General features: G+C 33.4%; 9 protein-coding genes and 1 long non-coding RNA gene across 21 annotated transcripts in view; 5 read left to right on the top strand and 5 right to left on the bottom strand.

The window, feature by feature from the left end:
• Positions 1 to 9,610, bottom strand: part of LOC129794014 (protein N-terminal glutamine amidohydrolase) — a 69,747-nt gene extending 60,137 nt beyond the window's left edge. Inside the window, exons 1-5 of one of the 2 annotated variants that reach the window (XR_008750984.1) lie at positions 9,086 to 9,610; positions 8,465 to 8,618; positions 5,362 to 5,510; positions 1,720 to 1,844; positions 1,347 to 1,646 (exon numbers count right to left, since the gene is read on the bottom strand). Coding sequence is in view for 1 of the 2 variants with exons in the window: in XM_055834587.1 (XP_055690562.1) it covers positions 1,504 to 1,646; positions 1,720 to 1,844; positions 5,362 to 5,510; positions 8,465 to 8,618; positions 9,086 to 9,147 (633 nt within the window). In the remaining variant the exon portion in view is untranslated. Of the gene's footprint in view, positions 1,647 to 1,719; positions 1,845 to 5,361; positions 5,511 to 8,464; positions 8,619 to 9,085 lie in introns of both variants that reach the window. The other variant, XM_055834587.1, reaches the window with a different exon arrangement.
• Positions 9,611 to 10,260: 650 nt separating this feature from the next.
• On the bottom strand, positions 10,261 to 29,570 carry LOC129794020 (uncharacterized). 3 transcript variants are annotated; one of them, XM_055834594.1, is made up of 6 exons: positions 14,988 to 15,609; positions 12,695 to 12,866; positions 11,029 to 11,247; positions 10,737 to 10,871; positions 10,608 to 10,668; positions 10,261 to 10,516 (listed from the first exon to the last, which is right to left on the bottom strand). In XM_055834594.1, the coding sequence occupies exons 2-6, from the start codon at positions 12,735 to 12,737 to the stop codon at positions 10,423 to 10,425; spliced, it is 552 nt and encodes a 183-aa protein (XP_055690569.1). In that variant the 5' UTR covers positions 12,738 to 12,866; positions 14,988 to 15,609; the 3' UTR covers positions 10,261 to 10,422. The 3 variants fall into 3 exon arrangements, with proteins under 3 accessions (XP_055690569.1, XP_055690571.1, XP_055690570.1); XM_055834596.1 differs by lacking the exons at positions 12,695 to 12,866; positions 14,988 to 15,609 and adding an exon at positions 29,475 to 29,570 and having other exon boundaries at positions 10,261 to 10,534; XM_055834595.1 differs by lacking the exon at positions 12,695 to 12,866 and having other exon boundaries at positions 10,261 to 10,534; positions 14,988 to 15,610.
• LOC129793993 (basic helix-loop-helix ARNT-like protein 1) lies at positions 14,328 to 81,080 on the top strand. 4 transcript variants are annotated; one of them, XM_055834546.1, is made up of 8 exons: positions 14,328 to 14,552; positions 26,058 to 26,345; positions 67,180 to 67,507; positions 70,728 to 70,933; positions 71,000 to 71,424; positions 74,500 to 75,438; positions 77,129 to 77,265; positions 80,015 to 81,080. In XM_055834546.1, the coding sequence occupies exons 2-8, from the start codon at positions 26,092 to 26,094 to the stop codon at positions 80,186 to 80,188; spliced, it is 2,463 nt and encodes an 820-aa protein (XP_055690521.1). In that variant the 5' UTR covers positions 14,328 to 14,552; positions 26,058 to 26,091; the 3' UTR covers positions 80,189 to 81,080. The 4 variants fall into 4 exon arrangements, with proteins under 4 accessions (XP_055690521.1, XP_055690522.1, XP_055690520.1 ...); XM_055834547.1 differs by having other exon boundaries at positions 14,331 to 14,552; positions 67,183 to 67,507; XM_055834545.1 differs by lacking the exons at positions 14,328 to 14,552; positions 26,058 to 26,345 and adding an exon at positions 30,148 to 33,730 and having other exon boundaries at positions 67,183 to 67,507.
• Positions 81,081 to 81,984: 904 nt separating this feature from the next.
• Positions 81,985 to 87,915, bottom strand: LOC129794006 (JNK-interacting protein 1). Its single transcript, XM_055834576.1, has 5 exons — positions 87,794 to 87,915; positions 87,307 to 87,614; positions 85,956 to 86,679; positions 83,695 to 83,802; positions 81,985 to 83,616 (listed from the first exon to the last, which is right to left on the bottom strand). Exons 1-5 carry the CDS (start codon positions 87,874 to 87,876, stop codon positions 83,544 to 83,546), a joined length of 1,296 nt encoding a protein of 431 aa, XP_055690551.1. The 5' UTR covers positions 87,877 to 87,915; the 3' UTR covers positions 81,985 to 83,543.
• Positions 87,916 to 90,908: 2,993 nt separating this feature from the next.
• LOC129794002 (tryptophan 5-hydroxylase 1) lies at positions 90,909 to 94,426 on the top strand. The gene is made up of 5 exons (XM_055834570.1): positions 90,909 to 91,686; positions 92,819 to 92,984; positions 93,050 to 93,576; positions 93,641 to 94,023; positions 94,222 to 94,426. Exons 1-5 carry the CDS (start codon positions 91,260 to 91,262, stop codon positions 94,345 to 94,347), a joined length of 1,629 nt encoding a protein of 542 aa, XP_055690545.1. The 5' UTR covers positions 90,909 to 91,259; the 3' UTR covers positions 94,348 to 94,426.
• A 605-nt stretch (positions 94,427 to 95,031) lies between these two features.
• On the top strand, positions 95,032 to 248,361 carry LOC129793995 (protein bric-a-brac 1-like). Of its 4 annotated transcripts, none has more exons than XM_055834555.1 (7): positions 95,032 to 95,316; positions 116,473 to 116,519; positions 135,624 to 135,902; positions 138,940 to 140,151; positions 229,587 to 229,644; positions 241,035 to 241,450; positions 242,364 to 248,361. In XM_055834555.1, the coding sequence occupies exons 4-7, from the start codon at positions 139,018 to 139,020 to the stop codon at positions 243,201 to 243,203; spliced, it is 2,448 nt and encodes an 815-aa protein (XP_055690530.1). In that variant the 5' UTR covers positions 95,032 to 95,316; positions 116,473 to 116,519; positions 135,624 to 135,902; positions 138,940 to 139,017; the 3' UTR covers positions 243,204 to 248,361. The 4 variants fall into 4 exon arrangements, with proteins under 4 accessions (XP_055690530.1, XP_055690527.1, XP_055690528.1 ...); XM_055834552.1 differs by having other exon boundaries at positions 242,346 to 248,361; XM_055834553.1 differs by lacking the exon at positions 116,473 to 116,519 and having other exon boundaries at positions 242,346 to 248,361.
• On the bottom strand, positions 233,576 to 238,178 carry LOC129794031 (uncharacterized). The gene is made up of 2 exons (XR_008750986.1): positions 234,089 to 238,178; positions 233,576 to 234,020 (listed from the first exon to the last, which is right to left on the bottom strand). It is a non-coding gene; the product is annotated as an uncharacterized LOC129794031 (long non-coding RNA).
• A 2,699-nt stretch (positions 248,362 to 251,060) lies between the features above and the next one.
• LOC129793994 (serine/threonine-protein phosphatase 6 regulatory subunit 3-B) lies at positions 251,061 to 276,077 on the top strand. Of its 3 annotated transcripts, XM_055834550.1 has the most exons (10): positions 251,081 to 251,506; positions 251,722 to 251,947; positions 253,272 to 254,012; positions 254,544 to 254,807; positions 256,437 to 256,614; positions 263,710 to 264,080; positions 265,206 to 265,817; positions 265,881 to 266,072; positions 267,615 to 267,755; positions 267,814 to 276,077. In XM_055834550.1, exons 2-9 carry the CDS (start codon positions 251,808 to 251,810, stop codon positions 267,739 to 267,741), a joined length of 2,625 nt encoding a protein of 874 aa, XP_055690525.1. In that variant the 5' UTR covers positions 251,081 to 251,506; positions 251,722 to 251,807; the 3' UTR covers positions 267,742 to 267,755; positions 267,814 to 276,077. The 3 variants fall into 3 exon arrangements, with proteins under 3 accessions (XP_055690526.1, XP_055690524.1, XP_055690525.1); XM_055834551.1 differs by having other exon boundaries at positions 251,061 to 251,506; positions 251,719 to 251,947; positions 267,615 to 276,077; XM_055834549.1 differs by having other exon boundaries at positions 251,071 to 251,506; positions 267,615 to 276,077.
• Positions 276,078 to 277,075: 998 nt separating this feature from the next.
• On the top strand, positions 277,076 to 280,480 carry LOC129794007 (all trans-polyprenyl-diphosphate synthase PDSS2). The gene is made up of 4 exons (XM_055834577.1): positions 277,076 to 277,610; positions 277,674 to 278,006; positions 279,383 to 279,777; positions 279,861 to 280,480. Exons 1-4 carry the CDS (start codon positions 277,324 to 277,326, stop codon positions 280,130 to 280,132), a joined length of 1,287 nt encoding a protein of 428 aa, XP_055690552.1. The 5' UTR covers positions 277,076 to 277,323; the 3' UTR covers positions 280,133 to 280,480.
• A 1,405-nt stretch (positions 280,481 to 281,885) lies between these two features.
• Positions 281,886 to 283,077, bottom strand: LOC129794282 (zinc finger protein 77). The gene is made up of 2 exons (XM_055835067.1): positions 282,618 to 283,077; positions 281,886 to 282,541 (listed from the first exon to the last, which is right to left on the bottom strand). The coding sequence occupies exons 1-2, from the start codon at positions 283,075 to 283,077 to the stop codon at positions 281,886 to 281,888; spliced, it is 1,116 nt and encodes a 371-aa protein (XP_055691042.1).
• Positions 283,078 to 288,358: the final 5,281 nt, after the last annotated feature.

The following is a 288,358-nucleotide window of genomic DNA, read 5'->3' as shown; positions in this document are numbered from 1 at the left end:
GTGCATGTCGTTTTATGCAACGATAGGCCAAAAATTAAGAATGAACACAAAGTTTGTTAAATTAAGTCGATTTAAGTAGAAAAATTTACTTCAGTACAAGGGGGGTGAGTATTTCCTTGAAATTCTGTTCTTTTCTTTATTTTAATCAACCTTGCATTAAGACTCCACCATTTTGACAATTCTGGTGAAGTTTAGTTCATCATCCAATCAAAAAAATCAGAAATCTTTCGTTGAACGTTTAATAAATAAGAAGAAGAAATTAAAGTTCTCTTTGATTGGTTGATAAATTCTAGAAGAACGTTTATTGGTTAAAAAATTCTTCTTTATGTTCTGAAAAGGATTCTAAATAATGAAATTGCAATAAATTGAAATTTATCACACTAGTTGATTCAATGTAAGGCTCAAATGCAAGAAATATGATGTATAGAGACGTTATAGAAAGGGTTATACAAAGTACATTATTTCAAGTGAAATGACAGCCCCTTGTGACCAAAATATTATTGGGGATTCATAAGAAATTAGCGTAGAGATTCCCATTCATTTTCATTAGACTCTAAATGGGATTCTATATGCTAAAATCTACGAAATGTATCGCACGTTTTGGAGTTCTGTGAGCTTTGAATTATATTATTGAATTAAAAAATTATGCTCTGACTAGAATAATTTGAAGCATCATTTGATTCCTTTCTGTGGATTTTATTTTCTTATAAATAGAAAACCTCGTAATAAACACTGTTAAACATGCTTTTGATTGAATCTTTTATCATACAAAAATTCCATAAAGAAGACAGAAAAAAACAATTTTTGCTCATTATAAATGGAAGAAATATTTAAAAGTCATTTAAGATTGCAATTCTTGGTAACATTGTTTTTTTAATCTTAAGATTTAGAAGATATTTTGTTGGATAATATATTCCTTGTGCTTTCTTTTTTTTATTTTTTTCATTTTTGTTATCCCCACACGTACACGCTCTCTCTCTCTCTCTCTTCAAGTACAAATGCTAATAGTTTGTAAAATACGATAAGTCTTGTTGGAGGAAAAAAAATGACTTTTCTTTCTGGAAAAGATGTGAAACCGATGCGATAAAATATTTATCCAAACAACAAATTAATGCATTTTGTTGAGAAGATTTCAAAGTACAAGAGATAAAATCTGGGGAGCAAGAGTTTGGAGATAAAGGTGGGACAGGAAAGAGATTTTTTTTGAGAGAAACCACAGTTAAAAATGTTTTTATACTTAAAATGTAAACATTTAAATTGCATACAAACATTTCTTTTTAAATATCCTAACTTCAATGGTTTATTCTTCATTTTATGCTTTGTCTAATTCACCTTTTCAATTTCACCTTTTTTTTGTTTTAATTATTTATTCTTTTTCTTTACAAATAAAAGCCACAATTTTTCCTTAATGTGTCTTCAACTTGGAAGTGCTGCGTTTATCATTTTTTTTCTCTTCATTTAGCTATCAAAAAAATCATATATATAGACCTAATTATGTATATCTTACGGATTTTGCTGAGTCGTCGAATTTTGTTGCAAATTTGGTGGTTTGTAGAACATATGAACAAATTGTGAAAGACTATGAACGGTGCCAGGACCTTTACCCGGTGTCATACAGATAAAATCATCCAAACTGTGGGATGTGCCTGAAAATTAGTTTTTCATTTTAGTTGAAAAGTAATTTAAAAACTTCTTTTTTTAAACAGAAAAAAATTTCACCATTCGTTGCTATAGGTGGATAAGGTGGAGGCGGTTTTATCCATGTATTATCAGGTCTACGCATATGACGTCGATCTGATGCAAATTCAGCCAAATATTCCTCAGCTGGGATCACCCGAAAAACTCTATTGGATGAGACAGACAATGTTTTTTTCTCTTCTAATTTTATATGTATAGAAATTTAAATGAGAAAGTTTCATTGTATCGCATAATGTGGTTATATGAGAGTTTTTTTCTCGGATCATTGACAAAATGCCAGCAAAGCCAGCATATAATGTACATAATACAATGATTTTTGCATGACATTTGTGCTTTCGCATAAAAAGAAATCTAATGACATTTGTTGGGAAAATTCGCAAATATACAAATGAAATATATGATAATGACGAAAAACAGCGCATAAAGAAGGAAAAAAAATAATGAAATTCATTTACAATTTCCATGGTGAAAGAGCTGAATTCTTCCCATAAAAGTTGTGCACAGTTGCTAATTGAGTTCAAGTCGATCGAAACAGGGAATTTAATTAATAAAATTAGAGGAAATGCCTAGGTAGACAACTTTTCCCTATAAAATTATATATTACATATACATAGATATATAAAATGGAAAATTGAGACACAAAATTTCACCGGAAATTCCTCACTGTTAGAGAATTTGTCAAGATATTCCGCAGAGGCAATGTCGTAACGCTTTTTTTAAAAAAATAATATTGATTTGGAACTTTTATTTCAACTTCTGTTTGAGCTTTTTATTAACAAAATTAGTACCTACTTCCTTTTTTCCATTTAATTTCCTGCCTTTTAGTAATATTAACAAATCCCTCTCAAACCATTATTATCTGAAAAATCAATTGACAATATTGAGGGGCTAAATTTTCTACATACCTACATATATACAGTGTCGAGAAAAATAATAGGACCACCAATATAGGTTTTAAATGTACCCTTGACTTCAATCGCCAATATCTCAGGCTGTGGGAGACAGATTTTGAAAAGTGGCATAGATTCGGAAAGCTACATTCATCCCCTTTCCAACGATGGTAGATTTTCGAAAATCGGCCCATCCGTTCAGTTTTGGTAGATGATTGAACAGAAAGTGGCATTTTTAGTATGGGTCTACTTGAGCGACTGTCAAAAATCAGCCCCTCAACGGATTTTGATCACCCCGGCAGTTTTGGACAGGGGAAGAATGTAGCTTTCAGAGTTTTTTGAAATTTTGAAAATCGGACACCCAGAAAAAAAGTTAGACGGGTTTTTGTGAGTGGTCCTATTTCAATAATTTAAGGGTGAAATTACACAAAATTTCATAACAAGTTTTTGTAAATTTTTATTTTTTTTAAGTGTTTATTTGAATTTAATTGAGTAAAGTTAAAAGGCTTATAGCTTGCGAAAATAAATTTTTCCTAAAAAAAAAATAAAAATTTGTTATGAAACTTTGTGTAAATTAGGAAGCATTTTAACCCTTAAATTATTGAAATAGGACCACTCACAAAAACCCGTCTAACTTTTTTTCTGGGTGTCCAATTTTCAAAATTTCAAAAAACTCTGAAAGCTACATTCTTCCCCTGTCCAAAACTGCCGGGGTGATCAAAATCCGTTGAGGGGCTGATTTTTGACAGTCGCTCAAGTAGACCCATACTAAAAATGCCACTTTTTGTTCAATCATCTACCAAAATTGAACGGATGGGCCGATTTTCGAAAATCTACCATCGTTGGAAAGGGGATGAATGTAGCTTTCCGAATCTATGCCACTTTTCAAAATCTGTCTCCCACAGCCTGAGATATTGGCGATTGAAGTCAAGGGTACATTTAAAACCTATATTGGTGGTCCTATTATTTTTCTCGGCACTGTATGTCGGTATATGTAGGTATAAAAAGCCCAACGGCAAATAAACCCCCAACGTGGAGGTACGGTGAAATTTAATTTTATTGATGTAATTAAATAAAATCATTATTATAAATTCCTTTGGGAGCACCCCGTTTGTATGGAAGGGCCTTTTATGAACTGTGTGGGAAAGTGTTAAATGTGTACATATAGCTATATTATTAAAATACACAAACAACCACTTTACGTACGAGCTCAATTAGAGAAAAGGGATACTTCCAGGAAAAAGCATTTTATTTTCACACAGAGCACTTTCAGGGGAGTACTGCAGAGTATTTTCCTCAATATTAGGATTTACCGTGAGAGGTTTGTTTACGTAATTTTTTTTATTGCTCAGAATTCAAAGAATACATTAGGAAAATTTTTGCTATATACATAGGCAAGGTCAGGATGGGATAAACAATTACAGAAACTCGAAAACTTTTATTAGAAATTTTTGAGACTGTTCTGAAGCAAAAAAATCCAACGTTCTTGTTAAATGAGTAAAATATTGATTAAAATTTGCTATTTTCGCTTTTTATTTGATAAATTTTTATCATAAAATAAATTATTTGCATTTTTAATATATTGAGCAATTTGTTTGCGTGGAGTTTCCATAATTATTGGATGATGAATTAAAATTTTAATTAAATTATTTATTGTGCTGTGATATTTATACGCATAAAAAGCTCTTTGTTATCCTTTGGTAACTTTAATTCAAATAATTATCCTTTAGAGGAGATATTCCCTAAATGGTAGAATGTAAAAATGTGTAAAAATAGTTCCTTTAATAGAATTTCAATACATTTCATTTTTAAAGCTCTGTGAATCATTGAATGAGCATAAAAATAAACACAATCTAAAGACTTTTTAAAACATTGTTTACGCCTAATTCTTCTTCAACAATCTTACATCGCATTTCAAAGCTATCCTTTTTGCTTGGAATTTAAATCAAAATGTCATCCTTTAATGACTTAACGAGCCAAAATTTAACCGAAAGCTTTGAAAGTTTTCACAATGTTGTACGAATATTATTCCGTACATTGTACAGTACCTACATAATTATTAATTAGATTAATTAACTTTTAACTCCCATAAAACTATTTTATTTTATTCCACAAATATGTTAAACTCTACCAAATTAAATATACACTAGCTCAGCCAAAGAATCTTTAATCCCAAATTAAATCATTCGTTTTTAATTCATAGAATGTATATCCTCCAGTGCGGAACCTTCGAAAGGGCCCCAAAAGGCAACCCCATCCCTTTAATGTGATGCTTTTAGGTTCATTGCTTTAACATTTTCCCCAACCCCTGAATGCAACATAATTTTTGGAGAAGGTAGCTATAGAGGGTGGTGCTTAAACTTTTCTTTTTGGTAATGGTGTGGTACTTTGTATTGTTGGCCCATTTTGTGTGTCTCTTTTGCTTTTTCGGCAAGCCATCAATTTTCCCCATATCCTGATTGAATTTCAAGCCATCGGGGAGGATCATCGTGGTGCCAAAAAATGACTTGGCGCAAAATCCACATAGATATGGGAAGGATACGTGTAATTTTTGGGCACTTGTTGCTGAGGAAGCTATTTTCTTATTCGAAAACCTTTCACCTCCAGCATCGTATATATAATCTACGTCGTATACTCAAACTCTCTCGTGGCATTCCACCCCAAACCCCGTAACAAATGCCATGCGGAGCAGAAATGAATGTTTAGTGTGAGAAGGAAAGGTAATCAAATGGGACATTATTTGGGCATTATGTGTGGCATTCAATAAAATTACCTGTGATGCTCTGGCCTTAGCGCCAAATCTGACCGGAATGTTTCAGTGACGTACTTGTGGAAGTACGTGGGGAATGGTAGAGTGGTATCCAAGTCGTATACAAGACATCTGTTGGGTCCCACGCAGTGCATAAAAAAGACATGGTAATCCTGGAATTGGGAGACAAGAAAAAAACAAGAGGGACTCTTCAATTATCGTCCATAATTCCACTGTACTGGGGGGACACCCTATACTGTATATTGCCCCATTCCGAGGGAAATAAACACATCAGAAAATCACACCGTTTTTATTTTTCTCCTTTTTTTTATTTCCCACTCGCCTTATCCACATTCTTTCGCATTTTTCCTCCCTTCATTTGTATTTTTCTCTACGCCCCTCATTATTCGTCTCACAGTCGCGCCATTTGGGGCGAGCAGGGGGCCGGGGGGGAGGGCGCTGTTAGGATTAAAATTTTGATTTACGTTTACACGCGAAATGATTAAAATATTCCGTGTGCCTGTCTCGTGATACAGCCACATTAACTGACCGGATTGGTGTGGTGGGTGGCATGTGCTGCAGCCACCCACAGTCTGGGGGTCAATTTCACTCGTGCGACCACTCCTGGGAAATCCTAGTTTTCAAAGTTTTTAGCCAAATAGAAAGTTTTTTTCCTAACCTAATACTTGTGCCCGTGTATGAAAGTAACTTTGGGAGTAAATTAAACTTTTTCAAAGTTTTCTCATGGAAAATATCCGCGAAAGTGACATGAATTGATCTTGAAAAAAAAAACGACCATTTAAAGTCTCTTTTTTTATTAATTTTCCAAATCAAATCTGCAGTAATATATATAAAAAATAATGTTTTGAATATGTTAATTTTGATTGTTATATAAAAATTCCTCCTAAATTGGATCCAATCCAAATATGTAAAGGGGCGGTATATAACTTCCAATTCAGGAAGCAATCTAATTTAATTCATGCAAGACTTGCAAGGAGACGCGCGATGGAGTGACTTGAAGAGAATACTAAAATACACAAGAAATATGTATATGCTGGAGAAAAGATGAAAGAAGTTCCATAATATACTCTGACAGAGTGATTCCGCTACTTCTGCAAGACGTTTTTCTTTTCTTTTGCCTTTCTCCATGAAAAATGATTGATGATGGTGTTGGGAAAATGCACATAAAATTCACCGCATTGGTTTTATATATTCACTCCTTTCGCAAAAGGATAATAGGATTCTCAGAGTGAGAGAGAGAGAGAGAAGTAAAGTGTGGGATGGAATCAAGACTCTTCATTCATCATATCAACAGTCTTTTCGCTCCGAGAGATTTTCTTCTTCTCTGCAATATTTTTCTTACACAATTTGTATAGAATTATATTGCATTCCCCCACCCCTTGCAGTGATTAATCAGTATAATATTGCTTTGGAAAATTCATCTTGAAAGTGAATGTAAAGATATCTCAAGGATATCAATTCATTCGTTGCTTATTCTCTTCATTTTTTTCTTTTTTTTTTTTTATCATAAATCATTGCAAAATATTTATCTTTTACAAAGATTATTGCTGTGAGTTTTGAGAAAAACCACAAGTAATAATTAAGTAATAAAGATTATGAATATTTAAAGAAACGTTAAGTTAATTTATATAAATTCATTTCTAAATTCATAACCAACTTGAAAATTAGATAAATATTACTTAACATCGAATTAAATTTAAGTAATTATTGTTCGTATTTTAGATGTAAGATTCCAAGATCTTGATTTATCTTTTTTTTTTGATTAAAATGAATAATTAGATTTGATTTGATTTGGAGACAGAATTTTATGTTACACGCTTAACATAAAAGCGAGTTTTAATGAATCGATGGATTTGATGAGCCCAAATTAATCACTAAGCTATTTAAAATTCACTTGAAGAGTTGGTACACATCTGACTATTAATTTGACATCAATTCAATAGATTCAATACCTAAGTTATAATTTCCTCTGCTTAAGGGTTTGAAGATATCTTTCAATTTAATTACCAACCTACTTTAATTATATACTTTGAAGAAAATTCCAAAGCTAAATTTTCTTTTTCTTTTATGTTATGTTTGGTTTTCCATAGAGAATCCAGACTCGTGTCATTAAGGAACATTTCCTCTCTTCGTAAGAGATTTTTCAAAACTTCCTAACTGTGGAATACCGGAACCTTCGTAGCCTGATCTTTAATACCTCCAACTAAAGTTGGGTTTTCTTAAAAGACAGATTTTCGGTCTCAAGCTAGGCCCTGAGGAAGAACTTAAATAGTCCGAAACTTTGGCCTTTGATAAAATTTAATTTGCCGAGCCTATGACCGAAAATCCGTCTTTTAAGAAAAACCAATTCATAGCCTACGGTCGTCCCTTTACTAGGTGAAGATCTAACTAAAGTTTCCCAACTTGGGTAACTCTTAGTTGGTAAAGCTTCTAGCTTTAAACAAGATATGCTGGCCTTAAGCAGAAAGTTCATTACTGGACTCAATTTGATTCAATCCTTATAATTATTTTTCATTTTTCATTTCATTTATTTCCTTTATCTCGGGTTGCGTCTGCCGCCGTCTTACCACTACCAGCCTCCCCAGGAAAACGGCAGAAAACCTGGTTCTTTGGCTGTATGTGTCAATCAATGTTTTACAAATAATTAATATTAACAATATGTTCACAGTACAGCCTATATGTTTTCGAGAGAAAATTCTCACTAGGTGGTGGGGAGGGAAAAGGAAAGTAGGTTATTTTTAGGTTCTAACTGTAACCGGGCTCGTTTTCAGAGTAGTGGTGCATTAGGTTATGGGTAACCGGTCCCTAACTTTTGTGACTAGCACACAACTGACTTAATTTGACATCAAATTTATTAATGGAAATATTTATTTCTTTATTTATTTATTTTTATTTTAAAAAGTAAATCAAGATCTAATCTCCCGTTTTCAGATTCCAAGTTTTTCAAATAAAATTCAAGGAATTCAGTGGCAGTCTTTTAAGGAAATCCAGGAGATGGTTGTAAAAGAGATCATAAAATTCAATGCAAAAAAAATCAATTCAGCGGTGTTAGACCTCCAGTTATGTTTAAAGTGTGGGCGGGGGTTGGAAAAAAAAGAAAACTCACCCATATAACAACTTTGTCATCACCACGTCCCGCCTTTTGTCTCCACAATGGCACAGTCCGTCCGGTGTTGGAGACAAAGACCGAGTAGCATTTGGGCAATTCGCTGGGATTATTCTTCTTCACTTGCTCGCACAACTTCCACACATTTTCCTCGCTGGAAAATCAACCAACAACCATTAAAGTCAAATCATCGGCACTTATGGAGATGGTTATGTGCTGAAAAATGTGGTCGCATAAAATTTTTATGGGACTATGCGAGGAAATGGACAAGTCGTGAGGGGGTGGCTGATGGTGTTTTGTGGATGAATGTGGTGGATGATGGGGAATCGATCTGTGCCACCAGAATTGAGAAATTTCTCTCATCTCTCAGCAAAGGGATTTTTTTCTCCTCACATAGGAGTGTTGCATATTGGATGCAATTCAACGAACATTCTGATGCTGTTGTGATCCTCCTCCTGGTAGCCGCTGGTGGAATTATGTAGCGTCATGGTGTGTGTCGGGGAATTAGGTCAGAACGATTTAGCATGCAGATGAAAATAATCAATATGGAAGTAGCAAAAGCAGGATGGGGCGCAGAGGGAGATTTCTTCGGTGGCTGTGGTTGAAATTTCTCAAACTCACCAATAGCATGATACGTAGGAGCATTCACCAATCTTGGGGAAAACAATAAAATCCTGCGTCATTGCTTTTTGGGCACCAACAACCTCACAATCCCGGAATTCTCTCCACCTCCTGCTAACAACTTCTTCTTTGGGATTGGGAACTTTTCTACCGGCTCACCAGCTACTTTCCCGGAATTGTTGCTCTGTATCTTTCGGGAAATTTATCTTTATTTCTAAAATTCCCGGATAGTCTTGTGGCAACAAAAAAAAAAGAAAGATGATTCCGGAAAAGGGGGGACGATGCGCTCCAAAACACACAACACAAAGGACAATCCAACTGAGCTTACTTAAAATACTATTTAGACACTATCTAATGCTATTTACTGATGTCTCTCAATCACCAAAATATACAACATGGCTAACTACACTAGAAAATTGCGTCTCCTGCGGGCTTTTTCCCAGAAAAACCCGTAAACAGGATTAATTTTTGGGGACGAACTTTTCTTGTCCTGCGTGTTTTTTTGAGATTTGATTTGGTTGTCCTACACTGTCCTGCACTGAGGATGATTTTGAGGCACCTTAATTCACGTATCGATAGTTGGAAAAACGATTAATCATATTGAAATATTTGAATTTTGAATAAACCGTTGGAGGTTTTCTCTTAATAACGGTCACTGAATTTATGCTAATTTTAAAATAGTTATTTTTCCGGGAAAAACTCATTTTTCATCCGGGAAACGAAATTATAGAGACCTTAATTAGTAGGAAAATGTTCTTATTTAAACTATTTAAATCACATAAAATTATTAGGGGTAGAGTAAGATGAATAGTCTCCTTTAAAAGATGGTCATTCATATAATAATAATAATAATAATTTTGAGCCTCTCACCTTTCGCATGGTAAATAAAAAGATTTTGTAGCAAAGGGTACCTATTTATCTTTGCCTGATTTCTTTAAATGAAATTGAGAGCCTTTTAATTGAAAATTGGAAATTGAGAGTCCTTTTAATACTTTAATTACCCCTAATTGATTTACCTGTGTAGCTGTTTTTTTCACATATAGCTCGAGAATAAAATAAGTCAAAATTCATTAAGAAAACTCATGGAAAACCCAGAAAATCCATAAATTAAGCATAAACCAAAATCATAAAGATTCCACTAAATGGTAAATATATAAAGAAAAGACTTGTTTGCATTTCTTGCAATGAACACACATAAATTTATTTGAATGACCATTAATTCCCATTGAAGATTGTGTAGAAGAACATAATAATTATTGCATTAGTCGGAAAAACAACACAAAGAGGAAGTTTTCTTGGCCCTTTCTCAACATTCATTGTATACGTTGCTTCCTGTCTTACTTCCTGCCTGCATAGTAGAGTGCTGGATTTCGGTAGGGCTCCGCATTCATTGGGACCAACGTACGGATGCGATTTGATGGGCGATGGTGTCTGCAACGAGGACAAAGTCTACATTTAAATTCGGAATTGATTATTCGAGATTTTTTTTGCAATGTTTCCTTGCATGATATTTTTAGAGTACCTGATGGCGTGGAGAAAAGCTGCTGTTCCTGTTGGTTTGATTTGGTTTTCCTCAACATATTCTGTAAAAAATTAAAAAAAAAATAAAGAAGAAAGAATAAGAGGAAACTGGGGCCAAGCTCTTACTGACCGTATTTAAAATTCTCAGGTGGTGTATTGGACGAGGTGAGGAATCTCACTTGATTCGGGGTTAGTGCTTTTGACTCCAAACTCTCCAGATTGTACTTGAGGTTGTCAAAGAAGCCACGTAAATTGGTGAGAGCACCTGTTGAATGCACATTGCCAACAATTTGCATTTTATTTTGCATCCCAAAAGGTCATTGTGGGTGCGATAAGTTTTAAAGTGAAAAAAAAATGTAAATTAAATCTTCAGCAGCAATTACTCATCACACCACAACCACATTGTCATCCATCATACCCACCGACACTTATTGAGGGTATAAATTGTTCCTCTTTGCTTTTCTGCGAACGACGCGCCATCGTGGCCCGCAGGGCGCTCCTCTTTTCACCCGTGTCGCGGATTTCGTGCTCCTGGAGGAAATTACCGGGCGGCCATGGGTCTTCGACACTTTCATCACCACCCCAGACATCCTCGAGGGCCACCTCACCACCAACCCCTGATGCTCTCACCATGCCGGAAGCTGTGCCAAAGATGAAAAGCCAAAAAAGAGGTGGAACCATAAATAAACCATTTGCACCCTCCACAAAATACAAATTGACTTTGATGTGGCTTCTCATCACCGTGAAGCTAATTAATTAGGGGGGCTTGGACGTTAATACATATTTTATTTCGTCACGTACAAGTGCTTTACAGTGAGCTTTATGGGGGTGGAATAAGACTATTATTTCATCAATATGTCGTCTAGGTGTATATTACTCTCTTTTTGAAATTTTAATAGGTAGGTACATACATATATGGGGTGCAAAGGGTCATGACACGTTTAATTGGTTTTGTGAAATAAATTGTACATAATTGTAACTTAAAATTAACTTTAATAAATGAGGCGAGCTTTAAGACAGATTTATCCAATTTACTAGTACATTTGGTAATTTTTTGTAGACTAGGGAAATCATCAAGGACCCAGCTACAATGCAACCCCTTTCATCAAATAAATAAAAATCAAATATATTTGTTTAAAAGGGTTAAAGGAAGAATTTTAGAATTTTTTTTACGAAATTCAATGAATTTTAGTTAGGAGGACAATTTTGAAATCAGATTTAGCGAAAATTTCAAAAAATTCTTAATAGTTAAGAAAATCAACTTATAAGACATTAAAAAAAAAGTTTTTTAAATGCAACAAAAATACCTGGCGTCCTCCAAGATATTCTCTCAATTTTTAATGATTTTTTTGCAAGTACTATATCAATTAACTTTGCAAAGCTCTAATTATTAAACTAAAAAGCTTTTTTCTTTCAATTTAACCTCGTATTCCCAGAAAAAGGTAGCAAATTAAACCATAAAATATTCGTCTTATTTGTTTTAAATTAATTAATTTAAACTTCTTTATTTGCTTTTATAAGTATACTTTTACTATATTTATTTATTTAATCCTAAAATGCAAGAAAATTTATGAAAGGCAAACGTTTAAATAGTTCTCAAAGAGTAATATCATGGAAATTATCACGCTTTAGTAACATTTTTATATTTGATTTTTTAAATTAAGCTTTTCGTTATATTTATATTGACTTTAATTCATCAAATAAATCGAGGATTCCCAATCAGGGTAACATTAATTGATTTTATGGAATTCGTTATACAAGGAGTTTAGCCACAAACTGACCACATAAAAGCGCCCTCCTCGAAACGGACCAACCCTAATTTCGGGACGAGGATTTTGGTAGAAGAGAGTAATTTTGAGGTAAAACCTGTGACTAATTGCTCGTCTATATTTGAATTCTGTTGAATGAAATTTGAAACCTCCTCAGCAAAGTAATTTCTTAATTGACAATGAATTGCCCTCTTTGTTGCGCTTTTCCACAAAAATGGGTGGAGAGTATTTTCTTGGTAATTCCCTCCTCAGGAAGAAGTGAGAACTTTTGGTAATAAAAAGAAGATTGTTTAAAAAAAGAACTTCTAAACACACTCACCCGAAAAAAGCGTAATTAGAAGGAAAATTCCATACACTGCCATTATATTTAGCACAATATTATTTTTCACGATGTTCACGAATAAAAGAGATTGAAGGGATTTAATTATTTGAAAAGGATTTTCTTTGGCAATTTTGCACACAACCACGCTCGCTCTTACTGTTGCGATAACCTGTTGAAAGTCAAGTGAAATGCACATAATCGCCCTAATCACATTTATATGGACCCGTAGGGCTCCACAACGGACATGCGTGTGACTTTAGGAAGAAATTTATGCTAAAATCAGCAGAATAGTTATGCTACCAAGTGGGCGGAAACTGTCTTAATCAGTTTTATCATCAATTCTCGACTCATTTTTATCATCCTGGATGACTTGCAGATCAATTTATTAGCCCTCAATCATGTCTATTTGAGCTGTATTGTGGGTGTGAGAGTCTAGTCACCACCTTCCTTAAGGATAATGAACTTTTTTGGAAACATTGATAAAAATGCGTTGGAGGAGATTATTTTTGTGTAATAAAGGAAAACTCTAAAGATTTAATATATCGTAATTAGTTAATGATAAAAATGCGTGAAATAACAATAATTTTGAGATTTTTTTTGGTAAGAATTTCAGTTACTTTTGCCATGAAAAATATTCTCAAAAACCGTTAATTAAGCCGATGTGATCGATTTAAATTCGATATAAATTCTCGCGCGCTTTTTTGGTTCCTGAAGTTCCCGCTACTTATCGACAGTTACGAATTTCCTTCAAATTCCGCGGAAATTGTTCAAATTTCTCAATTCTTTTCGTTATTTTAACCCTTTTAACCCATTTTGTGTTAATTTGCATTGAATTTCTATTAAAAAAAAATTTAAGAGGTATTAGATATTGCAATAAAAAGCATAAAAAATTCTCCAATAATCTCAATAATGCTCCATTTGCCCAAAGAACTTTCTACACAAGCTTTTACACTTGGAGGATCGAGGTTTCTAATCTCAAAAGTTTGACCTTCATTTTCTATCAAAAGAAAGTATTTTTCCAAGTTTTCTTTGGACGATCTTGAAGTAATGGAATTTCCCTACACACAGATGTAGAAATTATCCCGATATTTTAAAGAAATTTTATTCTTTGAAGATTTAAAAAATGTCGAATTGGCCACTTTGGCCAGCAAAATCCTCCAGAGTTAAGCAAGAAAATTGTTTTTTTTTAAATAAATTATGACTTTTCTATAATTCAATAAATACTGAATTATGAATTAAAATGAAAGGATTCCAGAACATTAAGCCGTTTCTATTCGAATTAGCAGTTTATGACATTTTCTTCAATTAATTCTTACGTTTGACATTTACTTTCTTTAGTTAGACATTTAATCTCTAGTGATTGATTTGATTCTAACGTTTGAAAATCTTTTTATTATATATTTATTCAGTGCTTTGGATTTTTAGTTAGAAAATAATTTCTTTTGACTCTAAAAGTCAAAAGAAAAATGCAAACTTCCTGAATTTTATTAAACTATTAATTGATAAATAAAAAAATTAAAAAAAAATCCAGGTTTGAGCTCAAAAATATTCTCAAGTTTAGCTTAATGTAGATTTTCCACAGACTCTTCCGCGGAGAAGAGCAGACAAATAACATTGAGCTTCTTTATGTGGCTGTGATGACACTACATCGATGTCAAAGTGTTTTTGTGTTTATATTTTGTGAAGGAAAATTTTTTGATACGGAAATTCTGCGTAGAAAATGCATAAATAATTGTAAAAAATATGCCAACAATTTATCCTTTTACTGCGTAGATTCATGTTCAAGTTGTTCCGTGTGGGAAATTCGTGAGAATCCGCGTAATTCAGTGTCGTCATCGTGATTGTAAAGTTTTCTGTGAGTACCCCATTGATTTTTTTTATCACCTCCTCCGACGAAATTTGTTTAGCTTTAATTTTTCTGGGGCGATACGCGAGAGAGAATTTGGGAGACGTTTTTTTTTCGCGGGGTTACTGATAATCTTTCAAGGATCTTTTTGCAAAAGCAGTATGAGCTCGTTATCAGTGTGGAAGCGGCGAAATAATGGTGGCGAGATTTGTTCTTGGTTGCTCATTTGGTGGTTAGTTTAGTTACTCGCTCTCTTTGGGGACAATCTGGGTCTTCTCCGGCATGTCTCGTGAATGTTTACGTAACACAATGAGTATTTACAAAAGCCCACGGATCTCTCGCACTCTCCCGCGGATTCCGCGGCTGTATTCTCACTGATATTTTAATTTTATTGTCAAGGCAAAATCATCGGAAAGATCCCCGCGAGATGTGAATTAATCTGACCTTGGATTTATTTCTGGTTGTTTCTCTGTACACTCGGTTGCCTCTCTGGGGGCTCGCCGGGTGTCTTAGAAATCATCCAAAATAGACCCCCTCTAATGGTATTTCGGTGCTGCATTGACACAGCCGGCAGAGGCCCATCTGTGTCGGGGTTCTGCTGCAGTTGTTGTTGCCCTAGGAGATGGGAGTTTTATGTACACTGTCGGCAGGTCAACAACCTCACAACCAGCACCAAACTATTCCCACTATATGCCCATTCACTCCTCACAAACTCATAGAACCCGCTGCTCGAGCTTTGATGGGTGCTCCGCGTATTATATACACCGACAAGAGACACTCACTCAAATCTCAAGAATCTAACGCCTTCGAGCGCAATCCCTGCCGCAACCGACCAGCTCCCGCATCATGAGAGAAAATCCCGCTAAATAACATTTTTCCAATAAAAATTTCCATATATAATGTACAATATACATATTCGCCTAAAACACTCCAACAACGAAGGCACAAGTTCAATTTTAGAGGCGAGGTCATGGGTAAAATACGCGCTTGCTGGTGGCTTTGTCAGCTGCGAAAAGGGAATGCGAATGGTGGTCACGAATTGCACTTCACCGAGAGATAGAGAGCCCTTGATATCAATCAATAAATTTGAGAGTTTCATGCGTGATTTTTGGTTGGTACGATATGTATGTATGTATGAATGAATAATAGACCAAATCCCCTTCAAAAATTTATCTATTATACAATATACATATCACATTACATTGTGTTTAGGATTATTTACTTCTTATGTGGCTTTTTAGTGAAGGAATTAATTTTCAAAAGAATGTATTGGAGGGTTGAATTTTTTTTTGAAGGCATTCTTTACAAATTCTTTTCTTTAAGTTCATTTTGAAGGAACAGAGTCTAATAGGTTATAGTTTTGGAAGCAATTATGTGTACGACGGGAGAGTAAAAGACAGGGTTTGAAATTCAGAAATTCTTCGCATTTAATACGTTTCGGAGACGTATGCCTCCTTCCTCAGGTAGAATTCTTTCGGGTCTTCCGGTCACTTTATTATTTTATTTGATAAAATTAAATAAAAGAGTTAAGGAGCCTTAAAAGTTGAATAGTTTAACCCTTTAACGTTTTTTGAGTCATACGCTGACCCAAACGTAAATTCACGCATAAGGGGTCAAAGAAGACGTTCTGAATGAGAAAAGTCCTCTAAAAAAATTCATAGAATAAAAATCGCGATAAAATAGAGCATGTTTCAATGTTTTTATGTTTCACGTTGGACGCTAAAGGGTTAAGAGCTTTAAAATGCTTAAAATTATCTTTGACTCTCAGGAAAAGCAATCCAATTGCATTCATAAAAATCTTTTAAGCATTAATTAGGTACAAAATAAACAAAATAGATTAGGGGAACGTGGCCTAATTCCGACCTCCAAAGGTCCGCGCAGCATGAGATAAATATGGTATAAAAAAAACAGCAATATTCTTATATTTGGTACCATTATAAAGACCACTAAATGCTCTTTTTATTCCTCTAACTTACAACACTTATTACCTAGAGTACAGAGATCTAGCCGATCTAGCTTATGATTCCCTTTAAATTCAATTTCAAAGCCTTAAAACAAGGCTATAATTATTAAATTTTCATAGTTTTGCTTTCGTTTTCTTTTGAGGGATTTTTTTCTCACGGCTTTAATAAGTTTTCATCTCATATCAAGAAAAAAATAAATAAAATTATACAGTCGTGCTCCGCAGTATGATATTTTTCAATTTTTGATTTGAAGACTTTGAGCCAATTAAAGGCGCTTTTAAGTAACTTATCAAATTAATTAAACATCCTTTTTTAAGATCTTTGAAAACTTTCTCCAAAAATACCTAAAAAATATTAATTAAAAATTACGAAATAGAAAATAAAAGAGAATGGATTTTATAATAATTTTCAAATTAAGTGAGTGGTAGCCAGTGAAAATACTTTTCTTGAATTTATCAACCTATCAAAAGTTTTATTTTATTTTTAGTTCTTACCGAATTAAAATGTTCTTTAAGAATTTTTTTTCTGATAATTTTGAACGTGATTATTTTATTAAATAAAAATATTATGAAGAAATAGTGAACTGAACATATTAAAAATCAACATCACACTGCAATAAAATTTACGAAAATAATTTTAAGTTTCTGAAGAGTTAAAGTTCAAAACGAAGCAATAAAGCTTTTTCCCATAGGTACAAAATTCTTTACTAATTAAATTGCAAAACAAATATCAAAAGAACCTTTGAGCTTAAAGTTAAAATTAGAGATAGTTCTACTAGAGAGCTAATAATTTTGGTGTAGGTATATGTATATAATTTCGTCAACTCTACAAAGTGGCAATTTGAGGAGTAGGGTGTGATAGAGGTTAAAAGCTTGTCATTTCTCCTTCAAGTATCACTCCTCATTTTATTTAGTAGGTATAAATGTGTTGGTAATTTGTATACAAACATTTATCTCTCACAGTAAAGTCTTGGAACCAATCCAGGATGATGTCAAAAGTTGCCTGAAGTATAAATTTCTGCATATAGAGAGATATATAAATGCGGTTGAAAAAATAGAAAAAAATTCAATGACGTGACTCAATGAATTAATTTAGAATTAGTCTACTGAAGGAGCTTTACGTTGGAAAAAAAAACTATCAAAATTATTTCCTTGAAAGCTCAATAACAAAGTCCTTGTTTACCCAATTTTTACTAAAGAAAAAAAGGGAAGAGAAAAAGAAGTCATATGAAGAAGTGTAAAGGAATATGCTTTTGGGATTATTTGTCATTGCCTATCATGGGCGGAAATCATAGATTTAGCGTCACTATGTGTACAAAAAGAAGACATTTGGGGTTTTTTTGCCTCTTGTCATTTTCTCATTTGTGAATCCTCTGTGTGTGATAAAGAAAACGGAAAAGCTTGTGAGGAAGATTTGGTATAGATGGAGCAAAAAAGGGATTCCGCAGTGTGTTTTCTCTCGGTAGGCAACACCATCAAAATCCAGCTTGATTGCAAAAATGTTGCGTAGTCCAAGCGTGATTTATACATTTACATAAGAATGGGTTGACTGAAATATGGTGGTGATATGGGAAAAGCCAAGCAGATGAGAGAATAGAGGAAGAAAAAAAAACGAGAAGAGGGCCCCATATCGGTGAGCTTTACAAGATCTCCATGTCGTGTCTGCCCAATTTGGCTATATTTGTCTATAACGTACTACACAATTTGCTTTTATTTACACTGATATAAGACCCTATATTTGTGCATTGGTTTTCTTTATTAGGTGAATATTTTTTCGTTCTTCTTCTCCAATTCTTCCTCGTTAATATCTCTCTGTAGAGTTGCTGCTCTATGTGCTTTTGCTTAGTAGACTGCGGGGAATGGGGGAGCTGATGGGGGTGAGCGGTGTGGGTGGATGGGAAGAAAAGGTAGAGAGGAGCATTATGTACTGCGAAAAGGGCCAGACAATATACAATAACTGATAACGTACATTAGTGTGTACACAATTAAATGAACTCAAAGAGAAAATTTTCCCTTTGTACCCATCAGGGGGTAATTTGCGAAAGAAGATATAATTTCGATTAGTGGGATAAATTTAATTCTCAACAAGGTTGGTTTTAATCAACCTGACCCACTTCATACAGAGACGTTTTCCCTTTTTCCTCTCAACTTTGGTGTTTGTATGAGTATCACACAGAAGCACAAGGAGAGGGCTACCGAACATTCCACCGAGACTACGTCAAAAATGTCAAAGAAAGTAATTAAATTTATGATTTATACCACGCCTTTGTATCTATTGACTTAAATAAATTTCAAAATATCTCAAAAATTTGGTATCTAAAACATCTAAAGGCCAATGTAAATGATGTCAAACATTAAAATCACATATTTCATTTTATGTGAGCTAATTACGTATACGTGAGTTCATCTTGATGTATTTTTTTTGCAATCGATTGTGTTCATATTAAAAGACCATCAGGTTGATTTGATGAAAAGCCTCTTGCAGGAAGATTTCTTCTTTTTTTCCCTTAAAAATGACAAAATAATTTGGCAGGACTGAGAGTTAATTATTTTGATAAATTGTTCTGTCTCCATTGTGACTGATTATCCTTAAGAATCATCCTGAAAATCTGATTTCTCCTGAGTGGACGATGAGAGTGAAAAAGGACAAAATGATGTATGAGATTTTGGGTAACGAAGAGGGAATTTTATTATTTTTTTCATCAATTTTATTTCTTTAATATGTATAGTTGCTAAGATACTTATTTTATTGATTTAGAAATTTCCTAAATTTCAGTCTAACTACTTGAAAAATTGTTATTAATTTTCTAAAAACAAATAAGAAAAAGAAATATTCATTTCCTTGTAATTCTACATTAATTCGAACAATTTCTTGGAAATCTTTTATTAAAGAAAACTCAAATATAGGCATCCTGATGAGATTTATCAGGAATTATTTTCCTCTTTCAGGCTTCAGCCTCACATACCTATGACTTGACTACCTATATATTTTTCTCTATAATTTATGAGGTAATGCGAAAATTATGTAGGTATCAGTCAAAAGAAACCTTAAAGTCCTCATCAGGACATTCCTATAAGGTTCTAAAAGAAAGTATAAGAAATATATTATACATTTACCCAAGGATAAAGAATTATGTTGCTGTTATTAGGCATAGGCAAAGCAAGCATTAATTACATAAAACGGTAAAGAAAATATCGTATCCTTGTGATGTGTGTTGTATGTATCCGCATCTGGGTCTCTATTCTTAAAGAGGAAGCAAAAAAATTCCCTAATTGAATTATCAGGTAATTTGTTCAGGTAATTATGGGGGATACTGCTGTAGCGGAAATTGTATCCTGTCTACGAATGGTCAAATTCTATTTGTGGGATGTTTCGCATATAGTAGGATGAAATTGAGATGTTGGAAAAGGAGGACACACACTGGGTTGCTTCTCATAGTAAGAGGGGGACTGGGAAGGTGTGAGGGTATGCCGAAGAAGAAAATATCAATAAATGTTTGGGGGGGTGGGGAATGGTAGAACGTAAACAAACATGTCGGAATCAAAATAACAAACTCCAACACTACATACACAAGAGAGACGTGAAGAAGGTGAAGTGGTGCGGGCATCAAGAAAGCGGGACATGGAAGATTCATAAGCTATGCGACAAAAATCTAAAAATGTAACACGAGAAAAATACGATATTTGTGTAAAGAATTTATGCACGATGAATGGTGCGGAGGTGTTGAGGTCTATATAATGTGAAAAAAAAAACAATAAAAGGTAGGTAAAAGCTATTGCAAAGTGCATCGTATTTTATAGGCATATATACAACACAGAATATAATATAAATGCAAAGAATGCTTGCTGATAAAAGCAGAAATACGAAGCGTGTGCAATTTGATTTTCATCAGACACTGCGCGCATTTCACGCAAATTAAGGAAATGATATTTTTATAATGAAAAAAGTGCAACTGAGACGTCTTCAAGTCTCCCTAAAGAACACACAAAAGTATTACTATATAGGCAAGGGAATACTCTTGAGAAACTCGTTTCTTCCAAGAATAAAAATATCTTCAGACGACTTTTTTTTCTCTCTCTAGCTATATATACCTTTGGGCTGCAATTAGTGATAATGTGGTATTATCTAGCTGTAGAGCTTAATTATTATTATTTTTTTCTTGCTCCTTCATAGGAGAATGGTCCCCAATTACCCTATGATTAGTCTCTGGGACTAATGGTGAGGTCTCCTTGATACGAAACATGGCATTTTTCACAAAATTGTAATTAGGACAAATGGGAATGTCATGCTTTTGTCAAGAATATGTAAATGGTCGTGAAATTTGTTTATCGCACAGTGTGACATTTTAAAAAATTTAGCTTATAAGACGGTGTATATATGCTTTTTTTATCTCATAAGAGTGTTGCCCTGATAAATTGACTGGAAGCATATGCATAATTTGCTCACAAGTTTGAATATAATTTTGAGAGGTTCACTGAATTGTTGGTGGGCTCTCAATAGGCTTGAAAATATGTTTTATGATTGGAAATTTTATAATTAGATTTGTTTATTTATTTTTCTTTCCTTTCAAGAGAATTTTCTTGAAAGATTCTTTTTTTAGAATTTATTTTTATGCCAATACTGGGTAAAGAATTTAAATTTTTTTTTGTGTAGAAAGCCTTGTTACTCACCAACATTATTAAACCTCCCTAAAATCACTCCCTTTTGAGGAACTTCTTAAATAATTTAGTTGTATTTTATGCTACTTGTTCTTTATGAAAGAATACTAAGAAAAGTGAGGCACGGGGAGGAATTTTTTAACTTTGTATAGGGATAAATAAAATCATAGCTAGAACCACGCGCTACCACCCATGAAGTAACGTCGTCAAGGGCGAATAAACATCCCTTAATCAAGCTTCTCATTATCTCAGTTTCATGCCATTGAATAGTTAGACTTGTACCCCCAACAAGTTGTCGTTATTTTTTTTTTCTTACCCACACTCGAAGGCCACTACAAGACTACATATATTGCAATCTATCACTTTGGAAAACTATATACAATACCGTCAATTGGGGTGGAATGAATTCAAAAATTTAGATATAAATGAAATAAAAATGTAATAAAAGCCACAAATTAAAAGATTTTTGATTTGTAGCTGAAAGCTTTTTAAAATGAGATTCTAACTCTTAAAGAGCTTTTAGAATTTTCTGTTAACCCTGGGCGGAATTCACTACTCCGTCGGGCTTACAATTTTAAGTCGGTCTTAAGGTTTTAAGTCAGTTTTTTCAAGTCTGACTTAAAATTTTTAAGTTGGGCTTGGATTTTCCTGAATTGTCAGGAATTTATAAAAAAAATAAAATAATAAATAAAATAATAAGTAATATTATAATGAAGTCCTAGACTTAACTTTCATAAGTTTCTTGTTCTCTATTCAATACAATTTAAGACTTATTTTTTAATCAAATTCAAGTTCTTTAATCAGAAAATCTTACATATTTTTCAGGACAACTCAGGAAAATCCAAACCCGACGAAAAATTTTAGGTCAGACTAAAAAAAATCTAACTTAAAATTTAAAGACCGATTTAAAAACTGACTTAAAATTTTAAGCCCTTTAAACTTAAACTTAAACTTTTAAAAGCTTTTCTTATAATTTTTTCAAAAGAAAGCTTTTTCGTCCTTTTTTACGATTCCTTTTTAGTTTATCTATTTAATGCAACTTCTAACATATAGCAAAGTACATCTGGCTTCTTCCTCGTGTAATTTGGATTGAATTCACTTGATGTTTTATGTGTGACGACGGTGTGATATGATAAAAATAGATTATACTGATTATTTCATGTACATGTATACAAACTTATATCTTTTCTTTTGCAAAATGAACTTCCGAGAATTTTTTTTTGGATACGAAATGCAGTGAAGGAGATTATTATCAAGGGTATTTTGTTGGATGAAAATAGCATTTTTGGATTTCACATATCATTGATTTGGCACTGAAAGCTTTTCCCCTCAGTTCTCCTAAGCTGAAGGAAAAAAAGAATAATATTAAATTTCCCTTGATTCTATCGTAGGATGTAATTGTCTTGTTTTGCCCAAGATTTAATTAGTTCGTGGAAAATTTCAAGTGATTTCTCGACTGGTTTCTTGATGCTTATTTGTGTGCTTATCTTACATCTATTATTTTTTGTCACGGTGTATTTATTTTTGGCGGTGTGTGTATTTTTTGCTCAAGAACCTACTCAGAGACGAACTTCAATGAAGCAGCATAATTGTGAGCTTTACTCTGAAGTAACAATTAAATATTTTATCGTGGTTATTTCTTGTTTTCTTTTCTATCGGGTCTGCGTTGTGTTTAGTCTGTCTTCTATGAGTATTTTTAACGTACATATTAGTAAATAAAATAAATCAGAAACAAATCCATGGGTAATCTTAGGATGAAGAAAAATGGTAAAACTTATTTCTTAAGCTTGTAGATTATTTTGTGATTGGAATTAAAGCTCATTGGGAAATGTTTATGAGAAAGTTCTCAATCGTTCTTTGCTATGAAAGTTTCTTTTTGTTAAAAGCTCATAAACTTAAGGAAGAAAATCTTTATGGATTCTTCAAGGAATTCTTATCATCTTTGTATTTTTGTCTGTCTAAATACTTAAGGCAGTATTGTAATTTCTCCATGTAGAAAATTCCTCAATATTTATTTATTCTCCGAAAAATAAATGTCTTGAGATGAAGAAGGTACGAGAAAAAAAGATAAAAAAGATTGGAAAGCTGAATTTTCCTTTCAATTCATATAAAGAGCTTTATACCATGTGGATTTATTCTTTAAACTTAGCTCTTAGGCTTTTACATATAGGCCATTTAAATATAGCCTTATACTCGTGTTTTTTTGTCACTTTATTTGATCTTATAAAATCAAGCTTAAAGACCTCAACCGCTCACTTTTACAACCACTCAAAACTTTATCGTATTTTCACCTTCAGATGTTTTACTTAGCCAGGGTATAGGCACAAAAAAACACTTAATTTTTTGCATGAAGAATAACTGCTGAGTTGTCTTTATGCAAAGTGTATTTTAGAATAAATTCATATTTTGGGGAGATCTCTGTGGAGAAATTACATTTTGTCCCATATTAAAATGTTTGTTGTGTGTTTGAAGAAAATAATATTGCTCAGTGGAATACATCTTGGTCTTTCACCCCCCCCCCCTGCGCGGCACCCACTGCCACCATCTCTCTAAATGTGTGGTTTGGTGTTAAAGGAAGAAAATGTGTGTGACACAATATTTTGATGCTAAATATGAATAAAAGCTCCATAAAATAGCCTTGAAAAGACTATTATGTAGATTTTTTTTTCTCTCACTGTATTTTATTACATGCGAGGATAAAGTTTATGCTTGAGACAATGATGAGATTGGCTCTAAGCAAATGCGACAGGGTGTCTTATGAGATTTCTGTTGAGAATTTCATTCTCAGAAACTAAGGGAGAGTTGATAACTTTTTTTTTCTCATGCCATTCCTCCAGAGGATCATAAGCAATGATCCAATGCATTTAGACTTTCTGTATTGTGGTGGTTTATACAGCTACTTAGAATGGAAATTTATCAATGAGGAGGATTTTTTTAAAAGCATTATTAAAATTAAGAAGGTTTAGTTATTTTGGTTATTTCATTATTAAATGAAATCATTCTTTTTTCTTCTTATCTATGAAGTTCTATTTTTTGATTTTATTAAAAAAAAATATTTAATTTTCTTCTTTTTTATAGAAAAAATAAACATTAAAATTCTGCTATAAATGTAAAACAACTTTAATTATTTAATTTACCATCTTTTAGTGTTTTCCAACTAGTGGCGCTGGTTACATTTAAGGGGTAGCTTAGCTTGTTTTTCATCCGCAAAAAGCTGGAAAAGCTTATTACTTATTGTTGAATGAATTTCCATATAATTTATGCATATATAAAGTATATATTTACGTATTTTCTTAGAATAATTCGCATAATACAAAGATAAGTTAATTTATTTCAAGAATTCTTTAAGAAAAAAAGAAGTTAACATCTTGTACATAAAGCCATTTAGTTCTGAATGTATTGAGACAAGTCTTATTGGAGTGTTTATTTAAACTGCAACTGCATTGAATTTTTGTAGACAAACTTGGTTGATTTTAATTAATAACCCGATTATTTGTGTTATAAATTGTGTAAATTGTTTGCACCATCACTATCAGTTTCCTTCTCTTGAACACAAATAAGGTCACGTAATATGTGAAAAATAAATATAAAGATCAACGACAATCAAATGAATTTCTCTTTCCCTTTCACACCACACACATTGTCTCTGTCTTAAATGATTAAATGAAATTTATCATGGTGTTTTGTGTTAAAAGTTTTAGATTAATTTATAGTGATAAAATGGATTTTTTCCACATAGAATGCAATATGTCTTTCTTCTCAACAATGTTGATGTTAGAAAGGCGTAATGGCGGAGATAAGACTGAGAGACTTTGTATATGGTGTGACTAAAGGAAGGGAGAAATGATAAGGAATGCACTTTTATTTTCTTCCATTAGACTGATTAGAACAGTTGCAGAAAATGTCACCACACAGGCATCTTTTTGCAATTCACTGGGGAAATGATTAGATGGATTTTTTTTGCCACAATAAGTCTTTCTCTATACGCTTATGTGAGTTTTAACGATAGATAAGAGCAATGAAATTACAGAGAAAAATACATCATTGCTACATACACAGCAATTTCAGTTCATTTTCCACCTATAGATGAAAATTTAATGTCTACAATGTTGTTTTTAGCAATTCAGTGAAGAAATTTGTGTAATTTTGTACATTAGCATTGGCATGGAAATCTATCTATCATCATGACTAGGAAATAATTGACAAGTACTAATTTAAATAACAATATGATGAAGGCAAAAATTTACAAGCTTTTACAAAAATAAAATTATTTTAAATAGATTTTCATAAAAATATGAAGGATTTGTGTTAAATACTTCATTGAGAAATAAATAAAAATCTCACATCTCATTCACAATTTATCTATTTGAAAATTTCGCTCATTTTGTGATCAAATAAAGACCCAAAAAAATTCCTCCTTGATTGAATATTTGATGAGGTGCCATAACAAAAGGAAGGCAAAGGGTCTACCTACATTTCACTCGTGAAATTGTGATATTATATAGAGGAAAAAATACATATACAGTAGCACATAACTAGGGGTATTCAGTCTTAAATTGAGTTAAATAAAAAATAATGCTCTGGGTGTCTGATGAGATGATTTTGGGTGTTTAATTAAAATGGAAATATTTAAAATTCAGTGGGAGATGCTCTATTGAGATGAAAAATCTCTGTTTTTTTTTGTGCTCCACCAGTCTCTCTCTCTCTGTTGTTCTCGTGTTATTGCTTGGGCATTTTTATTACAACTCACCTTGACCTTATCGTTGGGGAAAAATTTATAATTAACTTTTTTTCCATGCTGTTTAGTTTAGAAATTCGTGTAACGTATGGTATTAGCGAATTCTTAATTAATTTCAAATGTTTTCTCGTTTTCTTCTTTTTGTGTGTTTCAGAGGCATTTTCGTTTGCTCTAGGCATTATATAGATATGTACAGCCGAAGGGAAAAAACATGGGATCCTGCAGGTGTGGTGAAGGGCAAGAAAAAGGGAGGATCAGTACTGGAGGAGGATGAAGTTGAGCATGATGATATTGTGAAGTTGAAATCTTCGAGTATGAAGAGTGATTTTGAAAGTGGGGAATCACAGTCAAGTGAATCCTGTTCTGAGCAATATTCCTATCGAACTGTCATACAGAAGGATATTGATTATGGCAAGAAAAGTGGAGATGGTACAAAAATCAGGTAAGTTCTCTTTTTTTCTTTCGATATTACTAATTGGATTAATTAATGGGAATTTTGCAAGGAAAGCTATGTACAAATTAATATAAATATCAAAATATCTGACAGGAAAATCTATTAGTATAGATAAATGCAAAAAAAAAAATATAGAGCAGTCATGTTATTTAAAAAGATTTCTATCTCTATATTTTATTAAGCACAAATGAATTCACAAAGCAGTGAAGCTTAACATTAATTAGTGTTTTAATTAGATTCTTTTCTCAAAAATTTATTGCAAAAAAGTGTAAAGAAAACATCGAAATTACTACATGTTGATCACCGACGTTTCCTGTCTGGTTATTTCTTTCTCAGAACTAATGCAATCCTATTCAGCAGTGTGAGAAAGAAATACAATCTCTATATCATATTTGTGTTGATATACATTTACAGAGACTCACACGAAAAGTTATGGAACAAATTTGCAAAAAGGAAATTAGAAAAAAAATATGTAGTTGATAAGCTGCGTGACATTTACCCTTGCATCGCGCATAAATCAATTGATTTATGATTAAATTTTTCATAGAAGAAGAGCAAATTTTCTTTAATAGTTTTGAAAAATCTAATTCAGTTTGTTTTAAATTTTATTTTTGATGCTAGGATGCCTTAAAAAAAACCTTAAATTAGCTTGCATTATATAACCACCTGGCGCCTCCACTGCAACATATATTTTCTTATAAAATTGAGACATTTAGAAACAACTAGGCGCCTCCACTGTCATTTAGTCATTTAAAAAAAAAGGTTTATGATTGAATATTTCTCATAAAACAGCAAATTTTCTTCCACATATTTACATAAAAGATGAATTTATTTTATTAGAGAAATAAGAATCTTTCAGGGCTATTCTGTTCCCATAATTTTCTACATCAATTCTGGGTGCAACAGTGCGAAAATTTTTGCAAAGTGGGTGGGTTTGGGGGTGTGGGGGTGCTGTGAAGGAGCGAAGAAATGAAAATTTAATTTACTCAATATAAGATGTGTTAATACAAAGTTTCAAAGTGTTTGCACTTGAGCTCCTATGCAGCAGTGTGTTCATCGCATAGAAGCGACAATATGCACTTTTTTCTCTCTCCAAACTGATAAAGGTCTATCTTGCAAGATTATCACTTGATTCACTGCGTAGTTCTCTCTTTCTTGCCATTTATTATGGGTGCTATTACTAAATCTCTCTCACACTCAAGCATTATTTTATGTACATACATATTAAAGGTTTTTTTTATTTAATTTATGTACATTATGTACTTTTTTTGGCGCGAGAAGTGTGGTAAAAAATTGCAGGAAAAAAAACCACTAGGCTGTGAAAACAGCACTTCAGTATTATTTTACCATCATCCGATCAAGTATAAATTGGTGAAGTTTCTGACCACATTTTGATTACTTACCTTGTGGAGACTATACCGATTGAAAGACAATAATGCGTAAAGAAAATTGATGTAATGCAGGCAGCTACAAAGTAAAAAATCACAGCTAAATTGTACGTGATTATGGTAAATTTCTTGTGTGTGAGCAAAAGGCATAATTTTGATGCTCTTGGAATGTTTGCTAAATTGAATAAATTTTCAAATATAATCATTCTTCAAAAAGAAAAAAAAATTTAATAAACATTCCTCCATAAACGACATCCTTTTCATTTTTGCAGCTCAAGTTTATGTTGAGAAAATCTGTGACACATTTTCCTTTCTCTCTCTCTATAAAATAAAAATGTATTTCAATTGTTAAAGCTTTACATAGAATGTCTCTCTATATATGTGCGTATATAGTGGGAGCTTTCATATAAACTCTGTCGTATAGTCAAGAGAAATGCGTGAGAAAAAGACGGAAGAGTGCGTGGGATTGAAAAACATTGCGCAAGATCTGCGTTTCAGTCTCACAAGGATTCAACTTGTCCTCGATTTTGGCGGGAGAAGGACATAAAATTTTCTCTATATTCACACAATTGAGGGGAAATAGGCTAATCTTTCTCTTTACAGAGGATCTGTCTGCGTATTTCTTTGGAAAGTGAAAGAGAATCACTTGAGAATTTTTATTGAAAATTCTATTATTCTATTAAATTTATTTCTCAATTGAAATTATTTGAGATCTTGCGTGTTAATTAGGATAAACAAATTACAAAATTTTAAAACATTCACATTAGATTTCCGAAAACGATAAAATTTCTATGAAAATTTTATTTTTTTTTAGGCAATAAAATTATATTTGCTTAGACAGAAATTGAGGTTTTTCCTGCCAACTTAAAGAAAGAGGATTAAAAAAAAATATTTTTTAGCAGTGTTAAATTAAATGAAAGAAATGAATTACAATGTTAAATTAAAAATCCACATGAAATGCGAAATGTTTTATAACGCAGAATTTATTTGCAATTCAGACAACTTGTATTGCCCTCCTGGAAGGGATCGTGTTGTAAAATTGCGATTAATTTACTTAATGGACTCTTAAGAATGATGAACAAAGTGACAAAAACTCACAACAACATTATAATGTTTACTGTTTCGAGAGGCAGAAGTGAAAAAAAAAATATACATTAAAAATAAACTTGAATGGTATTTTCTCATAGGCTTTTTATTTTATTCATTTTCAATTAGAGAGCAAGTAAAAAAAAAGTCTTGTAATTGATGACCATTGGGAGTAAATTATCCGTAAGCAAAGTGTGGTAGGTATTTTACTTCTTTTAAGTTGAAGCGCAAAAATCTGCGCGATGGATTACTGTTTGGTAATGATTTTTTATCCTCAGGTGGGGAGGGGGAGGTGTCTGATGAATAAGCACTAAAAGAGACGTGAAAGACAAGAAGCAAATCGTCTTTCATTAAATTCTTATTAGTAGATTCTTTTCTCTGACTACCTGTTCTACCAGATTCTTCTGTTTTTATCATTTTCTCTCTCGCTCCCAAAAGTTATTTTAACATGTGAGAGTTTTCGGCTTCGGATTCTCATTCGTGTTTGTTGCTCTCTTTTTTTTTATTTCACTTTATTAATATAAATACACCTGAGCCAACAGTTGGCGCAATATTTTCATTGAAATTTATATGTGTGACTCTCTTTTTTTTGTCATCACACAGACTTTTCTCATGGGATAACACTCTTACGAAGGAGTCTCACCTCGTTTTTTCTTCCTGACGTAAACGACGAATATGCGTTGTATTAAGCACGTATTAAGCACAAAAAGACACAAAATTGTCTCTCGGTGTCGCTCAAGTTTTGTTCTCGTCAAGATAATAAAATGAGAGAATTAATGTATGTGGGGACTTCTTGAAAAACCTGTAAGAAAAAAGCACAAAGTTGAAAAATCTTAACAGTGTGTCTAACTCTTAGCGCAACTTGAGAGAAGATATTTCCGAAATTTCAAACGTCTACTGTTTTCTGAATTTATCAATAAATTTATTATTTTATTTAATAAAATTTTTTTGGGGAATTATCCAAAAGACTTTTATAGGGAATAGTTTAAAAAAATAATATTATGGAAAGCTGTTAGAGGAGAGAGGAATAGCCTAGAACTGCGAGGTTTCCTAATTTTTTGCCATTTGTTCTTGAATAAGACTATATTTCCACCACCTGGCGTCCCCACTGCAATATTATTTTTCTAAAAAAAAAATGAGAAGTTAAGAAATTACCAGGCGCCTCCACGGCGACACATTTTTTCTAACAAAATTAAGACGTTCAAAAACTACCAGGCGTCTCCACTGCTACATGATTTTTTCTCATAAAATAGAGGCGTTCAGTAACTAGCAGGCGTCTCCATTGTCACTTTTCTATATTTTGACGAAAAAAAATATAACAATTTACCTGTAAAAGTGTTAATTACAGCACATACTGATAACAATAAAGATTATGAAAATCTACAGAAAAAAAGCTTTTCACGTCGCTATTCTTTCTGAATTTCCCAATCAGTGTGATATATAATTTTCTTCTTAATTAAATAGTGGAAAACTTTGTTGCTTTTGCGCAGCGAATGGCACACACTGCCAAGAGGAGAAGTGAGAGAGAACAGAAAATTTTGTGATTCGCGCACGGAAATAAACACGAATGTATTGAGAGACCACGCCACAATAAAATTACATAGCGGAGAGTATCGTCAGTCGACGTTTGGCTATCCATACAAGTGGACCTTATAGCATTCAGGTTTCAAAACTCCACGGATATTTGGAGAAATTTTCACGCGCGCGTATCCGAAGGAAATGTTTGTGTTTTATCCCCTTCTTTAAAAGTGGAATAACAATGTGAAAATCATCTGTGAGGACACTTTTCCACGCCACGAAGGATAAACAATTAGTGTTTAGTAAAATTAAAATAAAAAAGGAGGTTAATTAACAACAAAAGGTGTTCAAATGGTGTGAATTGGGTGTTAGAGATAAAAGTTCTTTTGGGTGAAATATTAAAAAAAAACTTACTGCTGAATTTTTTTCCATTACAATATTTTTGTGTGAGGTGGAAGGTTGGTAAAAAAAAGTTTATCTACAAAAAAAGAAATTTATAGTGTGAAGACATATAAAAAGAATTCAATAATAAACCAACGAGGGAGAAAGAGATAAATTATTAAGAAAAAAATATAAAATTTTTAATGTGAACACCGTAGTTGGTATTTGAAAAGACCGAAAGAGGAGTGTTAAAAAAAGAGAAATAAATATTTATTATATATATGTACATATATACATAATATAATAATAATGTGTTGATGAATATATACAAACGATATAAGGTGAAAATTGTTCAAAAAGGTTATTTGTTGATTTAATACATTGTGTTGCGATTGTATTACCCAGAAAATTGTTCAGACTTTAGAACATTTTCTGTCATCTGACGATGAAATATTTGCTTAACTGAGGACATGGGGACATATTATATTTGATCCCCAACACTGGAAACCCCTGGAGGTGTATGTGGAAAATTTTGTGAAATTTTTCCAACAATTCCGGACATTTGTCAACCAACATCCTCAAATGGGAATATTTATCCGTTCTACAGAGAAAAGGAAATTAATATTACATACATAAATATATTTATGTGTGTTTAGAATAAAAAACAGAAGAAAAGTGATTTTGAATAATATTTAATTGGACAGTGTGTGGATTTGATGTGTGGCAAAAAGTGTAAATTGTATGACCCTAAAACACTTGTACATCATTCAAATGGCACTGACCATGCTAACAAATAATTTTTGTGACACACAGCCTGTGCAGAAAAAGTGTTTAACAACACAAACAGCCAAAAAGTTTGCTTCTGTAAACATCATTAGACTACATCTCTATGTGTATTGTGGTGAGAGATAAAAAGCTCCCAAGCTCATGGAGCTTTTGACGGTGTTGTGTGCCAGCTAAAGAAATCAAAGAAAAATCAATGTATTTTCACAAATTGTAATTTATACGCTATTCATCACCATTTGTATTCACATGTTTTCAAATGAAAAACGAAGAGAGAGAGAGAGACGAAATAGTAAGAAAGACGGCATATACTGAAATTTTTTTTGAGTGTGTTTTCCTATCGTTTGCAAAGAGCGGAAGAATTTAATTTGGAATTCAAATAAATACATAAAATATAATAAAAGTAGAGTGAAAAATACAACTTGCTGTATGGACTTTTTAAATATTCAGTTTGTGCTTGAATGCCATATTGCTCACCTAAAGCCCTCAAATGGTGGTGCTAATTTAGTGTGTTGAATAAATATCATTTCTTTTACATTTTTAATTTATCACCAAGTTTATATTCTTTGTACCTTCCTAACAACTAAAAAAAATAAACTCCTAATAAAAGAAAAAGCGTTACATCTTAATTTCCGTGGAAGTGCAATTAAAAAGAAAAACTTTTTTTTGGGTTGTTGTTATCATTAATAAGATGATCTCGAGACTTTTCTAGAATTCCAACAAAAAAAAAACATACAGAACTTATATTATTTAACATTATACTAAACTAAAATGCAGATGTAAGCAAAACAAGAACTTTATTCCATATATAGTTGTTTTATTGCATGACACAACTTGTTTTCAACTCGGGAGTGACTTTAAGATTTTTCTTGCAAAAATCCTCAAAAGCAAAAAAAGATGTTATAAAAATTATTGTGTACACGAAAAGAGAACCAGAATCCGTATGTGACCTACCAAAAAATATATCTTAGATGTTAAAAGAAAAATTCAACGAAATAAACAAGTTTTCATATATAGTGGACGTTTGTGAAAGAAACCCATCTTGTATAAAATTTTTTTTCTGTGTCACATCGCGATTATAAAATGTTGTTTTAAATGGTGTTTTTGTGTGTGCGTGATTTTTTTTTGGTGTTGTTGTTGAGAAATGCCGGGAATGAGGAATAAAAATCAATGAAAAAAAATATTCAATAATATACCTACAATAAATGATCAACGCTGAAAGTGACTTTTGAATGCGCTTTTGAGTAATATAAAATAACTTTCAAGTGAATCAATTTTCACTTTATATTTCACCGGCTATATGGGAAGAATTTTGTCTGATGCGCGCGAGTGATGTCATACGATAAGAAAGTCCAAAAGGTGCGACATCTCATTTGGTATTCATATCCAGACTGAACCAATTTTTCACTTGTACACCTGGCTCCTTGTGCGCCTTAGGGGGGGTCCACGGAGGACCAAAGAGAAAGTTGTCACAGTGACATAATTGAGATATTGTTTGAGAGTTGTTGACGACGCACAAAAAAGTCTTCTTCTGCTGCGTTTGCGTAAATTGATAAAATTTAGTGATTAAGGATTCTTCAAGGAATAAGAAGAAAAAGTAAAAGAATTTCTACGCGTGAGTGTTAACTGGAAATCATATGTCGAACTGGAGGGGTACGAAGAATGGGATTTAAAAATTGGTGCGGAAGGTTCCGAGGAAGATAAAATGAATGCATCACCGTGCTTCACGGAAGGACCTCTGAGTAAGCCATTTGGTTATGGGAATCAAATGGAAAGTCAACAGCAACAGCATCCAAATTATTCCACACAAAATATGGATTATGCACAGCCATCGTCGTCGTACTACCAACAACCACCGAATCCCTACTATCACCGATACCAGGGGCAATACAATCAGTATGGTGGATACGATGCACAATCCTCAGGTGGCTACACAACACCATCCTATCCCTCAACATCATACAGCTACAACGAGTACTACCGCAACTATCCATCTGCTGAGAATGAAGGTGGCACGAGCTATGCCGGCACTACGTCATCCCCGATGGCGAGTTGTGATGCAGGTGGCCCATCAAGGGCTCATCGTCTCCAATATCAGCAATCACCGCACAAAGTAGCAGCTCAAACATCGATGGGACATCAGCAGCACACGTGGTACCAGCCACCACTTATGCCACCAGAACATATGATGATGAATATGATTCAGATGACAAACAGGTACGCATCAGTCAAAGTGTCTCCACCACGAAGCAACTTTTCCCATGCTATGTCGTTTATTTTATTATATATCCCCCTGAGCCATCGACTTTATACATACCCACCTTACCTACCTACCTTACCTCACCTAACCCATGGGAAAGTGATACAATCACAAAGATTTATTATCATCCTTGCGTACGTTATTCTTACACTCAAGTGTACTTTCTTCATTTTCACCGTCAAACATTCTGCCAAAAACTTTTGACACGCCAGATGAGAACAAAAAAGAAGAACCTTCAATGTATCCACATAAATTCATGATAAGAAATTACGGTGTTCATTTTACCAGAAGGGCTTACATTTTGCAAAATATGTATTCAACTTATTTTATATAAGACCACCCCCAACATAAATGGCATCAACACACACACACATTTCTTTCTTATCAAAGGGATGTGAATAATGCTCAATTATCGTGTTTCACAGTAAAAGTCACACACCAAAAGATGAAATATGTTGACAACTTTTGTTGCCAATTAAAATCTTATGAGATTTCTAAATTTGTAAAGAGAACCCCCGTGTTGGTAAATTACATTTAAGGAGGAGAGTTGCGAAGGGTAGTGAGAGGATGTAATGCGTGTGCTCGTGAGGAGAAAAGCATTTAAATAACTTTTGCCAAAGTGGACTTGCTTGAGATTAATGTTTTGGATAATATGGGTTGTAAATCGCAAATTCCACACAATGTGTGTTCTATGAATTGTTTTACTTTAATTTTATATGATTATTTTAATTTCTTTGTTAAGTCTTTTGAATTAAGTATATAGGAATAAATTGGTGTTCAAACAATTACGTCAAATTACCAAATGAAACATCTCCAACACTAAAGTTTATTTTCTACTTTAGAATCAAATTAATACCAGTTAATTGTCGTGGTGTAACCAAGGGAGGGTGTTTGGGTGTCTAACTTTCTTCAATCTTCAGACATTTTATGAGTATTCCCATAGAGGTCAAAAGTATTTCTTTTTGGCTAAAAAATACGTTAATAAAATATTGAAGCAAGTTTCTAACTTGAAAATTAACGAAAAATATTTGTTAAAAAGTGTCAGACGTTAGAAAACAAACGCCAATCGTTGGAAAAAAATTAAATATTATCAATTAATGTTAAGACTTAAAGATTAATGCCAAACAAGCTGAAAGCTCAATTAAAATAAATTAAAAGGGAACTTTTAAATGAGGTTAGGTATGTTTTTTAGTTATTTGTAGTGACTGGTGATGGTTTTAAATAAACCGAAATCTCGCTATAAGCGCTAGGACGCTCGTTTTATTGACTGTTTTCGAACAAAGATCCTGTGTACGTAACACAGCCGTTAAATATCGTTAATTTCATTTAAAAAAGAAATGTCAAACATTTAAAGAGAAACGTCAAACGTTAGAAAAGAAATTGTTCAATTGTCAGTAATTTCATTCATTCAATTTCAATCGAAATTAATGTTTTCTAAGTATTTTATCATTCTTCTTCATGAACTTTTTTAAACCTTTTTTTTTTAATTAAGAAAAGTAGATTTGTTGACTCAACGTTTCTTTGAAATAGCTTTTTTTCTAAATTATTTATCTATTATCTAATGTATTATGCACATGAGAATTATGTCTTAGTTAATCTGTAGATAATTAAAAGTCATAATTAAATTGAAAAAAAAAAACAAGAAAGTTTTTTCTGTGACAAAAAAAAGTTTTCCTGTCGTAACATAATTTATTCAGAAGCAAAAAAGAAATTTCTTGAAAACATTTTCTTCTTTTTCAATAATAAAACATATTTCTTTCAAAGAAAACTTACTAACTGTCCCATATTTTTTAAGAATTTCTCACGGCGGAAAATTGAAAGGAAAACGTCGAACTGTAAAAGAATTTAGTTCATTAGAATTAAGTTTTGTGTCACCTAAGATTATTTTCCTAAAGATATTCGAATTTTCTTATACACCATAAATTAATACTTTGCTTGCACAACTATCATTGTCTATTTTAAGTGCAACTTCAACAATTTATTTCATCAGAAACTTCATAAATATATCTCTTAAATGATTCCGAGCGAATTCACAAAGTTTCCTTCCTCTAACATTGTAACATTTTAATAATGCATTCCTCCTCCCCTATATTTAACTGGAAAGCGACGGGAAAATGTGCAGCACATTCTCTGAATATGTATGCAAGTGACATATTTCACATTAAACCTGTTGATGGTTTTAGTTTAAGTGCTCAATTTAGGTGGAAAATTTCTCGAGAATTTTGAATGGAAAGAAAATTTTATATATGCACGAATGACGTTATGAATTGAAATATAAATTATTTGCCAAATATCTGCGTTAATGCACTTTGTTAATACAGCTAAAATATTTTGCAAATCTCCGCATTTTACATTGAATTGTTTATGAATGCATAAAGAATTGTATGTATAACGTCTGGAAAATTCCTTTTTTTTTGCATTTGATCCATTTTGAATGGTACAAAAAAGTGCAATTTTGCGCAAAAAATGTTTCTCTTTGCATGTTTTTTTTATATATTGCTAATTTTATACCTCAATATGTGCAGACTTTTCCTTCAAAAGAAGAAAGAATGAAAAAAAAACTCTGAGGTGTTTTTCTTCAGTGTTGGCGACTGTTGATGACTAAGTGGTATGGAAATTGATCTGCGGAAAGCTGAAAAATATGGTTATCGAGGTAGTTTTTTCGGTATCACATGGAGAAGAAACAGGAGGGGCAATGAGAATTTAATAAAAAAAAAAGTGGGAAGCTCTTCAATGATATCGTCTCGCGATCCCCATGACATCTTTAAACCGCGTGTGTTTGTTTTCGTGTGTATTGTAAGAAAATTCTAATATTTGAATTGTAGTTTCAAGTTCAGGTGACTTTCTTTATATTATAATGTTATTCGCTTCCACTCAACATGCGTACATTGTCAGTGTTCGGTTTCTAATTAATAGAGTACAAAAACACCACACGTGTATTACTTTTAATTCAACCAAATTCACTTTTAGGTACACACATATACAAATTTCAATGGCGACAAATAAAATTATGATGCTGTCAGAATTTTATTTTTATTTTGTGTCACAGAAGAAAGAGTTAAGGCAACAGGTGGTTGAATTGCAAAGTTTTCCCATTTCTATTTGACATGTGCTTTAAATAAGAAACAAAGTTTTGGAAACGAGGAAAAGGTCTTTTCCAAATAGAGAAATTATGATAAATTCAGGGGTTTTCCTAAAATAGTGTTAATTACAAGAGGGAAGTTTAGTTTGTGTTGAGTTGCCTAACAAAATTTCAAGAGGCACATCTTTACTTTCTTCAAATTAATAGATTCCTTTCATGACACAGCATATCAGATGTCATGTCTCAGATGCAAAGGGCAAAAAAAAGCTCTGTGTTACATCTCTTCGCATCAAGCACCCAAATAGAAAGGGATTTTACAAGTTGAAAGTTTTTATTGTGTTCATATCACTTTATTATGATGTAATTTTTTTTAAGGAAATATTTTATACACACTCTGTGAGAAAGTTAGGGAAGGAATTTTCCCTGACTGATGCAGACTTGTGAGGAAATTCTTTGTATATATTTTATTTATGAATGGAAAAGTTTGAAAAGTTGGAATTTCCTTTTGGGAAAATGAACGGAAATTGATAAAAAAGACTGTGCTTGAAAAGACGGAAATAAATTTTCAAAGATAAAAGTTCGGAAGCTGTATAAGAATATTTTTGTAGGTATGTTTGTGATGGTCTGAAGTTTTTTTTGTGTGTGTGAGTAAAGGTCAGAAAAATATTCCATTGCCATTTATTTACAAAGTATCACCTAGGAAATTAAACTGTGAAAAATTAATGAATTGTAGCATTTCAGACAATATGGCTCCAAAAGTTTCAAAATACGTTATATAGACGCGTAATTCTCCATCCAATGAAAGTTGTTTTTTTTTCATAGATTTTATTGGGAATATTTCAATATTATTAGAATTTTTAATGATATTAAAATCAGAAAATTTCTCTAATATGACTGATTTTAGCCAAAAGTTCTTTGAAGTTTTGTAGTAAGAGGTACTTGAGCTTTTACAGAGTATATATAGTGAGCTTAATGTAGGAATTTGATTATAAACTTTTGCAACATAATTTTCTTACTATTACACGCATAAATCCCTAAATAATTGTGTGAGTAAACATCATCAAAAGACTTAATAAAAGCCAATTAATTAATTAAAAAAGTTGTAAATTAATGAGATGATGATACTGTATTTTGTTCAAAAGTATATACAACTTAATGAATTTCCTCTGATGCTGAATTTCTTCTAAATATGTATAAACAAAAGTAGTGCAGGAAATGATGGATGCAAAGAAAAAGCAACACGGATCTACCATGTTTTTCATTATGTGAAGATTCGCACAAGATATCCTCATTCTTGTCCGCTTGATGAATTAGTTGATGTGATTGGACGTGGCTTAAAATTTTTACTTTATAAAAAAACATAATTCCCCTCTTTTATATATAAAATTTCGTAAAACATGAAATCTCCACTCTGGTTGGCTCACAGGAGATATATTCAATTGCAAATTTAATGATTCTATAATTTATTTCTCAAACCATACCACTGTGTTATTTTGAAAAGATACGCATACATTTTTAACACGGCTATGTCATTCAGTTTTATATTTTTTTCCGCCGCTTCTCTTGTAAATTAAATGCACATATTAAGTAATCTGAGAGCATTAATTCAGTTTTCTTGGTGGATATGTTTTGAACATCTTAGAGAACCAGTTATTTTTTAATGACTAATTTTTTCAATATTTTATCTTTGCTTAGAAATCTACTTTTTGTATATACATATATATGTTTTTGTTGCTCTCTACAACAAGATCATCTAAAGTAGGGAGAAAAAAAGAGAAATTTATTCCCAAAAAAAAACTTGTATACGGTTAAACATTCAATGAAAAATCGGTTTTGATGAAAGTAGCGACGTTTGTTTTCCTAATCTATGATCTTCAAATTCTTCCTTGAATTTGTTACAAAGAATAAATTATGTACATTTTTCAAGTTTTATTGCACTTTTTTTTTACTTCACTTCTAAAATTAGATTGTGAGAAAAATTGTAACTTTGTCCACAAAATATTCATGGGTGTTTTTTTGTGTTTACGGAAGCTGCAAATAGCAATCCTCAACTGTAGGATTTTTATCTATACGCATATCTCGCAACTCTGATTTACAGCCATGAGATTTTCTTTTATGGCCCCAAACGCATGATTGGGTAATTTTTGCAGAATGACAATTTTTGAATTTTTTTTTCCTACTGCCACCGATGACCCATAAAATATGTATAAATGTATAAGAAATTTTATTGAAACATTTTTTGATTGTAGCGTCAAAATAATGGCGTCCGCCATTTAGAATGCCGTCAAAATGTAAAAATAAATTCAGGCATTTTACTCGCACCAGGGCGAAAAATTAGATTTTTCGGATGAGTTTGTGTTCTTGTCTATTTTTATTTCATTCATTAAAAAGATGTGGGACACTCTCAGATCGCACATTTTTCCGTCCATTCTCTCACCAAAATCCATTTGTGTGAACAAAAGCGCCTCCATTTCAAAATTACGCAGTGTCTTCAAAATGACACTGCGTTGACAACATATGCATTTTTCTTGTCAAAAATTTATTTTTTGAAATTTCAAACAGTTACAATGACACGGGTTGCGTGCTAAAAGGTATTTTCATGCCAAAATGCAATATTAATCTCACGCAAATCTATTGTATAAGTTGCTAAATTGAGTGTTTTGCGCTTCATCCGCACGGTTATTGGGAAGAAATTGAATGTTTTTTTTTTTGTTTGAGGGGAAATTAATAAATTATGGAGAAGAAATTTGAATACGAGATAAGTTGTAAAGCTTAATGAAAATAATTTCAAGTTTTGGTGAATTTTTCTGTTATAAAATATACCAAATGAAACAATTAATTTGTTTGAATTTTTTTAAAATTGTTTTTACTGGAAAAAATGCTGAAAGTATTTTTTTGACAGTTTTACGTGAAAGCTACACTGAAAAAACAGTTTGTGCTTCGACTGTCGGTTTTACTACTTTTCTAAGTACCAATTAAGTTGAAAAAGCACCACTTTATTTCTCAAATATCTATATAGAGGCGCTGCTGGTTATATTTTCACACAATATCGCTTTTTTTTCAAAAACCGATTATTTAACTGAAACTTCTTCTTCTTTTTTTTCTTAGTTTTAGGTTATATTTGTTAAACAATAATACAAAATGTGTGGTGTTTTCCTGAAATTCGGCTCTTCCTGGGGATTATGAACTTCATTTTTTGCTTCTTCAGGGGTTGAGATGATTTTCCTCAATTTTCATGAGAAAAGAAAAAAAGAAGAAGATTCTATATCGATATTGAATATCGATATCGATAATATCTTAAAAATCAAAAAAAGGAAGAAGAAGAATTTTGGTGCTTATCCAAGTACAAAATAAGTAGTAAAATGTCGAATTTGGTACTTGAAAAGTTAAAATTCTTTCAGTGTAATGAGCTAATGAGCTATGAGAGTATCCGTTTGAAATTTTAATGTAATATGTAACCAAAGTTAAGTTTTCTTAAGATTCTTAAAGTTTTCTGAAAATTCTTTAAGCTTTCTTAAGAATGCCTTAAGTTTTCATAAGTTTACTTAAGTTTCTTTAAGAATAAGCTTAAAACTTAAGAAATATTTAAGATTCTTAAATTTTCTTAAGGGAAACTTAAGATTTCTTAAGAAAATCGAGTAAAATGGATTTTTTATGATTTTTAAGAATGCTAATGTCTGAAAGCGTTCAATTCAATTTTCGATTCAGCCTGACTTAAGTAATCTTAACTTTCCCTTAAGAATACTTAAAATTCTTAAAAGTTTCTTGTGAAATCTTAATTTTTTTCTTAAAGAATCTCAAGAAATCTAATGGAAACTTAAGAAATTCTTAAGAAAACTTAAGTCTTTCTTAAGGAATCTTAAGTCTGTCTGACTAGTGAATTTCACCCAATGTCAATGTGACAGGTAGTCAGTTTAACATAAAATTTAAACGTCAAGCAAATGCTTTTGTCAATTAAATTTTTAACACTGCAAGAGATGCAACAATGTAATAGCTATTAAATAAAATTGTTCTTGATTAAATAAATTATATATGCAAAAAAGCAGGGTATATAATCAACTAGTCAACCCGAGCCCCCAATCACGTGTGAGCAAACTCCATTTTAAGCTATAGAAGGGGGGAGTATATTAATAGGGGGGATGAATAATACGGTACCCCGAAAAATTTTTAAAATAAAAAAATCCCGTTATCTGACCCTTTAACAGGTAGAAAACGGGAAAAAATCAATTTTTCTGTGGGGGCGCTATAAAGGGGGGTCGGGGCGAAATCCCATATAGCGCTTGCAACTCGTATTGACCCCCTCTACCCCCATACCAAATTTCATCAAGATCGGCCCAGCGGTTTCGGAGGAGTTCATGTGCCACAGACAGACAAACAAACATTTTCAGCTTTATATATTAAGATACAATGCATCAATATCATACAATTATTGCACCATTTCACACATTTTGCTTTTGACTTTTCTGTTCTTCGTATTCCTGCTTCTTTTTTTCGAAGTGCGACTGCGATGTCGAAAAAGTAATTTCAACATATTACACCATTCCAGAATGTTTTTTCTCATCTTCAACCGAAGAAAAACAAGTTATATAGCAAATTTAACTAATGTGCTTAAAATGTATGCGTGCCGAGTCTTTTTTTTGTATCTAAAATCATTCACGAAATAACATTTATTAATTTTCTTGATATGATTTGAAGTGTTGTCTTGAGATCTTTGTGACGTGTGAGATTGACTCTAATATATATTAGGAATTTCTTCGCTATGAAAAATCTTTTCGTGCTGGACAAAACGGTTTTAATTACAATATATTGCTACCTAAAAGTTAGCATGATTCTAAAGCATTTTCGTGTGTGTCGGTGTGTAAATTCCATACCTTTTTGCCTTTTAGCTGTGATTATTTTCTTTTAGTTTGTAGGTATATAACATAAATCAGTTTTTTGAAACTTATTAGCGGTTTTAGCGCAATAAAAAGAGAGATTGTGACTACATGGTAAACGGGGGGAGATGTAAATTTTTCGTCTTTTGGTGGATGTGATAGATAAAAGAAAAAGTTTTTATCGTCTAGAAACAAGTTATGATTATGAATACTAAAATATGTATAGAATATATACAATACATATGTAGATTTGTCTGCAATAGTTGTGATAATTAAATTATCTTTTGGGTTTAATTTTAACAAAAAAATTTCTTTCAGACTCAATGGCAAGAGAATTGTTAGACAAAATAATGGCATTTGGGAGAAATAATTCAGAACAATTCTTGAGAGTTCTTTATTTTTTGCATTGTAATTGTGTTTACTCCCGTCACGCACATTTCACATACGTTTTTTTTTATACATAACGAAAATTATCGTAATGAATTTATTAGTCTTGAATTATTAAGAGTTCATATAAAAGCAATGGAAATCAGTCAGGGATACCGTGCTATATGGTAGTACCACAGAGCCCAAAGGCTTTTCCACAAGGAAAAGTGTTGATTTTATGGAATAGCTTTAATGTAATATTTAAAAAGGATATTTTTTGTTCATTCTACGTTCAAGGTTTCAAAATTTTGCACATTATACTTCACAGAGAGAGAGAGAAACATTGGAATTGGATATTTGGTAGGACATATTATTTACCTATCTTGGGAAAATACTGTGAGAGATGGAAGAGAAAAATTTCTGGGGGTGTTTTTTTTTTTGTTTGTCTTATATCATAATTTTTATCAATCAACCTTTACTTTTTCCCTTAACTTTTTTTGGCAAAGAAAACCCTTTAACATGAGAAAGAAATATCTTCGTGTGTCTCAGGAGAATCCGAACGCCTATTGGCTTTTCTGATTCTTTTTTCTTGACTTTTTCGCTGCGAGTGGTAAAATAAAAGCTCAATTCGAGTGTCACAGACTGAGAAATGGTGGGTGTGGGAAAATGCCCCCACTTGATTCCATATATTATTCATAAAATAGAAAATTATTGTATACCGCAATATTTTCACGATCAATAATTCTATGTTTTTCCCCCGTATCCCCTAAGAAGCTGTCTTGCGTCAAAGGTTGAAAGCTTTCATTGATAAAAAATGTGGTTTTTCATTAGAAAATAAATCAATTACATTGAAAATAATATTTTTTAATAAGTCTATTTGAAAAGAAAAATCAATTAAATACTAGAGAGGATTTTTTTGAGAGAGAGATGAAAAGATCTTTTTTGCAGCTGAAAACAAAAAAAACGACGCCACAGAAAATAATAAAAGACAGATTTCACAATAAACTTCTTCTCTCTAGACTTGATGGGTGTTTTTGTGATTCCTAATGAAATGCGGAAGAAACCTATATAGATGTGGGAATAAAATAGATACCCAAGTGGCATAGAAAGGGTGGACGAAATTTCAATAAAAGAACGGAAGTTTGGTATATTTAAAGTTAAAGCTCTCTGGCATCAATGCACGCAATCCAAAAGGATTTCATGTTGTTTTGTCATCAAAAGAAGTAAAGATGCTAAAAAGTTATTTATTCCAAAAGGACGTTAAAACATTTTATTTTTAGTTTCTTTTGAAGGTATACTATTAAAATCAGATAAATTTGTTTCGGAAATGTTTTATCCTTCTTCTATCCTTAACTAATATACTTTTGACATTTTCATCAATAAAGTTTGAGCGAAGAGTTTCACTGCTTATTGGGTACCTTCATTGAAATATATGTTATCATTGTATAATAATTTTATATAGTAATACAATCTCTGAAGGGATGAAAAAATCCAAGAGTTCCGTACCTTCCTCTTTTGAGGGGAACGTAGATGGCGCGCGGACTGGTGCAAATTCGGGGGTAAGTGAAATGCAAGGAGGACCTTCCTCCCATTCACAAGATCATTTGCTTTCGAGCGCTCATGGTGATCACTTGAAGGGTCGCATGAGCTGAGCGTTTTTTCTATATGAACTTTTTTCTATATGAACTTTTTTCTATATGGATTTTTTTCTGTATGAACTTTTTTTTTGTACCTACGGTGAGTGGGTTGCAGAAGAGGTGCACAAAAAAGGGCTGAAGGAAGAAAAATGTACACGGAGTTGAGTTCAGATCTTGCAACATTTTTGGTCGTACATGAGTGGGAATGAACAGAAATACATTTTCTTTCCCTTTTGCACAATGAGATCTTCCAAAGTCTCGAAGAGCACAAATTTTGTCTTTTCGAGCAAAATTCTGCCTCAAACACGCTGGCTCACTCAACACAAGCTAAGATTTCTTAAGTTTTCTTAACTTTTCTTAAGAAATCTTAACTTTTCTTAAGAAATCTTAACTTTTCTTAAGTTATCTTAAGATGTCTGAATGGTGAATTTTACCCATTTGGTTGAGAAGACAAAATTTGAAGGAAAAAAAAATTTTAAAAAATTTCTCATTTTTCCAAGGAATTTTGGGGTAATCCCAAAATTCACGTCTTTTCACTCTAAAACGTACAGAAGAGCCAGAAAACGCGAAAAACTGATTTTGGTATAGACTCGCGAAAAGTGTTGAATTTGGGGTTCCCTTTGGACTTTTGCACAACCGCACGACCGCACAACTGCACAATCGCACAAACGCACAACCGCACAACCGCACAACCGCACAACCGCACAATCGCACAACCGCACAACCGCACAACCGCACAATCGCACAATCGCACAAACGCACAATCGCACAAACGCACAACCGCACAACCGCACAACCGCACAACCGCACAATCGCACAAACGCACAACCGCACAAACGCACAACCACACAATCGCATAAACGCACAACCGCACAACCGCACAACCGCACAATCGCACAAACGCACAACCGCACAACCGCACAATCGCACAAACGCACAACCGCATCGTTTGCGCAATCGTTTGTGCGATTGTGCGTTTGTGCGGTTGTGCGATTGTGCGTTTGTGCGATTGTGCAATTGTGCGTTTGTGCGATTGTGCGTTTGTGCGATTGTGCGGTTGTGCGATTGTGCAGTTGTGCGATTGTGCGTTTGTGCGATTGTGCGGTTGTGCGGTTGTGCGGTTGTGCGGTTGTGCGGTTGTGCGGTTGTGCGATTGTGCGTTTGTGCGATTGTGCGTTTGGGCGATTGTGCGGTTGTGCGTTTGTGCGATTGTGCAGTTGTGCGGTTGTGCGGTTGTGCGTTTGTGCGGTTGTGCATTTGTGCGATTGTGCGGTTGTGCGTTTGTGCGATTGTGCGGTTGTGCGGTTGTGCAGTTGTGCGTTTGTGCGATTATTCACCAGATAATTCACCATTCAGACAGTCTGAATGGTGAATTTCACCAAATCTCTTCAACATAATGATGCAGTCGATGATCTACTTCAAATATCTCAATTAATGAATTCTAAATTCCGAGCAACAAAAAATCACAGCTAATATGCCGAAACATCGCTGAAAATTATAAAAAATTTGGTTCATAGAATAGAAAATAGAATTTCTTTTATTCTATTATTTTTAATAGAAAAAATTTCTGTTATTCTGGTGTAGCCAAATATTGATTAATTATCTTATTTTAATCAACTCAATTTCATTTTTTGAATAATTATTTTTTTTTTAAATTTTTTTTTTTCAAAACTTACATATATTTCCACAGAGTTTTCAAAATTATTAATTTACTCGCATGTAGAAGAAAATTTTTGATTTAAAGTTAAATCAAAAAATGATTGAAAAGGCCTTTAAATTTTTTTTTTATATAAATAAAAGTTTTCTATTGCAAATTTTAAATTCATTAGTAGCAATATCAGCTTGTAAGGGGAGCCTCGTCAGCGCCATAATTGGGGGCGATGTGCAATGGAAAAGCATTGCACTCGTCACCCCATTTATTGTGCTGACGAGGAACCCAAAAATTAATAAAACAGATGAAAGTATGAATAAAGAAGTTAGTTGCACTAAATGAGTCTTTTGAATCACATGGAACCTTGCATGGCGATCCTGCCAGTTCCACATAAAATGTGAAAATTGAAAGAAGAAAAAATCATTAAAAACTTTAAGTGTAGAAGTGAACAAATAGTAGTTCCACATAAATTGTGAAAATTGAAAGAAAAAAAAAATCATTAAAAAACTTTAAGTGCAGAAGTGAACAAATAGTGAATCCAGCATGGGGAACTATTGTACAGCGGAAAAAGAGGCCCTCAACAATCTACAACAGGGAGGAAACAATGCAATGAGTGCCACCGTCGAAAGGCCCAACGTGTTCGAGCAACGTGAAGTGATCTATATAATCATCTTGGCCATCGGTGTCACCCTCCTCGTCCAGGCTGGTTGGAAACTCTGTTGGAAGAAACTCGAGGCCCGAAGACAACAAGTAAACGTTGTCTAAACAACTATCCAACGCAGAAGTCAACCACTATCCAACGCAGATGCAACAGATACCCAACAGATAATCAACGAAGATGCAACGAAGCCCCATCGCATAAAGCAGACAAAGAAAAGGATTAAGCTAAGTTTTTACATTATACATGGCCTTAAGCCAAAGTAATACCGATTTCCAAAGCGAAGTTAAACAATATTTAATCGAATTAAAAAATATATGGACTAATTTGAAAAAAGATGGACCAAATAGACAACGAACAAAAAAGTTGATTTTAGAAAAACAAACTCGGATAAATGAAATTAGATTAAAAACAAGAGAGCTACTGAGCGGGAAATCAGTAGACTCTGAAATAATAAAAGAAAGAAAAAAGTACTTAGAAGAAATCGAAGAAATATTAAAAAATTCCAAATTAATAGCTGAAGAAGCAGAAATAAGTGAAGAAATATTGAATAATCAAAAAGAAAGAGCTGAAGAAGCAGAAGTAAATGAAATCCCAATCCCCAATTCAGAAAACCCTAATAAAATGTCGCTATTTGATATTAGAACCGCGGCCACTATTCTTCCATGTCTCGAAGACACAGAAGAAAGTGCTCACCGATTAATTGACGCGATTGAGATGTACAGCCTCGTCCTTGCTGCATCGGAACAAACATTGTTGATTAAATTTGTGTTAAAAACAAGACTTTCCCAAGGAGCCAAGCTCAAACTAAAGAATGAGTATGCGAACGTAGAGAATTTAGTGCGTGACATCAAGAAATTTTTATTACCAATCAGATCACAAACGGCGCTGATGCACAATCTCTGCACAGCCAAACAAGGAAGTGACAGTGTTGAAAATTTCGCTAAACAAATCGAAGAAACGTTCATCAAATTGACAATCTCCCAAGCACAAGGAGATGGTACTACACACTCTATTTTATCCCACACCAATGAAAAAATCGCGATAAATTCTTTTGCCAATGGATTAAAAAGCAGTCAGTTAGGAACTATAGTTAAAGCACGGAATTACGAAACCCTAAAAGAAGCAATCAGGGGTGCTCTAGACGAAGAGAGTACAAGAGGACAAAGTTCAGGACAGATTTTTCACGCAGAAAAGAGAAATTTCACGCCAAAACGCGGACGTGGAAACAATTACCGAGGAAGACCAAATCGCGAAAATTATAACAGAACAAATAATAGAGGACAATACAGAGGACAATACAGAGGACAATCTAGAGGACAATATAGAGGTCAAAATAGAGGTCAAAATAGAGGACAAAATAGAGGAAACGCTAGAGGAAATAGTAGGAATACAAATTCAAATCAGTCAATCCAAACCGCAGAAGAGGAAAATGAACCTTCTGTAAATACCCTTTGTGAAGACGAATACTTTAACGCATTTTTTGCTTAAACATGAATTATTTAAGAATTCTAGTACATAAGAAACAATTTCGCTTCCTCATCGATACAGGGGCGTCAATTAGCGCTATAAAGAGTGAATGTGTAACGAATGACATGCAAATAAATAAGACTAAGAAAATAAAAATAAACGGAATAAGTGGATCGACATTTTCACTGGGATCAGCAAAATTGAAATGTAGGTTGAAGAATGAATGTTTTGATCACGAATTTTTAATACTAAGCACTCCAATTAATAATGCAGACGGAATTTTGGGCACAGACTTTCTTACAAAATTTGCAGCACGCATTGATTACACAACAGGCAATATTTCGATCAAATTGGAGAAACAAAAGCTTATTTTACCAATGGAAGCATCTGATGAATCCCTAAGTATGACTGTGGCAACTGATGTAAGAATCCCAAGCAGATGCGAATGTGTGAGATATATAAGAACAAATGCAACAAAAGAATGTGTAATATTAGGGAATGAAGTAGAAAAAGGTGTGTTTGTAGCAGGAATGATTGCGAAACCTATGAATGGCAAAATACCTATAAGATTTTTGAATGTACGTGCGGAAGAGGTAATTATTAATAACTTTCAAACAGAAATACATGACGCAGACGATTTTACTGTAGGAAATTATGGTAAAGGGTACAACTCAGCAAAGAGAGTTGATAAGTTATTCAAATCATTAGAATTAGATTATCTCACAGGAGAAGAAAAGAAAACGATTAGCGATATCTGTAAAAAATATGCAGACATATTTTTCGTCGAAGGAGACAAACTTGACGTTACTAACGTATTACAACAAAAAATCCATCTAAAACCCAACACAAAACCAGTGTATGTAAAGCCCTATCGCCTGCCTCAGTCCCAAAAAGACGAAATACACCGTCAAATCCAAAAACTCCAAAAAGACGGCATAATAGAGGAGGCAAGGTCATCCTGGTCGTCACCACTTCTTTTAGTCCCTAAAAAAGTTGATAAAAATGGAAACAAAAAATGGCGACTCGTGATCGACTATAGACTACTTAATAAGACAATTGAAGACGACAAATTTCCGCTACCAAACATAGTAGAAATTTTAGATTCGCTGACTGGTGCGATCTACTTCAGCCACCTTGACCTATCCCAAGGTTATTATCAGCTTAAATTGCAGCCGGAAAGTAGGCCTGTAACGGCATTCACTACGGACCGGGGGCAATATCAGTTAACACGACTACCTATGGGGCTAAAAATTAGCCCAAGTTGCTTTTCCCGTTTAATGACAATCAGTATGGCAGGGCTAAATTATGAGGCCTGCCTAGTTTATCTCGACGATCTAATAGTCTTTGGAAGAAATCTAGAGGGTCATAATAAAAATCTTATCAAAGTCTTCCAAAGACTACGCGAGGTGAATTTGAAACTCAATCCGGAAAAATGTGAATTTTTAAAAAAAGAAATACTCTATTTAGGACACAATATAACCTCTGAAGGCATTTTTCCCGACCCTGCAAAAATAGAAGCAATGAAAAAATACCCCGTCCCACAAGATGCCGATGCAACAAAGAGATTTGTAGCATTTGCAAACTATTACAGAAAATTTATACAAAATTTTGCCCATATAGCAGCACCACTTACGAATCTAACGAAGAAGAACGTACAATTTATTTGGACAGATGAGTGTCAAAAGGCATTCGAAACATTAAAACAAAAACTAGTAAACCCACCGATACTACAATACCCCGACTTCTCAAAAGAAAACACCTTTGCAATTCATACGGACGCGTCTGGATTAGCGATAGGTGCAGTACTCAGCAACAAAGATGGTAAACCCGTTGCATATGCAAGTCGTACTTTAAATAAAGCCGAAGTAAACTACGCGGTCCCAGAAAAAGAACTATTAGCGATAGTGTGGGCAGTAAAATATTTTAGGCCATACATCTACGGGCGAAAATTTATAGTCTATACTGACCATCGGCCACTGGTCAGCCTATTTAGTATAAAAAACCCATCAAGTAGACTCATGAAATTCAGACTTATACTGGAGGAATACGATTTCTCAGTGATTTATATCCCAGGAAAGAATAATGTAGCAGCAGATGCTTTGTCAAGAATCGAAGTCACATCATCAGACTTAAAAGCCATAAAAGAATCGCAAATATTCGTCACCACGAGAGCACAAAAACGAAAGGAAGAAACGGAGAATAAAGACAATTTAAACGAAAAGAACACGTCATTTGACCCAACGGTAGTAGAAATTTTGAAAAAGCCAAATAAATCGATAGAATTACGCGTTGTAGAAAAAATTAACTTTAACGAGATTAAAGGGAAAGAATGCATCGCGGATAAGAAGAGAACTGTCGTATACGTTCCTTCTAAGAATATAATCTTCTTGACTCTAGATACTCCGGCAATGCTGACACGAGATGAAGTGTTGGGAGTACTAGATAAACTTTGTAAACAGGAAAGCATAAAGGAATTAATTCTAATCAAAAACCCCGGGAACGAATTAGTTTCAGACTTCCTTGAAAAATTAAAAAGAAAAGAAGCGCGCACACGCCTTAAAAACGTACGTATACTCATCTTAAAGGGAGTCAAAGTAATAAAACAGGAAGATAACAAATTGCTAATTTTGAATGAATTTCACTTACTACCGAGCAGCGGGCATGCCGGAATAAACCGAATGTATAACAATATCCGAAAAAGCTACTATTGGAATGGCATGCGGAAAGACGTCGAAAATTTCGTAAAATGCTGTGAAAAATGCCAAAAATTCAAGCACTCCCAACCCACAAAAGAAAAACTAATCATTACTACTACTGCTTCAACAGCGTTTGAAAAAATTTATATGGATTTAGTAGGACCATTTGAAAGAGATAACAATGATTATGCGTATGCATTGACATTACAATGTGAACTTACCAAATATATTGAAGTATACCCACTAAAAACTAAAGAGACAGCGGAAGTAGCAAAAAGCTTTGTTAATAATTTTGTATTACGTTATGGCATTCCAGATATTATTGCCACTGACAAAGGAAAAGAATTTACTTCCAATATTTTTGAAGAAATATGTAAATTATTAAAAATGAAGAAACTGTGTTCCACGGCATACCACCACGAGTCGATTGGATCTTTAGAGAATACCCATAAGTCTCTGGGAGCATTCCTAAGGATGCAAGTCGATGAGTATCCGGGTTCGTGGAGTACATGGTTACCTTTTTGGAGCTTCTCTTTTAACACGACAGTGCATACGGAAACGAAATATGCTCCGTATGAGCTTGTTTTTGGTAAGAGATGTAAGCTACCATCAGGGTTAGAAAGAGTAGATCCCGTCTACAATTTTGAAAATTACGCTCTTGAGTTGAAGTACAGACTTCAGAGAGCTCATGAGGACACAAAAACAAATCTATTAAAATCTAAGAAAAAAAGAAAAGAAAATTATGACAAAGTCACAAATCCAAAAGATTTCAATATTAATGACAACGTTCTAACAAAAAGAGAATGTAGTTCAAAATTAGAGGCACTTTTTGAAGGGCCATACAAAGTCCTAAGGGTGGAACACCCAAATTTAATTATATTAAAAAATAACAAAGAATATACAATACATAAAAATAGGTGTAAATTATTCCATCAAGTAAACTAAATATTTAAATAGCTATTGCAAAGGTCACTATAACAAAAAAAAAATTTAATAAATAAATAATTAAACAAAAAAAAAACTAATTAAATAAAATCTAAAATAAATAAATTTATGTAGAATTTAAATTTTATTGCAAAGATCACCTTCAAAATAAAAAATCAAAATAAAATAATATATCTATAGAAAAATTATGTATTAATAATAAATAATTTTTTTTTAAGTTAAGGGGGTGATGTAAGGGGAGCCTCGTCAGCGCCATAATTGGGGGCGATGTGCAATGGAAAAGCATTGCACTCGTCACCCCATTTATTGTGCTGACGAGGAACCCAAAAATTAATAAAACAGATGAAAGTATGAATAAAGAAGTTAGTTGCACTAAATGAGTCTTTTGAATCACATGGAACCTTGCAAGCTTGTGTTGAGTGAGCCAGCGTGTTTGAGGCAGAATTTTGCTCGAAAAGACAAAATTTGTGCTCTTCGAGACTTTGGAAGATCTCATTGTGCAAAAGGGAAAGAAAATGTATTTCTGTTCATTCCCACTAATGTTCAACCAAAAATGTTGCAAGATCTGAACTCAACTCCGTGTACATTTTTCTTCCTTCAGCCCTTTTTTGTGCACCTCTTCTGCAACCCACTCATCGTAGGTACAAAAAAAAAGTTCATACAGAAAAAAGTTCATACAGAAAAAAAGTCCATATAGAAAAAACGCTCAGTTCATGCGACCCTTCAAGTGATCACCATGAGCGCTCGAAAGCAAATGATCTTGTGAATGGGAGGAAGGTCCTCCTTGCATTTCGCTTACCCCCAAATTTCCTTAAAAAGACCTCATGCGCCATCTACCTTCCCCTCAAATGAGGAAGGGCCGAAACGATTTGGGCACTTTCGCCCTTCTTTGTAATACTATGTGTAGATAGCAAAGATGTTATACATACCTATAAGTTTTCTCTCTGTGTGACTTTGTGTGTAATTTCTATATTTTATCCTATGCTAAATTTATAAAAATAGCATCTGTCATTGCCATAAATTTTGGCTATATCTCTGTAATTTTTCTTGTAACTAAGACGATCTCACTGTTGAAAAAAAAAACATATTAACATATTTATTTTTTCTCAAAACTATCGTTTTTTGTCTGGTCTTTTATTGATGTTTCTCGGATTGCTCAATAGGATATAGCAAAAATTACTAAATTTCAGAGAAATCATGTGACATTATTTCCTTCAATCAATGTGTTGGTGTTAAGCTTAATAAATTCTTATACTGTCTTTTATGCAAAAACCACACTTTGGTTAAGCTCTGTGGGTATTATAGAGTTTTTTTTTGGTGAAAGAGAAAACAAATTGGCATAATATTCCCAAGAGTGTATGAGAGAATGCTAAACGGGTCACTGCCAAGAGGTCAATTTTTGTGCGTTGTGGTTCTTTCCTCTATTTTGGAATTAATATGCATTTAGCCACACCAACACCATCTATTTTTAATTTAATGAAAACAAATGCTCTGCTTTTTCCCCCTTGTAATTACCTACCAACCTACCAATAATAAAAAAGTTTCCCCGAATAAACGAATAGGCGCGAAATAGAAGGAAATGAAGAGAAAAATATGAGTTATTTCTGATTTCTTGATATCTGTTTACATTTTGTATACGCTTTCACTCTAAATGAGATGTGTTAATTAGGCAATTTTTTTTCTCTCTACAACTCTTGCTTATTAAAATGCCCCCACCCCCCCTCTATATTTATTGCAATCGTGGGCAAACATCGCTATATATGAAATTTGATGCTATGAAACCAATGAATTTGAAATTGTATATTTTAAAGTGTTAATTTCTTTGTTAATTTTCCTCTAATTAGAAGGATGTCTTTCACAAAATGCCATGTTAGTGGTGCAATTTACATTTGGAGGGAATGCCCATACTAGACCACAAACACGACACCTTCCTCCTATATGGCATGGAGACAATGTGCTAATTTTCACAATAAGGCCAAGAGAGTCGTCACTAAATTACCATTACACGGAGACTCTCAAGTCACAACTATGTACATTTGAAAAGCTTTTAGAATAATTTTCTGGTTTGATTCCAGAATTAAAACATTCTTTTGGTGACCTCTTAACAGTAGATGAAATAAATTTTGGTTCACTTTGTTGAAGGAGAAGATATATAGAAAAAAATATAAATTAGCCCTATGGTAAGATTCTGATTTGAAGCGTGACCTTTCTGTTCTATTTTTCTACACAAGTTTCACCTGAATAAAAAATCCTAAATGACAGAGCTAAATATAGGAAGAGTGTTTGGATGTTTAAACACTCCTTAAAAGTTAAAGATGATCAGGCTTTTCTTTAGAGGTTAAAACAAATTATTTTCATAATTAAAAAAAATTACATTAAAAAATAGAAAAAGAATTTTCAGAATAAATAAAAATCTTAAACATTAGAAAAAAACCGAAAAACATTTTAAACTAACATTATTATTATTAACATTATATAGAATACACAAATTCATAAATTATTTTTGAAAAAAAAGACGAGTAGAAAAATCAGAAAGAAAAATTATGTTTCACATTAGAATCCAACTCCCTGTAACAAGATTTAAAAACAAAGTAAATCCAGCATGTATACAGGTATATAAAAATGTAATTAATAGAATTTAATTAAATAACAGGGAAATCATAAAATCATTAAGATATGTAATCTCATTTCACCTACTTTGTAATCTGCCTAAATATTGCTTAAAAGAATCTGTTTATACCGTCTCGCGAAAATGGTTTGTCATAAAAATTTCCTTAGTATCTATAACAATTTTCCCCACAGTATCTATCCGTGTTCAACTCATCTTTTTATGACTATCACAAATCTTGTTAACTCACTATTAAATTAAATTTACTATGCGATATTTCCTTGGATACTAGCAAATGCAGAATAAATTATTCCGTGGCAAAATGAGTGTATATAAGTTGGTTAAAAAATATATTTTCTGTGGCGAGACAGAGAACGTTAATTTGTCGATTGGATGGTGTAGATAAAGTGAAATAAAAAAAAACTACTGAAATGGAGATGATTGTGGGATAGGTTGATGACTATAATAGCCACATAGATGGTGGTGATAGGCCAAAAAAAAAGTTATTTTTAAGTGTATAAAATTAATTGAATTTACATACATTTTGGTGTAACAACAATTTCCTGCGTGCGAATTGTGCATTCATCAACACTTCTTCCATGTTTTAATAAAACATAATTCTTTCTTTTCCACCTGTGGGAATAGCATTGTGGGCTCGACTGTTTTTGATAAACAAGGTGCTGCAAAGTAATACAGTCTCTTTGATAAGAGTTTAAGCTCTCAAAACAATTTTTTAGTTTTTCATTCAGTAGCTAATAATAAATAGGTGTACCTACCTCTTATTTGATTTGATATATTTTCTCTCAAGAATCCCCGGATGTTTGTTACATGACATAAACATATTTGTTTAAATACAGTGAATAGCATATGTTAGAAAATTCTTAGCATTCAATAAAAAAAAACTCTAAAAAATATAAAATCTTCAAAGAAAAAAATCTAGAACATTTGGATTGAAAAAAAAAACTTCAACACGCTATGCTTTTCGCAAATATGCTTTCTTCTATATTTACTATTGGGAGGGTAAGTTTATGTGCTTAAAGCTTGAATGTGTGCTACAATAGCAAATTTTCCTCACATAAAAGTCACTAAAGTACGTTTTTTTCTCCAACTTTTGCCAACCTTGTATGTTAATTTCTTCTGTCTCACTGCAATAAAATCCACATGAAACATTGTATGGTGCGGTGCACGTATATATTGGTGAATGATTATGTGGAGTTGGGTTGAATTATGGTGTAGAAAATGTGTCTGTTTATTTGCAATTACTTTACACTTTTAGGAGGGAAAATGCGCTATATGGGTGTGAAGGGAGGGTAAAAAAAAAGCTCCGTCTCTGTGTATCTTTGACGCTATATATTGCATAGAATAGAACATGTGATAAAGTGAGATAGCAGAAATGCATTAGTGAGGCGCAGAGAGTTTGAAAATCTAATTGCGCATGAAAATAGTTGAACATGATTACTTTGTTGCAAGCTCTCAAATGGTTTACATCCACTTGATTCATTTGCTCTTCCCCATTATATACAATACATGCACATAAGGTAAATACCACTAAGGTGAAAAATATGTAAAGGTGGGTTTGTGTGGAAGAAAAAAAAAATAGTAAATGTTGGAGGAAAAGGGGGATGTCTAAAGGTTAAATTACGATATATTGTAAAATGTTTAATTACAAGGAAAGCCAAAGCCAAACCGACCCTTGCCATTAATAAAAACAAAACCCAAGAAATAATTGAGTCTTTATTGTGTTCTGTGGTAGAATATGCGCTATGTTTCTCTTTAAGAACAATTTTTCATAGAAAATTTAAAGATTTTTTTGATAAATTCTCTCCGAGAAAATTTATTAGAATAAAGGCAAATTAAAAACTTGCCACAAACCACATTCTAGGAGAAAACTAGATACAAGATTATTTAAAAAAAGTGTGAGATGATTCAATTTGTATGCGAATGAAGATAGATTCCTCAAACGGTTGATTTATCAGATAAAAAGGAACAGTATAAAGCGAAAGAACGGTAAGTAAAACTTACGGGCTGTGATTCTTTCTTTGTCAGTGAAATGTGAAATTGACGGAAAATTGAGGATAGGCAAATTTTGAGGAAGGCTTTCTCGCGCACCGAATCACAGCCAACGCTCAGTCAGAAATTTTGTGAAAAGCCTTAATCGTGGGCGTTGGCTGTGATTCGGTACGCGAGAAAGCCTTCCTCAAAATTTGCCTATCCTCAATTTTCCGTCAATTTCACATTTCACTGACAAAGAAAGAATCACAGCCCGTAAGTTTTACTTACCGTTCTTTCGCTTTATACTGTTCCATCCATGCTATATTTAATTTTTATCTTTGCAGTTTATATATATTTATCTTTGCATTTTGTATGTATATACATATATAATGTATATATCTATGCATTTATATATATATTTTATTTTATTTTATTTTATATGTGTATATAAAACGCCCCGCTTCGCGGGGCGTTGGACTTATGCAACTCAAGATGACACGTAAACTTTAAAACGCGATATCTCCGGAACGGCTACATAGATTTTCTTCATTTTTGGCATGGTGATAGATACTATAGTCAACTATAACATATCAAAATATGAAGCAATTCTATAAAGCGGTGCTCGAGATATTCATCGAAAACTCATCGAAAATTTTGTTTTCGATTTTAGCGCCACTTGCGGTCATTTCTTGAACTTGCAATGTTCCGAGCAGTTGTAGGGCTCATTAATATCTTTCATTTGAGCCCGAGTTGATCAAAATCGGTCAAGCCGTTCTCGAGTTATGGTCGATTTTCGATGAAAAATTGTGGCGGCCATATTGGCTAAACGGCTTGACCGATTTTCGAAAATGAGGTATCGTTGGAAAGCTCTTGATGGCCCCTACAACATATCAAAATTTCAGCCCTCTAGCTATAATAGCGGCTGAGATATAGCGAAAACAAAATTTGACAGTTATTCAAAATGGCGGACGCGGGGGTGGGGGGTTGGATTTGACTTCATAATCGGATGTCTTCCACCCGATATATGAACTTTGCCGTTGACCGCAAGTCTCTATCTATTACCGTTCTCTTGTAATTTAGCGAAAGGTTCCGGACGGACGGCCGGACGGACGGACGGCCGGCCGGACCAATTTTTGGCGCATACGTTTTTTAGAATGTAGGGACCCTAATTCGTGCTCATCCCAAGTTTGAGCCCGATCTGACGACTTTGCATTTTAGAGTGTACACAGAAGCTGTGCTTCTTTTAAGAAAGAATCACAGCTAAAAAGACAATTCATTTATCGCGTCTACTTTTAATTAGCACCATTTTGGAGTTGGCACAAACAATTTAATTTTCCCTCTCTGTGTTTTTTTTTCTGCTCCCAACATCTGTCTTAAATTTTATGCTCAACCATCAATGTTGCATCACCTTTATTAAAGGTTTCAAACTCTTGGGAGCCTTAAAAAGAATTCTTCTTATACATGAACCAAGAACAAGAAACAGAAAACTCAATGAGATGAAAGCACCAAGGGAGAAATTTTTCATGAAATATATGAATTGTAATCAGTTGGTGGGATCGTAAGTTTACAAGAAAGAAAAACAGGGAAAAAAATTATTGTAATATTATGTTAAAATGGAGATTTTGCTCATTCGTTGAGATTTGAGATTGAATAAAAGAAGGAAAAAAAAGTTCTTTTTTTGGCAAATGATTTCCACCCGAGAAACCGCTACATTAATAATGTTTGTTGGAAGAGAAACGGAATTAATGCTCAGCGGACATCGAACTTTATCATGTATGAAGAAGTCCAAGAAAAAAAGGGGGGAAATGTAATTTTTGACAAGGCAGGCAAAAATATGAGAAGTTACGTTGTAAACGAATAATTGAATGGAAGTACCATCATATTAAACAACTTTCCAAATGTTTCTTCATCTCTCGCGGGACTTTTCCTCACGGTGTACAGCTACTTCTTTATTTTATTTTTTATTATTGTGCCTCAATTTTACAACCTCTATGGATTTTGCTGCGTATTTATGATAACCCTGAATACGATCATAACACTTTTTGACCTTGTCACCGAAGGGGATTCCAATGGTTGCATGAATTTATTGGCACACTGCCTCTATTTTTATTGGTTTTCTCTAAATCCAACTATGCGAGAGTGTGATAAAAGTCGTCATCTCCCAAGATGTCTATAATATCTGAAAATTGTCCAGTCACTTTTATGTTTATTTAAAGCAGAAAAGAATGTCCAATTTGTCCAATGCCAATTTTGAGCTTCACCCCACTTTTGCTTCTTTTATTTTTTACCCGAAAAAATCAAGAAAAAGAAACCTGACTTTTGACTTAATAACAGCACTACTAAGGTGTAGCCAAAAAGAGTGGCTTATGGGAAGAGTATCATCATCAAATTAGTGAGTGTCTCGACGGGGAAAATACAATGGAAATATATTTATGATTTCAGCTACGGCAGAATGTTGATGTGGGACTTGGGATTATCACAAAAGTGATTTGAATTTAAATTGACATGGATGATTTTTTTACGCTTATGCCATGGACAGAAAATTTTTTTGACTTTGATCAATGAATGTAAAATTAGTAGGATATAAAAATTTATGGTTTCTTTCGCAACATACAACTAAACGTATTCATAATTATTTTATTGGCGTATAGAGTTAATTATAATACAGAGGCGCTTCAATTGTCGTTGTTGTGGACAGATGGTTAATTCTGTGAATTAAAAATGAATTAAATCTATAAAGAGTTTTCACACATATTTAGTTAATGAAATAGTTGTAGAATTTTAAATTTATCAGTTAAAGCTCGTATGTATTGAATGAATTTAAATACATATTCTATAATATGAGCTTTGAAGTATTTTTAACATATTTTCTCTACATTGAAAGAAGTTTTTATCAAGATAGATTTTTATTAATCTGTTTTAGCTTTCAAAAAGCTCAAAAAAGTTAATGTGTAATAAATGTTTTTTATTCTAAATCCGGATAACTCTAGAATTTAGTTTAAATGTTTTTTAAAGAAAAACTCATGCGTAAGCAAATGAATTCTAAATATAAAAAAAAAACTCTTTCTTTTCTATGTTCATTCAGCTTTGTAACGAATAAAATTTTTTTTTTTTCATTTTTATGCTCTCTACGTAAACAATTAATTTTTGCCAAACGTTCTAACTATTTTCTATTGAAGACATCCGGTAATGAATTTTGCAGACGTTTTAAATGTTTTTCAAGTTTTATTCATGATGGTTGTAGGTATTATAGGTATGGTTCTGTGTTTTTTTTATTCAAATAAAAGTAAACATTAATATGAAATGAAAGAAATTGTCGAGTACTTGAGTCATTAAAAGAAGTCCTAAAAGAAGCGGTTTGAAAGCCCAATTATATGTACATTATATATAGAACAATTTTTGTTGGTTAATTCTTCTTGCTAATAGCAACCCTCATTAGATGAAAATATTATTGTTGCAAGATTATAGGTAACAAAATTGTTGGAAATATTCCGTTTATATACCATGTCCAATAAATATTCTAATAGAATCCTCATCAACTTGTTTAATCCGATGCGGCTATATTCTGATTTATAGCACAACTCTTCGATTTCATTACCATTTTAATTATTTTATCCTCCGTCTACCAACATTACCCAAAGGAATTGTCTTCTTCGCAATAAACTTTATTTTTATGTAGTAGCAACTATGGCGAAAAAAATCAATACTATTCCGGAGAGGAAACGTAAAATGTAGGTTTTTTTTTGTGACAAAAGTTATCATTCATTCGTTTCAGTTCATTGGTAAATAAAATTTTTCCGAATATGTATACAATTAGAAATAAGGAGGCATCGATCAATACGTCCAAAAGAATGTATAAGAATTTGGTAGGTACAATGCTGAAGGAGAAAAAAATGCTACATAGGCAAGAGAATCCTCAATCATTCAAATATCACAAACATCTCCAAAGTTTTTTTTCTTTCGACAGATTTCCACTCAATTGAGCTTTCGAAAACATTATCACTTTTATTGGATTGCAATTTCGTGTGACTTTTGATTTTTTTTCTGCTTCCTTTTTTATTTTATCTCACAACATAAAGTCCAACGAAAAGTATTCAAAAAAAAATTGCGCATTTTACACTTTTGCCCATATAAACATATCACAGGGAGTTTTGTGTGAAGCTAGGTACTTATTCTTTGGGTATACTTTATAGCACTCCATTGACTTTCCTTCATTCACCCGATAAACGAACACACATAATTTTGAACGATGTATTTTGTATGCAAAGTCAATTCAATGAAGTATGTATCCCAATATGTAATATTTAACTTGGACTGCTGCCCTGAATATAATTAAATCAAAATATATGGCTTACAGACACGACAAACTAATACGACGAAATTTGGACTAACATACAACTGTACTGTGCCTTTGAATTTATTAATTAGATGACTTTTTCACACCCAAAATAACACAAATAGTTTTAGAAACATTTTTTTCACTCTTTTCTTTTAAACCATTTTCTCTTTGAATTCAATATTGAATTTTGCCGTCTTTATTTAAAATTCACTGCAATTAACGTTTTTTTTTACAAATTAAATTTAATTAAAAATGCCGCCAAGAAATTTTATAGGTTATTAGAAAGTAATAAAATAAATTTATAAGCCGGTTAGAATATAAATAGAACTAAATAGCTCACCTATACATTATTATTATGTATGTCCCGAACTATATATAATGACTACACGGTGTATATCATCAATCAATATTGATAGACATTTCCCTGTGAAATTATCGGTCAATTAATACATTGTCGATCTTCACAATCATGTTGGGAGACATTTGTACGCGCACTGGGGGCCTTGGTGGGTTAAAAGAGAAATGGGCCAAACACACCCCATTGTAGCAAATCAAAACACAACAAAAATATAGAGTATTATATATAATTTTTTGTGTATGCCTCTTGGGATAGGAAAAAAAGTTATACCGCCCCTTTGTGCTAACATTCTTCTATTTCTTTCCACCAAATTCATTGCCTCGTGGAAAGAAAAGAACTTGAAGGAGAAAAAAATTGTAACAAACCACATAATTCTTCAACTTTGGTGGTACCTAACTCTCTTTGCTCTCTCTCTGGTGGTATTTCACGCTCTGTGTGTGCTTATTCTCAAGCCTTTTTTGTGTGTGCGGCGAAGAAAAAGCTCGCTCTCGCATGTGAGTGCCAGTATACCACCGAAATCAATACTCTTTTACCATGAACTGGGTACGGAGGGCTATAAAGCACAAAACCCCTATCATGGAGTGGCGTCTGTATGTGGGGAACATCATCAGCATGACAACATCCCCCTGTTGGTAGTATGATGGTGCGACCAGTCTCAACTTTTCTCTCATATGATGACGAGAGTTGAAAGCAAAATTTTCATCCAAACCATGTCGTGACGCATAAACAACATCACTTTTATACCCCTCAGCCCATACATTTTCACTCACTCAAACTTTTCTCGTCCTTGTTGTGTGAAAGAAAAATCATACCATAAGATGCTACATCCCTATGCTTGTACGTGGAAAAGATGTGGTTTACAGATTCCACATCATAGAGCCAAAAAACTTCTCTCCCTGTTAAACGTACAAAAACATCGAAGGTCACTCCCCAAAAAGCTTTTCTCATTTACTCGTTCGCAATATATAGCAAAAATGTATCAAGTGAAAAAAGCACTTTTGCTCTTTCGAATGAATTTTTAACCAATGCTCTGCCTTCATCCCCATTTTAAGGGTAATTTGCAATAAATGGTACTTTGGAAATTCACTGTAATAACAAACACTTGGTGTTTGCTTTAAGGACCTCATTACTAAATATGGGAGTTAGTTGAAAGAGCCCAATGGGTTGGTGCTGTTCCCGCGTGAAAACACATGCGACATGGGGGTAGTTCTGCGTGAGGAAGATTGATTTGGATTAGTTACGAAAAAAATATGGGATTTAATGAATGAGTGGACGAATAAATCGACCCTTGTAGAGCTTGTCGTGTATTTTAGCTTTTACCCTGCAAATCGTATCAGATGGTAGTCGAAAAAGTAGGGTGGGGGAGGGGTAGTATTACTGAAAATTTTATAAATAACGAAAGAGCTTTTTGAAATGAAGCTTTAAGTAGATCCCAAATCTAATGAAAAAATAAACGATTCAGTGGGTGAAATTCACTAGTCAGACAGTTTTTCTAAGTTTTCTTAAGTTTCTTTAAGAAAAAAACTTATTTCTCAGGAAAAATTTAAGATTCTTATGGTGGAATTTACTACTCAGTCGGGCTTAAAAATGCAAGTCGCGTTTTAAGTCGGTCTTAAGGTTTGAAGTCAGCTTTATAAGACCGACTTAAAAATTCTAAGTTAGAATTAAAAAAACTGACTTAAAACGTTAAGACCGACTTAAAAATTCTAAGTCAGATTTTAAAAGTCTTGAAGTTTTTAGTCTTAAAGTTTAAAGTCTTTTTTAAGTCTTAAAAAACTGACTTAGAATTTTTAAGTCGGTCTTATAAAAACTGACTTAAAACCGTAATACCGACTTTGGAACCGACTTAAAATTTTAAGCCCGACTGAGTAGTGAATTCTACCCTTAAGTTCTTTTTTTTTAAATGAAACTTAAGATTTCTTCAGTAAGTCGAGCACAATGCATATTTTTAATAATTTTTACAAATTCCAGTGTCAAAAAGCGATCAGAAAAAATCATCGAAAAATGTGCATTTAGCCCGATTCAGTCTGAATGAAGATAACTTAAGTTACGTTTAAGAAAATCTCAAGTTTTTTCTTAAAGAATCTTAAGAAATATTATGAAAACTTAAGGTATTCTTAAGAAAACATTAAGGATTCTAAGAAAAAATTAAGTCTTAAGGAATCTTAAGTCTTTCTGAATAGTGAATTTCATACAGTGCTACTTTAGGGGAAAATTTTAAAGATTATTTAGGGCACTTAATTGATTCTTTTCAATTCAGAGGAATGTTTTATTTTTATTTGATTTTGATAAACAAAAGGTGAAAATAAACAATGCGACAGAATCTGTAGAGAAATTTCCTCATCTTTCTCCGGCGGCTTTTCTAAATCTAAATGAAGATTTTCCCATGTAAACCAAATGCAAAATTCATTCATTGTTTTGTGCCAATCTAAGTGGAAAATTTCCCAAGCAAAATATCCTTTTTCAACAATACAATTGAGGTTTATCCCTTAGGGGGCTAAAGCACCCTCATTATATACTCACTTAGTATTCATAAGGAAAATGCTTCACCATTTCGAAAACATTTTAATAATTATATTTCATGGTATTTATTAAAATGTAAGGCCAAGGAAAAGCCTCAGAATGAAATTATGTTGATATAATATCGTATTCCTCATGATAAACATTTTTAATTAAATTAGCATTATTTAACAAAATGAATACATTGAAAAATGTTTTGGGAAAATATACGAAGGTAAAAGCGCAAAAGGACGATATTATTCATTTTCAACATTTTCTTTTTTGCTCCACAATGACACAATTCGATATTTCAACAATCTCATTTTTTTCTGAGAGGAAGAACTCTCACCAAAGCTTTTTTTCTTGTATAATAGACTGACATTAAGACGTATGATGTGGAATGAGTATTTAAAATATTTTCACCACTAAGAAGTAGGATGTATATAGCAGTGACATGGTGTGGAAGCCCTATGAGGGTGGATCCGATAGGTAATTTCCTAATAAATACAAATTATGAGTAAAAAGTGAAATGAATTGAGAACATTATTATTAATGATACCCCTCGGCGGAGCTTTTTGGTACACACAGAGGCAATAGCAACAACAAAAATTAGTGAGAAGGAAAATTTGTTGCTAGAAAATAATCAAGGGCGACAGAGATACAATAAAATCTGATTAATGTACGATAAATCATCCAATTTGCCGATTTTCTTTCACCTTTTCCTCCACATCTTTTACTCCTTTTCACATACTCTTCTTCTCATTCACCTGTCAATGTTCATTTACAATAGCATACCTTTGTATGTTTACGTGCTGTTGAAATTAATTACGGAGTGTCGCAAAAAACGTGTTGGATTACTAAATCCCACATGGGAAATTGAAAAAGATTCTTTTTTTTGCTCCATTCTCTGCATCTTCTCTGTGAATATTCTTAAAGAGAAGTCTCTCTTGGGGAGCTTATGTTTTTTTTTACATACTTTCATAAACATCTAACGGAGAGAGATTTTTTTTTAAGTGAAATTAAATTCAATGTAATACGACACAGCACTGTCATATCCATTTAGAGAAATAATTTTACGCAGGAAAAAAAAAACTTTTGCCTATTTACATTCCTAAAAGCCTACACCACGAGCCACGTGGGGTTTGTATCACAAAAAGAGTAATATCGCGCTATATATTTTCGAGCAAATCTACAAGGGGAATGATTATTTGAGGTATAAAATGTATATAATTTCTGTGAGAAAGCTTCATTTAATTTACCGTGATGACAGTAATTTGCGCGGATTTTTTTGACAATTGTGATTTGACAGGAATTGGTGATTGACATTACGTGTGACAGGTCTTTGAATTGATAGGTCAGCTGGGTTACAACGACCAATTCAATCATTTTAATTTAAATTATATTTTCTTTTTGCTCATAAATATGACATTTTGTATAAAAAAAAAATAAAACTTCTTTTCTAAATTCTAAGAAAACATTAAAATTTTATCACATGAGAGAAATAATCATGCACTGACATTAAGTAATTTTCCATTAAACTACATACTAGTGCTGATCATACCGTGTTGATCCACGTTTTAGGATTTTTAGTACACGGAAACGTGACAAATACTACTTTTCTCACTTCTTTGTCTTTCATTTTTAATCTTTCGAGACGCAATGTTATAGTGAAACTTTATGTGAAAACATCTATTATAATGCTCATACCTATTAGCTACAATTTGATAGCTCTCTATTCCTCTTTTGCAGTGTTTGCAACAATGTTGATGAAAATTTAATGATTATGGCTTTCATGGTTGTGGTTGTTCGGGATGTAGAAATTTACAAGTGCATCTGATGGTTTTTCTTCTTTTCTTCAATAAATCCTTCACTCTCAACGAACACAAGTCAAAATCATTTAAAAAAAAATAAGAAAGAATCCATTAGATAAATGACAGACATGGTATTGCATGGATTTTATGCAACTGCAAATAAAACTTTTGTTGTGGGTATGCATTAGCACATTGTTGCATGAGAACGCAATACAAACGTTCTAATTTATTTATTCAATATTTAAACAAATGCGCGTAACTTTTATGGCAATGTAAAGCATTTAAAGCTGGACTGTTTAATTGCACCACAGACAAGAAATCTTGTAAGAAAAAAAAATATAGATTAAGAGGAAAATTGCATCAAGTTTGATTGATATGAAAATCAGCATAATTGATTAAGACGTTAATATTGCGTGAGTTGATTGACATTGTGGAGAAACTATTGAGGAGTTTCCATAGCAAGTTTTCTCAACTACATAAAAGAGTTAATTCAATGCAGAGGCATATGCTTTTTGTGTTGAGTCATTACATTCAAATGTGGGGCAAGATGATACAAAATAAAAATTTTCTGTATATTGCAATGAGGAGAATTTTCTATTCTAAATTAAAATGAGTTAACCCCCAAATCAGGACGAAATTGTTTTTTATAGACAATTAAAAAATATATAATTCGTTAAAGAAACTTCTCGTTTTCACTGAGAACGTCAAGTGTTTAAAAAAAACGACATAATATTGAAAAAAATTTACAACGTTAGAATTTAAACCATAAAGGAACGTTAAGCTAAAGATTGAACGTCAAACGTTAGGAAAGAAATGACAAAAATTCAACTAGACGTCAAACGTTTGAAAGGAATGTCAAATATTCAAATTAATGTCAAACGTCAGAAAAAAACGTTCAATTTAAAATGAAATTTTGAATTGTAAAAGCAAAGTAGAATGAACATTAAACGTTTAAAAAGAAATGTCAGATAATAAAATGAACGTTAAAAATAAGAAAGAACAAACGTCAAATAATGAAAATTTACCATCGAGCATGAGAATTGGACAAAAAAAATCAAAATCTGCTGATTCGGTAGCAACTTCCCTTTAATTGTCAAAAATCTTGACTTTTAAGTCGTTTTAAGTCATCTTTTTGATGTTCCTTAAATTTTAAAAATAAATACAGTGAATAATAAAAAAAAATTCTAAAAATACCATCTTTAATAGATTTCAGGCGGATAAATTTAGATAAATCGGGTAACACCTTTTCTGTTTTATTTTTATTCCAGTTTTTTGTATGTACTCTACTACTTTGAAAAGCTCAATAAATTATTATTTCCTAAGTATTGGAAAATGTGGGGAAATGTGATAAATTACCAATTTTTTACGGAACAGAGCAAGGTGTTCAATAGAGCAAATAGTTTCAAAATAAAATAAAACTCCTCCGCTAAAAAAAATATTTATTTGAAAATTATTTATGAGCATTGTACATTGATAAATGCCATTTATGTATAAATTTTGCTGTGCTTTCACTTAAAAATAAGAGAATTTTCTTACATAAACAGCTATTGTATTTATTTACATTAAAAAAAAACTCTTCCTATTTTTTTTTCATCAATAAGAAATTTGACATCCGTAGGCGAATTATATATTGAAGTACGTAAATAAATTTCCATAATTGATTGGTGATTGAGAGGAAATCAAAAAAATTTCCCATGGTTTCATCGTTGTCCAAAAAAAAAAACTTGTTGCTCACTTTGTAACTCTTTAAGGAAGATTTTTCCTTGAACTCGATTTCTTAATGCAAATTTTGTTGTTTGGCAGAAAATACAAAAATTTCGTGAGTCAGTGTGCACAACAGCTTACGAATTTCTTACATACTCATAAGTAGGAATATGATTTTGTATGAGAGAGAGCTTCCTTCAAATTTTCCACAATTTTCGCCGAATGTTGTATATTATTTTGTAAATATTTTCTTGTATTTAGTTTTGAAATGTATGGTGTCAAAAATATACCCAATTCCCAAGTTGATATTGACAAAACGTGGTTTTAAAATCTACATACATATTTGCATTGGAAATTAATATCAAATGGTGGGATCTATATATTCATGTATCCATGAACTTTGTGGGAATTTTAGAGAATTCGGTATCAACCGTAGAAGGGGGTTCTTTGGGTAAAATTGCAAACATTTGTGTCAATCAACACCACAGGAGTTGTGGATGTGCTCAAAGTGGGAATTTATGGGTGTGTGTATAGATATTAGGGGGTGGTGGTATAGATTATATACATATATTGTACATAGCTGAAGATGAAGGCTTGAGACTTAAAACCTCATAAAGCAATCAAAGAATTTTGCAATTTTCCCAAAGAAAAAATGTAAAGTAATTTAACGATGGAATTGATTTATAAATTAATTTATGAACAATTTGCATTTTCAGCAGCAATGGTCGAGAGGCAAGAAATCGTGCTGAGAAAAATAGGCGGGATAAACTCAATAATTCAATACAAGAATTATCCGGAATGGTTCCACATGTGGCTGAGTCACCGAGACGTGTTGATAAGACAGCTGTTTTACGCTTCTCAGCACATGGGCTAAGGATTGATTATGTCTTTGGGAAATCAGCAGGACCCTGTCAATTTCGCATTAAACCCCAAACGACGGATGCATTCCTGCGTCTCTTGGACAGCTTCCTCCTCACACTCACATGCCGTGGGCAAATACTCCTTGTTTCACCCAGCATTGAACAACATCTAGGCCACTGTCAGGTGAGATAATTACCCAGAAAAATTTTTTTTCACACATTTGCTCAAATGGCAGAAATAGTTAATTTAAATATTTGATTGGAATTTATTAACTCGTCTCGGAAGTTGTAAGTTTCATTGGAACAACGCTATACAAATACGTATTTGGGAAAAACTCAATAATTTAATGTTTTTTATAAGGTAAAAAATATATAAATAAGATTGAGAATTTTAATTTTATATCTAGGACGGTGTTCGGAAAACTTATAAAATAAAATAATGGTCTCTATTCAGCGACTAAAAAACTCTTGAAATCTTGGAAATTTGCACTGAAATTTCATGATTTCAAGCTAATTTCAGGGGTTTCTTGGTCGCTGAATAAGGCCCAATATTTGAATTTGGCGCGCACTCGAAGTGGTGAATTCGTGTGGTGAAAATAGAGAATGTGGGGAAAATAAGAATTATTTGGCGGCAATAATATAATGACAGATCGGATTGAGAAGGCAAAGTCTACGGATGCAAACGTACCTGTTCCGTAATAAAGTGTAATTTTATCGCGTAAAATACGGAAATTTAGCGAACAGACGGTATTGCTGAATTTCCATTTCAGCAATGAAATTGATTTATAACAATTTTTGATCTCAATTTTTGGGTGAATGATCATTCTTTAAAAGACCCTGAAAAACAAATTGGAACTGTCTCAATGTTTGTCTGAATCTTTGCAATCTTTTTTGATTTTTTTTTTAGCTCTTGGATTATTCAATACTTGGCTGTAAAAGTTTCTTCGATTTAACTAAAATTGAATTAAAAAACACAACATTCTTAGCATTCTTAGAATTTTTTTCTAAATTTGTTTCAGGGTATGCTATGTATGTTATAAAGGTTTTGTGCCACACCTTTACAAAAAATATAAAAAATTAAATAAACTTTGGAAAATTTTATAGAAAAGTCTGAATTTTATATATAAGAATCTATCGACGAAATTTAATTAAAATTGAAAAAGAAACAATATCCTTTGTACTTGATCCATACAATTAGGAGTATTTTTATGTAGAAAAAGCAACATAGCCGTTAGCAGCATAATAATAAATGAGGGATTATTGTGCGATGTTGTAAATATTGAATGAAAAAAATCTGTTCGTGACATTTTCATATTTATAAATTCTATAAAGTTGTAATTTATTTTTAACGATTCAATGGTGCTCTGTTGAGATGAAAATGCATATTGGAAATGTGCACACACAAAAAAAAACTAGCCGTTCAATTTGCATTTCGTGAGTTCGTGTCAATTCACTCATTTCACTAAAACTCTTGTGCAAAATATAAATCCACCAGCAGCTGCGGTAGAAAATAGAATTACTACGCGGTGCTCGAGGGTGGTTCAATTGTTGAGGAAATAAATAAGCCTGAAAGCTCCCAAAGTATTGAATCATGGCTATTTTAAAGGGAAATTCAAAAGAATTTACATGGATGTTGTTTTACGCATAAATGGGGATAAATTCATGGAAAGGACTTTATTTATTTCTTTGTGTAAGACCCCTCATCATTTGAGAAAACAATAAGTTTATACGCGTATTCTCTTTGGCAATACGAAATGATTAAGAAATCGCCAAAAGACATTTCCAATTTTCACTGGGAAGGAAAAGGCGGTAATTATTAATTCAAAAATGTAAAAAAATGACGTCAAAATTGTGTCTTTGACAAACCGAAAAAACCAGAGATTTCTTTTCAAAAAATTTCTTCTAAATAAATATTCATGGAGCTTTTAAATAGAAGTTTCGAAACACCCTGTTTGGGGAGTTATAAAATACAAATTGTTAAATTTATTTTATCTGCTAACCATTTATATGTTTGAATGGCAATATTTTAACTGATAATATTTACGTTTTCTTCCAACTGTAAGAAAATTTCCACTACAAATTATACTTTACTCCATCCCCTCCCCATGTGTGATGGGAAGCGTGCAAGAAACGTAAAATGTGCAACGCGTGTTAACTCTTAAAATTTAATTTAATTTTTGATGATTTGTCTCTCAGTACGAGACTATGTAGGTTACATAAAATTTTATGCTTGATCTACATAAGTATATAGTGTGAAATTCACTAGTCAGACACATTCAAGATTTCTTAAGAAGCCTTAAGTTTTCATAAACTAAAGACTCTTTAAGGAAAAACTTAAGATTTTCTAAGAAAAATTTTAAATTCTGAAGATTTCTTCAGTCAGGCTGAAGCAAGCTGAAAAATCATTAAAAAAAAATGCATTTTGCTCGATTTACTTAAGAAATTTAAGGATTTGCTTAAGAAAACTTAAGAATCTTAAATTTTTCTTATATGTAAATTCTTAAGTTTCTCTTAAAGATTCTTTAAAAAAAATAATATAAAAAAAACTTAAGATATTGGGTGAAATTCACTATTCAGACAGATTTAAGATTTCTTAATAAAATACTCAAGTTTTCTTAAGCCACCTTAAGATTTTTTAGGTCAGATAAAATAAGACTAAATGTACATTTTTTCTATTCTCGAACACAATCTGGAAAAATCTTCGAAAAAGATTAATTTAGCCCGATTTAGCCTGACTTAAGAAACCTTAAGAATTGTTTAAAAAATATTTGGAAATAATTAGTTTTCTTTCTTTGAGACATTCTTTAGGAATCATGAGACAATCTTAAGGAAACTTAAAAATTCTTAAGCAAACTGAAATATTTCTTAAGATGTCTTAATTTTTCTTAAAAGAGACATAAAAATACTTTAATTTTCTTAAGTTGGAATTTCTTAAGTTTCCTAAGTGAAATTTAAGAGTTCTTGAGGTTTTTTAAAATAGTTTTTAAAGATTTCTTTAAATTTTCGTAAGATTTATTAGGTTTTCTTAAGAAAAACGTAATTTTTCTTCAATTTACAGACTTAAGAGAAACTTGAAATTCCTTAAGTCAGGCTAAATGCATATTTTTCGAAAGATTTTTAAAGATTTAGAAGCCCAAAGTTGATCAGAAAGAATCTTAGAAAATATTCATTTAGCCCGATTCAGCTTGACTTAAGAAATCTTAACTTTGGTTTAAGAAAACTTTAGAGATCCTTAAGAAAATTTTAAAAATCTTAAGAAATCTTTAATTTTGCTGAAGAAAAATTGAGAAGTTCTTAAGGAAATTAAAAGGACCTTAAGAAAACTTAAGGTATCTTAAGAAAACTTAAGACTGTCTGACTAGTGAATTTCACTCATATTTTTTATTGTTAATTGTTGCATCCAGACGGATCTCTATGGGCAGAGTATATTGAACATCACACATCCAAATGATCACAGTCTCCTAAAGCGTCAACTTGTTCCCTCGGACCTGGAGAATCTCTTTGATATTCAGCCGGGGGATGAGACGATAGAGCCAAAGCCACGGAGTAGGGAAGAAGAGGCGGAAATTGATGAGAAATTGCGAAAAGATCGCAGAGATTTTACAATAAGGTAATGTTTTTGTGAAATGATCATCGGGGGTGATCTTTATGCAGGTTTTTTGTTGTTGTTGGGTAGATTGGCACGGGCAGGACCACGATCGGAACCAACAGCTTATGAGGTGGTACGGATTGATGGGTGCTTTAGGCGGGCAGATTCAGCACCGCGTGGTATGAAAACAAGCACCTTCCCAGGTGGGCTACAGCTCATTCGGCGCACGCGAGGTCGTGACGAGAGTTTACCACTGCATGCGATCAGTGGCAATGACATCGTCCTGGTGGCCATGGCCCGTGTTATCAAGCCACCGTCCATCTGTGATCGTCTCATTGAGGCGTGCAAGCATGAGTACAAGACACGTCACTTGATCGACGGCCGCATTGTGCAATGTGATCAACGCATCTCGATCGTTGCCGGATATCTCACTGAAGAAGTATCGGGTCTCTCGCCATTTACATTTATGCATAAGGATGACGTACGCTGGGTTATGGTAGCTTTAAGACAAAGTAAGTACATTGTAAACTTTTATTTTATTGATCTTCTCATTTTGATCTCTACAAAAAAAATGTTCAACATTAAACGTGATCTTTACCAATTCTCTGCAATCTCTAAGGATCCCAAGAGATTGCAAATTTTATGTCCATTACTGCACTTTTTTTAATGACAGAAATTAAAAAAAATAATCTTTTTTTAACTAAAGATCAATTTAAAAATCTTTTGTAGTCCATTTGTGATTATTTCTTATTAACAATTCCCCACTGATCGTGATTTATGATCACATATTTTTCACTAATCGTCATAATTTTGGATTCAATCGAATTAAAAGCAAGTTTTTCTTCATTCGTTTCGTTTAAAAAAAATGCTATTAAAAAAGTTAAGAAAATTTATGATCCTATTTTGGAAGATCGCAAATTGAGAACAAGAGATTTATCAACTTTTTTTACGTTAAAATGAATATTTTATTGAAATGAATCCAAACAGGAAGTAATATCAATGAAATTAAAGTTCTAATCCTATGGGAAGATCTTTCTTTTTTTCTTCTTCTTCAAAAAAAATATCAAGTCGGTAAATTTTTGATAATTTGAGACATCTCGATGCGTTCTTCTCAATCTTAAATAATTCTTTGAGACTTGATCTATAAATAGAAATGCATGAAGTCGAGGAATTCTCATTTACATACGATTCTCACATGTTATTGTTTGAGAATAAAATTATATGGCGGAAGAGGTGAATAGAATCTCGAGGCAGGCAGGGGAATTTTAGGAGAGATGGGCATGTAAGTTTTCACGCAGCCTCTCATTATGTATTTAAATTGGATGTGATTCTTGCGATTTAATCTTGCAAAATGGGAATCTTGTTGAAAATTATGTGCCGTATTTTGCACATTTAATAGTTCTCACTGAGAGAGAGAAGCGCTGCTTTCACATTTGACTGTTTTTATTTATTAATTTGTATGTATTAGGGGTTTGTCGTCATCCTATTGAGGAAGAAAGACATTGCAATTTATTGACGAAAATTCCTAACGGAAAATAAAATGGGAGTTTTTTTTTTAAATTTCGCCTTGTGGAGTTGTTTGAAAAGTATTTGGTTTCATTTTAAATATAAAAACTGTAATAATTTTAGATGTTTTTCTTTACATTTCAAGCTTTTTTTTTAGATTTAGTGAAAATGTTATTTTAAACTATAAATTTACATAATATTTTCTTTACACAAAACCTCTAAAAGAAAGAAATTTTCTCGAAGTTTAAAGTTTTAAAATTTTCTTCCAAGAACTTTGGTAAGATCTAGCTTTTAAAATCTTTTATCTTATTTATTATAGCTGAGACACATACCAAAAAAGTGTAGCATTAACCTTTAAGAATGGATTGAATCAGATTTGATATCTGACTAGATTTTTAAAGGTTCTAAAAATTCCTGAGTCGTGTTTCAGTAGAGAGAAAAAAGTCACAAATTAATTCTTGAAATCTTCTGTAATCATTTTAGTATAAAAATCTGTACTAATTAGGCTTCTTTGAAGATAGAAGAAAAGTTTTTTTTTGTATTTTTAAATAAATTTAAATATATTTTCTTTTAATCAAGACGACAAATTAAAATTAATGTAAAGCTTAAGTTTTTTTTTCTCGTATAACACGAAATGTGTCTCAACAATGAGATCTAAAATGAGTGTACTAATTTTTTAGACCTTTTAAATCTTCAGAATCTTTTTTACAGAATACCACAAAATTTTACAAATTAGTGAAATGACAGATAAGAATAAATTTTCCACGAAATTGAGGCTAAAGGAAACGACTTTGATTCTCAGTATTTTAATACCTTTTAATTTAGTACAAATTGAAAGCAGTATCAATTTTCCAGATGATGAAACTCACTCATTTCCTTGAATCTCTTTCAATGAGGAAATGCATTAAGTTAATTTGCTGTGAAACATTAGATTTCTTCATGTCTCTCTTTGCGGAAGTGCATCAAAGAGAGAGAGAGAGGAAAAAGAAGAGATGGACACCTGTTGATTGAATGTTCTTTCTTAATTAATATTCTCTCGTCTAGGAAGCTTTAAAAAATTAGAGTTTTTAATTTATTTAATGTGTTACAACTACTCTGTTCTAATTAATCTTGCTACAGAACAAGGGGTATTTATCTGCCGAATATTTTGACTTTGGCGAATCATGCGAAGATTGGCAATTCCTAATATTTCCTTCATATAAAAACCGTTTTTAATTTTTTTTATGTCTGAATTTATTTAGCAGCTTCTTAAGTTTTTTTTTACATTTTGTAAATTTTTAGAACTGAAAATCTGGAAAACTTGTTTTCGAGTTGAATTTAGCACTTTCAGATTTTAATTTAGTATATTTTAGGTCTTAATTTGTTATTTTCTAGGATTGAATTTAGTACTTTTTAGGGTTGAATTTAGTACTGTTTAGTTTAAGCTTCGATGAAGAACTTTTTTAAGCTTTTTGTCCTCAATCTGAACCTTTTTAGTACTAGTAGAACCAATATAAAATTTTTAGCTTGAATTTAGTACTTTTCAATCTTGAATTAAGAAATTTTCAAGATATTTTTTTTCTTCAGTCTCAACCTCTTTATGACTGAAGATTTGAAAAACTTTTTTTCGGTTTGAATTTATTGCATTCTAGGCCTAAATTGAGAACCATTCCAGTACCTTTTCTCGTAAATTTCAGCTTCTTGGGGACTAAAATGCAAAAAAAAGTATTTTTTAAGCTTGAATTTAGTCCTTTGAAAGCTTTTACTTTTTGATTCTAATTTGCGAATCATTTGAATAATTCCGAAAATCCGAATATTTTTTCTCACAGATAATCACCCCTTGCTACAGAAGCTCGACAGAGCACTGCTGGACTGAATTTATCAGTCAATTCAATAAGAAAGCTTTTCGTCAAAACAAAAATTATTTTATTCGTCATTTTACAATTTATTCGTTAAAGTAAATCAAAAGAGCTTTCATCGTTAATTTAAAAACTTTCAAAGCAACTAATTTTGCTATCAAACCAAATGATAAAGACCATGTTTTGCATCAAGGGAGAAATGGAAAATGAATGATAAAATGTGGTTTTGGGGTTTTCTTCCAGTGTACGACTATAGTCGTCAATATGGTGAATCCTGTTACCGTCTCATTACGAGAACTGGGCAATTTATCTACCTCAAAACTCGGGGATTCCTTGAAATTGACAAGGAGACCAATAAAGTGCACTCTTTTATCTGTATAAATACGCTCGTGTCCGAGGAGGAGGGCAAAAGGTTGGTGAAGGAGATGAAGAAGAAATTCTCAATTATCATTGATTCGGAGGACGCGCAAAATGTACAGGAGGAGGCCATTGAGGCTGTTGAGGATCCCCACCAAATTGAACGTGCAATAATGAATTTGATTACAAATCTCGTGCCACTCGAGGGGGAAATGAGTGAAATTCCCGGACAACCTGACTCCCCGGCCAGTAGCAAAGATGGTCGTCACACGAAGAGCCCACCACTTGCAATTATCGCCCCAAAGCGTAGTACAATAAAGACTTCAATTGTGAAGAGTGTGAGTGTTGTGGAGGCAGCCACGAAGAATATTAAATCCCCCGAGTCTGTGTCGTCCGTTAGTAGCCCGTGTTCGGATATTCAGCGTCCGTCGGTACTCCAGAGGACACCTGGCAAGAGGTTGTCAAGTACTGAGAGTAAAATGGGATTCTTTGGTTCACCGACAAGTGTGGAGGTGAAGGAGGAAACGGAATCCCTTGCATCGCCATATAGTGATCAGAGAATCCCACCATTGCCCACGAGTACGGACTACTTTGAGCGGTACGACCTGCAGGATGCTGAGGGTATGCTCTATGGCAGTGAAACGGCACAAAATCAAAAGTTTTTCACCACTGAAGCTGGGCATAGGGCTAGTTCAGTATTGAAGAGGGCATTTGGTGGTGAACCACTTGAGAGTGTGCCAAAGAGGCGCAACTTAATGGATCCAATGGATGCGGGATGTTCATCCAGTGGTGGTTTCATTGAGGAGCTCAATAATCCGCGAAGTGGTGAGTTTCAATTTCTTTATTTTTAATTGTTTTTTTTTTTTAATTATTTTGTGTGATAAATGTACTTGAAATGAAAAGTTGTGCAAGGAAAAGAATTTTGATATGTTGTAGGGGCCATCAAGAGCTTTCCAACGATACCTCATTTTCAAAAATCAGTCAAGCGGTTAAGTCAATATGGCCGCCACAAATTTTTCATAGAAAATCGACCATAACTCGAAAACGGGTTGAACGATTTTGATAAACCCGAGATCAAATGAAAGCTCTCAACAAACCCTAAAACTCACAAGAATATCCGAAGTTTCAAAAGTGACCGCTAGGGGGCCAAAAATCAAAAACAAGATTTTCGATGAGTTTTCGATGAATATTTCGAAAACGCCATTATCGATTTGCTTCAAATTTTGATATTATATTATAGCCTACTATAACATATTTTTATTTTAAAAAAATTAAAAATTTATGCCGCCATTTTGAAAATATCGAGTTCCAATTTTGACATGTTATATCTCGGGTTCTACAAGTTCGATTTTGATCAAATCAAGCGCAAATGAAAGATTTCGTGAAACCCTACAAATCTTTAGAACATTGCAACAAAAACAAAATTTTCGAAAATTCAGAAATCGAAAATTTCGAAAATGGTAATATCGATTTGCTTCAAATTTTGATATGTTATAGCTAAAGTCAAGACCTTTCCAACGATACCCTAAAATCGAAAATCTATGGAGCCGTTCCCGAGATATGGCGTTTTAAAAATTTTTTGGGGGATGACTTTTCTACTTTTTCTTACTTTTCGCGTATTTAAGGGGGGTTTCTTTTGAGAGCTGGTGAAATTAAATATTTTTATTATTCTTGGGGTTTTTCTCAAACTTGGTTTTCAAATATTGGTTACATTTGTAGCCTAATTATTGAAGAGTAAGAAAATCACTTTCCACCATCTTCTAATTTTCCTCAAAACACAAAGGTAGGTTTTTCTCAGGATCTACTGGATGGATTTTGATGTAGTAAAAAGCAAATGGAAGAGGAAGCATTAGTGGAGAATGTACCGGAACAGATTTTTGAATTTCGACTTAGAAGCTGAGAAAAATAGAAAATTATTCTTATTGTCTTTTCTCAGCTTCTGAATTGCAATTCAAAAATCTGTTCCGGTACATTGTCTGGTAATGCTTCTTCTTTCATTTGCTTTTTACCCCATCAAAATCCGTGCAGTAGATCCTGAGAAAAACCAACCTTTGTGTTTTAGGGCAGTTCTATGGAAAAGTCGGAAAATCTCAAGATGGCGTCGCACCTAAGATGGCGAAAAGTGATTTTCTTACATTTCAATAATTAGGCTTCAAATGTAACCAACGTCGGAGAATCAAGTTTAAGAAAATCCACAAGAAAAATGAAAAATTAAAAATATGTCAATTCCAACAATTTGCCCAAGAGACCCCCACTGAAAGAAACACAGCTCTCGTAAGCTTGCTTGGCTCTTAATTCAAACACTATTAGAGGATCTCACAAATAAATGAAAAGCTTCAGAGAAGATGATGGCTTAGAGTGCTCAAAGAAAGGATAAAAGCTTTAAGGAATCTATGACGTAAAGAATGTTAAAAGAAGTTGTTGCTTAAATAGATTAATTTAAAGAGATTTTGATATTTTTTTTCATATGTCCTTTAGAGAGTTTTCCTCTATATGTTGGCTTATTTCCTTGCAGATTTAACACAAGTCCTGCCCAGCTCTTTTAGGGCCCTTGATCAATCATTAATGAAGATTGAGGATGCAGCTAATGCTCTGCGTGAACAATCTTATCCTGTCTCCGCATCAAATACTCATCAACTCGAGGAAATTATGGTAATGTTAAATTTATGAAATCTCACTCGTACAAAATCAGTTTGTGCTATATATGGATGGAGGATATTTCCCCCATGGCTTTTATCGTGTTAAATATTTTATCCGCATGACAAAGTGCGAGAGATGGTGGAAAATATCGATGCGTTGACGGTGATTTTTCTCAAGAGATTCCCTGTCAAAAGAGATGCGAGGAAGAAGAAGAAAAAAAAAACGGAACAATCTTTTTGAATACAAAATATCTCATCGTCTTGCAATGTTGTCTTCCTTGGGATTAATTCTCACGAGGATTACGCGGGAGTGATGTAACTTTAATTTCTCAAGAGTGTGTGACAGAATGGATGTATCTTCCGGGAGGGGGGAGGCTTGGCATAAGGTTCATCATGACAATATTTGGGTCACTTTTCTCATTGTAAATAAATCACTATATTGGATCACACTGTGGGGGTGATTTATTGTCCCACTGAAAATACCCCTCGCACGTAAATAATAAATAGACAATTTGAACAGATAATATAAATTTAATACAACCACCTCTAACAGACCCATTAACTCGCGTCTATTTTCACTGTGAGTGCCAATATGAATTTTAATGTCACTTCATATTACAAAAAAATGATATATTTTCACATCAAATCTGCATTTTTTTTCTCTCCTCGCGAACTTTTTTTTTTATTGCGAAAATAAATGATGTGGCTGTGAATTTGCTTTTACACTAGAGCATAGCGAATATTTTATCGGGCAGTGTTGAATTTTTCAGCGACTTTGGTCAATGTTAATTTCAAATTTTTCGTGCAAAAAGGTTCATAAATTATTTTGTAAATGGAGTAGGGTGAGATGGAGGTGATGATTAAGATTGAGGTAAAATATTAACTGCCCCCAAAAATGGGAGATAATTTTTATTAATTGATATTTATATTAAATTTTTTAACTTGAGTTCTTTATTATGCAAAAATAAAACGATAAAATACTTTGCGTGGGATATATAAAATTATTAATTAGTTGATTTAAAATATAAGACTTCAGTAGAGAAATGAAATACCACAGTGAACTATAAATTTATGGTAAAGGCGGAAAATAAATTTTTGCATTATCTTTAAACATAATTTGAGCTTTATCTACAAATGAAAACTTATATAGAAATTAATTTTTGGGTTGTTTTTAATCAAGAATTTAAAAGAAACATGCTGAATTTTTATTAAATAAACAGATATTTATTAATTTATTCAATCAATAATTGGGGAACTGTGTCAAATACGAAACACATTTTCTTGAAATTCGATTTTTTCATTAAATATTTGTCGGAATTTGTGGTTGAACCGATATTTACCTTCGGTTGTTAACTAAGAAAAATTCTGAAAAAGTATATAAAAAAAGATTAAAGTCTTTCTTATTTAAGAACCAAAGGAAAAAGTTTTTATAAAGAAAACTAACTAGAATATTAGTTTTCCGTTTAACTGGAGACTCTGTGAAGTCTTTGGTAAATAAAGGAAGAAGAAATTATCTTATTTTACCTCTGATTACTTTAAAAAAAAATCCTAATTTTTGCGATCATTCCTCTTCTTTTTTTCCGCCTTTTATAATTTTTTTAAAGATAATTTTTCATATTTTGTTTTCAAACACTTGAAAAAAGGAAATTTATATTCACAACGAAATTGTAAACCAAATTTATTATTTAAAAGGACGTTGGGGCAATAATAAATAATTTAGGGATGGTAAATAAATGAATAATAAATCAATATTTTTTAGTAACTTCCCCGAAGTTTTGGGCAAAGATTCTAAATCGATAATTCTTATGGGAAATTTCCTACTCTGAGAAAGTTTTCTTTTCAAACCACTTTTGGCAGAAAATGCTGAATAAATTCAAACGTTTTGGATATTGTGTGGAAAATTGCTCAAGGATAAGGAAGTCCAGGCAATTTTTAAAGCTGTTTTTTTCGGATTATTTAAACGTATTTTTCTTTAAGGTTTTTTTTCATTAATTTTTGAAAAATGCAAAACTGTTGTAAAACTCGATATTTATTCTAACGCTGCTCTCAGAATAGCTGCTTCTCAGAAAAATAAGTGAATTCATTTAAAATCGGTAAAATAAATTGTTTCACGTTTACTTCCGAGTATGACCTAATAGACACGAAAGGGTTTAACTCATCTCCATCGCGTAAAACTATAGAAACATTGAAAGATTTATTTCTTTTTATTAAGATATTTGTTCTAAAGAATCCTCTGATAGAACATTTCTTAATCAAAACGTTTTCTCTGGTCTCTTGTACGAAGATTTAAGAAACTTCTAATTAAAAAAAAATAATAATAAAAGTAATTTTAAATTTAAGAAAATAAACCAAATGTTTCGCATTTAAATCTATTTAATTTTTACTTTCTTTTAAAACTTTTTTAATTGATTTATTGTGAAAGATTTGCGCACAAGTTTGTTCAGGATTTAAACCTAAAATATTCTACTTTCTTTAACCTTTTTAACGTATACTGAGTTTTGACCCATACTTAAGTAGGTCATGGGTCAAAACTCAGTAGACGTTAAAAGGGTTAAAGAGAATAGAATATTTTAAGTTTAAATCCTGAACAAACTTGTGCGCAAATCCTAGGCAATTAATCAATTTAGAAAGTTTTAAAAGAAATGAAATAAATAAAATTAAATAATTAAATAAATAAATTAAATAAATAATAATAAATTAAATAAAATTAAATAAAATTAAATAAATAAATTAAATAATTTCTTCTCTCTATTTTTTTTCAGGAGGAGCATTTAGAACAAAAAGAAATGCTGCAGTCAATTCAGCAGGAATTTCACACGAGAATCAGTGAAAATCGCAACTTGTCAACCCCCACGGATACTCAGATGGCATCAAGTAGTAGTTCCGTAGTTTGTAGGAGAATTAGTGAAAGTGATAGCGGTGAGTCGGATCAATGATAGTAAATTCCATTTCTTTTGGGCCACAATGGAATTTGGGGTATAGGCAAACAAATTCAATATAATATCTACTATTTTACCTCTTATCTAGAAACGAACCTAAGCTGATTTAGCAAATTTTCGCGCTGTTATTTATTCTTTAAAAGAAACAACAAAAAAAAGATTTTCAACTCTTCCACATTTTTGTAGGAAATGAGTTGGATTTTTCTTTAATTCGTGTTGAGAGAGTTTTTTTTTTTAATTATTATTAAGTGTCTTGTGAGAGAAATTTTTATTTTATTGTTTCAAATCGAATTGATTTGGTGGTTTTTAATTTTATTTCATTTAATGTTTTTTTTTATTATTAATTATGGTGGATTTATTGCTTAGACGTTTGAGAATATTATTTTCTTGGTAAAATATCAAGTTTATTTAATTGAAAGGGAGACGAAAATGAAAGTAAAATTATATATCTAGGTTATATATAATAAATATGCGAGTCCTAAACTTTTCCGCAGAGTACAATAAAAAAAAAAGAAAATGAAAGGAGAAACAAATAAGAAAATTTAGAGATTTAAGACATGCATTGACAACAAATTGATAGTACACAGTTTTTTTCTTAGAATTAAGAAAATAAAATTCACATTTAAAAATGAATTAAGATGAAAAAAAATACAAAAAGGTAAGTTTAAAAAAAGATCATATTTTAGTAGCCAAGTTGATAAAAGGTGAGTTTTGAGAAAAAAAAATCGGTATTACTATTTTTATAAACAGAATTACGAGAGAAAAAATAATAAATTTACTAATATTTAGTAATGAGATGCAACACAAAATATTTCCATACAACACTTTACAAAGCAGAAGATAATTTTCGGGAAATAATAAAAATAAAGAAGTAAAAACCCCAAAAAAACGACGGCAATGCCTAAAGAAATGGCATAGAGAAAACAAATTTGGATGCTTTTGCATCATCATCAACATTCCATTTGTGGAAAATTATTTTTCGTGTTTTTTCGGATATGCTCAAAATTTATAAATTAAGTGCAAGGAAAATTAAAAAATAAATAAAATAAAGTAGTTCGCAGCGTAGGTGTAATGAGTAGTAGTAGACGTAGTTGTTGTTTGGAAAAAAAAATGAGATAAAGGTAATGTTTAAAAAAAAAAATTGAAAAGATACAAAAAATTTAAAAGAATTGTGTAATATTTGAAGGTTTCTAAGTGTGCATTTTAACCTGGCCAACGAAGTTTAAAAAAAAACATAATAGAATCACATTTTCACTCTCATCTTGCATTTTTCCTAAAAAAAAACGAGAGTTAAAAAAAAAAGAAAAAAATTTAAGAATAAAAAGATATTTTTCTGGAGATCATTGAAAAGTAATAACTATATTAGCGAAATTATTGATAGCGACAAAACATGTTGTGTGTTGTAGAACGATATTAAAAGGAAATAAAAGAAAAAAATATTTTAATAAAAGAAAAAAATATTCATATACACGTAGAGAGTGAAAAGATAAATTTTAGTGAAGTAAACAAAAAAAAACTATGTGAATATTTTCCTCCGTGAAATGTGTAATTTACGAAAAATGTAAAGACTGCAATCAGTTAATTAAAAAAAAAAACTTTACCTTTTAATGACAAAATAAAAAAAATGTTGGCAAAAAAAGAACACAAGAAATATAGCAAAAAAAAAAGAATATAGTGTTAAAGTGTATGTTGGAGAAAATATTGTGAAGAAAAAAATTATCATTGAGACAATGTAGAAAAAAGGGAAATGAATATATTTAAATGTCTAAATGATGCAGAAAAAAACACCAATGTTTCATTTTATGCTTCTGTTTTACATTTATTTTATTCTTCTCAATGTCTTTTACCTTCCTGCCAGAGAGTTTTTTTTTTAATTTGTATATTTATAATAAATTGAGATTGCAACGTTTCTTCTATTTCCTCGCCCAAAATGTCACAAGATAGACATTCGGAGTTTTTTTTTAATTTCTTCTTCAAACATCTCTGCGATATGAAAATATCCTGAAAAAATCTTCTATTTGCTTATTATTTTTTTTAGCAATTATTGTTTCTTCATTTATATTGATTTTTTTCTTGTTTAACACACCAGAAAAGGGGGTATTCATTCACTGAAAGATTCTTTCTAGTCTTACATATTGCGTCTTAAATAATTGATATCTTTTGGATATTTTAAAAATCATTTATAATTTTCCATAAATTAATTTCCGGAATATGCCACAAACTGAAAAACATCCGAATAGGAATTAATTCCAAGAAAATTCGATAGGAATGATGAAATTTTGCGGTTTAATAGAGAATATAAAGAAGCGTGATTAAAGACTCTGAAAAGCTCAAATTATTCATTGAAAACTTATTAAAAAAAAAAATTTATCCAGCAATTTAAGAAGCTTTGGTGATGCCCTAAAGTGGTCCTTTACGCGTATAATAACTAATTCAATATCTTAATTTGTTTGAATTTTAGGAACCTCGTATACTATTAAATACTATGCTTAAAGTTTTGTAGTAAAAACGAATAAGACGAGGAAAAAAATACGAAAATTAATAATTGAAAAGTTATTTCTGAGCGTAATAAATTGTTGTAAAATGTTCTAAGATGTAGCAATTTACAAAAGAACTGGAAGAGTTCTAGTTTAACAGAAGACACTTTTTCAATTTCTTTTTTTATGAAAGTTCTTTATTATTTAAAATTCTTTCAGAAAATTGGAAAATCTTCCTCTGAACTGTTTTTTCAAAAAACAATCTTTCTTTTCTATTAACGAAACCAATAAAGATAGAAAAAAAGGTTAAAGAAAATTTTAAAAAAATCATTTCAAAGCATAAAAATCCGATGCAAGAAAAAATCTTTCAACGAATGAACAACCCCATCAAACACCTTTACTACTTCTTGCCCCTTTAGCACCCAACAATAAATATTTTTAATTTATTTTGAAATTCTGTATTTATTGAGATTTTATTTCTTGACAAAGACTCAAAATTTACAATGTTTTTTCTTCTTCAAGTCAGTGTTTTAATGAAAATTCAAGCGTTTTATTTATTTTCTTCTGAGAAAAAAGAACTTATTTTCTTAGTGCTGTTTAATATGATTTTTTTATATTGTTTTCCTTAATTCACGTCTAATATATATACTTTTTTTTTGTCTTTTAGTCCCTTTCTCTAACATTTCTTCTATTCTGCTTTTCTACGGTTATTGATTTATATTTACAATTGAGACAGTTTTTTTTAAGTGTCTCGTTGATTTTTTTTAATGGGTTTTCTGCGAGGGAAATCTCGCGGAAAATTCACCACGAAGAAGCGATTTATCCAGCACCAGTTGGTTCCTGCCGAAAGGAAAAGAAATGATGGGGGGGACCTCTTACTCAATGTATATGTCCTCAATGGGGTATGCTGTCTCAATGAATTTCTGATAGAAACGCTGAAAAGCCCGCCTGAAATGGTCAAGAAAATTACAAATGTCCTCCCAAGAAGGGTCCCAAAGGGAGGTTGGAGATAAAATGAATAATTACCCAACAGCTTCGGCAACGGGGCGCGTTGATTCGTGACCCCTGAAGACGTGACATGCGAATCTCTGCACTGTGGGGTGTTTAGTGATGAAGCCAATGTAGCGGTTGTCTCTGTGGATGACGCGTCGAAGGCAATATAATAAATGATTAGAATGCCTGAGAGATTTACTTTGTTGCCAACAATTTTATGGGCACTTCTTGTCACAATATCTGCCACCGATGAATTTTAATTTGCCCCCATAAACCCCAAATAGAGCCTCACACACAGTATGGATGGAAGATCAATGGGGGTTTAATTTAATGGTTTGGTTTTCCTACCCCAAGAATCCCTAACCCACCATACAACCCCGCTACTTGCAACCTTTCAAGGAACATTAAGGGTGTTTATCTGCGTAAATCATGATTTCCAAGAAATGTGAATGGAATTCGTAAAGAGAATAAAAATCAAAAATAGATTTTTGCTATGCTATGAATAGCGTCGGAGGAAGGGGATGAAAATTCTTAAGAGGAAATGCAAGAAAATGCTTTTAAAAGTTTAAAAAAAAGTGTCAATTCCCCATTAAGCTGAAGGGGAGGAAAAGAAGAAGGATGTGGCGGAAGTTTCTTTTAAAATTGTTTCTTTTTCAATTTCTTATTTTAATGCAATGCTTAAGGGCATACAAGGAACGGAAAATAGTTCAACACCCCCACAAATTTCCTTTATTGAACTTTCTGTTGTATTTGAGGGCGGTTGAAGCAAACGGTTTTCATTATAAAATGTCGAGGGAGAGTAATTTTAATTGATAATAAAATTAAAATCTCACAGTATGGAATAGAAATTATGGGAAAATAGCTTAAGGAACTATAACTTTAATGAAAATGTGAGGATTTGATATCCTAAAGGGGGTCAAAAGGATTGAAAGGATGAATTGAATGACTATTCTCCAGCTTTCGGAGCTTTTTATAAATTTTTGTTGAATAGTCAGACAAATAGTCTTTAAAAAAGGAAAAAGAGGTTAAAACTTAAGCCTCTCAACTCTGGAATAAGCAAAATCCCAAGCAAAATATTTTGTAAAGGAAATTTCCTGCCCTAGAGCTTTTCCTAAAGCAACCTTTGACCCTTTTGGAGCTTTTACTAAACCCTTGCGTGACTTATTCCATCCCAATCTCATCTACGTGAAGGAGACTAAATTTATGATTTTTACTATATTACAGTTTACTCCCTATTTTCGCAACGAACTCTTGTGCTTTTCGTGACTTTTCCCATATTCCTTTTCTTACATTTTTTTGTTGATTAAATAATCTGAATCTTATCTATCTCATATCGAAGAGATTTTGATTTATTTAGATTTCCAAAGAAGAAAAATCTTTGTGGCAATGAACAAAATAAGAGGAGATTAAAACCTTAAAGCTTAAAAGGGAAGGAAGACACGAACAAAAACTAAAAGAAGTTTTAAAGGAAACTAATATACAAAATAATATAGAAAACATGAAAGATGTAAATTTAGTTTCGGGAAACACGAAAAAGTAATAAAATTCTCCGAAAGTTACAGAACACTTAAAAACTAGGAAAAGTTCCACAGTACCTAAATATTAGACCTAAGTGTATGGATAGGAAAAATGTGTAAAAAACCGGATATTGGGTCTTATTCAGCAACTAAAAAATCCTTGAAAGCCGCTTTAAATTTTAAAATCTCAAAGATTTCAAGGGTTCATTATATCCCTGAAACATATAAGAAACCTGACATGAAACTATGATCCCAGAATACAAAAAATTAAAAGAATTTAAAAACAAAGAAAAAAGAAAAAAATAAGGTAAATGTAAAAGAATTAAATTTATTAAAATTCGGGATTTAATGCTTCAAGTTTGAGTATATGTATGTATGTATTTATATAAGTACGTGTGACCTAAAAAAGTGCGAATGGTTTAAGTTTACGAAACACGAAATCTGAAACGTTTTACGGAAAACCAAATACCGGAACGTTTAAGAATTTCAGTGAAATATATGAGCCAGCCCTAGAACCTGCTGATTAACACGCTTTTTACCTTTCAAAAAACATTATGTTTCTTAAAAGAATTTCATATTATGGAATTATATCGATTCCTTAACGTGTTAAGAATCCGCATTTTCTTCTACAAAAATATATATTTTTTGAAATTTATTTTGGAGTTTTTTTTAGATTGTTCCTACTTGTTCAATATCTCAGAACAAATAAAAATTCCCCAAGTTTAAAAATGTTTCTTTTTATAAAATAAATTTTAAAAAAAAGTAGAAAAAACATACCTGGGATCGAAGGAGATGAAGGAGACATTCTTGAGCGAGTAGAAAAAGTCCATATGGGGTCCCTTGCGATCTGGTGGACGAGCCCTTTCCACCATGCGTAGCCCCTGATCGCTCACCTCTAGGATGCAGGGCTGTGCTTGCGGTGATTCCCCCGAACGCGCCAAGATCTTCCTTACAGCCTGACACACGACACCGGTGCCTTTGTGTGCCAGCGTCTCCACGGAACCCAAATAGCCGAGGAGGTAGCGCTCGCGCTTAACCTGCTGCGCACCCGGATCGAAGTCATTGTATTCCAAATCCACAGCATAGGCTGATGGGAAAATCCCTTGACGTCCTGTGCGGAGATTTACACCTTCGCACCACAAATCCTCAGCTTCCTTCTCCACGTACACAGCGTCGCCGATTTCCAATTCAATTTCATCATGATGACGCGGGAGGAACTTATGCAGAGCCCTGTGGGTGGCTTCGAGGAGTTCCAGGCGCGAGAAGAGGATACCTCCGGTGGCTGGTGGGGGTGACATACTCTTGAAATCCGTCGGAGAATGCGCCGTGGAGTGCCCACTGTCCACGTCCCCAAGGCTGTGTAGTCTATCGCTGTCGGGGCTTGAATCCTCATCCAGGAGGTAGCCACACTTCAGGGCCAGCACTGAACGTTGCCCCACGCTTGCCTTCACCCCCAGCTCCTCGGCCAAGGATGTTTGGCTGCACATTACCACAATGGAAGCTGCAAAAAAACAGATAAAAAAATTGTTTTTATGCAAAATCGGAAGCTGAGAAGCTTTCAATAAATTTTCACGTGAGTCATAATAGATCATAATTTATGACTCATAAATTACAAAGAAAAAATCAATTTCTCAAACTTCAAGGCATAAAGTCTATAAAGCTCTCAAGGATTGAATAAAATCTTCATTTAACTTTTGAAATTATGTATGTAGTTTAGAACAATCTTCAATCAATGCTCATTGGTGGAGAAGAAAAAATATTTCCACCCACATTGACGTCATTGAACAATATTCCACACAAGATTCTTTATCCAATATCGAATCTTTTTGTTTCTTATTTTCCATCTCTTCGTGGTATTTGCCCGCCATAAATCTTGATTTGTTCATCCAGGGGTGAATACCATCTCTTTAATATTTTATTGAAGACAAATTGTACGTGGAAATACCGTGGGAATGATTTAATTCTAATATACTGCTCCCTCAACTTCCTTCCCCTCTCAGAAGGTTCAGAGGCATCACCCCTAAATATCTTCAAAAGCTGCCGGGAAATCGGATTGTTGGAAGCTCTTTTGCGAATATCCTAAATTTAGAATTTATTTGGGAGCTTTTTGTGACGCAAAAAAACTCACATTTCTTATTTTTGGGTATCTCCGGAAGCTTTCGACGTCGACGCTCGGTTGTGCCCGACATAAAGGGAAGAGAATTGGTCCTGGCCAGTACAGCTGGCTGGGCACATGCAGTCTGACCCATCCTAAGGCCATCACCAATTTCATCATCTTCAGCACTGCTGCTGCTCAATGTGAAGCCACCACCACTACCTGAAGTCTTATGTTGTGTCACTTCCGCCAAATCAGCTGCAACTTCTTCGCAATCTGATGCACTTGATTCACTTTTGGGCGAGGGAGATGCCTCAGCATCATCTAGGTCAGGAACGAGCCTACACAGGAGTGATCACAAAAATTTATCATTTAATTTTTTCCACGCAGAAATCCTTGATAACGAGAGCAGCAACAAATATGGGAAACCCCTCCCAATTAAATTTCCATTTTCACCCAAAACTGAGCACACGTAACACCCCAATTAGGACACATAATGCACCCCAAGGATGCTACTTACGAATAGAATTGAGCTGGAGTTTTGAGATGTTGGGGGAAATGTTCAAAAATCTGGCGAAACTCCTCAAATTCCGTGTCTGCCATTTTTCACTTTACACGTTCCTTTTTAGAGCAAATAATATTGATTTTCCACCCCCATGTCGAATATTCACCCACTCCGCAACACGGGGGGGATGAAGTGCTAGAATTTCAGCGCAAGAACCCTCACGCAGTGACGACGTTGTCAACGGAATCGATAGAACAGCACAAAGTGAGGATAATTCCGTTGCTCAGGATTTTCAAATTCTTCGCTCATATCCTTTAAGAATGATTTTTTGCAATTTTTATTATCAATTTTAATGCAGAATTAATAAAAAAAAGTTTTGGAGAAAAGCAGATTTTAACTAAATAAGGAAAATACGTTTCTTCTTCGAAAATTCAGGTTGATTTTCTTGATTCCTTTAAGTGATAAAATTCTGATTCATTTACCCCTTATTTTAAGCCTTTATGGATCATTTGGACAATTTTATCTCATCCAATTTTTCGCTTTCTTTCGGAAAATTATTAATAACTTAGCTTAAATCTTTATATTTAATCGGAATCACTATGTAGAATAATGATTCGATAGTTTCTGAATATTTTTAGACCAAACAAGGATATCCCCAAAGACTCTCAGACAGGATCAAAAAAATAAATAAATTTTTCACAAAAGGGTTAAAACAGATTTTTAATATTTTTGGTTTTTTTTCTGTAAATAAATTGAGATCAAATATTAGTGTTGATTCCCTAGAAGATGAGTTCCCTATATGACTTATAGTAGAAACATCCTACAAGATATTTTTATGCTTCATGATAATTTTGATTAAAATATCCACTGGTGACGTCATTATTTGATTTTATAGGCAAAAGGATTTTTCCTGTTGATTTGAGTGGAAAAAAAGGAGTTTCTTTTTCGATTTCTTATTTCTTTTTTATCCTACAATATTACGCATTTCCCTTTGAATTGTTTCCCTTAATGGGGAATTTTCTCATTCAAAAACGGGTAAACTCCTTTAACCCTTTATAAACATTTTACTACAAAATTCCATTTTTTTCCTTATCAGACATTTTACATTTTTCCATCTTCCACGATTAAATCTTTCCACTTTTCTTGCATTTCGTCTCGCGTAAGTGAAATATTGTCTGCCTCTTGAAGAGGTGAGCCCTTGAGGATGCAAAAAAAATCCATGGTGTGGGTGGGAGTTTCTAAAGCAAAGAAATTTCCATTTCACGCATTCTTTCTTGCCACTGTAAACACTTTGATTGATTTTCCGCAGCCACTATTAAATGGGAGAAAAAAAAAGAGGTACAAAACAACCACGAGTCTCTGTGGCTCCTTGCTGAAGAGACTCGTGTGCTCACTTTCCTTGCGTCCATGAATCTCGTTTAACCTCTTAACCCACTTTTTAGGGGAGGTGCGTTGGTGGCCAAGAGCAAACAGCTTTACTTTAGCTTTCTGTGGTCCACACATCATCCGAAGAACTGTTGCCAACATCTCCCTGTAAAGCGATAAGAAGGCAATGATGAGGAGACATTCTATTCTGGGCGAGAGAAACACAAAATGCGGGTAGTCATCAAAGAGATTCTGTGGCGCCATTGTCTGTGACACAACTCTCTGGTCCAGTGGCCACAGAGAAAGGATCTTTAATGTGCATTTTGTGGTTTTGTCTTTAATTCCCATTTCCTTCTTCTTCTTCATTATTTTGGGGGTGGTATTTGCAGGGATTTATGTACATAAATTACTTTTATTAAGTAGCCTGTACCATTCAGGAAATTTAATTAATTTTTTTTTCTTGCAAAAGTGTTGATAAATTAACAAGAAACTTTGATTTTCTTGACTTGGATTTATGATTTAAAATAAATTTTTAAGACTGTGTCTTTTCGTATGATACCTACATAAATACTAAAGGATGATCAATTAAATTATGAAAATTCTAAAGGAATTATGATTGGAATAAATTGAACATTGAAATAATTTTATTGGAGATGAAAAAATGATTATTTAGCCATTTAATAATAAGTCGTATTCAGCGACTAATAAATTCTTAAAATCATTGAAATTTCAGGAGAAATTTATAAAATTTCAAGAATTTCTTGGTCGTAGATTAGAATCCAAAAATGGCAGAAAATTCAATTATGTTATTTAAAACTGACCAAATATCGCTCAAAAAGTCTTTAATTTTTAATTGGATCAGTTCTTTCTTTTTAAAGTAAGCATAAATTAATTGCTATTAAAGGGTTAAAATATTTCTTTTAAATTAAAACAATATTCAAGGCAACATAAACATAAACGTGCGCATAAAATGCACATTTTAAGAAACATTTTCCGAAGGAATTTCATTGAACTTCCCTCTGTATTGGTTACTCTACTAGGTATGTAACATCGAAAACATCTAACTGGGGTGGTTTTCTCTTTATTTGATGTGATAAATGTACTATTTATGTTCTATGTTACGGGTACTTTTGCATGTATATATGCGAGAAGAAGATGAAGGCGAAGAAAAAGGAGCTGCCCGTTAAGAAAATTAAATACAGCTCTTATCCATTTGATAGTTGAATTGATTCTCGTGTAAGTAAAACACTCGATGAATCTCTTTCGGTGCGGGGTTTGGCTTCTTCGCCACATAGCCAAGCACTCTTCCACCCACGCATATTTTACCTTCTCGCACTGAATAAATTTACACTGTTGGAAGTTTTTCTTTCCGCGCTCTGGATCCATCTCAAGTCCCTCTGGGTTTTTATGAGAAAAGCCTTTTGTTGGATTTTTTTCTATCACGATTTTTTTCCTTGAAATGAAACTCTCCCTGGATTAAAATTTGTAATATATAAATGGAATTTTATTGCAGTGCCTTGAGGGTAGGCAAAAGGCACTGAAGGAGAGTGATTTATTTGAAAATATATTAAAATTTTTAAATCAACTTTAATACCTTTAATATTAAAAAAAAATCATTTGGTAAGGAAAATGTTCAGATATTTTTTTTTATTTAAAAAGTTTATTAATTAAGTCCCTTTTATGCTCTAAAAAATGTCCTTAGAATTTTTTTTAAAATCACAGTTGAAAATTAAAATTTTCACTCCTAATGAAAAGAAAAATCAATGAAAAAAAATCGTTTTATAAGAATATTTTTCTCACAGTGTAGTGTAGATGAAAAAGAAAGGATGTCCTTATACCAATATAAACTTTCGTCCCGTTTGCAGAAGAATGATATTTAAGTAACATCCTGACTTTCTTCTGATTCAGCCAATCATTGAGCAATGCGTGACGTTAGAGATGGAATCATGAGATCTGCGCCACAGTGAGTGTATATAAAGAAGCTCCCGCGATGAAGTCTCCGTTAGTTCAGTGGCAAGTGTGGCAGCAACGGGTGCAAAAGTGAAATTTGTACGTGAATCCTTTTTGGAATATCCCTAAACAGGATAAAGAAAAATTTAGAGAAAATCTCTTTGTGATGAGTGGTTCAGGGAAGGGGCTTCTGGGCCTCTGGCTCTATCGCAGTGGTGAACAGGAGTGGGCAGTGAAGGAGGGAAGTCCTCTGCATCGTCGCAAGGAATTTTCTCGCAAGGAAACCATTGGAAACTCCGCATCCCCCGGAGATAGGACATCCATTATATTTACGCTCAAAAATCAAGTTGGAGGCCTCGCGAGGGCTCTTCAGGTTTTCCAGGAAATGGGAATCAATGTGCTGCACATTGAGCTACAGAATAAGGATGCTGCAAAGGAGCAAGCTGATGTTCTTGTGGATGTTGAGTGTGATTCCAAGAATCTCGATCAACTCCTCAGGATGCTCAAGAGGGAAGTTCAATCCGTTAATCAGGTCAATCAGGCCTCCGAGGAATTTCCACCACCAACACCTCTTTCAGCCTGCGCCAGTTTTGGTGAGTTTTCTTTATTTTCAATCCACTTAATTCCATTTTCATCCTCGAGTGTAAATTTTCCATCATTCCCATTTAAACTTCTCTATAATTTGTTTAACAATGTGGTTTTTGGTGGATGTTGCAAGGAAGAAATTTGTAATCAAGACAGACAACTTTGGAAAACCAATATTGTGGAAAATGAGTCAAGTGTAAGATTAAAGAAAAGTTAAATTATTTCCTTAGAAATTTTCAATTATAGAACTTAGGCTCTGTTTAAGTGAGAGGAGTGAATGGAAAAGAATCAAATTTTAAGAAAGGTGAATGAAAAATTTTTTACTAAAAAAAAGGTAATTGCGTGTGAAATTCTAATGAAGTTGGGTGAAAATAAATTTTCAAAAGGATATTATGCACAATATATATAAGAATTTAGTATTTGACTAAAAATCTTCAATTTTGTCAAGCATATGCAGGAAATCCTTTTCAGAACTTTTTATGATCTCCAATGAATAAGAAACTAAATTTATTTTATTTTTAAGTTTATTTATTTATTTTGCATAACGTCCTTTCCTAAAACCTTTCCCACAACTACAAAGAAAAACAATACCTACGTGAATAAATATTTAGAAATTTTCTGAAAAATCTAAAACAATAAAACCTTAATTTAAATCATTTAAACAGACGAAATTATTTAATTTGAAAAACATTTCATAAATTTTGAAAATCTTACATACATTTTTAAACAAAGAATAAGAGGATTTTTGAAAGGATCGACTCCAATCCAAAATTAATAATAAAATCAATAAAAAATCAGTAATTTTTTCTCCTAGAAAAAATTACAAGAATTTAATTAATCATTAAAGACAGCTTCTGAATTGTCGCAATAACCACACCAGAAGACTAAAAGACACTCAATTGAGTCTTCTCCAACTAATCCAGTGCAATAAACAGGCAACACGCTCCTCTTTATTAAATTAAACTGCGAGATTTATGGCTAAATTGACAAAATTTCCTTATTCGCCTTCAACACATCCTTTTCCTCTAGGAAGGAGGACTTTATGAATGGAGTGCGATTGACTACATTATTCAATTTTACCTCCTTCATTTGTCGCTTTTTGTTAATTCAAAGAACTTCCTTATTGGTGTTTTGTTTAAGATTTCGGCGAGATGCATTGGTTTCCGAGAAAGATATCGGATTTGGATAAGGCACAAAATGTTTTGATGTATGGCTCTGATTTGGATGCAGACCATCCTGGATTCAAAGATCCTGTTTATAGGAAAAGACGCGAACAATTTGCAGCCATTGCCCAAGCTTATAAGCAGTAAGTAGTAAACTCCTACTTTTATTAATTAAAAATTTATTTATGCGCCCTTTTTTTATGTTTAGTGGAAATCCAATTCCAAAAATTCAGTACACCGAAGAGGAGATCAGAACATGGGGAACGGTTTTTCGAGAACTACATAGGCTCTATGTTCTACATGCTGTTCCTGAATACATGGAGAACTGGCCAGCTCTTGTCAAGTACTGCGGCTATCGCGAAGACAACCTACCGCAGTTGCAGGACGTTAGCAGTTTTCTCAAGCGTAAAACTGGATTTCAGCTTCGTCCTGTAGCAGGCTACCTTAGTCCGCGTGACTTTCTGTCTGGTCTGGCTTTTCGCGTCTTTCACTGCACCCAATACATTCGTCATTCTTCAGATCCCTTCTACACACCAGAACCCGATTGCTGCCATGAACTTCTAGGGCACATGCCGTTGTTAGCCTGCTCTAGCTTTGCTCAGTTCTCACAGGAAATCGGCCTGGCTTCCTTGGGAGCTTCTGACGATGACATCGATAAATTGGCAACGCTGTATTTCTTTACCGTTGAGTTCGGACTCTGTCGTCAACCTGACAATAACTACAAGGTTTTCGGAGGTAGGAGCTAATGAGCAAAGCAGGTAGCAGTAAAAGATTACTGATTTAACAATTTTTTTTGCAGCTGGTTTGCTATCATCTGTCGCAGAACTACAGCATGCTATAACAACACCGGAGAAGATAAAGCGCTTTGATCCCGAAGTAACGTGTCGCGAGGAGTGCATAATAACATCCTATCAGAACGCCTACTACTACACGGACTCCTTTGAGGAAGCAAAAGAGAAGATGCGGGCATTTGCTGAAACAATTCAGCGTCCATTTGGGGTTCGCTACAACCCGTATACCCAGAGTGTGGATGTTTTGTCAAATGCTCAAAAGATAACAGCCCTAATAAGTGAACTACGGGGAGACATTAGCATCGTTTCTTCGGCTCTTCGAAAGATTTCTGCCCAAGACGCCAATCTTGATGTTCAATCTATAGCTGAGATGCTTCATACAAACATCAATGTAAGTCTTTTATGCTTGAGTAAAATTTATTTGTTTGAAGCTTCATTGCGGGCATTTCACAAAATGGCGGACGTAGAATTAAGTCTTTGTCTGATTTGTTTTAAAAAACAGGCATGACAATTCATCAAGCCAACTAAATGTGCTTCTCAAACTCACTAAATACTACAGAGTAAAGTTGTATCCAATCAATAATTTCAGGTATCAGAGAAAAGTCCGATGATAAGTCCAGATCGAAGCTCTGACAGTTCACAGGAGGAAAAGATGAGCAAGAATGGAGGCAAGCAAGGGCAGCAGGACAATAATGAGGAAGTTGCGGACAAATAAACCTAAAATAGTGGACCAGTAGATGTAATTGTTATAAATGTGGACTTCTATAGTTAATCAATAAAGACATTCATCAGCATACGTTTTAGGTTGAATGACTTTGTGTAAAATCAATTTCTTCTCAGGCGCCATTTTTTTTATTTGTAAGGAAGCGTTTTACACAATCTGAAGAATCTTGTGTATCAGTTATTTTTAAAGAATTTAGTTTGTTCTTTTGAATGAGAATGATTTGGGATTTAAGGGGGGTCTCTTGGGCAAATTATTGAAATTGTAGCCTAATTTTTGAAGAGTAAGAAAATCACTTTTCGCCATCTTAGGTGCGACGCCATCTTGAGATTTTCCGATTTCTTCACAGAACTAACCTAAAACACAAAAGTAGGTTTTTCTCAGGATCTACTGGATGGATTTTGATGGGGTAAAAAGCAAATGGAAGAGGAAATACCAATGCAGATTTTGATGTACCAGAATTTTGAATTTCCGTTCTGGGGCTGAGAAAAGTGGAAAAATGTCAAAAATATCTGAACAAAAGTCACATTTTTCATTTCTTATCGTTTAAAAAATTCAAACGGTTTTGTCGATATGTCGACATAGCGTAGTGTGAGCCAGCATTGTCGCAAAAAGCAACATTTACAGGAAATGCGAATACATTCGACGATTGAGGTTGAGCACCATCTAGTGGTGGATGTACACAACTTGGGCGCCACGATGCAGTCTCTTCATCTCTATCACACCCACCGTCTGACACACCCCATCTCTTTCGCGCCGTCCTCCATTACATTCCTGTTTCTGGTCATAGCATCGCGATGCGGGCGTAATCGGTGGAATTTTCCGGTGGAAAAGTTACTAAAAAAGGTGCCTTCCAAGTGCTTTAGTGCGTGAGTGACGTGATTGAAGTGTACGCGTGAATTGTGCCTCCCTCTTGCAGCGACGACGCCTACCTGTTTACCTTTTTTTGTGCGGTCAAAACAAGTGAGTGCAATCTCAATGTATATTTTTTTTACCCCCCTTAAATTGCCCCTTTTGACCACTTCAGCGGCATTTTGGGCACCCCATTGCCCTGTGTGAGAATCTCAATTGCATTTCCATGCATTTCACGGGGAATCGGGGTCAGAATTACCCCAAAAATGTTGCAAAATAGCGAAAGGTGCAGAGTTCATTGAAATGTCACGGCAACCTGTGGATTCATGTTTTCTGCACACATGACGACGCCCGAAAATATAATTTTTATTCTTTATTTAATTTTCTTTCATTTAATGTTTTTTTTTTAAGTTTTTTCAAATTCAAATAGGCCATTTAATTTTCTTTATAAATTATTTTTTATTCAAGCTCAGTAAAAGTATTTTTATTACAAAATCGCATTAACCTCAAAGCTTCACTTTCATCTGTTGCACAGCCATTAGCGCCCTCTTGAAATCGACATATTTTTATGGCGGGAAATTTAAATTTGAATTTCTCCTCAACGCTCATATTTTGCTTTGATTTTGATTTTAATTTTCTTTTCTAATTCAATTTATTTATCTTATCTAATCACCAAAATTTTCAATTCGTTACCTACCGAAAAAAAAATATTCATTTACCTTTGACCCCGTGTTGAATTTTATTCTTCATCACTATATACTGTATAAGATAGATCAAAAAGATCTCCGGAGCGCATTTCATTAGTCGCAATGAAAATCATTTAAATTGCTTTCCGGTGGACAAATTAATAAATGTATTTGTTTAAATTCACAGAGCCACAGCAATTGTGGAGTTTCTTTAATTAATGGAGTCCCAGTGACACAAAGAGCCACTCGTGGTGTATACTCCTATTAAACTTCTCTCGAGCTATCAATTAGCTGTTGGAAGTTGTTGGATTAGGGAAAAAGGTGCTGCAGAAGATTGCGATCGAGCACCTTCTTCTTTGTTGATTTAAGTGAACAAATTGGCGCTTCCTGGAACTCGCTGTATTTGCTCCCTTCTTCCCATTCCGGTTATCTTCTAATGGGCAAGAGATCACAGATTTGTGTCTCAAATTGCACTTTATTGCATTAAAAAATTGCCTTATCTACATAATAAGGTTTTCCTTAAATGACAAATTATTTCACCTTTTATGCTTGATTTCTTTTTGTTTAGTTAAGAAAAAGAACTTTATGATTTTTCTTTTTTTTTTCAAATTATTCTATGAAAGTTATAAAAATTTAATTAATTTTTTTAAAGAATATTTTGTTTTTAATATTATCAATCAATTATTTTTATCAAAGATAAAAATTAAATCTTCTGTAAACGAAAACGCTGATTTTTTCTGAATTTTTTATAATGTAATTCAAATTGATTTTCAACTTTTTCCAAAGTAAGTAAAGTTAATTAAAAAAAAACTAAGAACTAATAAATTTTAATTCTTGAAGCTAAGAGAATTATTGGGGTTTTTATTCAATTTTTTTCAGTTTTTTCTAGTTAGTTAATAAAGAATTTCACGAAGAATATTATTTTTTATTTAAATAGGTTTTTTCTCAATAAGCTCAATAAACTATTGAATTTAGTGGTTTCGGCACAACTTTTAAGATTTTCTTTATTTTTTTTAAATGTTTTTTTTTTTAATCTACTGAACAAAATTTCTTTTCTTTTTTTTTGTAAAAGCTTTTTTTAAGAACTCAAATGAATTCGGTTAAGACTTTAAGAACGTCTTAAGCGAAATTTCAAGAACTTTTTATTTAAGAAATGTTTTATATAGGAAAAATTATTCTGAGCATATTTGCCAATGAGTTAAAAAGGAAAGGAGAGTTGGATTAATTTTCTTTGAGCTGTAGAGCTATATTGAAAGGTTTTTCATAAAAAATATTTGAATAACTATAATTTGAAGAACGTTTTAATCTTTTTTTCTTGATCCTTTTTGTAGCCTTAAAGCCCTTAATACAAAACTTGTAATTGCCTTAAAAATTCAGCTCTGAAAATCTTAAACACATGGCAAGTCTGATAATTGGACAACTATTAAATTTTTTAAAGAATTAAACGAGACTTCAAAGAATATTTTTGAATCCATCATTAACAAAACACAATTTTTTTTCCAAAGTTTCCTCAATTATCCTTATATAAATATAATTCGGTTGAATTTCAAAGCAAAAGGATTTTTCCTTTCAATTTGTAATTTAACATAAAGCATCGCTTCCAAAAAGAAAATCATTATAAATGAAAATGAATGCTATTTGTGGGCGCGAATGGAAATAAATTGTGGGTGGGAGATGGCATTGCTTCCTTTTCAATCGTCCAATGTGGCAGAAGTTGCCCCCGGCGGGCTGGAAATTCTCATTGCGAGAATTTTCGGGTGAAAGTGTCGACGTCAGCAGGGGGTTCCGGGATGCGCGCCGTGAAGATGCCACTCGTCTTTTGCAGCACGACGACGCATTGGCACGTCGGCACCCTCCCTAGACGTCGATTCACTAATCGCCCTTTCTGAAGGAGTTGGATGGTTATAGCAGCGCTCAACTTCCGTGCGCTCGCCTTTCCCTTTCAACGGTGTGCTCCGGGCGCTCTCTGGTTTAACATGATGGGGGGCGGTTGTGGTTTTCGTACCAGGAGGTGGATGGCATTTCACTTTTGCATATCTACCAACTCAGGAGGTCTGCGCGCGGTTTTTGATTGGAAATTCCCTTTAAATTCAATTACCTTCCCCAATAAATATTTTCGCGCACGGGGACGATTTTCATCGCTCTTTGTTGAGTCTGCAGCAAAAAAAAATCTTTTTTTTGCACCATAGGCAAAACCCCCGGGAGCGGCAATCTGTTTTTCAGAGGAGGAATAAGAAAATGAGCATAAAAATCAATTTTTGTGGTAAATTTTTCATAAGAATAAAATTCATTCAATCATTGCGAAAAATGCGCCAATGCGAAAATTTATGTGAATTATTTTCGGCATTTTCCATCCATTCAAATCCTTTTTCGTGGTGCTGTTCACTCGTCCCACCCGCTGTGCTTGAAAAATATGTGGATGGTGGTTTTTTTCGAGGGTCATCGACGAGGTTCAATTCTCAATGGGCTTCTTCGTGGTTAATTCTCTATTTTGTTCTAAATACCACTTAAGGACCTGACTTTTTACGAGGGAATTTGTAAGAGGGGCTTAGAAACTTTTGAGTTTCTTTTTTTTTTTTGATTTATGCACCTATATGTTGAAAAATAACTTCATCCTTGAGATTGATTTTTTTTTAAATTTCTAATGTTAAATTCATTGCTAATATACTAATTGTAAGTTCGGCGTAAGTTTCTCGAGATAGGCCTGAGATTACAAGACTGAAGCCTTGCCTAAAAAATTTAGACCTAGTTTAAGAAATATATACCTAGCCTAAATATTTAGGTCTATTTTAAGAAATTTAAGCCTATTTTAAGAACCTTAGGCTTAGCTTAAGAAACTTAGGCCTAGCCTAGGGAAGGCTTAAATTAAACTTAAGAAACATTAGTCTAACTTTAGAAACTAAGACATAGCTTAAAAATCTTAGACTTACATTGAGAATTTAAAATAAGTCATATCTATGAGGTTTTTTTTAAGGACCTTTGCCATATTTAAAAATCAATTTTGCTCTATTTTTTTTATCAATGAGCCCTTTCAATTGAAACGCCGAAGGAAACCACATGGTAATCCCGGGTGCAACCCTCGTACGTATTTCATTGTTATTATTCCAATTGTATTGCCATCGACAAAGCCTTACCCGCCCATCTGTCATAAAAATATTGCTATTAGGACCTCATTGATTTCAATACTTGCATTTTGGTATATTATTATTTTTGATAATTAAATTTCTCCAATTTATATTTTATATGTGAGCACAGTGTGGGATTTTCCGTTCTATAATTCACTAAGTAAGAGGGCTACACACAGCCCCTATATAGAAGAATTTTTCATGAACATTTAGGTTCTACATTCTGCATGTTCATCCTGAGAGAGAGAGAGTTCTTTTATTTTACATGCTCCTGGGTTATTTTCCATACATATTTTCATATTGGTATTGAAGTTGTAATATTGTAATTTCAATAACGGCATGATCAGTGTTCAATTTAAATTGGCTAAAGCAAACATTTCTTCTGTGCCCTCTCACATAATGTGAGCTGAATGAATAAATTGTACATTTTGAACGATTGTTGGTTGCATATCGTGATTAATCACGAAATTGTTGTATAAACAACTAGTAAACTTCCACTGTATATGCATATAACTTCCACTCCGTGCCTCTTTGTCGATTTTAAAACACTGTTTTTTCGGCATGAAGTCTGACTTTTGCTGACTTTTCTATCATATCATTATTATTGGATGATGGTGTACCACGAGTTGAGGGTTTAAGAGGTATCTGTGCTTTTTTTTCTTTCTTTTTTTACTTGATTTGGTCCAACTAATAGATTAAAAGACTATGATGAGAGAGAGAGAGAGGGAAAAAAGGCGGGAGGAAGTGCATCAAAGTAAAATTTAAAAAAAAAATAGAGGGAGATCTTGTGAGAGTCAGCAAATAGCACAAAATCTTTGGAGCTACCATGGAGAAGCTGTGAGGAAGATGCCAAGAGAGAGAGAGAGAAATCTTCTAGTATATATGGGTAATATTATCCAACAGGGCAGATATTTGCTATGCAGAGCCAAACGATAATGATATGTTGATTAATTTCATATAATAATATTTCATATGGTGCTGTTGTATTCGTATATGAGTGAAAATTTGCCACACGATGGAGGCAAACACCGAGGCAAAAAGGTTAATAATAGTTAGTGCACCACTGAAATTGTCTGAGACTTTGATTTTTCATTCATTCAATAATTTATTCACGAATTATAAAATAATAGGTCAAAATGCAAAAATTGTGCATTTTCAACATGTGAATTTTTTGCCTCAATTATTTTTTTACGCTTTACCCCATTTGATGTTCTTTTAGCTGCGAATTGACCATTTGATGAAATAATTACGTTGGATAATTCGTACCATCAACATTTTAATGGTGGGATATTCTTATGAGAGAGAGATTCTATATACGGGAGAATGAAGCTCCCGCCACTATGTTTTTTTTTGTATAGATTATTTATTCTAATGGATAATTTAGTAGCACTATACGTAGCGTGATTAAACTGCTTTATAACGAGGAGTGATCGATCGAAATGCTTCCAGCCCACTTGGAATTAAAGAGTGATCACCATCTTTTCTTTACTGCAAAGATGCGTACATAGATATTACTTGAATTACCCACACAAAATTATATTGAAAATGATCGAAAATTAAAATATTTCCAAAGGAGCTTATTCATTTATCTATGGGAAAACTCATCATTAGGGCAAACAATTGGAATATACGTAGGTATATACATACGTAGTTCTGCAAATAACCTTGAGACACAATAAAATTGTTAAACAGATTTATATATAATTTTAGTTGGGAAAGAATTGATCAAAAATGTAAATAATGACGTCACTCTTGTGATTTCGTCAATTTTGTTGAAGAAGTTATTTCAATCCTTCATACCTTGAAAAATAAAAAAAAAAAACTAGAAAACATGATGATGACGTCATTGTTGACATTTTTGCAAAAATCCAAATTTTCGCATTAGATCCAGATATATACAAACTCGCGCAATTATTCTTTTTTTATATTCTACAAAATTACACAAATTATTTTCATTCTTCATTATTAAAAGAGATAAAAATTACAATAGTGACGTCACTGTATTAATTTTTGGATAACATTGCTGGCATTGCTGTGAAACTCACATTAGAAATTTCTTTACGTGTTTATCACGATTGTTTCTTCAAATAGGAGATTTTTCCATACAGAAACGAATAATTTTCTTTAAGAATTTATTTTTAATGATATGAATGTAATCATGAAGAAATAAAATTCCTGCATTGGTTTTATAAAATCAAGAACGAAAATTAAAAGCGTTCTCTCTGATAGGTATCAAAGGGTTAAAAGATGATGACGTACAAAAAACAATTAAGAGAAATTTTAAACATTCGGATCGATTCTGCCAAAATTCCATTCTATTGTTAACTTTAGAAGAAAATAAGAAAATCACAATAAAGAATACAAAAAAAAAGATGCAAATTAAAGAAATAAATCACAAAGCTCAATCAGACCCACTTTCGTCAAACAGAAGCTACAACATTAGACTTCAATGTAAATCAGGATTGACCGTCAATATCTGTGAGTGCATACAAGTGGTGGGTGTACAAGAAGAAGAGAAAACAGAGTGTACACAGTGAATTGTCTCTGGATGGAACTCCGGGGGCAATTGGTGGTATAACCGCGGTATTGGGTATGGATCGCACACGAAGAACACGAAATCGTGCCCTTTGGCATGTTCTCCTGGCAGCCACTGATCTCCGCATGTACCAACTTACCTTGTGCATCCACCTCCAATTGCTTCGGCTCCGCATTCTTATACCACTCTTCGCGCGCCAGCCATGTGGAAAATGTAATTTCAGGGATGGTCGGGATGAATTTTTATACATTGCACAAATAAATATTATATGTAATTGTGTACAAGAATAAATATCCAATGACGTCGGGTAGGAGGGGGGTGGGTGGGTGGCTGGCTGGCTGTACCAAAGAGCAATTTTCCTCTTGGTAAGGTAAAACTCCCGACATTGCCATATACGCTGAGAGTTACAGGTTTTATTATTAAGTTTTAAATATTAAAATGTACGTGGAGGATTTTGAATATTAAATGGCGCAACTCGCAAGAGTTGCAGTGTCGAACACAGCTACTGTATTTACTCTTCGCCATTCGCCACGGGCTTTATTGTATGAAATGCTATTATTATGTATGATTCTGCCTAGCATGACTCGCCATTCCACATTTTCCCTATATATCTATACTTAACATACCCAATATTTCCTCTTCTCGCCCGTGTTTGGTGTCTCTTTTCTTCCGCGCTCGGGCCTTTTGCTGACTGAGAGCCCCGCACAGCATTGAATAATTGCGCGCGATTTGTGCAATTTGTGAAGCCATTGCATTTGGGTAAAATCAGCGGGGGTCTCGTATTCTTCAACAATCAGACATATTACCATCGATATTGATTATTGGGTTGCAATTTTACCTTTCAATGCATCATTCAGTAGTCAAATTTCTTCCCTTTTATTTGCCTCCCTCCCTTTTCCGTACGAACATAAGTCTTTCATGTGGCACATTCCATCGGGTTTGGTGTGGAAATAATGTTTCATTTTTGCACCCAATTCAGTTGTGTGAAGAAGTTTTTAGTCTTTCCTAATATTATTAGGTTTAGTGGCGTAGCTAAAGTGGATGATTAGGTGTCTAAACATTTTAAAAGTTTAGAGAAAAATTTAGAATTTTGTTTCAAAAACCACGTCTGTCAAGAAATATTGTTTTGAGTCTTAAATTTACATTATTTGAATGATTTATATCTTTCAAAGTTTTTTGAAAAAGGAAAAGATCTAATTTATAAAATTTAGTCTTCTTCGTATTTTTCCTTTAAATTAATTTAATTTAATTTATTTGAAAAATTAAATCTTTATTTTAGGTCGTTTTAAAATTTAATAAATTGATTTTCTCCGTATGTATGTGGAAGAAATTAAAGCTTGTTCAGTCGAAATCAAAATATAAATAAAAAATGTTATTTATTAAATATTTTAAAGCTTCGCCCAACAAAGAATATTGTCTTGTACTCTCCTTCTTAAGCAAAGCATCTTCCTTATTCGTCAGTATGTATATAGATAGCTGTGTAGTGTAGTCAATACAATAGTAAAGCAGCTCCTTTGGGCAGAGCAACCTGTTAATCTATTGACTAACTTGTATCACACATCCACGTGCTGTGTGTTGGCAATTGGGTGTGAAAGTGGGCAATATTGGGCTATCATATCACCCCTCATCCCCTTAGTTTGGCTGCCAATAATGCATCCAATATTATGGCACATTGTTGGGCTGAAAAGAGTTGCATCGGCATAGGGGTCGCGCGGTGGCAGATACTCCAAATCGAGGGTGTGATGTATTGGAAAAATTGCGGTCACCCCGAGGGGAGGGTAGCAGTGCAATGCAATTGGGTGGAATGGGGTGTGAATTGGGTTGTTTTTTCGGTGCACCGAATCAACCCCACACATTGGGCGTGAGGGGGGTGTATTTGATTTCAAACTATGTGTGTTTTATGATGTTGATGATGGTGTAAAACGCACCAAAATCCATGCAACAGCCACACAAAAATCGCACACGGTGTGGGGTGGCCTTTTTCACGGGTAGTGTGGGATCCCTACTTTTTTTTTCTACGTTGTACCTCCCATGTATGAGCCTGGGCATGCATCGCGTGAATTGGGAACTGTGAATAGGGTTGGTTAGGCGGGGGAGTTGGATGTTTGTTGCACATTTTGTTGCACTTTTCACTAGTGGTTTCACTTGGAGTTCAACAGTGTGTGGAAGTGCCCGTAGGGTGGTGGTGGTGTGGGGGGTGGCTCTTTCCCGTGATTTTTGAATTTTTCGACAATTGCCGGGATTTTGGGGCGGTGGAAGTGCGACAAACCGCATCGCGGTGCAGCGACACGTGATTATTCCCGATTAAATTTGATTCGACCAATTACCAATCTGGATTCTATTAACAAGCGGTTATTTAGCGGTGTTTTATCATGGGGAAAATTTAAATTTTCACCTTTTTCTCTTCATTTGAACCACCCTCGAATGACTTAGAACCTTCAGAATGCCTAGATCTATGAATTCTAGCTACTATGCTGGGACTTTTTGTCTTTGCATGGATCATAGTCTAAATTTCATTCTCATCTCATTCATTCATACAATATTCATTACAATATTGGCAAAAAGAACTTAATGCAATTTCCACATTATATTGTTGTCAATTAAATTTAATTAACTTGATTCATTTTTCATTCAAATGTGATTTTATGCCATGATTACTCCCTCATCCAATTCCCATTCCACCGTGCAAAAAAAAAAGGAAAATGAATTGATTTTTGAAAACTGATAGCTGGTCCAAAAAAAATTTAGGGTGTTTTTTAAAAAAGTTATCATTTCCAGTAAAATAATTTCGGAAATTAACCAGAAAGAGGGTGGATTTTATCAAAAAAGTAAATATAGAATTTTTTTCAACTGTGAAAGCGCGAATGAGTTTGTTTTTTCCACATCACACCAAATTGATTGATTGTTTTAATTATTCTATTTATTTATGTTGTGCAGAAAAAAAGAGAGACAGAGCCACGAAATCTGTTGACCGCATGGTGTGATATTTTAATTTTCAATTTAACGCACAATGAATTATTTAAAAATGTATTTATTGTGGGTTGCGCATCAGCCTCTCCATTCAGCTCTATTGAAACACTTACTCAAGCACATGTTGATAACACCACCACTGAATATTAATAATAAAAAAAAATGCCACAAGGAGGATGGGATTGTTGGGACCAAATTGATTTTTTTTGCAATGTGTGCAGAGAAATTAACACCATTTTTGCATAATTAATAAATTGAAAAACATATTTGCATTTATCAATTTAAATACACCGCGCCAGTGTTTTTTTTTTTGTTGTTGCCTTTTTGCACTGGAGAAGGGTTTGTTGTTTTAAATTCAATTCACCGCAAATTATCACCTTCAAGCTCGCTCTTTAATGTTTAATCGGAAATTTTATTAAATTGATTAAATTGCTTAAAGACCCTAAAGATGCAATTTGCAAACGAAAGGAATTACATAAAAGATTTTTTTTAGTTTGTGAGTTTGGTTAGAGTTAAATTCCATGAATATTATGGATATAATTTAAGCAATTATAATATTTTCTTGAATATTTACAGAAGGAGTTTATTCATTATTGCGTGAGAAAATTTCTGAAATTTAAAGAGTGTTGTAAAATCTTGACATTTATAATTTAAAATCTTTTTATTTTTGTATTGTATGATTAAAGATACATAATTAAAAGATTTTTAATGATATCAAAATTCTTTCAGAAAAGTCTTGAAAGATTAGTCGAATTTTTTTTCTCTTTAAATACAATTAAAGAATAAAGAAATCTTTCAATATTTCTATTAGAATATAAAAAATCTTGTTAACTATTAAATTTTAAGAGAAAGAAAGATTTTTTTAAGAATCGACTCCTAATGTTTTTAATTTAATAAGCCAAAAAAAACAACGATTGTGTGATAAAAAGTTTATAATGTTTCAATCCACGAATACCCAAATAATTCTACGTCTTGTAACATAAATTGTAAAACTCTCCATACCAACAAACATACTTTGGTCATTCGAAAGAGCACACAAAGCCGTGCCCTCATTTCTAATTAAGAGCGTAAATTGAAATAATTTGTTATGCATAATATCGGTAATTATACCTTCCGCTCGTCCACTTAAGACAAATATTGTTATGTGATTCCTCGAATATTTTCTATTCTTGCGATATCGTTAGCAATGTTGACTATTTTAATACCATAACTATGTACATATTTTTTCTTCCGTTTTCGCATTCTACGGTGGTTGTAGAAAAATGCGTCGCATAAAGTTTATACATACCCCGAGAGAGAAACATTGCAAATAAAACATTCTCTTTTTCTTTCTATTTTTAACCTCTGAACTCACCTTTTTTTCCCTTTGTCCACCTTCTTCTGCAAAATTTATTTACCCTCCCAGGCAAAAGTAAATGAATATTTATAGCAAGAGGCATAGCGCAAAAAAATACGAGAGAAAAAAAGCAAAAAGTCCGGTCAGTATATGAATTGAAATGCAAAAGAGGTGTAGGAATATTATTTTGGAGAATCATTTGATATTCATTAATAAAATGTCATTGTGGAGGGGAGTTTCGTGCTGAAAAATCACAAAATGCATTAATGGGGGTTATATTTGGTTGAAAATGAAAATAGAATTTTAAAAATTGTGCAAAAGATGCAATGTGAATAAATTGGTTGTTTATAATACGTATATGAGGTTACAACAAAAAAAAATCAACAGGATATTGCTGCAAAAATGTCCTTGTTTAAAATTCAAATGAACCAAGAAATTCAAATAAATATGCATTTCCAACTGCAAACTGCCATGATATTCACTTTATTTCAATTTCCATAGAGCATAATTTTCTCTATGGGCTCTTTTATATATAACTACCTTCCCGTATTCGAGTCTTTATTGATTTGCTGGGAAATTATTCATCTCCTGCACCATGAGACGGAACAATAAAAATAAAAAGGATGTCTTATTTTTTAATAATTTTTCAAGGACTGATTTTTAATTAATTTCTGTGTAATAATAATATTTTTTTTAAAATCGGATTTTAAGAATTAAAAAATATTTTAGAATATTTCTCAATTTTCTCGCTGGTGGGAAAATTCTGTATTAGTTTCAACTATGTATGTAGGTAACTTTCAGACTTATGCAATTTTCTGTTTCTCACTAAATATTACATAGCACAGCCTTAGATATTATATTGATGCGAAAGTAGCACATTTTCCGATGAAAATCGATGCAATTTTCACAGAATATAATTTTTTTTCTAAAACTTGATAGTCAATGTTATAGAAAGTCCATAAATTATTGAATAAAGTGTGGATAATTTGAGGAGAAAAACTGGAGTTTTTCACGCTTTTTTGCATTATTAATATGCAAAAAGGGAATTTTCCATTTTATTTAATTGAGCACAAAGTTGTGAATTTAGAGTCTGTGAGTGTCTTTTAGTGTCATTAATTGATTTTGCATAAATTATCTCCTCTATTGTTTCAATTGAATACCAATTAAAATGTATTTATGCATTAATAATATGCAAAATGTTATATTAGAGTTCAGGTAAATAGAGGTCAGATATAAATGCATATTTTGTGCTCCATGCGAAAATAACATTTCTTTCGCATACAGTGCGAGTACGAGAAGGTTCGCACATGCAGTAGCTTTGCCCCAGAAGGGGAAACACTCTTGGCCGTTTGGTCGCCTCTTTTCCGCTTTCTGACGTCATATATGCATATGCAAGCGATTTTCCCAGAGTATGAAAGGGGGTGGCCCAGTGGAAGGTCTACACTACGGGCATTTCGTAGTTCTCATGGACGAATAACGCAGTATGAAGGAAAATGAAGGGGGTTTGGGAGGGCTAGTGGAGTTAGAAATTGGTATTTGGTTAGTTGGAATGGTGAATTCTGACTCTTGATATTCCAACGAATGTGAATTGTTTGTTGAATGCTATGTGCTGCATTGTCTATAAATTTAGTACAATTCCATTCTTCGGGTTCTGGGCCCTTCGACTAAAACAAATGAACCATATGCATCGAACATCGAGTCGGGACGGGACTTCCCAGATATATCAAGGAATATAACGATTTCATCCTATATTTGTGTTTTATATTGGTGACCACCTTTCACTCAAACCTTCACCATATATAGCTCACATGTGTGTGAGTGAAATTTTCACCAAAAATCTCTACACATATAGGTGGTCCATGGGAGCTACCTAACCTACTCCCAAGAGGAATAAGCAAGCCATAATGTGAAATTTTCCAATGTGACCATTTCACAACTTATGCACCTGATTTTATGCTTCACAGAGGAAGTGTAGTGTTGTTTTCTTTGCAAATATCCCGGGAGAAACCGTTATGTACGTAGGTAGGTACTTGTGAATTGATTTTCAAATTTAAAAATTACTTTTTTTTTCATTTTTATTAATTTTTGCAATATAAGAAAATTGCTTTGAAAATTTTTAAAAATCGCGATAGATTTTTTTATAGACAGATTAAACCTTGTAAAAATTATATATTTTTTAACTTGATTATCTAATTTTAAATATTTTAATATTCAATCACAAAAATTTAATTTAGGAAATATTTTCATAATATTTTCAAAAGAAAAATCCGAAAAATCCCCAAAAAATAATTTTACTAAAGTCGTTTACATTTTTGTCTTGAAAAGAATTATCCTTGTTTTGAATTCTACGAAAACGTTAAATTAAATAGTCGTCTGCGTGTTAAATTTCAAAGGAGTTTATTCGTTTTTGTATGAAAAAAACTTCTTTGAGGTTATAAATCTCGATCCTCCAAATGTTAAAGAAACAAAAATCAATGATGACGTCATTTTATAGATGATGACGTCCTGGGATAAATAGAAATTCTTTTTGGGGATTTATCTGCAAGATTACGCGTATCCTGATTATTTCCTCGAATAAGGGAGTTGTTCTTCATGCAAAAATGAATAAACTCCTTTCCTTTAATAATTTTTTTTGAGTGCAAAAAAAATAAAAATTTAAGAGTTAAAAAAAATTAATATTTTTTTCAAGATTTCTTTTAAATATTTCATTTGCTTATTTGAATAATAAAATAGAATAAAAATATTCAAAGATGCTCTTCTAGACAAGAGTGATATGCAATTAAATAAAATCTAACTATAGCTTAAGTCATATTGCATTCTGTGAGTTGAGCTAGATTACAAATTCTTGTTGCGGATAGTGTTCATTCATACGAAGGGGCTGTGGGGGTAGGTAGGTATCCGAATGGGAAAAGAGATTTAGGGGTGTTCCTTCTTCTGGATCACATTACATATAGTGACTTAGGGGGTGCCATGTTTTCCTGTAGCATCCATTCTGCGGACGGGGGGGTAGGTGTGTGCTGAATAATTTTGAAATATGCATCGAGAACACTATTTCAATATGCTGTGAGTGAATACCAGGCGATCTGGTACGGCATGGGATGGAGAATGGCTCATTGGGGTTTTGCCATATTCTATGGATTCCTTCCTGCTTTTGGACAAACCCCTCTCTGTATGCCACCCCCGTCCCACCCTGTGGACTCTTCTCCTCCCCGCCCCCGTATTGTTCCTACACCCATTCGTTGTATTTGTGTGAATTTCTATACTTGTATATCTCGGTCTATATTCGAATGCAATCATTTATTGTGCATGCCTATTAGTGAGTCGTCGTCGTTTCTCTCTCTCCAATGGTCCCCATGGCTTGCACTATGCTGGCAGGGGCTCATAGAATGGCCGGGAATGAGTTTGAGACCGGGCGACGGATACCTTTGCTTATATAAATATGATGAATATGAAGCTACAATGCTTTCCCACTGTTTGGCATATTGAGATTGTGCTCGATGGGAAATGCTGTGTGGATTCCAAATGGGGTGGTTGGTGGTGGGGCAGAAAGGATATGGGGGCAGAGATGGGCAAATTGATTTTACGTTACATTGTGTGTATGAGTATTTTGTTTGAATTATTAATCAAATATCCGATGAACGTCATATGCGTTCTCATTCTGCAGATATTCCTTATCGTCCGTCCTCTCAGTCTGTGCACTATCCAGGTTTATTCTTTTTTTTTTATTATTTAACCTACATTATATAGAGATTCCAGATTGATCCTGGAAATGCCAAAAATCCCCAATCACCTGGACATAACTCCCCCACCCTTCGTTCTGGTGAATTTACCTTATGGTGTTTAGATATTGATATTCCCAAAGTAGTTGTCATCTGAACGTCTCATAATGTCCGTATATCGGAGATGTTTGAGTGAGAAAGAGAAGTGTGTGAGCAAAATGGGCATAATTATATAATGTTTAGCCACAATTTACACTAATATCAATCAAATGACGTGCATGTCAAATCTCTTCATCATTAATAATTGTGATTAAATTACCACATTGTCCAGGCAGGTGAATGGCCATTGTCTGATCTGCTGGCACGTGAGAATTATTTAGGAAAAGCCATACAGGGAAGAATTCCTTGACAAATAACGTGGGATACAAACTGCAGGCTTTCCTAGAGTTTTCATCATTGCTTACCTAAGGAAAAATATTAAATATTCAAATGATTTTTTAAAAAATCGTTTTTTCGTGTTAAAAAAAATATTTTCCTTAAAAAAAAAGAAAAGAAATTAGACTTGTTTCACAATCTTTGATAAATTGATTGATAAATCATTTTGGGTGCATTATATATAAACTACCTACATACATAAAATACATAGCTTTTAATCCGTGCCAATTGATTGGAATGGATGTAATAGATAAAAGCGCACCAAATAAGGGTCATTTGGAGGCAATTCGTGGAGAATTAGGGAGCACGAATGGAGCAACACTGATGATTGTGGAGAATGAATTCTAGTCTCTGTGTCTCCTCTATTTTCACCCCTTTTGCATTGCAAAACACCCCCGGGGCATCCCCTCTATGTCCAAAATGCACCACCCACAGATATAGATCCACGTGGAAGAGGATGGTAAATGGATTTACCATTTTCCTACGCATCCCCCTCACTTCCCACAATATATATCTATGCGAGTGTGTGTGGGGGTGTTTTGATAGAATTGCATAACTTAGGAAGTGAATTATGTTCCGAGGTTTGTTTGTTGCACCCAGATTAATTCATTTGTGTACCGGGGTCCTATATGGTGGCGAAAAGGGCCTTTTGCTCTACCCAAGCCCCTTCTTCGCAAAATAGTTAGTATATGTACATATATTTGGAAGACTATACACACGGGGGTAGGTTGGTGGCTTTCAATGGGGGTGTAAGTTCTCTATGTTCTAATAATTATTGTGTGTCGTCGTGTTGTTGCCAGACTCTCATGCTCTATTCCATTTCCATATAAGAACGAAAATTCATTGAATTTATATTGTTGGGAGTGTGTGTGCCTTGTAAAATATATTTAGGCGACACAACATGCTCTAGGGGGTACTATTTTGCCCATTTTACCACATATACCCAACCTACACACATATTGTCCACATTGAGAGTCTCTTCTCTCTATCGTTTTAACAAAATAACACCCCCAAGTTGTGTTTATGGCATAAAACGACTGTACAAGGCAAAATGGAAGAGGAGGAAATTTTTAACATTTAATTCAAATTAATTCAATTCGTCTTGTAATTGTTATTTTGATTTGAATTTAAATTTTAACACATTGCCTCAAGAAAATGTTTTTTCGGCTATGTCCTTTTGGTTTCTTCTTCATTTTTTTGACATAGTTTTAGATTTATTTGAGTGTTCTTTTTTAGGATATAAAAACAATAAAGATGATTCACTAAAACTTATATTAGAGTCAGCATTTGCGCGCCATAATTCTTCTTCTTTGAATGAGCAGTACCTTGACGTTTGCAGATTTTTTTACTTGTTGAAAAATGTTTAAATCGATCAAAAATTAAAAGAAAATTAAATGAGCTTGTTTATGAATACACTACTTAATGTATGTATGTAAATAATTCTTCTAGCACATTTGGCCTACAAAATTCTTCATAAATTCCTAAACTGTTAGAATTCTCTTTTACTCTCTTTAACATCTTACAAATATGATGGATTTACAGCATTACTCTACAGGTGCGAGATTTCTTTAATTACAAAAAAATGCAATTATTGAGATGATTGGTAAACTTGTTGATATCTCTTTGTATCATATGGAATGATGGTGAAAAAAATGTACAGTAAAGTCCGTAACAACCTAGATTACTTCCAACATTAATATATTGAATTTATTTCTTTCGATCGGGCCTTTAATAATTGCGTTAAGTATCCAAAAAGGAGATTACAGAGAAGCATATATTTTGTGGTGAATTCACGTGCACCACCAAAAACTCCATAGTTTGTAAATCTTCTGCTGAAAAAAAAATATTTTCATATTTTTGTGTAACATACAATCCAATAAAATATTGATAATATATTAACTTTATATAAAGGTAATAATAAAAATAATTTATTTTTTCTTCCATGCTCGGCATGCGTATTTTCTTTCAGTGTGTGAATATGGGGATAACAACAAAAAAGAGAGAATATAATTTTGGGAATTTATTAATTATGCATATTCATTGGAAATTATTTTTGATATAACAAAAAATTTATCGGATATACTTTCGGCTTTATGTATTTTTGTGCCTTTAACTTTAATTCGTTAAATACCCTCACCTGAGCACTTTTAAATACCGAAGTTGGTCAAAGAGAATAGGGACGGCATGGAGAAAAACTTATTTGCTTAATTGGTTTGTGTGTTTCTTTTGAGCCAAAAGAAAGAATAAGAAAAAAAAATAACGACTATATTGAACTCATAAATCGAATTAGGATTTTTTGTGTGGTCATCCAATTTCTCGAGAGGTGTTCAATATATACAAGAAAGCATTGGATATTGCCAATGAAAGAGAGATGAGGGAAAAATTGTGTCTGCGATAATATTATTTTTATTATTATATTCAACGGTGAAACGTTCTCATCTGACTTTCAATGATTTTCAATGGGATGGCTGTTGTTGCCGAAAAAGTTGCAAAGAATATTATGTTTTAATATTTAAAATTTAATTCAACATTATTTTACATTACTCTCAAGGTAGTTGGATATTCTCACCTAGTGTTTAACACACAGCTTCTTCTTGAAAAATATTCGTGGGAGAGATACTTTTAGCGCATAGTGGCGTAGGTAGGAACGATGCTTGAATGTCCAAAAAAAAAAATGTTTCTTTCCAAAACTTATTAAAGTTTCCATATGAATCATAAACATCAATGCTTTTATGTATAAAAATTTTTTTAACCCTTCAATTCTAGAAAATATGCACAAACATATGTTTTATACATACATATGTGTATTGTTGTAAGAAAAATATATAAAATTGAGGAAGGACTGTGTAAAGCTTTCTTCTCCCAAAATCTCCTTTTAAAATACTCCATATACGCGAATGGTTGTGGTGGAGGGGAAACAGGGGCATTGAGTTGTGCGGTAGGGGTTGAAGGAGAGTGCAGGGGGAAATGAACTTACGGGAGGGTGCAATAAAAATTTCATTTGAGCATCGTTTCTGTATTTGTAAAAATAATTTATTTAGGAAGACTTACACATTTGAAATGGTGCATTTGGATGATTCTTTTATCTTCTCCAACTCTATATAGTTTTTTTTTCGCTCATATCTGGGTGGCGGCAGCAGTGTCGTGGTGTATTTTGGGGTCAGAGGCAAGTGGGGCATCGTCTCGAATGTTACTCACTTCCCTGGCGCCGTGGCACGAGGAAGCGCCAGGTCGCCATGGTGTGCAGAAGGCGACCGACGGGATGGGGGATATATGAGAGAGAGAATTCGGCAGTAGCGAGGAAATTATTAACAATGAAACACTCCCGCTTTCAATTTATAATTAAGCACCTTATATTCAACATGCTTCTGCCCATATAGAAGAGATTCGCGCCTGTAGACGAATTCCGGTGCATATTTCATGATGTGAGACGGTCTCGGCGCTCTCTCTCAGCCACCCAAACCACCCGTCCTTTTATCACAAGCCCACCCCGACCAGAGCACTTTTCGGTCGCCACCCACTCATCTCGGTACGCCTTCCATTGGGGGTCTCTCTGTGTTTCGTAATGTCAATAATGACGATGGGGTTTCCATGCATTTATGCAGATTGCATAAATGAAGTCATCATCAGTGTTAGACGACGATGGATGTCTCTCTTCTCTTGCATCCCGGTGTATGAATTCATTAATAAAATGAGTCGTCAATGGGAACCTTCCAAAAATGTCGTTTGCAAATAAAATCAGAAGAAAAAACATCCAAAGATTCTCCACGAGCTACCGCTTTTTTTTAAAAGTTAATATATGTAGCAAGTTTCCCATCGGAATCACATGTGGAGTGGAATTATGTCTAATCTGCATAAACGTGTCATCGATATTTCATAATAATGATTTTTTTCATGGGCATTTCTTTCATAATGAGTTCAGTAATTAAGTGTAGGATTAAAAAATCAACCACTGCATGTCAGGAGGACTGAAGAAGCAAGTGATGGAACATGTTATGGGGGTTTTGGGTATTTGACTGAATGTGAACAGAATGATCTTGGGTAAAGTTCTTTACTAAGTCAGGCATAAATTTCTTAGACTAGGTCTATTTTTTAAGCTACATCTGAGTTTTCTAAGATATATTTATGTTTATAAATCTAGGCTTGAGTTTTCCTAAATCAGGCCCTAGATTCCTAAGCTATGTCTAATTTTTCCTAAACCAGGTTCTAGTTTCAAAAGCTAGGTCTTAGTTTTTAATGAAGCGTTGAATTTTTTAGATCAATCCTAAGTGTTATTAAGGTTAGGCTTAAGTTCTTAGAACTTGGCCTAATGTTTTTTCGTTCTAGACTTAAGATTTTCTTTAAGCTTAAAACTTTTAGCCGGGTTTAAGTTTCGTTTAATAGGCTTTCTCAGTTTCAAAGATTAAGTCAACCAGAGTCTAAGCAGAAGGAAATTTTGAAAGATTTTTATGAATTTATGTGCGAAGACGATCAAACACATATTTTTCATTCATTAGACTTCAAAATTGGTAAAATCATTAAAAAATGCATTCAGTCCAGATTCTGCCTGATCTAACCTGAAAGTCATAAAGTCCTGAGTTTTAAGACTCAAGCCCGGCCTTAAAACTAAAACCTGGCTTGAGAAACTAACTAAAAGCCGAACTTAGTTGTGAATTTTCCCGACGTCTATCATTAGTTTTTGAGTAGTTTCCAGTAGAAACCTTTTTCAAAGTCTCTTCCATATTTTCCTCAATTTTCCTAGATATTTCAGAACGATATGATATTTTCTAATGCAGTTCTTATAACTCTTCCATGAATATTTTCCGTCAATCACCTTCGGCAAAAAGTCAGAAAATTGCATTGCAAAGCAAATGGGAATATTTTTTTTGGGAGGACTAAAGGGGCGAACGGAGACAAAACGCGATGGGATTCCCCAGAGTAGATCTCCAAGCTGTCATATGTGAAAATGTGTCGATGTTCTGTGAAATTCTCTTGATATAGGATTTTTTTGTGTGCCAAACCCGGTATGTTGTCTGATCCGATGCACCACAAAAGAGATATTTCGTCACATATAAATATTCCATCTTTCCCATTCGTGAGCCCACTTCTGCCTAGGCAATGGATGGACAGATGACGAGTGAATGAGAAATGCTGCGGATATCTATCTTTTTTCATGGAGATGGGGTGAGGTGTATGAGGTGTATGAGTTTCTGCAGGTTTCGAGGCTGTATGCTATTTGGGTGAGATGTAGGTGGGATGCCCGGGGAAGCACTCTTGTATCAAATATTAACCACCAACCGACGAATGAGCGCGTCCTGACATCCTGCTCGTGTGTATAATATTCTGGGAAAACGAGGTCTCCATATGCATCCTCTCTCTACCTATATTCCAAACCTGACAACGGACTTGGGGGCAACCCGCCGATGGCTGTGACGATGATGGTACCCTCAGTCATAGGGTAAGAGAGTACAAACTGCGGAGATGCTACATAGGGATGAATGGAGGAGCACTGGCGTACTACATTATTACATTGAGATGCATGCAAGAGCAATTAATTGAGTCCTGCATTATAAATCACCCACGTTTCATTCCATATCCATCCATGAATTATTTAATTTTATATATCCGCGCCATTCTTTCCTTCCTTGCAACTTCCCTTCATTGACACTGATGAGCTTTTGTACTCCCACCTGGCCTCACGTGCAAATATTTACAAAACACTGGTCACACGGTGAATTATTTCTTCTTTTTTTTCTGTTCTCTTCTGTATTTTTTTACAAAGTGGAAAAGTAGTAATTCACGAATTGAAAAATAAAAAAAATACTGCGGAAAATTCTATTTTATCCAAAAGCCGCATGTAGGTATTTATTGTAAATACAACGAACAGAAAGGTTAAGAAGCTGCTTTTAGTGAAAAATGCGATAAAATAATTCAGTTAAATGTGTGAAGGGGATGGAAAAGCCGTCAGAATCCTTGCGCGCAACCTCCGTCTAATTATTTTCTAATTAAATTAAATACACTGCCGAGGAGGATATTAAATCACGAGGAAATTAATTCACGCAGAGAGCGAATAGACAAGAAGAAAGATGTACAAAAATCCGCATCTTTCGTGGCGACGTAAATAGAATTACCATCTTTCTTTAATGCCAATTGGTGAATTTATCGTTAAAAAGCATGGAGAGAAAGACATACATATATACTCAAACCACTTTTATGCTATTGCTCGTAATACCATGGCCTCATTGGCAGGAAGCCCGCGCGATGCACCAAACAGGTGGTCACAAAACTGCTTCTGAGGTACATAATTCCTCAATTTAAGAATATTTTTGTGGTTTTACGTACCTACTAAACACCTCGTCTAAAGTGGATTATGTGGTTTGTTAGTTTAATAGTTTATGTATTAAAAAATGACCTTTTACCCTTTTTATTTGAGAATTTAATTTCAAAAGTCATTTATGATTTTTTTTAAATTTCTTTCCAGATGATGTCCTTAAGAAAATAGAAAGGAAATTATTTTCAAAGAATTTGGTAAGAAATATTTCTTTTTTTCTTTTAAAAAAAAATTCAAAGATTTTAATTTTAATTGGTAGCAAGTTGGCAAATGCATTCATTTATCCATTAATGTGTCTAAACTACGTAAATATAGAATACCGAATATGAGACAGAGAAATGATTCCCTTATCGTATGAGTATGTCGTCCGAGTCGTAAATGAGTTAGTTTACTATCTCGAATAAGTAATCATTTATACGGTACAGGAGTAATGGAATTGATATGAGGGGATTGTATTAGTTTGCCCCACTAGCTAGTGTATATATTATAATGTTTGTATGTAGCCAACGTGGAAGTTGCGACTAAAACCAAATGAAGGAGGTGGCAAATGGATGTGGTGGTACTTGCAACTTGCATGGTTTATGCCTTTCCTCTCCAACTTTGCCATCCCACCTAAACCCCCCTTGGTATGTGTTTGGTATCAGAAGTCATTTTTAGGGTGAGGAGGTCACCCCAGTCTCATGGTTTTTGTTGCAATTTTCTCAATAACATGTGATTTCGGTGTATAACTGGCTTCTATTGTCTCCCCATTAGTTTACAATAATCAAATTATATTTCCTCCGATTGCTCTGCTATAGCGGCAACTGCCACCATCCTACCCAAATAGGTATATAACTTCTTTCTCCTGCTGCACTGCCACAACATGAATTTTTATTATTCTGCCAATTATGGAATGGATTAACTTATTCGACGTTTTTGCTGGTTCTTTTTTTTTCCAATTAGATCTATTAGAATGATATCAGAAGTGTTTTAATTGTTATATATTTGTCCGGGAAAACGCTACAATTTGAATTTTAGTCCTTATAAAAATTAATGAAGAATATGAGTAAAAAGCATATGCGTATGAAGCATATTCACGTGATGAAAATATATTTTTAAATAGCATGTGTACATGAAGTATTTGTGTTTTATAAAATGAATACATATGAAGCATATGCATTTGAAGCATATGTGTTTAACGCATATTAGTTTGAATTGTATTGGCATGGAGCGTACACTTGAAGTACATATATTACATATGAGTATCAGAAATTTGTAACAGCACATGTGCGTGAAACATAAACGCGTGGCATATGCGCACAAAGCATATGGGCAGAAAGTAGTCCATATATGGGAATGAAGCATATGTCCAGAAAGCATGTATGTGACATAAGCATAAAGCATACACGAAACATATGTCATCATAAGGCATTTGAGGTGTGAACTATAAAGCATGAAGCATATGCATAGATCTACAGATTTATCGAATACGTATAGAACATATGCTAATGAAGCGTATGCACATGAAGCATATGTATAATCAAAACAGACCAGCATACTTAAGCAGGCTATACTCAAAGCATATGCACATAATCTGCATTGAAACTTAAGCAGACACCACATGTTTTATTTCAAATTTTAAAATTGATAACTTAAATTATGCTTTTGAATTCTATTAATACATAGGTACGCAGGTACATAACAATCAAAGTCGGTTGCAAAACAATCATATTCATGCATTTATGTGTTTAACCTTCATATGAACGTTGCAGTTAATTGTGATGGAAGATGAGCATCAAGACTGGTGGATGTAAAAATTATGGAGTTTCATGGAGAGTGAGAGAGGGGAAAAAATGGGGGGCAACTATTAAATGAAAAAAAAAATTGTGTATAGTTGTGGCTATTGCTGTGGTTTTGATCAATGGGCGGAGTTTATTTTCCAATCACTAACTGATTGATTGCTTTCTGTTTCATTTATTTCAGTTTCCATTCGCAACTCCCGGGCTCTCATGCAAATCTTGCTGATGCATTCTATGTTGCTACAAGCGAGAAACTTTCGGGGAAGGTTAGGTTGTGTAGAGATTTTTTTTCATGAGGAACGGAGATTTTTTTTGCGGGATGTGCACATAAATTGCTCTTTGAGGAAGACTCTCAAATTTCCCATTCCACTAATATATTAATTTGCTGAATTTATTGGAATATCTCTCTGGAATGTTTTCTCTCTCTCTCTCGAATATTTCCTCATGATTGATGTCACAAATTTTCAAAAATTGTCGAGAGAGACTTGTTATGTTTGTTACTATATAAATACCTACATATATTTTATAAGTACACATAGTGATAAAAAATATCGGGGAATTTTTTTGGGGAAAATCACCTTCATTTTATGTACTTATACGATTTTATTTCATCGTATTTACCGGTATTTACCTTCTTGAGAATTTATATAAAATATAAATTGATACATTATATTTTTCTCTATAAACATTAACGAAAATTGATTGGAACAGCAAATAAATCATTCGAACCAATGATAAGAGGGGGTTCAGTTGAATGTACGAAGAAATTGGTCGCATGTTCCAAGAATTATCACACAATTTTGAGGTAAACTGATAGGAAGACAAATAAAATGGTCTTTTTCCTTGCCGAGATATCAAAAAAAGTTGCTTATATATTTATTTCGGAATTCCTTCACCGCTTTACCTGGATTTTGCCTTTTTTTAATTAATTGTTTTGTAAGATATTTAATTTTTAGATATTTTTTTTATTTTTATTTTGTTTTATGAGATGCTTCCTTAGACGAAAGATAAAATTAAAATTTCAATAATTTAGTAAAACAAATAAATAAAAAAAATATAAATAAAATCATCACGATAGAAAATCCGTATAATACTTTCCACATTGATTAAGAAAATACTATTTAATTCTCTTGGTAATACTTTATTTTTACCATGTTTTTTCCTCACGTACGATGTAATCATTATATAGGAGATTATTTATATCAAAATATTTATTAGGAGCACCTTGGAAATTATTATCGCGTAATGTTCCGAAAAAATTCTTAAGTGGATAACTCGTAAAATAAATTAACTTTTTTTTGAACATTGGTTGATGATATAGAGTATTGCAAGTCACTCCTTCATGTTATTTTTATTGTATGGCCTCTGAAGAAAATAGCCACGTGGAATTGACGCATAATCTACTCAGATATATTTTATCTGTAGCGTCATCTCACTTGGTGAGGCTTTACATCTGCCATGGGAATGTTTGATGTTATTTTGGAATATTAATTTAGACAATGGAAAATTATATTTCGCTTTTCGATAAGATTATCTCAACAAAAAAAACAAATGTTCTCAAAAAAAAAGTACTTACAACTCCATGTGGACTCACGAGGCAGAAGAAGGTTGTAAAAATTAATTGGAAAAATATTTGTGATTCCTGGGAAATAAAGAAGGAAAAAAAAAAGTTATCTCCAAAGTATCATTTATATTCTATATGTCGGCATAAGAAATAAAATATACACAAGAGTACGATGAAAAGAATACAATAACACTCGTTTTTGCTCCATAAGCAGCGGATGATGAAGACGGAACCAGTGAAAGTGTATGAAAGAAGTTTTCTTCGCTGTAAAAACTGTGTGTATTGTATACAAGAATATCGGGGATGGTAAAAAAAAAGTAATACCAAAGACGTTGTTTATGAATTTAAAAGCATATTCGTTGATTTATTTATTCATCAAATTTATTTCAAAGGAGTAATTTAAATAATGTGGAGATTTTCTCTCACTCTTTGCCATTGATGATGCCCCAACACATTAAATGGGGCTGATGTGTTAAACAAATCGAACCGCAATAGAGGAATCAAATGGAGAGGAACCGAAAAAAAATAATACTAATGCATATATAATATTTGAGAAAAAATAGTACCGGCAAACAGTACAGGGACATACAATTTCTCTTCTTTTTATTTAAAATTTAAAATAAATAAATTTTCATACAAAGTAAGAGAAAATATAACATCAAGATGATTTATTTATTTATTTTTACTATAATAAACACCGTTCAAAGAAATTCTCGAGCATTCTCGACGCGTCTTTCTTCCCACATTCGTTGAAGCACGTTTGTCTCTCTTGCTATATTAGTTGCCATTCTTTTTTAGATACATTTTAGAGTCTTATTTATTTAAGGACGTTCTGATTCTTTTCTAATCATATTTCATTACATTATTTTTGCAAAATTTAATAAATTCCTAACTCTTGAGCAGATTAACATTTCCTAAGTTACGCTACGTTTGGTTGTCTCATAATAATCCGGACTTATTCACAAACATTTTTAATTATTTTTCTTAGGTTTTAAATCTGTGTAAAGATTCTGATATTTAATGCAATTTCGACGAGTTTATTGCTCTGAAATTTTATTTTACATTTTGTGAATTGTTATGTTTCGGAAATTTCTCAATAAAAGGAAAACTTTCGTAAAAAAAAAGAAAAACTCAAATAAAACGTGTAATAATGCTTTCGTGCAGCACGTGCATATTCTAATAAATATAGAAAAATAGAGCAGTGTTTGAAAATAATTATTTTTTAATTTTTAATTTTTTAATTTTTACAAAGTACAAAAATTAAACTAATTAAAGAGTGGAGAAACGTCTAATATTAATTTTTGTATTTTGTAACAAAGTTTTCCCTTCTATTTTACTTACCTGATGAAGTGGGAACTATGCCTTCGAAACGTCGTATGTCAAATTATTTCAGGGAACTGATAAAGATTGTAAGCCTAACCCTCCCACATCGCTGAAAAATCTAACTTCTGACTGACTTCTAAAACAAATAAATATCGCATAGAAAGATTGCGTTTCATATCAGAATCTATCGATTGGAAAAAAATATGGGACAACCTAATATTATCACACGAACAAAAAAAATATAAGTTAAAGTTTCTCTAACCCGGTACTGTTGGAAACTTCGATTACCGGGAAATTTCGAAGAGGCGCAGATGCTAAAGTTAAAAGTTATTGAATATTTATTGATGATGGATCAGTGTTAGAAGTTAGAACGTGGGAAGATGAAGAAGAAAATAATATTTTAATAGCAACTTAAGTTATTTTTAATTATACTAGTATATTTTTCCGAGAACACTAAGAATGCTGTGATTTTTCACAGTGAAACAGAACAAGGTTCTGGAAGAGAATAAAAATATATTGTAGGTAATTTAAAGTAAACAACAAGGAGAAGGTCCATTGATTTTATAGCAGTGCAAGGTGTTTTTCTTTGTCTGCCAATTCGTGTAAATGTACAATTAGAAGTACTAACTGCCCATCAAGTTATGAAATATCGGGCAAAGACATAAAATAAATGAATTGTAAGGTACTCTGTCTTCTAAATGTGCGAGTCTTATGCTGTTGGATTCGCAACATTGTAGCAAGTTTTGAAAACATTTTGAACAAGTTTGTGGAGCATAAAAGTTAAGTAATAAACACGCTCATTCAACTTCTGTGTATATGCTGTTCATTCTATAGAAAGTGAATATTGGACAGCTGATTGGGTTGAAATATAATATAAAAAAAAACTTCATACACTCTAAAGAAACCACACTGTGAGTGAAGAATAATTAAAACACCTTTTACAAAGTTGATTAATATGGGGTATTGTATAGTTTTTCGAATGATTGGAGCTGTCATATATGTATACAAAGAAAAAAGCCCAAAAGTCTATGTAATATTGCTATAAATATTCTGGGTTCCACTGAAAGTTTAACGCTTAATATAATACATTGCTGTCTGCACTCCAAGAATATTCCATTTTCACCCATGTTTCTCCCCTCTAAATGAACTTTTTTCTGGCGCCGGATAAAAAAAGGAGAACACTGAGCAAATAAAGAATAAATGCGAACAGTCCATGAAGGGGTGAAATAATTTGGGAGGGCGTGAAAAGCTCTATATAGTGACTCCCTGCACTTAGGAGCTTTGTGTTTTGGATTTACTTGGTGAAGCTTGCACAACACCCAACTCACACCCCCATTTGCCAACCCAATAATTTATTGTAGTTTTGTAATTAAAAATATTTCTGAAGTATATAAATAAAAAAGGGAGTTTACCCACACCCTCATTGCTTTTTTGTTTGGGGTGCATTTCGCCTTGGTGCGGCGATGCTTTACTTGTGCATTCAGACGGTGGTATTCCTCGTTTTACTTTCGTATGCTTGTGCCAGGAATGGATTTGGTGGATTAAGTATTTAATGGAGTAAATTAAATTAACCCCAATGGTTTTTCTTTCAAACGTAGACAATCCTTAATTTCATGAAAAATTCAAGGAATAAAATTGTATTTTTCATCTTTCATGAAAAGTGTGAAATTTCCTTCATTTACTCTGAAAATCCACCCCTGTGTAACTTCCGATGACTCTGTAATCATGTTGGCAATACAGTGGAAACTATGCTCGTCGAAGACGCAACACGGAGGTGTGAACGAGGGGGAAGGGCAATCGTAAAGCTACAGCTATTGCTATATTATATACGAAAGGGGGGATCATACATATTGGCTTTACTATGCAATTACAATTGGGTTTTAGCAAGTGCTGTGCATCGGTTTCTCGCGGGCAATTCTCCCATCGTTCTCACTGTAGCGCCACCCCTTGATTTTTCCAGCGTTTGGTGCGATATAATCAAATAGGGGCGGGGGTGGAAAAAAGTGCGGCATGAAGTTGAATGTAGCACGGCGGGTGTGGAATTGGAGGATGTAGCGGAAAATGAGTGTTCCCCGAGTAAAATGGCAAAACTCTGTATGATTTTTATGCTGTATGTGTTGCTATTTCCGTGAAGTGTTGACCGGCGCCTTATGCAAAATATCCAAGGAAAATTTATTTACACCCCCTCCCAATGACAAATGCTCTTCGCAACTTGCCCCATTTTTTTATGCTCTCATTCCGTTCTTCTTCATACCGAGACGGAAAAAGGGTGGTTATATGTGTTTGGGTGATTATGTAATGAATGTCGTACATTGTGTATACATATACATATATACAGTACACGTGAATTATCTATGTATGTATGTTATCTGTCTAATACTAAACAGATTGAAAGATTTAGATAAATTTGGTATCAAAATGATTGTCTCGACTTCGTCTGGGATACTTTGAAATTTTTAATTTTTATTAAATGAAGTCGAAATTTTCTATATAGAAAGGAGGTTATTCTTTTCCCTATAAGAAAAACGCTCATTTTCAGAACTTCCAGAACTAATCGAAATACGCGTATTCTTGTAAAGTTAGCAAAAGGGGATTGAAAATCGCCTAAAAGACTTTCCATTAGGTTCAGTTGGGAAAAAAAAATACTTCAAAGATTTGCCTTAAAATGTAAATAATTACGTCACAGTTTTGTTTTTCTCTTAAAAAGTATGATTTAGTACCCATTTAAAAATGAATTGATTAAAATCCTTTTTTTTGGAAATTTTGTAGCATCGTATCAGAGTTTTAGAAGATATTGGGTGAAAAAAATATTTCCTTCAGTGTTTTAATAAAATCAGTATAATATTGGAAGGTGTGTGAATGTGAGAAAATTAGCAGTGATATTTCAAATGGCAGCAGATGAAAATAAATAATTAAACAAGCGACAATATATTCCATTTTACACTTAACATTTGATGTAATATCGGAGTTTATATTTATTTTATCACATTTTCTCGTATAACGTACAATGTGTAATTTATTTATTTCCATTAGTTGTGTAAACTTTGGTCCAAAATGTTTATTCACTTCAACATGAATTCTGTAAAGCTCTGTTTAACCCCTTTTGCGTCCAACTTACTGAATAATTGAGTGAACTTCCTTCAATTAATACTTGCAAGGGAATCATTTAAAATTCTCTTCGGCATCCTACACAACTTGTCTTCCTTGTGCAAAATATTTATTTAATTAAATTTTCCAATAATTGTATACACGGGAACTTAATTGGGAATTTTCTTAAGAAAAGGTAGAGGAGGGAGTTACTTTGTAAACTATATATGTATACACAATATTGATCGATATTATTCCGTATATAGGTGGAGGTAAACTTGTCAGTTTTAGGGAATATTGCTATAATTTGACCTTTTATGCTTAAATATTTTTTGTTTCGTTTAAAGAATTATATTTATTTACAAATTAAGTTAAATAAAAGGCGTAAAATAAGAGAATGAAGGTGAATTTGGTCCCTACATGAATATGAATATTATTCATTAAAACACTGGAGCTTCAATGTGCGTATGCAATTGTAGAATAAAATCAATCATTACCTATTTAAGTAAATAAATAAATAAATCAGTATTTAAGTGAAAATTAGCAATAATACTTTATGTAGACGATTAAAAAATGCAAATTTCAATTCTAATAAAATTAACAAACGTGTGCTTTTCCCCCCTAACACCAAACCTAATGTTGATTTTCCCATCCGATGAAATCCCAAATGTGTGTAAATTCATTGGAATAATATGCGCGGTGTTTTTGGGTGAGAGGGAGAATATTTGTGAGTGAGAGGAGAAGAAGTAAAAAAAAAAATTAAGGCATTTTGTGCGTGCGTCTGGAATTAACATAATCAGACCTCGGAAAGTTTGTAAAACAACGTCCATTACCAGCAACTTAAAGGTGGCTGGTATTGCATGCTTACACACAATATCCTAGCATTCATTAAAGCGTTTAATTGTTACAAATTATGTTATTACGATAGGTACCTAATGTTATTTATTACATTTTAACGGAATAAACTTATAATATAAATCTCCCTTACGCTTTAAGAACTTTTTTTCTCACCTCTATTTCAACATTATTATTTTTATTCCCTAATATCTCTCTGTGGTGGATTCTTTTGAACTCCTTTGCAAGCCCACACCGCCTCTACTAGACACTGAGAAACTTTCTTTTGTGAATCTTTCTTTATAGATAATAATTTTTCCATACATTTATTCCCCGCGCATGTACCTCATCTACACGCGTTTACGTTTGATGTCCAGATTCATATTTAAAGAGTGCGGAGAAGAAATAAAAATAATCTTGAGAAAAAAGAAACTCTCAATCGGAGGTGAATGTGAGGTGGAGAAGAAAAAAACGGGAAAAAATAGAAGTTACAATTATCATAAATACAAGAAGATACAAAGTATCATCCGTATTTGCTTTAGATGTCCAACTCATCCTGCGGTGGATATTAATAAGTTAATTGAAATTAAAATTGTTTGAATAATATTAAGCATATTTTATTGTTATTGTCTCTTTGCATTGATAAATATTGGACTTTTTTATATTTATTTATCAGAAGATACGTGATGGTCGTACAACTTCAATACCTGGTCAAAAATTAGGATTTCTAATTTTTCTATTTTGCTGCTTGAAAAATTATAGATATTTTGCTAAAAAATAGGATTGTTGAAATTCTCTTGAGTATTCGGTTCTCATTTGACCTTCATCAGGACATTTTAGGTGTTGTGTACTACAACCTCTTTTGTAAACCCAAAGTTTAAGAATTGTTTTTCAATAATAATTCGAAACGTCGTTGATTGCAAAAATGTTGCTTTTCCGATGAATTTTCCAATTTAACTGTTTTTTTTTTAAATTTTCATTACTTAATTTGGATTTCTGCCCAGCAAACTATCCATGATGACACACGTACGATTAAGTGGTCAATAGTATGTGGCACAAATAGAATTGGCATCTTGGCGAATATTGAATTAATAGCCAAGACAAACCTGTTTGATGTATGCTGCGAAGATGATGATTTTCAATAACTATTTATATAATTTCCATCGAACAGAGGCTTTTACGGACAACAAAGTAGCAAAAAGTGCTGCAAAAGTCTCTCAGCCAGCATGTGGAGGAGAATAAGTCTGCGAGAAAAAGAATTAAATAAACTTTTTCGTTCACACAATGGAATTATCGATGAATGTTTCTTAATTTGTTTTCTTTTTGGGCACATTTTTCGATTAGTTTCTTCTTGTTGGGTTTATGTGTATTTTTTTCCCGCACAGAGCTTCGCTACACATTGAGCATCGACCGCATATGTAAATAATGTTTGCGATGAACTGATCAAAAATGATGATATTTGAGATGAGGCCTATTCAGAAGTGGTCAAAATTATTCCATCCGGAACAAGACAAACGCGCTATAATAATTTTATTGCCACTCACCACGGAGAATATGGAGATGGTTGAAAAATCTAATTTAAATATATTAATTAAAAAATCTACTATAGAGCTACCATTGTGCAAAGTAACGCAGCACCAATTTTATGTGCGCTAAAGAAGATGATGGAAGGTGTAGTAAAAAAAAAACTAAAAGCTAATACACATGTATCCACATTTTTTTTTGTCTAAATTAAATGTTTCAAAATAATGCCGCTTTCAGCTTATTTTAATGAGTTCTGTTTTTACTATTTTTTCCTTTGGCTTTTCCCTCCAATTCTCCACCGCGTTGGTCTTTATTTAGAGCCCTTATCAACGATCGAATCTTATTCTTTTCTTATAATACAATTCAATTCAAAATATACGATGTAACTCCAAACTACTTGTTTTCAGTTCCAAACAGTAGTTTGGGGCCTTTGTGTGCGCCCCCTCTTTTAATATTTTGTCTGTGTTTTTTTTTCCATCAATTTCAAAATATATACTGAAAGAGATATCTTACTTTATGTCTTGCACTAAAAGTACAATTGTGTTTTATTTTATTAGGAGGAAACCACTTAATTGCGAAAAGGTATTTTTTCATCAGCTTAAATGTGGTGTGTATATGTATAGTTGGTGTTTTGTAAAAGAAATATTAAAATGATGATACAACATATAATCTGAAATTGAGTTTTCTTCCCGGTGCTCTTAAATAGTTTTTGGGAGTTGAAAAAAAATTGAGGGGAAGGAATTTGAGATAAAATTCCAAAGAATGTTGTATAAGTAATACCTTTGACCACTCTATGATAATCACATTTTAAATCTTTATGCACAACAGTTTTTTTTATGTTGTTGGATGGTTTTTAATTAACATGAAGACATTACAGATATCTATGCACAAAATGCGTAATCTATATTTTTTAATGTTTATTATTATGCTTCTATTTTGTTAATTTTCTTCTAAAATTACTTTGAAGTAGGGTTACAACCTCTACGGAAGATTTCGGATTTCAGGGTTTGATCTCCGGACTACGGGTTTAGGATGAATTTCTCTTGGTCACACGATTTTTTTTGCTTTAATTTTCGGCAGTACCAAAAAACTAAAAAAAATCGGAAATTGTATACACTCTGTAATTTAGGAAGTTTCGATTTTTTAGCTAAAAGAGGAATCGTCTTAAGTCAGATCAGAGTTTTTTTTTAAATCAGAATAAACTTCTTTAAGTTATACTACAGTTTTCTTCAAAATAAGTTTAAATTTTTAAAGTCAGTCCTTTGTTGTAGACTAGACTTACGTTTTTTTTAAGGTCAGACTTTTAGGGTTTCAAGGTTAGATCAGACTAAACTGAGGTCGAATTTGTCTTAAAAGTCAGACCTAAAGAAACTAAGGTTCGACTTAAAAAAAATAAGCCTGGCTTAATAAACGGCCTAGCTTTCTTTCTTAAGTCAGGCTTAAGTTTTTAAGTTAAGCCCACATTTTTTGAGGTGATTTACAATTTACAATTGTTTAAGATAAAGCTTCTAAGGTTTTAATAGCTAAAACAGACTAGATCTATAATGCACTTAACTTTACCTCAGCATGACTTAGGAAATTTAATATCCGTTAATAAAACTGAAGTCCGGTTTAAGTAAAATTAGGCCTGGTTTAAAAAAACTCAAGTCAAGGGTCAAACTAATCATATCAGAACTCTGCAAAAAATAATATTAATTCTTACGTAAATTAATGCATGTATCTCCCTATGTAGTCTTCAAAATTAAACCAATTTAATAATTTCTTTAAATTAACATCTACATATAGTAGAATTTGTAAAGCCAAAAATAAAAGAGAAGTAAGTCAATGTTTTCGATGGTTTCAACAGCAAATTCAACCAGTCATGGCTAATTATTATAAAATACATATATAAAGAAGAAAAGACCTGAAAGCTGAAAATATTATAATAAATATCTTTTCAACTTGAGATGATGACGATGTAAGTTTTTTTTCTTACCCCTCCCGTTCAAATGCTTTGAGATTGAATTAAAAGGCACCACATGGTGGTGGGGTGCTGTTTAAAGGAAAAAAAAAGAAGAAATATTTTATAAAAAGCTGGTATATTATTAATTGAGGAATGATTAGTGGAATATAAGTTGTGTGGAATGGGTTGGATGGTATTGCTATTGTAGAATATTACGCGCTTCCATGTAATCCCATCCCAAAACGCTACATTGTTAAAGACGAGAATTGGAAACACCATTAGCTACTTCAGTAGAAGATAATTTAACATATTTTATCGTTATTACTACACTAGCCTCAATGGAAATTGTTGTATGGAAGAAGACGATGGGGGAAGGGAGAAAGAATGGACGAAGAAATAATATGTAAATGCAGTGTGGAGAGAAATGAAACTTTTTCTTGCAACATCTCTTTGCAGCTCTTCATCTCTTATATAGTTGGGATATCTTCGGTGATTTTTGCTACTTTATTCATTCATACATTGAGAAATGTTTTACTTGCGACTCAATTGTTTTTCCTCTGATTAATTATGCACATCTCCATCTGACTTCTGCCTTCCTCCCCGTTCTCTTTATGTTCCAAATTTCTACATATCTTTCAGGAAGATTTTCCATCAAATTGCATTTAAGGGGTTTTCTCCACAATGAAAATTTGGCTGTAACTTTTTTAAAAATTAAATTTACACAGACGTAAAAAAAATTAAATTATTATTTATAAGTGTAAAATTCTATGTTCTCAACATTTGGTATGTATATTTTTGTTCTCTTCTCTCTCTCTCCCTGGACCCTCCTACTCAACTATTCATTGAATTCTGAAAATGATTTCATAAGAGCGAATATTTTATGTTGGTTATACCATTGAAAATCGTGGCTCCAAGGATGAAAAATTTACATATTCTATTGTCTTATCTTATGGCTATAAAATATGCAAATGCCGAGTGTAGATATTGTAATATTTATAAATTTAATGTAGCATCACATATATAATATTCTACCCAAGAGTTATCGTATTATTACTCCTCGCTTTATTACAGTTTTAATGGTATATATGTATGTATGTATTGTACAATACCTGATATTATATATATACCCCAAAAAGTTTACAATATGATTGCTAATGTTTTAATGATTCATGCAATAATTGCTATCTTGATGCTAAAAACACAAAGTAAACAAGGTGATTGATTTTTGGATTATATTTCGAATTTTAACTTTACACCATTTAATGGATGTTTTATGGAATTTTTTGCAGGGACAAGGGGTGGGTTGAGTGTGTGTTTTTTCTAATTGATAATTAGTCTATCTAAATTTCTCAAATTCTAATCAATAGATAAAAGAAAAAAAATTCTATGCTTTTTGTAGATTTTGAAAGCTTTTTAACGATTTTTAAATATATAAAATCTTTAGCATTGCAAGTCTATTCACTAAACTTACTCTCAAGATAAAGCTTTGAACTATGTCCTGAATTATACAAAAGTTTATTTTGAAACAAAGATAAAATTTTGGGGGATGTAAAATCCTTATTTCCCTGAAGCTCTATGTCTATATCACTGGTTAATCTTGCAAGTTATACTTAAAGTTCCATGTTTTCCAGAATATTATACATTGTTCTTTCGGCCCATCCCTCACCCCCTCACTTGGTTTACCACCACCGGCAGGCTGGCATGTGGATGAGGTGTCAGTAGTTTGTGTGCCGGGGGTGGGGGGTGGCGAAATAGTACCGTAGATGGAGGTGGAATTTGTTCAAGAGAATCAATAGCTCTCTGAATCTGTAAATTATGTATGTGCGACATCTTGCACCCCCGCTTTTTGAGGGCTATATATACACATATATTTTGTTCTCCCATAAATAAATAATACAACTAAAAGTGGTATATCTCTCACAGTGAACTTCTCAAATGTCTGGTCTTTCTCTCTTCTTATACTCCATTCCATAGATGTAGTATACCACACCGCTGCTATTCCATACATACATATATATGTAGCATTAAGTGATATAGAGAAATACATCTTTCACTAGCTATCTGGGAAAGTTGTATTCACATCGAATATATACATTTGCACAGAGAGGGTAATTTTGGAGTATCTCAACTCTTCCTTGTTCATACAATATTAATATTATTAGGTAAGATGAGTTAAAATGGGCTTGTAATCGATCATAGGGTTCAAACAACGTGTTCTTGTCTCGTACCAACATCTAAACTTAAAATATATTTCACACGAGTACCCTTAAGAGGGAAGCTGAGAGAGAACCATAGAGTCAAGAGGGTCTACAAGAGATAGCCGTAGAAATATAGCATCGTCGTAAAGGGCAATGCATTATATGTTATTGTGTTAATTACAATGTTAGGCTAATAAATCTTTTACCTAAAAAAATATGTAAAATATATTATTAAATTTAATAGATGATATATATTTACGATATAAAACAAGCCTTAAAAAATATTACATAAAGTCTAAAAAAGACTAAAATCAAAGCTTAAAAAAATTAGTTAATTCAGGCCGAAGAGTTATAAATTCAAGCTAGAAAGTACTAAATTTGACCTAAAAAAAACAGACTAAATCCAAACCGATATATATTTAATTTCCAATCTCAAAACTTCAATGATCGAGGAACAAAACTTTAAAAAATCGTTAAAGCCTAAAAGAGGACTAAATTCAAACTGAAAAGTAGTAAATTAATACTAAAAAGTAGTAAATTCAACCCATAAAAGACTAAATTTAAATCAAAAATTCCCAAATACGTTTTTGGATTTTTTTTTTGTTTTTAGCAAGAGATGTTCATGTGAAGTCAAATATTCAAGTAATCGAAAATATTCGGATGATTCGCTTAAAAAACCAAAATATTCGACAAATAAACACCCCTTGTAAAAATATATTTTTTAGCATGAAATTGAAGTAAAGCGCTAAAACACAATTTGTTCAATTTTCAGCGACGTTTTGGTAAATTTTTGTTAATACTTTTAAGTTTTAATAATCTGAAAATGGTAATAAATATTACAAAACATCGCTGGAAAACAAAAATTACGTTTTTTTACGACTGAACTGAATTTCCAAATTAAAAAAAAATAACATAGAATGCCATAGTCATCAAATCAACCCTATTTTTCAATGATTTACAAGCTTAATGTTTGATTTTCTATAAGAAATATGTACGTCAATATGGCTACATTGATGTCAAACGTCTCAAAAGTATGTATTTAACACATACACGTACAACACATTACATAGAGTTCGATGACTTACTGATAAGGTCACTAGTGCGTGAATTATCATTGGCCCCATTTGAATTTTTATTTGATAAGAATTCAAGTTCACTACGCATACACATGAAGTATATTTTATGTTATATATGTATATTTAAGGCATCTGCTTCCTTCTTGGTCTTTTGGGTATTTTGTAAAAATAAAGTGAGCTGTTTTTTCCGTTAAAGTTATTCAAAAATTAGTTTTTTTTAATTTTCTAAACATTTTTATTGTAAAAGAAATAGAAGATTATTATTTCTCACACAATTTTGCTTTGTGAAGGGTATTTTGGTATACAAATCCTATTACACGTGAAATGTTGAAATGCATAACCCTTCCCGGATGGAGGTTAACGTATTGTACATGGACAGGAAATGGTCTCTGTACTTAGTGATCATTGATGACCATGTAAAGTAGTGGAGGATGGTGAGTTATTTTGGAACAATGAAGTAGGGTGTTATGCCCGTACGGAGACCTGAAGCTGTGAGCGAAAACATGGCTTGGAAATTTCAGAGAGAGTGTGAACTGGAAGTAGATTCTCCTCATAGCCCCATGATAATCTCTTATCATTCCTAACAATTCATCTCAAACACGAGGTGTGTATTTCATTAGTTTGAGACTCTCCTTCGGTATCAGATTTGTGATTTGCCTCCAACACATCGTCCCCATATGTGGTGATGGTGCTCCTGTAACCCCTCTTTTGTACCGATAGGGTGATCGAAGAGAAATTCAATTTTGCTATAATATTCCACAGAATAATCCGATTCTCAGCATAAAGTTATAAAGTATACATAGCATGGAATATGTAAATATTATATATGCGGCATAGAGGAAATGGTGAAGGTGAAAATGTGCAGAATTCATCGAATGATGTTGGGGGGTGTTGGAAGTTACCCAGCAATCTAGTATATGTATAGTGTGTTACCCTCTACCGTCATTCTTTTCTTTCTCACCCCTCGCATACGCTCGAAACTTTTTTTTTATTTTATAATCAATTTTCCTGTTCGTTATCGGTGGAAAAGTGGAATTATACATATGTGAGATGATACCAAAAAGAGAGTACACACACAACTCTTTTCCCCCCCTTAGCAATGCTTGTAGATACGGCACACAAAAAAATTGTGCTCGATCTGAAGCTTTTGTGTGAAGAGAAGGAAAAATATCGCTGAAAATTCGATACACCCCCGCATTGGAGAATAAACGAAAAAAAGCCACATTGAATTTGTTGAAATTTTTTATCGGCAAACTATTGTACGATGCAGCGCCAAATATTCCTTTTCCTTTTTTTTGCACTGCAGCCTCATTCGCTGAATCACCCTCTTGGTCAGCTTCAGATATATTCATTGATGTGCGCTCCACCCACTCTGCCAAAATGCAACGATATTTGATGGGGGGTGGATGTGGATTTTCGCCACACACAGAGAGAGCGAGAAACTACCCCCTCAAACTCCCATATAGTTAGTCATACCCCTCATGTGTATTGGACACATATTCTTGCCCACCCATATATCGGAGTTCACCTTACAAACATGCCAACGTACATTAATTAGCGTCTGCAGCAGTGTTTTGTGCAAATATGTTTATATCAATAAATAGGAAAGATACAAAATGGAAATATATGTATTTACCCATCGGCCTCCATATTTGATCGCGTAGGCACTACACACTCGGTCCCTTACATGTGGTATGTCTGTACTCAGGAGATATCACCAAATATGAGTGAATTCCAAGGGGTGAACTTCATCTTTACATTTTACGTAGCAAATATTAATATATTTTTCTTTTAATATTAATTATTTAAAAGATTTATTTAATTTTATATTAGGTTTTATAGGCGAAAAGAATTATAAAAGAACCGCAAATTGACGTAAAGTTGACTAGGTTAAATCTATCCTGTCTTGCATCAATATTCAGTCTGACCTAACCTTAAAACCTGAAATACCTGATCTAAAACATCAAAGATCTGGTCTTAAAAAACATAGAACTTATTCCCGGTCTAATAAATTTAACCATAGAGTAAAATATCTAGACCTATCTTAAAGAACTGAAGCCTAGCCGAAAAACTGGTGTCTTTTAAACTTAGGCCTAGTTTAAAAAACTTAAACACAGCGAGAAATATCTAGGCCTTGCTTAAAAAAAAAACTTCGGCGTAATTGTACTTGTACGTAACTTAATAAACTTAAGTCTAGGTTTAAAAATTAGACCTATCTTAAAAAACTGAATGTTGATTTAAACAGTAATTTCCGTTATCGTCCCTTCTGATTTTTGAAGTCCTTGCGTTATGGACTTAACAAAAATAGAACCTATGTAGGAATACGAAACATAGGGAATTTTCGAAAATGTAATGGTCATTAACTTGAAAATTTTAAGGCCGACTTACAAATTTTAAGTCAGACTTACAAAAACTGACCTAATACCTTAAGACCGACTTAAAAACCGACTTAAATTCTACCCTAAATGTTAAAGAATTTTTCATTATTTTTTTTGTTTAATAAATAATAGTAATTAAAAGTAGGCTAGAATCGTAAAAATTAAAATAAACGAAAAAAGCAGGTAAAATACCTACATAACTGAATACCTAAAATACCTACATACTTGAATTTGTAGATAATAAAATGTATAGAATAGTTTGTAAAAAAAATCAAATGTGGATTGAGAATAAAGAATTGATTGATTGATTGATTGATTGAACTACGAAACGCATAATCTTCTATCTCTTTAGATATCCCTGAGAAAAAAATATTTACGACTAAAAGAAGGATCAAAGCATAGATTTCTGTTAAACTTCAATATGCAGTAATGGCAGCAATGTATATGATTGAACCTTTGTATTCACAACTCCTCATTCCTGGTCCATAGAAATTGTCATTCGTGATTTTGTCAACTTGAGCACCCCTCGACAGTATCTGCGTGCGAGAGAACAGGGCTCTGGTGTGTCTGTACGGACATTGGTAGTCGCGACAGGGGTAGCATTTGAATTTGAGGCACAGGCAAAGAGTCAGTGGCATCTAGGGGTAGGGGACTGGGTGTGGGTGAAGCAAGAGATATCCGATATATTCGCGTATTACATTTCGCATTTATCCATCTCTCCATATATGGGGTAACATTGCATTTCTACTTCGTAGAAGAGTTGCCACACAGCATCGATGGGGGTTGTGAATCGTGTGTGTGGATGCGCCCTATTATGCTATGGATGGAGTGGGTTAGAACACGAGGAGGAAGCAACGCGAAGTAGCGCTCTGTAGACGGTGGCTCTTTGGCATGTGTGTGAATTTCCTATATATGTATATAGGCAAAATGTACATTTTCATGTAGGGAATCAACATCGAACTGTGAAATCAATACGAGAAGAGCTTCCCAGTGATCATGCTGAGTTGCTATAAGATAAATAGAAACATTTCGTGTGTTCCAACACGATACGAGTGCCATAGACCCAGAGGGGGTGTGGAATGGTAGGAATGACCAAGCAGAATCCCCCGAACGAGAGGGGCGTGGGGTGGAAAAGGATGCTCGGACGTGGAGTCGCGAATTTGCATTTCTGACGAATTCTAATCGGTACTATGGGGATGATGGCCGAAATTCCCCATAATGACCAACTCTACCGTATTCATGTTTTCGTGATTAGAAGGAGGCAGGATGATTCCCAAAATATATATGTGTGTCCTAGTCTTTGATTTTAATTATTTAGGCAGATTTGAGTGTTCCTGCATATTTGGCATACTGGCCTGAAATGATATGAATTGAGCTTTATTTTTTCATTCCGTTTTAGAATTTTTATTGCTTTATTTTTCAGTTTTTAAAGATCTATGTAGAGTTAAAAGAACGACATAGAATTGATTAAATTATAGGTTAATTGATTTTAATGTTGAGTTTTTTTATTGATGAAAAAGTTCTTAAAATTTTAACCATTTTCGAACTTTTTTTAATTAGTAAATAAATTATTCTTTTTTTTTAATTCCTTTTCCAGAAATGCAGGGTCCTCAAGTACAAACATCTTCCAACTAAGTTACATCTATACACTTTCTTCATTCTACCTCTTTGGATTTGCCTGTACTGCAACTCAACACACCTCATCCTGATTTATGAAGCAGACCAGCATCAATCAGATTTCCTGGCAACTGGTGATCTATTATTCATAATACCCACCCCCTACCCTTTCCCATACAATTTTCAGGTTTAGGTTTCTAGGGAGCAGAGCTCTTTTTTTCCGTTGTTACACCACCTCTGTGAGCAGACGAATCCTCAGGTGAGTTGACTTAGCTGCGTTGCGACAATTTAGACTTTTCATTGGGGGTGCGAGGATTATTTCCAAAAAAAATCACACATCAGCTTTTTTCCACCAAAAAAACAGTGGGGGGTGCTTGACATTACAAGGTCTAAAAATTATAAAATTCACGCTGCACGCAGACTAGAAGCTTTGACTCTCCGAAATGAAGAGCATTTATCAAAGTGGACGCAAAACCTCCAGTCTGTGTGTTCGGTCAACAGGGCTCGGAGCACAGACGTGTGTGGTATGGTGAGGAAGGGTTAGAAACAATCTGGGGAGAAGGGTGGTTGTACGAGGGGTAGAAAATATAAAATATTGTGTTTACGTACGACGCCCTGTTAAAAAAAAGAGTTTATTAACGACAAAAAGAAATGAAACGTGGAATAAAAATTAATGTTTGTATGCACAGAGAGGGAGTGTCGGGGTGGTTTTCTATGGCGCGCTTTTTTTTAACGCTGCTCCGGCATCTGAAGGTTCGGCGGGGACGCGCGTATTACATTGTGCTATGGGGGTTTGGGTGGTGGACAAATTGACGGGGGGTGGTACAGGGGTGGCCAGGCAGACAATTCAGAAGGGGTCGGCAATGTCGTAGTTACTGCGTGAGTGGAGATGGGGTGTTGCGAAAGTTAAACAGAGGATTGGAGCCATGGCAATCTCAAAAGAGGGGAAGGAACTCTGATGGAATTATTGCTATATTTTACAAAGTTTTATTGTGCACAAAATTACACACTAATTTGCAGGGTGTTCCTAATATACTTGAATTATTTTAAGTTAGTTAGAATACAGTGTGGTTCGTATTGGGTTTGAAACGTTTAGTTTTTAGCAGCATTCGTAATAAAGTTAGAAAATACAGCAAATTGTTTGTCTTCATGTTTTTCTAGCTTTTTTATTAGGTCGTCTTATAAAAAGCCTTAATTACCATAGGTGAAATTCATTGCTAAGTACGGCTTAGTTCGTTTTCAAAACCAGGATGAATGCATTTTTAGATGAACCAAAACAGTAAAAGACTGACATTAAAGTATTAAATCCTACTTTAAAAAACTAAGGCTTGATGTAAGACAATCTAGGTCTAGCTTAAAGAATTTAGGCCTAGCTTAAAAATAATAGGCTTAGCCAAAGAATCTTATTGTTAGACCTAACCTAAGAAACGTAAGCCTAGATTTAAAAAAAAACTTAGGCCTAGCTTCAAAAACTGAAGCTTGGTTTAAGAAAACTTAGGTCTAGCTTAAAAAACTAAATTCGGAATCTGAATCATCCGGTTATTTTACTCATTTCTCCAGAAACGTTTTGAAAAAAAAAGAACAATAGTATTTTAACCCCTAAGACACTTTTTTACTAATGAGATCCTGTAAGAAAAAAAAGCTTTTCTGTTTTACTTTCATTTTTATATTAAATATTTTTTTTCAAAGAGGTCACGCGCTTGTCCTTGCAGAAAGAAAACTATTTCTCAATTGTTGTTCAAAAAGAAAGCAACATCAAAAGCTGAGATTCACTTTTTATCATCTTAACCCAAGCAAGGAATGTCTTCACTCTCTCTCAACCACATTGTGGTAGCTTCAAGGGTGAGTGAGTCCATTGGGTGGTCTGGGTGGGAAGTATAGTTCTGGTGAATGGAGAATGGGGGGTCTTAAGGAGTTGATCTTAGATGTCGTTGATTTTTTTTTGTGTACGTCTCCCGAAAATTCGCTACATGATGCCGAGACAAGTTGCAGTAGCAGCTGATTGCTACTGTATGTGTTATGCTCTCCATCGTCCACGTGACTTTGTTGTGTAAAAGCACCGCCCCCCACCTGAGAGAGCCGACAGTACCTATTCCACCCGCCACGCCGTGGCCCCAATATGTATCCCCATTGTGGCGCTAATGGTGTGTGCGCGAGTGGTGTCCAACTGTACGATTGCGAGCACACCTCGTTTCGTTGTGTGGATGGAGGCCGGACAAATAATGCCTGTGGTGGGGGTATAGCTAGACTAAAAGCATGGTGAGGCTACCACTACAGTGGTAACCTTACCCTCTCTCTCGTGATCATGAAGAGAGAAACATAACTCCCCGTCTTTTCGGCATGACGCTATGTATGTGTGCAGCAAGCACGTCCAACGCCGCGCATTCGGAATACGGAGTGTCAGATGGAAAGCACGTTGATGAAATTGCGATGTTATGCCGATACCATACCGAATGGGGCACGAGCTAATCCCTCCACTGTAGTGCACGCTAAGTGAGACACGCCGTACGCCTCAAGATACGAAATAGCTTTCAGTGTGAACCGGGACGTTTAGCAGATATCGTGTATGTGACTCCCTCGTTGCATACTCGCATAGACTTTTTTTAGTTTTCTGCCCAGAAGAGACTATTTGAGAGAAAGAGAGTTTGTAAAATAAAAAGACACTCTATTATTGCCATTTGAATCTTCTGTGTTATTGACGCGTTGGAGAACAAATTGCACTTGTAACGCATTCCGAGGCTGATTTATGGTTTAGAGACATCGCGTGCGTTTGTGATGCTCCTCTGGCCCTAATATGTGCATTGTTTACCGATTTGAATGAAAGAAGAATATAAATCGACGTAGGGGTTACTGGTTCAGAATTAACCGTCTATTCTTGACTGAGGACATATTTTGTCGTTTAAATTGGAAAACTTTGACGAATTGTGCTTTGTTGATTGGGTATATATGTAAAATCAGTTCGGAGTTCTAGGTTTCCTCCAGAATGGATTTCTATGATTCTCAAAAAAATAAACTGGAACATCTGTTGTATGAGTCCTCAACTAGGAAATACAACTGGTGATGATTAATTAAGAAATTAAAAAAAAAAAGAATCATAGCTAATTGAAAGGAAACCAAAACAAGTCTAAGAAGTCAGCTACAGACTTTGGGACCTATACCATAAACGTATCAGAGTTGAAAGACCTTTAAAAAAAACTGATGTGTGATTATTTTGAGGGAAGAAAAAAACCCACCCTTAAGAAAAAACATTAAATGTTTGAAGATTTCTAAGTGACGCTAAGGGTATTTTTTATTAGGTGCTAAGGGAGAAGAAATTGTGTGTGTCCCTTAAAAGAGAGGTGTTTTCAAGAAAGTAAACTAAGAATTTTGTGAAGATGCCATCTGAAACACCACCTCCGAAAATCCCATCACCAAGTGCAAGTGTGTCGGTGTTGGAGCAGCAACAGCGCCCCAAAACCCCATCATCAGTGCCACCAGTGTCATCCACACCATCCTCATCTTCCCAATTGTCCCACCTCAATCCAAATTGTCAGCAGGGTCAGCAATCGGGTGGTACCACAGCCACCCTGGCAAACCAAGAGCAACAATCATTCTCGAGTCTACCTACCACATCACAGAATCACTCTGAGCCACAGCAGTTTTGTCTCAAGTGGAATAGCTATCAATCGAATTTGACGAGTGAATTTGACCAATTGCTACAAAATGAATCCTTTGTCGATGTCACACTCGCCTGCGATGGGCACTCAATTAAGGCCCACAAAATGGTACTGTCCGCATGCAGTCCCTACTTTCAGGCACTTTTCTTCGATAATCCATGCCAGCATCCCATAATAATTATGAAAGAGGTGAAATGGCCTGAGCTCAAGGCTGTTGTCGAGTACATGTACAAAGGGGAGATAAATGTGAGTCAGGATCAGATAGCACCCCTCCTACGGGTGGCTCAGATGCTAAAAATTCGTGGTTTGGCAGATGTGAATGGGGACCAGGATGTCCAGGCTAGTTCCAATACACCTGGCTCCGCAAATGGTGGCCACCAATCTGCATCCGGGGCAGGTGGTGGTGGTACTGCCACCAAATCCGACACAACAAACATCAAAAAGCCACGTCTTGCGAGAGATTTTGACGTACATGAGCGAAGTAGCAATGGTGCCGGCGGTGCATCACTCACATCAAGTGGTGGCCAGAATCGCGATGGTGGTGATAATCTTGCTGGCACCTCGAGGAGTGGGAGGAAGAGACGCTGGCTAACTGGTGAGAATCAGACAGGCGCCGGAAGTCCCGTAGACACCTCCACACCTGACAATTTGGAACCACCATCCCCCATACCCATACAAAATCACCCAAGTTCAAGCATCACACACCCACCAACATCCACCCCAACGCCATCCATGCCATTCCCCGTTCCACCCCACCTCGACACCATGGGGTTGTCGTCTTTGGCGCTCAACAATCCAGACGACATGGAAATCAAGCCGGGAATAGCCGAAATGATACGCGAGGAAGAAAGGGTGAGTCTGTTTTCACTTTCTCTCCCATAATCCCGAACATGCTTTACTCTACAACTCTGTGAATTTCATGAAAAGGGAAGGAGGTTTCATCTCCCACCCCCCCCATTGACGCATGATTTTGCATTCAGGTTGATCTCTCTAGAAAGTTTTTTCTTTTTTTTTTTTTGCTAAAGATATTTCTTAAGTGAAAAGTTTTATTTCAATACCGTTTGCATTTTTTTTTTTTTTTTTTTTAACACCCACCCCTCCCTAAGGTCTTCGGGATACCGTTTGCATAATACATATAGTTAAAATATATGTATATAAAGGAGGAATTGAAAAAAATGAGTATTGGTCTTATTTCTTAAGGGTTGAATTTCCGGGAACATATTATCAAACTTTTATGAATGTTGATATTCAAACCTTTATTTTATCTTTTACGGGTTTTAAGATTTATTTGTTTCTATTTTGTGAACAAAAAATATAAGATTTAGTAGTTTTTTTTTTTTAAGTTAGAACTTCTATATCTCTTAGGTAAAGCTGATTTCATTGTTTAGAAAGAAAGTTTTGACACTCTGAACCCCATTTCTTAGACCTTCCTAACCTCTCTGTAAGTCCGGGAGAGGTAATATGTAATGCTGTTCTCACTGATTTTTTCATTTGTAAAATCATAGCTTAGGTGTGGAAGTTATCTAACAAGATATTGGGCCTAATTCAGCGACCAAGAAACCCTTGAAATCTTTAAATTTTGTACTGAAATATAAAGATTTCAAGCGAATTTCAAGGGTTTTTTGGTCGCTGAATAAGGTCCATTATTATTCTAACTTTCTACGAGTTTAAAGATTTGAGGAAATTTTATTTTGAATTTGTAAAAAAAAATTAAAAATAAACTAAATGTAGTTTCAAAGTCAGAATTGTAGAACATACATGTAAAAAATTAGTTTTAAAATTATTTTTCTAGTTCCTAAAACTTTTTATTTAATAATAAATATTGAGCTCATAAACTGTCAAAGTACCAACCAAATATTCAACTTAAAAAAATAACGTCAAACTGATTTTTGAATTTAGTCTAAAAGCCTTCTTGGATTCTATTTTAAAAGCTTTTTTTATAGTTTTATTTTCTAATTAAATAAATGCTTTATAGCTCACATGTTTAAGCATATCTATCGGATACAGCCACGCTATTATGAAGACCCAAATTTTTGATATAATCCAAAAGAATTAAACAGCAAATCCCACACCACGCTATACTGCTCAGCCAAAAAAAAAAAATTTCAATCAAGAACTCTCAAAAAAAAAGCTCACATGTTTTTCTCCTTGGCTACCTCTTTTAATTTCCTAATATACATATAACAAACTTGGAGACAAAGTGCCGTGTGCAAGTTTCAAATAAAAAAAAAAACATCAATTTCATTTCAGGGCTTTTTCCACATTGAGCCAATAAATAATTGCGAAATATCTAGCATTTATACATACATATATATATTTAACAAAAGGTGATATTGGGTGGTATAAAAGAAAACGCCTAAAATATTTTTTATCGTTAACATTAATCTCGCTTATCGCTATATATTCAGGTGACAAGAAAGAGTGGGTTTATATAATATTGAAAAGTGCGGCAAAAGGAATTTATTTCGATAACGAACAAATTTTGTTATTAGTATAAAAATGTGTTAATTTAATCGATTGGAAAATTAGTTCGATTGTGGGCACAAAAAACAAAAAAAAAAACCAAAAGAAATATAAAATAAAAGGCATGAATTTGCCATGAGCGAGAAACAAACAACCACAATGCTTACATTAATTGATTAATGTGGCTCGTTGATAATAGTTGTATTATTTGTGTGCTTTAATTAATTAATTAAACATGTTGGGTGTAGGAAATAAAATAAATTGCCCATTAGAGATGGGTTTTGTTCTTTTTTTTCGGGTTTGTCTGTATGGGAGGCAAAGTAGGAGAGGTTGTTGTTTTTTGGTGTTCGTTGGTCGCCTTTTCTCTCTATTACAAAGATAATTCTAATGTTTATTCTATGCAATTGTAAACATTTTTGTATACAAATTTCTCACAAAATGCCCCATTGGATGAATATAAAAATTATGTGTTGTTTTTCTTTTTATTCTGCAAAGCATTCACTTTGAAAATGTACACCAAATTTATTTTCGTCATACCATCGCTATTGATTATTAATTTTTATGGTAAGCAAAAGATTTTTTTTTATCTTCCTTGAATATTTTTTCTTCATACACTGAAGGCTCTCCGTTTGACTCATTTAACAACCACCCGAAAAAGTATAGAGCAAATAGTAACGAAATTCATTGGGAGAGCTAGGGAAATTTATTTTTCTATGTCTTTTGGCAAAAAAATGACTTTAATATCTTTTGATTCATTCACTGAGGAGAATAAATTAGGGAAAAAGAGAAAAGAATGCTTGACTGTATACATATGGTTAGAAGAAGAATAGTTTATTATTAGGGGGATTCATTGGTATTAAGAAATGGTATAGTTTGGGGCATTTTACGCAAGCGTAAATAATGACTCTGACTTTTTGAGACGCAAGTGATAAATAATTATGACTCAAATGCCTAATTAAGACTCAAAAACATCTTATTCAAACGAAAGTTTTACCTAATGTACACTACAGTATAAGATTCTGTTCAGTTGAAGTAATTTATTCGATTTATTATATATTTTTATCCATTTTAGGTATAAGTTGCGACTTCTTTTGATATTTTATCGTGCAAATTAGATTTAAAAAAATTGTCCAAATAAGGTATTTTTGAGTCCTAATAAAGCATTTGAGTCTAGATTAGACATTTTTTGCGTCAACATTAGTTCCATCAGTAAAAATAATTTTTAAGTTATATTTTAACGTGAAAACGACTAAAAATGTTTTTAAATTAAATTAAAGTTCATGACCTTTTGTAGATATTTTTCTACCCCGAAGTCGTGTAAAATTACTACACTTACACAAAATTTATCATAAACTCCATCATCTACACAATACCGGAGTGAATACCCATGTTAGGAAAAAAAAAGATGATGAATAATGTTTTTCGTTACTTCCATCTTACACAGTTGTCTTCATCTTTATCACACCAGAGAATCCAGCGAGAGTGTGTAATTATATCTGGGTAAATGTATTATCTCTCTTGGTATTTGAGATTCCAACTAATTCTATATTCCAATCTTCCTTAATTTTTTTTATTATTATTATTCACACAGACTTATTACATTTATTACAATCTTTATTTTTTCTACTACATATACCTTCCTTCCATCTCACCATATCTCCCTCTCGGTATCTCTTTTGCCATAAATATTGCTCTTACCATTGAAATACATTTTTCTTACCAAGATTTGCTTTCGAGATTTTTATAAGAAAACCAAAACGATGACATGATAGATGAATACATGAATTCCCACATACCATACACATGAATATGATGAAATTATACATGTATACGTATCTTTTTTAAGTTCAGCTCCCGCCAAATAAATATAATAACTTAAGAAAAAAAATTATATAATTTACCACTACGGTACATAAATCATTTTGTAATTATTATCTTACGCTCTCAGTCAGTATATTGCCACAAGTTCTTTAAATTGGTTGGGAATGATTTTAATGTGTTGAATTCAGCTCTCTTCTTGGTTGTTCTCAATGAAAATATATTCTTCTTTTGTTTCTATTTCGCATTTTATGGAATGCATGCGAAGGAAATGCACCTTTCGACGAATGAACCACGATAAAGGATTAAAATGACAGCACTAATAATATTGAGATTTATATTATTTCTCCCTTCTTCTTTTCTCTCTCTACTAATAAATTTAATATTAGTGATGATGGTTCTATATAGGATGCATGTTTCTCGAGTTGATTTGGGGGTTTAAAAGGAATAGAAAAATTGATGGTTAGGGAATAGACAAAATGTGTTTGTGTGTTAGGTTATGGACAAAAAAAATAGGGAGAAACTGTTGCTTCTTGAAGACATTGAGTAGCGAATAAAATATTTCGATTTTATCTCTTATATTTTCTTACCTTATTTATGCTCCTCATTCTGTCGTTATGATTTATAATTTATGAAAAAATAGGTGGTAATATCCTAACGGGGTTTATCTATGATTACTTATTGTTAAAAAGCTTCAATTTGATGTGCATTATGCTGCAAATTAAGAAATTGTACAAAAAATTGTTCTGAAGTTTATGATGTGGGTTTTACTGGTTTTACCTGTGAAATAAAGTTAAACGTTAGAATTCTCGTAAGACGGTTAGAATAGAAATGTCAAACGTTTATAGAAAACAGCATCGAAAGGTTATAAAAAGAAAATGTTAAATTTTAAAGAAACACAAACGTTAGAAGAGTCAAAGAATGGTTCTTAAGAATTCTTTTTAATGTCACCACTCACCAAAAATTCTTGGATAACCATTTTTTAGTATCAGGATAATTGGCGACGACAGTTTTAAGCGATTTTTGCTCAATAAGAAATTGAACATAAGGCTAAAAATTCTCACAATTATATGGGCTTTATGGCTATGGTAGGAAAAATCCCATTAATTATAATCATGTCGAGTTGAAAATTTTTATCGTAAAATCCATTTTTGTGGCGTTTTACGGGTAGAAGGAGGGTGGGGATAAGGGGCAAGAAAGAGGAAGATATGGAGAGAGAAAAAAAGAGGCTCATATATGAAAATAAAACTAATTTATGAGTTGAATAATATAATTTTTCTCGTATTTTTTTTGTACACTGTTAAACTTCTATATACAATTTATTTAATAATACCCATTCCTTTTATTTTTCTCTCTTCATCCTCTCATATCGAATGGATGCTGATGGTCTCAACTTTGTACACATTTGTGGCTGAATTTTATTATTATATTTTTTTCCTACATATATTATTTTAAATTCCTATATACATAATACCGAGGCTGGAGGAGATGAAGAAAAAGATCATAAGAATTAAAGTTATTTAGTTTTCTTGTATTTTTTTGCCTTCTTTATCGTTCTCCTCGGCAATATGTGAAAAGAATATTACATTCAATTTCTACGGTTATATTGTTAAAAAAAAAGAACGATATATCCATATAAGATCTTACACACCACACTCTCTTGGTAAAAAAAGGGGAATGTAGCAGTACAGCCAAAAGGAGAGGAGTGATGGTTAAAAAGAAAAGATAAACTCTTCTATCTTTGTACATATATAACACTTTAATTTTCAAGAATAAAAATATATTATTCTTCATACATATTTCCATCTCTTCTCGTCTTTTCCAATTGACTCAGACATTTCTTTTTTCTAAAAAAAATACTTTTATTATTTTATATTCTCTCGGTATCATCTCAATGTGCTTCACTTCTTAGATATCTCCCTTTTTTATTGCCTCATCATGTGTATATGTATAAAATTTCTTGTCTGGGTGTGTGTCGATGCCTCCTCGAATTGAATTGAACACAGAATCAGAATAATGAGCAATCATATTTATTCCTTTTTTTGCCTCGCTCTCCCTTTCATGGTAAATTTCAACTTTAATTTTTTCATTGTTCCTGCAAAGAAGACCCTCTTGCATATCGTTTTTCACTCTTTTCTTCTGCCTTCCATCTCAATTCAATCTACTTGAATATACACACACTTGAAGGAAGAAAAAATTTACATGGTGAAGAAAAAAAAGGGCCTTCTTTATCTCTTCCTCCACCCCAATGGGATGAAAATGAAATAAAATATAAAATGTTATTTATTTATTCAATTCACATTTCTCATATAGAGAAATAAAATGTTTTAAGAGAGACAGAAAAAAATATTCAAAGAAATACAATATTTAATCAAGATACTCTAGACGTGTTTATTTACATTTGACAAGGAGGTTAAAGTGCTAAAGCATTGTCCTCTTCTTACCTTTCTACTATTATTTAAATTTTTAATTAATAAGTCGACAAGACAGAATTTAGTTGGTATTCTAGTAAGAATAAAGAAGACGATTCTATAAAAAAAATGTTCTTGCAATTCTAAAATTGTTTCTATTAACTTTGACAGTTTATGTTTAAATTTTCTATTTTAAATTTATCTGAAAAAAAATATTTAAAGATTTCTTAAATGGTATTTTTTTTCCTTTCTGTGATAAAAGCAGAAATATATAAACTGTCAAAATCTATTAAAGAAAATACATAATAAAAATCTTACAACTCTTGAATTGTAAGAAAATAATGAATTTTTGACAAAATCGACCATTAAAAATTAAGAAACATAAAGACTAATACCAACTTTGGAATGTTCTTAATTACCTAGTTAAAAAAATGTTATTTGGCAATAAGTTTTTAAAGAAATTCATAAAAAAGTAAATATTAGCATAATGTTTTATTTGACTATACCTTGAAATTTTTGAAAACAGGTATACAGGTATTATAGAATTTGTGCTGTTTTATTATAATTGAATTCCGTCATTTAAATTTTGATTCAGTGCGCACTGTTTTGTACGAGAGAGCATTTAACGTATTTATTTAATTTCACATATTTTCATCATAATAATGCTTTATTGCTATTATTGTTATTACTATTTATTGTTCATATAATTCTCCATTGTACTTTATAATATTAAGCGAAAAGTTTATACTAGGTGTATATGTACTATATAGAGTGTAATTTATTTATATAATACAATAATTTTCATTAAGTGGCTCCATTATGATGCGATAACCATTTTTTTGGAAACCAAAAATGAACGAATTCCAATATTTACAGACATTTTTCGAAGAACTGCGTGTGCTTTTCATCCGAAGGACTTAACACTGATAGATTAGTTGATTATTTTCTTATCAAAATTTTATACATATTGGTGAATGAATGAAAAAATTATATACAGTGGTGTCTTTCACTATGTATTACATTTTTTTTTAATTTGCATTTTTTCGGTATTAGGATCTTCCTGTCGTGATACCGGAAACGATGCTATTCGTTTTTTTTAATATAACGGAAATTTTTAACTATATTTTAACGATAGAAATATTTTGTTTTCTGAAAGTGAATAACGAAGGTCGTAATACTGCGAGACACTACTGTAAAAAAAACCTAAAGAATTTTAGCTCTTTCTTTTATATTTTCATCGTTTTTTCTTAAATAATTTTAATTTTTACTTCAAAAGATATAAAAAATGAGCTTTTTACTTAAATACTTTTTCAAACTATCGCTAAATTGCTTTCTCAAAAAATCATAGAAAATTAATATTTTCAATTTTGAAAGACTATTTAGAGGGGAGTGTTGAAAAAAAAACCTAAAAATGAAGCACACTCAGGAATAAAACGTATAAACGAGATTTACTTTAACACAATGTGTACACATTAGTTTATATTGACGATAAAATTTCCACGTGACGGTGTATAATTTTTCGTATTTATATTGTTAGAATGTAAAAAATAAATAATTGTATATGTGTTATATTTAACTTTCGATGTAGGTCATCATAATGTACTCACTTTATTCACATTCATCAAATACGAGGCGTATAAGATTTTTTCCTCCGCATAGCCCCGGCGTACACTGTAAACATAAGGATTTTTTATACTCTCTCGAGACTCATTACTTCAACGCACTGGAGTTTGGATGAAAGAGTATATTTATTGTGTTCCGTGTATTTTGTTTTTTTTTCTTTAACTTTTTTTTTTGGATAAAAATATGAGGAGTGTGTAGAGAAAATATCATGAAACAAACATCAGTCTATGTACATTGAGATGATTTTTCTTCACATTTTGAATAATTTATTGAATAAGAATAGTATGCAAATAGATTTTTGGAGGAATTTAGGAAAATATTTGTCATTACTGGAAGATGGCATGATATTGAAAAGAATTTGTCTTTTTTTCCTTATATTGCGACAATGTCTTTTATGCTCATTTTGTGGTTTTTGCTTTAGTCACATTTTGTGTGTTTCACAATGTCTAATAAGGACTGAAAAGAAAATATTTAATCCATAATAGATTGTTGAGAAGTTATTCAATTTGCTTTAAATAATTTCTGCCAAGATTTCAGCAGTTTCATTGCTTTCAGCAAAATTTCTAAATAGAAAAATATTTCATAAAAGAAAAGCTCTTGTTTCGAATTTTTTCTCACACGACTTTTCTTAATTTGAAATGAATTCTTCCGAAATTCTTGGCATAACTAACTCCACCCTAGTCTCCGCTATACGCAATGAATTTTGCAATGTATTACTTAATTTATTTATCATAAGAAGTATCAGCAAATTGTTCTTACCCTTGCAAAAGTTTGGCGTCTTTTTAAAATAAAATTTAATATTAACAGTGTGATTAATATTAAATGAGGAAACTCTCGAAATGGAAGCTCTCTTGCTTCGAGATTAACTTTTAAAGAAGCAAAGAGGGGTGCTGTGCATTAAATTGAAGAAATTTCTTCTACATTTTATTTTTTACATTTTTGAGAAAAGTTTTATAAAAGGAAAAGTTTTTGGAAATTATCAAATATTAAGGAAACAAATTCTAATTATAATTCATTTTCTTTTAAATCAGTTACAAAGGTGTCTTCCACTTTTACAAAATTGATTACAAAAAAAATAATAGAAATAAATAAAAGAAAAAGAAAAGTGGAACAAAGGAATAAAATATTTACATAGAAAATACAGAAAATAAGAAAAAAAACAAACTGAAATCTTTAGGAATAAATTACCTAAAATTAAAGTAAAAATAAAAGTTAATCCGATGATTAAAAATATGGTCAGTAGACCCTAAGACCTTAGGGTGAAGGGGTGGTGTGAAAAAAAAAAGAAAAATATTTTTAAAATCATTTTTTTTCTTAATAAATTTTGATCTATATTTTTCCATTCAGCAATATAGATTTTTAGCTGTGATTCTTTTTTTTTATTAATTTTTTGTCTCAAAATTAGTACAAAAAAATTACCTACAAAATCTGACTTTTTTTTAAGAATCAGATTATTCCTTAATTTCTAAATACTTACTTTTTACAATACTTTTGTAATCAAATATTTCAACTAATTTCAAGATACAGAAGATGTAAGGAAAATTAACATTTTTAAAGGAATTTATAGCCCTACTTCCTAACCCTAATTTAATGCTTATTCCTCTGTTATTTATTTATTATTGTTTTTTTTTCATTCACTTCGACATTCCTTCAAATTCCCCATCGCGGCGTCGCTTGTCCATATCCCCAATATCGAACAATGATTTTTCTCTCGTCTCACCAATGGCAATCACGGCAAAATTGCCGTGTTGGAAGTGCTGCGTTAGATCTCGTTATGTAATTTATTTTTATTATTTACCTTAATATATTTTAATCACATATAATTATTAACGTACCATCGTGGAAAATAACAATAATCATCATTAAAGTGTATATACGGAGAATTCTCTTTCTATGTTTCTTTTTTTTATATTTCGTTATTCAAGTTATATTTTAATTTTTCACTATCATCATCATCATAAATAATAAAATGGATGCGGAAATTTATTCTTTTCTCGCGGCCGCTATTTCAATTCATTATTTTAATATGAATATAACATGTGAACAAAAAGACGTTCTGAAGGAATATGAAATTTGTGTAAAATAATTTTTTGAGATGTCTAATTATCAATCAATCTTATCTGACATTCATTCAGTTGTATTTTTTTCTTCTTCATGTCTTTCCATGGCACATTGTTGAGTATATTATTACTATTTCAACATCATTTTATTCCTCGTCTCTCGCCGTCCCCCTCGTGGTCCCATTCTCTTGTGAAGGTATTGATGAATAAATAATTTGCGTAGAGAGAAGACAATAATAATAATAATAATCCTCAGAAAGTACATTTTGTATATGTACATATATAAATGTATATAGCGTTTTGGGCGAATGACGACGCGGCTGGGCGACGAGACGCATTGGGGTGTGTGGTATTGGGAAAAGAACAAACAAGAGAGTTGTTGGATGAAGGCGAAAAAAGAGAGAGAGAGAAGTTAGTATAACAGCTCTAAATTTATATTTCCATCCGCGCGCCAATTCTTTGTAGCATTCAAATATAAAATATAATTTGTGTGTGGTATGTTGGGGTATAAAACATAATATAAAATTTGTAATTTCCATTGAATTCAACAAAGTTGGTGGCACACAGGCAAACAAAAACAGCGCACCACACTCGAGACTCCGGTTGGAATGTAATTTTAATATAATAATATTGTAGAGGGTATTACGTCATTTTATATAAGTAATTTATATTTATTAGTTTGGAACACTTACATAGCGAAACACCACAAACGCATGCTAACAAAGTGAGAGCAAATGCGGAGCTCAAAATGTGTACTCATATATCATAAATAATTCTTCACATGTTCCCCTTTCGAACTAATAACAAATTTCCTTTTTGATTCATTCGTACAATAAATAATTTATTTCAATATTAAAAGCGTAAAATAATATTAAGCAGAGCCGCGAGTGTATACCATTCATTTTTTTTTATATGTATACAATATTCCCTCAGACCAAGTGCTGTTCCTCTCGGAGTTTGTTCAGAAATTCTCTGTGCAGCCACTTTTGATTAATTCATTTAAATTTAATTGTGGAGCTGTTGAAAAAAAAAAAAAAGATATTTGTAGCACACTTTCAGGGCTGAACTACACACAAGGTCAAGCTACTTATGTACATTTTTTTTTACACAGTGCAGAATTTCCTCAAGTTCCACCAAAAAGGAGGTTATCTCACTGAGAGAGAAATTTCTTGCAATTGAATGTACAGATATTGAGCATATTTCGTTGTTTTAGAGTTATTCTTTGATATTTTTACATTTATTTTCATTTAAAAATAGAAACTATGACGTCACTTTTGTGTATTTTATCTCTTTGTTTGTAATGTTTTTGTTTGACAAGGAGTCTTAATGCTTCGTTCAATAAATTAGCAAAAAACACAAAAGTGACGTCATTATTTGAATTTTTAGATAAATTTTGATCGGATTTTTCCAGTGGAAAATAGGAAAGCTGTCTGGCAAATTATTTTTTTTAATTCTCTTCAAGAATTATTTTATCTCAAATGTTTCCTCAAATAAAAGATTTTTCTGTACAAAATTGAATAAACTCCTTAAGTAGTAAAAATTTGGAGCCCTTGAATTTTAAAATTCATTGGCATTTAACATAATCTCTTAGGTATTTCGCTGCATTTTTCTTACAACGTAAATGCCTCAGTTTTTTTAAAAACGTCTTGTCGAATAAATTTTAAACTTGGGCACAAGGGAAACAACAACAAGAACAGAGTCATACATTAGTGTATTTTGCATGAATGTCACTTGGAGGAATGATGATTCGTATAGCATTGTAGCACAATTGTCATATATAAAAAAAAATTGTGTCTACTCACTCACAAACACTACGGAGACCACTTCAATATAAGACTTAATTGTTACTCATCCTATAATTATTTTTAATTGCGTATATTTTTTGTGCTGTGTAACCACATTTTTTCTCCGCACTGCCTACACACAATATTTAATTTTCTTTCAAATGAAATACATATAAAAAAAATAATTCTTTTTTTTCAATGCATATTTTTGTGTCTTGCGTATGCACATTTCGCGAGAGGGAGAAAGAAAGAGAAATGAAGAAAAAAAAAGTGGCATGTTTGTAGAATATGTACTCTGCAATTATTCCTCTCTATACCTGTATTTGAGGCTTATTCACAATGACAATTAATTTTTCTTATTTTATATTATTTAGATATTGTAAAGCGTAAGAAAAATATGTTCATTTGAATTGTAATTGAATGTTACGGGGGATAACACAATATGTTGTATTCTTGGAATTTTTTTTTTACGTAATTCTCGTGCGATCTGATGGAGTAACAGGCACTGAGAGAAAATATTTTGCATTTCTTATCATCGTATATTTTTTTTTATTTTATTTCTATTTCATTGATGCATGGGGAGATCTTTCATGACGGTGTAGTAATTAATTCTCGTTCTTTTTTGTGGCAGAATAATTTGGGTTAAATCTTTTAAAAAATGTCTTTCAAGTTATTTTAGTTCAGTGTTTTTTTTTAAATCAGAAAACAAATTAAATAAATTTATGTTAATCTAATTTAAAGCAAAATTCATTTTAAAATTCTTTAAATCAAACTTCCATACTCAAAAAGTTGTTTTTGGTAAGCTTCCAAAAGTTTGCTTTTAAAAAACTTTTAATTTTTCAAATGAGTTGGGGACTTTAATACATATTAATATTAATTTAACTCAGATTTGCCCAGGATATTTTTTTAAATTTTAAAGAAATTTGATTTCTAAATTGCTCTGAAAAGTCGATTTTCAACAAAATATATAAAATATAAAATTAATATAATTAATAAATATAGTATTGGTACACAATGGACAATTCTGAATTAAGAAGTTAACAAACATCTTCAATGTATTTTATAAAGAAAATACTGGAGTAGAAAAGAAAAGTTTTTAGCCTCATTTCCTTTTCCTTCTTCATAGCTAAAACTAATTACTACACCATATATAAAATTATATTATGTATTGCACATAATAACTTTTATGTTTCTCAAGCAACGTATCTCATCTCATTGAGAGAATTTTTGTATTTTAATATAAATTAAAATGTAAATAAATATTGACACTTTGATAAACTTCAATGGGGGAATTAAAATATTTTTGCTACAAAGTTGCGAGTTTCGCATTTTATTAATCGTTTTTTATTGCTTCTCGCAATATCAATATATGAAACGGGCATGCTAAGGAATAATATTCTCTGTGTCTTATTCACTTCAATCGTCGCTAATATATTTTCAACATGAAATATTCTTGTATGGCTTTTAATTGTTAGCAATACTTGGACTTCTTTTTGGTATTAACGTCCGTAATCCTCATGCCCAGTGTCTTCCACGCTATATATGTACATTATACTATGTATGTTCTCCTCAAACGGTAGCTACGGGTGAGAAATAGAGAAGTGTGGAAGTGGCATGTGAAATCTACCGTAAAATCTGACACTTGTTTGTCGGTCTCTTGAGCTTTACATACATCTTCTTTTTCCACCTTCTCCCATCTCTCTGCTATATACATATGTAGGTAACTTCTCTGCTGGTGTGCTTCGCTCTGCGTTCCACCCATTTGTTCCGTAGGTATTACCAGACACGGGTCGAGATTGTACGGACGGACAAAATGAGCAATGGAGGAATTTTACGATGCAAAGCCAAACAGCAAAAGACGATAAATAAGATGGGGATACACATTAATGGTATTGATAGTGTACCAATTCAATTGGCACCACATCTTGCACTCATTTTCCCTTTCACAACTCTCACAACAATACAAGATAATACATATAACTCCTGGCAATTAGCCACTGTGGTTGAGGGGTATATCGCGCGTTTAGGTCTCTCTCCGCCGTGTGCCCGTGGAATGTTCAAAAGGGAAAACATCCAACATGTGTCGACTCTGGGAGAAGTCACGGCATCTAGTGTGGGCCTCTTCAATTTTATCTTGATATGCTGTCAACACGACACGACTTGTGGCACGCGTCTCCATGCTGGAAGATTCACATTTTTTTCTACTTGTACCTTTTCCGCTCACACATGCCTCGTTTGTGATCGCATTCACCCAAGTTATTGAGCACAAGGGGAGGTATTCTCTTTCAAACCATCTTCCAGGTGTTGAGACAAATTTCTCTCTTGGTGAGGAATAACTTCCGCTAATTTGTCCCATGCTTGTTGATAGCTTCCGATCTATATTTCAGTTCACTTTACAAGAATTTTATTTACTTTTAATAGAGAAAATGATTTTTTTTTCTCAACTTGATTTTACTTATTAATTAAGAAATTAATTATGAAGGAAATGTTTTTGATAGAAATGATCATAAATCAATTAAAAAAAAAGATAAATTTAATAACGTTTTCTACGGGCACTAAGGGGTACTAAGGCACTCTTGGATAAATTGTTGGAATTTACACATTTTTAATGTTTTATTTTTTTTCTTGGGGTTTTCTTAAACCTGGTTTTCCGATGTTGGTTATATTTGTAATCTAGTTATTAAAGTGTAAGAAAATCACTTTTCGCCATCTTAGGTGCGATGCCATCTTGTGATTTTCCGACTTTTCCAAACAACTATCCTAAAACACAAAGGTAGGTTTTTCTCAGGGTCTACTGGATGGATTTTGATGGGGTAAAAAGCAAATGAAAGAGGAAGCATTAGTAGAGAATGTACCAGAACAGATTTCTGAATTTCATTTTAGAAGCTGAGAAAAGTAGAAAAATATTCTTGTAGACTTTTCTCAGCATCTGAGTCGAAAATCAAAAATCTATTCCGGTACATTGTCTGGTAATGCTTTCTCTTCCATTTGTTTTAACCACATCAAAATCCATCCAGTAGATCCTGAGAAAAACCTACTTTTGTGTTTTAAGAAAAATCACAAGATGGCGTTGCATCTAAGATGGCGAAAAGTGATTTTTTACTCTTCATTAATAAGTCTTAAAATGGAGTCAACACCGGAAAATCAAGTTTAAGAAAAACCCTAAGAAAAATAAAAACATTTAATTTCACCAGCTCTCAAAAGAGACCCCCCTTAAATAGCCGAGGCGTTCTAATCGCTCCTCGTGCGTTTCTACTATGCAATCGTGAGTTCGAATCTCATCATTATAAAATAAAATAAATTAGCTTTAAAAGCTTCATCATTTTTTTTTAAATATTTTATTCTCATAGAAAAGTTCAGTAAAAACCACATAAAAATAAATTTCATTCCCAAAACTTACTCTCTACATTCTCCACTAATTGCATTTAGGGAAATGGGGAAAATGCATTTCATACAACACACTAGCCCCAAAAGTACTTTTACATAAGCCAAAAAAACACACCAAATAACTCGAAAAAAAATATGTTGGGCAACATATTTTTTAGTTGATGCAGAAACAGGAAAAAGAAAAAGTCACATGAAAGACGACCCACCCATTTTGCACATGGAGAAAAATCCACCCTCTCGTATCGTCTACACACACATACACAAATACTGACTGGAGAATTTATTGGCATTGTATTCACGATTTATATGAAGTTTTATAAATTAAAATGTTTCAATTTATTGCAATGCAGATTTCAACTTGGCTTGCAAAAATTCCCTTCATTTCTCCCCATCCAGCACACCCTCGTCTATGGCAGCGAAACACGATGCCTTTCTGTATTTTTCTCTCGCGGTACCCACCCACACGATGGGGCTACGGGGGGGGTGGATATAATTCATAACAGTTGAAGGGTGAGAGTTTTAAAAATTGCTGGATGCAGTGATCTCCACACTGGCTTCATTTCTCTCGAACATTTCTTTTCGTGCACACTGTGTATGTGTGTTTTGGCGCGAAAAGGGTGGGGTGGGTGGGGGTGGTTGGCACGGTGGGTACCCGCCGATACTTTTGGCACATGCAAACACCCTCCACCCCCATCGGGGTGGGTGAAAAGTTTGGGAAAACAAAGAAATGAATATTCATACCACGAAGAGACTGCTGAAGCTGCATCGATAACCTCCCCCCCGCGCCGTGTACGTCAGAACGTCCAATCCCACCCAACCAAAACCCTCCCCTAACCCCCTTTAATGCCAATCTCCACACATGTGCCGATTCCACTGAAGCCAAATACGCAAAGTCCCTGGCTAGAGAGCATTTTCTCTCTTTGCCAGATGAATTAAACACTAGAAATAGTATATTTTTGTTTTGATCAATTCTATCGCGCTTCGTTGTTCTTCTGCATCCCCTATGCGATAGTTTTTCTCTCATATATTTTACTCCGCCCCCCAAATTTTTTTTCCGTCTCTACATGGAACTGTATGCAAATGCCTTTTACTAAATCGATTTAATTATATTTTTTTATGCGGAGGAGGATCGTTAACGAAAAAACATAATAAAATTAGAGCATAATGCTTATGAAGCATACGCACACGGAGCTAAAAAGCTGCTGGCTAGAACCATCTTTTACTTTTACACAATTTCGATCAATTTTCAATTAAGTTCTTTCGTACAGTGCGCTTGGGTCAAATCAATGTTTTACTATTTTATACCAGATTTGCTCATACTGCAACCCCCCGTTCTGTGTCAGTTGACCCGGGATTCTTGAAAATATCAAAACGCCATATCGAAGGAGAAATTAATTTGAGCTGAATGTGTTGCGAATGCAAGCACGACGAGAGACAATGGCCGGAGCTCTCCCCGGGGTCATCGTGCAGGAATTGATGAATCGTAACGGGAGGGTTGGTTGAGAGGCCAGAGAATCCGCGGATCAATATAGACGATTGTGCGGGGTGGCTGAGCAAAGGAGCGACAGGACTAATGTGCGTGGTCTCATGTGAGCACACACAGCCCCTGGTGCTCCCATTTGTTTGGCCATGTGTGCACCGGGTAAAATCCGCACACCACCCACACCCCATTCAAGGGGGGATGGGGCGACTGGGAAGAAGTGGCGTCGGCACATTCGGAATTGTCATGTTCTCGTCGACGTCGTCGTCGTTTGGTTTCATCGCACATGTGTGGGGACGCGCGCGATAGGTTGGGGCGTAAACTGATGAATGATGCGAATTTGGAGATGGGTGATTCATAGGGGCGAGGGTGCTTTTACACAGTATTTCGCATTAAGAGGATGATTTGTGACACGCCTGAGATTCTGAAACACACAAACTGCTCTCTTTTTTTTATCCACGTCTCCACTTTGCTAGGTCTGGCTTCAAAAACATCCCCCCAAAACTTAAACGGCGGGATTTTCCTATTTATCGCATTTTTTTTGTATAGTTGGTAATTTTCATGTCTGCTGCGAAAGTCTGATTAAATGGTAGAGTTTTCAGGAATCAATAAACACTTGAGAACTGAACAATGAAATTATTAGTTAAAAAGTTCATTGGAATACCTATTTTACAAAATTAATTTAAATCTATAAGCAATAAGGGTTGAAAATATGACGTCAGAAAACATATTTTGTATTATGTACAAAGAACAGTTTAAAAATATTTAAGAGGTTCTCAAAATATTAAAGGAAAATGAAAGAAAGGAGTTTATTTACTGTTGTATGGAAAACTTCCTCATTCAAGGAAACGTTTTGGACACAGCTATTACTCTCGAAAAAAATAGAATAAGAAAAGGCAACAAATATTTAACCAAAAATATAAAGAATGACGTCATTTTTGTCTTTTTTATCTTTTCTAGTGCATGAAATAGAAAGATTTCTTATCAGTAACTTTGTTTTTATTTTTAAATATTTGGAGAAGACTTTTTAACGATTTTTAATCTTTTTTGATCATTTCAAACATTAACCCTTTCGCGTTAAACATGAAACATAAAAACATTGAAACGTGCGCTCTTTTATTACGATATTTATTCTATGAATGCTCTCAGAGGACTTTTCTGAGTCAGAACATCTTCTATGGGCCCTTTATCGTGAATTTGATGCTCTTCTAACTTGAAAAACCAATTAAATTCATAAATAATTGAAAAAATAAAATGTTTCACGTTTGGATTAGCATATGACACAATAAACGCGAAAGGGTTAACTGTGTTCTTATTGTTCCCATGAATGACGAAGTTTTCCAGTGACTAAATTATTATTCTAAAAATCACGAATATTCCCATTAATAATAAAATTCCTACGATGAAAAATAAAACATAAGACACGCCCCTACTTTATATTTTCGTGTATGAAGCATATGTATTATTGCTTCATTGACAATTTATTTTAATTCCGATTGAAAAATCCTAATTCAAATATCAAGAATTTCATTTTGATATTGTAAGTAGTACTTTATATTGTCCTTAATGCTTCAAAAGTTACCTTTTTCCTCTTTCTCGTTTTTATGAAGAAGCATGTACCCTAAGGGGAGTATACTAAACTGTAGTCTCATGCATTATCTACCTGTAAATGCAAAATAGTTTATTTCTAAATTACAATCAACGAATAAACTAATAAATTGTTGTGAAAGCATAAGTTTTATTAACCGTTCGCAATGAAAAGATTATATTGACATAATTTTCATTTAATGATTAGCCCCATTGAAAAGGGTTGCAATAAAGAGAGAGAGGTTCGTTCAAGAAACCGCGTAGTTTAGCAAATGATTTCCGCTAAAGTGGTAAACCTCGGTGCGAAAATGAGGTGTCGGTGTTGCACCCTGGGGACCACTATCGTGGTCCATTGGGACCCACAGCTATATGGGTGGGGGGTGGTAGTGATGCAGTGTGGGAGGCAATTTAGTGTGAGAATTGGGGTGTGAGATTTGGTGCAAGCCTCGCAATATTGATGCTCAGTGTAGACCGTCACTTAATCTTGTTATAGCTGTATACGGCATCGGGAGTGTATTTGATTAGACCCATGGCTGAAGCGACGGCGGTGACGTCGGCGTCCAAAAGGGGGTGTCCGTGCACGTTCAAGTGGGTGGGTGGGGTTGAATTTGCTTTTTTGGCCAGGGGGTGGTGGTGGGAGAGACTGGTGGGATTTTGCATTGAAAATGTCGAAGTGCGGGGCCTTTATTAAGAGGGGTTGGCCGGCGATCAATCCTCTCTTCTCTTGATGCGGCACAGAACGACGCATATCGCATTTGGCTCCCAACGTTTGTTGAGTGTTTCGCATATAATTCTATTATAAAATACACACACATACATACAAACCCATACTGGGCAGTTGGTATGTATGTTGTGTGTGTACAACACCGACAGGGCCCGTAGGGGTTGGACGCAGAGAAAGGAGGGTGAAGTAAGTGAATGAAGTGAGGGAACAGCGGCAGTGATGATAAATTTATCAAATGAATTATTAAATATATTCGAACAAATTAAATTTCATCCAGTGAATCCAAATTCGAAAACGCGGGGAAAACGGGTTAGCCTATGTTTGTATATTGCATATATATATTGCCAACCCCTCGATGGAGCCAGTTGAAAGGGCAAAGAACTTTTTGAAAATGAAATGGGACTTTTTACCCTCGGTGATAGTTGTGTGGTTGTTTTCCTCACTTTTCCACTCCCAGTCAATCTTGTCCATTTTGGAGACTTTTAATCTCTCAATTTGTCCGTTTTTGTGACGCGTCAGAAACATTCTACTCTTTTTTTTCGCGCGCGCGTGACCAGGGCAACTACCCGCGATGGTGAGTGGAGAGGAGTCTTCCTAAAAATATATGAATGCCAGAATAATGTCAATGTCATCGTAAATCATTTTAAAATCATTGAAATATCACGAGGTGTGCGATATTCGCCACGTCGATTAAATGGTGTGTTGTCAAAAATGTGCAAATTAACTAAATTAATTGCACACGGGGGTGCTTTCTACCTGTATAGTGGGTGGTATACTACGTGCGGGTTTACCCACTATGGATATACTAATTGATTTTTCAAATTCACCAATTATCCGTTAAAAAATGGGCCTATATATTTAAAAAAAAAATCAACTCCATTAGCCCTTCTCTTTGACATAGGTACCTAACAAAATCTTGATGGATTTTTTTGACAGGTGAAAATTTATATATAAGTACCTACATAGTTAAGTTTGCAATTGGATAAGGGATTTTTGTAGTAGAAAATTGTACATCCTTTTGTATTACTATATGCATCAGTTTGGCAGGGTAGTGTATGTGTGTTTCCGGTGCGTGGTGCAAATTGGCAGAGAGGCTGGAAGGGATGGGTGACAAATGCGTGGGCGGTAAACGGTTTGGGAGCATCCCTGAAAAAGGATTAAATGAAAATAGCAAATAATTATGCAAATGTGTGAAATTCAACTGATATTCGATTAACTGCTTCCATTTCCTGAATCACGCACGGTGTTAAAGTACAAATGAAATTAACATATTGAGGCACTACACATTTCATGATTACGCTATGACCGCTATGACCATTTCTGTCAACTCACCATCCTCACTTTTTGCCACCCCCGTTTTTTTCTCTTTTCACTTTAATGCAAATTTTATATAAAACAATTCAAATGATTTTCAAAAGAAAACAAAAAAAAAGTCAAGAAAAGATATTTGTCAAAAATTAATTTTTAAATTAATATTGTTTTTTTTTTAATTTTTAACAAATGAGTTTTTGATAATTTTTTAAATTAAAATCCTTAACTTGATAAACTAATGTAAGAATTTTGATTTGAAAAATTAGTTCTAATGCCCTAGAATGGTATTTTAGTGGATTTACTTTGTGATCATCCTCTTAATCCGCTATAGAGTATCACCCTCAGGTTATTGCATCATCATCCATCTGTAAATTGTCCTAGTGATTATACTCCAATACTATCATTCGCTTTGATGCGTCCAAATTACGAAAGCTTTTCCATTTTGCCTATTTCCTCTCTGGGGCTCTCCATAGAGAAAATATGCAACCATTTAAACGATTCAACCTACTATTTTACGATTTACGCTTCGAACATTTTGGTTTAATTAATATTAGGAAGGTCCCATAAAAATAAACAAGAAATTAGGAAAACATTTAAGCTGTTAAGCATAAAACATGGTTTGGAAATTTTCTTTTAAAAGTTTCTCTATTTTAAGGCAATTTTTTAGCTACGATTTCGTTCTTTTGGTTAAAATTGTAAATTACCCTAGTTGGGTATGTAACCAACTTAGAAAAGTAGATTACTAAGTTGTGTAATTTCTAAGGATTTCTTAATAAAGATTGTAGTTAATTTAAAATTAATTTTAATATCATTTACATATTTGTTTTTTATGATTAAAAAACTAATAATAGTAGAAAGTAATATTTTTTAGCGGTTTTTTACCACACCGAACATATTAATGCACTAAATTCAACCCATACGGGAAACTCGCGCTCACTACCCAGGCAGTGGTCAATGGGTAACCGCAGAGCGATTAAAAAACCAAACAAAAAGCCACATTTTCGGTCAATTTACCGTAACCAGTGTTCAACACGCAAAAATGCACCCAAAATTGCTCGTTTATGTGTGTCAAATAAACTGAATAAAGCCTCATTCTCCATCAAATGGAAGCCACCAAAATTGGCGTGCGCTCCGCAACATCCCCAACTCTTGTGAGTGCTTTTTGGCCATAGAGAGAGGGGTTGGTTTATGCATAGAAAGTGCATGTTTTGTTTGCTTTTTCTACCCCATACCATTACCTATGCTGTATGCATTTTTCCCGCGCGCATTCTAGCCAATTTGACCCAATTGCTTCAACCACGCGTCCTCCCCCAAAATGCGGTGAAATCCGTCATGCTATTGACAACATTGCTGATTTTCAATCCACCCACTCATGATGCGATTACAGGAAGGTGGTAGGTTTGAAATGCGAAAAAAAAACATCCACATAGTGCGAGATAATTTTAGGGTATATGTACATATGTTCTGGTACATAGGTAGTCCCCTTTATCCAAAGAGATCATAGCTGGGCGAGCGCGGGAGGGAAGGGCCAAGATCGTGATTGCTAGGCGAATCGAAATGAGATAATTTTCTCCAGTTCATGCTTAATTATCTTAACAAATTACACGGTAGGTGCTGTGCATTTATAATACAGTGGGGCGGTGTAATTTAAAATGCTAAAATAATTCGAAGAACCGCAGAGTATTAAAAAGAACAAGTAAATAATTTGTTTTACAAGATTTTATAGTGCAGATAAACTTATTTGCTGCATTGCTTGTTGAGCCACAATTTAATCATATTTAATATTTAATTTATGTTAAGGTAAAAGCTAATTGAGGTTAATAGTTTGTTAAGTTTATTTAATTAATATTTCGAAATCATTGAATTTATTTGACGGGGGGAAAATAACAGAAATCGGGGAATCAGAGACCCTGAATGGTTTTCTTTGAAGGAAGATGGGCTTAAGCCCTTAATTAATTAAGGGGACAAATTTAATATTTTATCTAACTAAATTTATGCTACAGGTTATGTACCTACTTTATTTTTATATAAATCGATTGAAAGTCACTTAAAAGCTTTTTTATTCAATTAAATAATTTCTTACGAAATCAATTCATTAGATTTCTTGAAATTATTAAAAATATCATTTAAATTAATCTTAATAAATTAGCATTATTTTTAAAATCGTTGAATATAATCAAAAAAAGGAAAACTTTCATTATAAAAACAATTGAATTAAAAAATTTTAAGTGAATTAGGATCTTAAATCCTTTTATCATTCTTTCTATATACTTTTTTATCTTCAATTTTAATTTATCGAAATTCAAAGAACGCTCATGGGGTGCAAACTAACTTAACTGAAGCAAACTTCCTGTGCAAAAAGACAGTGAAAAATCAGCAGCACAAAGTTCAAAACGTGATACGTTGGGGGTGAATTTCCCTGGTGGTGTTGCTTGTGGCTCACCTTCTGGGTCATGGACTAATTCGGTCGAGTTGAGGTGGTGCAAAAGTGTTGAATTGGAAAATGATGAAGTGTGTGGTACACAAAAGATGTGATACCGGGTGAAGAGGAAAAGAGGATGTGCGATGAAGAGGTATTGCGGGATTAGGGATCCGAATAAGGGGAGTTTGAGGTGAACTCTTCAAAAGCACTGTGTGCTGTGAAAAGAAAGATGGTGTAGATGAATGTCGTAAACATGAGGGAGATTCTCATTCATGCAGAATCCCTAGCTTTTTTTTTATTTATTTGGTCGCTTATTTTCCATCTCATTCGCACCCACAACTCGTCAACTTTCACAACCTTTTTGCTGCCCTTTTCCCCATATGCATAAATTGCCGGAAAAACCTCGGGAGCTCTTCTTCCACCCACCCTCCTGCCGACTCTGCCGCACATCGTACTCTCATGTGTACCCCTAAACCTCTTTCCACAAATCCTTTTGAAATACATACAAATACACACCCACAGACACTTTACTATATATAGCGAGAGAGATAATACAAAACCACGTGGAAAAAAGAGCTTTTGATGCACAAACATACAAAACACCCAATGTTAAACATCACACATACCGAATCAGCCACTTGGAGATGAGATGAGAGATGGAAGAATAGTGAGGAAAACAAGTAGAAAGGTCCCTTAAATGGGGGTTGGGGTTGGGATGGTTAGAATGAACCGGAATTGCACTGCTGTTGGAGTTGGTAGCTCGGAAAATTGCTACTGGGTGAAAGTGGTTGCTATACTCTTCTGCTGTCTCACTTCTTTTATCAAACCACCACCCCATCCGCTAAATCAACAACATTTTGAAAGTCAAGTGAGAATTTTGTTGGAGACTTGAGAATTTTCTGCATTTTCCCTAAAAGCACGTGGTTTGCACTACGTCATAATCTAAAAACTAAAACGTTAAAATCTTGAGAAAAAAATTGAAAATAGGTCAAAATTCATTTTCTTTTAAAATTATTTCCCTGATTAAAATAAATCAAGAATAAATAGAAAGTTTTGTGAGAGCTAGAAACCAAAGGTATGTGATTTTCCAAGGCTAGCACCCCATGTGCCCACTAATGGTCAGTTGAGGTCTTACAGAATTGCTATAATGTGGCTGACCGAACTCAATTGAAGTCTCTCACACCAACAGCCACCGACAACATTGTCGTTTTCTACCGTAAAACGTACCCTCCCCCCACCATCAAACATTTTCCAATATAGGTACCTTAATTAGATCCTAAGGGATGTATTTGGGTATATATACACAACACATAGCGTGTGTGAGTTAAAAAGTCCTCGCAAATGGGGGTTTATTGCCAAAGTGTGAATACTGTACGAAATACGGTGTGAAATGGAAATATATTTCACATCACATAATGTAACATAATATTAAATAATTCCATAATATTCGAACGTCAAACAACCACATTAAGGCAATTTGACAATAAATTAATCAAATTACCAACATTAGATACAACCAACGAAGATACACCGAAAGAGCATCATACAAAATGACAATGCACACATTAAACCACCCACTTTTCCACCCATTCAACCACAACCAATATATACTTTTGGAAGCTATGTTAAGGGTAAGAAAATACAGATGCGGATTTGGGGGTGAGGAATGATTAAAAAATATATTTTTTTTTACATTTTAAGGATAAAAGAAATAAATTCAAATTAATTTTAAGGGAATTCACGTAAAAATGTAAGGAAAATCACTAGAAATGTAAAAAGAAAACGTAGGGAAGACCAATGCAGATAAGGGCTATATTAATTTGAAAAAATTCAAAACTATTGTTATTAAATTATTTCTGAAAATTACTCTACTTAGGCTTATTCAATTTATGTTCCACTATATTTTAAGATAAAAATCCATTTTATTCTTTATTTTAGCACGTTAACCCTCCGTATACTGTGACCAAAACACTCACGCGCATTACTAGTTGGGTATCTGACCGACCCCAAAGAATTTTTCGCAAAATAAGCAAATTCTTTCGCTCAAATGAGCTTTAATAGACTCCTTGTTACTCCCTAAGAAGTGTTTTGTCTATTTTAGAACACGAGTTTTTGGGGTTAGAAACGTCTAGAAAGAGACAAAGAGTTACAAAACGAAGAGAAAAAGGCATAAATTTGACCGTTACGCCAATTTTTAAATTCGCTATTCTCACATTTTTGTTAATAACTTTCTGGTGGTCGGATTGACCTCAAATTTTAACACAATCTTCTCAGGTAGCCAAAGAACTTATTTCCAAAAGCTTGGTTCTATACCTCTAAGAACTAAGGCGCAATTAATCGAAATATAGCACGGGGGTCGGTCACCTACCACTCATAGTATACGGAGGGTTAAAAAATCTCTAATAGACGTAAAATAATCAGGCCATATCTTGAAATTTCAACACCGTAAGAGACAATTAAATTTATAAATTTCATCAGAATGAGCTTTTATATTTGAAAATTAATAGTTTGCATCTTTGTGGATGAAATTCCAATAAAATGCTCATCTGCAAAAGTATCGCAATGTTGCACAAGCATTCCGAAAGATTTTCCCATTTCATTCGGACCCGCACCCAGCAGCAGTTGAGCATTGAATTGTGAATGCGTTGGTTTCAGAGCTCACACAAGCCCTTTTGCGAGACGAATGGTTTCGGTTTAGACGCTAGAATATAAATTATCCTGATGGACTTTAGAATGAGAAATTGCGTATGAAATATATATTGCACGTGCTATATAGAATAAGGGACGCAGAGAATAGTTTGTATGTGTCTGGATTGTGTGTCTCACCACTCAGTCCTTTGGACTGCTCTGAGGGTGCAAGGGGGTGTAGTAGCGCTACCATGTGGGCGTGGGGAGAGAGGGTGATGGGGGGGGGTGGATGAGACTGCTGCCGAGAATTCCTCCACAATCCAACATTGGTGGGATTGCATCCCCATGGTGTGTTAGGGGTGGACTTGGTGGGTGGATGGGGTTGGATAGGGGTGAATGACGACATAGAGATGTGGGAATTGAAGTTGCATTGTTCACTTGGCGGCGGATATGATGGATGCATTTGTCTGGGCAATAACAAAAGGGCCAGCAATTATGGTCAATAATTCGATTACAGGGCGTCTCCTGCTCGCAACTTGCAAAGTAATATTATTAAGATGCACTAATTTGGTCTCTTGGCACGATGTCGTGAAAGTGCATTGGAATCTTCTTCAGTTATATTTTCGTTCGTGTGTTTTATATGTACCTATAGTTGTGTAGATTTTGTACTCACCCCCATTTGACCATTCGTAAATGCACTTATGGCATTCAATCTCCCAATCTATGTACGATTCCAAGTTCCATCCAACATTGACTTTGATGAATGAGAAAGAGACAAAATTGAGCTTTTTAATGGATTTCCCTATGCTCTTTCCTTTGTGTTACTTTGCTACTTACTAACAGAAAACTTTTATAATTTTCTTTTATTTAAAATTCTAATTGAAATCATAAATTTTTAATTTTTTTGTACCTTTTGTTTAACATTAAATTAGATTTTGTTGTTTCTATTTAATTAATAAAATAAATTTCTTCTTTTTTTTAAAACTTTAATGTGAAATCAAAAAGTGAAACCATAATGAAATAAATTGCTGTATCACCGTAAAAGTTAAAATCAGAAATCGAAGAGACAACTTTAAATTCCACGGCAGAGCTGAAAAGTTAATTTCACGATGACTCTGTATCATCAATAAATGTTCAGTCGCGAGGATTGTCACATAAAAGAAACTTGATATCGCACATAATTCCAAAAATATCATATTTAATAAATTACTTTATAACAAGATGTAATGTAGCATTATATGTTTTTGGACATGAGATGACTACATCCAATGATACTTCCTTAATTTAAAATGCAGTTTTAATTGTTATTCCGAACGTTATTATTCATGAAAATGGTTATTTTTGCTGAATAAAAAAAAAAAGAGCCCAACACCGAGATGAGACACTCTGAGGAGAACAAGTTGGTAATGGACTTTTTTGCAAATTATAATTTTTTACGGGCTCTTTCTCCGCCTCACCCTCGCATCGTGTAAAAATATATATAACCATTTTTTAAATACAATTTTCTGTTGGGTGTTTTTTTTTCCTTCGCCACACTGCGTTCTTTCTTGCTCGATGAGATGAAAATGTGTTGTATATGTGTATTTATATATATTAAAAATAATACGATAATAAAATAAGCGAGAAGGATGTAAAGAAAAAGTTGTTTGCAAGAGGAAAGAGCATAAGAGAAGGCGAAAAAAAATATTATATTAAACGACAGGAAGAGTATAAAATATGAATTTCTTTTCTCCCTCTCGCCATTGTATTAAATTTGTTACACAATGTCACTACAATATATTCCTTTATTCTAATAAAATAATGTTGGCCGTCGTATATAAATGTTTTATACGATGCTGTTAAACTTTTATATATTATACGATGGAGTTTTATGTTCGTTTAGTCGCTCCGTGGCCATGCTTCTCTATTGCTTTATAATAGTTTTTCCCATCAACAATGTTGCGCACCGGGAAAGGCACTTCTTTCAATTTAACCATGGAAGAAACAGGCGAAGAGTCATTCAACACAATGTTGCACATCATACTATCACCTCACACCCTTCGTGCAAAATGTGAGTGAGAGTAATCTTACAGTGTTGGTAGTGAAAGAAAGAAAAAAAGAATGCTATTTTATTATCACTCGCTGAATTTTAAAAAGAATCATAAAATGTACTGGTAAGCTGACCAAGCTTACGAGAGCTGTGTTTCTTTCAGTGTACCAATTTTGTGAGAGCAAACTATAACGCAAATTAATTTAAATACGCGCAAAGTCGGGAAAAGTTGAAAAGTCATCCCCCAAGAAATATTTAAAACGCCATATCTCGGGAACGGCTCCATAGATTTTCGAGTTTGAGCTATCGTTGGAAAGGTCTTAACCTCAGCTATAACATATTAAAATATGAAGTAAATCGATAATGGCATTTTCGAAATATTCGAGTTCGAAATTTTCGAAAATTTTGATTTTGACTTTAGTGCCTCTCGTGGTCATTTCTCGAAGTTGCAATGTTCTAGACATTTGTAGGGTTTCACGAAACCTTTCATTTGCGCTTGAGTTGATCAAAATCGGACTTGTAGAACCCGAGATATGACATGCCAACTTTGGAAGGCTATATCTCGAGAACGGCGACATAGATTTTCTTCATTTTTGGCATGGAGCTAGATAATATGGTCAGCTATAACATATCAAAAAATGAAGCAAATCGATAATGGCGTTTTCGAGATATTCATCGAAAAGTAATCGAAAATTTTGTTTTTGATTTTTGGCCCTCTAGCGGTCACTTTTGAAACTTCTGATGTTCTAGAGAGTTGTAGGATTTGTTGAGATCTTTCATTTGACCCCGGGTTGATCAAAATCGGTCAAGCCGTTTTCGAGTTATGATCGATTTTCGATGAAAAATTGTGGCGGCCATATTGACTAAACGGCTTGACCGATTTTCGAAAATAAGGTATCGTTGGAAAGCTCTTGATGGCCCCTACAACATATAAAAATTTCAGATTTTTAGCTATTACAGGGGCTGAGATATAGCGAAAACAAAATTTTGAGGTTATTCAAAATGGCGGACGGAGGGGTGGGGGGTAAAATTTGACGTCATAATCGGACGTCTTCCAGTCGACTTTTAAACTTTGCCGTTTACCGCAAGTCTCTATCTATTACCGTTCTCTTGCAATTTCAAGTTGAACCACGGACGGACGGCCGGCCGGCCGGACGGCCGGCCGGAAAAAAAAATTTTTTGGCGCATACGTTTTTTGGAATGTGGGGACCCTAATTCGTGCTCATCCCAAGTTTGAGCCCGATCTGACGACTTTCGATTTTGCTCGGTACACAAAAGCTGTGTCTGAAAGAAACACAGCTAAAATACTTAAATTGGAAGATAATTTTCTTGGGAAAAGCGGTGGATTTTTTTATTTAGAATTTTTTAAGGAAAACTTTCTTTTAGAAGAAAAAAATTTTTCATTTATTTGGCTTCTACCCATTTAAACTATCAGAAATTCAAGAAAATAAAATATTTCAAGCTTAGCTTTCATACAAAAAGGTCCCCAAAAGTGTTAACAGACTCTTTCACGTATTTTTTTCGTTGATTACGACCAATGATATCCTCTTTATGATGTGCCAAAAGTATAAATTTTTCTCATTGTGGCATTCATGACAATAAAACAAAAATTATTTACCTTGTGCACACGCGGAGGCCTTCCACATGTAATTTTTTTTACATTTCTAGACAGTCTGATTGTACAGTAATTGAATTTTTCTTGGATTTTCGCTATGATCAGGCACATGACAAAAAAAAATCTGTTTAACATTCAATTCTCTTGGAGATTTATTTGAATTTTGTGGACAGAGAAATTTGTATGTGCTAAAAAATGGTTGGATTTACCATCTGAATTTAATGGGAGGATGGGAGGGAGGAGGAAGAACCCAACCCCCCTGATGAACAATCCCCAAAGAGAGGGGGTGAATTGAAATTTTTTTGCTGGAAGGAGACTCTATAATACAATATCCAAATGAATTAATATTCGACACTGATTAATTAATTCCACAGAACAAGAACATTCCATTTTCATATTAAATATATATATGCCATGGTGTATAGCACAAAATGTGTTATAATATAGCGGAAAGCGGCATCGTATATTGCTCATACAACACAAGATACATACATAAATACAAATAAATATAAATTGATCGGCGTGCAGAGTAAATGACTATTATATGTTATTAAAATAATGTGGGAGAGGGCGCGTAGGATGGTGGGTTTTTGATCCATTTATATTCATTTTCTGTATTACGTGCATCAGTGGCACATCCCCATTGAGGTCTACCAGAGACGGCGAGAGTGTGAAAATTTATGGGAGAGAATAAATATGTGGATGTTCTAATCTATTGTTACTTTTCAATGAATTGCTAAAACAATTGACAGTATTGGCACGGATAAATTTAATCGAAAATAATTGCTCAAATAATATTTTAGCGCGTTGAAGCCACAAAGTGGATTGTGTTTGGGGATGACCACGACTGGCGACAAACCCCAAACCCCCCGTCTCCCCACCTCCGCCGCGGTAGTACATTCTGCACCACCACAAAAAATTCCCGGCTTTTTCCCACCCACTTTAACAATTTTATGTCGATGACAATTGAAAATGTTTTAATAAAGCAACAAAACCCCCAAAAATTCACTCTCAAAATTGTCTCGCAGCTCGCAAAATTAGTGGATGACCGAAATATTGTCCACTTGTTGATGCCTTTTATATGGGTACCGCACCTATACCAAAAATGTTGTAGACACCCAATCAACCAAAGCCCCAATTGTATTCATTGACCCCATCATCGATAACATTTTTCACGCTGCGTGAACTTTACCTGGGTAATTTAATATTTTTTTTCGGATAATTTGGAAGAAAATTGAAAAATTAAATTATATTGCGATTTTATAAACAATTTTAAAAAGATTTTTATCATTAAAATGAATTTAATGCGAACGGAATTGACTTTAACTAACACGTGGAAAGCTAACTCTGTATCCTTTAATGTTCAAGTAGCTTAAAAAGCGTAGAATTATCCACGTTTTAAACCTTTAAAATCACATGCTTAATTATAAACTGGCATTACTAACCAAAATTCCACGTGAATCCACACCAAATCTGCGGTCTACAGCTACATTTAGAACGGCTTAAATGTCTCAAAATTTGGCATTGACTCCAATAATATACTTATCCAGCTTGCAATGTTTCAATTTTAACTAAAATTCAATTATACAGCGATGCTTAGCAGTAGAACTTTTTAATTTTCACTTTGATTCGATCAAGGGATTTTTACGGATTGTTGAAAATTGAGTTTTTTTTTATTTATTAGACGCTTTATTAACTAGGCTAAGGCTAAAAGGTAAATTAAACTGTTTTTGACAGTGTGGGAAAGTCTAAAATCGAATGTTGTACTGCGGAGTATCACTGTAATATTATTTTCATTTTCATTAATAAAGTAAAACATTCCCTTCCCCTGAAAGACACAGAACTCTTAGCTGAAACATTTATTTTGAATTATTTAAAATTCTAACGCAATTTCAATAAATTTCTTTTATCTTCTCTTTTCAGGTACGTATTGAGCTAACATGTAAGAGTTTGTATTTTTAAATGGATTCTTTCGAATTTAATGATACTGCTGCTCGGCACAACTCACAAAAATAACCATCCAGTGCCCCATTGAGCAAAAGGTTAGTGCAATATTTAAATAATGGCTAATGGAAAGTAGGTAGAATTTTATTGAAAATACCCTTTTTTGTGGAGTATCAGTAACTCTGTATATTCGTATTTGGTTAGAAAATTTCCAACTGAATTTATCTCAAAGTTTGACTACAAGTTATGTAATTTGCTTCTTGAAATATTTGGTCAAGAAGTTCTATCTCTACAACGGACATTGTTGACACAATTGGACTTACACAACTTACATGTTTTCCTTAACCTTTCACATCGATTTATCTTTAAGATATTTCTAGCAAAAAAAGATACCGCAAAAGTTGAGTAAAACGTCGCCAAGATCAACGCGACTGCCCTCCACCCTTTGTGGTGTCCTCAAAAATACATACTTTGCGCAATGGAGGCGCCTGGTGGATTTTTTTGCCTGTTGTTTTTCCCTTTCTAATGTAATATTTTCCGTGAATTTATGCATTTTGAGCACTAGCAGTGCCATTATAAAATGTTCATAAATACAATGTGTAACGTCGTGTTTTTTTGCCATCCACCCCGAACCACCCTCATTTTGATAAATATTCGTCATAAAAATATAAATCTAATTTATTATTCATGGTTATATGTTTGTCATTTTTTTTTCCTCTTTGCTCCTTGCACACCACCGGCAGGAGACATCCCCCCGTGCCACCGCGTGGTACGAAAAAAGACGATGAATTTCACTCATGGTATTGTGTTTTATTGGTTGCGGGAATAAGACGGGAAAAGTGGCGCGACTCTGTAAATGTACTTTTTACTCGTCCCCCGACTTTTCTGCAAATGAAAATATATGTATGTGATATTAGAAAATATATTCATTTATTATAAATAAACCTTCCATACGTCACGTTCTCTGTGCCAAGAGAAAATTTCTCGTGTGTGGTTTTTTTCCCAACACCACACAGCCGGTGGGCGGAAATGCAAGGGGTTTGTAGGTGTGGGGGTTTGTAGCAAAAGTACCCACATATAGCGGGGAACTTTTTCAGCCCTAAAAGCCACCCTCAGTGTTTTGTCGCCACTCTAGACACTTTCTTTGCACTATATATGGCAACGCATTTGTAGGACTGATCGGCGTGACAAAGTGGAGAAAAGCACAAGACTGTGGAGTGGTGGGAAGAGTACTCAAAAGGAAAAAGATGGTTTTACTCAAATGACCATATATTGATGATTAGGGAATGGTTAGGAAACGTTTAGAAAATCTGTAGGGAAATTGTTAGAGATGATGTAACAATTACTCTTAGAAGTCTTAGAAATTACTTATTTTTAAAAAGCCTTAGGAAAGAATAAAAATGAAGAGCTTTAGGAGCTTTTTTGTAATATTTAAAGGATTCACTTTCAAAGCTTTTTTAACAAAGAAATCTATAAGAAGAATACACCTGGAAAAATTCCGTAAGAAATTGTAAGACATAGGTGAAGACTGGCTAATTTACCTCATGTTCCCCTAAGGCATGATTAGTAGAAGCATAAAAAGATTTTTTTAAAATAAATTTTAGAATAGTTAGTCCTACTAATTTATTTCTAATGTTTCTTTTTTATTTTTTATATCTACTTGTCTACTTGCCCTAAATAATTTCTTTGAAGCATTATTAATACCTTTTCTTCAGATTTCTTTTCTCTCGGAACATTTTTCTTTGAATTTTTTTTTTAATATTTCAAAAAATAAGGAAAAAGAAAAAGAAAACGCCTTTCATTGGAATAGTATTTTAATTGTTAATCAGAAAGGTGGATGGGCATTATCAGGTGTTCAAGATTCCGTCCTTGTTTCCATTACAAAATTGTTGGTCTTGTTTTCGGTGAAAAGAAATTAGAATTCGTTAAAATTTCACCATCACACAAATACCCACGCCTTTTTTGCTCAAAAATTTACTTTTCCGTTGGAAAGTTTATCGATTTCGTCAATTATTAATTGCAAAAAGGGGCTAGGGAAGAAGGAAAATGTCGCGAAGGAGGTTGAAATGTGCACAAGCCCATAAAGAGGGGGTTGAGTACACTCCTGGCACGTTTTCTATCATTAACCCCTTCCCCTTTTGCTCTATATAATGCAAAAAGTATTATGAAAGTGAGGATAATTCCTTCAATTATTAATATTTTAATGATTAAAATATTATCCACATTGTTTAAAATAGACGGAGGTGGGGGTAATTTAAAATAGATGATTGGCATTGGAGAATTATGACGAAAGGTTTTGAAGAGAAGACTTTTTTTTCTAAAAATTTCTTTAGGCGGTGACACCAAACTATTTATTAAAAAGATATTCTTCTTGTGTGTTATTATTAAAAGTTTTCATTAGCCGAACACAATGTGGGTTGTGATTGGTAAATAATTAAATTTCATTAAATGAGAAACAACAACTTGGCCATATCGATTAATAATATCATAATTGTAAGTTATATAACGAAAATTCTTTATAATCCAATGGGGAGAAGTTTTTTTTTTTACTTCATACTGCACCAAGTTTTTATAACGTGCAAGTTATTAAAAACTCCTCTTCTTTAATTGTTAACTCTATACAGCATACTGGTATGTATGTTGGGGAAAAGGGGGGTGGGGTGGGCGGGAGGAATATATAGAAGAAATTCTCATTGGTAAAAAAAAGAAGCATTATTGGATAAAGTATGGTGAGGGTGTGGAGAAGTGGAAAAAAATGTTGGAAATTTACTTCCACAAAGTAATAAAATCGTTAAAGTTGCTGGAAAATTCATCAACTTTTCATGGGAATATATAAATTTTTAATATGCAAACTGGCAATATTACAAGTTGTGTTCTTGTAATTCACTCCGGCGAACCCATTTTTCATATACAGTATTCTTTTATACATTTATTTTTTATTTATAGCCAAGACCATGAAATGTGGATGCATTTCGTTTTATTATGTATTAAACTATGTGTTAGGTAAAAGACGAAAACCTAATGCAGAAAGCTACTGTACATGGCAAAGAATAATGTTGAAGGAGTTTCTCTTCATTAACTTATTAATGTATTATAGTGCTGAAGATAGTTGCATTGTGTTAGAAAGTTTTATTGAAAAAAAAACTCCATTTATTATGTAGTAGCGTTAATTTAATTTTTAGCATTTTGTGTTTTAAAAAAAAGCTTCTTTAAATGTCTTAACATTGAAACTGAGCGAAACTTTTCATAGCTTATTTCCATATTATGCAAGGGGTGTTTATCTAAACGAAAATCTTCAAATTATTCGTCAAGATTCGGTATATTTGTTAAGAAGATTTGAATTTCGAATTATTCGTTAAGAAGTTTCGGACTATTTTTCAAGAAGATTCGAACTATTCTACAAGATTTGTACTATTCTTCAAGATTCGGATTATTCGTCGAGTTAGAATTATTCGTCAAGTTTCGGTTTATTTGTTAAGTTCAAAAATAAATAAAATTTGTTAAGCAGATTCAAACTAAGGGATGGTCACGTTATTTTGGAAACTCTACAGGAACAAAATGGCCAAAATGTGAGAATTTCAAATAATTTTGTTGAGCACAAAAATTTATTTCCTAAATCGAAATTACTGAATTCTTATCAGTATTTGGCCATTTAACAAAAGTGCAAGCAAATTTCGAATTTTTAGTTTCAAAATTGGCTTGAAAATCGTTTTTGAAAGTCCCCGAGTTTCCAAAATAACGTGACCATCCCTTATTCGTCAAGATTCGAATTATTTGTCGAGATTCAAACTATTCTTCATGATTCGAACTATTCGTCTAGAGTCGAACTATTCGACTAGAGTTGAATTATTCGTCTAGAGTCGAACTACACGTCTAGAATCGAATTATTCGTCGATACAGTCAGGTATTGGTTAACGTCGCCTGGGATATACTCTTTCCACTCATTATTATTAATGGGTAAGAAGAGTATATCCCATGCGACGTTAACCAATTCGTACTATTCGTCAAAATTCGAATTATTTTTTAGGAAGGTTCTAATGATTCGTCAAAAAATTGATTTTTCTTCAGGAAGATTCGAAGTCTTTTTGCCAAGATTCGGATTATTTGTCAACAGTCTGATTATTCGTCAAGATTCGGACGATTCTCTAAAATATTTGAAATATTCGCCAGATAAACACCCCTTGATATTATGTTTCAACGACATACAATCCAACATAACTCTTAAGATTTTCTTATAAATAATATTCTTTTTTTACATTTTCCTGACTATAAAATATGTGTCTCGTATGTATTTAAAATATGATTTAGTTGCTTTAGGGGATGTAAAAAATTCCTTATGGAGTAATTTATTAAATGAAGAAAAAAAAGCTATGAGCGAGTGGGGTATGAAACTTCCAACCAATGTAAATAAGATGTGATGAATGACGATGGATGATGCGAATTATTCTTGTAGCAACGGATTCTTTGCAACTAAAAAGTCTCTTGAGATGTTTATGTCTTCACATGTGCTGCATATTTTACTCTTAAAAGTTGTTTTCACAGTGAATTGTTTAAGACAAAATATTTACTAACACACGTAGAGCTTGAAAAAAAATTATATGTACATAAGTCGATACCTACAAAATGCTACAAGAGAACCTTTTTGAAATATAATAATGCGAGGGAATATAATTAAAAATTGTCGTTTTGCTACACTTTTCTACGGCAAATGCCGCATGAGAATACTGAAAAAAAAACATTACTTTTTAATTTGTTACATTTCATGAACAATCGCAACAAAATAATACAACAATCCTGCAAATATATTTCCACCCTCCACTGCTTTTTTGTCCTCAAAAAAAAAATTCCCGAAAAAATATTTATTGTGCTTTGGAGTTGCAGAATACAGTGTCATGTTAAATAATTTGCATCGAATGATATTTGTGACTTTATCAATTTTTCATTCTTATTCCTCTGCTAGCTGTGGTGGAACCCCTCAATAGAGGGAGGTTTGTTTTATTTTTTTTTGGACATGTTTTCCCAAGCTCTCGCTTGTAAACTGACTTCATATGATTCATTCCGAAAATTCCAATTGAGTTTTATTTCAAATGAGAGGGGTTTATTTTTATAAATTGACCACAAAAGCTTATTATGGGAAATTCATTTAGCGGAAAAACAATTGAAAAATCAAAATTTTCATTTGAAAAGATTTTTGAATAATTTGGCTTTAAAATTCTTAATTATTTAATACGCCAAATTTTCTGTTAAGAATTTTTTTTAAGAAAAAAAAAACCAATTTATTAAAAAGTTTTCCCTACTCTTTAAAACTGTCCAAGAAAGTGGGAAAGGTGGATATTTTACACCCACTCTATTTTCAAACAAAAAGAAAGAAAAATTCTGTGTATTCCCTCTATTTTTACTTTATTTTGCTATATTCGTGCTGAATTCTGTTCCATTTTACCATCTAATGGCAAAAGCTCATCTATTTTCATATTTTTATTCACTAATTTATGGTCTTTTTACCGCACGGGCAAACGGGGTTGGTGGGGCGGTGTGGAAGAAATTCGGGTTGGAATTCAATGGAAAAATTGTGTAATGTTCCTGCCATGGGACCACACCTCTGAAATACTTTTCTTTTCTCTCATAATAATAATTTAACTAATAAAAAAAGTCCATTGGCAATGGCACACCTTCTCATGGAATTTTCTTCCACAATATTCTCTGATTTGCAAGAAATATTCTATCATTGCTCACCTTTTTGGCGCGCGCGGGGTTGGAGCATAATTGCGAATGACGGTAGGTTTTTTTTTGTTCTACCTTCACGTTTGAACTTCCATTTCATTTTCACCACCCCAATTAAAGCGTGTTAAGCCTTTTCTTCCGCAACAAAACGATAGTTATATTCTATATGCGAAATTATGTAAATTACACGCTTTCAGAAAAATTTCTCTGTAATTCATGCAGGAAGGAGCAAAAAAAATTCCACGTATTTTGTTTATTCGTAATATTTCGCGAGCAAAAATTGGAACCATTTCCCCTTTAGCTCTTTTATTTTTCGTGTGTACCACTCGGTGTAGGTCAAAAATGACACACACAGAAACATATAAAGTCATTGATTTTATGACGTCTTTAATTACGATTATTATTAACACACCTCACGGAGAATTTGCCATAAAAATGCCGGGTAAATGATGGGAAACCCATGGTGGATATAGATGGAATTATTCCTTTCTCACTGAAAAATTGAACGTGAAAATTGTAAAATTTCTCTGGTTTTGATCCATGTGAAATAATTCAAATCAGTAGGTATACCTTTAATTTGTTTACAGGGCCGAAGAAAACATAAAATTTCCGCGTGAAATTTCATCAGAAGCCACACACATACACTTTTACTGTCGCCCCAGAAGTTGACGATGATTTCCACACCCAAATTGGTCTTATTCCTGAGAAAATGTTGCACTCAAAGACACCATAAAAATTTTCTTTCTCTCTCGAAATGAGGGGATGTATTTCATTTACCATCCCCCCCACCACGAAAACCCAATTTTCCAAAGTATCTGGTATAAAAGTAAAAATATATATAAAATAATAAAATTTGAAACTTAGTGCTGCTGTCAGAATGAATTTCTCTTCATTTACTGACTTTTATTCCTTCTTCCCAACCCCCCCCCCTTGTTCTTCCTTTTTTGTCTCAAAACCTCCCAAAACATAAAACCACGCCGTCCTAGGGCCCTTTTTGCCCATTCTCCCTGGCACCGAAAAATACTCCTCAATACTGCAGAGCAAGCAAAATTGGCAGCGCCACGCAAAATAATATATATATTTCTGTCCATTCTCGGAGTGAATTTTAAAATTAGAAATTACAAAGAGGGTGAGGTCTTTTTTTTTCTTTCTTCGCCTTTAATTTGTTAATTAAGCAAAAATTTCTCTTGGTGACGCCCTTTGGAAGCATCGTAGAGGGAAAGTCCAACGTACACTATATAAGAAATGCGCGACGAAGAAGTTGGAAAATGTGGTATACATATACATATGTATATAGAAAGGGAGCAGTAATGAGCCTTTTTTTTGCTACGGCATACATATTCTACAGAAAATCGAATTAACAACTTATAATTCTCTATACTTTGACTTCTAAAGTTGCTGGGAAAGGGCACACTATTAGGGTTTTAGAGCACACTGCAATAATGATTAATTTGTTGTATGGTTGAATTGAAATTATTACCTAAAGAGAAATTTTAACTCAAGGGGAATTTATCTGAATAAAAATAATGAGATTTTATAAGAATTCTTTGAAAATATTCGAAAAATTCATTAATATTCAGATTATTCGCAAATATTCGGACCATTTGCTAATATTCGGTTTAATCGGATTTTATTTATCTATTCTGATTATTCGTAAATATTGGGATCATGAACCAATATTCGAATTATTCTTCAATGTTTAAATTATTCTTTAATCGGATCATTTGCCAATATTCAGATTATCGGATCATTTACAAATATTCGGACTATTGGCAAATATATATTCGGAATATTCCCCTCGTTTTTTTTTAACTAAAAATTGATTCAAAATTGAGTTAATACAAAATATTTTCTAATATGTAATGACTTTATAAATGAAATAAAAAGTTATATTAATCAGAAAAAAAATCTACAACTCCAATTATTTAATACATTGAAAGAAATAGAATTGTATTAAGTCGTAAACTTGCCATCAAATTTTTCTCAGTGTTTAATGAATACAAAATGAATTTTTCACCATGAGAAATATAAAATTTTACAGCACTTTCCTATCATTTCTTTACCCTATAATTATGCGAAAAAAGCATTATGTGTATATATTGCATTTAAAATGATCAAATCTCAAGATATTTTTAGCTTCTTTTAGCACTATTTAGTTGCCTCATTATTTCATCTTTTCATCTTAAAATTAAATTTACAGTTTTGTGAATCTAAATTGCTTGGGGAAATTGAGCTTGCTGTTGAACATGATTGTAACTAAACGGTCGAGACTTTTTTTCTGTGTATGGCTGTCCCAGGTGATTTTACTGCAATTTGAATTAACTATTAGATGGAAAAATTTTACACGAATAATGTTTGTTAATTGGCTGACAAAATGAGGTCTTTAAACCTTCTTTTTTTTGTTGTTGTGCGAGATGCTCAATCGTTTGGCGTTAAATTTAAATTGTTCGTTATTTTTTCGAGATTTGCTTCGTGTATTAGAATAACTTTTTTTCTCTGTGAAAAATGCTTAAGAATAAAAATGAAAAAAAATGCTCCATGATCGATGCTGATAAAAGAGAACTTCATGAAATATTGATCTTTTACTTCTTCTTTTTTTTTTGCAATTCTCTCTGCAAAGTCTGGTGCAAGAGGCTGTGTGTGCAGTCAAATGAGTATGTTGGAGGGCAAAAATTTATAGCCTGTAACAAAATGCAGTGGCGTAAATAAATGTGATAAAGTACATTAGAGAGACTCAATAGTTTTTTGGGTAGTAGGTAGTACCCCTTTGAAGGTATATGAATGCGAATTACAGCGGAAAATGTGGATGAGGATGGAATCACTTGAGGGCCCTTTCCACTTATGATTTCAATAGCCACCTTCAGCATCAACCACTGTTTAGTTGCTACCAGTTTTAAGCATTTGCTCCAGGTTGTAGCGTTTTTTTTTTCTTCATTCGGGGGCTCTCTTCATGCTTCATTCTTCGTTTAGTTTCTCTTTCTCGCATCATTTTGAACTCTTTGCACACTTTTATTCAATATTGGTATATACAAGTAGTGTGTGGAAAATGAGAGGAATCCATTTGCAGACAGAAAGAATTTTTTGATTTTGATTTAGAAGCACTTAGAATGACTTAGAACATTGGAAAAATTATTTTAAGTTAATTAAAAGGTTCAATATCATTTTCCGAGTTTTCTGATATCTTGAAAATACGCATAGGTATCGTATTTTGTAATATATAGAATTAGAAGAATTTCAAAGAGATTTTTAAAAGAGATTAAAAGAGAAAAATTGCGATAAATTAGTTATTTCAATTGAATGCAAATTGTTAGACGACTCCAACGTGAGCCACACACAACATACAATTGACTTGAAAATGTGTATGAAAAAAATTATTCTAAAATTGCTTTTGTGTCTACAATGTAACTAACCTACTCACGGAGTCAATTTAAAATATTCTTATTATAATACTCATATAGAAAAAAAACTTTTAACCTTTTTTTCTGTGTGTCTTTTCCGCACATTGAATCACTTCACTCAACATTGTTGCGTCTTCATGTGTAATTATTTGCATATTACAATATTTTTTTCTGCGATATTTCACCTTAATTTATTTCATCCGGAATTAATTTATCATTTGAATAATATAATAATAATATATAATTTTATGCAAATAATTTCCTGCAACAAGAATATTATACGCGCTGTGGCCTCTTTGTGATGATGTTAGATAAAATTGTGAATTCTATTTTGACATGATATTCATTATTTGACCGTGATAGAGCAAAAAAAAAGAGTCAAGCATAAAAAATTCACAACTGCTGTTGCACGTATTAAATATTAAATATATTCCTCCCAGATATTTGTACCATTTTTCTGGTATCGTTCGACAAAATCATCTTTTTTTTTTCTTTCACTTTTGTTCGCAAGAAGGTTTTGCATTGTTTGGCACAAAAACAACGAAGAGGTGCGAGGAAAATAAAATAACGAGAAAAGTAATTTAAGTTGTCGGATATTTTATTGCAAATTCACTCAACACTGTTGTTTTTTTCTTCATTATTATTGATGAGGGAGTTAATAAGTCATCGTCTTGAATATTAGGTTAGATGCGTACGTTTATGGAAAAATAAAAATTAAATTGTAAAATATTAAACATGGGGTGAAAACTCAATACTAAATCCATTTTAGACCGCATTTTAAGCCAAGTCTTTTGTTTTAAATTTAGCTTGTCCTAAAAAACTTAAGCTTGTCCTAAAAACTTAAGTTTGACTTAAAAAACTAATGGCAGGTTTAATAAAAATTATACCTAGCCTGAAAACCTTAAACCTAGCCTAACACACTTAAGTCCTAGCATAAAGAAAGCTTAAGCTTAGCTTTAAAACTTAGGCCTAAATTTAAAAAATCTTAGCCTAGCTTAAAAATTATAGACTCGTTTAATAAAACTTATACCTAGTCTAAAAAACTTAGGCCTGATCTAAAAATCTAGGGGCTAGCTTAAATAAAAACGTAGTGAAACGTGTTAGAGTATCCCACGAAAATCGAAGGAATATATCGAATTGTTTATTAAACAAAGCTAATTAAAGTTTCGTTAAAAACTTATTAACCACCCTGAAAAACAAAACAATTGATATCCATCTCAATTTCGCAAAATGCTATATACAAAAAAAAAACAAATGAAAAATAAAAAATTCAAGAAAGGAGCTCATATAATAAATATACGCAGATAAAGAAAAGCAAAATAATTATTTGCAATAAAATGCAATTTATACTAATGATCTTGGAATTTATAATAAATCCCCATCTTTTTTTTTTTCATTACAAAAAGTCTTTAATCAAATTGCTGATTGTATAATAAATTTTATTACTGTTTGTTGCAACTATTATTGATGTATGAAATTATACATTCTCTTACTCTTTTTCCCACCTCTATACTTTGTCATTGTGCAACACTGAGCCCAATACAATGTACACGTTTTTAGTACCTACACCTCTACTCTATGTACTTCTTGGCCATTTCATTTGCGTCTCACAGAAATGACAAGGTGCAAATTAATGATTCTCCATACTTTACCCTCCGACGGATATTTTCTCACTATATAATATAAAGATTATTTATTTCACATAATATTTTAATATTTTTTTATCATTTTTTTTTAATAATATTTTAAAAGAAAATTCACTTTTTTCTGGAATATCATCAACTAATAAATGATCGTGTAAAGGTACAAAGTTTTACCTTGATTTAAGGGGTGTACCATACATAGCTATGTAACATAATGAAAATAGCAAATAGAACGAAAAAAGCGAAAAAAATCATGTTATTTTTGAACGATATCAATATGCGTGGTTTTTTATTGTATTTTCTATATAATAATAAAATATAATAGAACGTTCAAGCATGGCGGGGAAAATGAGAATAAAAGGAATTATATTGAGGTTGTGAGTGGGAAAAGGGTGGATATTAAGGGGGTGTGAGACAGAGAGAAATTTCACCCTGTCTTAATTATATATATTTGTATTTTCATGTACATTTTCCATTAAATTATACATTTGGAATTTTATTTGAATTATATATGATGATATTAATAAAATAGGGGTGCGGTTTCGTGAAGGGGGTTTAAGCGTGGTACATATATATGGAGAAATGTTATATGATTAATGGCTTACGTCGCTCAATGTGATATCACTTTTGTTTGTGTTAAGGAAAAAAATATATTTTAACACGGAGGGGTGTGAGTAGTTCATGTGGTGTATGTTTGCTAGACAAATACATATTTTTATTGCATATATCATTGTGAAAAATTGAAAATATAAAAACAAAAAAATGTTTATTGACAATTATTTTGAATTAGATCGTTTTGTTGGTACAAACATCATCTTGTGAAGGAGATAAATCATAAAATGTGCTATACTAATCTATTAGATTAAGGCGAAAAATCTTTTTCTTTTATTTTGTGGAATAAGAATAAGAGGAAATGCCACAGATCCGTCCTATAAAACGAATAACTTTGAATGTTGGTTGTTAGTTAAGTAATTGTCACGTATAGAAAATATAAATATTTTATAGTTAATGAAGTCTTTGGTACACGCTATGATATTATTAATGAATAATACTATTTGGTAAGCGACAATTTTGAGTGTAAAATGGGATTTATTATATCCAACTGTCCACCCCCGATATATTATTTCCCAACGCACATGTTGTATTTACGAATGGACGAAAGAAACAATGATGACTGCTTTTAGTGCTTCAATCGTATTCAATTTCTCATCAAAACCACTATTATTTGGGGACTGAAAAAAGAGGCCCGATGATTTGGTGGAAAAAGGGGTACAGTTTACGAAGAAAAATTACATAATTATTCACATGATCCCATAAAACTTCTCTCTAATTTTATAGAACATTACGTAATAATTTATTCAAAAACCAACACTGTCACACTACATATTCTTCATTAATAATTTTGTACTTTTCCTACCCTCTTATGTGTGTTTTTCTTCTTTCTTGACCAAAAGACTTTTTCTATCTCAGGGATAAAGTTTTCTCTTATGGGAGAGAGAGAGAAGAAAATGTGACGTGATTTTGTGCTAATTTGCTTGAAACGAAGATAAACGGGAATGTTAGGGATGTTTTTGCTTTTACTTCTCCTACATCTACATATATTCTCACCTCATAATTTCTTCTTAGTAATTTACTTTAAGACAGAGTTGCTATTTTCCTACATTATAATAAAGTTCTTCTGAACGTCTTTTAAGGATTTCTTGGGGTGGATTTTGTCAAAAAAAAATCTTTTTTTTCTTTCAACACAAAAGTACCTAATAAGATTTTTGGTATTCTGGGTAAAATATTTCAAGATTTTGTCAGTTAATTTTTTTTCTTTAGTCTTGATATAGAAGAAAAAATATCTAAAATTTCTTTAAAATCATCAAATCAGCTTTTGTTTTTCTTCTAATGTAAGGCAAAAACACAGCTAAAAAAAATTCAAAAATATGGACTGTAAAAATCCTAAAACAATTTTCTACTTGTTAGAAAAAAGATTTTTGTGAGAATCAATCCCAAAATTTGACCTTAAAACTCACAGAATTTTAAATATTTCGGATTTATTGAATATTCTCATTGAATATTTTGCATTATTTTACATAAAATGCAAAATATGTATAAAATTGGGTGTAAACGGTGTAAACGTTTATGCATAAATCCCTTTTGTACCCCTTTATTTTAATTAAATTGCCACCAATTCGGGGGTAAAAGTGCAAAACAACATACTTCCCGTGCAATCTTCAATGGCATAAAAGAGACATTGAGATTCCTCAAACGGATGTGGAATTCATATGCAAAAGGAATGCAAGTGGCCAATTTTGGGGAAGAGCGCAACAGTGATAAGCTTTTAGGGGGGTGAGAGGTGCTGTGATGGTAGTGGGATGAAGGGGAGAATTTGAGTAAATCACTTCCTGCAAATTACACAAAAGAGCACATCGAGGAGGTATTTTTGCGCATGGGGTGCCTCTGAGACGCTTTGCTCCTTGCAGAGGAGGATCAACAAGTATTACCCAAACACAACCCCATTCTCAGTTAGCAATCCTCAAGCCTTGGGTATCCGGTGGAAAAGTTGACGATGTGGGTTTGGGGGGTGTGAATGGGTTGAGAATGCCACGCTCCGTGTGGGGCTTTTTGGCGTGTGTCGTCAGTCAAGCAGGGGGAGGCGGGGTGGGTACAATGTGGAAAGTGGCGAGAATGCAGGGTGGGTCGTCACAAGTCGGAACACGAATTCCGGAAACGTTTAAGGGGTCGACCGACTGATCCTTTGTTGTTGTCGCCACATTCGTTGAGTTTTATTCGTCTCTTCCTCTGCTTTCTGTCGCCTCTCTTCACCATACCAAAGAGCAGTCAGCACCACCGAGTGTTGGGGTGCTATATACATACATATGTACACAAGGGTGAAAAGTGAACTTTCCACGACTTGTACCCCGGGTATGTTGAGCTTATTGGATTTACCAAAAATGGGAGCGAGTGCAAATGGAGACATTCAACTACATCCTTTTGTAAGAAATGTTCAAAAGATTTCAAGAAGTCACTAAATTTGTTTTACATATAGTGAAAATTTTATTTTAAAAATTGTAAATTAAGGAAAAGAGTCAGCTCTCATGTAATATTCGAAATGGAGTCTACGATACTACCTACCCCATTTTAGTCGCGTGATTTTACATTTGCGCCAGAACGTTCCTGATGGGGGTAGAAGGAGACTATTTATGAAATTTATTGTGCGGTGAGTGCCAGTAACTGCACCTCTCTCTGGCCACCCTAAAATTTGCCCAATTCCGTAGGAATACAGACGCTCTTTTGGTTCTCATTCTACCACCCAACACACCCCCCCACTCCCCTAAAAGGCACACAATTCTGCGAAGCAGGACAGACATTCCCGTATAGCACATAAATTTCCATAAATATCACTCCAGGAGGGGAATGTAGGGAGAAGGCACAAGGGGTGGTATATATGGGGTGCTCTGGTGGAATCGCGATTCGCAGTTTACCAATCCTCCAATTTACCAACCTCCATTCTCTCTTTGCGAGACTCCTTTTTGCTGCGTCTCCCCCAAACCCTCACTTTTTGGCATCACAGCATCCCTCCCGCATCCACTTCACAAGCGATAGAACCCCCTTTTTACTCGGAATTTTCGTTCCGAGGATTCACTGGCGATTCTCCTCTTCTTGCTTTAAGAGAGAGAGTGAGAGCCAGGCTCTAGTCAGTCAAAATCGGTATATACGTTGGAAAAAAAAATTTGTGCACAGAGAATGGGAAGACTGTGAAAAAAGAAATGGAGCGCGAGGGGCAAAAAAGCACTCCCCCCGTCGACAAATGAACAAAAACGACGCTCCAAATTGTGGTATACAACCCCCTCTCACCCAGTCCTGGTTTTCAACCCCATCATCGCGCGCCATCCGAGCCCATTCTCTTCAGATCATCACCCACCACCGGCAGTTGAATTGAGTTGGGCACAGAGCGGCAGAGAACAGACTCTGGCTCCTGCCACGTTATTTTTTCTTTTTCTTTTTTTTTTGTTAACAACCCCTGCCACCCTCGGTCCATCGAATAGAATCCTTCTCTTTATTACATTTTTCGAAGCTTTCGATGCAAATTCGCAAGCCTCGATGTATTCAGCACCACCACCCCTTTCTCTCAGCGCGTTTTTGCTATATCCTTTGACCGGGGGAGTGGCGCAAAAAAATATACCCCCGCCATGTCTCCCCATTTCACCACCATTTCTGCGTCTCTCGCGATTATTCCAACAATTTTTAGCTGAACACAATTTAATTCTTTTTTCACGCCTTTTTCCACTCTCCACAGGCCTGGCGTTTTTTTTTTTTGCTAAATTCTGTTGTACCTAGGCCTCGGCACATTTTGAGTGTATTTTCTTTAGCTCTCCATCGGACAAAATTTCCATCCACCACACCACTTTAGTCCAATACAAGCGGGAAAAATCTGTAAAATAAATTTCTATCTTCGCAACTTCATTGGAATTTTAGTGCTTTTCACAACTATTTCAATTGTTTGGAATACTGACTGTGAAAAGGGGGTAGTTAACTGGAAAACTAGAGTGGTTCTCTTTTATTGTTCTACTCCGTGTTGAAAACGTTGGACTGAATGAATTCTTATGTTGTATGTTATTTCTAAATAAGTATGTAGGCGAGTTTATTTTCTCAAAATACATTATGTACATATCATGAAGGTCAAACAGGTGAGATCGGTACCTACATAATGGGCGAAATTAAGTCAGGATTTACTTTTTTTTTTACCTAAAAGTAGTTTTATGAGCTAGACTTAATTTTTGTTTAAATCTGTTTTAAGTTTTCTTAAACCAGGCCTTGGTTTTTTTTTAAATGCAGATTGAAGTTTTGTGGGCTTTGCCTAAATTTTTAATAAGCTTTACAGACATATATACGTATTTTAAGTACCTAAGGTTTAGGTCAGGGTTTAGCTCTTTTAAGTCTAAATTCTATTTTTTCAACTAAAATTTTTAGTTTAAAAGCTAGGCTTGAATTTTTAAAGAAAAGACTATGTTTTTTATTCCAGGTTTATGTTTTTTTTTTTAATTTGTCTCAAGCTCTTTAAGCCAACAGAAAGTTTCTTGAGCTAGGCTTAAGGTTTTTAAGTAAGGATTTCATTTTTTACGTTATATTTGGTCAGACTTGAGTTTTTTAGTCAGGCATAAAATTCTTCAATCATAGTTAAGAAAACTTAAGCCGGACTCAATATTCTTAAATATTAGGAATAATCGAAAAAAAAATCAAAATACTTGCCAGATTTATTGAAAAAATTTTTAACATTAATTTCTACTAATATAAAAGACAGGATATCTGTTAACACACTGATAAAAATGAGTGAATAAATTGAATTAACTAAAATATATTATAACTTATTCTTGTTCTTTCTAACTCTTTATCTACAAGCCTCTCATCATAGTATCTAATTTATGCGACTATTAAAAAAATCATTTATATTTCATCGCATTAACAGTGATGGGTTTCTTCCCCTTTTAAATATATTCAACCCCGTAGACAATCATGGTGTGTATACATATCATCGCGTCACCATTCCTTGAGCCATTTTCATGGGTATAACATCAAAAATCCGCTTTCTCCCCGGACACGGAATGTTGGGTCGTTGTTGGAGAGAAAAAAAAGGAGCTGAAAAGAAGTGAAATGGTACATAGAGTTGAAATTTAATTAATACATTTCATTTGCATTTTATATTTTATTACAAATTATTTAAAGGAAGAGCGCGCGAGAACAGGGGAAAAAATGGTGATGAGGGAAATATCGGGAGTGAAAAAGAACAGAAGCATATCTGGAATTGATCGATAAATTTGAATTGAATGTAATAAAAAAGTTGTGCTGAATATTTTATTCATGTGTTCGTTTTCCGTTTTGTACAATTTTTGTTCTCCTCCGATGATTGTATTTTATTTTATAACATATATACCATGCATAATATTAAAACGTAAAAAGAAGAAATATTATTATGTCGCTGCGAGAGAAGGAATGGAAAGAAATTCGACAAATTCTACAGGAGGGGCCATGAAGGGGGGTCTGGGATGGACTTTTTTCTTCGTTTTTTTTTTGGTTAGTGGGGAGGTTGGATGAAAAAAATTATCTATTATGAATATTTTATTTTGTGGATCAAAAGAGGGTGGAAAGACGCTAGAAAAAAAAATGTCACGATGACGATGGAAAAATTCACGATATGTACGTGTGGGGGGTTAAGGGGGGAAAAAATTGTGAAGAAAATTGAGGTTATTTGAAATTTCCTTTCCATAAACTTTATTTTAAAAGAATGAATTTTCTTTTTTACTAAACTTTCCCTGTGAGAACAATTTTCCCCTCCTATATAATTATCACCATGCTGTGTTCGAAAATTATTTTGTCATTCAGTCACCCCCTCCTTTTACCCACCCTCTCGATTTCAATCACCATAAAAAAAAATATATATTCAGCTCTCTCGCTGTACCTCCATTTATACCATTTCTATAATTCTCCTTTACAATGTTGTGTAAGTTTATATAAGCTATAAATATTTATTAGAATTTTTATTGCTTAATACATAAAGAACAAGCTCATATAAAAAAAATGAATGAATAACTGGTGGTGGTGTGTCTGTTTTAAGTTAAAAGCCAAAGAGAGAAAAATCATATTTTATACTTTTATCTATAGCAACGCACACATTGAATCATTAATAATTTTCCTATGGATCTTGATTAGTTAATGTAATATTATAATTTAATCGGCTCTTCGGTCTCGATATGCCATCCAAGAGGTGACTGAAACTTCTGATTGAGGATGTTCTACAACTGGATTTTCTTATGGTTATGCTGCTTTGAAATTCAGTTTTATATTTTATTATAAAAAAATTTTAATTGAAAAACCAACAGTCTAACCAATAACTGTTAGATTAGGAAGAATTCCGAATTTCATATCTCATAAAAATCATCAAGATATGTTGAGAAATTTTAGATAATTTTTTTTCTGAATGTAAGTAGTATCATAAAGAAATATTTCACAAGAATAAAATTCTTTTATTTTTTAGAGAATAAAGTCAAATGTACTTTATTCTCGTAATCAAATCTACGTCACATTTTATTTTTAACGTGCTAAATTTTGTGCTTATTTTATTTTTATTACTTTGAATAATTTCTTTCCCGGCACAATTCTATGGGGAGTTTTTTGTGTTAATTTTCGTCTTGGGTACATGATGGGGGTGGTCCAATCAATAAAATGTTGAAATAATGCAGCAAAAAAAGGCACTAGAAGAAGGAATTCTTGTCGAATTTGCACAATATCTTCTTTTCTCTAATTTATTATTGTATAATTATTTTTTATGTGCGCAATTCTTGCTGGTTTTTTTTCATTTGAATGAAGAAGTTCAACACTGTGTTGCTTGATGAAAAAGTTTCCATCGTAAAAATTCCCTCTACTTTATGGTTATTTCTATGGCATGGTATTTCACGTGCTTCACTCCCCATAGGTTTCGATATGGTTCTGGAATATAATATAAAAATACTTTACTCAAAATGTAAGCGGAGGGTGGTTTTAATGGTGCCAAAGGGAGGTGAGATGAAGAAGGTTGGAAAAATGAGAGCAAAATATAATAAAATACATTAAACTAATTTTTAACTTTATATATATTTTTTCAAGCCTGCTGCGCATTTTTTTTTACTACCACACTGTGTCCCTCGTCGTAATGAAAACAATTAAAACACGGCAGTGATGAGGAAAAATTATTATTAAAAAACTTTTCCACTCTCGTTGTTTCTATTTTCCGTCGAAATTTTCAATACATAAGCGCACCCTACGTGCGGGGAGGTGGATTTTTCTCTCCCCTGGACGCAATGTAAATAATATTTTCTTCATCCTCCTTCGGAGTGTCTATTGGAAAGGAAAACTGAGAGAAAAAATTGTAAAGGAAAACAGATCACATTACAGTGGGGATTTGGAGAAGAAAAATCACCTTTAGTGTGTGAATTGGTTTGAGTTGCCTTGGTGAATATCTTCCCAAGATTTTGCCTCTTGCGGCAGGTCAGGGTTGAATCCATCCCACACAACGTCCGCCTTCCACCCCCAAAGTGGAAGCATTTTGTGTGTGATGGCAAAAGTGGCGGCGCACGAGAGTCGAAATGCCTCGTAAATCCCGCATGTGGATAGTCCCCCACAATCTCTTTTCCTTCGTATACACTTGTGTGTCAAGGAGGATCCTTCTTTGCCTTGCTTGCCTTCTCTCACCCACTTTTGCATCACTTTTCCATTCATTCGGATCCCTTTTTTGTTGCTTGTTTTGGTGTAGCATCAAATTATAAATTTGGTTTTCTTATTTTAAATCTTTTTAATGCGAACTTATTATTAATCTATGTACTAAATTCTTATACAAAGTAAAATAAAATATTGTAAAAATTTCAAAAGAAATGTAAAATATTAAAAAATCGTCAAACGTTAAGAAATATCTTAAATGTTAGAAAAGAAGTGTCAGAAGTAAAAACGAACCACAATTGTTAAAAAGAAACCGTTCAAGTTGGAAAAGAAACATCAATTGTTTAAAACAAAATCCACAAAGGTTAGACAAAATCATCAAACTTCAGAAAAGGAACGTCAAACGTTAGAAAAAAGAATGTCAAATGTTAAAAAAGAAATGCCAGACATTTAAATAAATGTCAAATATGTAAAAAGATACGTCAATTCAACGTCCCTGATCTTAAATACAAATATTTTATTATAATTACCAATTGCGCATAATTAATTTTATTTTTTTAATTTTCACCTGTCAATTTGACACATCTTTTGACGTTTGTAAGCAATAAATGTCAAAAAATACAGCAGAGACATCGTGACATGCATCATTACAGATAATTTCCATATTAATGGGAAAAGTGTGAAAATTCAATTGGTGGTAGAGACTGAAAGAGGAGTGAGTGAGGAAAAAATGGATCTTGTTTACCCCACCTCACTCCCCTCCCACTCACCCATTCACCCCTCTTGCAAATGCATCCACAAAATGCGGAAGAATGAATTTAACGTCATAAAAGTTTCATACCTTCATGTCAATTTATTAAATTTAAATTTTTAATTGAATCATATCACACGTGAAATGGTTGGTCAATTATTTGCCATTATACAGCGATCTATATGGCGGCGGGAAGGGGGGGGCGGGAGAAGGGTGTGTGATGAGAAGGAGGAACAATAATGATAATGATGATGTTGGAAATGATAGGTGGCCATCAGTTAAAACAATAATTCTTTAATTATTTAGTTTTTGAGGGTAATGTTTTTTGGCCATGGGTTGCCATATGAATTTTTCATAAAATTCAATCAAAGTCTATTTGGGATGACTTCCGTCAAGGGGGTGTAGTATTTGGTGGGGGAGGGATTAAAATGGGGAGAAGAGACTCATTTTGGGAGGGATTGTTTATTCTGTGGATTTTTTTTTTGTAAAATTAGGCTGTGGACTTACCATCACGTCGAGGTGTCAAGTTGTCGCGATTGTTTTCAAAATAATAGATTTTTTTTAGATGAAAATCACGTAAAAAAATTGAAAATCATCCCTGCAGCAAAATCACATGTCAGACTTTTTTTTCCTCATTGAGATTTATCGGTGAAGTTTTAGTGCAAATTGACCAGAAATTTGGGATGTTTTTTTGACTTGGAATGATGCTCTTTGTTAAATTATTGAATTTTCTTTGACACTATTAATTTCTAAGGTGATTAAAGAGAATAATTCAACAAAATGTATTTCAAACGTTTAAGCTAATAAATTGCAATATCTTCATTAAAAGAATGTCCTTCCTGCTTAGCGAAGAAGGATTTAAATTAACGAATATTGTCTTTATTGAAACACTTTTTGAATTTTGTGGTGGTGAAAAATGAACATTATTCCCAAGGCGGGTTTGAATAATAGTCGTTGATTATGCAACTAGTTTTGGTTTTCATCACACACAGGGAAGTTTTCTATTCCATAGCACATTGCAAAGAGCTTTTAATGTTGTACCAGATGGCTTTGTAATACCTACTTTACATATAGCTTACTAATTGGATGTAGAGCGAGCTTTTGAATCCGTTATAGAATACTTTCTAATTTGTCGTTGCTACTAACTTTGAATTTCCGTTGGGATTTTTCTTTTCAATATAATTGGAATCAATTTCTCAATTTAATGTAAGATTTTTTTTTTAATTTTCTGCGGCAGATTACTAGCTATACGAGCTATGTAGTTGGAATTGTAGTATTGCTTCTCTAAACTACAAATATTTTAATGCTTTTCTAATTCTCAAAAACAAGAATTTTCTGTGCATTTATTCAGTTTAATAATTTTCTGAAATAATTCATTTTTTTTTTAATTTTTTAACCCACAACTCAGAATGGCTTTAAAGATGAATTCTATTGAGAAATATTCAACGAAAATTCCCATTTGCCTTTTGCCGAAAGGGTCGCCTTATAATTTATTGATTAATTGTTATTGCTCGCCGCAGTTACACTGTTTTAATGCTCTTGGCGATAGTTGAGCTTTCGTGCACCCACCGTTAACTATATAGGAAGCACTGTGCTGAATTCTCATTTTATTGCCACCGAAGAATACTAGTGTGTGGGTGTATGTGTTGGGAAGGAATAGGAGTTGAATAATGTGAAATTATTGACGAGAATCATGGTTAATTTCTAAATTTTCTATATAATTCTGCACATCAAATACACAATAGAGTACGCGGTTGAATTCAAACTCACACCCCAAATATCTCTCGTTGAACATTTTCCACCCTCTTCATTCTACTCATTATATATATAGTACAGATATATATTTAACACACTTTGCATTGATGTTTCGGGGGCTCCAGGGGAGAGGCAAAGTGAACTGAAACGCGCTCTCAACCTACAGTTTCACTGACTTTTCCACCACTACCAATATACAGGGGGGGGGGGAGTGCTTCCATTTGGTTCTTCTCTCCTGCAAAATACCAAAGCGACTGCCGCCACCCCATTTTATGCCACACAAATTATCGAATGAATCCTTAATGGAGGCAAAATATGCAATAGATACGGTCAATTTTATCATTCTATTCCAGAGAATATTAAATAATTACATACGTGCATATCACACACATATAACATTTTAACAAATCACACATACATATAGCACAACATTCGATTATTATCAACTATCTATTGCAAATAGTTGTTATTTTACATTTATGTGACAATACCAAGTACTGTCAAATCATCGGGAAATATTCATTGCCTTAGAATGAATCTGAAATTTCGAATAAAACCACTTTAGGGAATATTTAAAAATTGAATTCTCTGGAAAATTGACAGTAGATGTCTCTGGTGGAGAATTGGGCCCTCTAGCGGAGAAATTATACCATCAAATGTTGTATGTATTTTCTTTTAAAGATTCAAAAATAATTCTTAATTTTTAACATCTAAAATAACTTTATTCAACAACAACCAATAGATGGCTCTCCACTTAAGATCTGGCCCTCTAGCGGAAAAATTGCACACATAAAATGTTTTAATACTTTCTCCTAAATCGATTTCCATTTATAGACGTAATTTTGCCCTTATCAAAGGTATGGTGCTGGTGAGAAAGGAAAGAACAGGCGAAAAACGACAAGTGCAGCATGAAAGTTGAAAGAAAATTATACTGGTATATTTCCCTCATTTTTTTTCTCATTTTTCCCCAAAGTACTCGCCTTTCCCTCATTCCATAACTATAAATTTTCCACGTATGCCACTTCAATAGTAATCTCTTTTCTCGCTTTCTTCTTTTTGCTTTAATTTTGCCGCGCCTTTTTACTCATTGTTCTCTACCAAATATGTTACTTGTGATGTTTCCCGAGAGAGAGAGAGAGAATGGGAAAGGGGTTTTTCCCTACAAAGGCATACACGGAATATGAAGTCTCCAACATATACATATAGCATCTACATTTAGCAGATTGCATACAAAAATCTAAGTTGCAAATGCTGGCAATTCATATAAATACACTGTGAAGTGTTATAAAGAAGCAAGCAATGAAACGTCCTCATCATCGTCATTCCGGTGCTCCCTGATTGCAGACGCCGTCGTTCGGCGGCAGTGCTGGGAGATCAAAGGAAAATTAGAATCCACACACACCACCCACTTCACAGCCTCCCGTGGGTTGCCTTCCCTTCGTATAGGCGCCCATTTCGCGCGCGCATTTTATTGTTTATAATGGAGACGTCAAAATATTAGGAAGGCTACCCATGTGAGAGACATACAGTGCCTTTTTGGAGTCTCTTTTACGACGATTTCACGCACTGTGGGTGGCATGTATGATGTTGTACTCACAAGAAGTCGAATCTTGCTCATATTTTGGGGCGACTAAACTGAAAGATGGGAACGTCTTTTTTATATAATCCTAGATCTCTGCAAGTTCATAATTATTTTTGAGTAATGTGGAAGGAAGGACGGGCCATACAACGAAGTTTTATCACATTTTAGATTTTATATTGTCTAAATTCTTTTTTCTAAAAACTTTTTTGATTCGGTAATTTTATTTAGAATTTTTATTTTCTTTTTAACTATTATTAAATTATTATTAGAAATTGCAGAACTATGTTCTCTAGGAGGGTCCATCAAGTAGACAATAGATTAGTTGAAACGGTTGAAACGCTTCAAAAATTGAAAAATAACGAAGAAATCTGAAAAAAATGCTTCATAAAAATTCAAACTACTGAAGAAGACGTGCAGAAGCGTCGAAAGCTTTGGACAAAATTTTGAAAATGCGTTAAGATTAATTCACTCTCTTCTTAACTGATGGTCTCAGAAGGGCGTAGTCCTGCACCTTACTGTTAACAGCTTTCGTCAATTTTCAATAAGGCCTTCTATTTCCTTTACTTCTAATTTATAATTTTTGTAATTATTTTATTTTATTATTTTTTAACTCCCTAAACAAATATTATAATAATCTTACTGAAATTGTAAGAATGCGTTTGGGTTATTCCCTTTCTCCTTGGCTTATGCTCCTCTAAGGATGAATGCCTGTTTCTAATTCTCATTTCTGCTTTATATTTTCGCAATTTTTTTATTTTAATAATTCTTAAACTGTTTAAATTATTGATAAAATATTTTACTATATAACTTGTTTTATGACTTGGTTGCAAATAAATCCACAAATTGGCATATTTGATTTGCAAAATTCTCTCACTTTGCTAGTTTCGGAAGTTTTTTTTTTTTGAGAAATTACTCAAACTATCGATTTGCAAGACTTTTCTATATAGTACGCTGGGGGTTGTAATTCAACCTCCAGTTGAAATGAAAGTTCAAATTGTTGGTTGGTTGAGGGAAGGGGGTGGGGTTGGGAGGGTGTAGGAAATTTTAAACTAGCAGTTGCGAGAGCAAATGAGATGTGGTGGTGAAAATTGATTATTCTCTTTTGCAGTGGCAACAAAACACTTGTGAGTTTTAGTGTTTATACTATGGAAATAATATATGTTTTGCGGGGGGTGGGGGGTGGAGAGACTTTTCAGCGTGATGTTTGTGTACTTGGTCGCTGGAGTTCACAGGCTTGCGATATTGATTGAATTCATGTAACGAACCACAACTACTCTCGTGTGTGCATCTATGGTGGCGACTGGCATATATTGTAATACCAAATTCAATTCCCATCAGTTGCAAATTTCGGACAAATATTCCATAATTTGCATAAATGAAGAATCAAACATAGTTCCTGGCTGGCAAACTCACCCTCCACATTCATGCGGTACAACCCTTGCAAGGATTGGGTGCAACCGGAAAAGCCGGCAAAATTTCGGGGGTTTCGCTTTTGAAGAGGACAGCATTTATTGAACTTTTGGCTTCTTCACTCATAACCTCTATGTAATGTATGTTATCTAAAATGATGGTAAACTGCTACTACACTAATATGGGGCTACGTACATATATATAGTTCTTCTCTATGACCGGTGATTGATGCATATTCCATATGGCATCTTTTTTTTGTCTATTCTACCTCCATTTCTCGCATCAATTTCCGGGACGTTTGTCAAATTGCATACATCATAAATCGCTCTCAAGCATAAACCTAAAGCAAACATTTGTCTCTCGTGAATCCTTGTGATGTGTTTTGCATATTTTTTTTTTTTACAAACTCCTTGCCTTCATTTCTCATGGTACTATCAAAAACATTGGTGGAAAAAAAATGAGAATGTGAATGTATAATTTTTTAAGTTCTGCTGCAATTACAGAAGCATCAAAAGAATAATAAAAATGCTGATGAAGATACAGGTGCATATTTATGCAGTCGGTGCATCTTCAAGTGGATGCTACATGCGTTCATGATTTTCTTCCCCTTTTGGAAATTCATCTTCAACACCTAAATCACGGTGGATCGTGTTCATGTACTTGAATAAAATCATATATGAATATAACCCTTATTTTTTTTGCTATAAAAATTGAAATCCTTACAGAGAAGGATCTAAGTTTCTATTGATTATTTAATTTCATATTTCTTATGCAAAAATTCTTTAGATAGAATATTTTATTTAGATTACCTCACTTGATGATGATGAGCAAAAACTATTCATTTCGATATTAATAAATTTTACAATGCAAATTCTATGAAAAAAATACATGAGTGGGTGGATATTATGTATATTTCAAGTATTGCTCAAGCTGTGGTATTTTATAATTCATCGCCATCAAATGCTGTATAAAATGAAATGACACTGACGAGAGAATCATTAAGGGGATTGCTTGATATATTTTGCATACCATCGCATTATATATTTTCTATGCTAAAAAGGTCTAACCTTGATAGATTTTTTATGTTAAAATTTTTTTTAAATATCTATACCTAAAAATTTGAGATAAAAAAGAAACTTTCTGAAGATACTCAAATGAGAACTAACTCGTTAGATCTACCTTCCTTTCATACCACAATAACACACCCTTTAGACGGATATATTCAGAAAACTCTTTCACTTTGATATGTTGTATGAATATTCCGCAGTTGCATTATTCATGACAAAATGTAAAGTAAAAAATAAATGATTTTTTTTAAATGAATATCTTATGTTGACTTTGCAACAAAAAAAAAGGCTTTTTCAATGAGAATTTTCGCCGTCAATTGCTTGGCTTTTCTCTTGTGCATTTCCTCCGGTACAGAGTGGGTAAAAAAAATCCACAACAGCTCGCCCTAATTGCCATTCTCGACAATTAATCGTCCAAAAGTTGGGTATTTTTGCGCTTGGTTTAATTTAAATAAATTAATATATTAAAACAACCAGCATCAGAAAAAGCGAAATATATTTCATCGAGCATCAAAAATTTCATATTACGGTGTGGGTTGTAATTTTTTTTTGTGGGGAGGTTGTTTAATTGAAATTTTAAATGATTTCCTCTTTTGTCTTTGGGAATGAGGAGTTCCTTTTTTTCTCTCTTCATTTCCATGTCTTTCCCGAAGAATTATAAAATATTAATGATTCTCTTGGTCTTATTAAATTTTTCAAATGGTAATTTCAAGTAGAATTTTCAAACTAATTTTCTTCTTTTTTTTTCTTTCATCTCTTTGCAGGTAAGGCAGTGAAAATGTTGTATGCTACCTACACACACATATATATGGCGGCAGAGGGTGAGTTCCCTTTTGGCCGATTAAGGGCGCGATTGACGGGAGGGTTTGAAAACCACGTGAATTTGAGTGTATTTCAATCAAAAAGGTTAGTGATATAGGTGGAGGAGGAAAAGTTACAGTGTTGCGTGTTTTAGGTTCAAAAATGACTCTATTAAAATCACTTCGATCCAATTTTCGAGATACTTGAGCCCAACCAGCCGAAAAATTCAAACAACATTATCACGAAGTCAGCAGCAACATAGCAAATTTCCTCACTAAAATTAATGCATATTTTAACCTCCCTTCCCCCCTTGGTATGTTTTACATCCACTTTTTGGGATATGCATACCTCCTCTACCAAATGCACAATCGTAAGGCCTATCCGTTGCTATTTCTCATGCAATGTAGCTAACATATATACATATATAGTGGGGTGGTGAATTTTCGGGCATGGGGGAACTCTATGCGAGGACCGAAGGCATAACACAAACCATTTTCCGATATAATTTGCGCGCATTTTCTGAAATGTAACGGAAGGAACAATATCAATTATTTTGGTGGTGGGATATGCAAATGCTTTCCCATCGGTTGGAAAACTGCAAAATCCAAAATTATCGACGTCTATAACCCTTATATGGTGCCTGAATATTTCCCAACTATATGCAATTTAAATACATTTAGCTTTTGATTTCCTCCGTTTGATTTGTTTATTATGATGGCGCGTTGGAACATATGCTACACAAAATACCCTCTACTGACCTTTTTCCCAACACCCTCTCCCCCGTCCGCGTATATCTCTCGCTTTTTCTCATACAATCCATATAATACCATCGGCAATTGCGCCACCATGCCACCCCATTACATAGTATCCTTATAAATAGATATGTAGGAATGGAATGAGAACGAGGGGTTTTCATATCGGAAGTTGTGTAGCATCATTTATTATTATAATATGTTGGCTATATTGCAAAAGGAAGGTGAAGTTGGGTGAGATAGCGCGAAATTTTGTAATTTTATAGCACAAAAACAACTATACATAAAACATCGATCCAAGCCTTCCTTGGGGGGAAGGGGGGAGCGACAAGTGGGAGGGGGGCTCTCTTGTACTTCTTTATTTTTGGATTTTCCAATTAAAAGTGTTTGCGGTGCGGGAAATCAATACATAATATGGGGAACCCCAAGTGTAGGTTCAATAAAATTCCCACACCAATTCAATGAAACCACCTGCCCTATATCATTTCTCTCTCTCTCTCTCACTCTCCCATACCCCTTATAACCCCATCAATATACATAATTCATTTAAAATTCTTACACATATGAGTAGTTTCTGCTATGGAGTTGAAACATTGATTGGCAATTTGCACTTCTAATATATTAGTCAGTGATTGAGTTTTGGCGCTAAAACAAGAGGATATTACCTACGAAATTGTATATAGAGGTATTCCCTCCCCCCACCCCCCTACCCTATTTGGTACACCAGTCATCCACACACCCACCAGGCCACCCAATTACTCACTCTGGGCACCCAGTGATTTCTCCAGATGAACAGTAGTTGGGGGTGCCCATCCATGTTTATAAATTTCTGGTCTCCGTCATACATTTGTGCAATTCACCTAAATGGCTCTGGCTGCATACGATATAATACCGAGATAAACCCCCCTTTCGTATTTTCATATGCGGTTGATTCTGTAAGCTGGCATCGTATTCCACAATATACCTACACTTCACCTAGAGAGAATATTACCTGTGCAATCTGATCTTACTTTGTGAACAAGACCACTTTAGAGTTATAAAGAGGTGAATTGATGTTGATCGATTGGGAAGATTTTTGTGGTACTTATGTGGCTTTTGTTATTTTCATTGCCAAGTGTAAAGTAAGAGGTAGTAAGTTGTTTCTTCCTGGAACTCTAAAATTCACTTTAAGCACATTTCTTTAAAATGAATCCTTTCGTGTTCATTAATCCTTATGTTGATCTAAATGCAAAACATTTTATTTTCTTGAAATTAATTTAATTTAATTATTTAATATTTCAATGTTTCATTCAATTGCAAAAATATTATGCCTTATTGGTTAAGAAAATCTTTTATTGACCCGGATTTTTCCAAAAGAAAATTTTGCAAATCCTAATTTAATTTATTTTTAGAAAATCTAAATCTCAAACGATGGAAAGTGTTTGACGTTCTCTTACCTAACGTTCATTTTTAATTCTCAAGCGGTTGATGTTTCCTCTCTAACGTTTGGCTATTATGATCACGTTTGGAGTTATTTTATCAATTTTAACTTCCTTTCTTTTAACGTATTATTTTGTATTTTTCAAGCGGTTTGACATTTCTTTCTAAACGTTTGAATCATCTTTCTCAACTTTTAAAAACTTTTAAAATATTTAGAGACCTTAAAGTACCTTCCCATGGCAACGTAACTGTATTAGATTTTTTTGGATTCTAAAACTCAACGAAGAAAGTACAAAGATTTCTTTCTACAAATTACCTTGAATAAATTCAATGAAAAATCAATAAATGCTTTTAACTTTGCAGAGAGAAATATGTTGCAATAAAATCATTCTAATCTCGATCATTCTAATTGAATTTAAGCGCACACTCGACTATTCTACTTGCATGTCGGGGTGGAATCGTAAAATTAATAACGCCATATATTGTTTAATTTTACAACAATATATAAAACCCATTCATCAGGGCAAATCTGCAAATATAAAATCAAAATCCCTTTTGAAATTTGAACCTCTTCCATGTGCGGGGGTAATTCAATGCTTACGACGGTAGGTGAATGACACGACGGTGGATGTTGTCGGGGGGTGGGATGAAAATCGCACTCCTGTAGAAGGGCGGTTTTGGTGGGTTGCGGTGGGTGGTCGCGCCAGCGGATACAGTCGATGGCGACAGATGAGTGTGGGTGATTCGTAGCAAGCGAAATAAACTATTAGTAAAACATCCGTTTGCAGTTTAGAAAACATTACGTGAATTATATACTGTGTTGAATTGGCCAATGAAGGTGTGAGTGAGACAACATGTGTGCCATGTCAATTTGCCTGAATACTCATTTGATTGATTAAACCTTCGATTATTTGTTCACGAGATGGTGGGAATTTGTAGAGCTACATACACCACTTAATAATTACTAATTCCAATTTTCTCTTGCTAAATAATTATAAGTATCGAGTAGGTATCTCATTGACTACACGGGGGAGGATTTTTAGTTTTAGATTCTCTTCCTTTCATTTTGGTCATTTGATGCTGTGTCGTGGGTGGATTTAATGGACAAACCAATTGATAGTCAATATTGCGCACACAGTGAGGTTCCACTATAGGTGGTGAAAAACACCGTCATCCATTTTCCTTCAATTGGTATTTTGTAGGAGCGCATGGCGACGGTTGGTTACAGTCAATTTGATTAAAATCAAAAACGCAATAAATATCAATAATTTAATCCACATACACACACCAAACACCGGATCCCCCAATTCTGAGGGGATGGGGGAGGAGTCCATGGGGTGAGTCCTGTGGGTGGTTGGATGGATATATAGAGTACACCAAAATATTTGAGGGGGGTGAATTCCCACTCTGTGTGTGATATTTAAATTGTGGTATCGTCGCTGAAGAGGAAAATTACTGTCAGTTTTTCCATGGGTGCGAATTATTTTGTTGTGTGTGCGGGAGTGTTTTATGCACAAACCCATGAGCAACAACAACAAAGTGTCGGATGCGAATGCGAAATATTTAGCACATTTGCAAATATGGTGATGGAAAAGCAATTAACACATACATGGTGTGGGTGTGATGAGAGGAAAAGTGTTTTTCCGAATGACCCCCCTTTGCAAAATGCTCCCTGTGCATTTTTGGGAAGAGTATATTGGTGGTGTGGGGGAGGGGAGCTGTGGGGTTGACTGAAAATGCCCAATTTTCAAAAACCACAAATTCACTCAGTGGTCAATTGGGAATGCGGATTTTTTCTCGCACCAATTAGGCTTAAAGAATTAATTAATAAATTTGGGATTTTTCGCGAAAGAATTTTTCCGGGACTTTCCTTCAATCGTGCACCAGCACAAATGCATATCCAAAATTATTTGTGCGGTTAGCCATATTGTGTTAAATTTCACACTATGCAATGTTTGAGCACGGATTGAGATTATTAATTCTAATTACGAGTGTCCAATTTATAGTGGGGTCTACCATTAATTAAAATTTCATCATTATATATTCTGTGACACAGGATATGCTTTATTTACTATAAATATATTGAATTGAAAGAAAAAGGATTTACTTTGAATAAAAATTTTGTAGATATTAATCATTGTTTATTTATGAACATTCATGTTTGATTTTTTACGGAAAATTACTACAAATTCTTTGAGTCTTTGACAATTTTCCAAAGTCCCGGTTATATAAATTCATGGGGCTGTATTCTCTAAGAGTGAAATCCTCTCGTGATAAACTCCCAAAGGCTTTTTGCAGGGAAAAGTGAGGAAAACTTTACGTGAACTTGATCCTTTAGGAAAAATAATGCATCCGTGATAAACTCCCGTAAGATTTTCCCGGTTTTCACGTTTCTCTTAAAGCGCTAAAGCCTACAGGAGTTTATCACGAGAGTTTTTGAGTCTTAGAGAATTCATGCCCTGGTTGATTCCCAGAAATTTCTTAGGTCAAGAACTATCATTCTTGAATGCTTCATTCCAATCGGTAAATAAATTCAGGAAGCCATAAAAAATAGGTTAATTAGCTATAGCTTTGATATGACCAGCAATTTTTTGATATTTTCACGAAATCTGACTTTAAAATTATCGAAAGATCAATTTTTAAACGATATTTAATAAAAAAGTTTACAGAACCTTCTAAAATTATTTTTTTAACCGAATATTTATTTTTTATCAAAATAATCTTTATGCTTTTTTATGTAGTCAAAGTTAACAAAATAAAATTATTGAAGATTGAGAAAAGTCTAATAACAGTTAAGATTAAAAAGAAAAACTCATTTTGAAAAATATGCTTTGAATTTCAGCATAATATATTCGTAGAAAAACATATTTTTCCCCATATAACGTTTACATAATTCCATAAGACAAAAAAAAAAGAGATCTGCATGTGAGCATAAAAAAATCCCGGAATATGAGCAATGAATAAATTTTAAATGGGACACTATAGCATAAGTATTTAAAATTATAATTTGAAGTTGTTATATTTTTCCGCGTGGTACTTTTTTGCTAATGTTTTTTTGTGTGCAAATATCACTTGCATTTGCTACAAACCTCCCCTCAAAAATGCAATATGGTTAGGGGGAGGGGGGTGTGGCACTCTAGTTGTAGAGAAGAGATATGTGATGTTTAAAAAAAAAGTGGAGATAGTATATGGAAATTCGACATTATAAAATATGTGATGGAGAGTGAGGTGGATGACGCGAAATGGGTGTACGAGGTGAGGTGCGGGAGTTACTGTATGAGGAGGGAGGGGAGGGGTATAAAAAGCCCATCTGTTTAAGCTCTAGCCATTAAATTTTAAATTAGCTTTCCTCATCGCTTGGGCTCTCATCATCATCATCTATAATAAAAAACCATTGAGTTTTGCTATAATATGCGTCCTCTCTGGTACTTTTTCTTCCCCACGTCGTTCACATGACTACATCAATGGAATGTGTGATGCACACAGTGTGGAAATGTTCTCTGCATCTCCACCCCATCCCCCCAACTAAATGGCCCCCCAAAAAAATGAGGCGAGGGTAAAATTTCATCGGAAGAAAGGGTTGAGGACCGTTTTTTTTTTCACCAACCAAGTATACATTCTGCTGTGCATCCCCGCATATATAGTTTCTCCGTATAATAAATACTTAATGATGATATTTCGTTTGCCACACTGACTTCCTATTTTTTTTTGTATTTGCTCAACTACCTATATTGAAAATGAAAAAAAAAATTCACCAAGAGTGGAAAGAAAGAACAAACCTCGAGAGGAGAGAAAGAAAACCACTCCCAATGGTATTCATGTGCAATCACACCAAAAATTATTTTATTTTTTTGCACTGTGAACATTTACAAAAAAATCGTGATTTATTTTTTGCAATTTGTTACATTCACTCCCATGTGACGATTTAATGATTAATTACAGAGCTTATGTGCAATGTTCTTGCTCCTGTATAAATTTTGTATCACATCAAGTTGTTTAATTTTTATTTCGATATTGCTTTTTCCATGTCACTTCCTTTTTGTCCCATCTGCAATAGCCAAGGGAGGGATGAATTATAATGTTATGGTTGTGTGGTACACAATTATTGCTTGACAGATGTTATTAACATTTTTTATCACATTCCATGCTTTGATTTTTTTTTCTTTGCTGGGTGTGTACGAATAATTTGTGTGAAAAGAAAGCAGGGAGAAGCTTCTCAAAAGTAGCTTAAACTTTGAATACCATTCAAGTTAAATTGCTCTTGATTTTTTCAAAGCTTTTCGAGCTTTGCTCTAATTTTATACTCCCCCGTAATCGCATTAAATCTTCTTTTTTTTTTAAATAACAACACTGTCCAATATTATTATTTTTTAAAGCTAAAGATATTAATAATTTGAGAAAAATCTTAAGAACTTTGTGTCTTTTAATGTGCTATTTTTATTATACAATTAAGGCTTTTCTATTGGTTGGTAAAATGTACGTTAAAATTGCTGAAGAATATTGCTTGTGAAAAGCAATGGGTGGGTGATAGAATGAAAATTGTCGGGTGATGGAGGACGAAGGGAAAAAATTATTAATACAAAAGAAGTCTTTCAATACTTGCGCGGAAATTAATACAATTTTTTCTACCGTCCACGATGGAGTAAAAATGGCAAAAAGGACAAGAGAGAGTAAAATTGCTCATTTTCTTGTATTTAATCCAATTACCTCAATAATTAAGATGGTAAAAATGACTATAATATGACGTAAACTCAATTTCTTTTCCAACATTTAGAATTCTTAAATGGGAACGTTGTACATGAATTTTTATAGTAAGAGCTGAAAGAAATTCAAAGATGACCTTATTTTATGAATTTCAGAAAATAATAATAGAATATCTTACAAGAAAATTTTTAATTAAATTTAATGAAAAACATCGCATAATAATACATATTTATTATGAGAAAAAATAGTATAATTTTCTGTAAAATGTGCGTTGGCACAGTATGTAGCTACCCCAGTGACATGTAGCGACCAAGAAAGGAAACACTTCCCTTTGCCATTTAATGAGTACTAGACGCTCCTCTTCACAATGATATTAGTCACAAATGGCTTTCTTATGTGCCATGGTGGACATCCCTCTTTTTTTCTTTTCTATGCCGAGGAAATTGCTTTTGAGTGCACATGGGTGGGATGAGAAAATCAAATGAAAATGTTAATAAATTCACAAGAATACTATAATGCTTCTACATTTTTTTCTTCCTCAAACCTGCGCCTGACTCCCCCGGGTGGAACAACTCCACCCCCACATTGTCAATTTTGCTTTGATGACCAACAATTATTGCATTAAAATTGCAATAATTGCAAAAGCACGACAATGTGATTTTTTTTTGTATTCCATGCATTCACAAGTTATTTTTTCTCCACAATTTTCCCATTAATACTTTATTATTCTCGGGATTCGATTATTGTTTTCTCAATTTTACATTTTTCTCGATTTTTTTAGCGTTCATCAGTCCGTGCAATATTTGATTTCCGAGGACAATTTTGTTATAATTTAATAATGTCACATGATCGTTGAATTCAATGATGGTATAAGAAGAGGAAAAATGCACTTTTTTTTCCTTTTGTTATAATGTACAATTTCTTTTCCCATAAGATTGTCTCCATTTAATGAATTTTTAACGGAGATTCCCTTTTTACATTGAATGTCGCCACAAGAGTCATTCTTTCTCCAATATAAACTATACCTACCCATACTTACATCTTTAAGGGTGAAATAAGGGCGAGTTACTAAGAATGGTTTTAACGGGGGTTATTTATTATTTATTGAGTAACAATTTTCTTGTCACTGATCAGTGCAATGCTAATATTTGTTATTTATTTCCAACCTCATGGACATCTTCTTAATAAATTATGAGAAATGTCATCAAAATCGATTTTTCATTCTTGCATGAAGAAAAAGTTCTCTAAAAACTCATAAATTAAGTTTTGTTTGCAATACAGGAAATATTAAAATATTACGGAAGTCGGTAGTTTAATTAATTTCAATATTTTTGCAATTTTTACAATTTAACAATTAAATTTTGCAAATTATGTTTGAATAAAACTAATTTTGACGCAAATTTGTCTATTTGGCACTCAAAAATGCTTAATTGAGACTCAAAAAATGCCTAATTTTGACTCAGAAATGTCTTATTGAGACTCAAAATTCCTAATGTGCACTCAACTTTTATTTAATGTAGACGCAATTTTTAATTAATTTGAATGACGATAAAATTCCATTCAAGAACGGAGCTTATGTACAAGGTTGCCTAATAGAGTCGCTCATTGCAAGTGAAACCTCTCTGTACTTAATAAAGGGTGCAAAAATACATTTAAAAAGAAATGAACAGCATATTTTCAACATGAAGAATTTAATGTAAATCACGGAGTGTTTGAGCTTTGTCGCGAGAGTCCAATCATGTCTGTAAATATTTCCTCACAATTAACCCACCGCCGCATATGACAGAGTAATATTTTGCATGCTTCTCGCACCCAGGTTGGCTTTTCTGCAATTTATTAAGTGTACATTATATTAATTAGTCCGAAGGGTTACTAACATAAAGTGAAGCACTCCTCCTGCCAACTGTTTTCACACGTTTAGATTTACCAAGACTGGCGCGTACTACATACATACATAGTGAACAATATATATAATGTTCTTTGTACATTTTCCCTCGTATCAATATCTTTCTCACATTAGTTATGCAGAGTTGGGGATGCAATCCCAAAACGGCTATTCTTCTCTCTATAATATCGCGCGCATTTCTTTGGTCTTTTTTTCGTACAGTAAAAGTTTTCTTTTTGCACCCCATGCAACCCCTATATCGGTGAGCTGTTTTTTTTTTACACTAGCGCTACCAACATAGCGCACACCCCACCCACATTCGTTCCACTTTCTGTCACTTCTTGTTTTACATTTTTCTATTTGTGACATTTTTTAACCACTCAGGCTCTGTCCCACCCATCCGCATATATTTTATATCGCGTCATTTCAAAAAGAGCTCAATTGTATTTTTTTTTTGCACCACGCTCCCATGTATCGACTTTTTCCCTTGCACGTTGTGAACTTTTTTCTGTCTACACGACTCATTCTTTTTTTTCGTTGCTATAGGGGTTCTTCTCCTCCATCTCATCTGTTTTCTGGTCCGTGCTTTCCATTTGACTCGATCCGCGTCGTTCTCGCGCGCCCCAAAACGAAAATCGCGACGTCCACCACCCTTTTTACGTGTCTGTCCGTTGCTTGCCAAAGGGGGTGACCCCTCGTACCCCTCACCGCCACCCTCTCGTCCATTGGACACTCTGGGGGAGTGTGGATGTATGTAAAATGTTGCAAAATTCCCAGCCATAATGCAATATTCTTCGCAAAAAGATGTCCTGTCCATCGTTTAGGGGATGAAATTTTTTTTCGTTATAATTTTTTTCAGAAATTGTTTAAATTTCAAGAAATACTTTTAAAATAATTTGAATTATTCTATGAAAAAAAATCGAATCTTTAGATAGTTTTCAAAATCAATAATTTCCTTAAGGCTTAAATGGTTTAGAGACATCCACTGCACATTATGTTTGTTTTCGAACAAAATCAACATAAATTTGAAATAAACTTGCAACGGGAAAGTGGTTTAACTGAAACTGGGAACTTTCACAGAATTCCACCCCCACACTAAACATGTTTTCCTAATTTGGGAATGTTAGGATTCCTAATTTCCCATCTTGAATATTTTAATCTAACAATTCGGCTCAGAGCCAAAATTTCACCCACATGTCAATATTTCATGAAATTTTATCTCCCTACACCGATAGCCTATGCTTCGCATTTACCCCCTTCCTTCCCGCCCCTTCCTAGTTATTCTGGGAGGCTTTGCAACGTTCTTTCACTCTTCTCCGCACACCGCAGCATTCTGCGAAATGAGGTGGATGGGATATGGATGTGAACACCCGGTCAGGGGAGATGGAGCCCAAATGGGGGCGGGAGGTGCAAAAAAGTGTCATCAGCAATTGCGAGCGAATAGGAAATCGAGGACAGATTTTAGGAGAGCGACACTATGTGGAGAAGAGAGATGTATTGGGGGATAGGGGGTGGGGTGTACCACTGGGGATGTTCATCGGGTTTGAATTGAAAAATTATTGACTTTTAAATGCTATAATTGCTAGCGGAAAATGAATGGAAAACTGTCTTATACATTATAACCATATGTATTCCATATTTTCGAGGGGTGTGGGAAATTCATTTTAAATATCCTTTTTCGGCTGGAGCAAAAATTCATCTAAATGAGGAGATTCGACATTAAAATACTAATTGGCATGCCTATTTTAGCTGCACATAGGAAGTCACCTTCATCTCCCTGAATTATTCATTATTAAAATGCCAAAGCGCAAAAATATATTAATCTTTTTCGATGGCATTTTTCTCGTGGTTCCATCCCTATACCTACCTATGTAACTTCATTGTACATATAATACGTAGCCCTCGAGAAGAGTTTTTTTTTTGTTTTTGCCAAACCCTTCTCTTGACGGGAAAAATATTGCACTCACCACTCACTATGCTGTTAATAGGCTTTTGTGGGTTAACCACCGATCAGTTGCGTTTTGCTGCACCCCCTTTCGCGCAAAATGGGTTTCCATCGTCCCCCCGACGGCATCAAACAATGCATCCCACTCTCACTGTGCAAACCATCAAATAAATTCACCGTGAGTCTATTTTGCTTGGGGAATTTATTTGATTGTGCTCCCTCATAGACCTCTCCGAACCCCCCAAAAATGGGGAGTCGATGAAAATTGTGTGTTTACGGCCCCGTGATTGTCACACATCTAATTCTGACATGGAGTTCGTGATGAACAATATATTAATAAAAACCGCACAAACCGAAATTGCTATATAAATTCTTCACTATTTTCGCATCCAACATCTATTTGGCCATTGAACACTCGTTTTTTTTGTCTTTTATCGTTAAAAAAAAAAGATTTTTATACGTCTACACAGTCAATTAATTTTCATTATCAAGAGAATTTATTTGAAGCATTTTTCATGGGGAAACATATAACAAATGGACCATAATGGAGTATTTTTTTAAAATAAAGCCTATGCTGATATTTTTAAGAAAACGAAAAAAATTTTAAAGTTAAGTTTTAAGTAAACCCCAGAGATATACTTTTAGTAATTTATTTTTCAATGTGTTAAGGAAAATAATTAAATTAATTGAATTCTGAGAAAATAAAATATTTCATATTTGAATCATTTGAAGACCCAATAGACGCGACAAAGCTTAAATATTTTTTTTTAAATCCTATGCTTGATTATGTACTGTACATAGATAAACCATTAAAGTTAGCATATTGTGGTCAGTTTAAACAAAAAAAAAAAGAAAAACTAAATTGCAGGTTTTAATTTCATATAACAATTCATATTAATTTTCTCAATTATAAATAAATAAAAACATCAAATATCCTTCTCATATTATAACTTTGTTCATGCCAGCATAACACATAGTGTTTTTAAAAAGTGAATTTTATCATTTTTGTGTTTACAAAACTTTCGTTTTTCACTGAAATTCATAGCCATGATGTGGCTAGGAGTTTTTGGGTAGAGGGTATAGTCCTGCCGACAGGATTTTCCCTGTGAATTCTGTAGTATAATATATAGCATCAGTTGGTGTAAAATTGATATAATCCTCTTGGTAATCGACATGACTGACCATCATCAACAGCGAAAGCGCCGGACAAACTTTCACTGCTCCACAAAATGCATACACACAATTTTCCGCGACAAGAGATGGGCAAAAGCCCACCGCTATGTACTTTTTCACATACAATATATACCTATCATACATATATATCCACTACTATACACATCCCGCTGGTTGAACACATTGTGAAGCTCTCTGGTGTTGTTGGAGGAAGCTCCTATATAGCTGAAAAGTTCCACTCTGCCACTCTTTGGCGGGTGAGCAGAAAGTTGAGGCAAACCCCAAAATGTGTGGGGGATACCTTCCAATCCTCCTGCATACCCCCCTAACTTTTACATAGTTGCACACAGAGTGTAAATAGGGCGTGCAGCATGCAGAGTCTCAGATAGAGAGAGAGAGAGAGGGTGACTCACAAAAGTTGAACTCTACAAACCATTGGGTTGCATGAGGGTCTGGGCAATGTAGAAAAGGACTCGACCGTGGTGAGGAGTTTAATGGCTTTGTCACCGCAGAACAATTACATAATTGCATGATACCAGGGATTATTTTTAAAAGTCCACTCAACACCTTCGAAATCACTGGAAATGACCCATTAGACTATTTACACTAATGGTCATACTAAAGGATTTAAACTGGATTTACATTTTGTAAATGAACACGCGGATATGGCTCTGCGAGGTGTATTTTTTATATAAAAATTAAGGTAAATATCTCACAATTTTACGTGTCATACTTTAACGGATATTTTTTGAAGAATTAAAAAAAATATTTTGTTTATTCTGGTTATTAAATAATCCAACAAATCAAAAGAATAAATTAACAAGTTTGTGTTTAGATTCCTTCTTGAGAATTTTAAAAATTCAGCCTTAAAATTACCTTAAATTCCAATCCATGTGAAATAAAATTCCAACAATAACTAAAACAACAAATTTTTGTACATAACATTAAATAATTTTTAGACTAGTAGATCATTTTCACTGACTTTGTATGAAATAATCTGATAAGTCTTTTGCGTTTTTTTGCGAATTTGGTATAACCTCCCTCTCTCATTAAGTCAGTTTTAAATAGAAGAAGTATCTGAATTTCCTAGTCACGGAGCAAATAATTAAATTATAAATATTAGCAACAGAGATTTTCTGGAAATAAATTCATTTGCATAAATAAATTAAAATATATACTATATATCCCAAGATCTTGTATACAAAATGTAATTAAATTTATGTTCTCGTTTCAAATTTCTTAATTAATATACAGCTGCAAGATTTTCTCTCTCTCACCATGGATTTTTATTTCGCGTATTATTTTTTTTGTTACTCATGGAAAATTATGTCCGAAGGAACGAATCCCATTTGGAATATACATATATAGAGAATGAGATAGAGGAGAGAGTGGGAAAGATGTGTTAGACGATGGTGAATTGCAATAAATAAAATGAGCGCGTTAAATAAATTATTTATTACTCGACAGAACTAATTTTATTCCTCATGTTATAAACATATATAAATATATATCAAATATATAATATAAGGCATTAATTCTTTTTACAGCACAAATATAATGAATTAGGGTTGCTCTCGCGGGATCGTAATATTTGATGGATATTCATGAAAAACTATTCCATTTTATTAGTTGATTGGCACAAGATGGTGTTTTCAGTTATTTCTTTACAAATTCCCTCAATAATGATTTAATAAATTTTCTGCTGCAATTGAGCTTTAATTTTTCTCCATCTCTCGAATAATTTATCATTTGAACAAGTCGTAGAAAGTTTGTATGAAGAAATGTTATTAAAAAAAACATTTAATTTAATTTTAGAAATAAATTCTTAAGACAAATCGTGACATAAAACTTCCTTCTATCTTCCAACTCAATTGGAATTTAAACAATAATTCTAAAGTATAACAAATTCTTTTTTTATGCTCGAATTGAAGCGAAATAATTCAAAAAATAAAATCTCTTTGCTATATATTTAAAATTTATGCCAGGAAATTTTTTTAAGCAATCGCCTAAGTGCCTACTCCCACAATTTTATTTCAAAACCATAAAACATCCCATGGTGGTAATTAATTCTCTCCACCATTGTACGCATTTCGATCAATTATTTCTTTTACAGTGTAGAAGAATTATTGCAAACAACATTTTCTGGTGATTAACATTTATTTCTAATTCACACAATTCACCCAGCGGGTGAATTCGTCAGCATTTTGTTGTTCTTGGTGATGGCGGAGTTTAGCCACTCGTAACTTTTCCCATATCATTGCCGCGGTGTTGCATGGTGAAAATCTCCTGACTGCACTAAAATGGATTTAGCGGGTGGTGCATAGGATTCATTCACAATGTTTTTTTCACTACATAGCTGAGAATTATGGTATTTGCTTCATGGTTTTTCATTTTAACTCAATATTTGGTTGTTGTTCGCAGTTTTTTGGGGGGCGACAGTGTGAATAAATCGTTGTGGTTCTTGGCAAAAAGGAGCAATAGTTTGCATTTTTTTTAGGCTTTGTCATATTAAGGGGGTACTTTTTGGTAAGATTTGTGATATCAAAGTGATGTATTGGGACTTAGGGAATAACCTTAATTAATAAGATTTTTTTTTGGATAATATTCTTGAAAAAGAAAAATTTCCATTTAAGAAATAAAGGAGTTTATTCACTGTTTAATGGGAAAAATTCTTATTCAAGGAAACAATTGGGACGCGGTCTTTTAGAGGATTAAAATAGAATAAGAAATCGCCACAAAACCTTCATATTTTCCATCAGGTGGGAAAATCCGTTCAAAAACGTGAACAATGACGTCATTATTGTGTTTTTCTGTTTTTTCTTATATATCAAACAGAAAGATTATTTATGCAAAATTATCCTATATTGATAACTATGTTTTGATTTATATATCTGTATGTTTGATGTATTAAAAGAAACAAGAAAACAACGAAAGAATGACGTCATTGTTCAAGTTTTTGAACAAATCTTTACCGGTTTTCATCAGCTGACGGAAAATCAACAAAATGGAAAGTTTCTTTGGCTATTTAATTTAATATTATTTCGATCCTCTTCAAGATTAACCATATCCAGTCTGTTCCATCGAATGAAGAATTTTCCCAAACAACAGTGACTAAACTCCTTTCCATCAAAAATGTGAATTTTCTCCCTGTCAACAGTGTTGGAGAATCTTAATAAAATTAATTGAACATTTTAGTGTAATGTCAGTTGGAAATGTAAACAAAATAATATATAAATGCGCGGAGGTTGTGAATTTCTTCATGTTTATGCAATACACTTTTAAATTTTATTGCTCTGAGAAAGAATGGAATTTTTTCTTTCGGGATGACCGAGTGGTGGAAAAGAGAAACAATGTAAAGGGCAAAGTGAGATGAAAAACTTGAGGCGCGCACTGAAGAAAATAAACACACACCACGTACAACAATGTTTGGCGCCAAAATTTTTATTTTCTCTATTTATTAGACCAACACGATACAATGTGATCTCATTTCCCACTTCCACACTTTCCCCGCACACATTGGGCATATTAGGAAGAAGAAGAAAAAATTTTATCTTCTTTCCTTAGCCCAAAAATTTTGTACCCCCATAGAAGCGTCTGCATTCATTTCAGGAGAGGTAATTGCTTTTTATTTGTCTGCCCAAATGTTATTATAATATTTAGTTTAACTCGGGTGTTTATGTAGCCACCTTGGCTGTATTTGTAATGAATTATTTTTATTTATTTTTCTTTATTTTCGTTCCTATTCTGGTGGTACGCTGAGGGCAAAAAATTGCGCGGGAAATTGAGAATTTAACAATAAAATGTCTTTGCGGGAGAATTTAATGCAATATTGTTGAGTTAAGCTAATGTTGTACATATCAGTATGATTTTGATTGATACATTGATTTAAAATATTAACTGTATGTGAGCATAATTTAGCGGAGAATATTATTCGTTCTATTGGGAAAGGGGATTAATTAAATCAACATAGAGAATCTTATTAGGAGAAAAAATTTGATATTTCTTTAATAATAATATACCGCATATTTTCACACACATACCTACAAAGAAAGTACCTTAATCCAGTAATGATTTACCCCTGAACAATTTAAATTCACTGAGCATGATGGTAAATCCGTGGGAAGCTCGGTGGTAGTGATTATATACCCGAGACTTGCGATGGCAAAAGTAGGTGAAAGAGGAGGAATTAAAACACCCCCACTTGTGAGACCAATAAAATAGTAAAGAATAAACACAGTGTTAGTTATAAATTTTCTTATTATGTAGCACAGTTTAATTGGTTGGATCGAAAATAAATTTCCCGTTGCAATAAAAACTTTGTGTTTACTGCCTCAATAATTTGCTTTTCTATAAGCCCCCCCCCCCCCCCTTCGCTACATTTTCCAATGGGGAAAAGCATTTTCTTCCTCTTTCCAAACTCACCTCCCCCCTAAAGAAGTGATTATTATGTGCTGTGTTTTTTTTTTCTCAAAAAAAGAAACCTCCCAGGAGTTTCTTCAAGTGTTCACCTTGTGAAGAAAATTTTACCCGCAAAATTTTGCAAACTTCTCAACTAATCTTTTTCCAAAAAAAAATATGTATATACATATTCAAGAAGGTGCAAAAAAGTGCTTTCAAGCGGACACGACATATCGCGTGGCTGCATATTTTCCACCCAACATTGAAGAGTTTTTATCAACATACATAATATATGGAATAAGGGATTACAGGGTGGTGGGTCTGCCGCCAAAAAAATGGACAAACCCCCCACAACTTTTCCCACTTAATTTCTTCTTTCTTGTGTATTAAATTAAGAATACCAGTGTGTGCAAAAATAAATTTATTTTCCACCAAAAACTTCCAACAGACACGTGCAATAAACTCATGTAGATTTCTGTATGTAGCTTCTAAAATCAACTCACCAATCAACTAAAATCAGACATAAAAATTCACAAGTAAAGCAAAATAAATGGCAATAGAGTTAGTAAATATTTGTGAAATATTTTGCGGACATTTAGGACCCATCCGCATGAGGAAAAAAAACGCGTGAATCGGTTTGTCAGTGAAAGTGAATGAAGCTTTCATTTGAAAATATCATCCATTAAAATTGACTGCAATCGAAACTCTTTTTCGTGTACATAGCATTCACTATATGTATGTTTTGATTGTCCAACAAAAACCAAAAGCAAAAAGTACCCTATTGAAATTAGGTACATACATACTGTACATTGGTACATACATACATCATAGTATTTTGGTGGATTTTATTGTGGAAAAGCACGTGATGTAAATCAAAGTTTATGTGCAATTTTATAAATGATTTCATATGTTTTCGGACATTGCCTTTTAACTATAATTAAATTATTTTTAAGAGATGAAAAGTTTAAAAAAAAATGTTTTAAAAATATTTTTCTTACTAAAGAACAAAGATTAATTAAATAGAAGACTAGAAAAAGAGCATTCATCATTAAACTCTTTCCCCCATTGATCAGCATACCCCGTAAAAGATATAAAGAAAAAAGTTCAAAAGCCATTACACATAGTATAAGCATTTCAACATGGATAAACATACTGGAAAGTTTAATTACAAAAGTATATATAATGATATAAATCGTCCCAGTGATCAATGTTATTTTCTAATTGCCATTTAAATTTGTTTATATTGGAATATGCCTCTAAAAGTTATTTTATCTCAATTCTCCTCCTCTTTCACTTTAAGTGTCTTATGGGTGATTTAGAGTATAAATAAAATTCAATAGCATTTTATCCAAATAAACTCTACGCACTTGCACGCCGCGCCATGTGTGTAGGTGGATGAAGTGGAATACATACAAGAACGATGGAGAGACATACAAGATTTATTCATAAAATTGATCAAAAATAAATTATTTCAAACATGCTTTGTCATATTTTTTTCTTCATTTTCTTTTTTCTTTCTTTTCCATCTCCACAAAGTTCAATTTATATTGCATGCATGTGTCTGTGTATAATGCTTTTGATGTCTCCCAAGAATTTACTCCAATTGTTGAATTAATCTTTTAGTGAATATTAATATTGAAACACGAACAAGTTTCCATCAGAAAAGTTGAAGGAATATTCAAGAGACTTGTAATTTCTTTTTGGAATAGAATTGGAGACATGGTGAATTATTCATACAATTAATTGTCTAGATATTTACTTGGCCCCGAGAGGTCATCAAATTATTCAAGTCGTGAATAGTCATTGTCCAACGCATCGATGGTATTTAAAGAGGTGGATCCATCTAAGAAATTATACCACAAATTTTATGTATATATATTACAATTTTATAGAGTAAAAAAATATATATATAACCAAAGCTTTTGCTATGTACATATGCGGTGAATAATTTCTTCAGAAACGTAACATGCCCCATTTGTAGGTTTCATGCTATATTGACTCCAAACTGGCATACTGTCTCTGTGTGTCACATTTTGTGCTTGAGAAACGGAAGGGAGCGCATCTATTTCATATTATATTGATGTCAATAAAATATTTATAAGTGCGTCATAAAATATAAATTGAAGCAAGTTTCACTGGTTATAGGAATTGAGTAAATATAATCAACTTTGATGACTCCCACACTACCACCCCAAATCCCACCCATCCACCCAAGAGAGTCTCCCCCAAAAGCAAAGGACACCTTCATCCAAAAACGGAGAACATCGTAAGGTTCTATCTAATACAGCGGTCTCGGTGTAGTTGTTTTTCTCCATCAAATATTGATTAGCTTAGAGTGAATTCTTGGATGAAATTACCATTAAATATTGAGAGGATTTTATTAGGTCCGCGAATAAAATTTTCCTTCATCAAATAACAACTGAAAGCGCACACAACAGGAACACCAAAAACACGGACAATAATTTCGTGGTAATTTTCGATTTGCAAATGCGTTATTTTATTGATAAAGTCGCTGCATTAGAGTTTACTACCATTAGAATACAGTGTGCACCTAAAATAAACCACGAGAAACATACAAGTGGGAATTGCAACAGAGTTAAGCCCGTAGATAAATGATAATTAAATGAGATTCTTCTTTTTTTTCTTTTTTCCTTTATTCGGTTTGTAAATAAGTCGTTTTTTACTAATCTAGGATTTTCATCTAGATCCAATGATCTGAAATTATCTATTAAAAGGCATGTTTTATTATGTAGAATTTTCCAATTTTCCCCAAATTTTCAATTTGAACAAAAAACAATAAAATCAATTTTTTTAATTTTACAAAACAATTTAAGAGAAACTTTATACGATTAGATTGACAACTCTGCTTAGGAGAGTGGACTGCAAAATACTATGGATCGCACATTAAAATAATATATATGAGTTGTACATTGTATTTCGTCATTTGTTCCGCCACTAACCCCGCGTACACCCCTTGCGCCAAATTTTCCACGTTGATTTTGCTCCGCGACCAAAATTTTCGGTTAGACAAATTAATAATTAATATTTATTTGGCGAGCAGAGGCTCAATGAAGACCAACGAACCGATATAGTGGAGCGAGGGTGAGAGGTACATTTTCAGTGGGTGGACAAAAGGTGAATATGGGGGTTTTCTAGTGTCACAACGGGGGTGTCATTTGGTGGCCGGAAGCTCAAACCATTTCGGAGCATTTTGGAATATTATTTCGTCCCCCCAAAACCCCCATATATATGCCCTCGTCGTATCGCGCGGGTTGTGAACGCAAGAGGTGGAACGTGCATGTTTTCGTGCACTACTGTAGAGGTGAAATAATGCATACAGAGCACCCCCGAGATAGAAAACCACCTCACACTTCGTCAGGTGGTGTACATAAAAGGGAGCTTCTGCGGGATGTGGAGAGTGCAAAGCCTGGCGAAAAGCACGATCACCAAGAGTTTCCAACCTAGAAAGCTTCCGCACAGACGAATCACGTTGAACCTCTGACACCGGGGGTACCCCCAGTGCATCGTCCACTTCTTGCAACTATTATAGCCACCAGTCATTGTTTAATCGATTTAATTATGACCCCACCGCCATGGGAGCTCTAACGGAGTTCTCTCAATACACCCCATCACACCCCCCCCAAAAAACAACCCCTCAATTCGTCAATTGCTCTCCCCCACACACTGCATTTCCCAAGCTGGACACACTGGAGAACCATACAACAAATTTCAATTTTGGTTTATCAACAGTATACACCGTGTCCTGGGCATGCATTTCCATTTTCCCGGTCTCCCCATACTCGAGGCGAATATACCACGTAAATACACATGGTGAGAGAGAGAGAAACCAAAATGTATCCCTTCCCCCTCCTTCCGTACAAAGGAGAGCAATGATATACCATTGGCAAGCTCCAAAATAGTCCAAGGGATATTACAAATCGAATCTTACTGGTGACATTGCACCATCAATCGATCTATACTTAATTTAATGCAACCAAAGCCCACAACGTTCCCCATCCTCGCGGAAGAAAAGGCTATTTAGTGAAAATTGCATACTATTCTAACAATTTATACCTTCAAAATTATTCAATTCTAATTAAATGCGATAAATATGAGTGGCAGTGATTGCTAAATCCATGAGAAAATTAGTGGTGAATGGAGGAAAAGCTCATTTATCTTGCTAATTCACATTTTAGATTTAATGGTCATCCTATTTTGAGATACTTACCTTTTAGAAAATTAATACTGAAGGATGAATTCATGAAACAACTTATCGCAAATGTACTCATGTTTGGTAGCCAATAGCCAAATGAGATGAATTATGATTTAAGTATTTGCATTATAAAATTTAACTTTTTTGACAAAAAATATAATTCGTGACGTCATTTCTTAGATTTCTTAGAAAAGCAATTTATTCAAACTTTTTTGTTGCTTTTAATATAAGATTTTCCTCTAAAAAAAAATACGTTTTCTGTGTTTTCTAGATTGGCTGTTGGTCGTTCTAATATATAATTTTAAATTAATATTTTTTGGGGATTTTGGAACAAATTAATATGTATATTAGGTTATGCCCTGACTAATTCGCAGAATGCCGAAACCATAATATATTTAATAGAATACACCAAAATGCAATTAGGGGAAAGGGGTCTAAATACGACCTTTTTGAGGTTAAAATTAGAAAAACAATCTTAAATTGTAATAAAATAATTTTTCCTTGAAAGAATATTTTGATTATTTTTTTATAATAAAAATAGTAAATCTCCAAAAATATTGAAAAGGTCAGATTTAAACAAAGGTCATATTTAGAGCATTTACCCCTACGCTCTATATATTTATGAACATTCAATATAATCAGTAATTCTCAATTTGATGATTATAATTTATAATTTTGTACCAGCAACGTATAGCACAAGTGATATAGGAGGAGGATACATAAATCCCCATTAATGTATTATAATTTGCGATATGAAGTATTCTCGCCCTCTGTACAAAAGCTCATTGTGCAACAATGTTTTATATACATATAAATATACATATAAATGCAGTGGTAAATGATACATCAACATGGTTTATATCTAAATAATTCTATATAGTGGAAAAGAGTGTGATAATTTATGAATCAGGATGAATGAGGAAGAGCTTCCGTGAGAATACGAGTGAGGTCTATATATGCGCGGATATTTTCCACACACACGAAAAATAGATATTACGCCATTATGGTGAAGCGGCCAAAATTGTATACATAATAATAAAATAAGAAATGAAGGAAACATCTCAATTCCACCTTCTCCCCAAAACCTCCTCATTCCAATATTACGTCCACACGCCGAGGAGATGGTATATGGAGAACCTTCTTGCCTATATGCGCTAGTAGCAAAATCATCAAGTCCATATTGTTTGGTGTGTTATATATATTGTAGGGGAGACCGGGGTAAAAATAGTCATTTTGGAATTTTCAAATGCCAATTTCTCCCAAAATATAAATCGGAAAAATCGGAAAAAATTAGGGTGCAAAGCCCTACCAACCTATAATTTTTGACAGTAATTTGGAGGTTATCCGATCAGTACTTTAGGAGTTAAAAATGAAAATAGATTTTTGGCCCATTTCCCAAACTTTTGCGTATTGAGAAAAACGCGTTTTCCGAACATTTCCTTCAGCAGTTTTCCCATCTGATAATTTTTCTCACTAGCTGGATTAGTGCAGAAAATGTTGCCAAGGTGTATTCTTCAATAACTTTTAATGATTTTTCTCTATAATTTTTTGAATCAAAACATACCCCTTGGGGTAGATCTAGTCATCCCATGTAAATCATATGGGAGATCGAAATTTTTGGCACATTTTCTATTCATTTGTTGCAAAATGGCGTGTTTGAGAAAATCGCAAAATTCTCTGTTTTAGTGCGTATAAAAGTGAAATTCCTTGTCGCGGATCAAAAGGTGAGAAGTTTAGTTATCAACTACTATCAATCTCTCAGGTGGAAAATCATTGGAAATGCCGGAAAATTCGACCGACTTTATTTAGCCAACTGGTGACTATATTTACCCGCCGCGTCTAAAAAAAGTCAGATGCGGAAGGGTTCAGGAAAAGCTCGAAAACTCATATTTCCTGTGGAGATAGAGAAAAATGGTCTGAGACAAAGTTGTAGGCCAGGAAATTTCCTATAAGAATGACCTATCGAGGAAATTTTCTTGCCCTTGGGGAATCCTGCAGATAAGGATTTATGCAAATTGACTATTTTTACCCCGGTCTCCCCTAACTAGACATGAGACTTATGAATAATTCATTCTTGTTATTTTACATTTTATTCGCAACCTGTAATTTCCTTATTTCCTTGTACAACTAAACGATAAAAGTGATTTCTTTTTCGTTGTTCCTTGCTGTTTTCATTCTTTTTTTTTTGTGTAGTTTGGGTTAATCTTGTCTCAAATCAACTTTGCGTGTTTTTTCCGTGGATTTTAAATACAAATTTTATGCCTGACCATATGAAGAAATTTACTGTAATATCAAATGCACTTTCTTGTCTTTCCCAACAAATCTACAATACATAACATACTCCCCTTTTTTTCCTTTGCTGGCAAGGACTAAATTTATATTTCTATAAATTAGCACAAATTCATTTTATTTCCATCGCGAGAAGAACCCTCAAAAGAGAAGAAAGATTATTGCTGGGTAGTGAAAATTAATTACACCACATAAAAATGTAGTTTGCTGCAGTTTCTACTAATTTAATAATTGGTGGAAAAAAAATCACGCTGTAGTTTTACAATAAATCTAAAGAAAATTTATTAAGAAAGAAATGAATGATGTCGTGAAGTCTTATCAATGGAAATCAATCAAAGAGTTTTTTTTATTGCTGAAACTTTCAACATTGCAAATTGATGAACTTTGTTGGATTTATTTTAAAGTTCTAACGGAAAAATATTAATCTTTTTTTTACGTCTGCTATTACTTTTCTTATACTGAAAACATAAAAATTAATTCTCTAATAAGGCTAGAAAATTGTCTCCGTTGACATTAAAGGCGTTAAAAATAATGCATAATATATTAAAGAAGAAAAAATAGGAAGGAAAAATAATTGAAAACATATTGCAGTATTTAAATTCCATTTAGATATACATAATAATCTCTTACTAACGTGATGCGCTTGGTGTGTTTGTTGCGGAGTCCAATATAATCTCTTGGGAGCTGGTAGGGCAAAATAAAACAGTTTGAATTGAAAATATATCGACGCTCCCGAAGATTATGAACCATACTCCTGTGTTAAAAGATAGGAATATAGTTCATAATCCTCGGGCACGTCGATATGTAGAGCATTATTATATGTAATCGTAACCACCAACGGCGATAGAGTAGCATTTTATCCGCATCTAAAAATGCAATAAAATGTAGTTGATGAATCGTACATTATGTAAAAAGATAATCATTTGTAATCCAACCATTTCTTATCTCATTCCAAATGCGCGGCCTTTTTTTGCTGTGTTGGGAGAAAAATATATAGAGAGAGGTATTTGTTGGGGAAGGGGGGAGGGGGGGTGTGATTTCCATTGATGTAGATGGAAGGTTGAATATAATAAGATTTCATGGCTCGAGAACAATTCTATAAAGCAATTTAATGTTAATTTTCTTTCTTATATATAAAATATACGAGTACACTTGCCTTCGCTGGTACTTGGATTATTCATTTGCCTCACAGTTGTCTGGACAGTCTTAGGGTATACACGGGGATTTTATTTCATGTCATGGACAATTTGTCCCTCCATTGGGATGCTGGAAAATCCGTGTAAATAAATTACGTGCCACAAGGAAGTCCGCTTTGCGCAGCTTCTTTTGCGATGTTCTTCCCCTGAGAATTTTCTCACACACACATCGTGTGTCTCCATGCGTCTCGTCCCTTTTCCGGGGGTGAGGTGGGGTGATAATTTCCCCTTCTTTGTTGGGGAAAATGCGTATATTGTGTAAATGATGGAAAATCTAGGTCTTGTATGGGGTTCCCTTCAATGCACTTCAAAATTTAAATGGATAAATTTCACTTAAATTTTGTGCAAAAATTCCAGAATTCCCCATTAGTCATCGGAAACACTGAGAATGTCTTTTTATGATATTAGTTATAGCAAAGGCGCGCAGGTCGATGACGTATACATAATTAACAATGTTACAATATCGATCGTAATTTCTATTCTCCAACCCGCGGTGCTATTGTAGGGCCCTTCTACACCAGCAAAATGCCCTCTCACAGTCAGCAAATTGCAAATAAATCGCCGCTACCCACCAAGAAGCAATCCCCCTCCCTACCCCATGAAGAAGGGAAAAAGTTGTACAAAAAAAAGGAGAAAAGATTTTCATTCAAAGCGAGGAAGAAGAAAAAAGGATTTCCACCTCTTATCGGCTCCCACACAGAAAAGGTCCCGCCATGAGCAAACAATACCAATTATACAGTGGATGGTGTCACGTTGACACCATCCACCAACCGAGTAATTCCGATTGAATTTAATTAATTTGCAATAAAATTAAAATTAATTTCGCCAACTGTGTATCAGTGCGGTAGTTGGGTATTGCAGTAATTGCCCAACTGAATAATTAATAATTAATCAGAGAGTTTCACTATTTGCATATTATTTGTTCGCTTTTCGCTAATTTTCCACTAATTTCCACCCTCTTAACCATTTCCCCATTGTGGAGTCTAGACATGAGGGGTACACCATACATACTCAAGTCTCAAATTTTCATTTCTTCTATCAAACCAATTATTTTCTCATCATTTTGGGAAGAAAAAAGTTCCATGTGTTATCTCATATTTTTCGGTCGGAAAAATTCTTATCATCAAAGTTGAAATGATATTTACATTTTTGTATTTTTTCCCATCACCAATTGAAGGAAAACTTATCGGATATTTTTGAAGAATTTTGGGTTTATTGAAGTCTCATTGGAATTTTTTTAAATTGCATTTTGTTTATAATAATTATTTCATTTCCAATTAGACACATAAAATATATTTACAGGAATTATTTAATTAAATTAATTTTAGACTTCAACGCTTCTACCATGATAAATATTTAATTTTGTTCACATATTTTTCAATTTTGTAAATTTAATTTATATCTAATGACTATTTTAATTAACGATTTATAGGTACATATCATAAATAAGCTATGTAAATACCACCCTACCATTTAAATTGAAATCTTTGAGGAAAAAAATATTTAACTGCTTTGAGTTGTCTGTGAGAGTGTGTCAAAAATCTTAAAGAAAGTGGAAAGTTTTCGGAAATATATTTTTGCTTCTTCAAGCTTCTTCTGGCGAAAATTAATAAGTTAAAATAAGAAAACAATCTCCATCCGATGAGAGCCAGAAAAGCCGACTTTTCACAATTAAAATTGAAAACTTCTATCAGTCTAATCAGGGGTCACTGTATAAAGATTTTCTCCTTATTTCACCTTCCTCAGGTATTTTAAATAAAAGAGAATAATCGTGGTCTTATCACCTTGAATTAGTAAAGTATTTGAGCATCTTATACAGATGATTCTATAACTCTTTAAGAAAAAAATGGCTTAAATTAAGCCAGAGAAGCATGAAAACTTCCAATATCCTCCAAATGCCTTAGAAAAAAATTTTCTTTTTAATTTTCAAAGAATTTTGATTTTTTCCAATTTATTTCTCCATTGATACACCGTGAAAACTTCGACATTCTCCAAATAGAAATTCTCTTTGAGGTTTTAAATGTAGAAGCTTTTTGTATGCACATCAGTTTGTATTGGAGAATTGAAAAAAAAAAAGAGAAGAAGCGGCAGAAAATGTAATTGATCAGCGTGGAATGACTCGAAAAATCTCCCGTATTGAGCAAAACTCCTTCAGCTTCAATACTTCGATGGACGATCTATGAAATTTTAATTATTTCTGTTTCATCTGTATGAAAGAAAAAAAAGAAGCGGTAGACGTCTAATCAAAAAAGTGAAGAGTTTGAAGGGTGAAAAAGAGAGAAAACACCCAAGTTGGTGTAAAACAATACCCACTTTCCTATATATGTATGTAGGTATATAGGAGTATAGAATTGCAACAATTTTCCGTCAATTCTTCGCAACTAATATGCATGAAAATTCACCATTGAAAACATTTTCGCGATAATAATCTTCTTGTTTTGTACAGTTTTGTGCTATACTCGTTGGTGTTCTTTTTTTTTTTTACTTTACTTCTTACCTTTGGCTTCTCACTCGCGCCCAGAGCATAATATTTCTTGAGGTGTGTGCCAGCAGTTGGGTACTTTTTGTATCCACATGAGAGGCGAAACCTCTATAGCCCGTTTCACCCTCTTCCGATTTAATATACTCTTGGCAGGTATTATAAATTTATTCGAATGCAATACAAGCGGAAAAGAAATAACACATTGTTACAGCGTGTTTTACAACATTCTTTACTTGCTATTTTACTCCTATTACATGGTAATTTGCAATTTTAAGAGAATATCTCTCCGCATTAATGTACATATTTTAACTGGATGTCCCTATTTTCTCTCTCACCTGTTTTTTTTTTGCTGCACCTCACACTCATTTACCCATAAAGATACCCGTCCCCCCACCCCTCTCCAAGAGTCACGTGCAATTAATTCTTTTTAATATGTGCATTATATTTCCCCTCTTTTGCTCCTCATCTCATGTGGCGAGAGCATAATTTTAGAATTTGCATTTAACATGTGTTTTTTTTATCTCATTTTTCACACTCTCAATCAACCTCATCTTCCCAGGTGAGCTAATATACCATCGTCCGCCCCATTCCTAACTTCCTCCAACAATTCCCGACGGATTGACCGTGTTGTATATAGTACGTTACATACTATATGTAGTATCCCGGTGGCACGGTGGAAATATAATTTCTAACGGACACTAATCGTCAATATATGGTGTGACTCGATGCCATTTCACCTGATGGGCGCTGATCTCGAATGTGAAGGAAAATTAGTAAATCGTGAAATTAAATTATACACTCTTTACCCCACTCAAAAATATTCTTTTCACGTGACACGGGGCAATAAAAGATGGTACTTTGGGGCAATAATGAATTTAAAATTATACAAGATCATGTAAAAGATTCGCTAATTTCTTCATTTAAAAATTCTGGGAAATTTATTTATTATTTATCAGTATGCAATGCACGTGTATGCAATGATATATATCGAAGTACACAGGGCGGTCAGGAAGTTAGGTCTCTTGCTCTCAATTCAGACAATAATTATGAATTTCAGCACTATTTGAGAAAATGGAATAAAGGACATCACTTGAAAAGTGAGGAAAATTAATGTTAAAAGCTTATTTCCCAAAAGAGCTTCCTGTGGGTAGATTCTGATGTGAAACATAATTATCCAATGCAATTTTTCATACTCTTTTTTAAACTCCTAAAAATCAGACATAGGTCTTAAAAAAAACCTAATCAAAATTTTTCATCGCCAATATTTTCGTGATCGTTTAAAAATAAAATTTAAACCTTTCAGAAAAATTAGGCAAGCACCCAATTTTCTAAGAATTTTCTAAAGAGTTTCATGGCTAGAGCTTTAGAAATGATAGAGTTGTGCTATGAATCCCGAATAAAATTTTAAAAATGTGACATTAAAATCTGATTAAATTTCAGAACAAATTTTTGAAATTTTATAAAGTTCTTGGTCGCAGATTAAAAACCATTATTTTTCCAAAAGTTAACTAGGAAACTAATAAATCTTTAAGTTTGGAAAAAAATAAAATCAATGAAGCTTTAAGAATCATTGGAATGTTGCAAGAGAAGTAGGGTATATGTTATAAATGATAATAAGGCTAAAATTAAATCGATTAATTTCATTACCATTTCGATGCTAAGTACCCAAAGAAGGGGTACCCCCAAAGTCATTGGTGGGCAACAATTGCATTATGCCTACGAGGAAAAATCCGAAAAAAGAACCACAATAATAATAACATATCAAGATGGAAAATTACCTGTTTCACCTGTGTTTTATATGTTATAATTTTGACTTTTTTTTCAACAGTAGCCACCATTTTTTTTTGTTTTAACTCACCTCACACATTTTCCATCTCTCTCTGCGGGAATTTTGCATCTCAGCCCAACACCTCGGTACAATGCGATCTGTTTCGTGGCATTAGTGCATTTGCAAGCTATATATTGTTGGAAAACATGTCACGATATAATCACCAATAATGATGTACTTTAATACTTGTTATGTGAGTTTTCTCAGAATCTCAAACTGAATGCCCCGCGCACTGACGGCAGAATTGCCCGAACCAATGCTAAGAGGAGAGAGCTACACAAGAAAATCAACCACTAGCCAACTATTAAGCATTACAGTAAATACTATTAGCAGAAAAAAGGTTTTTTTTTCTCCTTCGACTTTACATATTATTTATTTTTTATATGTATTTTTTATGCCGCAATTGCAACCATTTATTATTTGAATTATTCAGAACGCGTGAAAATTGTGCGACACTGCAGTGAGCAAATTAATTACTACATGAGGAAGGGGGATTTGAACTCGCCCAGACATGGTATTTACTTATACACGAAACATGAGAAAAATCAGCAAAAGAAATAAGGAAATTGCTGGTTTTCGGTTAGATAGAGATGGTTTGTTCTTTTCTAATTCATGCTTCATATTTTTTTTTTCATTAAAATTCTGAGGAATGAAATTATTTTCTAAGATTGTGTATGTAAATTGGATCGTTTGATTGCGATTTATGATTTGCAAAAGCTCCCTCTTAGTCTTATTTCTAATCCTGATCCTGATTCTCATGTATTGTCTGTCGCTCTAATATTTAAAGGTCATCAAATGTTTGTTATCTCATGACCTAGAATTTTCCATACTTATTTAAGACGCTTTATGAAGAATTTTCAATTGAGGAAATTAATTTTTGTTGCTGAATAGAATTGTTTTGTGAGAAGATACAGTGGCTTGTGGATGGCGTGAATGTTGGTGGAATGAATCAAAAGTCACTCCCAGTTGGCACGAAGCGCCACTCTTGAGTATAAGAAGAGCTTTTAACACCTACGAGTAAGTGTGTTATGCTGTGTGGATAGAGTTGTGTCGCTCTTGTCTGGCGGTCGTCTAGTCTGAAGATGGGAGGCCACCACACCGTTCCCCTCTCGTCCACAGAAAAGACAGATGATTCTCCATGCCTGCAGCACTTGCGTCATGACTCTACACTGAGTGTCTCACAGGGCGCCTGATATTCTCCACACACACCGTCATTCCACAAAACACCCAAACCTCTCTCATTCGACCTCGAATCCCACCTCAAATGCCGAAGAAAGTGCCCCCCCCCCCCCCCCAGCATTCTCCTTTTTGGGTGAAAATCCAACCGGAACTTTTCCTATATACTCCTTTTTCTCACCTCGACAAATTCGGCAATATGTGCCGGAAATATGGTAGAGAGCGTGCGAGAGAGAGTGGGCAGAGAGAGAGAGAGAAAGAGTGTGAAGTGAATTCCTGAACACATTTTCCTAAAACCCCATGATTTTCCTGCCAAGAGACCACAAACTATCTTGGAGCAATGTTCCAAATATCCGGTATGTGGGAATGTCATCAACCGTACCGGATCCAAACGTACAACCCCCTATTACACACCCACATTTCTTCCACAAGTACCTCTCATCCCATATGGGTGCATAAATCGCTTCATATTGAAATTTTAAATAGATTCAATGAGAATTTTACTCGAATTCCAATTAATTCGGCTAATTTAGCAAAAAAGCTCGTGGAAAATTTCTGTGAAACTATGTATGTTATGTTCTATATAATAATTTTTATGATATTTTATGATCAAGCTGCTTGAATTATATTGTCTTTAAGATGGCAAAAATGCGAAGAAAATAATGAAAATCGTTATCTTTTTAAATTAAAAGAGTGTTATTCATGATATATGGAATCATTCCCTAAATAATAATTAATTTTCATTTTCAAATTATTGTAGGGCATAGTCAAAGACTTTTTGTAGAGGGGCGACCGTGGGTGATGAATTGGATATATTAAAAAACGGATTTTCGGTCTTATTCTCGGATAATTAGATTTTATTCCCGGCCAACGTTTCGGACTGTTTGAGTCCTTCCTCAGGGCCTACAACAATATAAAAGATGATTAAGACTCAAAACGACCTACATGACATTATTTTCTTACAAGTAATAGACAAAATTAACCACGTCAATAAATAACAAAAAATTCACTACATCCACAACACAATCCTCCTTATCTTGTCTCATTGGTGACTCAAACAGTCCGAAACGTTGGCCGGGAATAAAATCTAATTATCCGAGAATAAGACCGAAAATCCGTTTTTTAATATATCCAATAGTCAAAGACTTAAGAAAAGTGAGGTCATTTACGGGAAAAGCGCTGGGAAATATATGAATTTTCTCGTTGAAGATCTACTCTGTTGACTTATTTCTTCATTTCAATTTATTGAATATTTTGTGTGGCAAATCAACGGAAAAAATCCGTTTTTCCGGACTTTTGAGCCTTTAACAATGTCCTAAAATAATGTTAAAAAGAACTAGCTAGCTCCATGTATCATGAATAAGACTCTTCAGGTAAAATTATCGCTTTTCATTTAATTTTAAAGATTTTCTTTTAAAATTTTCCAGTTTCCTTTCTCTATTTTTACCTCCACTACATATTCTATAGAGTATTAGTGAAAAAAACTGCATAATGGAAGATTTAATGGAAAATATCTAGCTCCAATTACACGCCAAATAACCCCCACGGTATGCCGCCAATATGTGTGGCATGTGTGTGTATGGAAAAAGGTGCTGAGAAAAGCAATTTTCTCTCTCAGGTGTTATTAATTAATGATAAAATCCGTGAATGGTAATTGATAATTTTTCCGTCAGTGACTTTTATTGACTGGCGTCTGCTGTCATTGTGTTGAATGAGTGGAAAATATCCTCATTTTTCGTGGATAACATTTAATCGGCGACAACGACACCAGAATATATCTTATTCATAAACCTTTTCCTCCTGCCCGTGGTTTGATTTTTTTTTCAAATTAATTTTTCAGTACTTACCCCCGCGTCCTGTATGAATGCACTCACCCCCTGTGCTGTGCAGTGTGTATGGTTGGGTCGAAAAATGGCAAAAGGGGGGTTGCCTTCGTGTCATGAGTCATTGATTCACATTGTTGTAACTATAATTTCAATAATTTGAACGATTTTGCACACAGTCAATCATACAATTTCTCCTCTCACATATGGGTGGTTGCTCTCTTTTTACCCTCTTTATGACTTTGATTCATGTGGACGCCACAGGGGGATGTTTTTCTAAAGCTTCAATGTACATATGTAGGTACATAAATACAAAATTTAACAATTTTCAACAATTTTGTGAATTTTTAATGAAGAAACTTTTTCAATGGAAAATTTTAAGCTTTACACATTTATATAAAAATAAGAACAGCGAGATTTAATGATTGATAGATAAGTATCTTTTCGGGATGAGATGTTGAATTATAATTCACCTTGAATTATGAATTAAATGTACGAATATGAGGTAGAGTCGAAAAACAATAAATAATAATTGGGTAAAGAATGGTAGGGGGGAAGGGCTTAAGGGCGAATCCTTGAGACGGGAGATTCTTGGCAAAGAGAGCTCCCCGAAAAAAAAAAAGAAAAAAGATTGCGCTTTTGTGAGAAAATTACAAGTTTCATCCGGTTCGAAACTCAATTTATAATTTTTTGATATTCATTTTGATATATGTATTTGTTGTGTACGCGTATTTTTGATATATATAAAATTCACTTGAATACCTTATTTGTGCGCGAGTTATTCGTATGTCTCTCCTCTCCACACTTCACCTCGCCGTTGTGTTCAAACCATCCTCGATCGTTCACCACAAAATGCATGTAATTGAGTTTTGAAGATTCAATTCCTTGAAATTTAATGTTATAAACATAAAGAGAGAAAAATAATAACAAAAAAGAAACCATAAAATCACATACAGAAGGAAAATATCTGTTTCTTGGTGGTTTTTTTCTTCTCTCTCTCACTCCCCACTACTGACTTGATATAAATATTCCACGATAAATCTACGACGTTGCCCTTCTTTTAAAATCATCTTTTATGCAGTAATGAGTGGCAAAGAAGAGTGGCATTATGAAATGCATTCAATTGTATATAATTTATTCGATATTCAATCATACAATCAAGTGAATTCAAAATCCCCCCGCCGAAAAAAAATCGTATCGTCGATGAAGAGCAATTTTGATGAAAACAGAAGCAAAATTGTGTAGAGAGAGCGAGAATTCACGTCTGAGAATTAGCAAATAAATTATTAAGAAGAGACAGAAAGAGAATAAAACATATTTTGCATATCAATGGAAAATTATAGGTTTAACCAGACATATTTGATAATTTCCTAAGCACAAAAGCTCACGCAATATTTCTTTTCTCATTGCAGGCGAAGCTCTTGGAAAACTCGCATGCCTGGCTAGGTGCTTCAACCTCATCAATTGCTGGTAGGTATCTCCTTTGACTTCTTTTTTTTTCTTCCAATTAACTAATAAAAAATTTATATATTATTGAATTTTTGTGGGTGTGCCTGTTTGAGTGAAAATTTTCTAAAGAATTCAATTAATTAGAACAAATTTTTTTTGCGATTTTTGTCACAAAAGGAAAAAGTTTTAAATTCCATTCTTCTATCGTACCAAATCTCATTTCCTAAATCCCCATTGATACGCTCTCCCGTATATAGTTTCATTTCTTTTTGCACATGAAACCATTTTGTATTTAATTCAATAATCTCTCCGATGGAAATTGATTCGCGAGGGAGGATGTACTTTTAGTTAACATCACACCGTAATTTGGTGCATGTCGATGAAATATAAATCAATTAATATGAAATTGCAGAAATGGGAAGGAAAAATTATCTGGCTGACGCAGAAATAGTATATATGGGTGGGCAATTGAGAGAAATATTAATACAAATTGCAATTTCCATCTCCGAGATACATTTTCTACTTCACTGAAGTCGGATGTGTCTCATTTACTTGCACTCACTGTTTCAGATGCCAATTGGGTGTCTTGAGATAATTTTATTATGAAGAAATTAATGTAATAGCACCAAGGTTTTTTTGTTGTTGTTGTTGTAAGACAGAAGAAAGACATTCAATCAAGGAAAACAGGATATTTTTATTTACTATTATACTGCATTTACCATGAAGACAGATTGAATAATAATTTTTTATTTATTTTATTTTATATTAGTTGTTCGTTAATTTATGAAAAATCTCTATTATTGGGACGCAAAGAGTCTTATTCATGATACATGGAGAAAATCCCTAAGTTCTGACCAATTTTCGGTTTTCTTTTAAATGTTTTAAGGCATTGTCAAAAAAACAAATAATCTAACTTAGCTTTTTCAAATAACTTTTAACGTTTAATGAGATTTTATTTGACGTAAAAAATTGAATGAAGCAAAAAATGAACAAAACTTAATAGACTCCTTTAAGGGGGGTGTCTCTTTTGAGAGCTGGGGAAATTAAATGTTTTTATTTTTCTTGGGTTCTTTTCTTTAACTTGGTTTTCAAGTGTTGGTCACATTTAAAGACTAATAATTAAAGAGTAAAAAAATCACTTTTCGCCATCTTAGGTGCGACGCCATCTTGAGATTTTCCGAATTTTCCACAGAACTCCCCTAAAACACAAAAGTAGGTTTTTCTCAGGGTCTACTGAATGGATTTTGATGGGGTAAAAAGCAAATGAAAGAGGAAGCATTAGTGGACAATGTACCGGAATATATTTTTGAATTTCGACTCAGAGACTGATTCAAATGACAAATATTCTTATTTATTTTTCTCAACTTCTGAGTCGAAATTCTAAAACCTGTTCCGGTACATTTTCCGCTAAAACTTCCTCTTTCATTTGCTTTTTACCCCATCAAAATCCATCCAGTAGATCCTGAGAAAAACCTACCTTTGTGTTTTGAAGAAAATTAGAAAATGACGTAGCCTACAAGATGGCGAAAAGTGATTTTCTAACCCTTCAATAATTAGGCTTCAAATTTAACCAACATCGGAAAATCAAGTTAAAGAAAAAAGACCCAAAAATTATAACATTAAAAAATGTGTAAATTCTAACAATTTGCCCCTTAACAGAAATCAAACAATTCTGCAAATTCTCGATGCAAAAAAACATCTGACATTGAACATAAATAGGTGTTATTTAACGCAATCGACAATACACAGTTTATTAGCTCAACGGTGATGTGTCCGCTTCCCAATAAACATTATGATAAATAGATAGAATTTTCCACCATGCCCCATCATTCAGTTGTCTGTATGTGTTTTTATTCAATGCATTTTGGCGGGAAAAAGCATCTCCATACTACCACATACGATGACGATGATGAAGTCAATGATGTGAATGGTGCGGGTGGTGGAGCATCAGTTTGTTCAGACAGTTGGATATAACAACAACAACAAAAAAGTGGAGGGCGTCGAATGGATGGCTTTTATATAAATGTTAATTGATTTTAAATTATAAAATACCATTCTTCTAACCATCCCTGGTGTGGTTCTTCTCGCGTGTACTCTTGTGCAAAACCCTCCATTTTCCTTATTTCTCGAATATACGGATTCTCTCTTGCCCTGCCGATAAATTACTTCCCTGTACAAGTTGGGTAGATGGTTGCAATGCCACTCTCTGGTGCAGTCTATGTGCGGTCATAACACATCAGCTGGGGATGTTTTAATTAAAAAATCTATATTTTTGCAATTTCATCCCCTCACTTTTTTTTTTCAACTTGCAATCTCACATTTATTGAACTTCCTTTTATCCATTAAACTACATGGGTTTCTTTGCGCGCAATAAGTTTAAAATATTTCTCAATACTTTCAAAGATTGTTGTGTAACCACGAAAAAGGAAGTTTTGTTGATAAATTCCCAACGGTTATCAGCCTTATCAGCAGAGTCGAATTACACGTGAGGAATATTTTGTTTCCCGCGCGCTAAATGTATTTTAGCACTAGATGGCACTGTTATCTTTATTTTTCCTAAGTTTTAAAGACTAACGAACTTATAATCAGTATATTGTACTTCATTTACGGATAATGACTTGCAGATTAGAAACCTCTCAAAAAAAATCTAAAATTAACTTCCCAATCATTCAATTACTCTTCACAGGCAGGACGCTATCTCAAACAACTCGACATATTTTTTTCTTGATACATAAAAGGCATTGTCAAAGAAAAAGCTCACAATCGCACCCACCATCAACTCTGTGGTGCTTTTACTTTGCGATGATCATTATTGCCATTTTGGAGGGTTGGGGGTGGGTGGCAACTAAAGAACCGTGGGTGTTGCAAAATTACCAATACTTGGGATATATTGACCGATTGGAGTGAATGGTGCGATGGGAAAGTAAAACAATAAAAATTAAATTAAAAGCGTGATGGAGAAAACATAAGTAATTAAAATTTAATTAGAAATTTTAAAAATGTAACACGAAGAAAGCTTTTAACCAACACGCCGGGAAATGGAAGAATGGGAGATTGAGATGGAATGAAAAAAAAGGGGGAGGTTCCTTTTTTTGCTCATTTTGACATTAGTCAATTTGGTGTCTTGTTCGATTTCTCCTTATTTTTCATCTATTGATTGTATTACTTCCCTTCAATTTATTCATCAATTTTTACTATTGAATTCTCCTTTTGCCCCTTTTGCCACTTTTGCCAACGCAACAATCCTCAATAGAGGGCAGCGAGTGTCTAATATGGAAATTTCTGAATATATAAATGGAAAGCAGTTTAGTGAACTTCGCGGAATGCTTGTTTTTCTCACTTCGTCTCTCTTCATTCTATTTTTTTTAAATTAGTAAAACGTGTATGTATTTAACGCAATTAATTGTGTTTTCATCAAAATACTTCTAGCGACATCTATTGTTAATTTCATTATTGAAGACAATAATTTGCCTAATAATTACTACAGTTAAATAATCAATGGCGTGGAGTTTTCTTTATCAAAATTCACTCGAAATTTTATTAAAAATAAATATAATAGACGTAATATAAAATATTTTAATGATAAAACATTATTTTCTAAAACGATTTATCACAATATTTCTCCACACACAAAAATCATTCATTCGTGTGGATGCAATAAAACGTGCAATTGAATTTCACTGTAGTTGTAATTCAGTCACAATAAAATGTGAAATAATATATGGTGTCTGAAGAATTTATTAGTTTATTGTATAGAGAAGAGTTGATGGTGTTGCACACTGGCTGGAAGGCCCTAATTGCATATGGAATTAATTAAGTCGACATTTATAGTATTAAGTTTTATACTATTAATGTAGGTATATGCCTACAATGCGGACTCTCTAATGCCCCTCAGCTAAGTCTTTGGGGCAATGGGTTGTAAAGGAAAAAAGAAAAGAAAAGAAAAATCCGATTATGGATATAAAGTATTTAATAAAATATCGTTTATATGGAATTTAGTATATTATAGGTACATAGAGATATGCGCTCATACATTATCTTTTTATTGTTTTCTCACAGATACAGTCTTTTAATCCATTGTGGAGGTTTCGTTTCAATATTTTTTTTCGGGGGTTTTTCCAAATGGAAAATCTTTGTGTAATCTTCTAACAAGTTGTTTCCATTGTTTTTCTCTGAGAATCGTGCTTTTTTTGATACGCAATGGCTTCTTCGTAGGATGGAAGACCGTCGGATTTGAGAACAACACTATCAAACGATGGTACTTCCTGTACTTGATTATTCCTCTGTGACCCACCAATTCCACTTTCTATCACGTAGATATCACACTCATTTGGTGGCTCCTCTTGCTGTCTGCTGCGATACTCGCGAATTTGCTTGAAACACCAATGAAGGAGTAACTAAAGAGAGAAATTTTAAATAAGAAAAAAAATAATCACACCACGCCGTGTTGCCCCCAAGAACTCACCAGAAACGCAAGAAGGAGCAATATTGACGCAAACACAACCATAAGTCTCTGAGCTACAGAAAGCACTTGCATCAGGAGATTTTCTGAAAGTATACTAAAGTTTCGTCAACCTCTCTTTTGGGTGCCAAAGTGACCCATTTTATCTGCGTAATAGATAAGATAGTGACTGATAAAAATAAAACTTATCGCACGTTAAAGTAATTACAGGTACTTCTGCCAGAAATTTATACATCACATGGAAGTAGTTTATTTTGTGTTTTCCATCGTACAGGATTGATTACCTTTCGTTTTGGTATTTTTTTAAAGGAAAAACTTTGTGATTAATTCAGTAATTTTTAATAAATAAATTTGACGTTTATTCTTTGTTAATATAAAATGGATTTGCCACAAAGATTTACTGTGACATATTTTGAAGAGATAAAAAAACAGCTCAGATACTTGAGTGGATCAGATAATGCTTTATAAGCAAAGGAGTTTATTCATTATTGTATGAAAAAGATCCTCAATAAAGGAAACAAGCGTGATATACGTAATCTTGTAATCAAACATATCTCATTTTCAACAGATTGTTAGACCATTTAGGAATATCTGGTAAAATTTTGTCCTAAAATCTTAACAATGACGTCATTGTTGGTTTTTTTGTCTAATAGCCTGACTCTCTTTTCCGATGATTTTTGGTTTAGAATTATATATGTCTCTCATATCTTGAAGATTAATTCATTCTCAATCTTTGTCCACGATTTTACCTCATCTGGATACCAGACTGGGACTTTAAATCTCCCTACTGCGGATTTAATTATTGCAAAAAATAGTCCTTAAAATTCCAATGAATGGAATAATTCTTTCTCATTGAATAATATAAATACAAGAATAAACTTAAATGAAACTTTGAAAGAAAAAATATTGCTACATTTAACGAATATTAAAATAAATTTTTCGTGGCAATATAAGCAGATTTAATTGGAGATAATTAGAATTTGATTGGCACTTTGGAAAATGTTGTCTAATATGGAGCAAGAAAAAAATTGCCGATACACTCTTAAATGCCTCCACAATCGTTCCTTCGAGTGTCTGGTGGAGAGAATTTAATTGCCTTTCCGAACTCATTTCTCGATATGTTTACAGCATTTTGTATATATTAATTAATTCACACGAAGGGGGATTTTAATTTAAAACAAATTCAACCTCCCCATTTAAATTTTTTCTTCCTTGCTGCTGCTTCTCCGAATCTTATGTTGCGCGTTTTTTTTTTTCGTGGGGCCCCATGCAGTGGGAAGACTGCCCGGAGGAGTGCCCATGGGACAAATCTTGTAAATTGAGACAAGAGGGAGAATTAATGATAATTAATATAGCAATAAATGGGATTTTTGTCATCTCTTTTCCATTAACATTCATACTTTGTATATACATAATCTCTTTCCCATATTTTCATGTGGTGAAAAAAAAATCTTTCTTAATATGTAATAAAATCAATGTGGAAGAGAGGAAGAAATGATAAAGGGAATGGCACAGAGGGAAACATAATAATATAAAATATTCCAAAGGGAATCTTCCATCAAAAAAAGAAGAAAAGTTGACGTTTTGAAAAGTTTAAACGTTGATATGAAGGCAATCTCGCTGAGGGAAAAAATGAATATATATACGAAAAATCTCTATTAATAACTTTATAATTATAAAATATATAAACAACCGCATGCATCAACTGTAAATAATTACTTTGTGTATTACTTCAAAGGAATTATAAGAAGAGTGGGAATGGATGGGAGATGGTTGATGGTTATTTTTGAGGCAAGCACAGAGTGAGCAATTCCTTATAAAAGTGTCTGTTTAAATAAATACACACAACTTCATATTTTTATTCCTTTCAACATAAAAAAAAGTTTTAAACCAATTTTGTCTTCTCCCTCGCACACGCTTTTGTACAGAGAGATACTTTGTACACCATACCGCCAAATGTTCATGCGAAAGATGAGAATACAAAGAGAGAAAATGATTTTGTTAAATGAAAAATAATTAAGAATTTTTCAAATGAGGATTTTCTTTCGTTTATACAAAGATTTCTTAAGCACAGAGCATTATTTCTTGAACATCCAACAATTTACAGAAATAGCCAAGAAAATGGTTAAGAAAATGGTCAAGATGCTTAAAAATAGAGAAAAAAAATGTATTACTTTCATAATGAAAAATTTCACGTAAAAGAGAACAAAACAACTAATTTTATTGCCAATGATTTTATTTAAGTATTATTTTTTTTTTCAAAAATTTTAAACTATTTTCCCCAACTCTTCTCCGTTTAATACTTCTGTATATAAGATACAAAGTGTTTTATATATAAAATTACAGCGCTATTCATTTGAATACTTAAAATTTACGATTATTATTTTATTTGAGCAACACATGGAGATTTCCATCCTCCATAGAGAAAAGATATTAATGCTACAATGCACCACAAATGACTTTTAATATGCCAACATTCAGCAGACAAATGCTCCAAGACCATCTCTTTTCTGCCCCACACAATCCACTCTGTATCGTTTTTTTTTCTTTAAATTACTTAAATGTTAATCTCTATGCGTAGAATATTTTAAAATTTTAATATACAATGTCGAAAGATATGTATCTCAAATGAACAATTCAGATGTTGTAACCACTTTAATTACTTTAGACTATTAAATGGCTATATTGTAAAGCATGGGATTTATATATGAATAAAAAAATATTAATATTATATATGGTTTACGAGAGACGTAGAAAAAAAATGATTCAGTCTCACTGTGGTGTTGTGTTTTTGTCGGAATGCAAAAGATTGAACAATGCTGCATATATTAATATGAAATTATATCTAATTAAATTCTAATGATTGGAAAATACTAGAAAGTTGATCTTAAATTGGGTCTTACGATTTAACAGAATATTGTATCCATCATGGCAAAATATTTCAACGTAATATCCCACTCTTTTACAATTATATTGCTGTGCGTGAATAATATTTTAATAATGTTTTGAATGTAATGAAAAAATCGTTGGAATACACAACGAGGTTGCTTTAGAAGTTTTGAAAAATAATTTCTTTAACAGGCTTTCTATCTCTGAGAAGAAGTTCTAATTTGACCTAGATTTTCTCATTGCACTACAGTACTTTCGGTTAATTTTCTTATTGACTTTGAAGGCATAAAGAAATTTAATTTTCATAAGAATTAAATAGATTTGATTAAAAGAAAAGTTTAGGAACTTCTTACGTGAAATTTCAAGAATTTTTTTCACTGTTTTTAGACGTTAGAAAAGGAATGTCAAAATTGAGAAATGTCAAATGTTAAAAAGAAGTGCCAGACGTTAAAACAAACTTAAACGACTAAAAAAGAAACGTTAAGCTTAAAAAATACAATTAATCTTTAGAATAGAAAAGTGAAACGTTAGAAAAAAGGAATGTCAAATACTTACAGAAAAGGAATGTCAAAATTGAGAAATGTCAAATCTTTTTTAAGACATGAGATGTGCCAGACGTTAAAACCAACGTAACATATTGAAGAAGAAAATGTCAAACGTTAAAATAAAGTTGTCAAAAAGTTGAAAGAAAACGATTTTTTTAGTATCTTTCAGAACAGCCTCGATACAAAATCATGTGTATTCCTCCCCGCGTAACTTTTCTTACATCCATCGAAAAGTTATATTGATAGAAAGTGTTAACAGTTACATTCATTATTACTATAGTTTTTTTTGCTCTCTCATTATTTGTAGATCTATTTGGAGATTTGTGGGCATTTCTCGTTGAGCTCTGTGTCTCAATATAAGCATCTCCAATGGAGAAAACCTCTGCACACATTTTGGGAAAATTTTAACCGCAGTCAATCACCCAAAATGAATTGTTTGAGATTCAATAGTAACTGTCTTTGATTGAAAATGTAAATATTGAATAGTTTTGAAGAAAAAAAGAGCTACAGAAGAAAACGGGCCTTTTTCTTAATTTATTACTTATTACACATCTTTCATAAAATATCGATGGTTGTGCAAATGAACAATGGAGTAGATGGGCTTGTGATTAGTTTGTCGTTGATAAGTTTTTTCTTTTTTTTTTCACTTAATGTACCCTCTTCCCTGGTACTATTGACTTTTGAAATATTTCTCCATCGTATTGACTCGCTTATTTATATTTCTCTTGTTTTTCTCCATCAATGTGTCTCTTTTTTCAACCATCTTCAACGCTATGAGAAAAATATGTATTTATTGTTAATCCTTCTACCAATGGAGATGACCAACAGAATGAGTTAATTTATTTGCGGGGTTAGCGGGGAGGAAGGGAGGTGAAATGGTGTGGTGGCATTCCCTCAGAATGGAACTAATGACTAAATATTTAAATAAATATCCATTAATATAAAAATAAATACAAACACTGGGTGGAAGCTTGAAAATCACATCGTGTGGGGGGGAAATCCATTGAGATATTTAAATGTGCTTCTCTGTACGTTCTATCAATTAGCTCTTAAAATTATAGATTAAACAAAAGTCACAAACTTTAGGAATTTTCATTATAAGAAGTTAGTTAAATTAATATTGGAAATTATATATGAAAGTTTTCCGATGTGATTTTGCGGAAATTTTCAATAAGGAATTAGGACTTCTTAGATATTTAATACTTTTAACATTTAACATGTCTTTTTTTTTTCAATGTTTGACGTCTCTTTCCGAACGTTTGACATTATTTTTCACCCCGCAATCTTCACTTCTAAAAATCGCAAAATAATTTTTTTTGTGTGGTTATTTGTGTGAATGTTTAATCAATATTCTTTTTTTCAGATATTCTCACCAGAGCAATATTAATTAATTTTAATCCTATAATTTAATGCTAATGATATTTTTGTCCCCCACATCCCCCCACCCATTTCTTATGCTTTGCCAAGATGCAATGTGACCTTTTTTTGTATTGTGCCGCGTGGCGCCATTTTTTTTGCCTCGTGTTTCACCAGCAGATTATCCAAATCTCCTTAAATTGAAAACACCCATGTGGACCCAGCAGCAACTCAAGGATGCCATAACGGCCGTCGTGACGCAGAAGATGCGCTTCACGCAGGCCTCGGTGCGGTACAATATCCCCAAAGGGACCCTCTACGATAATATTCTCGGGAAATCGAATAGGATGCAGGTGCTGGAGGAGGCTGGCCTGGATGCCACGGAGGAGAATGCGGTGCTGGAGTATTGCTGTGATGTCTCGGTGTCACCGTACAATCGGCGCACAAAGAAGTCACTAGCTAGTATTTTGGAGTTTGTACAGAAGCTCAAGGTTGACCACAAATTTCAATTTGCCGGCAAGTCTGGCTTCAGGTGGTGGTGGGCCTTCTGCAAGAAGTACTCCATAGTATCCCTTCACTATGATGGGAATTCCGACGAAAAGTGCCTCAATAGTTCTTAAGATGAAGAATTTATACCAATTTTTGCCTTTTTTCTTGCACAAAATACTTTAATTTTTGATTTCTGTTTTATTTTTTATCTATCATACTAGAAGGTTGTTTGTTCGATAAAATTTAAAAATAAAAACGGAATTATTAAGAAATATAAAAATTTCTCAAGAAGTTTGAAGAATTTTTAAGAAAAACTAAGAAAATATTTGGAAATAATTAAAAAAAGAAATGAAAAAATATTACGGAATTGAAAACAAAATCAATTTTCATAGATTCTGCATAGATCTACCTACATACAAACCTATATATTTTGTAATGAACAATCTTCTATCTTTATATCTCTAAAATAAGTCTTTTACTTTTACTGTAAATTTTCTTTACAAATCCAACAAATAATATTTCGAAATATTTCTATTTTTCTTTTGAAAAAAAATCAAAATCACAATGGCCAAAAGAATTAGGATTAAAATACTCTAAATTGTTAAATAATAAAAAATTGCTTTAAAAATGTTGTAAAGAATAAGCGATATTTCGATGAAATTCTCAATACAAAAAAAGCCTTAAAAATTGCTCTTCTACAGAGAAATGTGAATTAAAAGACAAGAAAAATCTTTTATCTATTACTATTATTTACCTTACGGTTAAACTGAAAACATTCCAATAATTACTTTTGATGAAGACAATCAAAAAGTTTTTTTTTGTAGATTTTAAAATTACTTAGCAAATAGAAGATTTATTATAGAATTCCTTTGTAAAAAAAATTATAGAATTTACATAAAAAGTGAATTATTATATATTTGAGTGAAATAAAAAAAAAACATTTCGTGAAAAACAAAGTTCTTGCTCTCAGCGTTTCATCATTTTCTTCATTCAACCACCAATATTTATTTTGTGAGTGAATTTCTTGCGCAAGTTGAGAAGGAAATGAAGAAGAAAAAAATGAAGAACGACCAAGAATAGGCATTTAATGTTCAAAGTTGCTAAAGACATTGGACGATGACTTCTAAGCACATTAAAATATTTACTTATTTAATTACAAATAATTGAAGTTAACGGCAAAAAAGCATTTGCGCGCCAACGTTGGAAATTAATCAAATTTATTTAATAATTCTATCTCCATATTTATTCACACAGACTATGAGTCAATGGAGGGACATTTTTAATTAACATTTTCTACATTAAATTGTAAATAATTCAAATTTGTTTTCATGAATATCTTAAAATGTATGCGAGTATGTTTAATTGACGTAAGCAAAGCCGTATTTTTCATTTCCTTAATAATTGTGGGAGTTTTTTTTGCAATTTTTCCTCAAAGAATGAAATGAAAAGTTATTTTTTTTAATTTTATTTATGAATTTATATTTTATTCTTTTCATTCTAAATATTTTAAATTATTTAGAATTATTTTTTTAACAGCGCAGAAATTCACGCACATTTCCCATCAATGCCCATCGTGATCAGCTACGGTCTTATTTCTTTTTTTCCAGTTTATTGATCGTCAAACTAATGCTTTCTTTTTTGTCTTCTCGCTCCTCGCGATGTCTTTGTAGATAGCTACCAGTACCAGCTACAATCAATGTGGCAGAAGTGCTGGAATACCAACCAGAACATCATCCACCATTTGAGATTCCGCGAAAGGGGACCCCTCAAATCATGGCGTCCCGAAACAATGGCCGAGGCGATCTTCAGCGTCCTCAAGGAGGGATTGTCCCTCTCACAGGCCGCCCGGAAGTACGATATCCCCTACCCAACGTTCGTCCTTTACGCAAATCGCGTGCACAACATGCTGGGACCGTCCATCGATGGTGGAACTGATTTACGTCCGAAAGGCAGGGGCCGTCCGCAGCGCATTCTCCTCGGCATCTGGCCAGATGATCACATTCGCGGTGTCATCAAGACTGTGGTCTTTCGTGATGCAAAAGAACTCAAAGATGATTCAATACCAATGGGGTATGGACGACATACGGTGAGCAGTTAAATTCCATTTTTTTCTTAACTTTTTAACGTTTGTTTTACCTAAGAAATTATAAGGTCGGAGTTGACTGATCAGATCTAATGTGGCTAGGATTAAAAAAAACCAGAATTCTAAGGAAGGAGAGAATCGAAAGCAAGAGATTTAAGATTGTCTTAGAAGTTTTTGGATAATTTTCTAATTTTAAAATCAAACAAATATTTAATTTTAATTTGTTTAATTAGTTAAAAAAAAGATTTTAGATTAAACATTGAATTGAATTCAAATATGGGGAAAAACTTCATTTCCACAAAAATCGAATAGATTCGGTTATTGAAAAAGCTTTTTAAGGTTTCTTTCGCATTTCTAAGGACATTGAAGACGTTTCTGCTAAAAAACTTTCTTTCAATTTGTCAGTTATAAGATTTTCGATATTCTATGAGAAATTCTATAAGGTTTTGGCATTTTTTTCTTTCTTTAAACGTATTTTTAACGGAAAATTACTTTTCCAGATTCCATTAAAGATCTTTCTGGCTGTTTTCTGAAGAAATAAATTTTATATTTCTATTGAAATTTAGGACAATAAAATGACTTAAAAACATAAAATGTCAAAATCTTATAACAACTTTTAAGTTGAAGGAAATAACAGATTTTTGACCGAATCGAACCCTCGTTGAGAAACTTTGCCAAAAAATTTCAAAGAAAAATATGCTAGGAAAATCTGGGACGAATTCAAGTTCTTTCTTACCTCATTTTTCTCTCCTTAACCCTCAATTACAATATCCTAGCCCATGGATGATTATCAGTCAACAATTGAAAGCAATGAAAATCTTTGAAAGAAATCAAAATTCCCTCAGTCAGCTCCGATTTAGTCAAGAGTCGCGACTTTACAGTCTAAGCCGTCTTTCAGCCAGTTTTACCCTTCCAGGAGGGTGCCCTCAACTACTCAGGCTCACCCTGCACCAATGGCTTAGGACCCCAAGCACCACCCGGTGCTGGTCCGGAATCCATGTCACCCGATGCTGCTGCTGCAGCTGCAGTAGCCGCCGTGGCGCATGGTATACGTCAGCAAATTCAAATGGCTGCAGCGGCACAGCATCATCCCGATGCAGCCAATCTCGTAGCAGCTGGTGGCTTCAACCTGCCCGCACATCTCAACATCCATCCCAATAATGGTGGCTCCGCCAGCAGCATCCCCATGCCCAAGCTCGGCTCCCCAGCTACACCTGGGCAGATGAATAGTGGCAACGGTAGCAGTGCTATCCCAATGCCACGTCATGGTTCACCGGCACTCGGTGGGGGCTCCGGGCATGCCCTAGCGGGTCTCTCGGGTCTCCACGGGCTCCCAGGATTGCCCAGTGTCTCCGTGTCAACCACACGGGATACGGTGACAAGTACAGGTCCAGCTTCAAGTGGTACCAGCTCCCAGGGGCACATGTCATCACCCCTTGGTGGTGGTGGGCTCAACATAACACGCCTGGCATCACCGGGGTCAGCGCATGATCTTCGTATGGCCAGTCCGGATGATAATTCCCTCAATTCCTCCCTTGAGATGGCCCTGGAGCCAGCCGTGAATCTGGCCGTTGGTGTCAGTGGGATGGCATACAAATCACGCGGGTACACCTCACCGCGTCCCGAGAACCTCTTCCAGGAAGACATTTCGGAAATTGTAGGTGCCCCACGCTCCTGCCCGTCACGCCTTAGTGGCTTCAAGGAGTCCAGTGGTGGGATTAAGTTGGAACCCGTGGCTGAGTGTCGGAGTGAGTGAAATCCGGCATTGTCCGATGATGGACTTGCAGGATTTGATCCCACTGGGCTATTTCCATTCTAAACTTTAACAAAATGAGAAATTCAATGAAAACCAATCCCTATGTGTTGTACATTTCGCTATAAAACAAACTTTCCAAAAGGGAGGAAATTCTTTTCTGAAGAAAAGAGTTGAGATTTTACGAGTATACTCTGTTCAAATTAACATTGCACTGAGGCAGTTTTATTTTACAAATTTCTTTTGAGATTTGATCTTAAAAAAGTTTCTTGCAATTTATTATTTTTTTCCTGTAGAAATGTCTTAATTCTGAAGCCTATCTTGATTTTTTAATTTCTTAAAACTATTTTTGAAATTTTCTGAGTTAGAAAAACTCAAGATTTTTAGTTCTTGACTTTAGAATACGAGCTAAAGCTTGAAATCTTGATCAGAAAAAATCAAGATTTGATATTCTGAAGCCTTGAAAATTTTCTTGGTTTATATGACATTTCAGATAATTTGCTTTCTTGATTTCTACCGGAAGAATATGCTCACAGTTGACCGTTAAAAATGCAGCAATAAGAAAAAAAATTATTGATAAGAGTCATTTTTTCTTAAAAATCAAACAAAGATTTTTATTAGGGCATGATTTTAACCGCGAATAACTTATGATTGGATTGAGATATCTGAAAACTTCTGCCGCCAAAAGATGCGTAAACTCAAAAAGTTTTATTTGCTTTTTATTTCAAGTCGATATCTTAAAAATTGGAGCTGCTAAAGCAAAAAACGTGAAAAGAAGCGTTTTATCGATGAAAAATATACTGCTTTTCATGTCAAATTAACGCTGAATTGCCCATGATGACAATATCTGCTTTAACTCAAAAATATTCTTAAAATGTTTGAATATTTGGTCGCATAAAGTCAGGAAAGGCTTCTTTAATTCAAATTTAGTCAAATATTCAATTGTTTAATGATCTTTGGATCTTTTTGATGGATTTTGAGAAAATCAACAGACATGAAATCCAGAATATTTCATCGTTTTCCATACAAATGGTAACTTTTACATTTTTTGCTCTAGCAGCTCCAATTTTTAAGATATCGAATTGAAATAAAAATCAAATAAAACTTTTTGAGTTTACGCACCTTTTGGTGGCAGAAGTTTTCAGATATCTCAATCCAATCAAAAGTTATTCGCGGTTAAAATCATGCCCTAATTTCCTGGCCACCCTGTATTTATTCGAAGCATTTCGTTGAGAATTGTTTGAAAAAAATCCTTAGAGAAATCAAAAAGATTCAAGAGAAGTTTTCTATGGCTTGAAACTAGAACACAAATCGAGGAAAAATTGAAGAAAATTGAGGTTATGAATTTCTATTGGGTTGTCCAATATTTACAGGGATTTCTAACATAAGATATTCACATAAATTCAGTACAATTTTCATTTTCTGTTTCATTCATCCCCATTAAATGTAATGGTAAAAAGATTAGGTTAGAAATCCGGATAAATATTGGACAAACCAATAGAAATAAAAGCCCTAGAATAAGAAGTCTTTTGTTTCCTTATCTAAGCCGAATTTCAAGGTTTTCTTGGTCGCAGAATAGGTAGGTTCCAATAGTTTGTGTCTTGAAAAAATCTTGATTTTTTTATAAATTCAAAATACTGAAATCTTGGCTGCAGAATACAGACCAATAAAATAAAATATAAGAATAATTTTAAAATTCTCATCTCAAAAATTTTCTCTTAATCTTCACATTTTACGTTAAAGCAACACAAATAAAAATCGAATCTTTAATCCAGATCAAAATCTCAACTCTTCTTCACAAAAAATTAATCCTCTTGGAAAAAATCAAGCTTCTTGAATGCTTTTCTGTCGTCTGTTTAGAGCTTTTCCGAGATTTTTCGAAGCTTTGACGAAACAAGTAAAAAAAAACTATTCTGTCTGTGCAATAGAATCGAATTCACAGAGATCCCTTTTTCTTCTTCTATATGAAACCCTAAATTAACATTTCAGACAACAATTTTAGGTGTATAGTTAGACACTCAAAGCACAACAAGTCTGTGCAATTCAATGAATTTTTTCTTGTTTTTGAAATGAAAATGTGGAAATTTTGAGCCATCACCACACTTGGACAATGTCAAGAAAAAAAAAGAATTTACCTTCCTCTGAATAGATTTTTCCACAGGGATGATGGTAGAGTAAAAAACAATGATGAATTATGTGCAATAGAGATTTTCTTTAAAAAAAATAAAAACAACAGAATGGTGAAGAAAAAATAAAAAAAAATCCAAAGTGATGCGCGTTGAAATTGCGTCTCAAGCATCCCAATATAGAGGAGCTGCGGCTTCTTTGACAACATTCCTTTTCAATCGAATTCTTTTATCAACTTTTCAGTTTAATTAATCAGTTTTGCATTTTTTTTTCTTAAATATTTAAAATAGCATTTTTATAAAAGTAAATAGAAAAAGAAAACCAATAGAAGCAAAAACCAATCAATGTACAAAGATGAGGAAAAAAAATGCCGAAACTGAAATGTTTGAAGTAAAAAAAAAATGTTTGGAAATAGAAAAAAAAAGAAATTCAAATATATGCCTTCTAATTGTGACACAATCTCACTTTATGGAGTATTTTGTAAGGAAGACGACTTAAAACAAGAAAAATTAAATACTTATTAACCGGCAATCGTGGAGAATAAGCTAAAGAAAAAATGAAGGAGAAAATTCATTTAGGACAAATAAAAAAAACCTTTTGGAATAAACTAAAAAAAAATAACTTTAACGTTGAGGATGACAAAAATTAGATGATTACCGTAAGAGGCCACTTTTTGGGACTGAAAAAAAACTTTTTGGCAACAAAATAACATATGAAATATGTATAAATTTTAGGCAAACCGCATTAGGAATGACTTTTCCGGGGATTTAAAAAAACAAACTCTCATGAGCATTAAATATTTTAGAGTGAGTTAGGACATGAAAAATAAAAGCTTTCAAAATTAAATTTTTATCCCACTTTGTTATGAAAATTTCTTCAAAATATTAAAAAAAGGAAACTTTCTTCCGCTTTTCTTTAACCATCAATTAGGAAAACCAATTGCAAGCGCCAAAATGTTGAGATATTATTGAGGAAATGATGAAGAATTAAAAGAAAATGAAGAAAAGATATTTAAAAAAAAATTCTAAAGTGAAAAAAAAAATAAATTTATAAGTCCGGAAAAAATATTTTATTATTAAAAACTAGATAAAAATTATTGTAAATATGTGACTTTTTAGGAGAGATTTTTCAAAAAAAAATGAAGATAATTATATATCTCAGTTTTCACTTGTTGACGGTTAAAGCTTTAGCGGGGAGAAGTTTAATTTATTTTAAATGTTTTTTATATAAAAATAAAATTTTGGATATTAAAAAAATCTTGGCCAATGTGTTCAAAAAAAATTGTCAAGTAGAAAAGTGCCTTCCAGATCTTTCCGACAAAATTAAACATATACATATATTATGTAAATTATTCTTTGTCGCTATTTATGTGATAAAAAGTTTAAATTATTCCTCATTTTTTGTTATCTTCTGATCCCTCATTCAGAGCTTTTTGTGTGCCCTTTACTTTGATTACTTGATAAAGATATTTTAGGACAATTTTACAAGAACCTTTATTGTTCTTCCTGAGACGTCTAGGCTTTGGTGAGAAGTTCTAAAGCTCCTAAAAAGCTCTTTTGCGTGCCTTTTTTCGAAAATTTGAGGCATGAAAAGTTCTTTTAACTTTCAAGACTTTCTCTTTATTTTATTCTAAATTGAAAACATTTGAAAAAATAATTTAATAGAAAAAAAAAAGTTTTAAGAAAGTTTTAAAAATCGTTTTAATTATTTAACAAGTCACAAAAGCTCTGAAAGTGGATTAGAAAGCAAATCTCATGAGATTCCTTTCCAATTGTTTAAAAATTTAACAAAAAAATCAAGGAAAAGAAGAAAATACCCCGAAAAAGTCATCAAAATTTTGTACATTAATTAAATATTTTTAGGAAAATTATTAAATGCAAAATTTATCAAAAAAAAACACATGAAATCTACACAAAATTAAAGAAATAAAAATTATTGTAAAGTTTAAGGGATTGTGTCGATGACCAGGGAGTTTAAAAAAAAAAGAAACCTTTAAAAAGAAAATTTCGTAAAGAACTAAAAAGAAGAAAATTTATTATATAAATTTATTAATATTTAGAACAAAAAAAGGAAGGTTTAACAAAAAAAAATGGTTGGTATTTGTTAGTATTTCTGTTGATAAATTTGATTTTTCTTTTAAAAAAAAAAGTATTTCCTTTTTGTGAAAAAGGACACAAAATGTGTATGAAAAAAAGATTAAGCGACGTGTGTGACGCAATTATTTTCATATCTTTATACTATTGATGAGAGATAAGAAACGTGGATAAACTTCACAAAATGAAAGAGATTTTAATTCATCTGTATGGTGAGAGTTTTGTGGATTTATGAGAGCTATCAGAGATTCTTTTTTTGTTGGAAAATCTTCTTTATTTTTTAATTTTTATTTATATTTATTAATGTGAAAGAAAAATTAGAAATCTTTTAAGAAGAATTTTCTTTTCTTTTTTTTTTTCAAAACTAAATATTTACCTACAGAGATAATTTTTTTTTAATTTCTTTTACTAAATCTTTTCCATTTATCCCCGCTATGAGCATCATAATAAAAAAAAATTCTCCGTTCGTCAGCAATGACTCCAATGCAGCACATAAAAGACGATAAAATAGATTGAAGAAAAAAAAAACATAGCAGAAAAATAATAAAGAGACATAATAAATTCTTACTCTAATACCAATAAAAAAGAAAGAAAAAAAATGAAGTATGACTTATTTGAATTATTAATCATATATTTAGATGAAAAAAACAAGAGATGAGATATAAAATAAAAAAATTGATGTTAGTAAATGAAAAAAACCACAAGAATACTAAAGAACAAGCGCATTTAACGTGAATGGTAATAAAAATTCCTTCCCCAACTTCCCCCCAAGAAAATCCAAAAACTCTCTGTATTTGAATAAAAATGACATAATACAAAATGAAATAGTGAAAAAACAATATTACGTCTTATTAAACTTAACAATTAACATGATGAAATTCAATTTTCTTCAGCAGCAAAATGAGTAAATAAATGTAAAACACAGCATTTTCCAAAAAAAACACACCGAAAAACACAAAGAAAAATCCCCGGATGGATTTTTAATGAGAAATTTGATTAATTTTATTGTATTTTCTTGTAAAAGGAACTGATTTTTTTAATATGATAGGATTTTTATTATTCTCACGAAATCTTTCACCTATAAGAATGGATTTAATTCAAAGTTTTCGTCAGAATTATTTTTCAAATTCTTCAAAGATTTATCTAATTTATTAACAAATTCTGCTTAAAGAAATCTTTGAATTACACTGAAAAAAAGGATCTTCAGCATTACATGAAGGTTGAGAAAAAACGAAAAGAAATCAAATAATTCCCTTCGAGACATTGCAAAGTGATACAATTCAATAAATTCTGTTTTATAATTCAAATTTCATTAATCTTTAATGATTGCATTCCACAGTATAGAGTTCCTTTCGAAAATGCAATAAATTAATCAAATTGTTGTAATAATTTAAATTAAAAACTCCACTCCAATCAAAATGTTTTTTTTTTTAAATTTATTTTGAAACTCTCAGTCAAAGAAAAGATTTAAAAAAATAAACAATTCATAATTTCAGTTAATTAAAGAAAAAATGATTTGTTTCCTTAATTTTAAAGACTTCTTTATTTTATGAATGATTATAGAGAAAGGTCTAAAACGATTTTCTTCTAATTTATTGTTCATTTTTTTTTTCAAAATAATAAAATGTAAACACTTCCAGAGCCAAAGAAAAGAGCAAGTGAATTTACACAGCAGTGAGAGATGAGATAATAAACAGCAATTTATTTAAATATAAATCGTAATTTTTTAGTAATATACATATATTTAAATATTTAAACATCCGTAGAAAAAACTCTTTTTAACAAAAAAAAATCATCCTATTTTCTTCCTTTTTTTCTTCTTCTTTAACAAAACCGTGGCAAGAAGTAAAGTAAAAAAATAGAAATTATTTGATGATAAACGGATGTATTTTTAATTTGTATTTATATTTGATTGTAAATATACTGATATTATTTAACAAGAAAAAAAGTATAAAAGGATTAAAATTAAAAAATGAATTTACATTTAATTAAAATAAATCATAGATGATCCGTGCAAATACACACACACCCCCATATATTATACATACACAAACACACACACAGAAAAAACCCGGGAGGAAATACACATTATTTAATTAATCCTAATGAAAAATAAAATGAAAAAAAAATAATTACATGAAGATTTAATCAGAATTTTTAAGAGTATAATGAAAAACAAGTGAAAAAATAGATTCAGTGCATGAATGAAGCTTAATTAATGACATAATAAGTAAAAAAAAAGGAAATTAAAAATAAATAATCTAAATATTGCATAAACAGATTAATTACACAACATAATTTTTTATCACTGTAAGAACCGTTTTCTTTTTTTAATTTATTTACCGAAACAAGAAATGATTGAGAATAAATCATAAAATGCATTTGAGAGCATAGACACAAAATGCTTTCCAATTGCTCCGTGATCCCAGAATTTATTTTTCAAACTCCTTTTTAATATCCCCCAACCCCCCACCTCACCCATTTATTAAGAAAAAAACATATTAGTGAAAAAAATGTACAATTTTAATTTATAATAATTTTTAAACCTGTTAATGCGAAGAGATATTTAGTTTTAAATGTTGCATAAAAAAAATTACCCATCATAATTATTCTCTACTTATAATTATTCTTATTATGTAATTTTCAAGATAAAAAAAAACAAGAGTAACATTGTGTAGGTACAAAAGATTAAAAAAAAACTCGAGAGAAGAACAAAAATATTCTTTAAAAAAATAAAGAAAAAAAATCTAGCTAAACAGCATTTACATTTTAAAGAGAAAAAAACTATGTGTACGTGTAAAAAATCATATTGGATTTGTGAAAATTTTTCATTTAATTGAACGTTATTTTGTATTTTTTTTCTTTATTTTCCTTTTGTAGATTTGTTTATTTTTTCCCAAAAAAGAAAACACGAGAAAAAATATTGTGAGCTGAAAAAAAATTTTTAGTAATGAAAGAAAAAAATAAGTTTTGGCTTCATTGTCACCGTGTACCATTGTATGGGATATAAAAAATATAATAGTTGCATAATAAGGATTTCTCTTTTCCTGGGAAAGGGGGGGGGGGAAGAAGGAAACAAAGGGAAAATGCGCTAAATGTGCTTATGGAGCACGTAGATGAGGTCGTAAGTATTTCGTTTTAAATTGATTTTGCTGCTTTCTAATTTTTAGGAAAGGCAAATTAAATTTTTGAAATGAAAACGTTATATTTTCCTAAATTTTAATTAAGAAATTTCAGGAGAATATTAATTAATTTTCCAAATTATAATTAATTAAAATTTACGTGAAAGACACCAAAGATTACAACTGCCAAGTTTCGTTTAAAATGCATGAAATCTACAAACTTTTACAAACCTATTACAAACTTTTTTGCCTTGGAAATGGAATTTTGTATTTAAAACTTCTCCTATTTTAACCAATTCTGACCCCATTTGTTTGGAATTTACTTCCTGAACTATGAAAAAATTAATTTTACACGAAGAATCCGAAAAACTCAAAAAAGTTGCTAAAACTCGCGAAAAAAACTTTTGGAAAATCTTGTATTTTGAACTTCGCGCGCAAATATTGCCCGCGGAACATCCTGCACACCTAATGTGATGAAAACTTTGACGGTCAATATGGGACCATGTTGAGCACTAGGGTTTGCTGGGTCTTTTGCTGTCACTTTCCGTACAAAATACGAAGTAAAAAAAAATGATGGAGTTTTTGTAAATTTCTTTTTAGTTTACGCTCTAGTTTAACAAATTTCAATGAACTGTGTGTTAAAACTGTGAGGAAAAGTTCAATAATCTCGGGTTTAAATACAATCTAGTGTTATCCGCGTAGTAAATCCTTGCGAAGTTATAGTTAGAAAAGAAGAAAAAGGTGCCGCGAGTGTTGGAAGAGAAAGAAAAACGTCGCGAGTTGTGTGCAGTTTTTTTTTTCCTTCATCATCTTCCGGACAGAGTTGGCCAGGAAGCAACAGAAAGAAATCTTTTGTGCGCGAGGATAATCACGTTGTTTTCCTCCTGAAAAAAACTCTATTCTTAGTGCAGTAGGCATTCGCTGTTAATGTTGTATCTGTGATCCTTTTTTTTGTGGAGAAAAGGTGAGCGAGGGTTCTACGTACGAGGGGGGTGTACTGCGGGGTCGCGTGACGGGCAGAAAAGTCGTGGTGGTGCCCCCTTTTCACCGCGTGCACCCGCGGAGGAAGTCAACCACGAAAAATGTGTCATGCTCTCCTTGTGCATGCCCCAGCATGAGCTGAAAAATCGCGCATTTCGCCTCTTGAAATAGTAATCCTCCGCTAATTCGTTTCAGCAGTGCTGTGTCAACCATTTAGTAGCAATTCGTGAAGCCAAGAGGGGACATATTTCGCGCACCGTGGAAATAAAGCCAGCACCTCAGCCATGTATTGGGATGGCTCCTACACGCCCTCGCAGCATTTTGAGGCTCTGCTCAACCGGAAGAATCTCACATTGCTGGAGATCCTCGAAGATCAGGACATTCTCCAGGAGTGTCGGACACAGAACCCCAAATTGGTCCAATTGTGAGTGTCTGGCTTCTTCTTCTTCTTGTTCTTCTTCTTGCCCCTTCCTTTGCATTATTAGCTTGAACATGGTCGTGATTCGTGATTAAAGTTTTTTGATTTTCTGATTGTCGCAGTTTTGTTGAAAATATTTTTCTATCTCTTTGTCTTATAAGATCCTTTTCAGATTAAAGAACAAAGAATAATTTAAAATCAACAAGTTTAAAAAAAATCAGTAAATGAATAATCTGAATTTGGTGTGACGTTTCGACTCGAATGGGATCTTCTTCAGGTCCTACCTAATTTGTAAAAACTAAAGAATTTTTTTTAGAGGTTATGGTCCACCCGGTTGACCCTGAATTACTATTAAAATTACATTCAGCGCATCTTTTATTTTATTGCGCTAAATGGGAAAAAATGAAAATTTAGTTTCAAAACTTTCTTTAAGATTTTATTTAAAACTAATAAAATGAAAAACAAAAACTAAGATTCTGTATTCTGGAAACTTTAAATTTTTCCAAAAGGAATCTTTCAAATAATTTATTGTCTTAATTTAACAACAAATTAATTAAACTCTGCTAGTTTCAAAACTTTCTTAAAGATTTTTTTTTTAACTGAGAAAATACAAAACAAAAACTAAGATTCTGTATTCTGGAAAATTTAATTTTTTCTTAAATTTTGGAATATTTGAAGTATTTTTTTTTCTTGATTTAACAACAAATTAATAAAACTCACTGTTGAATTCTTAAAATGCAGCTAATAAAAAGAAATCAAAAGCAGTAAATCTAATCTTTTTTAAATAGGAAAAAAATAGTTTCAAAACCTTATTTAATTTTTTTTAATATTAATTTTAATCATTTTGTTGCAAATTAATTTTATGAAAACAACGTTTGTCAGAAATCAGAAAAAAATCAAAGGATATTTAAAGTTATTTGAAATAATTAACCAAAATAATTAAAAATTATTAGGTATTATTATATTTTTATTTTATTTATTTTATTTTTTTTATATTTTTTATCAATTAATAATTATCCATATAATAATTAACCAATTCTGCAATATGTAAAAGAAAAACATTTTTTAACAGAATCGATTCTTTTTTGCAATTTATTTTCAAACAATTAAAAAAAACTGTTGCAAAGTCTTAAAGAATTTTTTTTAAGAGTTTTGTTTTAAAGAATTCTTTTTTATTGCTTCTATAGGAAGTCTATCGAAATATTTAAAAGTATTTTCTCAAGTTTAGTTAACTATTTTGGTAATTTGAGAAGACCTTTTAACTTCCAACTAACTACATACACTAAAAGGAAAGAGAAAAACGAATGAAAATTGACAAAATACTTTTCAGCCTCAATCGTCCGGACATTCTGGAGGAACTCGTGACGCTAATCACAACAGAACCGCCCACAGATGTTGCCGAGAGCGAACGCTTTAAGCATTCCAATTTGGCATGTGAGATTCTCACGAGTGACATGCCGTCCCTCAATCAGAGTCTCGTGGCGGATCCTGTGATTCTGCAGAAGCTCTACTCATTCTTGGAGCAGAAGCCACCCCTCAATCCGCTCCTTATGTCGTTCTTCTGCAAAACATTTGGGATGCTAATTGATCGGAAGCAGCATCAGGATTGGTTTGCATATCAATACGTTTGCATCACTGTGTTGGACTTTATTAAATCCCGAACGGATTTTCTCGGTACAATACTCCAGCACATGGGTACACCGGTCATTATGGATCTCCTGCTGTACATAATTATGAATACGCAAGGCCCGGAGTTGCGGCAGAGTCTGCTTGAGTGGTTCAATCAGCAGAAACTCATTGAACGCCTCATTGGGGCACTTGGTATGGTGGGGGATAGGGAGAAGCATGAGAATATTGCGCAATTCGTCGTGGAGTACATTCGTGAGGGGCGACGGAAGCGTCAGAGTGAGAAGGAGGAGGGCAATCAGGTGGACCTTCTGCTGGAGACACTCGAAGATGAGAAGACCACTGAGCTGCTCCTCCGGACGATTCTCGATGGAGAGAATCAGAATGACGGCAACATTGTTGCCGGCATTACTATTATTCTTGCCTTAATTGAGTATTTAGCGACGTGAGTATCTCATCTTGACGTTGAGAGTTGGTGAAATTAAATGTTTTTATTTTTCTTGGGGTTTTTTCTTAAACTCGGCGACACCATCTTGTGATTTTCCTCAAACACACAAAAGTAGTTTTTTCTCAGGATCTACTGGATGGATTTTAATGGGATAAAAAGCAAATGAAAGAGGAAGCATTAGTGGAGAATGTACCGGAACAGATTTTTGAATTTCGACTTAGAAGCTGAGAAAAGCAGAAAAATATTCTTATTGTCTTTTCTCAGCTTCTGAGTTGAAATTCAAAAATCTGTTCCGGTACATTGTACGCTAATGCTTCCTCTTTCATTTGCTTTTTACCCCATCAAAATCCATCCAGTAGACCCTGAGAAAAACCTACTTTTGTGTTTTAGGGGAGTTTAAGTTTAAGAAAAAAACCCAAGAAAAATGAAAACATTAAAAATATATCAATTCCAACAATTTGCCCAAGAAACCCCCCTTAAATGATTTTGTAACGTTTCCTCCTTTCTCCCACATATGTGTGTGAGCAGAAATGAGCTTTCCGACGATTCCGCCGTTCAGTATCTCGTGAACAAGGAGAAGGAGCACCATTCAATTGTTGTGGGGAAGATTCTTGGGGTGCTCAAGGGGCACATAGGGAAGTTTCACGATCTTCTCCTTAAACCACCGGATATGTCGCCGATGCTCCAAGAGGCGAACGTATCCATTCTGCCAGCTTTCGGAAATACAAGACTACAAATATGCTGTCTATTCACAGTATTAATAGAAACACAGGATAGTGATATTATCAATGCGTAAGTTTAACAAACAATCATTATTTTATTTCTTCTTTTTCATTTCAAAATTTCAATGCGCAATTAAAGTTTTTAAAAGGCCGTTAAACGAGAGAAGCAACAGAGACAGGCGGGTGGGGTGGGTGATTAGAAGAAAAACATCTTATCAATTCGCCTCGCGCTCCCTCCCTCAATGTCATTGAGAACGAAATGGAATATACATTGTTTAGAGTAAAAAGAAATAATAATATATTAAATTCATTCAGTTTTTTTTATTTACAATTCCAATTTCTGGGTGTTTTCGTAATAAAACAAAGAGTTTATTTACACTGTGCAACATTATTTTTATTTTCATTGATTTTTAATTAAACGTTTGGAGGACTTTTATGATTTTTTAAAAAATCTTTAAATCATCATTTTTTAATTACTTTAAGAGTGCTGAAAGAAAATCCAAAAAAAAACTTTTTTTGTGTGATTGATTTGAGGTAAAAATCAAAATTACACGCAAAGGACTAAATTGGTAACCACTGCCAGTTAAAGACCCATTTTTGCAATGATCTGTGATGATTTTCGAAACACAAGGGGTGTTTATCTGAATAAAAATCTTCTGATCTGCGGATTATTCACCAATGATTCGGATGATTCGGGTGATTAACTATGGTCTACTATGGTCGAAATCGCAAGATTTGCGATCAAAAACCAATAACATGCATCCAAAAATGAATGTCATTCATCCAAAATTTAATGTTAAACATTGACTCGCATTAATTTTTGAATGAATGACAATAATTGTTAGATGAATGACATTATTTTTTGGATGCATGATATTTTGTTATGCACAGAAAACATCTTAAAGATTCCTAATGCAGTGAATTTTTAACATGATTTAAAGGGAACCAAGTACGCAATATTTGCGATCTTTATCTGGAAAGAAAGCAAACGTGAACGTAAAAATAGTATATGGATGAACGCAAGAAAGGAAGAATGAATGCAAACAGCTGCATCATGAATGCAATAGTTACTCACCCCCTGGGAAAAATCAAACATTTTCTATTTTCCCAATGAACTGGAGGTGGGCAATGGGTGTTTATCTGAATGAAACTCTTCGGATCTTCGCATTATTCGTCAAAAATATCGAAAAATTCGCCAGATAAACACCCCTTGTTGAAACATAATGTTTCATAAGATGAAACATGTTTTGTGTTTCGTGAAACTTTAAGTTTTGGCGCGTATTTAAAAAAAATTGCTCTTAATTAATAATAATAACTTTATTCATGCCCCAAGTAATACAAATTTAACATTTTTATATTTAAAAAAAAATACTTAAACACATAATAAGAAGAAATAAAAGAAATTATTCTAAAGAAAATAATCACAAGAAATTCGTTGCCTAGTATGTTGCTTTGTTATAATTCTGCAACGAAGCCAAACAGTGTTTTAAATTAATGATTACCATTGATCGTACATACTTCTTATTCCATTCAACTTGTATCGAACACTCCATCTCTTTCTCACTATTTCATGAGCGCACTTTACTACATTTTGCCAAAGAATTTTAAATTGAATAAAATAACTAAAAAGAATTAAAAAAAAAAAAGATAGGATAGAAATCAAACTAAAAATCTTTTTTCTTGCATTTTCATCTTTCAGAATTTGTGCAACAGATTTTTTTAACACATTGCTCAACCTCTTTAAGCAATACTGTTGGAATAATTTTCTACACAACCATGTCAATAAGTGTCTACGCTACGCATTGAACGCTTTTGACACGGGCGTCTCGACGGAAAATTACAAGACCGTATTGAATTTGTCTGCCTTACAGAAACACGTGAGTATCCCGCAAATTTATTTATTTCTTTTTTTTATTTATGTAGCTCCCCAACATAAAAGAAAACCCTCAAAAGGAATTGATTTTTGTACATCTCTTTTGTATGGAGAACATTCACATCTAATGTTCATCTCATATAAATCATTCAATGGAAAATAAATTCAAAAAATAAATAAAAACAGTTAGAAAAATAAGAGAATTTTATGGTGCATTAAATCTAAATCGGACATTTTTGAGATTTATTATTTAATAATTCAACTAAACATCACTCTCAGCTATTCTTTAATATTCTCTACAATCACCATAATCACGCGCAGAGAAGAAGAAGAAGCAAAATGAGGAAAGAAATTATGCAGCACAGTGCAGTTGTTGCTGAAAGTAAAGCACATTTTGGTACATAAAGTAGAGTAAATCCATCCAACATAAGGAAGGGTGGTGGGAATGCGGCAAATGAAAAGATTTTATTGTCACACTAAAATTGAAAGTTTTATTTTTATTGATGCCGAAAGACACAAATAATTATTTTTATTTTATTGAGTTGTAAAGAATGAAGCTATTTTATTGCTAAACTGCATAAAACTTGATGAAAAATTCACTTTTTATTGGAGTGCTTTGACTGCTAAATTAATTCGTATTTCCTCCTTGTTTTCTCTCTAACAAAGAACAAACAATGATGAGGGAATATGTGGTTCCCTGAACAAGAAATAAATGAAGCAATTCTTGTAATTTACGAATCATTTTATTGTGAGATTAAAAGAAGGAAAAAAAAACTGATAAAATACTCTGGGAAATAATTTTTACGCAACATGTTCTTAATAATTAAAATACGGTAAAGAATTACCCGGCTGGTCCATTGGTTACTTATGACCTAATTACATTATTGTAGGAGCGCATTGACCAATTCGAGAAGAGAGCCCTCTCGACGGTCAAATGTAACCCTCTCCTCTCCCTAAATTCCTCTCTCTCCCCTAACGGTGCTGAGGACTGCAGCTCAATTGAGAAAGATCAGTTGGGCTGTTGCTGCGAGAGCGAACACACGTCACCGCAGACTGTGTTCCTCTCCAGCATGAAAAAGGGCGAAAGTCCCAGCCCGTATTTTTAATAATTATTTGTTAGCCTACATTTCAGAAGTGGGATAAATCCGCGGTCACGAAGTGAAGAAATCGGCGCACGTGGTGCGAAAAAAATGAGATTTTCGCGCTCGTGGAAATGAAGTGCCGCGTAATTGTTACGTAACTTGTCGTGATAAGTGAAATTAGTGTTATTTATGAATCACGAGCCCGTTGAGGGGGATTCAGAAGGATCAGTTCTTCCAGTGGCTGCAAAAATGGTATTGATCCCTTGTTTCCTGCTACGAGTGTCGCTGGAGATTGCTGAATGTTCCCATGGATGCGGAAATGATTCCCAAACGATGCTGTGAGTGTCACATCCGGGAATTGGGCAGCGTAGGACGTCATTGAGAGCCAATGGTGCCTTTATGAGAATGGAGAAAATCGGATGAGAGGAAAATTTATTAAAAAAAAAAAAAATAATAATAAAACAACGGTGAATGTGGGAGGATTGGCGGAGGAAGTGGCTGAGAGGCTCCTGAATGATGCCCTTATGCCTTTCGGGTGATTTGGTTGACGTCCGGGTGCCAATTGGATGTGAATCTCGGAATCACCGGGATTTGACCTTTGTTCAGTGTGAGAGTCCGGAAGATGCGGCTGTTGCCATGCGGATTAATCTGGCCAAGCCACATCAAGATTTGAGCAGTGGAGGAGAGGAAAATTTAGGAAATTTCCGACATGGATGCCACAAAATTCCAAGAATTTCATGGAATATCCTGAATGAAATCATCTTCCTGATCTGGATGCCATTGAAAATTGGCGGTCTGTGGGCGTGTTCGGATTGTGTGCTCCGTATGAAGTGTTCGATGGTCATCGTTGCGGCGGAAGGAAGAGTTTCCGGCACAGCATGGATGGAGTCATGTTCGTTGGTGGGTGGCATGAGGTTGATGGCAGTCACAATGTGTGGAATAGAGTGAGTGCCCATAGACATACGGAAGGATGTTTCAGCACTCATAAATGTGCCTGGAAGTGGATTTCAATGGAAACGGGGACCAATCTGCCTTGTGAGGTGTTTTTAGTGAGTCTTCGGAACAGAACAACTGACTCTTATGGAGAATATAGCCATAACAGTGAGGATGGATCGAGGGATTGCATAGCGATTTGTGTGACATTGGTGTTGCGTACGGAAGTCGACGGAACGTGACAAGGAATACCTCACAGAGGATCGACGTATCCCGTGGTCTTTGCAGCGTCATTTGCAGTATCCAGCATGACATCGTAGGTCCCGACGTCTCCTGTGGCGTGAGCGTGACATTGAGGGTCATCAGTTCCAGAACGGCATACAAATAATGAGCCGGGTTGATGCAAATTTTGTTCGGGAGGAACATAGCAAAGCAGAGAAGTATAAGTGTGAATGTATGAACGAATGTGGGGCCCCAGTGTGATTGAAAGTGTGAATTAAAGCCTCCTGTGTGCCTTCCGGGAGTCAATTAATGTGTGATGGTTGTGATGTAATCTTCCGAGTAGTGATTGCTCTCCGCTTTAGTTTTATCTTTCAGGAAAACGGCGGACATCCCGTGTGAAGGTGACAAAGGGCGTAGTGGCTACGGGGCGATGTGCACTTCCAAACGCTCTGGAAGCAATACAGCGATTCTGTGGAAGGTGTTGAAATGCGCGCACGTAAGATGAACTTCAGGAACGGATAGCAATTGCGCGACTTGTTCTCAAAGCTGTTCGGAAAGATGAATCGCTCTGTGGAAAGCGAAAAGTACATCTTGTAACACTTATTTCACCACCCCGAGTATACCGTGAAGGATTAGTGAGTGTCTTTGGATAATAGACGAATTGGGGGCACGTGAGAAGTGCTTGAAAGCAATGGAAGAGGTCACACAAACATCGATAAGGTTTTTGATCAGCTCCTGATGGACACTCCAACAATTTCTGTGCCCAAAAAGTTGAGTTATAAATGCCTCGATGATTCCTTCGAGGAGAAATATCCGGTAAAGAGGAAAATCCCATTGAGAGATTCCCTCTCGGAGAAGAATTGTGAGAAGAGACGTCTCGATGAGTCTCCCAATTCGAGTGCTGGTAGTGCTAACAACTCCGTGGCATCGGCCCCATCGAGTCTGATGATGATGATGATGAACGCGGATCTGATGGTGGCAAAGGCGAATATAACACAACTTTAGGGTGAAGTGGAGCACCAGCATCTCATCCGGAAGAACATGGAGAAGGATTACACGTCCAAGATTGATGGGCTTAAGGATCAAGTGGGGTATTTTAAACGAAAATGCCTTGAAGTTGAGAAGCACTTGGCGGATTTGCGGTAGAGGGAAGCAATTGCCAAGGAAGATCTCGTACAGTGCAGAAATGAGACGAAGTATGAGAGAATAGAGCACGAGGAGATTGTTCATTCGCTACAGAGGAGGCTAATAACGGTGGAGGAGAACTTCCGGACAGCGAGTAGTGACTACCATAATGACGTGAGTGATCTCCAACGACAATTAAATGAGGTTGTGCAATCAATGACGGGTGTGGAGGAGGAGAATATCCGGCTATTGGCCCTCAATGATACACTACAGCAGAAATTGAAGCGTGAATGAGGAACTTGAAGCGTTTCTCGAGGAGGAGAATAAAGGAAATTGAATTTGAGATCTCTGGCTATGGGGAATGGAAAGATGTGTCCACATCAGCGATGGCACGACGTTCAAAGCAAGTGGATCTTGAGAAGGAGGTTGAGCACCTCCTGACAGAGGGGAAGAGTCTCTACGATACCGTGGGGAATAAATTGTTGCTTGAGGAGCAAATCATCAATCTCAAGAGTCGCCTTGAGAAGAGTGAGGAGAATAACGTTGATGCGATTGATTTGAAAATCCAATGACGGAACTTGAAAAGGAGCTAAATCAGTGGAAAGCAATTGCAGTGGATCACTGCACACAGAATCTATGGTAGAAAATTGAGGAAATCCTCCACAAGGATGTGATTCTTGTGAGTGAGAGATATAAGAGTAACACAGTGAGGAAGAGTCTGGAGGTACATAATCACGATTTGTGTACACAGAATTAATTAATTTGGTGAAGATTAATGCGGATCTTTAGAATTCCGTGAAGAACGGTCAGGGAATTGGTCAGCGTTTGCAGAAGAGAATGCTCCTGTTGGCCAAGGAGCGTGAATGCTATAAGCAATTGATTGAGAACAATGAGAAGGGTTTAACTATTTCCGGACCCCAGGGAGCCGTGGATGCAACACCGGAGAATCATCTGAGATTGCGTGTGAATTATTATGCACAGAGATGTGCATAAATCTCGAGAAGGGTCTCAATGTAGCCAAAGGAAACTCCGAAGCAACCAGTGATGGAACGACATCTCTGATAAAAGCACGATGATAGTGAGGCTTCAATGGTGATGCTTAGGATTCTCAAGCAGAAGGTTCAGAAGAAGGTGGCGGGGGATTGAGTTCATGCAGGTGACGGTGAGCAGCATAAAATTGAGTCTAAATGAGACGAATTAGCGGAAAATCCTCAAGAAGCCCAAGAATGAGTGTGTAATCCTCAGTTATGACCTGCAGCATGTGTGGAGGTTGCGGATTATTCCATACGCTTCCTGCAGCTACATCCGCTGCTAAATGTACCCGAAAAGGCTAACCTATGACTACAGGAAGACTGGAATAAGTATAAAGAACGGTAAACGAGATATACCGAATGAGGAGTTGCAAAAGAAAATGGGTGATGGGCTTATGCCGAGTTGTGCATTGAAGATCACCTGACAGCGGGAATGTAGTGTGAGATCTTCTTAAGCAGGAATGTACGAAAGCATCGCAGATCATCGTTAGCGGAATCGGGTGAGTCAGTTCCATTTATTCGTAATATTCCAAATTTAACTACCATAGGTAGGGTAGTAGTCAGTTAAGATAACTGTGAATAAGTAGAATATAAGAGAAAATCCTGGCCAGGTATAAAGGGGTACAAAAAAGAGTCATTCCCATTCAGGTGAAAACCCCAAGTGTGAAGTGTGAAAATGGGAATGTACTGTGACAAATGTGTGTTGAAGGGGTCAATAACCTCCACTAAGCCCAATAAGTCACAAGAAAGTGTGGAGGTAGGGCAGCTCTCATGGATGTCAAGTTTCGTATGCGAGAAAGATCGCATATGTCTTGACTCCATGGGAACGGTCCGAATAGAAGTTAAGAGCCATCCAGTGTGTTTTTCTACGCACATGAGTTGACTCTTGTAGGTTTAGGGCCTCATGAGTTGAGCTGGTGTGCGTGGAAGAATATCACAGGGATGTTGTGGTGGAAACGAGCCACCGATGGCATGGGTGACATGCCAAGTAAAGCATCCAATCCGAAGTGATCATTTACACATAGTGGTTCACCAATGAAGGTTTAGGGCCTCATAGGTTAAAGCTGCTGTGTGTAAAGTATCATAGGGATGCTAGGGTAGAACCGAATCTACCACAGACAGACGTGTTCTGTCTTTCGTAGCACAGAGATGCTAGGGTAGAACCGAATCTACCACTGACAGATGTGTTCTGTCTTTCAGTTCTGGAAGTAGAACTGAGCGCTCATAAAATTGCGGAATTTTAATGGTATTCGCGCCTAGTTCTGATTGAGTTCAACGGACCTTGGTACTCGCGGTGTTATGGGTTTAAAGGAACGGGTTAGTTGAGCTAAGCTCCTAGCTCGGGTTCCTACTATTCACTGTGAGTTGCCAAGGGACGGCAACAAGATCAGAATGGCCGAATGTAGGAGCGCATTGACCAATTCGAGAAGAGAGCCCTCTCGACGGTCAAATGTAACCCTCTCCTCTCCCTAAATTCCTCTCTCTCCCCTAACGGTGCTGAGGACTGCAGCTCAATTGAGAAAGATCAGTTGGGCTGTTGCTGCGAGAGCGAACACACGTCACCGCAGACTGTGTTCCTCTCCAGCATGAAAAAGGGCGAAAGTCCCAGCCCGTATTTTTAATAATTATTTGTTAGCCTACATTATCAAGTATCTGATAGTATTTTTAGTTTCTTCTAAAATCCTTTTAACCCTTTAACGTTTTTTGGGTCATACGCTGACCCAAACATGAAACATTTTATTTTTTCAATTATTTATGAATGTTATTGTTTTTCCATGTTGCAAATGCATCAAATTCACGCATAAGGGGTCAAAGAAGACGTTCTGAATGAGAAAAGTTCTGAATTTGTTTTTTTTTTTCAATATTTTTCGGTATTATTTTCCTATTTTTTTTTTTATTATTTAAAATTCAATTTTTTTACGTTCTGAGAATTTTCTTTTAGTTTTTCATGTTCCACAAAATCGGGTCTCGAGTTCCAATATTTTATACATTTCGCGAAATTTAATATTTTCTTTCCATTCTTCGGATTTTAAATATAGATGTGGAAAAAACTTTAATCAAAACAATACAGAATTTGCCAGCCGGGTTATTTGTTACAATTAAATTACCTCGCAATATTCTACAGCGTAAAAAAAAGAGAAGAATTTTCTGAAAATGCATGGAAGGGAGTCTAATGGTACGTGATGTAAGCGTAAGCTTAGTCATCTCAATTTATACCGTAGAAAATGTCAGGTAATAAAATTAGGGCAAATAACCCGACTGGCACATATTGCTTCATTTTGGGTATTTTTTTCACAAGAAATGAAGAAACGTAGTTACAAAAAGTTCTAAATGCTTCAAAATTAACTTAAAATTCTGTTTTCTTTTGTGATTCAATGCGAAACACAGAGAACTTCTCAACATTTTAACTTTCAAGGAAAAGAAGAAGAACATAAAACTAATCTCTAACTAATTCTTCAATTAAAGCCTCAAAAGCCCTTCGTTTTACTGAAGAATTTTCCAAAAACGAAACATTCCAAAAGTGGAAAACCATGCAAAATACTCGAAATATTTTGCACAAGAAGTTCTATGTATAGTAGTTGAGAAACATTCCGAGGGAAAATTGAGGGAATTTAATGAGAAAGTCATCACCCTAATTGAAATTCCAAGTGTAAAATTTCTGTGACTGCGTGGGGAATTAATTTATTCGGGTTTTGGGAATTTTAGGTGGTGGTTGATTGCAAAGTAGTGTCAAAGTTGCTGGATTGCTGGATGTACAATGAGAGTGAGCGGGAGACGAATCAGGGACGTCGTCTGGGGTATATGGGTCATCTGATTCAGATACTCGACTCACTGGTTTCAAGCTACACAATGTCTGAGGAACTTCGTGCCTTAATCGATTCGACACTTGAGGAGGATGAGTTGGTGCTGTGGCGGAAGATAACTGCCGTGGATGATGGCGAATTGACTGAGGAGATTAACATGCAGAAGCGCTTCCTTGCCGATCACAATCCATTTCAGGCTAATAACAACGTGGGACCCAAAGACTTCTACAACGAGGCATCAAATACGTTTAACGACTTTGGAGACACCATGCAGTGAGTTTTCCTTAAAATAATTAATTATGGTGCTATTCACGAATCTCATGTAAAAAAAAATTATCATGACATTTTTCTTTTCATTCTCTCTCACTTCCACTAATGAACATTTCCCTATCTTTCGTCTTTCTCTGATGAAATTTTGAATAACCTCAAAATTTTGTTTTGCCTATATCTCAGCCTCTATTATAGCTAGAGGTCTGAAATTTTGATATGTTGTAGGGGCCATCAAGAGCTTTCCAACGATACCTCATTTTCGAAGATCGGTCAAGCCGTTTAGCCAATATGGCCGCCACAATTTTTCTTCGAAAATCGACCATAACTCGAAAACGGGTTGAGCGATTTTGATAAACTCGGGCTCAAATGAAAGCTCTCAACAAACCCTACAACTCACAAGAATATCCGAAATTTCAAAAGTGACCGCTAGGGGGTCAAAAATCAAAAACAAAATTTTCGAGGAGTTTTCGATGAGTTTTCGATGAATATCTCGAAAACGCCATTATCGATTTACTTCATTTTTTGATATATTATAGCTTACTATAACATCTATTTATAAAAAAAACATTTAAAAAATTATGTCGCCATTTTGAAAATATTGAGTTCCAACTTTGACATGTCATATCTCGAGTTCTACAAGTCCGATTTTGATCAACTCAAGCGCAAATGAAAGGTTTCGTGAAACTCTACAAATGTCTAAAACAATTCAACTTCGAGAAATGACCGCGAGAGGCGCTAAAGTCAAAATCAACATTTTCGAAAATTCTAACTCGAATATTTCGAAAATACCATTTTTGATTTACTTCATATTTTAATATATTATAGTTGAGGTTAAGACCTTTCCAACGATAGCTCAAAATCGAAAATCTATGGAGCCGTTCCCGAGATATGGCGTTTCAAAGATTTCTTGGGGGATGACTTTTCAACTTTTCCCGACTCTGCGCGTATTTAAATGAATTTGCGTTATAGTTTGCTCGCATAAAATTGGTACATTGAAAGAAACACAGCTCTCGTAAGCTTGGTCAGCTTATCAGTACATTTTTACATGAAATTTGTGAATAGCACCATTAATTATTTTTTCTTCGTTTAAGCGTAAATTTTGCATTGAAACATTTGATTTTTCTGTAGCTCTGCAATAGATGAAATGCCCAATGCAATTGAAAACATCTTCTCGGCTTACATATCAAGTGACCTAAGCTCGAGTATTCTCAATAATCTCAAAGTGTGGCCAGATGATGAGATTTTGGCGTGTGATAGTGAGGATTTCGAGTCAGCGTGGGCCAAAGATGACGATGCAAAGGATGCAAGTGCATTAACATTCACCAATCCATGGGATTCCGAAGCAACACCAATTGCAGACGATGTGAAGGTTTGCGATTCCGGATGGGCAAATTTCTCCTCTGACAATTTTGCTGACTTCGATACGCACTTTAGTCACATTACCGGCTCCGGGAATGGTGTTGACGCGTTTCCCAGTCCCACAGATGATGATGATGATGATGATGGTGGTGACAAGGAGGTGGCACCACTCGAAGACAATCAGAAGGATGTTGAAGTGAATGATGGAGGAGAGGCCGAAACATCGGGTACCGTCACGGATAAAAAAGAAGATGAGGCAGATGAAGAGAAGGAGGAGAAGGAAGAAGACGTTGGTAGTGTAGTAGAAAATATCCCATCGGTTGAGGAGGGCAACAAAATGCCAATTCAGACTGATAGCACAATCACAGAGGACAAAACCTGGTAAATTTAAATCTCTTCCTCCTTTCCTGAAACTCTCCTTTCCTAAATTCTTCTTTTTTTTAGCGATGAAAATGCCAAAAATGGAGACAACTCTCACACTTCTGAAGAAGCTACTGACGTGCCATTGAATGCCGCAACAGAAAGTACCAATGATGGGGAAATTGGCAATTCCGCGGAGGAGCCAAAGAGCAATGAAAATAGTGCCGATGAGATACTTCCTAGCAATGGACCAAGTGATTCCATCGACGTGGAACTGTAAGTTTTTCTTTTCTTTATTTTTTGAAATCAATATTCTTCTGTTTTTTTTGCATTACATTACCCTCAAAAAGTTTCCTTTGGATGTAAAATTATTCCAAAAAAAAAATTTTTAAGATACTTTTAATGAATAAAAAATGGAAATGACTTGTTAAAAATCATCAATGAAACATTAGCGCGAATGTTTCATGCATCAGCATTCAGCAAGAAACACAATACTGACGTCATTGTTTACTTTCTTGGAGAAATCTTCGTCGATCTTTCTTGGAGTACAATTTTCATTCGCCTAAAAATTATTAAATTCAAGCTAACAAAAAAGTACTAAAATCTAGCTAAAAAGTATTAATGTTGCTGACGGCAATGACTATGTGGACTGTATGGGCTAATGATCTATATATTTCAGACAATGTAGGTGGGATGTTTCGGCGGTGGTTGAAGATTTATAAAAGAATTTTACAAAGGGCTTAAAATTATATCTAAACTATCCTAACAAATGTCTTCTTACATTTTTCTCGACTGAGCTTCTTCGAACTCCCTTTTTTCCACCTTTCCGGACGTATTCTATTTTCTCTTTAATTCCTGTTCAACAAAATATATAAAATGAATTTCCCTTCCTGTTTCTACTTAACCTCATTTTTTACCTGGGCGATTTTCTATACTCCTTTTCAGCGGGTATTTGTCCTCTTCCGCTATATCCTACCTACAAAATACAATCTATAAGAATTCATACTTTGATTACATTTGAAATTAACAACTTACGGCTATTTTTACTCTGATAATTCTTTATTTTCCTCGCAATAATTTCAACACGTGTTTTCCTCTGACTTATTTCATCACAAAATGGCTACTTTCGCCTATTTTCGCCCAGGCCTACTTTGTGCTAAATTCAAATTCAAACTTCTACCGTTAACATTTCTACCAATTAAATTCCAGCCTAAAAAGTACTAAACTTATGTTTAAAGTACTAAATTTTAGCCTATGAACAACTGCATTTAATCTGAATAAAAAAAAATCCGTTCTTAGTCCTAAAAAGGTTCAGATTGAGGAGAAAAAGCTTTAAAGGCAACTTAATTAAAGTCTAAAAGTACTAAATTCAACTTCAAATGTACTAATTTTAAGCCAAGTCTTTGATATTTCTTTTCTAGCTTTCATTTTTTAGCTCTATTTATTCTTTTCTAACAGTAAAACTTTTGAGGGTAGTGTTTACTTGAAAATTTATTCTTTGAATTTATTAAGAAAATAAATTACTAAATTAATTTTGAATCAATTATCCTGTTTTGCTTTAATTATAAAGAAAATTCAGCTTTCATGAAAGAATCTTTTTTTATTGTTGTTGATTCTTATAATTCTCCTCCATTCCCCACAAACATATTTCCTTAATTTACTAAATTGCCAGCTTTGGAGTAATTTATCAAGAAATAATCATTCACATAAATCGTTCAATTGTTGATTGAATTTGATTGATGGTGACATTAAAGGAAAATACTTTTATTTACGAAGCTTTTCCGTTTTTTTCCCTCTCTCTCTCTCTCCTTTTAATAGCAAAAATTGTAACAACAATGAAATCAATGACTGCAAAAGTCAACCAACTTCCAACAAGACGGCAATTGTGGCAACGGCTGTTGATGAAAATAATGCCACGTCGTTTGTGGAAAATGGGCCGGCTTAAGGAGGCAGAAATATGTATGTATTGAGCAGCAAAAAAAATATTATTTTTATTGAAAAATTCTTTCCAAAATAGCATAAAAAATCACAATACACACATAACTCCCACCCGATAGAAAAAAAAAGAAAGAGCAAGAAATTCTCAATTTGAGCAGCAAAAAAAACGAATATAAATAATTATTATTTTATTGAATGTTATTATATTTTAATTTTGTTTTTCTGGGAGAGACAAAAAAGCACGCTTTAGCAGTGATTTTTTTTCCTCGTTGAATTGAAAATAAATTTTTGGGCTTCAGAAACTCCCATTCTACATGAAAATGTATTTTCCTCCATGAAAATGGTAACGTTTAAACGATAGAAAAAAAAAAGGAAATTGGACTTATTTGCCACAATCATATCATTCACACGGTAACCATTTTGTTAAAGAATAAAAAATCTATCAAAAAAAAATAAGGTAAAGATGACAATTACGGAAAAAAAAGAAAAAGGAGAATACAAAAATTGTATTAAATTTAGATAAATAAAAATATTTCTTAAGCATGTAAAATAGTGGAGGTGTGATTGGATACTAGTTGAAAAAAAAACTTTCATAGGGATTACCTAAGGCAGGTAATAGGGCCCATCGACTCAGTCACATTAAATAAATTTAAAGAAATAAAATTAAAAAAAAAGAAAACATTGATGAGACAATTTGAAAAGAAAAAAAACTAACTCATGTCAATGAGCATTTAAAAAAAGATTTTTGAAAGAAAATCTGAAAAATTGGTAAAATTAGATTTAAAAAGTCTTCCGGGGAGGGAGTAATAATTTGAAAAGAATCAATTGAGAAAAAAAATGAAAATATTTATAAGTAAAAACAAAACTTTGAAAAAAATACAATAGATTGTTTTTTAAATAATTTTTCAATTATTTTTCCGTGATTTAGTTAATTCTTTTCAAATGAATAAATTAAAGAAAAAAAATGAAGAGATAATTCCGCCCAATTTTAAAAATAGGATTATTAAAAAAAAGAGAAAACAAAGTTTTTTGAATAAAAAAAAAACACTGGGAAAATATACCAAAAAAAAAAATAAATCTATGGTTAGCAAACTTCTTCGTGTTAGTTTTCAACATCACATTATGCTGAAAAATAGGAAAAGAAAAAAAAGCAGGAAAGTCTTGAGAAAAATTCAAATAATTTTAAGATGAGGGTAAGAAAAAAATATTAACACCAACATACTCAAAAATACTAAAAAAAAAAAAAGAAAACCACATTGCTCTGAGGACTTAAAAGCGAATGATAAAAGTGCATTATAAAATATACCTAAATTAATATTTTTGTAGTTATTTGCTTTTTCTATATATTTCTAATTAATTGTAAATGTATGTATTTAAACAAGAAGAAAAAAAATATGAAAAAGTATAAATCACGCGGAAATGGACAAAAAAAATCCATGTTAATGTTGATTAAAAGCATTACACTGAAAAAAAACTTTCAAAAAAATGGACCGCGTTTGGAGAAGAAAAAAAATGGTTTAAAATAATAAATTTTGTGTGATTTATTGCTCAAAATCAGTGACAAATTTATATAAATAAATTCCACCCACCATATAAAAAATACAAGAAAATAATCAGTGACATTAAATAAAATATGAAAATATTAAAAAAAAAAAAACTTCACTATTCCCCTTAATAATAAAAAAAAAATGCTGATGCAGTTCACACTATTAGAGTAGAAATTAAATGCATAAATAAGACATGGGATAGATCATTATTACCTATAAAATGAAGAAAACTGAAATTTTAAATTGACATTAATCGTGCGTACAAAATTTATCTAATGAAGTTTAGTTAAAAAAAAAAGAAACTTTTAAAAAACAAAACTAGATAAGATGCAAATCCCAATTAACACGAAATTACGCTGCAAGTTTCTGGAGATTTTTTTTTATTAAAGAAAAAAATGTTTGGTAAGACCTCAGTTTGCAGCAGAAATATATTTTTTGTGTGCTCAAAAACCTTGAAAACAAGAAAATTTATAGGAATCTTGCTTTCATAATTATGGGACAAGATAGTTAGTTTGGGCCCCAATTGCTATAAAATTGACAAACAGCGCCCTGATAAGCCATAAACGCTTGTGATGGTGTCTTTTTTTTTAAAGACCCGTGTTTAGCTATTGGGACTGAAGCTTTTCGTAAACGTTCATTATTTTGTAGCACTTTTAACTATAAAAAAAATAAGGTTGCTGAGATATATAAAATAAAACCACACCATTTGCTATAAAATTGACAAACAGCGCCCTCCTTCTCCATAAACCCATATAGTGGCGAATTACGAAGCTTCTGTACTTTACAGCAACACCTATTAAATGCTAAGCTTCAGGAATTCGACACTAAAAGCATTTGCGGAAGACGAGGACGCTATTTGTCAATTTTATAGCAATGAGATTTTAGGTTATATTGTTATTAAAACTAAACTTTCAAAATTCACCACAAGCGTTTTAGTTGAGGCGCCAATTGCTATAAAAATTGACAAACAGCGCCCTCACTTTCCATAAACTTCTGTGGTGCTCAATTACGGAACGTCAGTACTTTATAGCAACACCTATAAAATGCTAAGCTTTAAGAATTCACCACTAAAAGCGTTTTCGGAGGACAAGGGCGCTGTTTGTCAATTTTATAGCACTGAGGGGCAGGTTTTAGGATTTTGGCTCTTACAATTTCTATATTAAATATTTAACTTTTCAAAATTCAGCATCACAAGTGCTTTAGTTGAGGCGCAAAAATTGCTATAAAAATTGACAAGCAACGCCCTCATCTTACGTAAACTCTTGTGGTGGTGAATCCTAAAAGTTCAGCAAAATTAAAATGATTTTTTTTCAAAAGAATTTTGAGATTTGTGCGAAAATGCGTTTATTGGGATTTGCTTAATTAACTTTATTTAAAGTATTTTTGTTTCTTTATCAAATGGCATTACACTCAAAATAAAAAGTAAAAAAAAGTAACATGAAAATGGACCAGTTAATCATACTTAAAAAGAAAACATAATGCTGAAAAATTAGGGCAAAAGCAGAGAAATAAAAAAAAATGAAAATGACATTTTGCACAAAAAAAATACTACGAGGGAGAAAATACTAACATTTATTGACACTATTTAGTTTAAATAAAGAAGAAAAAAAAACAAGTCTGGTGTTTAAAAAAGATTTTTAAAAAAAAAATATTAAAAAGCTTGAATGTGAGATTTTTGTGTGTCAGCCTAAGTTTTATTATTTTTTCCTCTTCTCAAATAGACCATGAGACACAAACACTCTGGGAAATTGCCATGTTGACGATCTCAAGAAGCAATAGAAGAAAGCCCCAACTAAAGAGGGTTCTTGTTGATATATTTTCTCTTTTTTTTTCACTCCTAAGTTGACTCAAATCTTTCTTTTTTTATTATGGATAATTTCCTTGAGTCATTTGTGTCTGAGAAAAGAAACTACCTCAAATCATCATTGAATGATCATTTTTAATTTTTCATTTTATGTTTCTTCACAATATGTACCCCGCATGATTAGTGTGGGGGGAAGGAAAGTAAATGCAAAGGGATGCGTCACAAGTTAAATCATAGCCTAGGTTCTCTTTATTACTATTTTTGTTTGTTACTGCACTTGAGGAAATTGAGAGCTGCGCAGGATGATTCTGCTGGAAAATTAGATTTTGAAAAACTTAAAAATCTGTGGAGTTTTTGGGCTGTTTAGCTGCTTAAATTTGCAATTTTTTTCCGCAATTTTTCCTTAATAAAAGATTTTCAAATTCAATTTGAATAAATTAAACTTATAAAAAATGTTCTTTTGAGTTAATTTCCACGAGATAAATTCATTTTGAATATATTTTACTACAAAGTGCACTAATTGCTTCAACGCCACCTATTGCAACACCACCGAGTAGCTTAAAGAAGAATAAAAGACTTAAACGGATAAAAAAGACTAAAATTCCTTCAAAACTAAAAACTTTGTTAAAAATTCGATTTTTAAATCGTTTTGAAAGAAAATGTTAATCATTAGAAAGAAAAATGGTAAAAATTGGAAATGAGGAATGTTAGAAAAGATGCTTCAAATTTAAACGTTAGAAGAGAAATGTCACACGTTAAAAAAAAGAAAAAAAATCTAATGTTTGGATTGCACAATTTATCAAAAAAAATCTAATTCTAATGCAACAGCCATTAAAATACTTTAGTAATCTCAATTTCTCTAAATATCTACTGTCAAATCGTTCCTTCAAAACCAATCAATCTCCTAATTAGACTTCAAATCATGTCTCAGTAAAATTTAAATAAAAACACAAAATTATCGAATTATTTTAACATAAACGACTTCCATGTTAAAAAAAACCCTAAAAATAAATAGATATTGCTCAAATTAGAGAAATATTAAAATCTACTATTTTCCATAGTAGAATTTATCCAAGCGCAAAATTTTCCTGAGTGTAGTCGCTTTAATGTTACTGCATGTAAAGAAAAGGCTAAAAGTATCTAATTACAGTGAAATAAAAATCATTTAAGTTAAAAAGACATTAATTTTCTGTTATACCTATACCTTTAACTACTAAGGAAATAGTAAGAATGTAATTTTAGTTGAATCCTATATAATTTTTTTTTGAGAATTTTCAGTGAAAAAAATTTTATGGAAAGCAAAAGAAAAAAAGCAAGGAATGTAAACCAGAAAACTTTAAATTTAATTGTATTTGATGAAAAGAAGTGACAAATTTTTAGAAAAACATGGTGCAATAATGTGATTTCAAGCATTAAAAATAATTAAAGGAAATTTATAAACCATTTTTTATTAAGAGTTTTAAAAAATGATGATGAAAAAAATTAAGAAATATAAACTGTGCCTATAAATATAACCAAAAAAAAAGTAAAGAAAAGGGTTTGTTTTCGATTTTTTCTTTTTAAATTAAGAAAATAAATAAGTGGAGGTAAATAGCGATGATTACCCGTATTGCAAACTTACGTATATATGATAATTATTTCAATGTATAGTTAAAAAAAAAGGGACGAGTACATAAGGAAAAAAAAACAACAAAGAAACTTGAGAACAAAAATGTTCGAAGAAGCATAAAAAAAAGCATTTTTCCTTTTTCTTTTCAAAGAAAATTTACAATGTGTAAATTTTCATTTTAATTTTGAATGAAAAGAAAGCAAAAGGACGTAAAATCAACAAAATGATTTTATCGCTACGAAGAATTAGGTGAAGATGAATTAAAAAAAAAAGTGAAATAATGGAAATATAAAAGCTTAGAATTTGTATGTGTCTTAAAAAGTAATTCTTATTCTATAGAGTGAAGTATTTTAAGGAACATAAAAAAAATGACTAAAAGTAAATCCATAAAATATCATTAATTTCTTTCGGCATTTTTTTTTAAATGAATTTTTAAAAAATGTCGATTTTGTGGCTTTTATGAGACTCTGAAAATGCATTAAGAAAAAAATACAAGAAAACTCCTAATCCTACGTCATTCTCCTATAACACGTGTAAGAAAATCTTGTATATCATTACTTAAGGTGATATCATAGAAACAACACTAAAACGCATATCTCAAATCTTAATTACATATGAACATTTTACAAGAAAAAAACACATAAATAAATTAATTAAAGTAAAGAGAAAAAAACAATTCAAACACTAATGAAGTAGATTTATTTTGGTAATTTTTTTCTTCAAAGGTTTTCTTTTAAATAAATAAATAAATTTTGCAGGATAATTAAAAAAAAATAATCAGAAATATCGTGCAGTTTCAAAAATTAGAAAATTATAATTTAAAAAAACATTTCTTAAAATTATTTTGAAAGTACAATTTCAAAAAGATTTTTTTTTGGGAAAGCATTTCTCTTTCACAACAAATATTGTAAGAGGGACAGACCCTAAATTTTTGTTGAAAATAAATAAATAATAAAAATAAAAACAGAATCGCGGCTGTAAAATAATTTCATTTCACGATTTTTTTTAAATTGAGTGATTCTTAAGTTTGAAATATTTTTTTTTAGTTTGCAAAAATGTTAATTTAAAGAAACAGTTAAAAATTAATTAAAAATGAAATAGATTTTGAAGCCTGAGAGCATTTTTTTCTGAAAGATTTGGAAGGCAAAAAAAACTATGTGTAGAAATACAGCAGAATGTAATAAAATGTATTAAGGAAAATAATATCTTTTTAGTAGAAATGAAAAACAAGAAAAGATTTATAAAGAAAGAAAGAAAAAATGGGAGAAATATTCAAATTTAGTATGTGTTTTGATGACGTGATAGCTTAACAAAAAATATTACTTTGAATAAAAAAAAAGTAAATAAGAAAGATAATGTGACTAACTTATTCGTCGCTGTTATGTATAAAATGAAAGACAAAAAAAATTCACTGAAAGATACAAAAAAATGGAATAGTTAAAAGAAAATTGAAGTGACAAAAAAATGAGAATTATTATAACAATGAATTTCAATTCCCGGTGCTCATCTTCCTGCTTCGACATCAAAAAGAATTTCTTAGTCTAAAAAAAATATTTTCAAAATGATTTTCTCAAAAAATAAATGAAAAAAAAATTAATTTTGAAATTCATGAAAAAAATATTTTTCTCGGCTGAAATGTGAGTGAACAATAGGAGAGAATTTCTAGTTAAAAAGAAAAGAAGAATATAGCAATTTGTAAGAAAACAACGAAAGTTAAATGTGCAAACTTTTGCAATTAATTTACGTTAAAGAAAAGTCTTTTCATAAACAATAAGTACAGAAACATCTTATTAAGAAAATAATGCAAAAACATTGGTTAAAACAATAATACTGAGATGAGACATGGACAAAATGTGACCAAAGGAAAAGTCTTTATTTATTATGTTTGTTTTTTTTTGTATTTTGACTACAATGATTGATATTTTCTGTGGTGAAATGGAAAATTATTCTCATATTGAAATTTCCATTGAGATGGCTGATAAATCTGGGGATACTACAGGCCATTTTTCTAAACCATCTAGTTAAGAAATTTTCGGTAAAGGAATTGCGAATTAAAGCTAAATCATGAAAGAATCTGCAGGAAGATCGCGAAAGAAATTAAAGGAAAAAGATCAAAAAATTAACGCAGAAAATAACTCCATAAAGATCGCGGAAGATCATTCAGTAAGATCTCGAAATAAAAGAAGGAAAACTGCAAAGAACACAGAAGATCACAAAAACTGTTAAAAGATCGCCAAAGAACTGCTTAAAGATCGCCTTGGATGTATTAATAGGATTCAAAGAAAGATCAGAGAACAGCAGAAATATTGAAGAATAAACTTCAAAAAGATCAGAGAATAAACTGCAGAAGTAAAGCAGAAAAGCCCTGCACAAAGATCGCGATTGATTATTCAGTATAAGATCTAGAAAAATAATCAGAAAAAAGAGTAGATCGTGAAAAACGGCTCAAAGATCGCAAAAGAAATCACAAAAAGGTCACGGAAGAAACTTAAGAGAAATCATAAATCAAACTGCAAAAAGATCGCGGAGATTGTAGGTACTAAAAGAATAAGATCAAAGAACAGAAAGATTGAAGAATAAACTAAAGTCGTCTGAGAAGAAACTGCAGAAGATTTTTTTTAAATAAAAAAAAAAAAAATAATAATTTACTAAAATTAAAAAAAAAAGTCCGGATAGTATTCCAAATAATCCCCCTAAAAAGTCATTAAAATGGAAAATTAAATGTGAAATGATTTTCTATTGAGAGACAAAAGGAGACGAGAAAGTTTAGTTAGAAAAAAACAAGATGGCGGTACAGCAACAGCATTACCAATACTTATGAATATCTATTATACTATAATTTTAGGATAATTTGAAAACTTATCGTACTATAATGAGGATCATCATACAGGAAAAAAAATGATTCTTTATTAAGGAATTCTGTTGAAAAAAAAAACACGCAACACACGTACATAGAAAATTAAACAAAAAAAATACACTTTTGAAAAAAAAAAAACGACTAGAAAGAATTACAGAGAAACTTTCTTTGGGACTGAAGAAAACCACTTATTTAATCTTCCTAGAGCTTTAAAAAAAAGTAGGATGTTTTTTATTTCTTCTTCTTTTAACTTTACAACAATATATTTAGTTTTTTGAGGAGGTAGAGATGATGGAGTGGGTGATTTTCACTATATACATACATATATAAATATATTGTGTAATTTTTTTGTTTTGTGTTTTTCTCATAAAATCAAAGACGGTTCCTGCCATAAAGAAATACCTTTGAGAGAACTTTTTAGTTGTTGCCTTTAAAATGAATTCAAAGAGATTGAAGTTTTCCGCTATTATATAATTTGTAAATGTGTGAACTACTTTAAGAGCTAGAATAAATATCCCTAAAATAACTCTTGTTGTTTTATTTTTATTTTTTGTTATCAAAGAAACTTTTTTATTGTGGTAACAAGGATTGGAAGATTTTGCAGGCGAAGGAGAAAATTTTTGGGGAACAACAAACATTTAATGAAAATTCAGGTAAACAGGTAATTAAAAATTCTGAAAAGGTGCAGCGAAACACGAGAAAAAAAGGAAATAATCTAGTTAACTTAATTCAAAATTCTCAAAATTTAAAAAATCTGAAATACTTTTTTATAAATTCTTAAAACCAAAGAAAAAAAACTTAACATGAAAACCCCGCTAATAAGTTCCGCAAAACACAAGAAACCAGACAAGTTTCTACAGATAATGTATAGAAACACAACGAAACAAGAGAATCCATCAACAATCGATCAAAAATTAAAAGATTTTTTATTTTCTCGTTTTTTTTTTAAATGAATTTAATTATTTTTAATCTGTGGGCATGAAAAAAAGAGCGTATTTTTCAATGTTTTTATGTTTCTGTTGGACACGCAAGGGTTAAGTATTGTTCAGCCCGGTTAACGCCCTTGACTGTTTGTTTAGTTTAGTTTATTCAACAATCTCAATTGATTTTTGCAATCAGGAAGCGACGCCCCGTCGAATGGCATCATTGGTTTGAAAAGTTCGCGAAAATGCATTTCCAGAAAAAAAAGTGCGTGTAAAATCCCCAACCGTCACAATTTTCAAATTTGTAATCCAACCGTCAAAATTTCCGCGGGCCCTTAATTCCGCAGGGAGGAGCTCCCCGAGGCTCCCGGAGCACCCGTAAGTGCCCTTGGAGCCCAAAAAATGCGTTTTATACCCACAAATTTGGGAAAAAACACGGAAATCACGAATTTTGTCGAAATGCAAAAAAAAGTTCGTTTAGTTCAAATTTTATTATTTCATGCCATCATTTTTTTTAAAAATAATTTTCAACATAATGCCTGAAATTTTGGTAAAATTTCAAAGCACCTGCGCGAAAAATTGATCTGTCAATTTCTTCAATCTTGACAGTGTAAACATCGACGTGCCCGAAGATTATGAACCATACTCCTGTGTTAAAAGATAGGAATTATGGTTCACAATCTTCGGGCACGTCGATTTCATTCATGCCTCTGTCCATCAGTTTTCTCTGTGCTACTTTCGAGTAAACATCCCACTCCCTGTTTTCGTGCAAAAATCTCTCGTTTTCACGTGAATTTCGTGCCCAGGAACCCATCGTGAGTGCCCCGTGATAGCGTGCGTGTGCCGAAGATGTCGCTGAGTCGTCTGTGGTCGGTGCGAAAGGGCCTCAAAGTTGTGGCCACGGTGGCGCAGCAGAGTCGATGGATACGCTCGAGTGCCTCCCTCGGAGACAAGCTGGCCACGAAGAATGTCCAGAAGCACGATTGGAATCGTGCCGTGAGTGAGGCTGAGAAGATTGTGGGCTACCCCACGTCCTTCCTCAGTCTCCGGTGGCTCCTTAGCGATGAAATTGCCAATGTAGCCCTGCACCTACGGAAGCTCGTCGGTAGCAACCATCCCCTCCTGAAGACGGCCAAGTGAGTCAGGTGAAAGTCGATGCGTGCCATTTGCATACCATCATCTCTCTTTTTTCGTGACAGGAATCTCCTCTACAATGGCAAGAATAACATGCAGGCCTGGGGGCTCATTGTCCTGCTCGTCTCCAAGGCAGCTGGGCATGCTGAAAGTATCCCGGATATGGAGCAGGATAAATCAGCTGGGGTTCTGCACTCCCAGAGGGGTCTTGCTGAGGTCACGGAGATGATTCGCATCTCGCACCTCGTGCACCAGGGGCTGGTGAATCTGCAACCACTCACCGTGGCTGGGAGTGATCTCAACATCAATCACAGCGATATGACCTTTGGGAATAAGATTGCTCTTCTCAGTGGGGACTACCTTCTGTCCAATTCCTGCTCTGAACTTGCAAGTCTCAGGTAAAGAATCCTCATGCTCAGCTAAAAAGAATCTTCCACCTGATTCGCAAGGATTTGTATTTTAAGTGGTATCGTTTTCACAGCTTTCTCGCATATTGTTGAATTGACTACACTGTTAGAAATGGTTTTGGTGAAATTATAGCAAAAATGTGGTAAACGTGGTAAAGTTGGTAATTCATCAAGAAAGTTTGCGAAGAAAGTATTTTTTGGTTTTTTTACATGAAAAAAATTATTTTAAAAAAGAATAAATAAAAATTTGTTCGTAATTGCCTTTGGGTATCGCGAAAAAAAAGTAAAAAAAAAGGTTTTTTTTAAATAAACTTAATAAATTTATAAATAAAAATAAATAAATAAAATAATAAAAAAATAAAAATAAATAAATGGAATCGAATTTATCAAAAAAATGAATATTTCAAATATTAAAATCTTAAATAATTTCTATATTACTTAAAAGATAATTTATACTAAATAATTATTCGAGAACGTATAAAATTATGTTTGACTGCGAAAATCCGAATAATGATACCTAAATGTATAAAAAAGTTATTAAATTACACTTTATATTTTTTATACGCTATAATTATTTGTCATGAAATTCTTGTTGACATTTACCCGGCTGACAAGTTTATTAAGTTATTTTTACAATCTAATTTTTTTCTACAACTTTTGTGGATATTTTTCACATAAAATACTATTTTTTTTAGCAAAAGAAAATCACTGAAAACTTTTTTTTTTTTAGGAAAACAAACAAAAAGATGAAGAATTATTATTTTATATATTAAGAAGCTTGAATCCTGTCTAACCGGACAAGGATTTGTAATTCACAAAATTCTATCTTTATTGGAAAGTTCATTTAATTACCTTTCAATCCTTTCGATAAATCCTTGTTTAACCCAATTTTTTAAAATGAATAAAATTGTTGCAATTTATTCTAAAACCTCATAATCACTTGGGTCAGCCGGGTAAACTTTTTCTAAACCACAAAACTATTTATTACACGTCGAGTAAAAAAATCAATTTTAATTTATTTTTCTTTTCGGCATTAGTATGGATTACAGTTTTATCCATTTTAAGCATTATTAACTTCTCCACCTGCCACAAATTTATGTTGTTGTTTTTTGCGAATTTTATTGCAAAATGAATCACTTGTTCTCTTTCCAATAATCTTTTATGTTTTAGTTCTTCTTCATTTTAACTTCTCGCACAGAGACAACAAAATAATTTTTACGATCAATTTTGATTTTTTTTTTATACTACCCCCATTAAGAATGAAGAATCCCCATAAAATTAATTGCCATGTGGAAATTTTCGCGCTAATCAAAAAAATGATTTTATTCACCGTCCCCTCTATTCGTCTTCCTGTGTATTTGATACAGGAATCAGGAAGTTATTGAACTCATCTCGTCGGCTGTGCGTGATCTCACTGAATCTGAATTCATTGGGGATCGTGATCAGCAGAATAAGCCGTTGCCGTCGAAGCCACGGCAATTGCGGAATCGCACAACGGATGCCACGGATGATTTTGATTTCAACGATGTGGCACTCCCGTTGGATACGGATGAGGCAATTGGGGATCCAGAGCGTGAGTGGGCTGTCAGGCATATTCTGAGTGCTGGCAGTCTCCTTGGGAAGAGTTGCCAGGGTGCACTGAAGCTTGCGGGGCAACCCAAGGAGCTCCAGCACCAGGGCTACCTCTTCGGGAAGCATCTAGCACTTGCCTGGCAGGCTTGTCTCGATCTCGAACCCTTCCAGACCACCACGTTGCCATTGGGTAGGTCAATGGAGGATTTTCTTTCCTTAATCTGAGCAGAAAAAGTTTTAAAGGGGTTTTCTTTGTTGCTTTTTGTGTTTTAGGTACAACATTTAGTCTGGTTTCGGCGCCGGTTCTCTTCCACTTGGAGTACGATCCAAGTTTGTATGAGGAGATGCTGAAGGGCCGGGATAACGTCGAGGCGATTGACTATGCCAAAGTCCATGCAGCCGTCATCAAGGGTCCCGGACTCGAGAAGACGCGTGATCTACAGAGGAAGCACAGCTTGGCGGCTCTCAAAGTTCTCGATGAACTACCCTCGTCTGATGCCCGGACAGCCCTGCAGAATATCATTCTCGCCATGCAGGATTTGTAGCATTGGGAGATGCCCCTCTGGAGCTGTTTTCCGTCCAAATTGTGAGGGCATTCGTGTGCTCCCAAATTGAATGCAAAAATTTAGATTTTAGGGGTGAATGGTGCTCTTCATTGTTAAATCTTCCTCTTTTTTTTTTATTGTCCTTTTTACATATTTTGTAGAGTTATTGCTATTTATGAAAGAAAAAAAACATACTCATTGGGAAATTCTGCTCTTTACGCAGCTTTAAGATCCAGTGTTGGAGTTTCTGTATAGATAAAAAAAATTGTTGAGATATATTTACATTAACACGTTGTTCCCCATCACACTCTGTAGAATAATTTTTTATTAAAAATTTTGTACGTAGAATATGGATTTTTTATTTTTTATTAGTTGGTGTTCCACTTTGTGGCCAACACAAAGTATTGTAATCGTCGGAAAAACTGATCACCTCAGATCGGGCTCAAACTTGGTATGAGCACGTTTTAGACAACCCACATTTAAAAAAATGGTGGTAGAAAATTTTTGTTCCGGACGGCCTGCCGGTGGTCCAAACGGTAACAGATAGAGACTTCCGGTTTGAAGTTTTATATAGAAATGTGGGTGTAATTTTTCATTTTTTCGCATTTTCAAAATCCAAGATGGCCGCTGTCCGCCATTTTGAAATACCGTCAACCACTTCTCTTATAGCTAGAGGTCTGAAATTTTAGTATGTTGTAGAGCTCAGTGAGACGTTTTCATCGATATTCATACTTCAAAATCGGTCAAGCGGTTTAGCAAATATGGCGGTCTAAAGCAAAAAGGGTTTTTTCGATATAACTCGAGAACGGCTTGACCGATTTTGACCATCTTGGTATCAAATGAAAGGTTTCAAGAAGCCCTACAACTGTCTAGAACATTCCAATTTCCAAAAACATCCGCAAGAGGCGCTAAAATCAAAAACAAAAATTGCCTAACTTTAAGGGGCAATATCTCCGAATATCTGTTATCGTTTTTCTTTAAATTTAGATATGTTGTAGCAGGACTAATAATCTTGCACCAGTCCGAAAATGAAGAAAATCTATGTCGCCGTTTAGAAGATATAGCCATTTGAAAAATTCTTGAATTCGAAAACTTCTAAGAGCGATATCTCTTGAACGGCTTGTCCGATTTTGATCAACTTGGTATCAAATTAATGGTTTTGCAATTCTCTACAACTTTCTAGAACATCAGAAACCTTTATAACCATTCCTTCGGGACGAAAAATACGAAAAACTGTTTTGGTAAAACACAAAGCCGCCATTTTGTGTTCTGGAGATGATCTTGAAAATTATTGTTTATGTCAATTTATAGCCTGTTTTAATACCTTTCCAAAACTATTTAAGAAATTTCTGTAGCTCATGTACAGAGTACAACCTGAGATATAACAATTTTTATGCATCAAATTACTGAATTCCACAAAAAAATCAACTTTTCCTACTAATAATACTACTCACAAATAAAATTACAACGCATAATAAAACTTCTACACGTTGTGGAACACCAACTCTTATAACTGGACGCGTTATGATTGACTTTCTAATTCATTTCTTAGTTCGGAGGCTTCTAAGTTCTTCATTTTGTGCTTTACAGTATGCATTTCCTACTCTTGAAATAAAAATTTTGTACGAGAAGTCTTTCCAAGGAATTTTTAAGGATGAAAGAAAATAGGAAATAACGTTCCTCAAGTCAGAAAAAAAATCTTGAAAAATCTCTTAAATCCTTTCTTTATTAATTAACTAGATATTCAGATTCTTCAGATATTGGTGAGATCTTCACTACTGGATGAGCTACTCATTGTAACGGAGATTTCCTGAGATTCAGCACAATGTCGGGATTGGATGTGACGCTGTAGATCCCTCCGTCGGACGAGAACTTTATCACAGATGTGGCATTTGTAGACGGAATTTGCCTGAGAATGGAGCCTGACGTGCTTATTGAGATTACTCGGATCCCCAAAGGGGCGTAGGCAGAATTTGCATTTGAGTGGCTTGAAGCCCGTGTGCGTCCTGATGTGAATCTTAAGGCCGTACTTCCGGGAATAGAGCTTCCCGCAGTAGACGCAAATGTGACCCGCTTTTGAGGATCCCATGTTGCTGACAATTGTCTCAAGGTGGGCTGCTGCTGCTGCTGCCGAGGGAGGTGGGGAAGGTGGCTCCAAGCGTGGGGAGGATGGGACTGGACGAAAAGCTGAGAATCTCCCTGTGGTTGATGTATCTGTGGCCGTGGGAAGGGGTGTTTTGGCAGGAGGTGAAGGTGGGGAAGATCGAAAGCTGGAGGTGAGGATGAAGTTGAGGCGATTCCACAGAATATCCACTGGATGCTTTTCGCAAAATGTTGCCAGGTGAATCTTCAGTGGGTTTGGATCCTCAAAGACACGCTCACAAATGTGGCAGGTGTAGCGATTTTGACCTGAAGCACAATAAAGAAGATTTTTAAATTATTTTCCATGAATTTAGGAATTTATTTGAAAAGAAAGGATCTCTACCTTGAATGCTAATGGGAGACAAGAAGGGGATTTGCATAAATGCCAAGATTTCCTCGGAAAACCACAACTGAAGATCTTCCCCTTGACTGATGTTCTTGGTTGTGCGCAGATTAACACAACTACCCCCATCCGTGAGTTCAAGAACAATATTGCTGCTGTGAACATCCTTCGCAGGCTGCAACATCCGAATCCATCCACCTGAGCTGGTCAGGGATTTATCCGTGGGCTGGAGGTGCCCTTTTGATGCCACAACATCAAAACTCGTCGTCTTCACGTCGAAATTGGGCGCTTGGATGATACTGAATGATTTAGATGTACAATTCCTCGGTACAAAATGTCCCGCCTTAACGGCATTTCCACCCCCCACGCGTGATCTTCCGGGAAAAGTGGAAAATCTGTAGCACTTTTCCTCACACGGAGACACTGACTTTACAACATGATGCGGAATTATTGGAAACATTTCGCGGAGGCGCTCAAAATACTTCTGACCTCCTCACAGGAGCATCCCTTGCCTTTATACAGCACAACCCCTCACTCACTCGCAGGAAGCAGCCCTGATTTTTTCATCATCATCCCTCTATCGCAGATCTCGGAACAAGTGGTAAAAATCTCACGGAATTCCCGTGAATGCAGCAAGTGGTTTTACGGTGACCCGCAAATGGAAACAGCATCCCTCACCACCCCTCTGTATGCCGCGCACAAATCTCCTGCCTTCATAATAGTCATTTAATTGCGAAACCACATAGACAAGTCCGGGAGAGAGAGAGGAGGGGGACACGTCCTGATCGCATTCTCAAAAGTGCACTCCGCGCGGACCCGGGCAAGGAGGCTGCGCCATGTGCAATGGATCCCACGGCTTGTGCACCAGAGAGGGTTTACTTGTGCCGGGACTTGATGCTCGTGGCGGAATCACCGGCTGTGCCAATGCACAGAGGGTGACACGGTGGCTATGAGGTGAAGAAATCAAATAGGGGTGGACAAGTTCTGCCTTTTCCTACATCTTAACTTTTTTTTAGAAAAATTATTTAATTAAAAAGAAATATCTTTAAAAAATTTTAAAAAAAGGGAAAATGAATAAAAGAATTGTTGAAAATGTTGTTAAGAAGGAGCCTCCAGCGCGACCCTTAGTCTGGATTTTCTTCTGCAATGTCTAAGATTGTGGTAATGAATACTGAGGTAGATGTTAAACTTTGAAAAATTAAAATATCTTTTTATTTAATTCATTTCTTAACATTAATTTAATAATTAGCAATCAATCGCAAAATTAATGTAAAAAAAAGCTTATTATTTCATTTTATTTTCAGTAAAAAATTATCTTTAAAAAGTTGTCTAATTTTTTTTACGATGTACTAATAGTGCTAAATATTTTTGGGTGAATTTTTGTCATTTAAAAGATTTAAATCGATCTGATGTAAAAGGCTTAAAATATTGATTTCAATAAAATAAATTGTCACTGCATGTTCTAAAATACTTTAGTTTAGTTTTTAATGAAAAATTGTCACTTTTGGCTGTGTGAATGTCGATAATTATTAGTACTGCACGTAAAACAAAAAAAATAGAAGATGATGATACTCTAAAATTGGTTTGTGTACCAAAATAAGTTTGATTTATGTACTAAACTACAATTTTCTTTTTTTGAGATATCAGTGGCACACTTTAGTTCTGCAATCGTATTAGTAATTCAGAAGACTAAAAAAATTACTGCAAGTACTAATTTGTACTAATTTTTTTTCTTTTATACTAAAACTTTCAATTTCGTTTTATATATCTATGTATTAAAGAATAATTTACACTTGTTACTTTAAACTGCATTTACAGTAATTCAGTATTTTTTTAGTACATGGAATTTAACTACCATTTGGACTACTCATCAACCCCCAATGTATTAAAAGTGAATCTTTACCGAGAATATGAGGGTTTAGCAGCCAAGTGCATTTGACACAAAATTTTTGTTAGGGAGCAAAGAATTGCTGAATTGAGTGAATTAATCAACCACTTAATCAGCGTGTTGAGCGGATATTTAGGGGAAGAAACATATTGCAGGTGGAATTATTTATGCAAAAGTTTTCTCCATATTGCTTCCTTAACAGAAATGAGATTTTATTTTGTTAAAATAATCTTTTTTAAAAGAATTTTTAGGAAAAAAATTAATAAAAAAAAATTTTGCAGAAAGGACTTCATGCACTTGTCCCAATGGAAGGTTTGAAGAAGAAGAAAAAAATCATCCCTCTGGGGCACAATGGTGCGTTAAAATAGAATTAAAAGGGCTTTTATGGGAATGGTCACGGTGTGTTTAGTATGTGCCTATTGAAATCGCATCTCGATGATGGCACAAAAGCTAACATGGAACAAGAAGAATTTTGGTGACACCTGCTTTTTTCCAGCGAAACCAACGAGGAGGGCACACCACACCGAGGGTTCGTCCCCTTTCTTTTTAAAAGGCTCTTCCGCGCGCCAGGACGAACCAACCAATGTAAATGCAAGGGCGAACAACCAACCACCAAATGCTGATTCCCATAATCTTTCTCCATCCTCGCGGTGGTGCTTTTCTTTGTCTGGTTACTTCGTGGCAAATAAATTCTTTCCCGTTCGATGGCTCAATTTGGAAATGGAAATTTTTATTTGTTCCACTATTTAAATCATCAAATAGAGTGTCCTTCAAAACTTTATTATATTAGAGAATTCCCCTTGCAATGATTGAAAGTGAGAGTTTTGTATAATTTTGAAAAGAATTTCCTCTTTCTCGCAATAAAACTTTAAATTAGAGAAATAAATAAATTTTTGAATATTTAGCACTATTTTTTGTGACCTTTTTTATTTCTTTGGCAAAACAAAGAGAAATGGCCATTTCCTTCCTTTTACGAATATAAATCAATCTTCATCAAAGAATCAACTTTTTTTTTGCATGAAATTTTCCACTTTCTAGACCATCTTCCCAATGAATAATTCACATTCGTGTGCTCCCAAAATTAAAATTAAAGAAAAAAAAAGTAACATTAAAATGAATTTCAATCAATCGTCACTCTTCATGTCATTTTGCAATTTATGGTTGTGAATAAATTTTTTGTGCGGCACTCTAAAAATGTTTTAATTGCGCTTTTATACTGCAAAATGGGTTAATTTGCAAATTTTTTTTACTCTCCTTCTGCACAAAACGAAATATTGCGCTTTTTCCGCCCGCAAAATTGCGAATGGAAAGGAATTTGTGCACAGAAAAAAAAATCTGCACTGATATAAAATTAACAAAAAAATTCAATTTTAAAAGAGAATTCACACGGAGAATACGAAGAAAACTAGGTTGTGATTTGGGTGACAAAGAGTCGCCGTTTTGCCACACGAGATGGTCGTAAATATTTTAGCTTCACCGAATTTTTGGTGAGCAAAACTAATAAAATGCTTTTTTTTCTCTCCTTATTTGCTGCAGGTTCTTTATTGAAATTTAACGATAGTATCAATGGAAAGTTGACTGATAAATCTTAAGGTTTTTTTTTCTTCATCTTTTTCTCATCCGCAATGGGCGGGAGTGAGAAAGTGGTATGAGGTAGTAAATTTAAAAGATGTGCGGATTAGTGAAAAATTTATGGAAAATTGTGCTCTTTCTTTCCATATTAATTGCCTCTCCAGCTGTAAATGATAAAACTTTGGATTTTTTTTTGGTGGAACGGAAACAGACAGCAATTAGGGAAAAGGTGTTTTAGGTGTTTTTCTTTAATTTTACTTACGTGTTTTTTGAATTTATTTTTGAGAGATGCGCCAAAGGTGCTTTCTACAGATGTTAAACATGAAATTGATGAGCAGCAATTGATGAATTTTTAAAGAGATTCACCTGGCGCAAAGAGATTTTATAATATTTAAATATTAAGTCATTTCGTGTGAAATATAAAGTAATTTTCTTTCAGGTTTCATTGCAAAAATTTTTCACGTTATAAATGTCTCAAGAGATGAGGTTTTATGGTTTAAGCTGCAATTTTCTTGACTGAAATCTTCTGGGATTATTTTGCTGAAATTTTGATATAAAAGAACTCTTACATTGAAGTAAAATTAGGACTTCTATTAAGATTGACCAAATAGATTTTAGTTCAATTAAAAAAAAACTTTCCAGTACTTTTCCAGTTAAGATTTTAAAAAAATGTTAAAAGAAATATACTCAAGCAATTACTTTTGATTTACATAATATTTTTAACTAAATTACCTACTAAATAAAATAATTATCTGTTAATAAAACTTTTTATTTAAAATTAAACTTTTCCTCCGCAAAACCGCATTCCTCACCCAATAACTCACCCAAAGAAAGGAAAAAAAGAAGAAGACCCAAAATGCAGTAAAAATCCCCATAATTTACATGCTAATCTTCACACCTTTCTGCTTGTTTCCGCTGAAGAATTGCCGCCAGCCTAATGAATCCAGCGCATGCGGTGAGAATGAAAGTGTAATTGAAATTGCTGGCAAATTACACAATGTCTGCAAAGTTAAATATCTCAATAAAGCTGCGAGTACGCAGGAGTGACAAAATAAAAAGAATCACATAATAAACCATTAAATTTTATCTATATAAAACATTCTGTAGTGCACGAGGACTTACATATCTCTTAATTTTTTTTGTCTCTCACTTCTTCAGCTCAATCATGTCTCATTCACCAATCCCCTCATTAAAGGCGCTTGTGGAGAGTGCCTGTACATACCTACATTATGCATCGTAAAGGCAATTTGGTGCTTTATTGAAGCACAATTGCATGACTTGTGCAGAATTTTGTCAATTGAAAATTTTTATACGAGTTAATTGAGTGTGGGTTTAAAATGAGTGCCTCTTTTTTTTTTAACATCGACCACATACTTCTTTTGCACTGTACGTGCGAAAAAATCGCTCAATAAGATGCCGGGGGAACAAGCAAGAAAGTGATTCGGAGTAAAAACTTACATAAACTCACATTAATTTTTTATCCGTCAAATTGATACAGAAGGAGGGCGCAAAAAAATCGGCATCATGTACCCAACAAAAGACTTTTTTCTCCACATTGCATGAACTCTACGAATATATTATGAAATTGCGATGATTTGCGATGATCGCGAAAGTATTACTTCCCAATGGGAACAATAGAAGAGTTCTTGGACAGAGTTGGAGGTGTTTATTTTACATTTTTTTTTCATGGCGGCAATGTAAGATTTATTTGTATTGCGTTAGATTACTTTTGAGTACAATGTTATATACATATTTTAGAGGGGACCCACCCTGTGATCAATTTTGCACAAAATGAACAAATCAAGTGATGAATGATCTTATCGTTTTTTCGCGATCGAGTCTAACCAAATGGGAGAAATGAATTTGCAACAGAGTTGTTGGGCAGAAAACTGACAGATTAGTTTGTATTTTAGCTTATTTTGGTGAATTTCTAATTTTTGGAAAATTATTTTAAATTTATTTGAAAAAGAAAAACTTGGAAAATTTTAGTAAAGTCCAAAATAGATCTATTTGAAGGGAATTTTTCAGATTATTCAGATTCATTTGACGCGAATTCTGGAGTCAAGTTTTTAGGATGATGTAAAAAGTACTGAGAAAATCGGAAAGCTGCTTTATTCTCTAGAATTTAAAAATTAAAAATATCAAGATTGATTAGAAATACGAACTCATATTTTAAGAAATATTTTGAACATTTTTTTTTATAATTATTTTAGAAGTTCTTAAAATTTTCTTAGTTTTCTCGACTTTATTTGACCACAAATTTTAAACTTTATAACAAACT

Source organism: Lutzomyia longipalpis, chromosome 3 (genome assembly GCF_024334085.1).
Source record: "Lutzomyia longipalpis isolate SR_M1_2022 chromosome 3, ASM2433408v1".
NCBI lineage: Eukaryota > Metazoa > Arthropoda > Insecta > Diptera > Psychodidae > Lutzomyia > Lutzomyia longipalpis.
The sequence above is the reverse complement of the archived record's forward strand: the minus strand, read 5'-3'. Positions and strand labels throughout refer to the sequence as shown.

Excerpts from the sequence above, each read along its gene's own strand:
- LOC129793993 (XM_055834544.1), top strand. The coding sequence starts at position 33,219 with ATGAATGCATCACCGTGCTTCACGGAAGGACCTCTGAGTAAGCCATTT. Across the intron at positions 67,508-70,727 it reads AACATCTAGGCCACTGTCAG|ACGGATCTCTATGGGCAGAG; the intron begins GTGAGATAATTA and ends TGTTGCATCCAG. Across the intron at positions 75,439-77,128 it reads GCTCAATAATCCGCGAAGTG|ATTTAACACAAGTCCTGCCC; the intron begins GTGAGTTTCAAT and ends ATTTCCTTGCAG.
- LOC129794020 (XM_055834594.1), bottom strand. The coding sequence starts at position 12,737 with ATGGCAGTGTATGGAATTTTCCTTCTAATTACGCTTTTTTCGG. Across the intron at positions 10,872-11,028 it reads TATACCCTCAATAAGTGTCG|GTGCTCTCACCAATTTACGT; the intron begins GTGGGTATGATG and ends TGCATTCAACAG. Across the intron at positions 10,669-10,736 it reads ACCTGAGAATTTTAAATACG|AATATGTTGAGGAAAACCAA; the intron begins GTCAGTAAGAGC and ends AATTTTTTACAG.
- LOC129793995 (XM_055834553.1), top strand. The coding sequence starts at position 139,018 with ATGCCATCTGAAACACCACCTCCGAAAATCCCATCACCAAGTGCAAGT. Across the intron at positions 229,645-241,034 it reads TTCAACCTCATCAATTGCTG|ATAGCTACCAGTACCAGCTA; the intron begins GTAGGTATCTCC and ends ATGTCTTTGTAG. Across the intron at positions 241,451-242,345 it reads TGGGGTATGGACGACATACG|CCAGTTTTACCCTTCCAGGA; the intron begins GTGAGCAGTTAA and ends GCCGTCTTTCAG.
- LOC129793994 (XM_055834551.1), top strand. The coding sequence starts at position 251,808 with ATGTATTGGGATGGCTCCTACACGCCCTCGCAGCATTTTGAGGCTCTG. Across the intron at positions 251,948-253,271 it reads AACCCCAAATTGGTCCAATT|CCTCAATCGTCCGGACATTC; the intron begins GTGAGTGTCTGG and ends AATACTTTTCAG. Across the intron at positions 264,081-265,205 it reads GACTTTGGAGACACCATGCA|CTCTGCAATAGATGAAATGC; the intron begins GTGAGTTTTCCT and ends ATTTTTCTGTAG.
- LOC129794006 (XM_055834576.1), bottom strand. The coding sequence starts at position 87,876 with ATGGCAGACACGGAATTTGAGGAGTTTCGCCAGATTTTTGAACATTTC. Across the intron at positions 86,680-87,306 it reads GATACCCAAAAATAAGAAAT|CTTCCATTGTGGTAATGTGC; the intron begins GTGAGTTTTTTT and ends GTTTTTTTGCAG. Across the intron at positions 83,617-83,694 it reads CCCGTTGCCGAAGCTGTTGG|GCGGGCTTTTCAGCGTTTCT; the intron begins GTAATTATTCAT and ends TGACCATTTCAG.
- LOC129794007 (XM_055834577.1), top strand. The coding sequence starts at position 277,324 with ATGTCGCTGAGTCGTCTGTGGTCGGTGCGAAAGGGCCTCAAAGTTGTG. Across the intron at positions 278,007-279,382 it reads TCTGAACTTGCAAGTCTCAG|GAATCAGGAAGTTATTGAAC; the intron begins GTAAAGAATCCT and ends TATTTGATACAG. Across the intron at positions 279,778-279,860 it reads GACCACCACGTTGCCATTGG|GTACAACATTTAGTCTGGTT; the intron begins GTAGGTCAATGG and ends TTTGTGTTTTAG.
- LOC129794002 (XM_055834570.1), top strand. The coding sequence starts at position 91,260 with ATGAGTGGTTCAGGGAAGGGGCTTCTGGGCCTCTGGCTCTATCGCAGT. Across the intron at positions 91,687-92,818 it reads TTCAGCCTGCGCCAGTTTTG|ATTTCGGCGAGATGCATTGG; the intron begins GTGAGTTTTCTT and ends GTTTTGTTTAAG. Across the intron at positions 92,985-93,049 it reads ATTGCCCAAGCTTATAAGCA|TGGAAATCCAATTCCAAAAA; the intron begins GTAAGTAGTAAA and ends TTTTATGTTTAG.
- LOC129794282 (XM_055835067.1), bottom strand. The coding sequence starts at position 283,077 with ATGTTTCCAATAATTCCGCATCATGTTGTAAAGTCAGTGTCTCCGTGT. Across the intron at positions 282,542-282,617 it reads GTCTCCCATTAGCATTCAAG|GTCAAAATCGCTACACCTGC; the intron begins GTAGAGATCCTT and ends ATTGTGCTTCAG.